Below are 288358 nucleotides of genomic sequence, written 5' to 3'. Positions count from 1 at the left end.
CCTGCTTGTGAGAAAATTGTCAAGTCAAGCGGAACGTGACCCGTCAACATCTCCTCCTTCACATTCTCCCGCAACTGGGGGTGCGAGGAAAAGGCTAAGAATTCCGAGCCCACCCGCTGGCGGTGATGCAGAGCAGTCTGGAGCGAGTGCTGACATCTGGTCCGGACTGAAGGACCTGCCAACGATTACTGACATGTCGTCTACTGTCACTGCATATGATTCTCTCACCATTGAAAGAATGGTGGAGGATTATATGAGTGACCGCATCCAAGTAGGCACGTCAGACAGTCCGTACGTATACTGGCAGGAAAAAGAGGCAATTTGGAGGCCCTTGCACAAACTGGCTTTATTCTACCCAAGTTGCCCTCCCTCCAGTGTGTACTCCGAAAGAGTGTTTAGTGCAGCCGCTCACCTTGTCAGCAATTGGCGTACGAGGTTACTTCCAGAAATTGTGGAGAAGATGATGTTCATCAAAATGAATTATAATCAATTCCTCCGTGGAGACATTCACCAGCAGCAATTGCCTCCAGAAAGTACACAGGGATCTGAGATGGTGGATTCCAGTGGGGACGAATTAATAATCTGTGAGGAGGGGATTGTACACAGTGAAAGGGGTGAGGAATCGGAGGATGATGATGAGGTGGACATCTTGCCTCTGTAGAGCCAGTTTGTGCAAGGAGAGATTGATTGCTTCTTTTTTGGTGGGGGCCCAAACCAACCAGTCATTTCAGTCACAGTCGTGTGGCAGACCCTGTCGCTGAAATGATGGGTTCGTTAAAGTGTGCATGTCCTGTTTATACAACATAAGGGTGGGTGGGAGGGCCCAAGGACAATTCCATCTTGCACCTCTTTTTTCTTTCATTTTTCTTTGCATCATGTGCTGTTTGGGGACTATTTTTTTAAGTGCCATCCTGTCTGACACTGCAGTGCCACTCCTAGATGGGCCAGGTGTTTGTGTCGGCCACTTGTGTCGCTTAGCTTAGTCACACAGCGACCTTGGTGCGCCTCTTTTTTTCTTTGCATCATGTGCTGTTTGGGGACTATTTTTTTGAAGTGCCATCCTGCCTGACACTGCAGTGCCACTCCTAGATGGGCCAGGTGTTTGTGTCGGCCACTTGTGTCGCTTAGCTTAGTCACACAGCGACCTTGGTGCGCCTCTTTTTTTCTTTGCATCATGTGCTGTTTGGGGACTATTTTTTTGAAGTGCCATCCTGCCTGACACTGCAGTGCCACTCCTAGATGGGCCAGGTGTTTGTGTCGGCCACTTGGGTCGCTTAGCTTAGCCATCCAGCGACCTCGGTGCAAATTTTAGGACTAAAAATAATATAATGAGGTGTGAGGTGTTCAGAATAGACTGAAAATGAGTGGAAATTATGGTTATTGAGGTTAATAATACTATGGGATCAAAATGACCCCAAATTCTATGATTTAAGCTGTTTTTGAGGGTTTTTTGTAAAAAAACACCCGAATCAAAAACACACCCGAATCCGACAAAAAAATTTCAGGGAGGTTTTGGCAAAACGCGTCCGAATCCAAAACACGCCCGCGGAACCGAATCCAAAACCAAAACACAAAATCCGAAAAATTTCCGGTGCACATCTCTAGTCAACACACACACACACATATATATATATATATATATATATATATATAGGCAAAGCAGTCGGCACTCGCAAAATCAACTGTAACAACCAGCCTCCGTGCTGCATTCAAAGTGTCCATACAGTATTCCAGAAAAGAACGGCACTGGAGGCAATGAACTCAAAGAACATGCAGTGTATTTTAAGCGACAGCTGTTTCAGGGCAGAACGCCCTTTCCTCAAGCAATGTCCAGCATTTGGTGTCATTGCTTGAGGAAAGGGCGTTCTGCCCTGAAACAGCTGTCGCTTAAAATACACTGCATGTTCTTTGAGTTCATTGCCTCCAGTGCCGTTCTTTTCTGGAATACTATATATATATATATATATATATATATATATCATAGTAACTAAGGTTGAAAAAAGACAATTGTCCATCGAGTTCAACCTATTTGTGGTCTCCTCTGCAGTCTTATTATAGGACTAGTTATTTTTATGTTAGGACTAGTTATATTAACTATAATGCGTGCCTACGCAACATAACCCTGAATATCTTTATCCAATAGGAATTTATCTAACCCATTCTTAAAGGTGTTGACTGAGTCCGCAGTTACTACTCTCTCAGGCAGGGAATTCCAAACATGTATTGTCCTTACTGTGAAAAAACCTATTCACCTCAATGTGCGGAAACTCCTCTCCTCTAACCTAAGCGAGTGACCACGTGTTCTCTATGCTGATTTTATAGAAAACAGGTCCCTCCCAAGCTCTGTGTATTGACCCCTTATATATTTGTAGATGTTGATCATGTCCCCTCTTAGGGGTAAATTTACTAAGATTCGTATTTTCCCGTTTCAGGTCAAAGTTCAATCACGAATGACATCGACAGTGTAAAATTGCAACTTTTTGAATTGATTACGTCTAATTTACTAAGCTGCCGTATTTAGCCTTTTCGGGTTTTCCGATGTCGATGTCATTCGTTTTTTTTTTCTGTTTTTTACGGCAGTGATTAGCAAAACACTGCCGACTTTTTTACAATGAATCTCGGCCGGATCTGTGTGATCCGTGCTGGGGTTCATTTTTTTTTTTTTTTTTAAATTAAACACTGTAAAATCCAAAAAAAAAAGTTGCGTGGGGTCCCCTCTCCTAAGCATAACCAGCCTCGGGCTCTTTGAGCCGATCCTGGTTGCAAAAATATGGGTAAAAAATTGACAGGGGTTCCCCCATATTTAAGCAACCAGCATCGGGCTCTGCGCCTGGTCCTGGTTCCAAAAAAACGGGGGACAAAAAGAGTAGGGGTCCCCCGTATTTTTAAAACCAGCACCGGGCTCCACTAGCTGGACAGATAATGCCACAGCCGGGGGTCACTTTTATATAGTGCCCTGCGGCCGTGGCATCAAAAATCCAACTAGTCACCCCTGGCCGGGGTACCCTGGGGGAGTGGGGACCCCTTCAATCAAGGGGTCCCCCCCCCAGCCACCCAAGGGCCAGGGGTGAAGCCCGAGGCTGTCCCCCCCCCATCCAATGGGCTGCGGATGGGGGGGCTGATAGCCTTTTGTGATAATGAAAAGATATTGTTTTTAGTAGCAGTACTACAAGGCCCAGCAAGCCTCCCCCGCATGCTGGTACTTGGAGAACCACAAGTACCAGCATGCGGCGGAAAAACGGGCCCGCTGGTACCTGTAGTACTACTACTAAAAAAATACCCAAAAAAAGACAAGACACACACACCGTGAAAGTAAAGATTTATTACATACATCCACACAAACATACATACATACTTACCTTATGTTCACACGAGGGTCTGTCCTCTTCTCCAGTAGAATCCAAGGGGTACCTGTTGAATAAATTCTACTCACCAGATCCCGGGTCCCAGGGTCCTCGGGGCAACCATTTGTAATCCAGGTACTTGAATAAAATAACAAAACGGAAAGCCGAGCCACGAACTGAAAGGGGCCCCATGTTTTCACATGGGACTCCTTTCCCCGAATGCCAGAAACCCACTCTGACTGATGTCTAAGTGGGTTTCTTCAGCCAATCAGGGAGCGCTACGTTGTAGCACCCTCCTGATCGGCTGTGTGCTCCTGTACTGTCTGACAGGCGGCACACGGCAGTGTTACAATGTAGCGCCTATGCGCTCCATTGTAACCAATGGTGGGAACTTTCTGCTCAGCGGTGACGTCACTTTAGGTCAACCGCAGGGCAGAAAGTTCCCACCATTGGTTACAATGGAGCGCATAGGCGCTACATTGTAACACTGCCGTGTGCCGCCTGTCAGACAGTACAGGAGCACACAGCCGATCAGGAGGGTGCTACAACGTAGCGCTCCCTGATTGGCTGAAGAAACCCACTTAGACATCAGTCAGAGTGGGTTTCTGGCATTCGGGGAAAGGAGTCCCATGTGAAAACATGGGGCCCCTTTCAGTTCGTGGCTCGGCTCTCCGTTTTGTTATTTTATTCAAGTACGTGGATTACAAATGGATGCTACGAGGACCCTGGGACCCGGGATCTGGTGAGTAGAATTTATTCAACAGGTACCCCTTGGATTCTACTGGAGAAGAGGACAGACCCTCGTGTGAACATAAGGTAGGTAAGTATGTATGTATGTTTGTGTGGATGTATGTAATAAATCTTTACTTTCACGGTGTGTGTGTCTTGTGTTTATTTGGGTATTTTTTTAGTAATAGTACTACAGGTACCAGCGGGCCCGTTTTTCCGCCGCATGCTGGTACTTGTGGTTCTCCAAGTACCAGCATGGGGGGGAGGCTTGCTGGGACTTGTAGTACTGCTACTAAAAACAATATCTTTTCATTTGCAACAAAGGCTATCAGCCCCCCCATCCGCAGCCCATTGGATGGGGGGGGACAGCCTCGGGCTTCACCCCTGGCCCTTGGGTGGCTGGGGGGGGGTACCCCTTGATTGAAGGGGTCCCCACTCCCCCAGGGTACCCCGGCCAGGGGTGACTAGTTGGATTTTTGATGCCACGGCCGCAGGGCACTATATAAAAGTGACCCCCGGCTGTGGCATTATCTGTCCAGCTAGTGGAGCCCGGTGCTGGTTTTAAAAATACGGGGGACCCCTACTCTTTTTGTCCCCCGTATTTTTGGAACCAAGACCAGGCGCAGAGCCCGATGCTGGTTGCTTAAATATAGGGGAACCCCTGTCAATTTTCCCCCCATATTTCTGCAACCAGGATCGGCTCAAAGAGCCCGAGGCTGGTTATGCTTAGGAGGGGGGACCCCACGCAATTTTTTTTAAGAAAATAATCACTTTCCCACCCCTTCCCACTGATATACATGCACGGATCTCATGGATCCCTGCATGCCTATACAATCACGGTAAAAAAAAGCAGGTCTGTTTTTTTTAAGCACTTTTTTACGAGTTGTAATTTTTCACGGCAGTGTTTGGTTTTTTTTTGCTTTGCACTTCTTAGTAAATTACCGAGATTCATAGTTAAACAGCCGCGTTTTGACCGATGGTGTATTCATTCGTAATTTTTTTGTTGGACTTCCAAAAAATTACGAATGCCCTCATCACTGCCGTGATTATTGCTTAGTAAATTACCGAGATGACACTTTGATGAAAAAACGGCATCTCGGTCAAAATCGGGACCTTAGTAAATTTACCCCTTAGTCTCCTCTTTTCCAGTGTAAACATGCCTAGCCTTGCAAGCCTTTCCTCGTATTCCAGCGTCTCCATGCCCTTGATTAGTTTGGTCGCCCGCCTCTGAACCTTTTCTAGCTCCAGGTTATCCTTTTTGTAATATGGTGCCCAAAATTGCACACATTATTCAAGATGTGGCCTCACTAGTGATTTATATAATGGCAGTATAATACGCTCGTCCCTTGCATCAATTCCCCGCTTTATGCATGCTAATATCTTATTAGCCTTCTTTGCTGCACTCCTACTTTGGGTACTGCTGCTTAATTTGTTATCTATGTGAACCCCTAAGTCTTTTTCCAGTACAGAATCCCCTAATATTACCCCATTTAGTATGTAGGTGTAATTTTTGGTCTTGCCCCCACAGTGCATTACCTTACACTTGTCTGTGTTGAATCTCATTCTCCATTTTGCTGCCCACATTTCCAGTTTAGTTAAGTCGTTCTGAAGAGACTCAGCATCCCCCTCCGTATTTATAACCTTACACAATTTGGTATCGTCTGCGAAAATTGACACCATGTTCTCTAGACCTACTGTTAGGTCGTTGATGAAAATGTTGAACAAAAGTGGTCCAAGTACAGACCCATGTGGCACACCACTTAGTACTTTAGTCCAATTTGAAAATGATCCATGACCACAACACGCTGCTCCCTATTATCTAACCAATTACTGACCCAAGTGCATATTGTGCTCCCTAGCCCTATTTCTTGTAGCTTATAGATAAGACGCATATATGGTACAGTATCGAAAGCTTTGGCAAAGTCTAAAAACATTATATCCACCTCCTTACCCTGATCCAGGTTCGCACTTACTGTCCTTCACAAATCCATGTTGGTTCCTTTTAATGACCTTATTTGCTTCAAGGAACTTTTGAATACTATCCCTTAGAATACCTTCCAATACTTTCCCCACTATAGATGTAAGGCTAACTGGTCTATAATTACCTGGTTCAGCTTTGCTCCCCTTTTTAAATATTGGCACTACCTCCGCTATACGCCAGTCCTTGGGAACCATACCCGATATAACCGAATCCATGAAGATCAAAAATAGAGGTCTTGCTAGTTCAGCGTGCAGCTCCATAAGAACCCTCAGGTGAATTCCATCGGGACCAGGTGACTTATTAATCTTTAACTTTTTTAATCAGTCACAGACTACCTCCTCACACAAATAAGCATTTAGCAGTGGGACATTATCTTTGTTGAGATTTTGTGTTAGACCCTGCATTTGGTCCTCTCTGGTAAATACCGTTGAAAAAAACTTGTTTAGTTTGTTTGCTATGTCATTATCAATTTTGATTAAGACTCCCCTCTTGTCCTTTAAAGGGCCTATACTCTCCTTCTTTAGTCTCTTACTGCTGATGTACTTAAAAAAAAAAGTGGGATTCGCTTTGCTTTCCTTTGCTACTAGTATTTCAGTTTCTACTTTAGCCGCTCTTATTCCTTTTTTGCATATTTTGTTGCAGTCCTTACAGTGTTGAAATGACTCCGCATCCCCCTCAGATTTGTATTTTTTAAATGCTCATCTTTTTTTTGTCCATTAATTCCTTTATATTTTTGTTAAACCACATTGGTTTGGGATTTTTATTCCTTTTTTTGCTGCTGGTGGGAATAAATTTCCGAGTATTATTAATTAGCAGTGATTTTAATACATCTCATTTCTCTGTAGTATTTTTTCCTTGAAACAGAATTTCCCATTCAGTGTCCCTTAACGCTTCCTTCATCATGTCAAAATTGGCTTTGCTAAAGTTTAGAGTCCTAGTTGAGCCAGTATAGGACTGCTTATGAAAACTGATATTAAATGTGACCATATTGTGGTCACTATTACCTATGGGCTCTCCTACTTCAATATTTGATACCAATTCCCCATTGTTAGTTAATACCAGGTCTAAGATTGCATTGTACCTAGTTGGTTCCTCGATTAATCGAACTAAGTAATTATCATTTAGCGTGTTTAAAAACATATTGCCCCTAGCAGTATCACATGAATTGATTTTCCAGTTTATCTCGGGATAGTTAAAGTCTCCCATCACTACTATGTCTCCTACTCCTGCTGCTCTTTCAATTTGGTTCAGTATATAGTTCCAAGAAGGGGGACGGCACTCAAAGGATTTTTCAATAAAGGTATATTAAGATCAATAACAAATCTCCATATAACATCAACGTTTCTGCAGTGTGAACGAGGCCAGGAGCCCGGATTTCCTAGGTAACCGCTACTGTCAGCGGCATGACGTTCCCAGGGGCGCGCACGGCTGCAACGTTGCTGAGGTGCGTCCCGCTGCACTGGCTTGCAATCCAGGGGCCCACATATGTTTGACTTGGGTGGTAGCAGGTCCTTATAAAGCTGGTGAGTTGCTCTGTGTCTTGTTTGTGTTCACGTTTATTATATTACTTATTTGTATCCTGAAGATGGTGTAGATCACACCGAAACGTTGTGTCATGGTATTTGGTTTTAATTTATTGAGTGTCGACATGCATGGATGTACAAAGATGGATTTTTTCTATCAATTTTATGGCACCATGGAGTAGATTAAATTGTGACTTTCTGACAGCTGCTAGGCTGAGTTAAACCCAGATTATATTTTCAAATGTTGCTTAGTTATTTGTGTCTGTGAGTAGCCTAACAGGGATGCAGTCAAGAACCCGCCGAAATACCGACCCCGGGATCCTGACCGGCACAATCCCGACATATTCTCCCTCTGTGGGTGTCCACGACACCCATAGAGGGAGAATAAATTAGTGTACTGAGCGTAGCGAGGCACCGTGGCGAGCGCAGTGAGCCCGCAAGGGGCTGCGTAGCGCTCGCTCCCCTGTTGGGATTGTGCCAGTCGGGATCCCGGTGTCGGTATTCCGACCGCCGGGATCCCGTCCGGCGGGATTACGTACTGATCCCGCCTAACATACAGTAATGGTTCTTGAGATATCACAGACACCTGTCCTGCCATTGGGTGAGACTATGAACTACACTAATGATCAAATTGATAAAATATTGTTATCGGGAGATCCACAATATACCAATCAAGTGGATACATAGAAGGAATTATTTCAAGCCTTGTATAGGTTGGAGAAACGTGAGATTGATTATACATTGCACGGACTCACCCTATCTGATTATTATCGTGACAAATACATACCACAGGGTTTTAGGGTGAGAAACACCCACACTATTGGCAGACATAGCCCTGAATTCTGTCGAAAATGGGTTTCTATCCTTAACAAATGTTCGTTTGACCTTATGATACTCGTGGTTGAGGAGGCTGCTAAAGAGTTAACGGCGGTGAAATCCAGAATTATGGAGTAACATGGGGTATCCCATATCCGTAATGCTCGGGACCAGGAGCATTGCGGATATGTGATTTTTTCAGGTAACAGAATACCTGCATTCTTGGGGGGAAACTCTGCCTGCCATTTCCCTGCGTGTGTGTGGGTGCTTGTTGTCTCACAAAATGACATGTCTAGGGACTCTGTGTCATATGCTGCAGAGGATATGTCCTCCCAGGTTGATCCCATTCCATATAATCAGGATTGCTCTGTTTTAGCACAGATTCCAATAAGAGAACCTGAGTGGTTAACCTCTATTAAGGGTATGATCTCTCAGATTTCTACTAGTGTAGCACAGAATGAAACTGCAACTCGGTTACTCGGATACCAACTCCGACACAGTAGACGGTGATGGGGACGTGCTGAGGGGGGCTGCATCTCTTGCAAAAGGGGTGCAGTTGATGATTGAAGCCATTAGAGATGTGTTAAATATTGCTGATGCAATACCGGAGCGGGTTGAGGAGGCTTACTTCATGGACAATAAGAAAGCCTCGCTAACCTTTCCTGCGTCTAAGGAGTTAAATGCTATATTTGAAAAGTCCTGGGAAAACCCAGAGAAAAATTCCAGATCCCAAGAAAACTTCTGGTTGCATTCCCCTTCCCTGAGGAGGATAGAAAGAAATAGGAAAACCCACCCATAGTTGACGCATCTGTATCCAGACTGTCAAAGAAGGTGGTTTTACCTGTCCCGGGATCTGCCATGTTGAAAGAACCGGCTGATCGCAAGATTGACACTATGCTCAATCCATATACACGGCTTCCGGGGCGATACTACGGCCTACCATTGCCTGTGCATCGATTTCTAAAGCTATAGTAAAGTGGTCTGGCACGTTACTTGAGGAATTGGATACAATGGATAAAAATGACGTTGACTTGTTCTTACGTAACATACAGGATTCTGCGGGATTTACGGTGGAATCCATGAAAGACCTGGGTTCGATGGCTGCAGGGATATCTTCCATGTCTGTCTCAGCTCGTAGAGGACTCTGGCTGCGCCAATGGTCTGCCAACATGGAATCCAGGAAAGGCGTGGAGAACCTACCCTACACAGGTCAGGCTCTATTTGGGGAAGCGCTAGATGCATGGATTTCCACGGCAACTGCGGGAAAGTCACCTTTTCTTCCTTCTGCTGTGCCTACTATGAAGAAACCCTTTTATTCAGCTACGTCACAGTCCTTTCAGACTCCTAAGTCAAGAAAGAGTAAACCGCATAACACCTTCTTTAGAGGAGGGCGGGCAAAATAAAAAAAACTGCTACTGCAGGCTCCCAGGACCAGAAGCCTGCTTCTGGTACATCAAAATCCTCAGCATGACGGTGGATTGCATGGCCTGGAGGAATTACCAGTGGGGGCGTGGCTCAGAAGGTTCAATCACGTTTGGGTGGCGTCAGGCCTCGACCCCTGGGTGCAAGATATTTTGTCCCAGGGGTACAGGCTGGAATTTCAAAAGCTCCCGCCTCACCGTTTCTTCAAATCAGGCTTGCCAGCTTTGCTGGCAGGCAGGGCTATCCCACTGGAAGCCATCCAAAAATTGGAAGGGTCACAGGTCATTGTCCCAGTTCCACCTCATATGCGCAACAAGGGTTACTATTCTAACCTTTTCGTGGTACCGAAACCGGATGGTTTGGTCAGGCCAATTTTGAATTTGAAGTCATTAAATCCCTATCTGAGTGAGTTAAAATTCAAAATGGAGTTTCTGGTATCCCTGGATATCAAGGATGCGTACCTCCACATTCCGATTTGGCCGCCACATCAGGCTTATCTCTGATTCGCACTGTTAGACTGTCACTATCAGTTCCAGGCACTGCCATTCGGCCTCTCCACGACACCGAGGGTGTTCACCAAGGTGATGGCAGAAATGATGATTCTCCTCCGCAAGCAGGGAGTGAACATAATTCCATACCTGGACAATCTGCTGATAAAGGCAGTGTCCAGGGAGAAGTTGTTGCAGTCCATTGCTCTCATGACTCAACTGCTCAGGGATCATGGTTGGATCCTGAACCTTCCAAAGTCACATTTGGAACCAACAAGGAGATTGTCCTTCCTGGGGATGATCCTCGACATGGAAGTGCAGAGGGTATTCCTCCCAGTTGAGAAAGTGTTGGTGATATAATCAATGGTCTGGGAGGTCTTGAAGCCTGCCCGGGTATCGGTTCATCAGTGCATTTGCCTTCTGGGGAAGATGGTTGCCTTCTACGAGGCTCTACTGTATGGAAGATTCCATGCACGATCCTTCCAGCTGGATCTCCTAGACAAATGGTCAGGATCTCATCTGCACATGCACCTGAGGATACGTCTCTCACCAAAGGCAAGGATTTCACTCCTCTGGTGGCTGCAAATGCCTCACCTTCTGGAGGGCCGCAGTTCAGGACTGGATCCTTCTAACCACAGATGCAAGTCTCAGAGGTTGGGGAGTGGTCACCCAAGGGGAAACCTTCCAAGGCAGATGGTCAACTCTGGAAGCCATTCTACCAATAAACATAATGGAACTAAGAGCCATGTACAATGGTCTTCTCCAGGCTGCACATCTTCTACGAGATCGGGCCATTCAAGTTCAGTCGGACAATGTAATGATGGCGGCCTACATAAACCGACAGGGGGGAACAAAGAGCAGAGCTGCAATGTCAGAGGTAACAAGAATCCTCCTCTGGGCAGAAAGGCACGCTTTGGCGCTGTCAGCAATCTTCCTTCCAGGAGTGGACAACTGGGAAGCGGACTTCCTCAGCAGACACAATCTCCATCCAGGAGAATGGGGCCTCCATCCGGAGGTGTTCACGGACGTGACCAGTCATTGGGGCATGCCTTAAATAGATGTGATGGCCTCACGTCTCAACAAGAAACTTCGGAGGTGCTGTTCCGGGTCGAGAGACCCACAAGCAGTGGCGGTGGATGTCCTGGTAACTCCGTGGGTGTACAAGTCAGTGTATGTGTTCCCTCCACTTCCACTCATTCCAAGAATTCTAAAGAGAACAAAGGTTCAGGCATTTCTCATTGCTCCGGATTGGCCATGGCGAGCTTGGTACGCGGACCTTCTGGACTTGCTGCTGGAAGATCCGAGGCCTCTTCCTCTTCGCAAGGACCTTCTTCAATAGAGGCCGTTCGCTTATCAAGACTTACCGTGGCTACGTTTGACGGCATGGAGGTTGAACGCCAGATATTAGCTCGGAAGGGCATTCCAAACAAAGTAATTCTTGCCCTCATACAGTCTAGGAAAGGAGTAACGTCTAAACATTACATTATATGTATCTTGGTGTAAATCCAAGAAGTTTCCTACAGTGGAGTTTCAACTGGGACGATTTCTCCTTTTCCTGCAAGCAGGTGTGGAAATGGGCCTAAGGTTGGGATCCGTTAAGGTCCAGATTTCGGTCTTATAAATTTCTTCCAGAAACAATTGGCTGCCCTCCCTGAAGTTCAGACTTTTTTGAAAGGGGTTCTGCACATCCAGCCTCCCTTTGTACTGCCTACGATGCCCTGGGAGCTTGACGTGGTGTTACAGTTCCTCCAATCGGATTGGTTTGAGCCTCTACAGGAGGTTGAGGTCAAGTTTCTCACGTGGAAGGCTGTCACTTTGTTGGCCTTAGCTTCTTCTAGACGTGTGTCGGAGTTGGGGGCTTTGTCTTGCAAAAGTCCCTACTTGGTCTTCCTTGAAGATAGAGCTGAGCTCCGGACACATCAGCAGTTCCTTCCAAAGGTTGTGTCGGCTTTTCATATCAACCAACCTATTGTGGTGCCAGTTGCTACTGACTTCTCAATTACTTCGAAGTCCTTGGATGTTGTAACGGCTCTGAAAATCTATGTGAAGAGGACTGCTCGTCACAGAGCATCGGACTCTCTGTTTGTCCTGTATGATCCCAAGAAAATTGGGTATCCTGCTTCTAAGCAGACGATCTCTCGCTGGATCAGGTTCACTATCCAGCATGCGTATTCGGCGGCAGGATTGCCGTGTCCAAAATCTTTTAAGGCCCACTCTACTCGTAAAGTGGGTTCTTCCTGGGCGGCTGCCCGGGGTGTCTCGGCTTTACAACTTTGCCGATCGGCTACTTGGTCAGGGTTGAACACATTTGCTAAGTTCTACAAGTTCTATACTTTGGCCTCTGAGGACCTAAAGTTTGGTCAATCAGTTCTGCAGATGCCTCTGCGCTCTCCCTCTCGTTCTGGGAGCTTTGGTACGTCCCCATGGTACTAATGTGGACCCCAGCATCCTCTAGGACGTAAGAGAAAATAGGATTTTAATTACCTTCCGGTAAATCCTTTTCTCGTAGTCCGTAGAGGATGCTGGGCGCCCAATGGCTCCTAGTGGACCCGTGCATACCTCATGGTACTAATGTGGACCCCAGCATCCTCTACGGACTACGATAAAAGGATTTACCGGTAGGTAATTAAAATCCTATTTTCTCTTACGTCCTAGAGGATGCTGGGGTCCACATTAGTACCGTGAGGTATACACGGGTCCACTAGGAGCCATTGGGCGCCCAGCATCCTCTACGGACTACGAGAAAAGGATTTACCGGTAGGTAATTAAAATCCTATTTTTGGACAGAACATTGTTAGCTATATTCGGAGTGTACCATTTTTTATAATTGTGAGTATATTGTCACATATGTATATGCTCCATCACACACCTCCTTACTTATTATCCCTTATGTTTATTCCACCCATTTAAAATACCTACCCCTGAAGAAGTACAAGGGGGTGCATAGAAGGATAAATACTCAGGGGGAAAGAAAAACATTATAATCAGTGCTAATGCTCAGTCTGTCACTCAAACCAGGACAATATTACATGCCAGAGGATATTCAAGAGAAGCTGCGTATTAAGGGGAAAGTGGAGGGGACTAATGGATGGCACATAAAGAGGATGAGGAGAGGTCTAATGGCACATAAAGTGCATCTGGAGGATCTTACATGAGGTTTGACAGGCATTTAAGGGTTACTTGGAGAGGTAAAATGCAATGGAACACAGGAAAACCTCAACTGCCAAAAAGGAGAGAAGGGAAAGTGATTCTCTGTGTAGTGTAGTGTACTGAAGCTAAGCTTGTGTGTTTTCTCATGATTTTGTGTGTGTGTGTGTGTGTGTGTGTGTGTGTGTGTGTGTGTGTGTGTATATATATATACACAAATGCAGCAGGTCCGGCACTCTAACATAAAATAACAATGGCCCTGAAGCCTTCGAAAGGTATTCAATAGCAAACGATGTGGAGGCGGCACTCAGCAGACTTCTTACAAGCAAAAAACGAGACTGTACTCATGACCGCAACTGGGGGAGGCTAGGGGGGCATGTGACCCGGGCGCTGAACTTGAGGGGGCGCTGGCCTGACGAGTTTATTGTTGCTGCCGCTGCGGGACTAAATCAGGGAACCCACAGCGTGTTTTAGTACTGAAAGGAGCTACTGCAAAGACAGCAGCAGCACCTGTCACAATGGGCTGGTGTTATCGGAGGACACTATGGGGCGGGGACAGTCATATCCGCTCTCACCCCTCTCACCTCTGCCCTGCAGCGGCCGGAGATGGTTTCTGCCTCTCTGTTGTCACTCTGTGGGTGGGGTGGGCAGATGTAGTTGCCCTGTTTACCCTGCCCTGTTTACCCTTATACCCCTCCCCATCGGCTCGACCTGTGAGCGGGGCCACTCCCCTGGGGTCCCCCTGTGCGCCGTGCGGCCTCTACTCACGGAAGTGCAACTTCCTGTCCCCAGCTATTTTCTGTGACAGCCGTGTGGACGGTGCAGTGTGTCTGTGTATCCCGCGGAGGACACACCAACAGTGAAACTAGAGGCAGATTCCTTCAGAAGGGGCAGGTATGTGCACACCTGACACACACACACACTCTCTCTCCTCACAGAGGTAGGGAGGAGGGAGCTATGTGTCTATGTGTCTACATCTTCTATGTGGCTGGACACTGCTGCCTGCCCACCCACCCACTGTGCAAAAGGTATAGCACATCATATTAAGGGATTTATATCCTTAATTGCATAGCATTACAGTCAATATGTGCATGCTATTCTGACATGTATTTTATATTTTGTATGTCCAGGTCCGATACATATTGTCATATCTATCATGTATGTTGTCATATATATCATACATATTGATAGTGATACTGATATTTATTTGAGATCTAATACCTGTGTACTGTATATACTGCATAATACCCAGGTCTGACTCTATCTTTGTGTGAATAAAATCTGTGTGCTACATTGAGTATTCAATTGTGGTGTTATGATTTGTCTATCTCTGTTTTTTCAAATTTGATTCATAAAAATATACGCAGTTAGCTTAGCTGGCTGCAGGCAATTTTTTGGGTTATTTGAGGGTAATAGCACCTATCTTTTCCTCTATTATTGAGATATATGAGATGTTTTTATTTGGATACTAGTGTGTGGTATAATGTGAATCAGGCACTACGTGTGGTGTAATGTGAATGAGATTGTGCTACAGTGTGGTGTAATTTGAAAGGAGGTACTATTGTGTGGCCTGCGGTGCGCGCTGTCCCTTTATTAAGTATGGGAGAGAGGGGGATGGACTTTAAATTTATGTCAGGAAAACCCATCTGTCACGGTTGAAACATTTCTGAATGGGGGGGGGGGGGGAGTCACATTACTACCTTGCCCCGGGTGACAAAAATCCTAGTTTCAGCCCTGCTGTACTAGCCAGAGGTACAGTACTAACGTTTCGGAACATTTATTCCTTCATCAGAGTACAAAAAATTGCTTGCAGGTGGCTTACCTATATAGAATACCATAACCAGTGTAGGAAAAATCCCGAAGCGTGGCTCCCCCGGAGGGCGGTACGTACCTTGACGTCATCAGACAGCGTCCTGCATCCTTAGTGGTAAGACCTAAGGAGAATATGCAAGAAGTTCTTCCTTTTATTAATACCTATTCTACTGCTAGTCAGGAAATCATTCAGAATGCAAAACGTCACTGGCCCATTATGTCAGGATCCCAACATCTCTTCTTTAAAAAACAGTTGCATTATGCCCTGCTATCGCGATGGCAAAAACATTTGTGACTTTGTGGTACGCACAGATATATCATCATTCAAGAAGCCTAGTGGGTCGCATTTCCTTAGAAAGAAGCCGGGCAATTATAGATGCACGGGATGTGTCACCTGTGAATACCTCGAGAGGGGCAGAACTTTTGCTCGTCCGCTTTCGGGCAGAATTTATTACATCAGGCATATCTTTTCTTGAAGTAGTCGCTATGTCATTTATTATATCCGCTGCCCATGCGGTTTGTTATACATCAGCAAGACCACCCGACAATTCAAGGAGCGTATGGTGGCGCATCATTGTACCATCAGACATGCCCTAGAGGGCCAGCCCTGCGATCAACCTGTTGCCAGGCACTTCCATGACAAAAAGCATTCGCTTACCTCGATGCAGTATAAAATGATTGATCATGTTCCGGTATCGATCCAAGGAGGTGACAGGGACAAAATTCTCCTCAGGTTAGAAGCTAAATGGATTTTCAATCTTAATACCATTCACCGTACGGGGCTTAATGAATATTTGCCCCTCAACTGCTTTCTTTGATTATATTTTCTTTTTTCTTTCTGTTCTGGATTGGGTTGATTATTGTGTTTTGATATGTATTATGTTAGCATTTTGGTAGTACAGGTTGAGTATCCCTTATCCAAAATGCTTGGGATCAGAGGTATTTTGGATATGGGATTTTTCCGTATTTTGGAATAATTGCATACCATAATGAGATATCATGGCGATGGGACCTAAATCTAAGCACAGAATGCATTTATGTTTCATATACACCTTATACACACAGCCTGAAGGTCATTTTAGCCAATATTATTTATAACTTTGTGCATTAAACAAAGTGTGTCTACATTCACACAATTCATTTATGTTTCATATACACCTTATACACACAGCCTGAAGGTCATTTTAGCCAATATTATTTATAACTTTGTGCATTAAACAAAGTGTGTCTACATTCACACAATTCATTTATGTTTCATATACACCTTATACACACAGCCTGAAGGTCATTTTAGCCAATATTATTTATAACTTTGTGCATTAAACAAAGTGTGTCTACATTCACACAATTCATTTATGTTTCATATACACCTTATACACACAGCCTGAAGGTCATTTAATACAATATTTGTAATAATTTTGTGTATTAAACAAAGTTTGTGTACATTGAGCCATCAAAAAACAAAGGTTTCACTATCTCACTCTCACTCAAAAAAGTCCGTATTTCGGAATATTTGGATATGGGATACTCAACCTGTATAACATTAGTCTCTATATTCTCTTGTTAAGCCACTATATAATCTTTGCCACTGTGCTGTTTTGAACATGGTTTAATATCTGCCGCTTGTCAGAGCCGGCCATAGGCATAGGCAAACTAGGCAATTGCCTAGGGCATTTGATATGCCTATTTGCATCAGCAGCTTCTGCTGATTAAAATTATATGCGGCATGCCTATATTCTGTATAGCATTTCATATGCAGATACAGCCACAGTCTCACACAGAATATAGGCATGCTGCATATCATTTAAATCAGCAGAAGCTGCTTGTGTATCCTAGCCATATAGCAATGCAAATAAGATGCATTTTCATAAAAAAAGGTGCCCGATGTTAGCATTGAGGCAATATGTATGAGGACACATCTGTATCCAAGCAGAGGCAGAGGTCACAGTGGAAGTGTGAGTGCTGTGTGCATGTGAGTGGGTTGGTTGTGCAGTAGTGTTCGGAATATGTGTAAGGAGCAATATGTGTGTCATGTAAAAATGCATTAATAATGTGCAACATATGTGTAAGGGGCCCTATGTGTGTCATTATGTGTATAAGGGCATTAATAATTTGCGGCATATGTGTAACAGGGTACTACTGTATGTGTGTCATTATGTGTATAGGGGCACTAATAATGTGCAGCAAATGTGTAGGGGGCACTATGTGTGTCATTATGTGTAAAAGGGCATTAATAATGTGCGGCATAAGTGTAAGGGACATTATGTGTAAAAGGGCATTAATAAAGGTTGGCATAATGTGTAAGGCGCATTATGTTTATAAGGACATTAATAATGTATGTCATGTGTAATGGGCATTACTGTGTGGAATGTGTGTAAATGCATTACTAATGTGTGGCATTATGTGTATAAGGTGCTCTACTATGTGGTGTTGCGTATAGAAAGGGCACTATTGTGTTGTCTAATGTGAAAAAGGAGCAATAGGGTGTGGTGTAATGTAAATAAGGAGCAATTCAGTGTGATGTAATGTAAATAAGGGGCTCTACTGTGAGGAGTAACGTATATAAGGTAAAGTGATACTACTGTGGGATGTAATATGAATTATGGACACTATCGCATGATCATATGTGAATAAAGTTGCAGTACTGTGTGGCGTAATTGGAATTGGGGTTATTGTGTGGCCATGCCCCTTGCCAGCAAAAACACTCCCCTTTTTGGGCTGTGCGCCAAATGTGTGAACTTTTCCAATTTAAAATATAGGGGGTACACGGTCAGAGGCGGAACCAGCGGTGGTGCTAGGGGGCACCAGCCAAAATCTTGCCTAGGGCATCATATTGGTTAGGGCCGGCTCTGCCGCTTGTAATATGCGTAATAGTCTTATTGACTTTCATGCTGCTATATGATTCCTTTAAGTATTTTTCGCTTATGGTTGTAGAGTGTTGCTATGTTTTAACGCTTCTGCCATTTAATTGATATATTGTTGTAGGGCTACTATATAGCTTCTTTAAGGGCTCTGTGTAGTTTTGTATATATTTACAATGTGATTGTTTCTTGCAATACCATCAAGTAATCCCTTTCTGTCATTGATTTGTATTGTCTACGCTCTCTAGCTTCTTGAAGATGACACGGTACGTGCCGCCCCGCCGGGAGAGCCGCGCTTCGGGTGTCTTCCTACACTGGTTAGGGTATTCTATATAGATAAGTCACCTACATGTATTTTTTTGTACTCTGATAAAGGAATAAAAGTTCCGAAATGTTAGTACTATACCTGTGGCTTAGTACAGTGTCATTTTTTGCTTGTAAGAAGTCCGCTTGAGTGCCGCCTCCACACAGTTTGCTATATATATATATATATATATATATATATATATATATTAATAATATGCTGATCCGGCACTCTGTGCAACAATGCAACTGCCTGGGTGCCCTCCTTGAAATGATGCAGTTTCAATGCCTTTCCCACCTGTGGCTCAGGTGTGTCTGGAAAAGGACGAGAGGCGGCACTCCAAGGACTTAAAAAGATTTTTATGTGCAAAACATGGCAATAAAGTGCAAAAACAAAGCTAAAAAAACATGGAGATCTTACGACGTTTCAAGGCTACAAGCCTTTTCCTCAGGTAAGGTGACCCATGTGGAATGTGATGTGCAAAAAGCAAGAACCAAACGTACCAAGTGAAAACACTCACCTTATAAAGCAGAGCAGAGACAGGTGTTCCCGGCGTCTGTGTCCGGGACTTCCGGGTGCGGCGCCCGGCGGCGCATAGCTGACGTGTGCGTTGCTAAGCAACGAAGCGCAAACAGGCGCCGGGGAGACCTGTCCGATCTGTGAAAAATGTAAACAAAGATCGTCACGTGTTGTAATAGACGAAATGTATGACACCCAGAGGGTGAATAGTGAATGAAAGTGTAGTGCTGTTAAAAGCATAGAGGTTACTGGTGCTCAGCTGAGTGCTCAGATAAATATATAAAGAAGTAAAAGCCCGAATGGTAGCTATTGTAGCATATGCAGCAAGAAATTAAAGTGCATACATGGGGACTAATAATACAAAAAAACACACAATAGGCTGGCCAGCGGTGATGGGCAATTAGAATGGATCCCAGCTGGGCTGCTGCACCCCGACACAAGGGGGGTTATTTAGAGGGGCAGAAGAAGGGGTAAGGGAAAGAAGAGAGGGGGGGGTTTAAAGAGGGGGGGGGAGGAAGAAAAAGGAAGAGGGGGGGGGGAGGGGAGGGGGGGGAGAGGGAAAGAGGGGAAAGGGGAGAGGGAAAGGTAATAGAACCGGGACCGACTGGTAGCAGGATACATTTTATAGAAAAACATTCCAAGTGAATTTTTCATTAAGTCCATTTGGTGATAGTGTGTCCAAAAGGAAAATCCACTTGGATTCGCATCTGGATAATGCTGTGTGGCGGTCGCCCCCTCTCACAGGACTCGGAATGTGGTCAATGATCTTATATCTCAGGCTGGATAGTGGATGGCCCTTTAATTTGAAGTGGCGTGCAACCGGTTGATCCACGGGCTTGCCATCAAGTGATGCCTTGATGGCAGATCTATGCAACGCCATTCTGTCCCTAAGGTTTCTAATTGTCTGTCCAACGTATAGTAAGCCACATGGGCAAATTATGGTATATACAATGAATGATGTCGTACATGTAACCACGTGTCTGATTTTATATTGCTTGCCTGTGTGTGGGTTGTTGAAATGATGGCCTGTTTCCAGATATTTGCATGTCGTGCAGGATGCACATCGGTAGCATCCTGGTTTTTTTACTTGCGTGAAAGCATTCACAGTTGGGATAATATTTGTTTTCACTAGAAGGTCCCTGAGGTTGGGTCCCCTCTTATAACTAGGCATCAAGGAGGTGTTTTTGAAACAAGGTAGATCTTTATCACCAGACACAATAGGCCATAAGCCTTTAGAGGCTCGAGGAAGGACTTTACTAGCTGTTGAAAATCGGGTGACAAATGGGATCCGAGATTGTAATGGCTGTTGTGGGACTTTGTAGAGCAATTGTTCTCTAGGAACCTTGAGAACTTCATCCTTGGCCTGCTTGAGCTCACGTAACTTGTAGCCTCTATGGGCAAATTTTTGGATCATATGGTCCAAGGTCGTAACTAGAGTGGCACGGTCACTCGAAATTCGTGCTGCCCGAAGCATTTGTGATCTAGGTAAACCACGTTTAAGTGCAGGGGGGTGACAGCTACTGTGGTGTAGAAGCGTGTTGCGGTCCGTGGGCTTTGAAAATAATTTGGTGTGAATGCAGTTGTCTTTGATCTCAATGGTGACGTCCAAGTAGTTAATACTTGTGGAGCTGATCTGATACGTAAATTTGATAGGTGAATTTGCTGTGTTGATGTGTTCAATGAGAGTAATGAGTTCCTGTTCCGTACCCGTCCAAAGGATTAACAGATCGTCTATGTATCGTGTGTAAAGTGCTATTTTGTTGACCGTCTCCATTGATGAGAAGAAGAATTCCTCCTCTTGTTGAAACATATATACATTGGCGAACGATGGGGCCACTGAGGACCCCATCGCACACCCAGTTGTTTGAATGAAATACTGTCCATTATGCATGAAATAATTTTGTTTTAAGGTTTTGGACAATAATGTTAGAAACAAAGGGATGGGAATAGCATCAAAATGGTGTCGAAACAAAAACAATTCCATGGCTGCTAAACCACTGTCGTGAGGGATCACCGTGTAGAGATTTTTGACGTCCAAGGTACATAACAGCATATTGGTTGGTGTTGTTTTGATGTAATTCAATTTATTGAGAAGTTGTGTAGTATCCTTCAGGAATGTAGGTTGTTCCATAATATATGGCTGAATTAGCTGATTTAAGAACTGTGAAATCGGTTGAAATAAAGACCCCCTGGCTGAAATGATCGGTCTAGGGGGCGGGTCCACTGGGTTTTTGTGAAGTTTAGGAATTGTATATAACACTGGAGTGATAGGAAAAGGGGTGAGTAATGACTTGTACATTTTATTGTCCAGGTGTCCAGCTTGGTGGGCTTCCAAAAGCACAGCATCCAGATCACGTTTGAATCCCTCCGTGGGGTTCTGGGACAACAGGTGGTAAGTGGTCGGGTCCTGTAAAAGAAGGTCAATGTTGGAAATATATTTTGTGGAATCCTGTATAACAATGCCGCCCCCCTTATCGGCGGGGCGGAAGATGACATCCCGGTACTGTGACAGATCTTGTAAAGCTTTATGTTCTGCTCTGGTCAAATTAAAGTGAACTGTAGGTTGAGCTGCATGGAATTTAGTGACTGCTGTATCAAGCAGGCGATTAAAAGTCTTTAATGAAGCATTCGACGAAACAGGGTCAAACGACGTTTTTTTGTACACAGTAGGGGTTTTGTAGACAGGCATATTGGTGTGTTGGTGTTGAAAGAATTCCTTGGTTTTCAAAGACCTATGTAACCCATACAGATCAATCTTCCAATCAAGGTCCCGGTGGGGATGGGTGGGGACAAAGGATAATCCTTTGTTTAACACATTTAATTCAAGGGGTGAGAAGGTACGGGATGATAAATTGAACGTTACTTCCTCCCTCTGTTGATGGGAGGCTTGGAAGATCCTTTGATTTTGGCCCCCACGTCGCGTTCTTCCTGGTCGCGCATGTCGACTTTTGACCGTGTGGCCCTGGCTAAAGGGACCGTCCGTGTTGTCTGAGGATCTTCCGAGTCTGTGACTAAAAAATCGCTGTCACTATTCGACTGTGACCGGTTCCTCCTAAATGATGGAGTTCTATCTTTCCAAGAAATGCGGGATCTAGCGTGGGATGGTAGATCTGTACCATTGAGCCACCGATACACCCTCTGTTCTTCATAATCAGATTGGACAGTTGTAAGTTTCTTCTGTTTGAATTTCAACAGATCTTGTCTATAGGTGTTACACTGTTGTTCCAACCGGTCCCATTGTGCCTGAAGTCTCTTATCTTCAAGTTGAGGTTTTAATTTCAAGGTGGCTGCCGCAAGTTTAGATCTGGTATCAGTTAGGATAGTGCGTGCCTCGTCGATGACCAGTAACATCAGATCTGAGCTGCACTTGTTAAGAATGGATATCTGAGCACTCAGCTGAGCACCAGTAACCTCTATGCTTTTAACAGCACTACACTTTCATTCACTATTCACCCTCTGGGTGTCATACATTTCGTCTATTACAACACGTGACGATCTTTGTTTACATTTTTCACAGATCGGACGGGTCTCCCCGGCGCCTGTTTGCGCTTCGTTGCTTAGCAACGCACACGTCAGCTATGCACCGCCGGGCGCCGCACCCGGAAGTCCCGGACACAGACGCCGGGAACACCTGTCTCTGCTCTGCTTTATAAGGTGAGTGTTTTCACTTGGTACGTTTGGTTCTTGCTTTTTGCACATCACATTCCACATGGATCACCTTACCTGAGGAAAAGGCTTGTAGCCTTGAAACGTCGTAAGATCTCCATGTTTTTTTAGCTTTGTTTTTGCACTTTATTGCCATGTTTTGCACATAAAAATCTTTTTAAGTCCTTGGAGTGCCGCCTCTCGTCCTTTTCCAGACACACCTGAGCCACAGGTGGGAAAGGCATTGAAACTGCATCATTTCAAGGAGGGCACCCAGGCAGTTGCATTGTTGCACAGAGTGCCGGATCAGCATATTATTAATATTCTATTGGGAATTGGCTTTGTTCCCTACGTATCAAGGCACCCCAGTTACACTCTATGTAGAGTAACTATAGAAGGATTTCTTTGGTTTTGTATTTTTGCACATTTTTTCCTGCATCTATTGAACCAATCAGTGAGTTCACACCTTTGTTGCTTCAGCTGAAGTTGCCTCAGCAGCGAGTTTTGGGCCCTAGTCTGGATCTCCTTATCGGCTGCTATGACATCTCCCACTGCTTCGGGATCTCTGTCATTCATTGAACTTAAACAACATCTGGCAGAGACACTCAGTTACAATGAAGAACAAGCTTCACAGATCCTGTTTGGCACTGACCTTAACGTTCAACCAGAACCATCTTCTACTGATGAGATCTTCCAGATCCTCCTTAAATTACGTAATAAGGAGACCGACTACCTCCTACATGGAACATCTTTATCGGACTATTTCCGAGCTAAAATGATTCCACGCGGCTTCAGGATTAGAAATATGCCAACTATTGGCCGTAATAGCGCAGATTTTTGCCGCAAATGGATATCCATTCTTAACAAGTGCAGCTCAGATCTGATGTTACTGGTCATCGACGAGGCACGCACTATCCTAACTGATACCAGATCTAAACTTGCGGCAGCCACCTTGAAATTTAAACCTCAACTTGAAGATAAGAGACTTCAGGCACAATGGGACCGGTTGGAACAACAGTGTAACACCTATAGACAAGATCTGTTGAAATTCAAACAGAAGAAACTTACAACTGTCCAATCTGATTATGAAGAACAGAGGGTGTATCGGTGGCTCAATGGTACAGATCTACCATCCCGCGCTAGATCCCGCATTTCTTGGAAAGATAGAACTCCATCATTTAGGAGGAACCGGTCACAGTCGAATAGTGACAGCGATTTTTTAGTCACAGACTCGGAAGATCCTCAGACAACACGGACGGTCCCTTTAGCCAGGGCCACACGGTCAAAAGTCGACATGCGCGACCAGGAAGAACGCGACGTGGGGGCCAAAATCAAAGGATCTTCCAAGCCTCCCATCAACAGAGGGAGGAAGTAACGTTCAACTTATCATCCCGTACCTTCTCACCCCTTGAATTAAATGTGTTAAACAAAGGATTATCCTTTGTCCCCACCCATCCCCACCGGGACCTTGATTGGAAGATTGATCTGTATGGGTTACATAGGTCTTTGAAAACCAAGGAATTCTTTCAACACCAACACACCAATATGCCTGTCTACAAAACCCCTACTGTGTACAAAAAAACGTCGTTTGACCCTGTTTCGTCGAATGCTTCATTAAAGACTTTTAATCGCCTGCTTGATACAGCAGTCACTAAATTCCATGCAGCTCAACCTACAGTTCACTCTAATTTGACCAGAGCAGAACATAAAGCTTTACAAGATCTGTCACAGTACCGGGATGTCATCTTCCGCTCCGCCGATAAGGGGGGCGGCATTGTTATACAGGATTCCACAAAATATATTTCCAACATTGACCTTCTTTTACAGGACCCGACCACTTACCACCTGTTGTCCCAGAACCCCACGGAGGGATTCAAACGTGATCTGGATGCTGTGCTTTTGGAAGCCCACCAAGCTGGACACCTGGACAATACAATGTACAAGTCATTACTCACCCCTTTTCCTATCACTCCAGTGTTATATACAATTCCTAAACTTCACAAAAACCCAGTGGACCCGCCCCCTAGACCGATCATTTCAGCCAGGGGGTCTTTATTTCAACCGATTTCACAGTTCTTAGATCAGCTAATTCAGCCATATATTATGGAACAACCTACATTCCTGAAGGATACTACACAACTTCTCAATAAATTGAATTACATCAAAACAACACCAACCAATATGCTGTTATGTACCTTGGACGTCAAAAATCTCTACACGGTGATCCCTCACGACAGTGGTTTAGCAGCCATGGAATTGTTTTTGTTTCGACACCATTTTGATGCTATTCCCATCCCTTTGTTTCTAACATTATTGTCCAAAACCTTAAAACAAAATTATTTCATGCATAATGGACAGTATTTCATTCAAACAACTGGGTGTGCGATGGGGTCCTCAGTGGCCCCATCGTTCGCCAATGTATATATGTTTCAACAAGAGGAGGAATTCTTCTTCTCATCAATGGAGACGGTCAACAAAATAGCACTTTACACACGATACATAGACGATCTGTTAATCCTTTGGACGGGTACGGAACAGGAACTCATTACTCTCATTGAACACATCAACACAGCAAATTCACCTATCAAATTTACGTATCAGATCAGCTCCACAAGTATTAACTACTTGGACGTCACCATTGAGATCAAAGACAACTGCATTCACACCAAATTATTTTCAAAGCCCACGGACCGCAACACGCTTCTACACCACAGTAGCTGTCACCCCCCTGCACTTAAACGTGGTTTACCTAGATCACAAATGCTTCGGGCAGCACGAATTTCGAGTGACCGTGCCACTCTAGTTACGACCTTGGACCATATGATCCAAAAATTTGCCCATAGAGGCTACAAGTTACGTGAGCTCAAGCAGGCCAAGGATGAAGTTCTCAAGGTTCCTAGAGAACAATTGCTCTACAAAGTCCCACAACAGCCATTACAATCTCGGATCCCATTTGTCACCCGATTTTCAACAGCTAGTAAAGTCCTTCCTCGAGCCTCTAAAGGCTTATGGCCTATTGTGTCTGGTGATAAAGATCTACCTTGTTTCAAAAACACCTCCTTGATGCCTAGTTATAAGAGGGGACCCAACCTCAGGGACCTTCTAGTGAAAACAAATATTATCCCAACTGTGAATGCTTTCACGCAAGTAAAAAAACCAGGATGCTACCGATGTGCATCCTGCACGACATGCAAATATCTGGAAACAGGCCATCATTTCAACAACCCACACACAGGCAAGCAATATAAAATCAGACACGTGGTTACATGTACGACATCATTCATTGTATATACCATAATTTGCCCATGTGGCTTACTATACGTTGGACAGACAATTAGAAACCTTAGGGACAGAATGGCGTTGCATAGATCTGCCATCAAGGCATCACTTGATGGCAAGCCCGTGGATCAACCGGTTGCACGCCACTTCAAATTAAAGGGCCATCCACTATCCAGCCTGAGATATAAGATCATTGACCACATTCCGAGTCCTATGAGAGGGGGCGACCGCCACACAGCATTATCCAGATGCGAATCCAAGTGGATCTTCCTTTTGGACACACTATCACCAAATGGACTTAATGAAAAATTCACTTGGAATGTTTTTCTATAAAATGTATCCTGCTACCAGTCGGTCCCGGTTCTATTACCTTTCCCTCTCCCCTTTCCCCTCTTTCCCTCTCCCCCCCTCCCCTCCCCCCCCCCCTCTTCCTTTTTCTTCCTCCCCCCCCCCTCTTTAAACCCCCCCCTCTCTTCTTTCCCTTACCCCTTCTTCTGCCCCTCTAAATAACCCCCCTTGTGTCGGGGTGCAGCAGCCCAGCTGGGATCCATTCTAATTGCCCATCACCGCTGGCCAGCCTATTGTGTGTTTTTTTGTATTATTAGTCCCCATGTATGCACTTTAATTTCTTGCTGCATATGCTACAATAGCTACCATTCGGGCTTTTACTTCTTTATATATTTTATCTGAGCACTCAGCTGAGCACCAGTAACCTCTATGCTTTTAACAGCACTACACTTTCATTCACTATTCACCCTCTGGGTGTCATACATTTCGTCTATTACAACACGTGACGATCTTTGTTTACATTTTTCACAGATCGGACGGGTCTCCCCGGCGCCTGTTTGCGCTTCGTTGCTTAGCAACGCACACGTCAGCTATGCGCCGCCGGGCGCCGCACCCGGAAGTCCCGGACACAGACGCCGGGAACACCTGTCTCTGCTCTGCTTTATAAGGTGAGTGTTTTCACTTGGTACGTTTGGTTCTTGCTTTTTGCACATCACATTCCACATGGGTCACCTTACCTGAGGAAAAGGCTTGTAGCCTTGAAACGTCGTAAGATCTCCATGTTTTTTTAGCTTTGTTTTGCACTTTATTGCCATGTTTTGCACATAAAAATCTTTTTAAGTCCTTGAAGTGCCGCCTCTCGTCCTTTTCCAGACACACCTGAGCCACAGGTGGGAAAGGCATTGAAACTATATATATATATATATATATATATATATATAATATGAGTACACTGATAGACAAAGCTGCAGCGCAGTTTTGTACCGCTATGGCACGGGCTGGTTCATATGAGTAATCTTTATATTTTGTGATATCCAAAATTGTGCCCTTTTACTGCATTTTTTGTTTTATGGTTTATTTGCTGGGTATCTGTCTAATTGCTCCTCAACGCACCAAGGGGGTCATAAAGAGTTGAGCGCTAGCTGAAAATGTTTGCTGCGCAGCGATGATGCAAAAAACGGCACTTCTGTGCATGCGTATGCGGCGCAATGCGCACGCGCGACGTACTTTCACAACGGCCGATGTAGTTTTGCACAGGGTCTAGCGATGCATTTCAGTCGCACTGCTGACCGCAGAGTGATTGACATGAAGTGGGCGTTCTGGGTGTCAACTGACCGTTTTCAGGGAGTGTTCAAAAAAACGCAGGCGTGCCAGGAAAAACGCAGGCATGGCTGGGCGAACGCAGGGCGTGTTTGTGACGTCAAAACAGGAACTGAATAGTCTGAAGTGATTGCAAGTGCTGAGTAGGTCTGGAGCTACTCTGAAACTGCACAATTTTTTTTGTAGCTGCTCTGTGATCCTTTCGTTCACACTTCTGCTAAGCTAAAATACAATCCCGTTGCACGGCTGCTAAAAACTGCTAGCGAGCGATCAACTCGGAATGACCACCCAAATTCTATCCACATTTTGAATAATTAACTGTTATATATTATTAATGAACATTATAGAGTCAACAAATGAAGCTTTTATATAAAATATATTTTTTAAATAACTCCACCGCTATATTATTATTTTTATCTGCTCCTCTACTTCTTCCAATCTTCTTCTACTTCTACTGAAAGTACTATGCTGTCTTCTATGCTTCACACCCTAAGCCAGTGATGGCTAACCTTGACACTCCAGCTGTTGTTGAACTACACATCCCAGCATGCCCTGCTACAGGTTTGCTATTTGGCCTTGCTAAAACTGATGCAGGGCATGCTGGGATGTGTAGTTCAACAACAGCTGGAGTGTCAAGGTTAGCTATCACTGCCCTAAGCGATAGCACCTCGCCATGGCCATGTATGCTGTCACCCTCATTTTTGTCCTTGTCAAAGGGTAGCTATCACATTTGGTGCTGATCAGAATATCTCAAGTACTGGATGAATAGTCATGTACATACATACACCACCTAACTCTGATAAATCCTCATACAGTATGAAGTAAAACAGAGACAGAAGACGGGGTGTATCCGTTCACTTTGAGTCTTGGCAGAACATGGCAACCTCATCCACATGTGTCAAGATTACAAACAATGTCGTGGAACTTATCTCTACTGTAGTTTAGTATCTCCAGAATCTAACCCTTCACCTTCTCTTCCTCTTACCTTTTCTGGAGGGATATTTTCTAGGCAGACTTTTTTCACCTCATATGGTGGAGCTACATTATAATAAAATGGTGTTGCTCATGATAACCAATCAGATTCTTGCTACCATTTTAGGGAATTTCCTAAATAACTATAAGCTGATTTGTTGCTATGGGCAAAGCATCCACTTGTCCTCTGTAGAAGATTTGGTAAATCTCCTTCTCTGTGACATCTTTTTCCAGATTTTAGCTATTATGCTTTACTTGAAGTTCAGTTTTTGTTATCGGTTCATGGACTTACACCTCACTTACCTCATGGATTTCAGCATTATCTTTCCCTTTTTGGACCTGAGGATGAGCAGACCACTTCTGGTTGATCTGCCTCTCTTCCAGCATTCCCCTATTCACTTTACCATATTAGTCACGTTGTTCTGTATGTCTCGGGTTCAGAGATTTTTAGCAACTGTAATTACTTATGGTTATGATAAAGTCATATTGCACAGTCTAATTTACAGTTATATCCAAGTAATAACTTCACCAGAATCACATTCTGTACCAGACAGATGGCCACTTTAGGGGTACTACACAGTCACAGGCCACGCTATTCCAATCACAGCTCACTAATTACAGAATGGATTGGATATGACGTTGTAGTGAATAAATGAGATCTCGGAATGTGAGTTTATTAACATTTTGCCTTACTTCAGTTGCCACTCAATTAGAAGACAAAACGGAATGTTTGTGGCGGCATTTATATTATGCCACATAAGCATTGATTCCACTGTGACACCATGGCATAATCAGAATAGTCTGTGTAATTATCATAATTGAATGTATTTATCACTGTTAATGAGATCGTGCAGTGTGACTCAGATGATGTGATACAATGTTACTGCACATGCTGTGATTATGTGGACTATTGCAGGGCCGAATTAAGCCTCCAGGGTGTCCGGGGTACTTAAGACAAGGGCCCCCTCCCCATCATGTCAGCACTGCACCCCTGGTTTTGTCTCCTCCCTGTGTCAGGTCCTGTATATATATATATATATATATATATATATATAGGTAGAGAAAGGAGACTGCGGCACTCCGGGTCTTGTAGAAGGTCAAATTGTATTAAAAAAAATCACAACATAGAACACCAACGTTTCGGGGTGTCTAGCCCCTTTGTCAAGATGTGAGAGTGTGTAAGTGTAAAGAGAAACTTACCTAAATAGTGACAGAGCCCGCCAAACCTGAAGAGAAAAGCCGCCGGCGGTCCCGACGTGTGCGCTGTGCGGCGCCGTGCGATGACGTGTGGGCGCATCCAGAGAGTGTCTGTGCCGATCCGTTGCATAGCAACGGGTGAAGCGCTGGAGTGCTGGGGACTGTGCGGCTGCGTGAAACAGAGGAAGAGAGGTGATACTGAAAGAACACCGCTGGGCTGTCAGCTGGCCAGTATAAATAGCGGCATATGTAAAGAATATAGACAGCAACATGATACATTAAAGATAAAGACACATGATCTGTGGGGGGAAGAATGCAAAGCGCAGCTATGCTGGCACAGGGGGGATTAACCCTGGAAGGGTTAGACCCATAGGTTGGAGATTGCTAGTAACAAACAGCTGGAAACCCTGTACATGGGATCCAGTGATGGATCAGAGTCAAGGATGCTCGTACTGCAAAAATACTGAATGGGGCATATTTACTGGAAAGAAGAGGAGGAGACACCCGAGAAGGAAAAATAGAAGCATAATAAAACACTGGAAATACTGTTAGTATAGACGCTATTGCTAGATACATATATAGATGCATAACATCTGAAATAGCTAAACAAGGCAATATAAAAAAATGTGTTAATAAAACAAAGAGAGTCCAATGTACTCCAAAGTGACTGCTATATGGCGGGCTGTCATGGTCCTGCTTCTTCGCCCCCTGGTGCACACTAGACTGATGAACATAAATCAAACCGGATTACCCAAAAGTGCTCCATGCTCCATACTATTCTTTCATTAAGACCAACTGGATGTATGGTATTCAAATTGAATATCCAGGAGGCTTCTTTTCGGAGAAGTTGGCCCTCCCGATCACCACCCCGAAGGGATTTAGGTACGTGATCTATAATAATGTGCTTGAGATCTGAGAGCCGATGTCGGGCTTATTGAAAGTGCCTTGCTAAAGGGTGGTCGGTAGAATTACCAGCAGTAGCTGCCTTTATCGCAGAGTGGTGCAGAGCCATGCGTTCATGTAGGGATCTGATGGTTTTACCTACGTAGCCCATACCGCATGGGCAAATAATTAAGTAAATAATGTATGTGGATGTACATGATACCGTATGGCGGATGTAGATTTTCTTGCCCGTTGCTGGCAGTTCGCATACAGCACCCGTCAGCATGTGGCTGCAGGTGGTGCAGCCTAGGCACTGATAGCAGCCAGGTTTCTTTCTCAGAAATGCATTACCCTGGAGGGTAGCGGGCCCACTGGGGAAGTTGGAGATGTCAGTGTGGACCAACATGTCTTTGATATTACGCCCCCTCTTGTAGCACATCATCGGAGTCTTGTGCCTGAAAGGAAGACGGGTGTCCGTGGAGACAATAAGCCAAAGAGCCCTGTTGGCTCTGTTCAGCACTGGACTCGAGGTGTCATACGCTGTGGTCCAGGTGATTCGGTTGTCCATTGATCTATCCTTTTTTTGCATCAAGCTACTCCGTGGCAGCTGCAGCACCTCACGTTTGGTGGCCTCCAAGGCGGAGCACTCATATCCCCTTGCAATAAATCTAAGGATCATTCTGTCCAATTCAGCCTCTAATGTTTCTGGCTGACTGTTGATCCTGGCGACCCTGATCATCTGGGACCTCGGGAGACCCAACTTTAGGGGTCGGGGGTGGTGACTGTTGGCCCGGAGAAGGGTGTTCTTATCCGTAGGTTTATTGTATACACTTGTCTGTAATTTACCAGAACAAACAGTGACCTGGACGTCCAAGTAGTTGATGGTTGAGGAGGACCATTGGTAAGTGATCCTGATTGGGGATGCTCTGGAGTTAATAGATTCCAGCAGGGATTTCAAGGATGCTTCACCTCCTGTCCAAATGAGGAATAGGTCATCTATATATCTGGTAAAGAGCGCAATAGATTGAGCTATGAGGTGGTCATGGAAAAACATCTGTGCCTCTTCTTTGAGCATGTAAATGTTGGCGTAAGATGGAGCCACGTTACTGCCCATCGCACAGCAGGTTCTCTGTAGGTAGAACCGGCCGTCGAACAGGAAGTAGTTCCTAGTGAGTGTTAGCTCCAATAAGGTCATGAAGAGGTCCAGATCGACATCAGCCATTTCCTCAGAGACCAGAAACGCTCTCATGGCTTCCAAGCCATCAGCGTGCGGAATACTTGTGTACAAGCTGCAGATGTCAACTGTACATAAGAGCGACCCTTCTGGGACTGTGCCGTATCCTTCTAGTATCTGTAAGAAGGAGGTGGTGTCTTTCAAACATGTCGACTGTTTCAGAACGAGAGGCTGTAGGATGCAGTCCAGAAATTGGGACACCGGTTGGTATAGGGACTGGCGCGCTGAGATGATGGGGCGACCAGGTGGTGTCTGCAGGTTTTTGTGAATTTTGGGCACGGTAAAGAGGACTGGAACCACTGGAAACTTCTGTAGAAGGACCTTGTGTAGTCTGTCGGAGATGAATTCTTGTACATGTGCCGCTGCCAAAATGGAATCCAATTCCTGCTTGTATGTTGCAGTGGGATCACAGTCCAATTGACTGTATGTATTGATGTCTGCCAGTTGGGCTAGGATCTCCGAGCGATACTAAGCCAAGTCCAAAATGACAACTCCGCCCCCTTTATCTGCAGGGCGGATAACTATGTCGGAGCATGATCCCAAATTTTTGAGGGCTGTCCATTCCTGCCTGGAAAGGTTATGATTAGGGAAGCCAATCCCAGGCCATTTTTTCAATCCCGAGTATCGGGATTGAAAAATGGCCAATCCCGGGATTGGCTTTTTCCTAGGTGGCCGCCACCTCGCCCCACCCCGCCCCGCCCATATAACTCACCATATACCGGGGGCGGGCGGGAGGGGAATATCTTCTGAACGCTGCTGGCGGCTCCTACCAGCAGCTGTCAGCGCAGCGTGACCTCTAACGCTGCGCTGGGGACCCGGAAGCAGGAAGCCGGGCAGCGTTTGAGCATCCTGTGGACGCTCAACGCTGATCCCTCAATCCCCGGGATTGGAGCTTCCAATCCCGGGATTGAATCCCGGCCTTTTTTGGGCCTAAATCCCGGGATCCCGCCGATGCCGATCCCGGGATTGGCCACCATAGTTGTGATGATGATGCTGACCCGCCTTGGTGTACTTGCTTGAGGCTTCATCAACCAAGCGGATAAATGATTTGATGGAGGGATTCGTGGACTGGGGATCGAAGGAAGACTTACTCCTCTTTTTCAGAAATGGTTGAAAGATTGATGGAGGCGTGGGCTCTTGAGTCGGATGTGGGGCAAAGAACTCTTGTCTCCGGAGTTTCCTGGCAAACTGGTAAAGGTCAATTTTCCAATCTAGCTCTTTGTGCTGATTAGTGGGGACGAAGGAAAGTCCATTATTGAGGACGTCTATTTCAACAGAAGTAAGAGTGCGTTTGGACAAATTGTAAATTAAATTTTGTTTTTTGCTGCTCATTCTTTTAAGTCTCGTGTTCTGCCCACCCCGGCGGGTGGGCGCCCTCTTCCTTTGGAAGTAGTCGGAGCTGCCTGGTCTAAAGGGACAGCATACACTTCTTGAGAACCCGAGAACCATCCGAGTCGGCCACAGTGAATTCGCTGTCACTATTAGATGATACTGCAGATTTGGAAGCGTTTTCTCTGCGGCAACGCCAACCCTTCCAATCCTTCACAGACCAACAGCAAAGTCCTGACGAGCTGTATCAGCAGCTGTTTAAACTTAAACGGAGGGAGGTAGATTTTATGCTGCATGGCATTTCCCTCTCCGATTACCATAGGGAATGTATGATTCCCAGGGGTTTTAGGGTCAGGAACTCACCCACCATAAGAAGGTTCAACCCCGACTTCTGTAAGAAATAGGTCGGGATTACTAACAAATGCAGCCTTGATTTGATGCTGCTGGTGATCGAGGAGGCTGGTAGGGAGTTAAGGGCAGTCAAAGAAAAAATTGTCTCCTTCGAAGCAGATCATTTACCCGTTCTTCATCAGGACGAGTCGCAGGATTGGCTACAGAAATTGCGTACCCAATGCGACAATTACCGCAGGGACTTAATTAAGTTTAAGAAAAGCAAACTTAATATTGTCCAAGACGACTACGACAACAACAGAGTGTACAGGTGGCTAATGGGAGGAGGCTCCGGTAATCCCCAGGCGTCCCGTTCAAGATCTAGACAGGGTTGGCGTCGCCGCAGAGAAAACGCTTCCAAATCTGCAGTATCATCTAATAGTGACAGCGAATTCGCTGTGGCCGACTCAGATGGTTCTCAAGAAGTGTATGCTGTCCCTTTAGACCAGGCAGCCCCGACTACTTCCAAAGGAAGAGGGCGCCCACCCGCCGGGGCGGCAGAACACGAGACTTAAAAGAACGAGCAGCAAAAAACAAAATTTAATTTACAATTTGTCCAAACGCACTCTTACTTCTGTTGAAATAGACGTCCTCAATAATGGACTTTCCTTCATCCCCACTAATCAGCACAAAGAGCAAGATTGGAAAATTGACCTTTACCAGTTCGCCAGTAAACTCCGGAGACAAGAGTTCTTTGCCCAACATCCGACTCAAGAGCCCACGCCTCCATCAATCTTTCAACCATTTCTGAACAAGAGGAGTAAGTCTTCCTTCGATCCCCAGTCCACGAATCCCTCCATCAAATCATTTATCTGCTTGGTTAATGAAGCCCCAAGCAAGTACACCAAGGCGGGTCAGCATCATCATCACAACCTTTCCAGGCAGGAATGGACAGCCCTCAAAAATTTGGGATCATACACCAACATAGTTATCCGCCCTGCAGATAAAGGGGGCGGAGTTGTCATTTTGGACTTGGCTTACTATCGCTCGGAGATCCTAGCCCAACTGGCAGACATCAATACATACAGTCAATTGGACTGTGATCCCACTGCAACGTACAAGCAGGAATTGGATTCCATTTTGGCAGTGGCACATGTACAAGAACTCATCTCCGACAGACTACACAAGGCCCTTCTACAGAAGTTTCCAGTGGTTCCAGTCCTCTTTACCGTGCCCAAAATTCACAAAAACCTGCAGACACCCCCTGGTCGCCCCATCATCTCAGCGCGCCAGTCCCTATACCAACCGGTGTCCCAATTTCTGGACTGCATCCTACAGCCTCTCGTTCTGAAACAGTCGACATGTTTGAAAGACACCACCTCCTTCTTACAGATACTATACACAAAATGGAAAGCTGCTCAATCAGATTGTAATGTCACTCAGGTGCTAAAAGGGGAGGGGTAATTCTGTGTAGGAAAAAAAACTGTGTTCCCTAATGCACACCGAGTGAATAATATTACTACATAATAATAGTCAGATTATACGGAGATCTTAGTTGCGTATATCTGCAGATATAGGGTTAAGCCCCCAGGCCGATCGACAAGGCTTCTCCGTCACTGGGGGTCCCTAATACTAGGTATGGGCCTGGGGTGCAGGACCCCATGATGTCGGCACAGGTCGGCCACCCCAGGTCAGCACACAGGTGAAAATTAATAGGGGTTAATAAGAAGCACAGAAGTGCTATGTAAGTGATGTGATTAAAATAATATATACAAAGTGATAGGAAAAATATGAAGTGTTAATAAAGTGTTAGGGTGTGCCGACCTGAAGCAGCCCAGCCATACCGACACAGGGGCCACCGAACCCCACACCCACCCCATAAATAATTACAAATATATCTGGGTTGAATTCCCAGTGTAAGGCCACATGGTAATGGCACCTACAGCATCTGAGAGCCAGCTTACCTGGGGATACCCCTGGCTTCCCCTATGGCACTTCTGGAGTCAGCAATCCCTCCTAATGCTGACCCAGTTATGCCTCTCTATATACAATACACAAAATGGAAAGCTGCTCAATCAGATTGTAATGTCACTCAGGTGCTAAAAGGGGAGGGGTAATTCTGTGTAGGAAAAAAAACTGTGTTCCCTAATGCACACCGAGTGAATAATATTACTACATAATAATAGTCAGATTATACGGAGATCTTAGTTGCGTATATCTGCAGATATAGGGTTAAGCCCCCAGGCCGATCGACAAGGCTTCTCCGTCACTGGGGGTCCCTAATACTAGGTATGGGCCTGGGGTGCAGGACCCCATGATGTCGGCACAGGTCGGCCACCCCAGGTCAGCACACAGGTGAAAATTAATAGGGGTTAATAAGAAGCACAGAAGTGCTAAGTAAGTGATGTGATTAAAATAATATATACAAAGTGATAGGAAAAATAATAAGTGTTAATAAAGTGTTAGGGTGTGCCGACCTGAAGCAGCCCAGCCATACCGACACAGGGGCCACCGCACCCCACACCCACCCCATAAATAATTACAAATATATCTGGGTTGAATTCCCAGTGTAAGGCCACATGGTAATGGCACCTACAGCATCTGAGAGCCAGCTTACCTGGGGATACCCCTGGCTTCCCCTATGGCACTTCTGGAGTCAGCAATCCCTCCTAATGCTGACCCATTTATGCCTCTCTATATACAATACACAAAATGGAAAGCTGCTCAATCAGATTGTAATGTCACTCAGGTGCTAAAAGGGGAGGGGTAATTCTGTGTAGGAAAAAAAACTGTGTTCCCTAATGCACACCGAGTGAATAATATTACTACATAATAATAGTCAGATTATACGGAGATCTTAGTTGCGTATATCTGCAGATATAGGGTTAAGCCCCCAGGCCGATCGACAAGGCTTCTCCGTCACTGGGGGTCCCTAATACTAGGTATGGGCCTGGGGTGCAGGACCCCATGATGTCGGCACAGGTCGGCCACCCCAGGTCAGCACACAGGTGAAAATTAATAGGGGTTAATAAGAAGCACAGAAGTGCTATGTAAGTGATGTGATTAAAATAATATATACAAAGTGATAGGAAAAATAATAAGTGTTAATAAAGTGTTAGGGTGTGCCGACCTGAAGCAGCCCAGCCATACCGACACAGGGGCCACCGCACCCCACACCCACCCCATAAATAATTACAAATATATCTGGGTTGAATTCCCAGTGTAAGGCCACATGGTAATGGCCCCTACAGCATCTGAGAGCCAGCTTACCTGGGGATACCCCTGGCTTCCCCTATGGCACTTCTGGAGTCAGCAATCCCTCCTAATGCTGACCCATTTATGCCTCTCTATATACAATACACAAAATGGAAAGCTGCTCAATCAGATTGTAATGTCACTCAGGTGCTAAAAGGGGAGGGGTAATTCTGTGTAGGAAAAAAAACTGTGTTCCCTAATGCACACCGAGTGAATAATATTACTACATAATAATAGTCAGATTATACGGAGATCTTAGTTGCGTATATCTGCAGATATAGGGTTAAGCCCCCAGGCCGATCGACAAGGCTTCTCCGTCACTGGGGGTCCCTAATACTAGGTATGGGCCTGGGGTGCAGGACCCCATGATGTCGGCACAGGTCGGCCACCCCAGGTCAGCACACAGGTGAAAATTAATAGGGGTTAATAAGAAGCACAGAAGTGCTATGTAAGTGATGTGATTAAAATAATATATACAAAGTGATAGGAAAAATAATAAGTGTTAATAAAGTGTTAGGGTGTGCCGACCTGAAGCAGCCCAGCCATACCGACACAGGGGCCACCGCACCCCACACCCACCCCATAAATGATTACAAATATATCTGGGTTGAATTCCCAGTGTAAGGCCACATGGTAATGGCACCTACAGCATCTGAGAGCCAGCTTACCTGGGGATACCCCTGGCTTCCCCTATGGCACTTCTGGAGTCAGCAATCCCTCCTAATGCTGACCCATTTATGCCTCTCTATATACAATACACAAAATGGAAAGCTGCTCAATCAGATTGTAATGTCACTCAGGTGCTAAAAGGGGAGGGGTAATTCTGTGTAGGAAAAAAAACTGTGTTCCCTAATGCACACCGAGTGAATAATATTACTACATAATAATAGTCAGATTATACGGAGATCTTAGTTGCGTATATCTGCAGATATAGGGTTAAGTCCCCAGGCCGACCGACAAGGCTTCTCCGTCACTGGGGGTCCCTAATACTAGGTATGGGCCTGGGGTGCAGGACCCCATGATGTCGGCACAGGTCGGCCACCCCAGGTCAGCACACAGGTGAAAATTAATAGGGGTTAATAAGAAGCACAGAAGTGCTATGTAAGTGATGTGATTAAAATAATATATACAAAGTGATAGGAAAAATAATAAGTGTTAATAAAGTGTTAGGGTGTGCCGACCTGAAGCAGCCCAGCCATACCGACACAGGGGCCACCGCACCCCACACCCACCCCATAAATAATTACAAATATATCTGGGTTGAATTCCCAGTGTAAGGCCACATGGTAATGGCACCTACAGCATCTGAGAGCCAGCTTACCTGGGGATACCCCTGGCTTCCCCTATGGCACTTCTGGAGTCAGCAATCCCTCCTAATGCTGACCCATTTATGCCTCTCTATATACAATACACAAAATGGAAAGCTGCTCAATCAGATTGTAATGTGACTCAGGTGCTAAAAGGGGAGGGGTAATTCTGTGTAGGAAAAAAAACTGTGTTCCCTAATGCACACCGAGTGAATAATATTACTACATAATAATAGTCAGATTATACGGAGATCTTAGTTGCGTATATCTGCAGATATAGGGTTAAGCCCCCAGGCCGATCGACAAGGCTTCTCCGTCACTGGGGGTCCCTAATACTAGGTATGGGCCTGGGGTGCAGGACCCCATGATGTCGGCACAGGTCGGCCACCCCAGGTCAGCACACAGGTGAAAATGAATAGGGGGTAATAAGAAGCACAGAAGTGCTATGTAAGTGATGTGATTAAAATAATATATACAAAGTGATAGGAAAAATAATAAGTGTTAATAAAGTGTTAGGGTGTGCCGACCTGAAGCAGCCCAGCCATACCGACACAGGGGCCACCGCACCCCACACCCACCCCATAAATAATTACAAATATGTCTGGGTTGAATTCCCAGTGTAAGGCCACATGGTAATGGCACCTACAGCATCTGAGAGCCAGCTTACCTGGGGATACCCCTGGCTTCCCCTATGGCACTTCTGGAGTCAGCAATCCCTCCTAATGCTGACCCATTTATGCCTCTCTATATACAATACACAAAATGGAAAGCTGCTCAATCAGATTGTAATGTCACTCAGGTGCTAAAAGGGGAGGGGTAATTCTGTGTAGGAAAAAAAACTGTGTTCCCTAATGCACACCGAGTGAATAATATTACTACATAATAATAGTCAGATTATACGGAGATCTTAGTTGCGTATATCTGCAGATATAGGGTTAAGCCCCCAGGCCGATCGACAAGGCTTTTCCGTCACAGGGGGTCCCTAATACTAGGTATGGGCCTGGGGTGCAGGACCCCATGATGTCGGCACAGGTCGGCCACCCCAGGTCAGCACACAGGTGAAAATTAATAGGGGTTAATAAGAAGCACAGAAGTGCTATGTAAGTGATGTGATTAAAATAATATATACAAAGTGATAGGAAAAATAAGTGTTAATAAAGTGTTAGGGTGTGCCGACCTGAAGCAGCCCAGCCATACCGACACAGGGGCCACCGCACCCCACACCCACCCCATAAATAATTACAAATATATCTGGGTTGAATTCCCAGTGTAAGGCCACATGGTAATGGCACCTACAGCATCTGAGAGCCAGCTTACCTGGGGATACCCCTGGCTTCCCCTATGGCACTTCTGGAGTCAGCAATCCCTCCTAATGCTGACCCATTTATGCCTCTCTATATACAATACACAAAATGGAAAGCTGCTCAATCAGATTGTAATGTCACTCAGGTGCTAAAAGGGGAGGGGTAATTCTGTGTAGGAAAAAAAACTGTGTTCCCTAATGCACACCGAGTGAATAATATTACTACATAATAATAGTCAGATTATACGGAGATCTTAGTTGCGTATATCTGCAGATATAGGGTTAAGCCCCCAGGCCGATCGACAAGGCTTCTCCGTCACTGGGGGTCCCTAATACTAGGTATGGGCCTGGGGTGCAGGACCCCATGATGTCGGCACAGGTCGGCCACCCCAGGTCAGCACACAGGTGAAAATTAATAGGGGTTAATAAGAAGCACAGAAGTGCTATGTAAGTGATGTGATTAAAATAATATATACAAAGTGATAGGAAAAATAATAAGTGTTAATAAAGTGTTAGGGTGTGCCGACCTGAAGCAGCCCAGCCATACCGACACAGGGGCCACCGCACCCCACACCCACCCCATAAATAATTACAAATATATCTGGGTTGAATTCCCAGTGTAAGGCCACATGGTAATGGCACCTACAGCATCTGAGAGCCAGCTTACCTGGGGATACCCCTGGCTTCCCCTATGGCACTTCTGGAGTCAGCAATCCCTCCTAATGCTGACCCATTTATGCCTCTCTATATACAATACACAAAATGGAAAGCTGCTCAATCAGATTGTAATGTCACTCAGGTGCTAAAAGGGGAGGGGTAATTCTGTGTAGGAAAAAAAACTGTGTTCCCTAATGCACACCGAGTGAATAATATTACTACATAATAATAGTCAGATTATACGGAGATCTTAGTTGCGTATATCTGCAGATATAGGGTTAAGCCCCCAGGCCGATCGACAAGGCTTCTCCGTCACTGGGGGTCCCTGATACTAGGTATGGGCCTGGGGTGCAGGACCCCATGATGTCGGCACAGGTCGGCCACCCCAGGTCAGCACACAGGTGAAAATTAATAGGGGTTAATAAGAAGCACAGAAGTGCTATGTAAGTGATGTGATTAAAATAATATATCTGCAGATATACGCAACTAAGATCTCCGTATAATCTGACTATTATTATGTAGTAATATTATTCACTCGGTGTGCATTAGGGAACACAGTTTTTTTTCCTACACAGAATTACCCCTCCCCTTTTAGCACCTGAGTGACATTACAATCTGATTGAGCAGCTTTCCATTTTGTGTATTGTATATAGAGAGGCATAAATGGGTCAGCATTAGGAGGGATTGCTGACTCCAGAAGTGCCATAGGGGAAGCCAGGGGTATCCCCAGGTAAGCTGGCTCTCAGATGCTGTAGGTGCCATTACCATGTGGCCTTACACTGGGAATTCAACCCAGATATATTTGTAATTATTTATGGGGTGGGTGTGGGGTGCGGTGGCCCCTGTGTCGGTATGGCTGGGCTGCTTCAGGTCGGCACACCCTAACACTTTATTAACACTTATTATTTTTCCTATCACTTTGCATATATTATTTTAATCACATCACTTACATAGCACTTCTGTGCTTCTTATTAACCCCTATTAATTTTCACCTGTGTGCTGACCTGGGTGGCCGACCTGTGCCGACATCATGGGGTCCTGCACCCCAGGCCCATACCTAGTATTAGGGACCCCCAGTGACAGAGAAGCCTTGTCGATCGGCCTGGGGGCTTAACCCTATATCTGCAGATATACGCAACTAAGATCTCCGTATAATCTGACTATTATTATGTAGTAATATTATTCACTCGGTGTGCATTAGGGAACACAGTTTTTTTTCCTACACAGAATTACCCCTCCCCTTTTAGCACCTGAGTGACATTACAATCTGATTGAGCAGCTTTCCATTTTGTGTATTGTATATAGAGAGGCATAAATGGGTCAGCATTAGGAGGGATTGCTGACTCCAGAAGTGCCATAGGGGAAGCCAGGGGTATCCCCAGGTAAGCTGGCTCTCAGATGCTGTAGGTGCCATTACCATGTGGCCTTACACTGGGCATTCAACCCAGATATATTTGTAATTATTTATGGGGTGGGTGTGGGGTGCGGTGGCCCCTGTGTCGGTATGGCTGGGCTGCTTCAGGTCGGCACACCCTAACACTTTATTAACACTTATTATTTTTCCTATCACTTTGTATATATTATTTTAATCACATCACTTACATAGCACTTCTGTGCTTCTTATTAACCCCTATTAATTTTCACCTGTGTGCTGACCTGGGGTGGCCGACCTGTGCCGACATCATGGGGTCCTGCACCCCAGGCCCATACCTAGTATTAGGGACCCCCAGTGACGGAGAAGCCTTGTCGATCGGCCTGGGGGCTTAACCCTATATCTGCAGATATACGCAACTAAGATCTCCGTATAATCTGACTATTATTATGTAGTAATATTATTCACTCGTGTGCATTAGGGAACACAGTTTTTGTTTTTTTTCCTACACAGAATTACCCCTCCCCTTTTAGCACCTGAGTGACATTACAATCTGATTGAGCAGCTTTCCATTTTGTGTATTGTATATAGAGAGGCATAAATGGGTCAGCATTAGGAGGGATTGCTGACTCCAGAAGTGCCATAGGGGAAGCCAGGGGTATCCCCAGGTAAGCTGGCTCTCAGATGCTGTAGGTACCATTACCATGTGGCCTTACACTGGGAATTCAACCCAGATATATTTGTAATTATTTATGGGGTTGGTGTGGGGTGCGGTGGCCCCTGTGTCGGTATGGCTGGGCTGCTTAAGGTCGGCACACCCTAACACTTTATTAACACTTATTATTTTTCCTATCACTTTGTATATATTATTTTAATCACATCACTTACATAGCACTTCTGTGCTTCTTATTAACCCCTATTAATTTTCACCTGTGTGCTGACCTGGGGTGGCCGACCTGTGCCGACATCATGGGGTCCTGCACCCCAGGCCCATACCTAGTATTAGGGACCCCCAGTGACGGAGAAGCCTTGTCGATCGGCCTGGGGGCTTAACCCTATATCTGCAGATATACGCAACTAAGATCTCCGTATAATCTGACTATTATTATGTAGTAATATTATTCACTCGGTGTGCATTAGGGAACACAGTTTTTTTTCCTATACAGAATTACCCCTCCCCTTTTAGCACCTGAATGACATTACAATCTGATTGAGCAGCTTTCCATTTTGTGTATTGTATATAGAGAGGCATAAATGGGTCAGCATTAGGAGGGATAGCTGACTCCAGAAGTGCCATAGGGGAAGCCAGGGGTATCCCCAGGTAAGCTGGCTCTCAGATGCTGTAGGTGCCATTACCATGTGGCTTTACACTGGGAATTCAACCCAGATATATTTGTAATTATTTATGGGGTGGGTGTGGGGTGCGGTGGCCCCTGTGTCGGTATGGCTGGGCTGCTTCAGGTCGGCACACCCTAACACTTTATTAACACTTATTATTTTTCCTATCACTTTGTATATATTATTTTAATCACATCTCTTACATAGCACTTCTGTGCTTCATATTAACCCCTATTAATTTTCACCTGTGTGCTGACCTGGGGTGGCCGACCTGTGCCGACATCATGGGGTCCTGCACCCCAGGCCCATACCTAGTATTAGGGACCCCCAGTGACGGAGAAGCCTTGTCGATCGGCCTGGGGGCTTAACCCTATATCTGCAGATATACGCAACTAAGATCTCCGTATAATCTGACTATTATTATGTAGTAATATTATTCACTCGGTGTGCATTAGGGAACACAGTTTTTTTTCCTACACAGAATTACCCCTCCCCTTTTAGCACCTGAGTGACATTACAATCTGATTGAGCAGCTTTCCATTTTGTGTATTGTATATAGAGAGGCATAAATGGGTCAGCATTAGGAGGGATTGCTGACTCCAGAAGTGCCATAGGGGAAGCCAGGGGTATCCCCAGGTAAGCTGGCTCTCAGATGCTGTAGGTGCCATTACCATGTGGCCTTACACTGGGAATTCAACCCAGATATATTTGTAATTATTTATGGGGTGGGTGTGGGGTGCGGTGGCCCCTGTGTCGGTATGGCTGGGCTGCTTCAGGTCGGCACACCCTAACACTTTATTAACACTTATTATTTTTCCTATCACTTTGTATATATTATTTTAATCACATCACTTACATAGCACTTCTGTGCTTCTTATTAACCCCTATTAATTTTCACCTGTGTGCTGACCTGGGGTGGCCGACCTGTGCCGACATCATGGGGTCCTGCACCCCAGGCCCATACCTAGTATTAGGGACCCCCAGTGACGGAGAAGCCTTGTCGATCGGCCTGGGGGCTTAACCCTATATCTGCAGATATACGCAACTAAGATCTCCGTATAATCTGACTATTATTATGTAGTAATATTACTCACTCGGTGTGCATTAGGGAACACAGTTTTTTTTCCTACACAGAATTACCCCTCCCCTTTTAGCACCTGAGTGACATTACAATCTGATTGAGCAGCTTTCCATTTTGTGTATTGTATATAGAGAGGCATAAATGGGTCAGCATTAGGAGGGATTGCTGACTCCAGAAGTGCCATAGGGGAAGCCAGGGGTATCCCCAGGTAAGCTGGCTCTCAGATGCTGTAGGTGCCATTACCATGTGGCCTTACACTGGGAATTCAACCCAGATATATTTGTAATTATTTATTGGGTGGGTGTGGGGTGCGGTGGCCCCTGTGTCGGTATGGCTGGGCTGCTTCAGGTCGGCACACCCTAACACTTTATTAACACTTATTATTTTTCCTATCACTTTGTATTTCTTACAGATACTAGAAGGATACGGCACAGTCCCAGAAGGGTCGCTCTTATGTACAGTTGACATCTGTAGCTTGTACACAAGTATTCCGCACGCTGATGGCTTGGAAGCCATGCGAGCGTTTCTGGTCTCTGAGGAAATGGCTGATGTCGATCTGGACCTCTTCATGACCTTATTGGAGCTAACACCCACTAGGAACTACTTCCTGTTCAACGGCCGGTTCTACCTACAGAGAACCGGCTGTGCGATGGGCAGTAACGTGGCTCCATCTTACGCCAACATTTACATGCTCAAAGAAAAGGCACAGATGTTTTTCCATGACCACCTCATAGCTCAATCTATTGCGCTCTTTACCAGATATATAGATGACCTATTCCTCATTTGGACAGGAGGTGAAACATCCTTGAAATCCCTGCTGGAATCTATTAACTCCAGAGCATCCCCAATCAGGATCACTTACCAATGGTCCTCCTCAACCATCAACTACTTGGACGTCCAGGTCACTGTTTGTTCTGATAAATTACAGACAAGTGTATACAATAAACCTACGGATAAGAACACCCTTCTGCGGGCCTACAGTCACCATTCCCGACCCCTAAAGTTGGGTCTCCCGAGGTCCCAGATGATCAGGGTCGCCAGGATCAACAGTCAGCCAGAAACATTAGAGGCTGAATTGGACAGAATGATCCTTAGATTTATTGCAAGGGGATATGAGTGCTCCGCCTTGGAGGCCACCAAACGTGAGGTGCTGCAGCTGCCACGGAGTAGCTTGATGCAAAAAAAGGATAGATCAATGGACAACCGAATCACCTGGACCACAGCGTATGACACCTCGAGTCCAGTGCTGAACAGAGCCAACAGGGCTCTTTGGCTTATTGTCTCCACGGACACCCGTCTTCCTTTCAGGCACAAGACTCCGATGATGTGCTACAAGAGGGGGCGTAATATCAAAGACATGTTGGTCCACACTGACATCTCCAACTTCCCCAGTGGGCCCGCTACCCTCCAGGGTAATGCATTTCTAAGAAAGAAACCTGGCTGCTATCAGTGCCTAGGCTGCACCACCTGCAGCCACATGCTGACGGGTGCTGTATGCGAACTGCCAGCAACGGGCAAGAAAATCTACATCCGCCATACGGTATCATGTACATCCACATACATTATTTACTTAATTATTTGCCCATGCGGTATGGGCTACGTAGGTAAAACCATCAGATCCCTACATGAACGCATGGCTCTGCACCGCTCTGCGATAAAGGCAGCTACTGCTGGTAATTCTACCGACCACCCTTTAGCAAGGCACTTCCAGGAAGCCTGACATCGGCTCTCAGATCTCAAGCACATTATTATAGATCACGTACCTAAATCCCTTCGGGGTGGTGATCGGGAGGACCAACTTCTCCGAAAAGAAGCCTCCTGGATATTTAATTTGAATACCATACATCCAGTTGGTCTTAATGAAAGAATAGTATGGAGCACTTTGGGTAATTCGGTTTGATTTATGTTCATCAGTCTAGTGTGCACCAGGGGGCGAAGAAGCAGGACCATGACAGCCCGCCATATAGCAGTCACTTTGGAGTACATTGGACTCTCTTTGTTTTATTAACACTTTTTTTATATTGCCTTGTTTAGCTATTTCAGATGTTATGCATCTATATATGTATCTAGCAATAGCGTCTATACTAACAGTATTTCCAGTGTTTTATTATGCTTCTCTTTTTCCTTCTCGGGTGTCTCCTCCTCTTCTTTCCAGTAAATATGCCCCATTCAGTATTTTTGCAGTACGAGCATCCTTGACTCTGATCCATCACTGGATCCCATGTACAGGGTTTCCAGCTGTTTGTTACTAGCAATCTCCAACCTATGGGTCTAACCCTTCCAGGGTTAATCCCCCCTGTGCCAGCATAGCTGCGCTTTGCATTCTTCCCCCCACAGATCATGTGTCTTTATCTTTAATGTATCATGTTGCTGTCTATATTCTTTACATATGCCGCTATTTATACAGGCCAGCTGACAGCCCAGCGGTGTTCTTTCAGTATCACCTCTCTTCCTCTGTTTCACGCAGCCGCACAGTCCCCAGCACTCCAGCGCTTCACCCGTTGCTATGCAACGGATCGGCACAGACACTCTCTGGATGCGCCCACACGTCATCGCACGGCGCCGCACAGCGCACACGTCGGGACCGCCGGCGGCTTTTCTCTTCAGGTTTGGCGGGCTCTGTCACTATTTAGGTAAGTTTCTCTTTACACTTACACACTCTCACATCTTGACAAAGGGGCTAGACACCCCGAAACGTTGGTGTTCTATGTTGTGATTTTTTGAATACAATTTGACCTTCTACAAGACCCGGAATGCTGCAGTCTCCTTTCTCTACCTAGCCATAATTGCTTACTGAGGGCACCGGGCACAGTGACATCAGGAGGAGTGCCAGGCTATCCCTGCTTCATATATATATATATATATATATATATAGAAATAGAAAGAAATTATTGCGCCACGTGTGTTCACCAACGTTTACTTATCCTGAATGTGATTTATACCAAACAAATAGATCTGACACTCCCTAAGAATTTAAAAGGGCGTCTGCTTACCCCCAAACAGGGATGGCGGTTCCCTGTATCGTAAATTTGGTACACAATTGGGGGGAGGGGGTTTAGCGACCAATGGTGTCTAAAAGAACTCACACTTTAGGTGAATAATTAAAAATATAAAATACAATTTATTCACGTATAAATTTAAAACAACAAATCTTTTTCTAAAAAATGGGATAAAAAGGATACACACATAAAATATAATACCAGTTAAAATGAATAAATAATAAAAGATTCCTTAACTTGGTATGCAGTCACTGCCAGATAGCCCAACGCGTTTCGTCTGATTGACGAAACGCGTTGGGCTATCTGGCAGTGACTGCATACCAAGTTAAGGAATCTTTTATTATTTATTCATTTTAACTGGTATTATATTTTATGTGTGTATCCTTTTTATCCCATTTTTTAGAAAAAGATTTGTTGTTTTAAATTTATACGTGAATAAATTGTATTTTATATTTTTAATTATTCACCTAAAGTGTGAGTTCTTTTAGACACCATTGGTCGCTAAACCCCCTCCCCCCAATTGTGTACCATATATATATATATATACAGGTTGAGTATCCCATATCCAAATATTCCGAAATACGGAATATTCCGAAATACGGACTTTTTTGAGTGAGAGTGAGATAGTGAAACCTTTGTTTTTTGATGGCTCAATGTACAGAAACTTTGTTTAATACACAAAGTTATTAAAAATATTGTATTAAATGTCCTTCAGGCTGTGTGTATAAGGTGTATATGAAACATAAATGAATTGTGTGAATGTACACACACTTTGTTTAATGCACAAAGTTATAAAAAATATTGGCTAAAATTTCCTTCAGGCTGTGTGTATATGGTGTATATGAAACATAAATGTATTCTGTGCTTAGATTTAGGTCCCATCACCATGATATCTCATTATGGTATGCAATTATTCCAAAATACGGAAAAATCCCATATCCAAAATTCCTCTGGTCCCAAGCATTTTGGATAAGGGAGACTCAACCTATATATTTAATATTTAATGAGGCCCCCAACCATTATATATTTTATAACTTTCTCACCCCCACCTTATAAAATATATTTAATGATCCCCCCCCCCCCCCATATCTTTATATACTCACTGCTGTATTGTTGTCAGGCAGCTTCAAGTAGCCACCCGAGTCCAGCTCTTCATTGCCTCTTGTTGCACAGCACCATCTACTTGACACCAGCGCTGTAGACGAAGGGGAGCCGAGTAAGCACGCGGGCACAGAGTAAAGGGTGCAGGCGTCGGCATAGGCAAACGCAGGGGGGACGGGGGTTGCTCGGAAACCATCCTCCTTTTGGCAAGTGACTCAAATTATAACAACAATAGCAATGGTATATAATATGATTACTAGAGCTGCCAACACATCATACAGTTTAAGGGACAGAACATAGTTGCTGAAAGTGCCCAGTGGTAGCAGCTTCTACCAAATTGTGGTGTGTGTGGATATGAGTCCTCAATCAGTGCACTGGACCAGAGAGTAGCTACCAGGAAGAAGAGACAGGAGCATTACCATGAGGTGGGAGAATGTGTGCTTAGAACGTGCAGTGCTGGTTCTATTATATTTGTATATTAATTTATCATAGTATATTTAACCTTTTCCTGGCCACTTACTGTATCTTATTTATATTATTTAAATATGTTTGATACAGCCTACTGTATACCATAGACCATCTATATTGTTAAATATTAATAATATTCTGCAGAGTGCGAGATTGTGGATTGCATTTGGAAACCCCCCTTTAGAAATCCTGCGTTTGCCACTGGGCATTGGGGATTAGTCTACTTCTCTCCAGCCTCTGCTACTGGGAGTGCTTCTGCTGGCAGTGGAGCCAGGAGACAAGCAGACTCGTCCATGGATGACAGCTTCTGCTGGGTGGCCCCTTGATCCGGCACTGGACTATTGTTTTTATCAGAATATATTAAGGTGCATACACGCTAGGCGATATTGTAAACAATATTGCTAATTTTTACCCTCCTGAGGGATATAGTTTACAGTATTGTCCAGTGCGTATGCTATTAGCAGGGCCGGCTCGAGGCATGTTCGACTCGAGCGGCCGCGCCAGGGCGCCACCCTTAATGGGCGCCGTGCGCTGGCGCCGCCATGTCGGAGCCTGGAGCCGGCCCTGATCTCCCCTGCTGTCCCGGCTGACACTGCTGTGTGCGCCGCCGCTGTGTGCGCTATGCGGCGCCGGCGTCTGATGTCAGACACCGGCGCCGCTCAGCGCGCGCAGACAGCACAGACAGCGGGCACGCACTGGCACTGTGGGTGGCATTTATCTGGCACTGTGGGTGGCATTTATCTGGCACTGTGGGGGCATTTATCTGGCACTGTGGGGGGCATTTATCTGGCACTGTGGGGGGCATTTATCTGGCACTGTGGGGGCATTTATCTGGCACTGTGGGGGGCATTCATTTATCTGGCACTGTGGGGGGCATTTATTTATCTGCCACTGTGGGGGGCATTCATTTATCTGGCACTGCAAGGGGACGGGACATTTATCTGTGCACTGAGAGGGGGCATTAATGTATCTGGCACTGTGGGGGCATTTCTGGCACTGTGGGGGCATATCTGCGCTGTGGGGGCATTTATGTATCTGCACTGTGGGGGCATGTATGTATCTGGCACTGTGGGGGCATTTCTGTATCTGGCACTGGGGGGGCATATCGGCACTGTGGGGGTATTTATGTATCTGGCACTGTGGGGGTATATCTGCACTGTGGGGGCACTTATTTATCTGGCACTGGGGGCATTTATTTATCTGGCACTGTGGGGGCATTTATTTATCTGGCACTGTGGGGGGCATTTATTTATCTGGCACTGTCGGGGGCATTTATTTATCTGGCACTGTGGGGGCATATCTGGCACGGGGGCATTAATGTATCTGGCACTGTGGGGGCATTAATGTATCTGACACTGTGGGGGGCAATAATGCATCTGGCACTGGGGGCATTTATGCATCTGGCAATGTGTGGGCATTTATGTATCTGGCACTGGGGGCATTTATGTATCTGGCCCTGTGGGGGCATATCTGGCACTGTGGGGGCATTTTTATATATGGCACTGTGGGGACATATCTGGCACTGTGTGGGCATTTTTATATCTGGCACTGTGGGGGCACTTATGTATCTGGCACTGTGTGGGCACTTATGTATCTGGCACTGTGGGGGGCATATCTGCACTGTGGAGGCATTTATGTATCTGGCACTGTGGGGGGCATATCTGCACTGTGGAGGCATTTACGTATCTGGCACTTTGGGGGCATTTATGTATCTGAACTGTGGGTGCATATCTGGCACTGTGTGGCCATTTATGTAGCTGGCACTGCTGGGGGGGCATGTCGCGTGTAGCTGGCACTGCTGGGCGGGGGGGCATATCGCGTGTAGCTGGCACTGCTGGGGAGCATGTCGCGTGTAGCTGGCACTGCTGGGGGGCATGTCGCGTGTAGCTGGCACTGCTGGGGGGCATGTCGCGTGTAGCTGGCACTGCTGGGGGGCATGTCACGTGTAGCTGGCACTGCTGGGGGGCATGTCACGTGTAGCTGGCACTGCTGGGGGGCATGTCACGTGTAGCTGGCACTGCTGGGGAGCATGTTATGTAGTGTTCCCGCTAGGCGTCTGTGGCTAGGCAATGTGTCTCAGTTATCTCCCTGGTGCAATGTGTCTCAGTGCTGTGCCTGGCGCAAAGTGTATAGGAGGTTCTACCTGGTGCAGTGTGTATTAGCTGCACTACTGTGTGGTGTAATGCAAATTGCCACTATTATGTGGCCACGTACCTTCCCCACGAAGTAACTCCCCTTAATTTTTGCTGCGCGCCTTCGGCGCGCACTGTCCGTGCTTTGACATATAGGTATGGGAACAACAAGCATTATGTACATAATTTTGCCCTCCTAACTTAAAAATGTGCCCTCCCTGTGATCAGCACCATGCCCTAAAAAGTGAACACTATCATGTGTAGCTGGCACTGCTGGGGGGCATGTCATGTGTAGCTGGCACTGCTGCGGGGCATGTCATGTGTAGCTGGCACTGCTGCGGGGCATGTCATGTGTAGCTGGCACTGCTGCGGGGCATGTCATGTGTAGCTGGCACTGCTGCGGGGCATGTCATGTGTAGCTGGCACTGCACATTATGTGTATCTGGCACTATACTGGAGACATTATGTGTAAGGAACACTACTGTGGCTATGTGTAAGGCTGCTAATTGTGTGAAAATATGTTTATAGTTTGATGATATGAAGTTACGAGGCCACGCCCACTTTTCCAGAGGCCACACCCACTTTTCCGGGAACGCGCGCGCCTTTGGCGCGCGCATGGGGGGGGGGGGGCGCTTTTACATTTTCTCGCTCAGGGTGCTAGTAGGCCTGGAGCCGGCCCTGGCTATTAGTGATGCCCAATGCGTGCTCCTGGAGGTCGTTAACAACCCCTGCTGTTGGCTGTACATGCAGCTCAATCTGACAATATCGTCAGTAGCTGCATGTATGGGCTATCTCACAGTGTGTATGCACTTTGTTGGCAGCCCAGGATGGGAGGGAAAACAATATGTGATATCGCTCGTAGGGGATAATTCAGAGTTGATCGCAGCAGCAAATTTGTTATCAGTTGGGCAAAACCATGGGGGTAATTCTGAGTTGATCGCAGCAGAAAGTTTGTTAGCAATTGGGCAAAACCATGGGGGTCATTCCGAGTTGTTCGCTCGATGCCGATTTTCGCTATATTGCGATAAGTCGCTTACTGCGCATGCGCAAGGTTCGCAGAGCGCATGCGCTTAGTTATTTTACACAAAAGTTAGGTATTTTACTCACGGCATAACGAGGATTTTTCATCGTTCTGGTGATCGTACTGTGATTGACAGGAAGTGGGTGTTTCTGGGCGGAAACTTGACGTTTTCTGGGCGTGTGCAAAAAAACGCTGGCGTTTCTGGGAAAAACGCGGGAGTGTCTGAAGAAACGGGGGAGTGGCTGGGCGAATGCTGGGTGTGTTTGTGACGTCAAACCAGGAACGAAACTGACTGAACTGATCGCAATGGCTGAGTAAGTCTGGAGCTACTCAGAAACTGCTAAGAAATTTATATTCGCAATTCTGCTAATCTTTCGTTCGCAATTCTGCTAAGCTAAGATACACTCCCAGAGGGCGGCGGCTTAGCGTGTGCAATGCTGCTAAAAGCAGCTAGCGAGCGAACAACTCGGAATGAGGGCCCATGTGCACTGCAGGTGTGGCAGATATAACATGTGCAGAGAGAGTTAGATTTGGGTGGGTTATTTTGTTTCTGTGCAGGATAAATACTGGCTGCTTTTTTTTTACACTGCTATTTAGATTTCATTTTGAACACACCCCACCCAAATCTAACTCTCGCTGCACATGTTATATCTGTGCAGCAGAGCGCCTGCAAAAACATTTTGTGCAAAACAAAACCAGCCCTGGACTTACTCTTCGTGTGCGTTGATTCTAACGTTGGAGGGTTGGCTTTTGATGTCACACACCCACCCAGCTTTCGCCCAGCCACGCCAGCGTTTTCCCCGGCACGCCTGCGTTTTTCCAAACACTCCCTGAAAACGGTCAGTTGACACCCAGAAACGCCCCCTTCCTGTCAGTCTTCTTGCGTTGTGCCGTGCGACTGAAAGCTTCGCTAGTACCTGTGCAAAACCACAAAGGACTTTGTACCCATGCATCGCGCGTGCGCTTTGCGGTGCATACGCATGCGCAGAAATGCAGATTTTTAGCCTGATCGCTGCGATGCGAACAACGGCAGCTAGCGATCAACTCGGAATGACCCCCAATTTCCTTATTTGGAACTATGCTTACAGAATTGTCTGGACCTCCATACCTACGTTTAGGATTAATAGGGAACATGTTCTCCTGATATGAATAGGTTTAGTGGGGAATTCAATTAGTCACGGAATTTACCAAGCAGCAGAATTTACCAAGCCACTGGGTTTCATGCCTGGAGCTATTCAATTAGCAGCCTGTTTCCTTGTGCCATAACCCATAGATTCTGGGTTAAGTGTCCGGGGCTATGAAGTGACTGCATGCAGCCTAGTTAACCTCTGAAAGCCCTACTTACCACAGATACCTGTTTGTACCCCAGGAGGTCTTACTGTAATTGAATAGCTCCTGGTATTTAAACCGGAAGCTCAAAGCCCCCTGAACTCACTGTGGGTAATTGACTTCAGTCCCTATAGTCCTGAATTTTTAAATATTTTGGTATTCGTTAGTACAGGTACACCACCGATAATCCGGCACCCTTGTTCCAGCACTGTGCCAGATTATACATTTTGCTGGATTATCGGTGGTATATACAGAGGCATCCCGACAGTTTACTCTCCCACCCCCAACCCCCTATCCCAAACCTCCTGCAACGTGACTCCCTCCTACAGCCTAACTGAGCCCTCTCGCAGCCTGATAGAGCCCTTCCGAAGCCTGATTGAGCCTTCCCGAAGCCTGACTGAGCCCTCCCGCATCCTAACTCCCCTCGCTGCCTAATTCCCCTAGGGCTTTATGTGTCCAGATTAAAAGTTTATATTATATTATATTATTTTTCTGAAGGAAGCTGTTTTACTAGTATGCATCCTGTTGAATGGGTATATGTGTGGAGTTTGTATATTCTCCCATGCTTGCGTGGGTTTCCACTTGTTTTCTCCAATACAAATATATATCTTGGAGGTTAATTAGCTCCCAACAAAAATTAATTAACCCTAGTGTTTGCTGATACAGGTGTATATGGCAGACTAGTAGTTCTAATCTGCTGCCAAAATTCTATGGTTCTATGAAGAAATCACATTGATGGAAGATCTCATGCTTTTCTCAGTGCTGTTTAAAACAATATCAGTCATAACCAACATTTATAGCTGTGCATTATAACTTTAGAGTGTGCTACTACTTCTGTCAGAGGTAGTTGTGCCCGTTTACCTATCTTAGGAGGTAATTCAGACCTAATCATAGTAGCAAATTTGTTAGCAGTTGAGCAAAACTATGGGGGTCATTCCGAGTTGATTGCTCGCTGCCGATTTTCGTCGGTGCGTCGTACGGGTACAAAGAGGATCGGTGCTGGGCGACTGATTGAGCGAAGATTCCATTCGCACAGCCGAACGTAAGGTGATTGACAGAAAGAGGGCATTTATGGGTGTCAACTGACCGTTTTCTGGGAGTGTTTAGGAAAAAGCAGGCATGTCCAGGCATTTGCAGGGTGGGTGTCTGACGTCAATTCCGGCACCAAAAAGACTGAAGTGATCGCAAGGGCTGAGTAAGCCCAGAGCTACTCTGAAACTGCATAAAATGTTTTTGCTGCGCTCGGCTTCAAAGGCGTTCACACACTTGCAAAGCAAAAATACACCCCCCGTGGGCGGCGACTATGCGTTTGCATTGCTGCTAAAAGTAGCTAGCGAGCAAACAACTCGGAATGACCCCCTATGTGCACTGCAGGTGTGGCAAATATAACATTTGCAGAGAGAGTTAGATTTGGGTGAGTTATATTGTTTCTGTGCAGGGTAAATACTGGCTACTTTATTTTTACACTGCAATTTAAATTTCAGTTTGAACACACCCCACCCAAATCTAACTCTCTCTGCACATGTTGTATCTGCACCCCCCTTCCCTGCAGTGCACATGGTTTTGCCCAACTGCTAACAAATTTCCTACTACGATCAGGACTGAATTACCCCCTTAACCCTGACCAGTAGCCCTAAATGACCCTATGATAACTGTCTGCTTATTTTGCTCCCTGCTTTCTGTAGGCTATGAAATAATATTAAAAAATGTGAAATAATACACATAAGTAATTTACAAAACAAAAGATTTACGTATTGACCTAACAATGGGGGTAATTCCAAGTTGATCGCAGCAGGAAATTTTTTAGCAGTTGGGCAAAACCATGTGCAGTGCAGATGTGGCAGATGTAACATGTGCAGAGAGAGTTAGATTTGGGTGGGTTATTTTATTTCTGTGCAGGGTAATACTGGCTGCTTTATTTTTACACTGCAAATTAGATTGCAGATTGAACACACCCCACCCAAATCAAACTCTCTGCACATGTTATATCTACCTCCCCTGCAGTGCACATGGACCCTCATTCCGAGTTGTTCGCTCGGTAATTTTCTTCGCATCGCAGCGATTTTCCGCTAATTGCGCATGCGCAATGTTCACACTGCGACTGCGCCAAGTAAATTTGCTATGCAGTTAGGTATTTTACTCACGGCATTACGAGGTTTTTTATTCGTTCTGGTGATCGTAATGTGATTGACAGGAAGTGGGTGTTTCTGGGCGGAAACTGGCCGTTTTATGGGAGTGTTTGAAAAAACGCTACCGTTTCTGGGAAAAACGCGGGAGTGGCTGGAGAAACGGAGGAGTGTCTGGGCGAACGCTGGGTGTGTTTGTGACGTCAAACCAGGAACGACAAGCACTGAACTGATCGCACTGGAAGAGTAAGTCTCGAGCTACTCAGAAACTGCACAGAGAAGTCTGTTCGCAATATTGCTAATCTTTCGTTCGCAATTTTGAGAAGCTAAGATTCACTCCCAGTAGGCGGCGGCTTAGCGTGTGTAAAGCTGCTAAAAGCAGCTTGCGAGCGAACAACTCGGAATGACCACCATGGTTTTGCCCAACTGCTAAAAAATGTCCTGCTGTGATCAACTTAGAATTACCCCCAATAACTGAAGGGATGGAAGTGGGGGTGTCCAGGGGCGTATCTACCCATTGGCTAGGATGGCACTCACCAGGGGCACCAGCAAAGGAGGGGTGCTGCCTGGTGGTACCACCTGTGGCCAGGGGGTACATTTTTAGAGGCAGTACCTGTAGTGTCTCCCCCCCCCCCCACACACACACACACACACAGTGATGCCCGGCAACATGGAGAGCTGGCAGCAGCAGCAGTCACAGTTCCTGTGGTGTCCGGTGTCCGAACTGAAATCAAGAAACGCTACATAAACTACAGCTCCCAGCAGCCCTTGAGAGCTCGGGAGCTCCCTGCAGCAAGGGCTGCTGGGAGCTGCAGTTTATGTAGATTTTCTTGATTTAAGTGTGGTGCCATGCCAGACACCTGTGGCTGCTACTAGCTCTACATATTGGCGGGCAACCCTGCAAGTGAGGCACTGTCTGGGGGGGCCATCTGGTTTGCCTCCTGCTTTCCGCACTGCACCACACACCTCAAGCCTTTCGGTCCCCGCGTGGTACTGTCCACCTCCCGCATGGCTCTATCCCGCTAGTGACTTTGTCCTGGTGAGTAACAGACACACACAGACAGACAGACACACACACACTCTATGTTACTCTCTCTTTCCTAAGAGGCTCTTCCTGGCGCAGTGTGTATAAGGGGATACGTGGCACAATGTTTATAATGGGCTACCTGGCACAGTGTGTATAAGGGGCTATCTGGCACAGTGTGTATAAGGGGCTCTACCTGGCTCAGTGTGTATTAGGGGCTCTACCTGGCTCAGTGTGTATTAGGGGCTCTACCTGGCTCAGTGTGTATTAGGGGCTCTACCTGGCCCAGTGTGTATAAGGGTCTCTATGTGGCGCAGTGTATATAAGGGGCTCTACCCAGCGCAAAGTGTATAAGAGGTCTTCTGTACTGTGGTGAATGCGTGTAATAGACTCTAACATTGCATAATGTTTATAAAGGTTACTTTTGTGTAATGTAATGTTAGTAAGGGGCTCTAGCATGTCGAAAAATGTAAAATAAGGAGTACTACTGTGTAGCATAACGTGAATAATGGACATTACTGTGTGGTGTAATGTGAGTAAAGGACACTACTGTGTGGTGTAATTTGAATTGAGGGTACTATTGTGTGACCATGCCCCTTTTTAGCACATGTGCCTTCCCCATTTCAAGTGTGTGTGTGTAATGGGGGGCACCAGTCCCTTACTTTGCCAGGGGTGCTCGGACACCTAGATACACCCCTGGGGGTGTCACCTCATATATGTTATATAATCTGGGAAAACATGTTCACAAAGAATGTAACTGATTAAATGCACCTGATAAATAAAATACACAAACTCTTTCCAAAATTCAAATTTATTCATCCATTTGACCATAATTGAACACAACCACAATTATAATTGTCTCACAATATACATTTCTAAATATAATTTTATTCTGTGACATATTATGCAGTCTCCCTAAAGAAGACAGGAATTCACGACAATTAAACATATATTACTTTTTTCTACAGGCAAACTGACAGTTTTCTATCGCTGCCAAGGATCACTGTTGTACAATATGTAGGCAGCTGTGCATACCATGTATTATTCTGCGTAAATATGACAGAATTTGTGTATCGTGCATCGGTCTCCTGAGACACACAATGTGCAACCAGTATAAAATGCAGAAAAATATATATATGTATTTTTATAAAGAGTATGGAAGCTATTACTAATAGTTTTTATAAGATACTTGTCTGTGTGAGCACATCGTGGATAAAGGATAACAAGGGTGTGATGCTGCTGCTTGCTTAAACCAGTCACACTGTACCTAAAGCTGGGTACACATTAGATGACCTGTGTACCCAACCAACAGCAGATGCGATGGAATGATATATCGTGCGCCCCGTACACACAGCACGATCTGGTGAACGACTGTACAATATATTATTCCTTCGCCACATCCAAATGCATAGGGTCGTCAGCCACATCTTCAGATTGACCTGCATGTACAGCCGATCTGAAGATGCCACGGACGACCAGTGGAAGTGCGCAATAGTGTAAATTTGACAATTTGAAAAATTACTCGTTCCGATCTGTCAGATATCGGGCAACTGTTCAATAAACTCATCTGTAGCCAGCTTAAAGATGCCAACCAACCCTGGCTCCGAGAAATGACCAGCATAGTAACTTGTATAGGCAAGCAACAGATCTATACCATATTGGAATAGCATCCTCTATGTGTAATGGTGGACATGTACTCGCCAAAATGTCCAAATAATTTCCAGGGACAAACTCTAGGCCGTCATACATCTCATTAAAATATATGCATCAATTTCCGATATTTTAATTCAGTCAAAACGTACATAGTAGGTTAATGGTCTGACAAAATATTCCCTAGTGTGTCTATGTGGTAGGGAATAATAGATTAGAAAATCTGCTGTGGTAGAGACTGCTGTAAATTATTAAATATTCTCTGTATAGGAGCATAATATACAGTATATGCACAATATAAAGAGGAGTTATTAAATGAAAGTCTACTAATCATTCACTACAGTGCAATAGCAGATGAACCAAAACAAAACAGACAGTTTTTCATTTGAAAAATTTACATCAGCAACCAGTATGGTGTAAGGTGGACGTAACAAACTCTCAGCCCGCAACAGGAATGTTGGATAACAGGGCTGCAACTAGGGGGGGAGACACTGTGCTGGCCAGCTGACAGAAAGTGGCACACACAGACTTTCTACTTCCGATGCCAGCAAGTGGCACAGACAGGAGGGGAGCAGTGTCTGACACAGCAGATAGCACTACAGTTCACAGATTACATTGCCGACGCTGAGTAACTGAAACAGGGAAGAGGGGAGCAGCATCCAACACAGTTGACCTATGCTGCGGGCCCTGGACTCTCTCAACACACTATGTTACAGCACCTGATGCCCCCACCATCTGGAAAAGTGGGGACAGTTATATCACTACTGTGTGTGCGTGCGTGCTGGAGCAGTGCAGTGTAACCCTGTATATATGTTTATTGGGGGGAATATGTGTATATTCAGGGGCTGTGTTTATATGTACTGTACTGTTTAATGATGGTATGTTAACTAAACTGCATCAGAATATCCTTGATTCGCTCGCCACGCTTCCCAATAGACGTCCATGTGGACATGTGGATAGTAAAACTGCAGGACCAGGGGTCTGCAGCCCAGGGGCAGCAGCCACCACTGATGGTGACACATTTGTATAAATGTTCATGTACTGTACTCTGTAATAACGTCTAACACTCTAAAATCAAAGGGTACAGTACAATATATTCTATTACATCAAATCACTTAATGGAAACATTTACATTTTGAAAGAGCAAAATTCTAAAAAGAAGAATTGTGAGAAATTGGTAATGGCAAACTCTTCTGACTGAAACTATGAAGGACCCAAATCTGATCTAATAGGTCATGTCCCAATAAGCTGTGGCCATGTGCCTGGACCATAAAAGCAAATTTTACAGTGAGAAATTTGGATTGTCCCAGAAAGTTTTGATTGTTGAGAGGATTCAAAACCATTGGTGAGCAATCGAATCACATCACTCTCACGCTGTGAGTGTGAAGGGAGCAGAGACTCTCCTTCTTGGACCAACATCCACGTTTACATCAAATCACAAACACAACAAAGAGTTAAATTTAAAAAAAAACAGGAAAACTTCTACAAAGTGACCTGCCGCGTGGACTAACCATTTGCACACATCTCTCATCTTCTACTGTCTGCCAATAACCAATTGATGTCTTAATTAAGTTCATGGACCTTATGATAGAAATACACAGCAAAGTGCTGTAATGATCTACCAAAGTCTTCCAATCCTGCAAGTTTCTTTTAGATTCTTTTAATCATTGCTCTAAATTTCTAATACATTAAAGAAAATATAAAATTGATTATCTGCTGAACTCTCTTTGCAGTATGTATAAATCTTGACTCTTTATGTATAAATCTAGCTCTGCTTAGGGTATGTTGATCATAAACCGTTTTCAATGAGTCGGAACCTGATTCAGGCCCCAACGCAACAGGAAAAAGTACACAAAGTACCGATGGCCAGTACTTTGTGCATGCGCCGGAACCATGCTGCACATGTGCAGTATCGGTCATGCATCGTTGGAAGCGGTACAGCTGCAAACATCAAGTGATTGACAGTCTGCAGCCATTTGGGGAAGTGGCACGGGTGACAGCCTTTTCACAAAATGCTGCCTCCGTTTTTTTAGAGTGCCACGGCCAGGGTCTCTGTCTTCTGAGGGAGATTTCCTGATCTCTCAGCTGGCCGATGTTGTGGCAGGTGATCCAATGCTGAGTCCTAGGACACACCACTGCATAACAAATGCATGCTGGAGATGCATGCTAGATGCCTCCTGCTGAGTTACCATATCTGAGTATCTTCCAACTAAGCAGCAGCCATGCTCAACCCAACCACATCTGAACTAGGCCCTCTATGTCAATCCTTTAAGTGGTTTATCAAAAAGTACTCTCATACAGCAGTTTAATCAGGTGGTCTTCAGTATGCCGCCTGTTGGGATCCCGACGCTCAGTATACCGGCGCCGGAATACCGACAAATATTCTCCCTCTTGGGGTCCACAAACCCCTGGAGCAAGAACAGACAGTGTGGCACGCGCAGTGCACCACCGTGCGCGCAAGCGGCTCATTTGCACTCGCCCAGCTGTCGGTATGCCGGCGGTCGGGATTCCTGGCGCCGGTATGCTAGCCGCCGGGAGCCAGGCCGCCGGCATACCATACTACACCCGTTTAATCATAGCCAGAAGTATGTATTGCTAACATGGGATAATGTGAATAACATTGTTGACTAGTTAGCAACTCTCCAAAGTATTCATACAATGGATTTGGGATTCGTTTACTAGACCCAAAGCTTCAGGTCCAGAAATTCACTTAAAAAAATAGATGTAAAACATTTATGGAATTATAATTAAGGCAAATTACTCCAATTTTATCCCACCCACTAGCTCATCAATCTATTGTAAATAATATATATAACCTTTATTTCCAGCCACATCCCAGACTACCCACATACGCCTCACCGAACACAAAATAGTTTATAGTCTATGCATTTTCTACTGTAGCCACGCTACAATTAACACAATTAGATGTAAATTTCAAATGCTTCTTAATTATTGTATACATCTTGATTGCTGAGATTAATTATGTATTAGTCAGAATATTTATGGGCCTGATTCTGAGTCACACGCAATTATTATATTCAAGGATTTTTTTCGATTGCACATGTTCGAAAATCCCTAAAAACTCCTATGGCGCATGCGTTCCACTGTGTGTACACACAGCGTTGTAGTGCAGATGATCTCAGAAATCTACTGTGCGTATCTGGACAGTGGCTATTTAGACCCACAGAGATGGTCCGTCCCATGCGTGTGTTATGGGAGTGTCGCAGGGGTGTTGCTAAAGTATTTGCATTCACAGTTGCTTCATCATTCCCATTGGAGGGCATACTCAGAAAATCTGCACCTGTCGTAGTGCTAGTACAAGTTTAGATAATGCACATGAGGGCGCACCAAGCATTATTACAGCTTCTACAGACGCTCAAAGTGGGCATCTCAGTCCTTGCACATTCAATTGTGCTTATGTACACAAGGGAAGGGCTTTGCTGCAGAATTTGAATAGAGTCTCAGAAGCACAACCACCAAATGCCACTGCTGCGTCTGACTCAGAAGCAGGCCCTACGTGTGACACACAGAATTAGTTATCATCCATTTTATTTCTTCTGTAAAATATATGCTTAAGCTTTATCTTCAAAATAGATCTAAATGAAAGTAAACATTTCTGAAAAGAACAATTTCCCATTAGAATTACAAAACTTCCTTGATTTACATTAATGTATTATTTACACCTCTTCATTAGGTAGACATAGCCTCGAGTTGAATTAAATAGACAGATGTGTTGACTTCAATCATCAAGCACAACCGTGGATATTGTTGTACTGTTAATCTCGCTAGTAATAGAGGCTGAGGTTGCTGGGGCACTTTTATCATTAGTGGCAGCTTTGCCACCAACTATTTCTTCTGTGTTTCTCTCTGGCTTTATTAGAATTATATATCCTTTAGGAACATAAATACAACCAAGTAAACCGAAACTTGATGCCAAGATGGCAAATATTTCAACAGCTACCTTAAATTTCCCTCTTGTGCTCAAGTAAGCTGGAACAAAAGATATCCAAACAATGAAGAAGACCAGCATGCCGAAAGTGATAAATTTAGCCTCATTGAAATTGTCCGGCAGTTTGCGGGCTACAAAGGCAGTTATAAAGCACAGTATGGCCAAGAAGACGTCAAACCCAAACATAGAGCACAAGAGTTCAATGGAACCCTCATTACACTCCAGAATTATCTTGATATTTTGGGACTCCATGTTCTTGTAAACCCAAGGAGGCTTCAAAATCAGATAGGTTGTACATATCCCAACTTCTATTGTTAGGCCAACCACTGCAACAATTTTTTGATACAAAGGTTTCATGACTATCCTTTTGGTTTTATCAGACATCTTTGATTTAGCAGCTCTCTTTGATAACATCAACACAATGGTCTTGCCAAGTATACAGGAAAGACACAGAGAAAACCCCAAGGCGAGGGTAGTTTGTCGGGCCATACAGGACCATGGTTCTGGTTTCCCAACAAAAAGAATTGATGTCATGAAAGTACATACCAGCGATATCTGTATTAGAAAACTCAAGCTGCGGTCATTTGCCTTAACTAAAGCTGTTTCCCTGTACAGTATGTAGATAATTGTGAAGACAATAACCAGCGAGGCACCAAAGACAGCCAGGAATATCAGAGTTATTCCCAGAGCCTCATCTGTGGCCAAGAATTCCACTTCTTTCAGCACGCACTCATTCCTGTATGTATTAGACCAAAAGTCAGAGGGGCACGCTATGCATTCTCTCGCATCTGTAAGACAATGAACATTGTAAGTTATTTTATTTCCTTGAATATACAAACAAAGCTAGAACTTGTCAAATGTAGCCAACCACATTTGTGGCCAAACTGTCCAGTGGTCCATTCGCTCACCACTCAAGTTGGGTGCCGCATGTGGTCTGCTTTTTTACTTTACAGTATGTATATCTCTTTGTGGAGTAATGATTACGATTTACAAAATAAGTTAATTAAACTTTTACATTTGAATCTCAGCCTACTGTTCAGCCTGAACACAGTAATTATCCAAAATATAAACTCTATTTACTGTAATGCACATTATTAATATAACTAAATTATATCCAACCAACAGTCAATGGACATAAGGGTGTAGCCCATCAGATTTGGAATGCGGTCTCAGGAATTCAGAAGCACTCCTGGCAGAATTTAGGATTTCAACAATGTTGTTTAAATCTTGTATCCAATAGCATGCTAGTATAGTGCCATGGTTTTAGGTTCATGGAGCAGTAGAACAATACTGTAGTAAGGGCCTGATGCAGGTTGGATTGCAAATTCTGCTAAGTAGCAGAATTTTCAATCTTTGTGAATGCATGCTGGGGGCTGACCGCCGCCCCTCCATCCCCCCCACCCCTTGATCAAGCAGAAATTGCGATTGCACCGCAGTTTCTTCTTGATTGCAGATATTAGGGTTGCCATCTGTCGGCGCATCTCTGCCCAGGTACTGGAACATTGCCATCCCCCCCACCCCCCCACGAGCGCCTCTGCCTGATGGACAGGCAGAGGTATTCGCATTTTCTGCGTGCATCTGTAGAAAATGCAGGCGCATGCACGGGACCGGCGCCCACATTCTCATCGTACTTTTTGTGGTTGTATCGCAATCCAACCTGAATCAGCCCCTAACTCCAGAATTTTTACCAGAAACAGGTGTGGGGCTTAGCAAATTAGGGTGTTGCTTTGGAAAAAAAGAGAAGTTATCGCACAAGTTCAAATTAGGGTGTTGCCTAAGCCTAAAATAATCAGATGTGGCTAAGACGTGGATGATGGACATGGGAATATTTTGGCCTGATATTTTTCAGGTTATGTCAGATATTTAGAATAGTACAACATCATCAACAGGACAAACGCTATATAGCTGTTCAGAATAGAACACTGGTTAGGCATCGGCAGAGGGAATGAATGAGAAAGATAAGTGGAGTCTGTGGCATCTGTATTAGTAAGAGGGCATTATTACCAGGGGTACCAAGAGGAAGTGGGGCAGGAACTAACAACCTAGGCCTTGGTTTATATAAGGGTCCTGGCGAGGGCCTCGGGCAACCAGTTTGGGAGGACAAATTCCAGAGCATAATATTTTTCATTCATTTTTTTTTCAGAGGGGGTATGTCTGCTCCTCCTTGATTTGGCAACACCCCCTATTTCCTGAGCCCAGCATATGTCTCGGTGGCCCTAATTATTACTGACAGTCATTTATTATTTTATAGCAGGATTGGTGATCACAAGGTGGTCTTCCCCAATTACTACTAATCTAATACTTCAAATCAAAGAAACATTGAGACAGGAATCAAACCTGTATTTCACCTGTTTCATTAGTAATTTCTCCATCTGCACAAGGAATGCAGTCAAAGCAGCACACCGGTTCTCCTTGTCTGATGCCTTTCCTTGCACCCGGAATACAGCTGACACTGCAAACAGAGGTTGGAGGCTAGAGCGAAGACCGAAAATTAGACATCAATACAGAGTTCTGTTACTCATAATGAAGTGTTAGATACTAATGGTACATTCTCCTAAGCTTCCATAATACATTTGCGGATTCACTAGTCACCAGGAGACATAGTTGTTAGTGTCCTAGTTGCATACTTATTGGAACCCGCATGTTGCTAATTCTCTCCAGTCTCATTGCATTAGGGCTGTATAAGTGGGCTTCACTTACACTACATTTCACTTCAGCTTTCTGTGCTGTATAAATAATGCCATGGCTTCTTTAGCCAGTGTGCAACATGAGCATACAAGTTGTATAGGAGGTCTATTTACTAAGCCTTGGATGGAGATAAAGTGGGTGAAGATAAAGTACCAGCCAATCGCCTTCTAACTGCCATATCACATGCTGGGTTTGACAGTTAGGAGCTGATTGGCTGGTACTTTATCTGCATCCACTTTATCTCCATCCAAGGCTTAGTAAATAGACCCCCAAATAAGGCTATTAATAAACTCCAATAAAAAAATAAAAGAGGTGAGGTCAGCCTACACCAATGCTCTGACAGAGTGTCCATTCAGAAAATCTCTTAATAACAATAAAATACTATCTGATTCTTACTGTATTATTTGAAAAACATTAAACCTTAATCCATCATGTTGTTTAACATATTGCCTAGACGATATATTATGCCATATACATGGTACATACCAGTCCATTTGGGGTGTTCCAAAATATTGAACTATTGTCTATCTTGAGCTCAAAACTGGCTCCACCTCCATTTGATTTATAATGTCCGATTTTGACAAAGGATAGGGACGCGTTGGTGTACCACTGCCAGTTTAAGATGTCATAATAGCCATCTACATCTCCTGAGTCATCAAACTTCAGAGATTCATTTGTGAAAACAGAGAACCGAGTACTCTTCAAATAGTACATTAGCTGTTGGGGAACACAGAGACACCATATAAATATACAGCAAACAGAATTTGTTTATATGTAGGTATGTTTGGTTATTTCCAAAATGTATTACAGGTTGAGTATCCCTTATCCAAAATGCTTGGGACCAGAGGTATTTTGGATATCGGATTTATCCGTATTTTGGAATAATTGCATACCATAATGAGATATCATGGCAATGGGACCTAAATCTAAGCACAGAATGCATTTATGTTTCATATACACCTTATACACACAGCCAGAAGGTAATTTTAGCCAATATTTTTTATAACTTTGTGCATTAAACAAAGTGTGTCTACATTCACACAATTCATTTATGTTTCATATACACCTTATATACACAGTCTGAAGGTCATTTAATACAATATTTTTAATAACTGTGTGTATTAAACAAAGTTTGTGTACATTGAGCCATCAGAAAACAAAAGTTTCACTATCTCACTCTCGCTCAAAAAAGTCCGTATTTCGGAATATTCCGTATTTCGGATAATTGGATATGGGATACTCAACCTGTATAGAGAATGGTTAAAGCAATGTATATAATAGTTGTTTAGAAGTACCACTTTTATATTACATTAGCAAACATCACCTGGTGTGAAATTATTATTGGGATAGTCTGACTCCTTTTGTGGAGCGCGCAAGCGCACCGGCGCACTGCACGTGTGCACCCAGGGAGCCCAATGAGATGCTAAAAGCATCTCTGGAGTGCGATCGCCTCTGTCTTATTGACAGGCAGAGGTGGTTGCGGGGCGGGAGGGGTCGTGCCAATGGCGTTATAACGCCGCTGGCGGAGTGTGGTCCGGACAACGGAGGCGTGTCCGGACCTTTGGCGGGGGCGGGCTGCGGTGTCTGCGTGACATCACACACAGCCGCTGCGACACGGGACGTGTCAGGAAGCGGCTTGCCAGTGCGCAGGAGCAGCACTGGCAGGGAGCTACTCGCCAGGTGCAAAAGTATTGCCGCCGTGCAATGTTTTTTGCACCTGTGCGGGGGGGGCTAGGGCCTGACATGCGGGGTGGACTAGCCCTGTGCTGGGTTGTTCCCCCGCATGTCAGAGTAAATGATCGTAGATGTGCTATTAACCCCTAAGTGGTCTCCAATAATTAAGTTTGCAACTCACTGTAAGTTGTAGGAATGGACACTTATCTACCAGAGCAATTCTGCAGGAGATGGAAAAGCACATGCAGTTACGCTGCTAATTAGAAGCAGCGTGACCTTAGACTGCCAGGTCTGAACCAGAGTTGTTAGTGTGCATGCGTGAACTGAGAAGACATGTTTGCATGGAGAGGGCCAGCACTGGCGGATCCCTCTTCACAATTCGGTGCTCTCTCCTCTAGGATGGGAACCAATGCCACTTGAAGATGGCGTAGTTTCTCACAGGCAACTTTCCCTAGGGACCCCAGTGTAGCTGTAAAATCTTAACTCAATGCAGTTAATTATGGGGATTGCAGAGTTGATTATTTTTAGCAAGCTGAATTACCATGAATCTCGAACAGACCGCCGATCATTGATGCCCATCAATCGTCAGTTTTAGTTACAGATTGACAATGGGGATTCTGGGAAATGAGGGGCTCTTATATGGCCCACAGTACTTCCATTTTCTTTTATTAATTCAAGTGAATCAATAGACTGAAAACAGGAATATTTTAAATTTTCCACTTTAATATGAATAATATCATCAGGTCATGGTATTCAAAAATAAAGGTAACATTTCCTTTAATATAGAGTAAAACTGAATCTTGGACAAGTGGCACAATTTTCATTCAAAGGTGTTTCTGATATAAGGTGCTTAGCTAGTGCTCGTCGTATATATGGAAGAAATGTAAATTTAGTAACCATCACAATCTACAAAGAAAATTAGGGAGCCTATGGGGGTCATTCCGAGTTGATCGCTCGCTGCAGATTTTCGCAGCTCAGCGATAAGATGAAAAAACTGCATTTCTGCGCATGCGTATGCCCGGCAATGCGCACGCACGACGTACGGGTACAGAGCTCTTTGTGGTTGTGCTCAGGTTCTAGCGAAGTTTTCATTCGCACTGGCGGCCGCAAGAAGATTGACAGGAAGGGGGCGTTTCTGGGTGTCAACTGACCGTTTTCAGGGAGTGTTTGTAAAAATGCAGGCGTGTCTGAAAAAACGCAGGCATGGCTGGGCGTTCGGTGGGCAGGTTGTACGACGTCAAATCCGGACACGAATAGGCTGAAGTGATCGCACACGCTGAGTAGGTTCAGAACTACTCAGAAACTGCACAAACTGTTTTTGCAGAGCTCGGCTGCACATGCGTTCGCACTTCTGCTAAGCTAAAATACACTCCCCAGTGGGAGGCGGCATAGCGTTTGCACAGCTGCTAAAAACTGCTAGCGAGCGATCAACTCGGAATGACCCCCTATGTATAAATTGCATAACAGTCTGTATTGCAATGGATATGTTCTCTAAAGTTATACTAAAGTTAACTCATAGGAACAGCGGTAGCTATAACCACTGCCCATGTGAGTTACATCCCCAGCATATATGTGCACAGTGTCATATTTAGGAGGCTGCGGGAGAGTGGTTGCAAGATTCCTCTTCTGTGAGATAGCTTCCATAAGCTAAATGTGGTTTACACCGTCTGAGAATGGCATAAATCTGAGAGAGTGCATAGCAACAATACATAAAATTATGCAGAAACTGCTATTTCTCATAGTGTTAAGGCCCATATACACTGGAGAGATGTATGCTGAGCGTGCAAGTGGAGACGGGGGGGGGGGGGGGGGGGGCGCTCATTTCACCCAGCGGGTGAAATGAGCAACGTTCTAGGTTGAGCCTGCATGCAGGCCAATCTAGCACCGGCGATAGAGACGCGAGTGGCTGCGCATCGCTATCGCTATCGCTGTGCTTAATCTATTCAGATTGCTTAGATTTTAAGCATGGATCTCTCCGTGAGTACTCCCCTTTACAATAATGTACTTGGTAAATAGGCCCTATAGTCATATAAATTAGTATCATTTACAGTATGTTTATCATTATAATGCCATTAATACCATTAAATTCAAGAGACATGTAAAATTATAACAAAATTGATACGTGATAGGTATATTATATCTATTAATAATACATGTGTGATTGTATCATATTACTGATATTGATTTATTCTCTGAGATGTGATAAAGCAGTAATTATATTGACTCTGTTTTCCAAAGTTAAGGGCAGTACACACGGGGAGAGGTGTATGTTGAGCAATCTGTCACAGACCGCTCAGCACACATCTCTCCTCCCGCTCAGCACAGTTGGGTGAAATGAGCGATGTGCTAGATTGTGCCTGTATGCAGGCCAATCTAGCAACGGCGATAGTGCCGCGCGGTGCCGCTATCGCTGTGGGGCAAACACACAGAGATCCGTGCTTAAAATCTAAGCAATCTAGTCAGATTGCTTAGATATTAAGCACGGATCTCTCCGTGTGTACCCCCCTTTAGTGTCACTTATAATGTGTGGCAGTGTTCCATACAAAGCAGAGGTTAAACTCTGCTATAATCAGTAATTAATTAGACAGTCTAATGGAACTTGTAAAGAGTTTTCTCTCCTATGTGTCATCCTGGAGCAATGCGCAAATGTTCTCCCGGTATGGATTTCCAGCCTGCCATTTTTGACTGGCCATAATGGAGTCTTTCTGAGGAAAGTGCTGTGCACACAGAAATGCGTTATGGCTGGGTCTCCCAAACGGTATCCGTTTGATAAATAGATAGTGTCTAGTTAGACAGTCAATAGATAGACACCATATGTTAGACAGACATTAGGTCAATAGGGTCAAAAGGTCGACAGGGTCAAAAGGTTGACATGAAAAAGGTCAATGTGGTCAAAAGGTCGACATGAAAATGGTCGACATAAAAAAGATAGACAAATTTATTTTTTATGTAACATAGTTTTGGACTATTTCATACCTTCTCTATCCATGTCGGCACAGAGTTGGTTATAAACCTTGTGGCGAGCGCAGCGAGCCACCGTCCCCGAAGCGTGGCGAGCGCAGTGAGTACAGCGAGGGTATGCCTTTCTACAATTGGGGGTTCCAGATGATAAAACTATCCACACAAACCACAAAAATGCAAAAAACATGGTGTCTACCTTTTTCATGTCGACCATTTTCATGTCGACCATCTGACCCTGTCGACCTTTTTCATGTCGACCTTTTGACCCTGTTGACCTAATGTCTGTCTAACATATGGTGTCTATCTATTGACTGTCTAACTAGACACTATCTATCTTTCATACCGGAACCCTCCCAAACTGTGCCATTACAGTCAATATTTTAATGATATCCATACTCGAGCACAGGTGATTTAACTAATACCTCTGTCAGTTTGATTTAACCATCTGGACTTAAGCATGGATATCCTTAAAACTTTGACTGTAATGGTGGAGTTTGGGAAACACTGTGTACAGAAATTGATCTGTTGTGCCTTTTACTGTTCTTGTGATCAATGCTATTTAACTTCTTGGAAGCAATTCAGGAGGAGAACTTTAAGTAGCTTTTGAGAGCAACTCCATGAGTGCTGTAACTAGACATTCTAGCGCTATGTGCAAGAAACAGCATTGGCGCGTCCCCCCCCCCCCCCATATACAAAACAGAGCCAGTGTGCTCCAAAAATATAGGGGCAGGGCTTCATTGGGAAAGGCCACAGAGCTCCCTTTTACACATTAGGAATGCAGATCTCCCTTTTACACATTAAGGCAGGCAGAGCTCCCTTTTACACATTACAGCAGGTACAGTCCCCTTTTACACATTAAGGCAGGCAGAGCTCCTTTTTACACATTACGGTAGGTAGAGCTCCCTTTTACACAGACCGGCAGGTAAAGTCCCTTTTTACACAGTATGGCAGGTAGAGTCCTCTTTACACATTAGGCAGGTAGAGTCCCCTTTTACACATTAGACAGGGAGTCCCCTTTTTTACACATTAAGCAGGCAGAGAGAGAGAGAGAGAGAGAGAGAGAGAGAAAGCATTATACTTACAAAGTCCCTCTCCAGACACTAAAACTGGAGGCACTGGGTAGGATGCAGGAGGGGGGGGGGGGGGTACAGAGTGCATGGGAAGCACACACTTTCTCTCTGCCTGCTGCTGTAAGGGACTGAGTGGCCAGGACTACAGAAGCCACCTGACAGTGTACAAGTGCTACGGCTGGAGAGGGGGAGCCGGGAGGGGGCGGGCAGCTGCAGCGCTACCTGGCTAGATGTACCGAGGCTTCCCACGGGCAGCGCTGCAGCTAGCGGCAGTGGTCGCGTCCCTGCGGGTACTTGCGACGGTCATGCACCAACAGTGCTTTTGCGCTGTGTGCCAGCCATCACTGGCCCATAGCAAGTTACGGCCCTGAACCCAATGGTCAAATACATCCTTCTTACAGACAACAGACCAGAAGTTCATACCAGAGGCACATATGTACATTGCTGCAGGATGATGACATGTAGGAATGAAAGCCTATCACAAGTTCCATAAAATTGCCTAATTAATTACTGATTCTTGATATATGCTGATTTATCACCCTTTAGAGATTATAGTGTTAAAACAATAATATGATACAACAAGGTATTTTAATTGTTGCTCTACAGTATTAATCAATATAGAGCATACAAATCACAGATCAATGTTTTTATTTATATAAAAAGCAGAATCTGCAACTGCGTCGGTAGCATGCTGGAGGCCGCCCAGTTCAGGGCAAGGCAGTCCAGCATGCTAATTAATGGCCAGCGATGCAATCAGAAAACAATTGTGATCGCATCGCTGTGTCCAGAATTAATGATGATCCCCGGCATACACAGCTAGGCTGCATATGCAAGCAGTCTGCCTCCTTTTTTTTCACCGGAGCGGCTGCATGTGACGTCATGCAGCCGCCCCGAAAACCGGGCTGGACCACTCCCCCGCAAAGCCGCCCCCGTGACGGTTGCCACTGTCAATCATAATGTGACTGGATCCTTCAGAGATGCGATCTCACTGTGACTGCATACGCATGTGCTGTGAGGCTAAATCGCATGCGCAGTGTACCGAAAATCGGTCTATTGCGATTTTTGGTACACAGTGATCCAACCTGCATAGGGTCCTAAGAGCTACAGTGCAGGTTAAACTTAAAACACCTCTGCTTGCTTTCTATAATACCGCATAACTTTTAATCTGCTGCTGCTCTTTTTCTGAGTGATGGGTAATTATTATATTCTATAATTTAATATATATAAGGAACTGAGCTAAAGGTAAAATTGCATTTTGGTTGTCATCGTGGCTGATATAAGTTGGTTTGCAATGGGACAAAGGCAGTACACTGACATGATATTAATGGAGTGTCACGGTAGCTGCATATGCACCGCATGCAAGGTGCACACAATGCCATCACAGTCCAATAAAGAGCAACAGGCACATTTCTTCAGTGTTGACATCCTCAATGGTGTTAGCATGCCTGCGCATGGTTTCTTAGATATGTTTCTGCAATATATATGGATTACACAAACCCACAAAACCACCCACCTCCAAAAATACATGAAACATTATTCGACAAATACTTACTTGCCATGGTTCAAAATCAAGTAAATTTGCACATGCCTGCCCTGGAAAGGGCCCAGAGCCACGAACACATTTATCTAAATCATGGAGCGCATTGGCGATGGTGTAAATAGCCTTGTACACACTGTAGGTGATGCGCAGCTCTGACACATCACTGTATGTATTTTGAATACTTTTAAGGTTCTCTCTCCCAGTACAGGGGTTTGGAGAAATATTTCTTTTCCGCCCTGCGACTATTGCTTCTATACTTATATTAGTGTAAAAAGACGCTTTCTGTGTAAGCCAGGTACAATTAAAGGCTTCCTCCCAGAATTCGTAGACCAAGTCATCAGTCCCATGTTCAGGATGTATATCAAGGAGGAAATTTTCAAACCCTGGTATTTCTGCTCTTCGAACAGCAAATCCAATGGTTCCCCCAAGAAAGGAGAAATACTGTGGTTTAGCTATCAGTGCTGACGTTGTCCAGGCTTCACTGGATATATAGGTTTTCCCAGTGATATTAGTTTCTGCCAGGGCTCCCATCAATGGACTAAGATCAATGTCCGAGGAAAAGATGACAATGACATTGGCTGATGATCCACGTATTACTTTCACAATATTATCTATAGTGTCATTGTTATAGATCCGTGGGAGCGTTTCAGAAAAAGCAATACATACACCATTTTTTTCAACCTCTTCTTTGAAAACCTTTATGCCGTATTTACCGTAGTCATCGTCCGCAGCTATTGTTCCCACCCATGTCCATCCAAAATAGGTGACTAAATCGGCAAATCCTTTGGACTGGGCTAAGTCACTGGGTATAGTGCGCAGAAAGGATGGAAACTGGAACTTATCACTGAGTACAGAGCAAGAAGAGGCATAACCCACCTGTAAATCAATGGAGAAATTAAATATTATTATGAATTGTTCCAAATGTTAGTCACATTTACTTTTCAAGAAGTTACAGATCTATCCACTATGAACCTTACAGGTGCTCACCATTCTAGGACTACTACTGAGAAAGTGTCTGCCACATAGCTGTGAGTTTAAATATAATTCTACTAGGAGCTACAGGAGAGGCTGGGGTGGAGCAGGGAGCAGTTATGGTGCTACAGTAGATCATTTTTGGGCTGTTGGATTAGGCATTAAATATGCATATTTTTGTGCAGATAAGTTGGTATACTTATGAGTCCTACGTTGTGCCAAGTGTCCCCATGGAAACACATGAATATTGTTCAAAATCTAACACCATATTTATGTTAAATAATACATTTATGATTTTGTTTTTGTATATTTTAATTTCCGTTTTAACTTCTGGATATTTATGAAGAGAGCTATTCAGGTTATTGGGCTTTACCTATAACAATGCACTTTAAAACAAACTTATTTCTGTTTACAAACCTTTCTTCATTTTGGATACTTTTTTTTTTTAAATACAACTGCACCTTCCTTGATCTGAGAATCCATACACAATATTTCTGAGTTTTCAATATTTTTGATATTTAAATCACCAATAAGGATAGGTAACATTGGCGGTTCCAGAGGTGAGGCTGCAGTGCAGTTCAAAATTGAAATAGGGGAGCCGCAAAAACTTCCATCCCAAATGCTTCCAAATATTGCTGGCCAGGACTCACTGGCAGTTGGTGTGGCCCCCCTATTTGAATTTTGGACTCTGCTGCAGCTTGAACTCAGGAACCGCCACTGATTTAGGTAACTAATTTTGGAAATATTTTTATATAAATGTTATTTTCTATTGTATTTTAGGTTTAGTGATTATTTCATTGTACAGTACCATGAATTTCTTCCAATCTATTTAAATAACCTAGTTTTGCCTTTAAATGATCGTCTCTTTAAAATACCAGCCAGACTTGATGTGATTTTGCTGAGGCCTGCAACTCGCAGGCTATTACATTTAGCCCCAGGGGTTGAAGTCATGGGGTTGAAGTCTAAGTGACGAAACGCGTTGGATTACCTATACTGACCACATACCCAGATAAGGAATTATCTTTTAATAGCATTTTAATTTCGATTTTAAGTACTTTAGATCATTTGTGTTTGTATTTATTGTCCCATTTTTTAACTGTGCATAATTGTTTAATAAATAGTATATTTATTTTTTACCAATTGGGCATAGTACCTTATTGCTTTACACCATTGGTCACTTTATCCTTCATTCCAATTTACCAATAAATATAAATATATATATATATATATATACACATCTACAGTAGTTCAAAAAACGTATAGATCAGTGCGCTTATCCTAACTTGATAATCCTGTACCACAACGTATGGTCCAAAGGGTATCACAACAGTCCAAAGTAAGTTGTATGTCTCAATTCCTATGCCCTGATGTATAATCCACAGGGTACCACAAATTCAAAACCGGGCTGAATAGTCCTATATTAACACCTTCCGCTTCTTTTGGCGGCTGCTCAGTCCTTCAGGGTGCCACTAGGTATATGTAGCCAAAGAGTTCTACAAATGGAAGAGAAGACCAAGCGCCTTTGGTGTAGTATGTCTTTCCAGAATGTGCCAATAACACACAGATAACAGAACTGCATACCAGATTGTGGCTTGTATTACAGCATATCAATCCACTGTTGCATAGGCTCAATACGATCTCAGAATCTGAAAGTCTGGGAAACAAAAACAATCGCCATATAGTGTAATAGTAAGGTCTGCAAGGTTAGGACCATTTTTTATTCCTTTGATTTAATTTCTTAATAAATATATTATATTACTGCATAACCGCGAGGAGTACGGCTATACTTACTGAGCTCTAAATCACTCCGGTTTCTCCATAAACACTTTAACAAAGGAAAATGACAAGGTTATATTTGATATGCCACTTTGATCATATATCTGGTATGCATACCATTTAGGTGTGAATGGTCCTAACCTTGCAGACCTTATTATTACACTATATGGCGATTGTTTTTGTTTCCCTGATTTTCAGATTCTGAGATCGTATTGAGCCTATGAAAGACGGGATTGATATGCTGTAATACAAGCCACAATCTGGTAGCAATTCTGTTATCTGCGTGTTATTGGCACATTCTGGAAAGACATATTACACCATAGGCACTTGTTCTTCTCCTTCATTTGTATATATATATATATATGTATATATACAGAGTCCAATGGTGTGGAGGTGCACTCATCCAATAAAATGGTCTTCAACAACTTCAATTTCACAATAACTTTATTTCAGTAGAAGGCAGGCTTATTAACAATAAGCCTGACTTCTACTGAAATAAAGTTATGTGAAATTGAAGCTGTTGAAGACCGTCTTATTGGATGAGTGCACCTCCACACCATTGGGACTCTGTATATATTGTGAACCTGCCTGGTGAGGCATATCTTCACTAGGAGCACCCCACCGTTGTACATTGTAGTTGCGAGTGCAGGATTTTTTGTAATATATATATACTGTATATATATATATATATATATATATATATACAGAATATTTACAAACAATAAGTATTAAGTTTTCAACCTCAGTGAATATTGGATTAAGGTACAGTTTGTGCAGGTTATTGTTTCTTTGTCTTGTTTTTTTTTTTTAACAAAATCTGTACACACAGTTATCTAAAATTACTGACAGAGACAGTTTAAAATGACCAACCACAAGGCTAGTCAAATTATTCACAGCCTAGTACTACATACCCACAAAAGCAGCTTTTTCATGTGAGTCTGGACGAGGGGAGGGAGGGAGTGAGACTTCACTCATACTGAGAGCAGCAGCCGTCTCCTCTCCAGAAGTCACAGTGCAGGGAGAGCAGGAGGAGGGGCGCGGAGCAGAGCACGGGGGAAGAGAGAGACTCACTGTCGCAGACTGTCCAGCACTGCCTGCTGTACATGTAATGTATATTAGCAGCGCTGCAGCTTAGGTGGCCAATCAGTGTGGATGTGGATGGTGCGCCCACAGAGACACTGCGCTGTGTGCTAGACACCATCCGCCCACACCTAGTTACAGCTCTGGTCCTGCGATCAGATAGTCGCCTCCCAAGGGGAGTGTATATTCACCGTGCAAGTGTGCGATCACATGTGTACGCTAAGCTACTAAAAATCCTTCAGTCAGCGGACAGCTGCAAATCCATTTGCACCTCGCTCATCATTGAATGATTTTTCTACTGTGTGCAGTCTGTGCGCAGTCCAGGACTTACTCCTACAGTGCGATGACAACAGGCTGATCGACTTCGGAGCTGGTGTCACACATCCTCCCTGAAAATGCTTGGGAATGCCTGAGTTCTGCCTGACACGCCCAGAAAATGGTCAGTTACCACTCACGCACGGCCTATTCCTGTCAATCATAATGTGAATGGCTGTGCGATTGGAATTTTCGCACCAGCCTGTTGCTGACCAGCGATGCCTGTTGTTGCTTGCCGACATGCATGCACATTGCGGTGCATACACATGCGCAGTCTATTGCTGATTGCCCACTGTGCGAAAACAAAGCAACGATCAGGGGGTACATTTACAAAGATTCGTGTTTTTGCCGATTTGAAGGGTGTTTGAACTCGAATGGTATCGGGTGCATTTTACTGCAACTATTTGAATCCAGATACGATCATTTACTAAGCTGCCGACTTTTCCCAATTCGGATTTTCCGATGTCGATGTGATTCGTAATGTTAGGCAGTGTTTTACGGGAGTGATGAGTAAAACACTGCCTGACAAAACACAAGGAATCCCGTCCGGATCTGTGAGATCCATGCAGGGCTTCATTGTGTACCTTAAAAAAATGTTTAAAGTCGTTAAAAATCAGAAAAAAATTGCGTGGGGTCCCCCCTCCTAAGCATAACCAGCCTCGGGCTCTTTGAGCCGGTCCTGGTTGCTAAAATACGGGAATAAAAATGACAGGGGATGCCCCGTATTTTAACAACCAGCACCGGGCTCTGAGCCTGGTCCTGGTGCAAAAAGTACGGGAGACAAAAAGAGTAGGGGTCCCCCGTATTTTTTGAACCAGCACCGGGCTCCACTAGCTGGACAGATAATGCCACAGCCGGGGGTCACTTTTATACAGCGCCCTGCGGCCGTGGCATTAAATACCCAACTAGTCACCCCTGGCCGGGGTACCCTGGAGGAGTGGGGACCCCTTCAATCAAGGGGTCGTCCCCCCAGCCACCCAAGGGCCAGGGGTGAAGCCCGAGGCTGTCCCCCCATCCAAGGGCTGCGGATGGGGGGCTGATAGCCTTGTTGAAAATGTAAGAATATTGTTTTTTGCAGAAGAACTACAAGTCCCAGCAAGCCTCCCCGCAAGCCGGTACTTGGAGAACCACAAGTACCAGCATGCGGGGGGAGAAACAGGCCCGCTGGTACCTGTAGTTCTACTGCAAAAAAAATACCCAAAGAAAAACAGGACACAGACACGTGAAAGTATAACTTTATTACATACATTCCGACACACATACTTACCTATGTTGACACGCCGACTCTGGGCTCGTCTCCAATGACGACGTCCGGGGTACCTGATAATAAAATTATACTCACCTGATCCAGTGTCCGGTTCTTTTATTATAATCCACGTACTTGGCATAAAAAAAAAACGCATACCCGACCCAGACGGACTGAAAGGGGTCCCATGTTTACACATGGGATCCCTTTCCCTGAATGCAGAGACCCCCCGTGACTCCTGTCACAGAAAGGTCCCTTCAGCCAATCAGGAAGCGCCACTTCGTGGCACTCTCCTGATTGGCTGTATGCGCTTCGGAGCTGTCAGACGCGCATCGCACAGCTCCCTCCATTAGTTTCAATGGTGGGAACTTTGTGGTCAGCGGTGGGGTTACCCGCGGTCAGCCGCTGACCGCGGGTGACCTCACCGCTGACCGCAAAGTTCCCACCATTGAAACTAATGGAGGGAGCTGTGCGATGCGCTGTCTGCCAGCTCCGACGCGCAAAGCCAATCAGGAGAGTGCCACGAAGTGGGGCTTCCTGATTGGCTGAAGGGACCTTTCTGTGACAGGAGCAGTGGCGTAACTAGAAATTTTTCTCCCCCAAGCCAAAAAATTATTTGGCCCCCCCCCCCCCCCCCCCCCCCCCCCCCCCTCCTTCATGCTACATAATTGGGAGCAAGAAAGGGATAAATATGCGCGCGCCGAAGGCGCGCGCGGCAAAATAAGGGTTGTGGTTTCGTTGGAATGGGCGTGGTTTCGCATAAAGGGGCGTGGCATTGCAGGAAAAGACTACCTTATACCCCAGTTCTGCAACCTGCACGCCCATACGTTGGCCACCACAGGAAAGAAAAATAATCCTGATTCATGCCCCTTACATTATTTGTCATTTTTCCTCATTATAGTAATGCCCAGTATACATTATGCCACATACTGCAATGCCCTTAGACATTATTCCACACGCAATAATGCACGATACAATATGCACACACTGTAATGCCCCCGACACATTATGCCACACACCGTAATGCCCGTGACACATTATGCCACACACCGTAATGCCTGTGACACATTATGACAGGAATCGCAATGCCCGTTATACATTATGCTACACACTGCAATGCCCCTGATACATTATAGCACATACAATGTCCGTGACACATTATGACACACACCGCAATGTCCGTGATACATTATACCACAATGCCCGTGATATAGTATACCATACACCGTAATGCCTGTGACACATACCGCAATGCCCTGCCCGTTACACCCTATGCCACACACCGCAATGCCCGTTATGTATTATGCCACACTGCAATGACCCTGAGACATTATACCACATACCACAATGCCCGTGATATAGTATACCACACACCGTAATGCCTGACACATTATGACACACACCGCAATGTCCGTGATACATTATGCCACACACTGCAATGACCCTGAGACATTATACCACATATCACAATGCCCGCAATATAGTATACCATACACCGTAATGCCTGTGACACATTATGACACACACCGCAATGTCCGTGATACATTATGCCACACACCGTAATGCCCATTACACATTAAGTCCTACAGTAAGGCTTCTAATTACTTTTCAATTACCTGCTCGTTGTCAGGGGTTTCATGCACTGGGTGTCATGCTCGTTGCCAGGGGTTTCATGCTCTTGGTTCCATGCACGGTGCCAGGGGTTTTCATGCTCAGGGTGTCATGCTCGTTGCCAGGGGTTTCATGCACTGGGTGTCATGCTCGTTGCCAGGTGTTTCATGCACTGTGTGTCATGCTCGTTGCCAGGTGTTTCATGCACTGTGTGTCATGCTCGTTGCTAGGGCTGTGCTCCCAGTGCCACATATGTCCCCAGTGCCAGATATTCCCCCACGGTGCCAGGTACTCACATGCCCCAATGCCAAATATAGCCCCCCCCCCCCATGTGCCAGGTACACATATACCCCCCCAGTGCCACATATGCCCCCAGTGCCAGATATTCCCCCCAGTGCCACATATGCCCCCAGTGCCAGATATGCCCCCAGTGCCAAATATTCCCCCCCAGTTCCAAATATGCCCCCAGTGCCATTTATTCCCCCCCAGTGCCAAATATGCCCCCAGTGCCAGATATGCCCCCCCCAGTGCCATATATGCCCCCAGTGCCAGATATCCCCCCCCCCCAGTGCCATATATGCCCCCAGTTCCAGATATTCCCCCCCTCCAGTGCCATATATGCCCCTAGTGCCAGATATTCCCCCCCAGTGCCATATATGCCCCCAGTGCCAGATAATGCCCCAGTGCCAGATATCCTCCCCCTGCCAGATATTCCCCCCCAGTGCCATATATGCCCCCAGTGCCAGATAATGCCCCAGTGCCAGATATCCCCCCCCTGCCAGTTATTCCACCCCAGTGTCATATATGCCCCCAGTGCCAGATAATGCCCCAGTGCCAGGTATCCCCCCCCTGCCAGTTATTCCCCCCCAGTGTCATATATGCCCCCAGTGCCAGATAATGCCCCAGTGCCAGATATCCCCCCCCTGCCAGATATTCCCCCTCAGTGCCATATATGCCCCCAGTGCCAGATAATGCGCCAGTTCCAGATATCCCCCCCCTGCCAGTTATTCCCCCCCAGTGCCAGATAATGCCCCAGTGCCAGATATCCCCCCCTGCCAGTTATTCCCCCCAGTGCCAGACATCCACCACCCCCCCCGCCAGATATTCCCCCCCAGTGCCAGATAATGCCCCAGTGCCAGATATCCCCCCCCAGTGCCATATATGCCCCCAGTGCCAGACAATGCCCCAGTGCCAGATATCCCTCCCCTGCCAGTTATTCCCCCCAGTGCCAGATATTCCCCCCAGTGCAAGATATCATCCCCCCCCCCGCCGCCACTTTTTGGAGGGACACGGAGGGTACAGCCTCTCCTGTGTCCCTCCTGCTGCATCATCTCCGGCGGCCGCGGGTCTAATAGGGGGAAGTGCCGGTCCGTGAGCCAATTAGAGCTCACGGACGGCACTTCTCCCTATCAGACCCGCGGCCGCCGGAGATTATGCAGCAGGAGGGACACAGGAGAGGCTGTGCCCTCCGTGTCCCTCCAACAAGCGGCGGAGGGAAGGAGAAAGCAGACTGACATGCGGACGCTGTCCGCATGTCAGTCTGCTGTAAAACAGTGGCGCCCCCGCAGCCCTCGCCCCCAAGCCACCGCGAGGACTGCGGGGGCAGTAGTTACGCCTCTGGACAGGAGTCACGGTGGGTCTCTGCATTCGGGAAAAGGGGTCCCATGTGTAAACATGGGACCCCTTTCAGTCCGTCTGGGTCGGGTATGCGTTTTTTTTTTTTTTTTTTGCCAAGTACGTGGATTATAATAAAAGAACCGGACACTGGTTCAGGTGAGTATAATTTTATTTTCAGGTACCCCGGACGTCGACATTGGAGACGAGCCCAGAGTCGGCGTGTCAACATAGGTAAGTATATGTGTCGGAATGTATGTAATAAAGTTATACTTTCACGGTGTCTGTGTCCTGTTTTTCTTTGGGTATTTTTTTGCAGTAGAACTACAGGTACCAGCGGGCCCGTTTCCCCCCGCATGCTGGTACTTGTGGTTCTCCAAGTACCGGCTTGCAGGGGAGGCTTGCTGGGACTTGTAGTTCTTCTGCAAAATAACAATATTCTTACATTTTCAACAAGGCAATCAGCCCCCCATCTGCAGCCCTTGGATGGGGGGGCAGCCTCGGGCTTCACACCTGGCCCTTGGGTGGCTGGGGGGGACCCCTTGATTGAAGGGGTCCCCACTCCTTCAGGGTACCCCGGCCAGGGGTGACTAGTTGGGTATTTAATGCCACGGCCGCAGGGCGCTGTATAAAAGTGACCCCCGGCTGTGGCATTATCTGTCCAGCTAGTGGAGCCCGGTGCTGGTACAAAAAATACGGGGGACCCCTACGCTTTTTGTCCCCCGTATTTTTTGCACCAGGACCAGGCGCAGAGCCCGGTGCTGGTTGTTAAAATACGGGGGATCCCCTATCATTTTTATTCCCGTATTTTGGCAACCAGGACCGGCTCAAAGAGCCCGAGGCTGGTTATGCTTAGGAGGGGGGACCCCACGCAATTTTTTTTCCAGTTTTTACACTAAACAGACCCTTTCCCATAGATAACCATGCACAGATCTCACTGATCCGTGCATGGTTATCCAAACTCGACTGGAAAAAGCAGGTCTATTTTTTTGCTGCTTTTTTTAACGAATGGAAAAAAAATAGAGATGAGCGCCTGAAATTTTTCGGGTTTTGTGTTTTGGTTTTGGGTTCGGTTCCGCGGCCGTGTTTTGGGTTCGACCGCGTTTTGGCAAAACCTCACCGAATTTTTTTTGTCGGATTCGGGTGTGTTTTGGATTCGGGTGTTTTTTTTAAAAAACACTAAAAAACAGCTTAAATCATAGAATTTGGGGGTCATTTTGATCCCATATTATTATTAACCTCAAAAACCATAATTTCCACTCATTTTCAGTCTATTCTGAATACCTCACACCTCACAATATTATTTTTAGTCCTAAAATTTGCACCAAGGTCGCTGGATGACTAAGCTAAGCGACACTAGTGGCCGACACAAACACCTGGCCCATCTAGGAGTGGCACTGCAGTGTCACGCAGGATGTCCCTTCCAAAAAACCCTCCCCAATCAGCACATGACGCAAAGAAAAAAAGAGGCGCAATGAGGTAGCTGACTGTGTGAGTAAGATAAGCGACCCTAGTGGCCGACACAAACACCGGGCCCATTTAGGAGTGGCACTGCAGTGTCACGCAGGATGTCCCTTCCAAAAAACCCTCCCCAATCAGCACATGACGCAAAGAAAAAAGAGGCGCAATGAGGTAGCTGACTGTGTGAGTAAGATTAGCGACCCTAGTGGCCGACACAAACACCGGGCCCATTTAGGAGTGGCACTGCAGTGTCACGCAGGATGTCCCTTCCAAAAAACCCTCCCCAATCAGCACATGACGCAAAGAAAAAAAGAGGCGCAATGAGGTAGCTGACTGTGTGAGTAAGATTAGCGACCCTAGTGGCCGACACAAACACCGGGCCCATTTAGGAGTGGCACTGCAGTGTCACGCAGGATGTCCCTTCCAAAAAACCCTCCCCAATCAGCACATGACGCAAAGAAAAAAAGAGGCGCAATGAGGTAGCTGACTGTGTGAGTAAGATTAGCGACCCTAGTGGCCGACACAAACACCGGGCCCATTTAGGAGTGGCACTGCAGTGTCACGCAGGATGTCCCTTCCAAAAAACCCTCCCCAATCAGCACATGACGCAAAGAAAAAAAGAGGCGCAATGAGGTAGCTGACTGTGTGAGTAAGATTAGCGACCCTAGTGGCCGACACAAACACCGGGCCCATTTAGGAGTGGCACTGCAGTGTCACGCAGGATGTCCCTTCCAAAAAACCCTCCCCAATCAGCACATGACGCAAAGAAAAAAAGAGGCGCAATGAGGTAGCTGACTGTGTGAGTAAGATTAGCGACCCTAGTGGCCGACACAAACACCGGGCCCATTTAGGAGTGGCACTGCAGTGTCACGCAGGATGTCCCTTCCAAAAAACCCTCCCCAATCAGCACATGACGCAAAGAAAAAAAGAGGCGCAATGAGGTAGCTGACTGTGTGAGTAAGATTAGAGACCCTAGTGGCCGACACAAACACCGGGCCCATTTAGGAGTGGCACTGCAGTGTCACGCAGGATGTCCCTTCCTAAAAACCCTCCCCAATCAGCACATGACGCAAAGAAAAAAAGAGGCGCAATGAGGTAGCTGACTGTGTGAGTAAGATTAGCGACCCTAGTGGCCGACACAAACACCGGGCCCATTTAGGAGTGGCACTGCAGTGTCACGCAGGATGTCCCTTCCAAAAAACCCTCCCCAAACAGCACATGACGCAAAGAAAAAGAAAAGAAAAAAGAGGTGCAAGATGGAATTGTCCTTGGGCCCTCCCACCCACCCTTATGTTGTATAAACAAAACAGGACATGCACACTTTAACCAACCCATCATTTCAGTGACAGGGTCTGCCACACGACTGTGACTGATATGACGGGTTGGTTTGGACCCCCCCCAAAAAAGAAGCTATTAATCTCTCCTTGCACAAACTGGCTCTACAGAGGCAAGATGTCCACCTCATCATCACCCTCCGATATATCACCGTGTACATCCCCCTCCTCACAGATTATCAATTCGTCCCCACTGGAATCCACCATCTCAGCTCCCTGTGTACTTTGTGGAGGCAATTGCTGCTGGTCAATGTCTCCGCGGAGGAATTGATTATAATTCATTTTAATGAACATCATCTTCTCCACATTTTCTGGATGTAACCTCGTACGCCGATTGCTGACAAGGTGAGCGGCGGCACTAAACACTCTTTCGGAGTACACACTTGTGGGAGGGCAACTTAGGTAGAATAAAGCCAGTTTGTGCAATGGCCTCCAAATTGCCTCTTTTTCCTGCCAGTATAAGTATGGACTGTGTGACGTGCCTACTTGGATGCGGTCACTCATATAATCCTCCACCATTCTTTCAATGGTGAGAGAATCATATGCAGTGACAGTAGACGACATGTCCGTAATCGTTGTCAGGTCCTTCAGTCCGGACCAGATGTCAGCATCAGCAGTCGCTCCAGACTGCCCTGCATCACCGCCAGCGGGTGGGCTCGGAATTCTGAGCCTTTTCCTCGCACCCCCAGTTGCGGGAGAATGTGAAGGAGGAGATGTTGACAGGTCGCGTTCCGCTTGACTTGACAATTTTCTCACCAGCAGGTCTTTCAACCCCAGCAGACTTGTGTCTGCCGGAAAGAGAGATCCAAGGTAGGCTTTAAATCTAGGATCGAGCACGGTGGCCAAAATGTAGTGCTCTGATTTCAACAGATTGACCACCCGTGAATCCTTGTTAAGCGAATTAAGGGCTCCATCCACAAGTCCCACATGCCTAGCGGAATCGCTCCGTGTTAGCTCCTCCTTCAATGTCTCCAGCTTCTTCTGCAAAAGCCTGATGAGGGGAATGACCTGACTCAGGCTGGCAGTATCTGAACTGACTTCACGTGTGGCAAGTTCAAAGGGCATCAGAACCTTGCACAACGTTGAAATCATTCTCCACTGCGCTTGAGACAGGTGCATTCCACCTCCTATATCGTGCTCAATTGTATAGGCTTGAATGGCCTTTTGCTGCTCCTCCAACCTCTGAAGCATATAGAGGGTTGAATTCCACCTCGTTACCACTTCTTGCTTCAGATGATGGCAGGGCAGGTTCAGTAGTTTTTGGTGGTGCTCCAGTCTTCTGTACGTGGTGCCTGTACGCCAAAAGTGTCCCGCAATTTTTCTGGCCACCGACAGCATCTCTTGCACGCCCCTGTCGTTTTTTAAATAATTCTGCACCACCAAATTCAAGGTATGTGCAAAACATGGGACGTGCTGGAATTTGCCCATATTTAATGCACACACAATATTGCTGGCGTTGTCCGATGCCACAAATCCACAGGAGAGTCCAATTGGGGTAAGCCATTCCGCGATGATCTTCCTCAGTTGCCGTAAGAGGTTTTCAGCTGTGTGCGTATTCTGGAAACCGGTGATACAAAGCGTAGCCTGCCTAGGAAAGAGTTGGCGTTTGCGAGAAGCTGCTACTGGTGCCGCCGCTGCTGTTCTTGCGGCGGGAGTCCATACATCTACCCAGTGGGCTGTCACAGTCATATAGTCCTGACCCTGCCCTGCTCCACTTGTCCACATGTCCGTGGTTAAGTGGACATTGGGTACAACTGCATTTTTTAGGACACTGGTGAGTCTTTTTCTGACGTCCGTGTACATTCTCGGTATCGCCTGCCTAGAGAAGTGGAACCTAGATGGTATTTGGTAACGGGGGCACACTGCCTCAATAAATTGTCTAGTTCCCTGTGAACTAACGGCGGATACCGGACGCACGTCTAACACCAACATAGTTGTAGGCCTCAGTTATCCGCTTTGCAGCAGGATGACTGCTGTGATATTTCATCTTCCTCGCAAAGGACTGTTGAACAGTCAATTGCTTACTGGAAGTAGTACAAGTGGGCTTACGACTTCCCCTCTGGGATGACCATCGACTCCCAGCAGCAACAACAGCAGCGCCAGCAGCAGTAGGCGTTACACGCAAGGATGCATCGGAGGAATCCCAGGCAGGAGAGGACTCGTCAGAATTGCCAGTGACATTGCCTGCAGGACTATTGGCATTCCTGGGGAAGGAGGAAATTGACACTGAGGGAGTTGGTGGGGTGGTTTGCGTGAGCTTGGTTACAAGAGGAAGGGATTTACTGGTCAGTGGACTGCTTCCGCTGTCACCCAAAGTTTTTGAACTTGTCACTGACTTATTATGAATGCGCTGCAGGTGACGTATAAGGGAGGATGTTCCGAGGTGGTTAACGTCCTTACCCCTACTTATTACAGCTTGACAAAGGGAACACACGGCTTGACACCTGTTGTCCGCATTTCTGTTGAAATAGTTCCACACCGAAGAGCTGATTTTTTTTGGTATTTTCACCAGGCATGTCAACGGCCATATTCCTCCCACGGACAACAGGTGTCTCCCCGGGTGCCTGACTTAAACAAACCACCTCACCATCAGAATCCTCCTGGTCAATTTCCTCCCCAGCGCCAGCAACACCCATATCCTCCTCATCCTGGTGTACTTCAACACTGACATCTTCAATCTGACTATCAGGAACTGGACTGCGGGTGCTCCTTCCAGCACTTGCAGGGGGCGTGCAAATGGTGGAAGGCGCATGCTCTTCACGTCCAGTGTTGGGAAGGTCAGGCATCGCAACCGACACAATTGGACTCTCCTTGTGGATTTGGGATTTCGAAGAACGCACAGTTCTTTGCGGTGCTACTGCTTTTGCCAGCTTGAGTCTTTTCATTTTTCTAGCGAGAGGCTGAGTGCCTCCATCCTCATGTGAAGCTGAACCACTAGCCATGAACATAGGCCAGGGCCTCAGCCGTTCCTTGCCACTCCGTGTGGTAAATGGCATATTGGCAAGTTTACGCTTCTCCTCCGACAATTTTATTTTAGGTTTTGGAGTCCTTTTTTTACTGATATTTGGTGTTTTGGATTTGACATGCTCTGTACTATGACATTGGGCATCGGCCTTGGCAGACGACGTTGCTGGCATTTCATCGTCTCGGCCATGACTAGTGGCAGCAGCTTCAGCACGAGGTGGAAGTGGATCTTGATCTTTCCCTAATTTTGGAACCTCAACATTTTTGTTCTCCATATTTTAATAGGCACAACTAAAAGGCACCTCAGGTAAACAATGGAGATGGATGGATACTAGTATACAATTATGGACGGACTGCCGAGTGCCGACACAGAGGTAGCTACAGCCGTGAACTACCGTACTGTGTCTGCTGCTAATATAGACTGGTTGATAAAGAGATGTCGTAGTATGTATGTATGAAGAAGAAAGAAAAAAAAACCACGGGTAGGTGGTATACAATTATGGACGGACTGCCGAGTGCCGACACAGAGGTAGCCACAGCCGTGAACTACCGTACTGTACTGTGTCTGCTGCTAATATAGACTGGTTGATAAAGAGATGTAGTAGTATGTATGTATAAAGAAGAAAGAAAAAAAAACCACGGGTAGGTGGTATACAATTATGGACGGACTGCCGAGTGCCGACACAGAGGTAGCCACAGCCGTGAACTACCGTACTGTACTGTGTCTGCTGCTAATATAGACTGGTTGATAAAGAGATGTCGTAGTATGTATGTATAAAGAAGAAAGAAAAAAAAACCACGGGTAGGTGGTATACAATTATGGACGGACTGCCGAGTGCCGACACAGAGGTAGCCACAGCCGTGAACTACCGTACTGTACTGTGTCTGCTGCTAATATAGACTGGTTGATAAAGAGATGTCGTAGTATGTATGTATGAAGAAGAAAGAAAAAAAAACCACGGTTAGGTGGTATACAATTATGGACGGACTGCCGAGTGCCGACACAGAGGTAGCCACAGCCGTGAACTACCGTACTGTACTGTGTCTGCTGCTAATATAGACTGGTTGATAAAGAGATGTAGTAGTATGTATGTATAAAGAAGAAAGAAAAAAAAACCACGGGTAGGTGGTATACAATTATGGATGGACTGCCGAGTGCCGACACAGAGGTAGCTACAGCCGTGAACTACCGTACTGTGTCTGCTGCGACTGGATGATAAATAATGATATAAAAAATATATATATATCACTACTGCAGCCGGACAGGTATATATATTATATAATGACGGACCTGCTGGACACTGTCTGTCAGCAGAATGAGTTTTTTATAGAATAAAAAAAAAAACACCACACAAGTGAAGTCACACGACGAGTGTTTAACTTTTTCAGGCAATCACAATATAGTATACTACTAACTATACTGGTGGTCAGTGTGGTCAGGTCACTGGTCAGTCACACTGGCAGTGGCACTCCTGCAGCAAAAGTGTGCACTGTTTAATTTTAATATAATATGTACTCCTGGCTCCTGCTATAACCTATAACTGGCACTGCAGTGCTCCCCAGTCTCCCCCACAATTATAAGCTGTGTGAGCTGAGCACAGTCAGATATATAATATATACATAGATGATGCAGCACACTGGGCTGAGCAGTGCACACAGATATGGTATGTGACTGTCTTGTACTCCTGGCTCCTGCTATAACCTATAACTGGCACTGCAGTGCTCCCCAGTCTCCCCCACAATTATAAGCTGTGTGAGCTGAGCACAGTCAGATATATAATATATACATAGATGATGCAGGCATGCAGCACACTGGGCTGAGCAGTGCACACAGATATGGTATGTGACTGAGTCACTGTGTGTACCGTTTTTTTCAGGCAGAGAACGGATATATTAAATAAAACAACTGCACTGCTGGTGGTCACTGTGGTCAGTCACTAAACTCTGCACTCTCTTCTACAGTATCAGCCTCAGGTCAATCTCTCTCTCTCTCTCCTAATCTAAATGGAGAGGACGCCAGCCACGTCCTCTCCCTATCAATCTCAATGCACGTGTGAAAATGGCGGCGACGCGCGGCTCCTTATATAGAATCCGAGTCTCGCGAGAATCCGACAGCGTCATGATGACGTTCGGGCGCGCTCGGGTTAACCGAGCAAGGCGGGAAGATCCGAGTCGCTCGGACCCGTGAAAAAAAACATGAAGTTCGTGCGGGTTCGGATTCAGAGAAACCGAACCCGCTCATCTCTAAAAAAAAACAGACCCGCACTTGAGCACTCAGAGACTAACACCCAAATACGAATGAATAGTGAATGCCCGTATTGTATGAAATAACAGCCGCGTTTGACCGATGGTCTATTCATTCGTATTTCGGAAGTTTGCAAATCAAACCATTACGAATAGTCCAAACACTGCCGAGATTGGTGCTTAGTGAATTCCCGGATTGGGACTTAGAAAAAAAAAACACAAATCGGACAAACTCGAATTCTTAGTAAATATTGGCCCAGGTCTGAGTCACCCCCAATGCGCGTTCACATACACAAATTGTTCATAACACTATGTGTTTGAAAATGAACAGCTGAACAACACCAGTAAACGGGTATTTGAACTTTAACTTTAACAATTGAAACTTCATTGTACTCTAAGCCTAAATAATGTTAGTTTTATTTCAAGCACACCATGTACCACAAACTGGTTTTCTCATTTCACTGTATGGTAATTTCTCCAAAGCAATTACATCCTTCACACCCCCTGCAACTATCCCCTCTGTTCACATTACCACTTCAATTATCCACTACCCTCTTATTACTTATCTTTATATATTGACAATAACATCCACAACCTGTCAACATAAAAAAACATTAATTTTCAAAAACTTTCCACCACTCTGCTACAACTGTAGCTACCCATCACACTCCATGTAGGCATAGATGTCAACCATGGCACTCTAAATTAACAAGACACCTACAAAAACTTTCACGGGAAGTTGAACATCGGTGGTGTAAATCTCGTACTCCAAGTGACTTCCTCACATATAAGACTATCTACCACTTTTATCATAATGCCCTGGACACTGCCAAACAAACATATTTCCAAACTCTCATGCTCAAGCCTCTAACCCCAAAGCAACTTTATAATACATTTAAATCAATTCTCAAACCTCCCTCACCCACCGACCAGCCACTATCAATGCACAAGAATTTGCTTTCTCACACTACCGTCCCATGTTTCTCCAAGCTACCTACACTCGTCTCACACACTTCCTTTACCCACACATCTTATTGGACCCACTTCAGTCAGCCTTTCATTCCCAACACTCCACAGAGACAGCACTGACTAAAGTAGTGAATAATCTGGTCACTGCAGAGTATAAAGGGTATGGGTCATTGGGTTGACCCAACTTAGGTTGACAGTCATTAGGTCGACCACTGAAGGTTGACATGGGCATTAGGTCGACAAGCACTAGGTCGACATGGGAATTCGGTCGACATTCGCTAGGTCGACAGGTGAAAAGGTCGACATGAGGTTTTGGACTGTGTTTAGTGTCATTTTCTTTGTAAAGTGACAGGGAACCCCAATTAGTGCACCGTGTCCCCTCGCTTCACTCGGCACAGGTTACTGTTCCAATCATAGTCGACGTGGATCGTCAAGTATGGAAAAATCCAAAAAAGGAAAATAAATGTGAAAAACTCATGTAGACCTTTTGACATGTCGACTTAATGACCATGTCGACCTATTGACCATGATGCCCTTCAGTGGTCGACGTAATGACTGTTGTCCAAAGCTGTGTCGACCTAACGACCGTATCCCAGTCTAAAGGCCATTACTCACTTATTATTCTTCTAGACCTCTTTGCTGCTTTTTACACTGTTGACCACTCTCTACTCAGACAAATACTACAATCCCTAGGTATTCAGGACACAGCCCTTTCTTGGTTCTTATCCTACCTCATCCTAATCACTCTTTCAGTTTCCCCACTGCCTCTATCAATTGGAGTACCTCAAGGCTCAGTCTTATTTCCTCTGCTTTTCTCAATCTATACCACATCTCTTGGTAAACTAATCAGCTCTTTTGGATTTCAGTATAATCTGTACGCAAATGATACTCCAATCTACCTATCCACCCCAGATATGTCACCATCTGTATTGGTCTGTGTCACTGAATTACCTTTCTGCCATTAAATCTTGGATGTCATCACTCCAGCTAAAATGTAATATTTCCAAAACAGAATTAATGCTATTTCCACCAACCAATAGTAGTTACCAACCTGATATCTCTATCACTGTTGAGAACTAAACAGCCAGTCCTACCCCACAAGCTCGCTGCCTAGGTGTCATTCTTGACTCTGACCTGTACTTTGTTCCCCACATTCAATTTTGTTACATGCATTTAAAAAACATATCCAGATACGACCATATCTTACACAATACACTGCAAAAACTAATCCATGCTCTCATTATCTCACTCATTGATTATTGCAATATTGCCGTCTTTTTACTTTTCCAAATACAGACTCTCACCATTACAATCCATTCTGAATGCAACTGTGAGACTAATCTTCCTCGCTAGACATTTATTGTCACTTCATTGATTACCTGCATTCGACTATATTCAATATAAAATAATTATACTCACACACAAGGCCCTTAACCAAACTTCACCAACGTACATCTCTTCACTTATCTCAAAATATATACCCAAACCAACCTCTTTGCTCTTCACAAGATCTACTGTACGTCTGTAGACTGTAGACTCATTATTTGCTCCCATTACTGATTTTTTCATTAGGACTTTATTCGGGCTGCACCCACTCTGTGGAAAGGCCTTCCATGCACAATAAGACTATCCTTTAATCTCCAAACCTTGAAGCGTTCCTTGAAAACTCATCTCTTCAGGCAAGCCTATCAAATTCTAGAACTGTCCACATAACCTCCATAAATTTTCCTATCCAATGACATCATCTCTGTACAGTCCACACATATTTTCACATATTTTCTCTTTTTTCACTTTCCCATCCTCCTGACCCCTGGCCAACATTACTGTGTAAGTTTATCATACAGCCCTCCAAGAATCTCTGCGATCTGCTGGACCATTATGCAATAGATAACACCTAGCCTTATGTATCAATGCCTATTTCCCTGTAGATTGTAAGCTTGCGAGCAGGGCCTTCCTACCTCTGAGTGTCTGTTATTACCCAAGTTTGCTTTATTACTGTTGTTTCCAATTGTAAAGCGCAACAGAATATGCTGTGCTAGATAAGAAACTGTTACTAAATAAATAAATAAATAAATAATAATAAGGCACTCACAGAAAAATGTGCACCCTCTACCTTCACTTAATTTCTCTACTGCTCCACAAAAGTAATGACTACCTATTCTGCCCTAAGGGCCTAACTCAAAGACGGTCTATGTTTACACAAATGGACAATGTGTTTTGTACTGTGTATGCATCTGCTTCACATTGTACATGTGCCAAGATGGATTACTGATGTCGCCCGTAGAGATGATTTGAACGCATAGTGATTGACAGTTAGGGAGTATGTGTGGGAGGTAACTGGGGGTGGCAACAGAAACGCAGGCACGTCATGACAATTTTGGGGGCGTGTTACAGCTAGCGACTGTGTCCTTGTATGTTGTTCCACTAGCTATGGTATCGTAGTTGCAATGGCCAGTGGGTGTCTCACTACAATCCCAGCAGCTGTGACATTTACTTTTTTTGTATCTGCGTACAAAGTAGCAGTGGTGGTTTTACAGCTGCCTTTGAATCAGGCCATCAATAAGAAACTCCTCCCAGGTTCTCCTATTAGCAAGTGCCAGCCTGTGCACCTACTGTATGCATGTACCACCATCATGCTCTGAAAACCCACTTGCCTTCATGCAATTGTAGGTACCGCCAAAGGAGGAATGTGCACCTCAATAAGTTTGTACTTCACCAGTTGGTTATGTACAAATAATCTGGAATCCCACTTATCATTCACACTCATAGGTCCCATCAAGTGACATGGATAAACACAACATGGCTTCCAGTAGTGTATACCAGACTGGTACATAAGCCACACATCCACACTACATCTACACTGTACCAGCAGGCTGTGTGGTTTCCTCACTCCTCCTCTCATCTCCCAGTGCAGCCCACTGCAGTACTGATTAAATGCTTGATTTAGAGATAGACGTGTGTCAATGTCAGGTGCAGCGGAGTCGTCTAAATGCACCGTGCACGTGACACGATAGTCTTGTGAGGGTGGTTGCAGTGTGGACCTATTTGCAAAGTGATTGACAGCCAGGGACTGTTTGTGGGCAGCAACGGGGGGAGGGGAAACTCAATGCAGGCATGTTGCCACCATTTCGGGGGAACTCACAGCCTGCAACTGCAAACTTGTACCCAGTTAAAATGGCTCCAGGTTCTTACTTCCAGTGGCCATTCTGCGTGACTATAAAGTAATCGACCAGTGTGCGTCTCATGGTTGTGTCTTCGTACACCAACAGCGGATTTGCAATGCCACCAGTCGGCGCCACAGTACAAATCAGGCTGCTGCAACATTTACACACAACCACTGCCTACAGGATTGCCGGTGCAAAGGCATTTGTGTCCATCACAGGGAAAAAGACTTTATCCAAGCATATTCAGTGTGATATTAGTATCCATTATCCAAGCATGCACACATTACTCAACCAAGCATGTTATGTTTCTTATAGTATGACTAAAAAGGGCCAATAGTGGATAAATATCAAACACTTTACAACACTCACAAATGTATATGTAAAAGTCAGCACCGTAACAGGGCTTTACAGCGCCCTGTGCCTGACACACCACCCATGACGTTATGAGGAGGAATTGGGTTTGCCAGCGCCAGGAATTACAGCACTGCCCGAAGCAACCTCAGGATGCTCGGGAGGCTGTATGAGCCGCAGTATGCACATCTGGAGCGCCCAGTGATTCTGGCTGCAGGGTGCTGTTCCAGTGGCTCTCACACCCCTTGTTACGGTGTGGTTAAAAGTTTCTTTTTTACTTTTCTTTTTTACTTTAACATTGCACTTTAATAATACCTCAGTAGCCAAACACTGGCCAACTTTTATTTAATGCAATCTATGGATACATGAAGTAATTACCTGTGGGAAATAGTACAATCCCAATATTCTAGCTGTGGCAATAGATAAGGCTGATCCTCCAGCCCCAATTACAGCAGCCAGTGGTGCACCGGCACTGCATCGGAAGTTTGGGTGGGTTTCATTCTGTCCTGTAAGAAATGATAAGGTGGCTTCCACTGATTTGGAAATAGTGAAGCATGTATCAAAAATCTGGTAACCCAGGGTTATGTCTGGAAGAATGTCCTTCCGCTTATTTATTTCATCAATAGCAAACATCATGGCTCGAGTCCAGCGTAAAGCCCGGAAGTTGAACCTGGCAAATGATAATAAATTGAAAGGGTTAATTATATGCATGGTTACACTTCCATTAATAATTGTAGAATTTAAATAAAATATATATCTTTAAGTCTATTGGCTTAAAATAATTTAAATGACTTTTTCCAGCTGAAGAATCTAGTGATAAGGTGTTGAATGTTCCAGGGGGATACATACGATATCCCGGCGGATGGGTTGCCGGTGGTCATCTGACCAACACTGGCATCCCGGAGCAGGAACCTAAATCAGGATTCCGACGTTCAAGATCCCGGTGCCGGCATATCGATCCATCTCTGGGATGCCGGCGTGGGTGTTCTGTCTGAGCAACGGTTTATGGTTAGAATGGTTCCTGTTTACATACTAAAATATGACACGTGTTTTGTTACTGAACTGTAAAGTTTAGGAGATGATATACTTTGGGAATGTCTATTGGTAACCAATGGTTCGCAGACATTGGTGTTTCATTCTGATGGTGATAGATTTGTAATTCCCTGAGGGCAAAGATTGCAACCACTACCTGCTTTGTTACGTTTTTTTACTTCCCAATGCTTGGAGACATCATTCCTGCTGCATACACCCCAAGGAGGAACTCTCTGCCTGAGGCAAAGCTCCTTCGTGCATGCGTAAACTATATGTGTCCATTGCGCATGCATACCAGCATACCATTAACAACTGATGGTAACATGCCATCAATAGGTACAGTATGTACCGATCGCTGCAACTTGGGAACAATTTGATTTCTCCCTTGCAAAAATGACTACTGGCGTTTTTCCACTCTAAAATAATGTCTGCCCTTTACAGTGGAGTAACAGGGAAATGAAATACCAAGGTAATTCGCCCGGCGCTGTCAAGAGAAATTGCTAATCCTTTAAACTGCTGTATAGAGGGATAGTTAGTTCCTGGTGAGACAATAAGGTAAAAGTGTAAAAACAGCGCTAAGAAAAACTGGATATGGAAAATTAATAATCACAATTTATTATAAAAATTGTTGCAACACATTAAAACCTTCAATTCATGTATACATATGAATATATTAATGAAATAAATTTGATAAAAAGATGTCAAGTAGGGCAAGCACAGCACGTTTGTTTTGGTATATTACCACATGAGGATGCCGGACATGATATGATGATGATAAACCTTGGAATTATGCCACAGTCCTGGGTGCACTTTGCAATGCTGGCAGATAAAACGTCCCAAGAGTTGGATGAACCTTAATTGCTTGGTTCCAAACCAGATGTGATCCTATTACACGGCTCCTCCAAACCAACGCGTTTCGCTGTATCCACAGCTTTCTCAAGGTCCTACAGCGAAACGCGTTGGTTTGGAGGAGCCGTGTACCCCTAAAATCATCACTTACACCTGGAATAAGCCTAGAAGTCCACCAGCAATTGGGAAACCTGCAGAAGTCCTTACAAGCACCAGAGATCCAGTTACAAATAGGATCACATCTGGTTTGGAACCAAGCAATTAAGGTTCATCCAACTCTTGGGACGTTTTATCTGCCAGCATTGCAAAGTGCACCCAGGACTGTGGCATAATTCCAAGGTTTATCATCATCATATCATGTCCGGCATCCTCATGTGGTAATATACCAAAACAAACGTGCTGTGCTTGCCCTACTTGACATCTTTTTATCAAATTTATTTCATTAATATATTCATATGTATACATGAATTGAAGGTTTTAATGTGTTGCAACAATTTTTATAATAAATTGTGATTATTAATTTTCCATATCCAGTTTTTCTTAGCGCTGTTTTTACACTTTTACCTTATTGAGTAACAGGGAAATGTCTCTTTCCCATGGGAGGTACGCAGATATTGGGCCAGATGTAATGACGCCTGAGTTCAGCGTCCATACAAGATGCCGGCCGAATGCAGACTTTTTTTTTAAAGGGGCAATCACTGTCAAGGCAAAACCATGCCTTGTAAGTGATTGTAATTTAAAAAAAACTTCAAAGTACGGAAGTCGAACTCAGGGCGTCATTACATCCGGCCCATTGCGTGCCCATACACTTTATGCCTATGATATATATTAGGTTTCAGACTGTTGGATAAAATGTCTATCAGGTATTTTATATGACTGTGTATGCCCAGCATAAGACAGGTGCATAGCTGTAGGCAGGTGACCAGATGCACACCTTATAATGCAATCTACCAAAATCTATGGTGACATTTACAATAAAGACCTCCATATATCTAGTGGTTTTACAATGCAGGATCTACATCTCTGGTGGCTTTACAATGTATATCCCAAATCTCTGAATTCTATACAGTGTAAGCTCCAAATCTTGGTGAGTATTTTGCAAAAAATGGCAATGAGAGTATTTCCACCAGGATCAGAATAATAACAGCGGGATTCCACAGCTTAACTGCCCACAAAGTATTTTAATAGAATTTTTCAATTCTCTCACACAATTATACAACTTTTCGATTTCTGTTGTCTAATGTTTTTTTTAATTGTTTCAAATTATATAGGAAACTTTTTAAATATATTACATAACTGTTTTACAGTACATAATTATCATGTTGGTTCGATATAGACAGACAGACAGACAGACAGACAGATAGATAGATAGATAGATAGATAGATAGATAGATAGATATGATGATCTGCCCTCTAGACAAAGGGGGGTGCAAGGAAAGGGATATAGGGAGGGGGGATGGCAATGACTGCCCCTTCCTACAGAGTGGATGTTTATATAAGCAGAGGGCAGTGTAGAGCAAGCCACATGTATTTGTGAATACTCATACAAGGTACATTCAGGTTCGGTTTGATTTGCCGATGCTCGGGATGCCGGTGATCAGAATGCCGGCGTGGCATCCCGATGGTTAGAATGCTGACAGGGGAAGATAAGTATACTTACCTTCCCCCCCTGGCCCCCTAACCCTCCCTTTCTGTAGCTTATAACTAATCCTCCCCTCCTGCAGCCTAACCGTAACCTTCCCTGGTGGCGCATAAACCTAACCCCTGCCTTCCATGGCCTAAACCTAACCCTCCCCCTCCTGCAGCGTAACCCTAACCCCCACCTCCCTGCAGCCTAAACCTAACACCCCTGAGACGCAGCATAACCCTATCCCTCCCCGCGCAGCTTACCTCTCCGGTGTGGCGGTGGCTGTTCGTTTGGGATCCTGGCTGTTGGTATTCCAGCTCCGGGCTGGTGACCCTATTTGGGATGCCGGTGTCGGTATTCTGACTGCTGGGATCCTGACCAGATCACGGTAAGTGCAGCAGGTTTAATGAAGGGAACTGATTTTAGTGTGTTTGAGAAATGCATCAATGTATGAAAGGGTGATAGGGCCTGGTGTGAGGGTAATAGGGCCTGGTATTGTGCCCATGTGTGAGGAAGAGTAGCACAGAATATCGGCAGGATATAATGGAGTCCGAGATTGTAATAGGTGCGGGATGCCGGCCGATCTCTGAGGTTTTTTAAAGGGGCAAACACTTACAAGGCAAAACCATGCCTTGTAAGTGTTTGCCCCTTTAAAAAAACATCAGAGATCGGCCGGCATCCAGCACCATCATAGCTAGAGATCTCTACAGATGTGAATGAAGGGTGTTTAAACATTGGTATAATGTGGAGATTTTGGGGCCCATTTATTAATAATCACATGTGCATTGAGATCTGGGTGTGATAATAGCGCCCAATATCGCATTACTGTATGTCATAGGTTCTCAGCCAAAGGTCCCCAAACAGTTCATGTTTTCCAGGTCTCCTCACAGACTCACAAGTGAAATAATTAGCTCCATCTGTGGATCTTTTACAATGTATCAGTGAGTAATGACTACACCTGTGCACCTGCTAGATGACCTGGAAAACATGACCTGTTTGGGGTCCTAAGGACCAAGCTTGAGAACTACTGCAGGATGTGATCATACCGCCAACAGGTATCAAAGAGCAGCCTCAGGCATAGATGCTCCGAAAGGAGCCAGTGCCTGCGATGTGCTTGAAGTGAAGTGACCGCATCATCAGTCTCTTCACTCCTCTAACCCTCTGCCGGGTAATTATGCAAAATGTAGCCTATAGGCTATGGCAGCATAATTATCCTCAGATGGTATTAGCTTCTGGGGCCAAATCAACTTGCTATAGCAAAGGCTTACTACATTTTATCAAGTCCAAGCTAGAGCAATCATTATGCAAAATGATGGGGTGGTTCGCTGGTTTGACCCTCTACCCAGCAATATCTATGTGTAGCTATCAAAACAGGCATTATAATGTCATCTATTTAACCACCTATGTTTTCCATTTATTATTTCATCTTATATTGTTTTATTTGTTGTTGTTCAGTATCACCACATGGAGGGGCAATAAAATACAAAACAGCGGGTGGCATCAGATGGATTTCAACAAATATGCACTGTTCCAGAACAGCCAACGTGGTACTCGGATAAGGCATGACAGGGTCAACGCCAGTTCCAGACGGTTTTCCGGCACCTACAAACAGAACTGCCACTATGGTTCCTGAACATAGGACCATGCAAAGTCAGTAGATGTTTAGCATTCTTCCACACAGCACATGCAACAAGGCAATAGCTGACGTAAAGATGGATTGATGGAACACTACTGCATAACAGGTCATACTGCTGACGGAAGGACCCTCCACCACACTTACTGGTTTACATATGGATAATATCCTGTCTGGATGTGTAAAGATAAGTGTATATTTTGGGCAAGGAATCAGAGATGCACCATGGGAGCATCTTTTATACCTATACGCAGTACGGATGTAAGTAGGCAGTACAGATGTAAGTATGAGGTCTGGGACACCCAAACATCATTCCATTTCCTACACTGACTGCAATGCTTGGTTTAATTATTATCAGCAGAAAGGATACAATATACATATGGATAAAGATAATTAGATTACCAGGAAGGAAGGGTGGATTTGGGAAAAGCCCTCCTTATCAGATAGCATTCTATACAGTAGGGAATATATTGTAATTAGTATCATTATGGTTATATAGAGCAGTTTGGTATAACGGCATCTAGTCAGCAGAACAGAGGACGTGGCTTTAATCTACTTGCTTTCATATTCAGGCAGCAGAGTTTCATTGTATGGTCTATTGATACTGTACATCAGACTTACAATAAGTCAGTCATACATCAGCGGTCGCAATTCCCCAACCTCCTTGCACCGTTGATCTTCCAAACAGATCCGTCGACTAGCAGCCAGCAACGATCAATGATCCATTGGAGAAATCAGGGAAATTAAACATGTTAAAAATGGGCAAATGTTTTAGGTCGGGGTTGAAGAATCGGGATTCTTATTCTTAAACATGTTTAATATTTCCGATTTCCTGATTTGGCCGTCTGGGGCTTCGGACATTGCCCCAGTACATCTGTTATGTATGGGGGCTTTACTTTCCCTTCTTACACACTGTAAACATGAACACACACACACATACATAACGTGTCTTTCTCGTATAATTTGCCTAGCGGTGTTGGAACATTGGGATTTACAAAAGCTTAGACACTGTTATGACACTCTGTTATTTTCATACTAAGGAATATATTTTCTTTTAAATGTTCAAATTAGCAACCCAGTTATATTCTTTACTTAGGGGGTCATTCCGAGTTGTTCGCTCGTTATTTTTTTTCGCAACGGAGCGATTAGTCGCAAACTGCGCATGCGCAATGTTTGCAGTGCGCCTGCGCCAAGTAAATTAGCACAAAAGTTTGGTATTTTACTCACGGCCTAACGAAGATTTTTCATCGTTCTGGTGATCGGAGTGTGATTGACAGGAAGTGGGTGTTTCTGGGCGGAAACTGGCCGTTTTATGGGAGTGTGCTAAAAAACGCAGGCGTTTCAGGGAAAAACACGGGAGTGGCTGGAGAAACGGGGGAGTGTCTGGACGAACGCTGGGTGTGTTTGTGACGTCAAACCAGGAACGAAACTGACTGAACTGATCGCAGTGTAGGAGTAAGTCTCGAGCTACTCAGAAACTGCTAAGAAATTTCTATTCGCAATTCTGCTAATCTTTCGTTCGCAATTCTGCTATGCTAAGATACACTCCCAGAGGGCGGCGGCTTAGCGTGTGCAATGCTGCTAAAAGCAGCTAGCGAGCGAACAACTCGGAATGAGGGCCTTAATACAAGAAAAGGTAAAGATAATAATAAAAGGTCAAAATCACAGACTATTAACGCTGATCTACTCATTCCATGATTAGCTCATTTTCCAGTACAGGAGGATTGGGTAAAGGTTACCCCTACATGCACTAACAATACTTATATGTGCTGGAGGTGGAAAGTTGATTACACGTGTATAAGTGTCCTGCAGTGCTATTGAGGGCACTATCTGCTAACAATTTATGGGGGTCATTCCGAGTTGTTCACTCGCAAGTGAATTTTAGCAGATTTGCTCATGCTAAGCCGCCGCCTACTGGGAGTGAATCTTAGCAGCTTAAAATTGCGAACGATGTATTCGCAATATTGCGATTACACACCTCATAGCAGTTTCTGAGTTGCTTCAGACTTACTCGGCATCTGCGATCATTTCACTGCTTGTCGTTCCTGGTTTGACGTCACAAACACACCCAGCGTTCGCCCAGACACTCCCCCGTTTCTCCAGCCACTCCTGCGTTTTTTCAGGAAACGGTAGCGTTTTTTCCCACACGCCCATAAAACGGCCTGTTTCCGCCCAGAAACACCCATTTCCTGTCAATCACATTACGTTTGCCAGAACGATGAAAATGCCGTGAGTAAAATTCCTAAGTGCATAGCAAATTTACTTGGCGCAGTCGCAGTGCGGACATTGCGCATGCGCATTAAGCGGAAAATCGCTGCGATGCGAAGATTTTTACCGAGCGAACAACTCGGAAAGACTGCGTAAGGAATATAATATGACAGCAGCAGCATAAACACACCGTCCGTGCTTGCAGAGCGCTGCTCGGTGCATCACTTTGGCCTGCAAGGGGTTAATGTTTTTGTAGTGGGAGGAACGTCGAGGGAGGAACCGGAGGCCATTGGCCGGATTGTGGATAGGGGCTGTACAGCCTGGATATAGGTGGCTAATCCACCATTTCCTGCCTCTTTCAGTGTCTTCACGCAGGCAGTGCAAGTATTATCCATTAATTCAGTAATTTATACTTTTATTTTTCCTTCTCTTTTTTTCATTTCTTATATTTCCTATATTCCTACTTCTACATTCATTCCTATTCCTAACTCTTCTATTCCTACGGTGTTCCCCTCCTCTCTTAGAGGTTATTTGCCTGGGTATTTTCCCACCTTGCCTGCGGTGACTCCTCAGCCTTTCCCTCTCCCTTGGACATGTCAGGGTTACAAAACCCCCCTTCCCGTCCTGCACGCAGCGCTGGCCTCCCCGCCCGGCTTTTAGATTCTCCTGATGTCCCGCGGGTCGGGGAAGCCCTGCTGCTGCGGCTGCTGTGAGGGAGACGAGGGCTGTGAGCGGGCGAGCTCGGCCGCCCGCCCGCGCTCCCCCACGTGCGTCCTCCCCGTCTCCTTCCCCGCTGCAGTCAGCGGCGGGGGACGGAGCGCCGGGGAGCAGGAGAAGCCTCAGGCGGCTTGCCAGGGACGGTGTTTTACCGTCCCTGGCCCCGCCGCTTCTTACAGCGGGTGGCCGCGCGGGTCACGTGGGGCGGGGGCGGAGCTCCCGCCCGGCGGCCCGGCGGCTCTCACCAGTCAACACGGCTGCCTCTTTTAGTGGGCGGGTGGGGGGTCGCGCGGCAGCCGGACTGCTGCCTGCGCGTGCTGCAAACATGCCGCACAGCAGGGGGGCCCATATGAGGCTTACCCCCTCTGTGCCACTACCCCCCTTACCCGTGCGGTCAGCGCCCTCCCGCGTTGGGGTGGGGCGTCGCCCCCGCTCCGCGCCAGCGGGGGGGCATTATCTGTTGCAGACAGTGCGGGGCCTGTCGTGCGGGGGCGGTCCGCGCCCGCCCGCGGTGTGCCTGCCCGCCCGACCTCCCCTTTCGTGGTGGGGCCCGGGGCGTCGGGCCCATCCAGGACGCCCGCCCTGGCGAGTAGTTCGGCCGCCGCCCGCGGCCGCGCACCTCCTGGCAGACAGCGGCCGGGGTCGCGCCTGCCGGCTAATCACCCCACTAGGGGTCGGCGTGCGCAGGCGGATCACGAACCAGCACCCCCTCCCCGCATCCAATTTTCAACTGCCGACGCTTCTGCGGTCAGCTCTCAGTCCGACGTCGCGCTCCTCCCTTCTAGTGGTGACGACTCTCCGACTTCTCCTCCTGTGGCTGACGCTCGGGTCGGTAGACGGTCGAGGGGTCGGCGGTCTATACGCGGTCTGGCGCAGCCAGACGGTTGTGCCATGATTCCCGACAGTGAGGGATCCTCCGGATCCTTGCTCCCGACGGGAGGTTTACGTACCTCACGTCGGGCGCGTGACTCGCGGAGGGGGTCCGTTCTTACTTCACCTGCCCCTGCGGCTGCACCCTTGGTGGACGCCTCTGTCTTGTCCGCCATTTGTGCCGCTGTGGTGTCAGCGGTGGCTCCCTTGTTATCCTCCGTACCCGGGGGACTGGGGCGGCCCACCGCTTCCTTGGCGGATAGCATCGCGCAATCCCTTATTCCACTTCTGTCTCCTGGCGCGACTACCCCCCCTTCTGCCCCGCTCCCGGTGGCTGCGGGACCGGTGGTGGAGCAGGGGAACAATGTCTCTTTTGTCTCCCCAGCCACGGTAGTCGGGTCGGCAATGGAGTCCGCCGGTGTATCCACGAGCCGTTCGGTGGCCGGAGGCGCGGACGGCGTTCCCTCTCGAGCAGGTGAGTCTTCCTCGGACCCTGACTGGTCCAAGGGGAGCGCTAGCGGCTTGGGTTCGGGTACTCGCTCCAGCGCCTCTAGCATAGGTAGCAGCGCGGGTAGGATTTCCGGCAAGCGCAGTAGGCGCAGGCGTCGGGGCACAGATTCCTCCCTTGCCTCTACTTCCTCGGAGGGTCTGTCCTCCTCAGATGGTGGCTTGCACAGGGTGAAGCGTCGTAGACGACGCGAGCGTCGGTATTCCACCTCGTCCGCGTCCCAAGTATCGGTGGAATCAGACACCGTGCACTGCGCCAATACGGCGGTACAACGTGGACTCAGGCCCCGGGTCCGGGACCGTATCCGTAAGGGCCAATATGTGAACATTTTTGCCCTTACCAGCGACGATCGCAAAGCCTTGCTTTCGGCTAAGAAAAAGGGGCAGGGTAGCGAGGACGCTTTGCGGTCCTACCAGAATTGGGTCCGCTGCATGTTGATCTTTGCGGCGTGTTACCTAGAGACGCGCCCGGATGAACATATGAACGTGGTGCGCTATCAATTTCTCATACACGTTCTGTACCATAAGTACAAAGGGTCTGCCTGGCGGCGCTACGACGAGGATTTCCGACGCAAACAACACGGCCGGCAGATCTATAACTTTGGTAAAAAAGACGTGGAATTGTGCTCTGAACTGACACAAGGTTCGGCCGCCACTGATGACGGCGGCACGGCAAGACGATGGGCAAAAAAAAAACCTGCCTCTCGTTCTGCCGGCTTTCGCGGAGGCGCAGGGCGCGCGGGGCATGGGAAATGCTTCGCTTTTAATAATGCACAATGCGACATGGGGGGGGCGATGTCGTTTTCGCCACTCCTGTATCAGATGTGGCGGGGGCCACGGCATTAAGGATTGCCCCAGTCCTGGGACCGGGAGTGCTTTTGGCTCGCAGCCCCGACAGAGTCGCGCTCCCGCGGCCACCGGCGCTAGCCACAGCTCCCACCCCAATTAGACTTCGCGCGCTCATTCCCTGGCTGCGACGATACCCGCGGTCGGGGGACGCCCAATTTTTACACTTAGGTTTCGCGTCGGGTTTCCCCTTGCCGATACATGGACGGGTGGGTCATGGGGCGGGTACTAACCTGCGTTCGGCTCGGGAGTTTCCGGACGTGCTCCGGCACAAGGTAGAGGCGGAGGTGGCTTTAGGGAGGATGATAGGCCCTTTCCGGGAACCCCCCTTGCCAGATTTGGTCTTGTCCCCCGTAGGCGTAGTGCCCAAAAAGACAGCGGGCAAATTTTGCCTCATCCAACACCTTTCCTGTCCTGTGGGGTCCTTGGTTAATGACGCTATCCCTGCTGACCAGTGTAGGGTCGTTTACCTGTCCTTTGATTCGGCCATTGACACCGTACGGTCTTTTGGCCCAGGGGCAGTTATGTGTAAGTTGGACATCCAGTCTGCGTTTCGTCTCCTTCCGCTGCACCCTTCCGCCTTCAGGTTTATGGGTTTTAAGCTGGACGATGGCTACTACATAGATCGGTGCCTCCCTATGGGTTGTTCTATCTCTTGCGCCTACTTCGAGAGATTCAGTTCCTTCCTCCACTGGTGTCTCCAGCAGGCAACGGGCGAACAGGGAATTTCCCACTACTTGGACGATTTTCCTTTTATCGGCCCCTCAGACTCCCCTCGCTGCGTCAACCTGCTGCAGGGGGCTCTGGCCCTCTTTGCGCGCTTCGGGGTTCCGGTTGCACCAGAAAAGACGGAGGGACCCTCCGCCTCCTTGGTTTACCTCGGGATCCAGATTGATACGGTCGGGGGTCTCTGTAGGCTTCCTTCGGACAAGGTGTTGCGTTTACGTGTCGGTATCATATATGCGCTGTCCGCGGGCAAGCTCACTCTCAAACAGGCCCAATCCCTATTGGGCCTGTTTAACTTTGCTTGCAAAGTGATCCCCATGGGCAGGGTTTTCTGTAGAAAATTGGAACGGGCTACCGTGGGGGTTAGACGCCCGCATCATTTCCTCAGGTTGTCCCTCGAAATCCGTCGGGATCTAAGCATTTGGGACGAATTTCTTGTTCGTTTCAACGGCACCTGTATTTGGCAGGAGGCGATCGTGTCTAGCCCGACCCTGGAGCTTTTCACGGACGCCTCCGGCGCTTTCGGGTTCGGCGCTTACTTTGCGGGTCGTTGGTGTGCCTCTCCTTGGCCGCATGCCTGGCTTCGCAGGGGCCTCACTACGAACATGCTGTTGCTGGAAATTTTTCCTATTCTGGTCGCTTTAGAATTATGGCGCGATGCCCTGCGTAATAAACATGTTGTCTTCTGGTGCGACAATCTGGGCGTGGTTTTTGCCATCAACCGCCAAAAATCCACGTCCTTGCCGGTATTGCGGGTCATTGCGCAGATAGTCTTGTTATGTTTGGTCAACAACATTACGTTGCGAGCCAAACATGTCCCTGGCGTGCGTAACGAAATTGCAGATGCCCTGTCACGCGGCGATTTGCGGCGATTTGCGGCGATTTAGGCGCTTGGCTCCTGCAGCTCTCCTCCATGGGGAATTATGTCCTGCTTCTGTGTGGCAGGTCATCCACCCGGATTGGAGGCGTTAGCCCACAGGTCATTGGGCCCTGCAACTTTTGCGGCCTATCGGGCCGCCTGGGAGCGGTGGTGTCGCTTCCTCCTGGAGAGAGGCCAGTGTGGTAAGACCTCTCATGATTTACTTTTAGATTACATCTGGGTTCTGTACTCCGACGGGATTTCGCGGGCGTCTGTTAACAGGGTTCTGGCAGGTATATCTTACTTTCTGCAGCTGCGGGGGGAAGCGGATTTTACGAAGTCCTTTTTCCTCCGGCGGGTGTTGAAAGGTTGGGCTCGGGCCACCCCGCCCCTCCCGGATACTCGCCAGCCGATCACCGGTGCTTTGCTGAGGCGGATTTTGGGATCCCTACAGAGCATTTGCTTTTCGGGATACGAGGTTCGCCTCTTCCGGGCGGCCTTTACTATGGCCTTCCACGGTGCGTTCAGGGTGGGTGAGCTGGTGTCCGTCTCTCGGGCTTCGGTCTCGCCCATGCTGGAGGCCCACGTCGTCATCCGCCCCGACGGTTTATGGTGCAGGATTCAGCGCTCCAAGACTGACGTAGCCGGCAGGGGGCAGTGGGTTCGAATGGGTCCGGCTCGTGCGCGGGGCATTTGTCCAGTTTCCGCGGCCCGGGCATATTCGTCCATACGGCCTCCAACGCCCACCGGGTGGCTCGTCCATAGTGACGGCTCCCCGTTGACCAGATATCAATTCCGGTCGGTTTTGGGGCGTTGTATTTTGTACCTGGGTCTATCTCCGGCCGACTATGGGACTCACTCTTTCCGCATCGGCGCTGCTTCAGCTGCCGCTGCGGCGGGTTGGTCCGAGGTCGAAGTCCGGGCACTGGGTAGGTGGAGGTCTGGTGCAGTCAGACGCTATATCAGGCCTTTTCCTCCCAGTGCGCCCCCTTTGAGGACTAGCCGCTCGGCGCAGTTGCACTTTGTGATTGCGGGGGCCTTGAGGAATTTTTGTTTTATCGTTGGTTTTAATTTCGGCTTTTGCCGGCTAACGAAGTTTTGTTTTTGCCTCAAGTCAAATTGGGCGCCCCACTCCCTCCCCGTTAGGGCTGCAGTCAGGTTTCTCATTTACATACCTTGTTTATTTCATTCCTAACCTTAGTCACACCTTCTTTTGCAGGGCGGCGGTTAGATCCGCACTTTCTATGGTTTGTCGGCCATTCCTACATCTATTGGCTGTCCGTGTCGGCTTTGGCCTGCGACACCGCCCTGTTTCCGGAGCTGCAGGCTGTGCGCTGGTTGGGGCGTAGAGGCCTCCGCTGGGATGGCCTGCGGGACTGGCTTCGGGCGGCAGTTGGCCGATTTGGGTACCCCCTGATTTTGGTCTTGCATCTGGGGGGCAATGATCTGGTACGCCGCACTGGGCTCGACATTCGCCTCGAAATCAGGTGCCAGCTACTGGAACTCATGGCTGACTGGCCGTTTTGCCTCATCCTCTGGTCGGACATCGCTCCCCGGCGGTCTTGGCGCGGAGCCTTTAACCCCGGGGCGATTGACCTGGTTCGGAGGAGGGTCAATTCGGTCATTGGTCGTGCTGTCCTCCAGCATGGCGGGCTGGTTGTGCCGCACGGTGGTATTTCCTACCGTGATCCGACACAATACCGGTCTGACGGGGTGCATTTGTCCCCGGCTGGCATGCTGATCTTCCTGGAGGACATTATTCACATTCTTAGGTCCCTTTAGATAGTGCTTTCCTTTTGATAGTTCATTTGGTTTTCTTTTGTGCTTTCTTGGGTCTCTCTAGTTAGTTTTTCTGTTTTTGTTGTGTGGGTTTTTTAGTTCGGTGGCGGTGGCAGGTTGGTAACCTGGCAGTTGGCCGGTTTTCTGAACGGTTACTTAAATTTAATGATGAGTTCACAGTTAGTCAGTTTGGGTGTATTTATAGGTAATTTATATCTTTTAGAATTAGTTTACGGGCATCATTTTGACAAGTGGGTCCATATAATTAGTATAAAACATATGTGGATGTCGGGGCCGGTGGCCCAACTTTTATCCCGTAGGGGCGGAGCGTACCTCCGTCCCTGCAACCGTTGGGGGACAGGGGTAGTGGCAGAAGGTCGACCCCTGTCCTTGGATTTTTGATTTTCGATGTCTGGGATGGAGGCAGCAGGCCGATCCCGGAACATCTGGGGCAGGAGGCTCCCTAACACATATGTTTTTTACTGCTTGTTTTTATGTATTATAATGTTTATCACCCATGTTACATTTATTATGTTTAACCGTTCTTCTCCTCGCCACCTTTAGTTAGAGAGGGAAGTCTGCATTTTAGTTTTAGTATTTAATAGGCCTCCCTCTCAGTCAGAAAATAAAAGCTGACCCCTTTCACGCCAACTACAGTTGTGGTGTCTTTATTTCATAAGATAAGTGTGCTTGAGTGGCGCGTGGAAGCATCTGACGTGTGAGGTTTATGACCCCCTATATGTAGCAGTAATATAAGCAATGCTTAGAGTCAACAAATAGGCAGCAGCAGCAGCTATATAGGGTAGCGTGTCTGGCATGATTCAGAAAAAATCTTATACGATCCACGTGGACTACTAATGGGAATGGTAAACCTTGCCTAAAGCATGGCGAGTGAAGCGAGCCATGCGAGGGGACGCGGTGCACTAATTGGGCTTCCCGTCACTTTACGAAGAAAACAGCACCAAAAAAAGTTTTAAAAAACATGTTGACCTTTGGACCTGTTGACCTTGCACTTGTCTACCTAACGACCCTGTCGACCTAGACACCCTATCGACCTAGTGCATGTCGACCTTTAGTGGTCGACCTAATGTGTGTCAACCCAACGACGCATACCCACTGTGTGCACGGCGGGACGCGGCAGAGGTGCCGGCTTCAAAGGCAGCAGGATGCGGCGGAGGTGCGGGCAACATTGGCAGCGGAACACGGTGGAGCGGGACGTGGCGGAGGTAGCCATAGTGGCAGGCAGGGATCCGAGATCCCTGCCTGCCATTCTGCAGAGTTTGGCAGCGGAGCTGTACCAGTTTCAAAAATAGCGCCTCAGCTGCATCATCGCCCCGTCCCCTCTGGCTGACTTATATAAGTCAGCGCGAGGCAGTGGCGTCAGTCCGACGGCGGAGGAGGAGCAGTGAAGAGCTCCTGAAGATAGAAGACGCCAGAAGTCCTGGATGGGTGGCGGCTATGCAAAAGAGCTTAACAGCCGCCGCCCACCAGGTGAAGACGCCGGAAGCCCTGAGGAGGCGGCGGCCATGCTAAAGAGCTTAAAAGCCGCCGCCTCCCAGGTGAAGACGCCGGAAGCCCTGTGAATGCGGCGGCCATGCTAAAGAGCTTAAAAGTCGCCGCCTCCCATGTGAAGACGCCGGATGAAGACGCCGCAACCCCGTTGAAGGTAGCAGCCTCCCAGGTGAAGATGCCGGAAGCCCTGGGAAGGCAGCGGCCATGCAAAAGGCCTCCAGGTGAAGACCCTGATTAATAAATCTTTTATTTTAAAAACGTGTGGTGTCATTTATTTTTATATTTTCTTTACAGGCGGACTACAGGTGCCAGCAGGCCCTTTATGTCCAGGCATGCTGGCACTTGTGGTTCACCAAGTGCTGTGGCATGCATGCTGGGACCTGTAGGCCGCCTGTAAAGAACAATATTAGCATACAATGAACCCCGCACCCACCGCCACCAGGGGTGCGGGGCATAGCACTGGGCTATCAGCCCAGTGCTGGTTGTTGCTCGGGAGGGGGGGCCCCATTTTTATTTTCTGGGGGCCCCACTTTCAGAGGAACTCCAGCGCTGGGCTGACTGGCTTGGGGGTGATTAATGTTATGGCAGGGGGACCCCACACTGAGTGTCTCCCCTGCTATGGCATTACCCCTCCTAGCTGGTTCAGCCTGGTGCTGGTTTTAGTGATATATGTGGGGACTACACTTTTTTTTATTTCTCTATGGGGGTGGGGGGAGGTGGTTGGTTTGCTGTCAGAGTCTCCCCAGCATCTGACCTCACCGCACGTCGCTGCGGTGAAGCTGGAAAAAAGGTGTATCACATATCAAGTGAAAGGCGGGAGACATTCCTACCCCCCCCCCCCCCCTATTATTATACATCCCTGATATCTATGGGCCTGATTCATATTTGTATGTAAACCCAATGGTTTACATACAAATCCAATGGAGGGGAACTGTGCATGCACAGGACCCATTCTGTGCATGTGTAAAACAAGTTCTGCGTTATTGCTCATAGTTCCCCCTTTGCCGCAGCATGATTGACATACTGCATGATTTGGGGGGCAGCGACCAGGACAGTTGTACAAAATGTGTGGGATGTTGCCCCCATTTTGTAGGCATGCTGAGACCAGGATCTGCGTTGTCGGATGCTGGCTCCCTGGACCCAGGCTGACCAGTTCATTAGGTCAGTCTGAGTATGCTTTGGCTTGTACAGACTGGGCAAGGACTGTGACCAGTGGCATAAGTTTGTCCCAGTGCCCCCTCCCCTCCCCCCCATATATATATATATATATATATATATATATATAATTTGCTCCTGCATAGCAAGCCTGTAGATTCTAACTATATGAACTAGGCAGATCTATGTAGGGGTCCAACCACACACTACATAGATCTGCTCAGTCACTCACAATGCTGATTATTTCTCTGACAATTGATCTGCAAGTGTCATATCCAGGATTAGAACCCACAACCTGTTACACTGGAAGCATGCACCTTACTGATGGAGATATCTGCTCTTGCATAGGAAGTATGAGAATTCTAACTACAGTATATGAAGTTACGTGTAATTGTCTGAAAAATAACTTCATATAGTTAGAATTCTCATGCTTCTTTATAGGAGTAAATAGCTTCATCAGTAAGGTGTCTGCTTCCAGTATATCTATAATAAAGAGGGTGTGATTTGTAAGGTGTAGTGGCTAGTGGGGAAGTCGGCTACCGAAGAGATACCGGCAGCTGTCATTTAACTTAATTGATTAATGTCGCTGAACACACGGAACAGGAGGAGAGGTGCCCCCTTAAAAGCAGGAGCCCGGCGGCAGCTAACTCCATTGCCTCACAGAGTTCTGCCTCTGGCTGTGACTATCATGACCGATGGTCTCAATGGTGGTGCGATGCTTCCCTGCGGCCATGCAATAACCGTGCAAATAGGAATCAGGCCCTATATACCAGTTTAAACTCTGGGTACAGAGTTTAAACTGGTATATAGCTGATAATTATTAAAACATACAAGGGAATATGCCTATATAAAGTTTTATATAAAGTTTTCCTTGGGGGTCACCCGGGGAATAGATGCTCAAAGGTTTGGCCATTTTTCCATCCTAGGAAATGAACGAGCTATGGCTAGCCAAGCCTGGGATGTTTTGGGGTTTTACCTTCTGCCGAGGCACCGTCTACGCCTGTATCATGTGGTTCATTGTGTGGGTGGTCCCAATTCGACCAGTCCTGATTGTTTTAGAAGGTCCCTGATCCAGCCTTGATTGTTTCAGAAGGGCGCAGTGTAGTCAAACATGACCAAATCCACATAACATACAATTGCTAGGCTCACTGTAGGTGTGATAGGTCATGGTTAAGGTGGTGGGCTATGGTTTGGTGCAAACCTAGGATTGGTAGAAGCTCCGCTGGTCACTGGCACTAGTGAATCAAAGGAGACTACACCCATTCAAATTTTGAAGGGGCCCCTTTTCCATTGCTTCTAAAGAGACATCTCTCTGCAGCAGTTGCTAATTTTTTGCCCCACAATAGTGCCCTAGTTCATTTTCTGAACCACAGTAGTACCCCAGCTTATTTTATGAGCCATAGTAGTGCCCTAGCTCACATTATGTAATGTAGAGATACACTGTATTGGTACAAATTATAGGTACACATTAGAGGACATAGTAATCCCAAGTCACATTATGATACATACAGTGTTCCCAGTTCATCTTATGCCCCATTACAGTGCCCCCAGTTCATATTATGCCACACTCCAGTGCCTCCTCTTCATGTTGTGCCACATTACAGTTCCACAGTTTATATTATGTAACATAGTGCCCTCTAGTTAATATGATACCACATTACAATGAGCACATTACAGTGCCCTGTTACCCTTAAAAACATCAACTACACAAACCTCTCGCTGAAGATGGAATGGTCCCCCATTGAGACTGTGCAAAGGGTTGCTCCCAATTGCTTAGCATGCAAATCTGGGAAAATGCAACTATATAACTTGGGTTTGGGCCCCCTAAGCCTCTGGGCACCCTACCAATGTCACCCCTGCTCCCCAGAGCCGGATTAAGCCTTTGGGGGGTCCAGGGCACTTAAAATAGGGGGCCCCTGCATGTGTGTGTGTGTGTGTGGGGGGGGAATCATGTATGCCTAGGGTGGTGGTGGTGGAGGAGGGGGGGCAACTCCCAGGGGGGGGGGGATCAATAACTATTGGGGGTGAGGGAGGAATAATATACCGTTAAATTATGCTGGAGGAGAAGGGAGGTTAAAATAATAATAATAATAAAAAAAATACATTGGCCGCAGGGTGGGGTAGTGTTTTTTTTGTTTAGTGCTTTTTAACGGGGGGGGGGACGACTTTTCTTGCTTCTTAGGGATATGGGGTAACTATTATAAAGGTTTAAGTCCCTGCCCATTGAGATTTAACACAGTATGCAGTCTGCACTGCCACTGCTGCGGACTATAACAGTAAACTCATTACTGTGTGGGGTAGGCGCTCACCTCCGGACTATCTTGCTTGACAGCCCTCCTTATCAGTGCAGCAGAGAGGTCTGTTCCATCTCCAATCCAGTCCGCTGATCCGGGTCCCTTTCTCCTCGGTGACGCTGGGAAGAGGCATGCTCCCTGCAAGCCAGGCAGCTGCTACTGCTGTAGCTACTGCTGTGAGTAACCCTTCGTGCAGCGTGACTGTGTATGCTGTGCAGGTAGTAGGGTCAGATGGATCTAAGCAGCTCTGTCCGGGGGGCCCCTTCAGGGAGGAGGGCCCGCGGTACTAACCCCCTGTGACCCCCCCCTTAATCCGGCTCTGCTGCCCCCACTATAGCTACACCCATGAGGCCAGCATAATGTAATTGTTTTTGCATATGCTCTTGACATCAGAAAAGGTTCTGCATAATAAAGGGGTCACCACAGTAGGCTCTGCATTTAGGGAGGTCACCTGAATGGGCTCTGCCTTGACAGAGAATGCCAAATTGCTTTGTGTAGGAAATGAGTTGCCATGGACAATACATTTACAGAAGTCAGCAAAATAGGCTATGCATTGTACAATGGTTACAAGGAGGATCTCTGATTTCTAAAGGGGTCACCAGAATAGGTTCTGCATTGAACTATAGTCAATAGAATGCGATATGCAAACTGCATAGGGCACTGAGGGTGTACTAGCAGGGATGTAGTTATGTGACCGACAGTCAGGAGACTGCCGGTAACACTAGCAATGGCTAAATCCTGCACCCCTCTAAATCCCGACAGTCGGCATGCCAACTAGCAGGGACTATTCCTACTTGTGGGTGTCCACGACACCCATAGAGTGGGAATAGAACCTGTGGCGAGGGCAGCTTGCCACCGAGCCCGCATGGGGCTTTGTTGCTTCACCCCTCCCGCCAGGATGCCGCGGTCGGTATGCTGACCGCCAGGATCCCCAGCGGTGGTAACGCATACCCAACACTACTAGCATAATCCTTGTTTTCCTCAGTTTCTGGTTTTGCTCTAAGTGAAAAGGAGCAACCCTGTACTAATGCTCATAATGTTTCAAACATTTAATGACCTGGAACCACTTACACAGTAAGGGCCTGATTTAGAGTAGGCTATCATTTTTGTGGCCTGAACATACCGCAAGTGTAACAATCAGATGCGACCATGCCTGCAAGTGCTCTGTCTGACCTGGTCGCACGGGATGCGACCAGTAAGATAGGGAGTGTTAGCAGCGGCAGGGAAGATAAACTTCCCTCCGCTGCTGCTGTCAGAGGGACCGGAAGGTCCCTCTGCCTCCCCGCACTCTCACCCTGTGTCTGCCGTGCTGCCGATCACTGCTGATCGGTCAGCACGGCAGGATCCCCCCACCAACGGCTGCAGACAATGGCAGCCTCTGCGGAGAGTAAATGAACCCTCCCAAGCCACCCCCAGATCCCCCATGTATACCTGTAGGCTGTCCAGCTTTCAAAATGAAAGCGGCGATAGTCGCGATGTTCCCGATGGTCACGATGTTCCCAATCGATGTTTCGATGTTTGGGGGAAATATAAAAAAAAACATTTTCTATTTTTTAACTAAAATCATTTGGGATAGAGTTAAATTGATGTTCTTCACCTAATTCATGAATAAAAAACCCCGACAATTTCGGAGCGGTTTTCGGCAAAATAAATCGTCAGCTAAGTGGTTAAGGAGCAATAACAGTTCATGATTTACAGGTCACCTGTGGATTTTTAAAATGTTATAGTTGGTGATTCACAGTGCAACTGCCGGGAGATCTGGAAAAAAATTTGCTGGAAAATGTGAGCTGTTAGCGTTCTTTGAGAACCAAGTTTGGGAACCACTGACATACAGGATACGCCATATGTCCACCTTTCTTCAGGTTTAAGGATATTTCTGTTCAGTCAGAGGGCAGCATCCTATTAGTAGCACTGATTAACCGCACGGTAATAATGGCTTTTTAGCTATCGGGCTATCCAATTACAGTCCGTTTTACCGTGCGGTGAATCACTCGTTAACGGGCAATAACAAAGGGGATCCATGATAATATCACGGACCCATGTTTTCGCGCCCGATAGCGAGTCTCCTGGGGCTGCTTATCATGGATTCTGCTTTGCGTGCCACTCATCCCCGATAAGTGCCGGCTTACAGAGTTAATTGGCTAGCCCCGGGGGAATCCTTTAGCTGCGATAACTCACCACAGCTAATAGGATACCGCCCAGAGACTTAAATCTCAAGTTTTTAATAACAAATTCCCATGATAAGGACATATATGACAGCAGGTTTGTTTTTTTAATATATATTAATATTAGATATATAAAATTAAATAAAGAAAAATGTACCTTTGTATCCTTTAAAATTAATAGCCGAAACAAGAGCGATAGCTTTGGCTGGTTATTGCTAAGTCAGGGTAGCAATGACAGTGGGATCCCCATGAAAAATAGCCATCCAGCGCCAAGCTATGCTGCTATAGAGTGACCATATTGTCATACTACAAGAGGGAGAACTCAGCATGGGGATCCCAATTAATACAATATTATTAGTTCAGGGGAGGCTTAACCAACACTAACACCATCACCACCCAAATGACACACACAAAAAAAAGGTTGCGTTGACCCTTTTTTGTGTCAACCATTTTCCTTATCAACCTTTTCATGTGTTGACATTTTGTATCTATCAACCTTTTCCTGTGTCGATCTTTAGTCAGTGTCGACCGAATGCATGTCAACCTTTTGTCACTTTTGACCTAATGACTGTCGACCTAGACATTGTAGATCTTCTATACCACACCCATTCTCTACCTGCCTCCCAACCTGCAATCAGACAGTGAATGGTTGTCAGCATGCTGATTGGTTGATGGCTGGAGCTATCCACCAATCATAGTGCTGACAGCCATTCACTGTATAAAAAGGGTTGGTATTTATATACCGGCGCCCGTCATCCCAGCGGTCAGTATCCCAACCATGGGAGGGTGAGCGCAAAAGAGCAGGCTCGCTGCACTTGCTACGATGCGGGCACGGTGCACTCAATTTATTCTCCCTCCATGAGTGTCATGGACACCCCGAGAGGGAGAATAGGTATAAGGATCTTGGCACCGGTATGCTGAGCGCCGGGATCCCGACAGCCGGGATATTGAATGCATCCTGTATGAAAGCATCTGGAGAGATGGTGTAGGACCACAAGAGGGGTAAGTTATGATTTTTTAAAAATTATTCCTGTGAATGGGTGGGTAATGGCCTCAGCGCATTGCTTTGCCTAGGGCCTACAACGCTATCAAGATGGCCCTGACTTGATGTGGAGGGCTTTTTATAAAATAGAATGAGGGATGTGCTTCATCTCCACCTTTTTAATTGAGGGTTACACTTCCTACTTATAGAGATGCATTTAGTATGAATAACTGTCACTGCTAAAACCCTGTTAAGTCAATTAAATTTACATTTAACATATAGTCATGGTAACTGTGAACTTTTTAATTCCAAACTTTAGGAATAAACACACTCACTTTTATTAAAGGTCATTACTAAACCACACAAGTATAAAACCTCAGGGCATTACCTCTTGTGTGAATACTCTGCCTAGTTTCTAACCAGAGCGCCCAGTAACAATTATGTAGGCTTGTGCTTACTTGTCAACTCCCCCAGAATGGCTAAGAGGCTCCAAAAAACCGGGTGGTCTTCCAGACCCACGGAAGAACAGGCAAGAACCCCACTGCCCACTGGCCCACTTAGCAAGTAAAGTGGGTGGTCCAGATGCTGATGTCATGATTCTGGGAGATTTGGTCATTGCAGATACGCCCTCTGCTATATAATGGCAGTAATCTCGGCATTGTAAAGCAGGGGCGTGGCTACACTATTGATCGTGACAACCAGGCCCCTTCTAACACCTCCTCCTTTATATTGTTTCCCATCCACCCCACCCACTTTGATGAACCACACAACCGCACCCCCCCCCCCCCCCCACCTCCCAGCTGAGCCGACTTGGGTGATTTCTACAACAGCCCAGAAGTTGGCAAGTAAGGCTTTGTGTTAGCACCAGCTAATAGAAGTCCAGGTTTAAGGATATCCATGTTTGAGCACAGGTGAGTTAATTAGTACCTCAGTTAATTTGATTTAATCATCTGGTCTCAAGCATGGATATCCTTTAAACCTGGACTGTAATGGCAGAGTTTGGGAAACTCTGGACTAAGTAAAGATTATGCGCAGGGGTGTTACTAGCTTTCTGCTAGAGATTATACTCTGGGACAAAATTATGTAAATTAAATGCTGTGGAGGAGGGTGCACATTGGTTTTTCCCCCAACAAGTGAATGAGGTTTTCTGCACATATTCCCCTGGGATCAGGAAAATGGGACATACCATGTCATGCTGTGGGTGTGGCTGCATCATAGTGGATGTGACCACACCCCAATGGGCATGGCCAATTTATTCCCCATCAGTGTGCTTAGCCATGCTGGAGTGCTAGGCCACCCAGCTTGTTCTGACTACCAGCTGTTGTCAGAATACAAATTTACAACAGATAACACATAGATACATAAAACATGATTGCATTATCATATACTACATATCAACTAACATTATTTCATGTTGCTTAATGCAATGACTCTTTGAAATTAGTTTCCTGCTCTATTCTTCATATTCTTCAGTGCTCTCTCTCTCTCTCTCTCTCTCTATATATATATATATATATATACTTCAATGCTCTATAAAATATCGAATTTGCAATCCTTTTCCTATCATGCTGGGGGCCTCCCATCGCAGCAAGGCCACCGAGCATGCTGACCGCCGCCCCCGATGAAGCAGAAACTGCGATCGTCTCGCAATTTCTGCTTCATCGTAGAAATTAGTGAAGCCTCCTGGGCAATCGCATTTTCTGCGACCTCCCCACAGAAAATGCGGGCGAATGCACAGGACGGGCACTGCACATGCGCCCGCATCTTTTTCTCAATAATTACGGTTGGATTGCACACTGCGATCCAACATGAATTAGGCCCTAAATCAAGGTTGATTGCAAAAGCAAAATATTCCTCTAATGGGCAAACCCATGTGCACTGCAGGAGGGGGCAGATATACTGTAACATGTGCAGAGAGAGTTAGATTTGGGTGGGTTGTATTGTTTCTGTGCAGGGTAAATACTGGCTGCTTTATTTTTACACTGCAATTTAGATTTCAGTTTGAACACACCCCACCCAAATCTAACTCTCTCTGCACATGTTACATCTGTCCCACCTGCAGTGCACATGGGCCCTCATTCCGAGTTGTTCGCTTGTTATTTTTCTTCGCATCAGTGCAATTTTCCGCTAACTGCGCATGCGCAATGTTCGTACTGCGGCTGCGTCAAGTAAATTTGCTAAGAAGTTTGGTATTTTACTCACGACATTACGAGGTTTTTTCTTCGTTCTGGTGATCGGAGTGTGATTGACAGGAAGTGGGTGTTTCTGGGCGGAAACTGACCGTTTTATGGGTGTGTGTGAAAAAACGCTGCCGTTTCTGGGAAAAACGCGGGAGTGGCTGGAGAAATGGGGGAGTGTCTGGGCGAACGCTGGTTGTGTTTGTGACGTCTAACCAGGAACGAAACTGACTGAACTGATCGCAGTGGCAGAGTAAGTGTTGAGCTACTCAGAAACTGATAAGAAATTTCTATTCGCAATTTTGAGAATCTTTCGTTCGCAATTCTGCTAAGCTAAGATTCACTCCCAGTAGGCAGCGGCTTAGCGTGTGCAATGCTGCTAAAAGCAGCTAGCGAGCGAACAACTCGGAATGAGGGCCATGGTTTTGCCCATTAAAGAAAGATTTTGCTTTTGCAATCAACCTTGAATTAGGCCCATAGTCAAATAAACTACAGGAATGTGTGTCATACTGCTAAACTTTAAACATAAAAAATAAAAAAATATATTAAACACATTATAATAAATACTTTTGAAGAAATAAGATAATAAACCATTTTACCTAACTTCATCATGGATGTGTTGTTGCAATTTTGTTATAACAGGGCAATAGGAAAATACAGTCATTTGGGAGGGAAGAGTAATCAAAGTGCCATTATTCTTACTTTCTAGCTGTATACTTGGAAATTTATCGTTGCAAAAGCCCTTTATTAAAAACCATAGCCTTTCTATGGTGGTATAGGATTTTGGCAAAACTATTACCTCTCGCACTTACAGAAAGGGGTGTAGTATGGCTGACCAGCTGTCAGGAGACCACCGGTCAGCATACCGACACCAGGATCCTGGTGGGGAGGGGCGAATGAGGCAAGCCCCTTGCGGGCTCGGTGGCGACCTGCAGTCGCCACGGGTTATATTCCCACTCTATGGGTGTCGTGGACGCCCACGAGTGGAAAAAGTCCCTGTTGGTCGGCATGCCGACCATCGGGATAGGGAGGGGGCGGGATGTTGGCGTAGGTCATGTGACTGTCGGTCTCCCGACCGCCAGTCATATGAATATCACCCACAGAAATGACCCACTGCTGCACATTTCAAAGCAAGAACAAAAAACTATTTGCCAGTGCCAGTAATCAGGGCTGATGTTCTTGATGTTAACGTTGAAAATTCAAGAACAATAACATAAACTACTTTACATTTCATCACTGATCAGGAGTGGTCCTTGGTGCGGGCAAGCAGTGCCTGCGCCCCGGGCGCTGCGGCCTGGGGGCACGGCCGTAGGCACCGCCGCCTGTCCGCACCCCGCTCCCCCGGCTGCAGCAGACGCTGTGGGCTGTGTGGGCATCCACTGCAGCCGGCTCCAGTGACAGACACTAGAGGTCAGTATTGACCTCTAGTGTCTGTGCGGCGCTGCTATGGGAGAGACGTCATGACGTCTCTCCCATAGAGAGAAGCCGGCGGCCAGACGGAGCAGCAGCAGCGATCGGGAAGCAGGAGCGGGGCAGTGGTAAGTATTTTTATTTTTGTGTGTGCACAACTACTGGGGGCAAAGAAATGGGGCACAACTACTGGGGGCAAATAAGTAGGGCACAACTACTGGGGGCAAAGAAAGAGGGGGCACAACTACTGGGGGCAAAGAAACGGGGCACAACTACTGGGGGCAAAGAAAGAGGGGGCACGACTACTGGGGGCAAAGAAACGGGGCACAACTACTGGGGGCAAAGAAAGAGGGGGCACAACTACTGGGGGCAAAGAAAGAGGGGGCACAGCTGCTGGGGCAAAGAAACGGGGCACAACTACTGGGGGCAAAGTAAGAGGGGGCACAACTACTGGGGGCAAATAAAGAGGGGGCACAGCTGCTGGGGGCAAAGAAACGGGGCACAACTACTGGGGGCAAAGAAAGAGGGGGCACAACTGCTGGGGGCAAAGAAACAAGGCACAACTACTGGGGGCAAAGAAAGAGGGGGCACAGCTACTGGGGGCAAAGAAAGAGGGGGCACAACTGCCGGGGGCACAACTACTGGGGGCAAAGCAACAGGGGGCACAACTACTGGGGGCAAAGCAACAGGGTGCACAACTACCGGGGGCAAAGCAACAGGGGGCACAACTACTGGAGGCAAATCAACTGGGGGGCACAACTACTTGGGGCAATTCTGGGGCACAGCTACTGGGAGCATAACTGTGGCCACGCCCCTATTTCTTTTGCGCGCACAAACTGTTTTGCGGCGGGGGGCGCCAGTGGAAACTTTCGCATTGGGCGCCACAAGGTGTAGAACCGGCCCTGTCACTGATACCTCTGATCTTGGCAGCCTGCTATACATGTGCATTTGCAGTATAATATAATTCCTGTTTCATACACTTATATTTGCACTATTCGTTTCTCTTTACGCAGATTACAACATCTTTGGTAAAAAGAAACCTTCTAATAACATTTTTACTAACACAAGATAAAGAGTTGCTCTATCCATATAAAAACTAAATAGCTTTGTGTGGAGTTTTATGAGATAAAACAGAAAAAAAACTGTATACTACACAATGAGCATGGCATTACCTGTGAACATGATATAATTCTGCCAAATTCAGTATTCAAACAGATGCCTATCTCCAAAAAATGTTACCCTCCACATTATATAGAACTACTAAAGGGACCCGGGCTATCTCTGTCTTCCCCCCTCTCCACCCACCAGCCGGGGATCCCCCATCTATCTGCTGCTCCGTCCCCTTCTGACTGCTACTCTGTCCCCCCCCCTGTCCTGCTCCTCCGCACCCCTCGCACTACCCTTTCTCTGGTATGGTGGGTTCTCGTCTTCGCTGGCGCTAGATCTCTCTCATCTTGCTTTTGGATGGATGGAGCAAGCCCTGGCTCCCTCTGCACATGCATGATGGAGATGGGACAGACCGTAGCAAATTATTATACAGATAACAACAAATAATGAAAAGTGCATTCAGGGGAGAGATCTGGGTATTTGGAATGTGTTTCTGTACATATTTAAATACAGTAATAGTATATTTCAAGGGAAAAACATTTAAAACCCAAGACCGCCCATAGAAACTAGGGGCCTTTGTATACTTTACATTCTGCTTAAAAATAGTAAAATTGTACAATCCAACCAAACAATTAGACACGTAAATAGAAGTATCTAGACTCACCCCTCACATTTCGGTGATTTTGGCTCCTCCGTGTCAGAGTCATTATTCAGTATGGTCCTGAAGTGAAAAGGAAACATTCCTCCAATTATCAGTTCATGGTTCTTAGATTCTACAAATCCATGGAGGTCAAATTTCCCAATCAGTCTGCACTCTTGGCCCTGGACATAAAGATGGTCCTGTAGACATATGAATAAAGCAACTAGTAGATGGAACATCCTGCTGCTAGGTAGATAAAACATATTGCTAATCATAGTGATGACAAACAGTAATATTATCAGAGTGAGAGACTCAGTTTATGTCCGATCCTGGCAATAAAGGTAATGCCGCAGTTATTGACCTATAATCGTGTGTGGTGACCCAGGGTTGAAGGTCTGATGCTTTTTCATGCAGATCATGGTGCATTTGTCTGTTAGGAAATGAGCACTCTGATGTCAGCAACTAGTGAATCTGATGCCTGCCGTGTGATTATATTAAGTAGACTTACAGCAATTCCTATGGGATCCCCTGCTTTCTTGATTGGCAATGTTTAAAACACAAGCCATGAATGGAAGGCTTAACCATATGTTTCCTGTATCAATAAGAATAAGATACTAGGTAATATTCTATATGGCTTTCCTATATACTTTTTTAAGATAAAACACTTTATCTTAAGATAAAACGTTTTATCTAGAACATGAGAAAAGCTTCTCATACAGTTATTATCAGTGACAAGATGAAGCTGAATTTAAATTCAATGTTCAGTCCACTTATACAGTATGTCTAAGGAATAGGATTAATACACTATGTTTACAATTTGGCCAAACAGTTCATTCACCTACAAATATGGCCAAATTCCTGAGATTCTGAGACATTTAAAAAAAAAAAAAAAGAGAGATTTAAATCTGTACATTATGTTAATAGGAATTATACTGGGTGAAGCAAAGATGCTGAAATGATAAATACAGGTGTGAGGGATTTCTCACTTACTTGCAATATTCAATACAATGACATGTAACAAACTGCAATTTCAATATTTTACATTTTTTTTATTGAATTGACTGTGAAAATATCTCCCACCTTCAAGGGGCAAATGTTTTGATCGGCTCTTACTGTATGAGCTGGTTTATTTTATAGGACGATAACATGCCACTGTATAACCTCACAGATGTGTGCAATAAACCAGCTATAAAATTCTTTAGTAACATCTGTATGTTATCTAAACTGGGACTATATTAAGGACTAAAATAAATGACTAAAGGTCCATACACACTTAACGATAAAATGAGCGACGTCGCTCATTTTCCCCCTCCTTGAGCGACGCCGCTCATTTTATCGTTAAGTGTGTATGCCGCCAGCGACGACCGATGCGCGGCCCCGCGGGTCGGCAACGATCGTCGCTGTCGGTAGGGCATGCATGAAGGATGTGGACTGTCGTCCACGACCTTCATGCAGGGCTGGCGGGGGCGTAACGTCACTGAGCGATATGAGCGGTCATATCGCTCAGTGCGTACAGGCGGCCGCCGACCGGCCGGCCCGGGAGGGGGAAACGTTAGACGATGTCGCTCACAGAGCGACATCGTCTAATGTGTATGGGCCTTAAGATTTATATTAGTTTTTATTTGACTCCATATAGGGCTGGAGAAAATTTTTCTCAAGGCTTACATCATTTCCAGTGTTCAGCATCCAGCAAATCAGTTTGCAATGGTCACTCTTTATTTCAAAGTTTGAACAAAGTTTGGTTTTATTTGCTCTTTTATTTTGGTTTTGTTTTATTTGCAACAACAAATAATATGAAGATAAAAAAACACAATCTAATAAAATGTACATTCTATACAACTTTTTTTATCCCTAAGTTTGATTTAGTAGTAAAATGTACACTGCTCAAAAAAATAAAGGGAACACTAAAATAACACATCCTAGATCTGAATGAATGAAATATTCTTATTAAATACTTTGTTCTTTACATAGTTGAATGTGTTGACAACAAAATCACACAAAAATTATCAATGGAAATCAAATTTATTAACCCATGTAGGTCTGGATTTGGAGTCACCCTCAAAATTAAAGTGGAAAAACACACTACATGCTGATCCAACTTTGATGTAATGTCCTTAAAACAAGTCAAAATGAGGCTCAGTAGTGTGTGTGGCCTCCACGTGCCTGTATGACCTCCCTACAACCCACACAAGTGGCTCAGGTAGTGCAGCTCATCCAGGATGGCACATCAATGCGAGCTGTGGCAAGAAGGTTTGCTGTGTCTGTCAGCGTAGTGTCCAGAGCATGGAGGCGCTACCAGGAGACATGGAGGAGGCCAAAGGAGGGCAACAATCCAGCAGCAGGACCTCTACCTCCACCTTTGTGCAAGGAGGAACAGGAGGAGCACTGCCAGAGCCCTGCGAAATGACCTCCAGCAAACCACAAATGTGCATGTGTCTACTCAAACGATCAGAAACAGACTCCATGAGGGTGGTATGAGGGCCCGACGTCCACAGGTGGGGGTTGTGCTTACAGCCCAACACCGTGCAGGACGTTTGGCATTTGCCAGAGAACACCAGGATTGGCAAATTCGCCACTGGTGCCCTGTGCTCTTCACAGATGAAAGCAGGTTCTCACTGAGCACATGTGACAGACGTGACAGAGTCTGGAGACGCCAAGGAGAACGTTCTGCTGCCTGCAACATCCTCCAGCATGACCGGTTTGGCAGTGTGTCAGTAATGGTGTGGGGTGACATTTCTTTGGGGGGGCGCACAGCCCTCCATGTGCTCGCCAGAGGTAGCCTGACTGCCATTAGGTACCGAGATGAGATACTCAGACCCCTTGTCCCTGGGTTCCTCCTAATGCAAGACAATGCTAGACCTCATGTGGCTGGAGTGTGTCAGCAGTTTCTACAAGACGAAGGCATTGATGCTATGGACTGGCCGCCCGTTCCCCAGACCTGAATCCAATTGATCACATCTGGGACATCATGTCTCGCTCCATCCACCAACGCTACGTTGCACCACAGACTGTCCAGGAGTTGGCGGATGCTTTAGTCCAGGTTTGGAAGGAGATCCCTCAGGAGACCATCCGCACCTCATCAGGAGCATGCCCAGGCATTGTAGGGAGGTCATTCTAGCACGTGGAGTCCACACACACTACTGTGCCTCATTTTGACTTGTTTTAAGGACATTACATAGAAGTTGGATCAGCCTGTAGTGTGTTTTTCCACTTTAATTTTGAGGGTGACTCCAAATCCAGACCTCCATGGGTTAATAAATTTGATTTCCATTGATAATTTTTATGTGATTTTGTTGTCAGCACATTCAACTATGTAAAGAACAAAGTATTTAATAAGAATATTTCATTCATTCAGATGTAGGATGTGTTATTTTAGTGTTCCCTTTTTTTTTTTGAGCAGTGTATAAACGTTTCACTTAACGTGGAACCAAATTTCTTGCTGCATTATACAGGATCAGATTGGGAGCTATTCGGTGAGCGGTATTTACTCAAACAATCCCCAGTATGTCTGATGTCAATTAGACGATAAAAAGGTCAATGATTGGTTACTGTCGTCTTAGTGTATATGACAGAGCAGTTACTCCATGTTAATAGATAAACATGAATACCTTTAATGTATAATGTATTACTTTCTCTTCCACTAGTTTAGATGTCTAACCATCCATATGTACTAGATGTACATTAGTGATGTAAGTGAGGGTATGGGTCATTGGGTCAACACAACTTAGGTCGACATAATGACTGTCGACCACTATTGGTCATTAGGTTGACATGTAATAGGTTGACATGTCAAAAGGTCAACTTGAGTTTTTTTACTTTTTTTGGTGTCGTTTTCTTCATAAAGTGACCGGAAACCCCAATTAGTGCACCGTGTCCCGTCGCTTCGCTCGCCATGCTTCGGGCAAGGTGCCTTGCTCCACTACCGCTGCGCTCGGCACAGGTTACCGTTCCCAATCGTAGTCCACATGGATCGTAAAATATGAAAAAGTACAAAAATTGGGGAAAAAGGCTAAAAACTCATGTCGACCTTTTTAACTGTCGACCTAGTACATGTCGACCTAATGACCATGTCGACCGAGTGACCCTGTTGACCTAATGCATGTCGACCAATAGTGGTCGACCTAATGACTGCCGACCTAAGTGGTGTCGGTCGACTTAATGACCGTATCCCATAAGTGAAGGGTATTGGGCTTTTAGTTCCCTCATGTACTGCAAATGTAAGGGCGAGAAGAAAGCAGCTATAATATTATCCCTAAACATAGGTAATATACATCTGTCAAGTTATCACTGGGATGGCTTAATGTTCTGCAGACTTCTGGATTAATTAAAAAATGTGATTTCTTGCTATATATTGGAATAGAAAGTAAAGAAGATAGCCTGATAAATATGTTTTAAGTAGTTTTAGGGCAGATACTTTCAAACTTTTCGTTAACATAATTGTTTTTTAATATGGGAAATGCTGATGAACACTTATGATAGATATATGGGTATTTCCAGAACATGTTCTTCATGTAACATTTTTATAATGTTATGCTGTCTTCTACTGTGACATATACTTGTTACTACTTGTTCCTTTCCCTTCCAGCTACAGAAACACCTGAACCCCTTGGTGGCGCAAATTTCTTGTTTGTCAGGGGACAGAGATAATAGCAGTTAAATTATATGTTGCTGTGATTAACACAGCACATACTGAACATGATGCAGTAACTCTTGCATGTATTGTAAATGGTTTCCATAGAAGCACTGTAATCCATTCATACTGGTAAACAGCAGCATTTCAAATCCTGATCGTGTTTCTTATAACATCCAAGTAAAGAGGAGGTTAACCACCTGCCACCTATACATGTTTGTATGTTATTGTTTGTGGATAAAAATGCACGTTTCCTTAATGTTTAACAATTTTACAGTTTATTTTCTCCAAGAAGTTATCGCATATGCAAATACCTTGTGGGATATGACGATTCGTGGGAGCTCTGGCAGGGGTCGGGGTGGAGTGGTTTGGAAGGGTAGCAGTTGATTTACTGATGGACACAATACCGACGGTCATAATCCCAACATCCCTTGACCGACAGTCAAAATACTGACACGGTCATAATACCGACATTCATTATGCCGACATGTTCAAAATGCCGACATAGTCAGAATACCTGAATTTTCTTTTTTGTGTGTCAACATCAACATAGGTCAACATGGTTACCGTCTAAGTGTACCGCGTCCCCTCTGCATTTTGAACATGTTGGCATATTGAATGTTGGTATTATGACCATGTCGGTATTTTGACCGTCGGTCAATGGTTGGGATTATGATCGTCGGTATTGTGTCCGTCGGTAAATTATACTGAACCCAGTTTGGAAGGTGCTAATACACAGGATTTTCGGCAGTTGGGTAGTAACCTGGGGGAGAGGAGAGGCTGTGGTGTTCCAGGAACCAGTGAGAGATGTGAGGGGAACGAGGTGTAGATATATGCTATATGTGGATTGCATCATTGCCAACCACTTGTCATACAGGAAGTGTTTGTTATACATGAAATGTTTGTTATACAGGAAATACCTCTACACCCATTGTTCGTCATGACTGCGGGTAATAAAGTCACACTTCTGCAGCTCCTCAAAGTCCTGTGCTGATTTTCACACAGACCGCTTTACAGGAGGGCTCAGGGCTTCTCTACAGCTCTCTATTGCACATGTTTAGCAGCATTATATAATATATACTGCAGACATTGCAAGATCTAATTTTGTACAGTATGTACAAGGAACTCATCTAAGGGGTATATTTACTAAGCTCCCGATTTTGACCAATTTTGTGTTTTTTTTCAAAGTGTCATCTCGGGAATTTACTAAAGTCAAATCTCGGCAGTGATGAGGGCATTCGTATTTTTTTTGAAGGCAAAGACAAAAAATACGAATTAATACGCCATCGGTCAAACACGCATATTATTTTATACAACTCGGTAATTTACTAAAAATTTGTATTCACAATCACTGCCGGCAATAGCCAAACACTGCCGTGAAAAAATACAAATCGTAAAAAAAAGCAGTTTTCAAATAGACCTGCTTTTTTTTATCGTATTCTGATAGGCATGGACGGATCCGTGAGATCCGTGCATGTTTTGTTTATCAGTGGGAAGGGGTGTGAAATGGTTAAGAAACATAAAAAAAATTTGCGTGGGGTCCGCCCTCCTAAGCATAACCAGCCTCGGGCTCTTTGGGCCGGTCCTGGTTCTAAAAATACAGGGGGGGAAATTGACTGGGGTCCCCCCATATTTAAACAACCAGCACCGGGCTCTGCGCCTGGTCCTGGTACAAAAAATACGGGGGACAAAAAACGTAGGGGTCCCCTGTATTTTTAACACCAGCACCGGGCTCTACTAGTCAGAGAGATAATGCCACAGCCAGGGGACACTTTTATATTGGTCCCTGCGGCCCTGGCATTAAATCCCCAACTAGTCACCCCTGGCCGGGGTACCCTGGAGGAGTGGGTACACCTTCAATCAAGGGGTACCCCCACTTCAGCCTCCCAAGGACCATGGGTGAAGCCCAAGGCTGTCCCCCCCCATCCAAGGGGGGGGGGGGGACAGCCTCGGGTAGACCGCGAGGTTGAGTGGGGCCAACCACAAGAGTGATCCCACTTAACCTCGCGGTCTACCGCAGACCGCAAAGTTCCCACCATTGGATATAATGTAGCGCCACTGCGCTACATTGTATACACAGTGCGCCGCCTGACTGACAGTGCAGGAGCACACAGCCAATAAGGAATGTGCCATGACATGGTGCTCCCTGATTGGCTGAAGGGACCCTCTTTGACAGGAGTCACGGGGGGTCCCGACATTCGGGGAAAGGGGTTCCATGTGTAAACATGGGACCCCTTTCAGTGCATGGATCGGGTATTCCGTTTTTTTATTTTATCAAGTCCCCGGATTATAACTTTTAAGAAGAGGACCGATCTACCCCGGATTCTTTGTAAGTATAATTTTATTTACAGGTACCCCTGGATTCTACTGGACAAGAGGACAGAGTGCTTCGTGTCAACATAGGTAAGTATGTTTGTATGTAAGTGTGCATGTATGTTTAATAAAATTTTACTTTCACTGTGTTTGTGTTTTGTTTTTATTTGGGGTTTTTTTTGTAGTAGAACTACAGGTACCAGCGGGCCCGTTTTTCCCCCGCATGCTGGTACTTGTGGTTCTCCAAGTACCAGCTTGCGGGGGAGGCTTGCTGGGACTTGTAATTCTGCTACAAAAAACAATATATTTTTTTTACACAAAAGGCTATCAGCCTCCCATCCACCGCCCTTGGATGGGTGGGGGACAGCCTCGGGCTTCACCCCTGGTCCTTGGGTGGCTGGAGGGGGAGGACCCCTTGATTTAAGTGACTAATTGGGGATTTAATGCCAGGGCCGTAGGGACCAATATAAAAGTGTCCCCCGGCTGTGGCATTATCTCTCTGACTAGTGGAGCCCAGTGCTGGTGTTAAAAATACAGGGGACCCCCTACAGTTTTTGTCCCCCGTATTTTTTGCACCAGGTCCAGGCGCAGAGCCAGGAACGGCTCAAAGAGCCCGAGGCTGGTTATGCTTAGGAGGGGGGACCCCACGCATTTTTTTTTCAATTTAAACACTTTCATCACTTCTCATAATATACACAATGAAGCCCTGCACGGATCTCACAGATCCGGCCGGGATTCATTGTGTTAAGTCCGGCAGTGTTTTACTAATCACTCCCGTAAAACACTGCCAGACATTACGAATGACATCGGCATCGAAAAAAACGAAAATGCCGAATACGACAGCTTAGTAAATGAGTCGTAAAAAAAACAAAAAGTTGCAAATTCACACTACAATGTCATTCATGTTTAATCTCCCTCCAAATCCCGACAATTACGAATCTTAGTAAATATTAGTGATGAGCGGGTTCGGTTTCTCGGAATCCGAACCCGCCGAACTTCAGCTTTTTTTTACACGGGGCCGAGCAGGCTCGGATCCTCCCGCCTTGCTCGGTTAACCCGAGCGCGCCACGTCATCATCCCGCTGTCGGATTCTCGCGAGGCTCGGATTCTATCGCGAGACTCGGATTCTATATAAGGAGCCGCGCGTCGCCGCCATTTTCACACGTGCATTGAGATTGATAGGGAGAGGACGTGGCTGGCGTCCTCTCCGTTTATAGAGAAGAGAGTAGAGAGTTAGAGACACTATTTACTAATTTTGGGGAGCATATTAGGACTGGAGTACTACTACTTGCTGATAGTGTGACCAGTGACCATTGACCACCAGTTTAATTAATCCGTTCTCTGCCTGAAAAAAAACGATACACAGTGTGACACAGTCACATACCATATCTGTGCTCAGCCTCAGTGTGCTGCATCATCATATGTAAAACTGTATATCTGACTGTGCTGAGTGCTCACTGCTCACACAGCTTAATTGTGGGGGAGACTGGGGAGCAGTTAGAGCAGGAGTACATAAATAATATATTTTAAGTACAGTGCACACTTTTGCTGCCAGAGTGCCACACTGCCAGTGTGACTGACCAGTGACCACACTGACCACCAGTATATTGTGATTGTCTGCTTAGGACGGAGTACTACTTGCTGATAGTGTGACCAGTGACCAGTGACCAGTGACCACCACCAGTTTAATTAATCCGTTCTCTGCCTGAAAAAAAACGATACACAGTGTGACACAGTCACATACCATATCTGTGCTCAGCCCAGTGTGCTGCATCATATGTAATACTGTATATCATTATCTGACTGTGCTGAGTGCTCACTGCTCACACAGCTTAATTGTGGGGGAGACTGGGGAGCAGTTATAGCAGGAGTACATATTTTAAGTACAGTGCACACTTTTGCTGCCAGAGTGCCACTGCCAGTGTGACTGACCAGTGACCACCAGTATATTGTGATTGTCTGCTGACCACCAGTATATTGTGATTGTCTGCCTGAAAAAGTTAAACACTCGTCGTGTGGTGTTTTTATAAACGCATTCTGCAGACAGTGTCCAGCAGGTCCGTCATTACATAATATATACCTGTCCGGCTGCAGTACTAGTGTGATATATATATATTTTAATTTTATCTCATTATCATCCAGTCTATATTAGCAGCAGACACAGTACGGTAGTCCACGGCTGTAGCTACCTCTGTGTCGGCAGTCGTTCGTCCATCCATAATTGTATACCACCTACCCGTGGTTTTTTTTTTTTTCTATCTTCTTGATACTAGTAGCTTACTTTAGGAGTCTGCAGTGCTGACAGACAGTGTCCAGCAGGTCCGTCATTACATAATATATACCTGTCCGGCTGCAGTACTAGTGTGATATATATATATATTTTAATTTTATCTCATTATCATCCAGTCTATATTAGCAGCAGACACAGTACGGTAGTCCACGGCTGTAGCTACCTCTGTGTCGGCAGTCGCTCGTCCATCCATAATTGTATACCACCTACCCGTGGTTTTTTTTTTTCTATCTTCTTGATACTATTAGCTTACTTTAGGAGTCTGCAGTGCTGACAGACAGTGTCCAGCAGGTCCGTCATTACATAATATATACCTGTCCGGCTGCAGTACTAGTGTGATATATATATATATATTTTAATTTTATCTCATTATCATCCAGTCTATATTAGCAGCAGACACAGTACGGTAGTCCACGGCTGTAGCTACCTCTGTGTCGGCAGTCGCTCGTCCATCCATAATTGTATACCACCTACCCGTGTTTTTTTTTTTTTTCTATCTTCTTGATACTAGTAGCTTACTTTAGGAGTCTGCAGTGCTGACAGACAGTGTCCAGCAGGTCCGTCATTACATAATATATACCTGTCCGGCTGCAGTACTAGTGTGATATATATATATATTTTTTAATTTTATCTCATTATCATCCAGTCTATATTAGCAGCAGACACAGTACGGTAGTCCACGGCTGTAGCTACCTCTGTGTCGGCAGTCGCTCGTCCATCCATAATTGTATACCACCTACCCGTGTTTTTTTTTTTTTTTCTATCTTCTTGATACTAGTAGCTTACTTTAGGAGTCTGCAGTGCTGACAGACAGTGTCCAGCAGGTCCGTCATTACATAATATATACCTGTCCGGCTGCAGTACTAGTGTGATATATATATATATTTTAATTTTATCTCATTATCATCCAGTCTATATTAGCAGCAGACACAGTACGGTAGTCCACGGCTGTAGCTACCTCTGTGTCGGCAGTCGCTCGTCCATCCATAATTGTATACCACCTACCCGTGGTTTTTTTTTTTTTCTATCTTCTTGATACTAGTAGCTTACTTTAGGAGTCTGCAGTGCTGACAGACAGTGTCCAGCAGGTCCGTCATTACATAATATATACCTGTCCGGCTGCAGTACTAGTGTGATATATATATATATATTTTAATTTTATCTCATTATCATCCAGTCTATATTAGCAGCAGACACAGTACGGTAGTCCACGGCTGTAGCTACCTCTGTGTCGGCAGTCGCTCGTCCATCCATAATTGTATACCACCTACCCGTGGTTTTTTTTTTTTTTCTATCTTCTTGATACTAGTAGCTTACTTTAGGAGTCTGCAGTGCTGACAGACAGTGTCCAGCAGGTCCGTCATTACATAATATATACCTGTCCGGCTGCAGTACTAGTGTGATATATATATATATTTTAATTTTATCTCATTATCATCCAGTCTATATTAGCAGCAGACACAGTACGGTAGTCCACGGCTGTAGCTACCTCTGTGTCGGCAGTCGCTCGTCCATCCATAATTGTATACCACCTACCCGTGGTTTTTTTTTTTCTATCTTCTTGATACTAGTAGCTTACTTTAGGAGTCTGCAGTGCTGACAGACAGTGTCCAGCAGGTCCGTCATTACATAATATATACCTGTCCGGCTGCAGTACTAGTGTGATATATATATATTTTAATTTTATCTCATTATCATCCAGTCTATATTAGCAGCAGACACAGTACGGTAGTCCACGGCTGTAGCTACCTCTGTGTCGGCAGTCGCTCGTCATCCATAAGTATACTAGTATCCATCCATCTCCATTGTTTACCTGAGGTGCCTTTTAGTTGTGCCTATTAAAATATGGAGAACAAAAATGTTGAGGTTCCAAAAATAGGGAAAGATCAAGATCGACTTCCACCTCGTGCTGAAGCTGCTGCCACTAGTCATGGCCGAGACGATGAAATGCCATCAACGTCGTCTGCCAAGGCCGATGCCCAATGTCATAGTACAGAGCATGTAAAATCCAAAACACCAAATATCAGTAAAAAAAGGACACAAAAATCTAAAATAAAATTGTCGTCGGAGAAGCGTAAACTTGCCAATATGCCATTTACCACACGGAGTGGCAAGGAACGGCTGAGGCCCTGGCCTATGTTCATGGCTAGTGGTTCAGCTTCACATGAGGATGGAAGCACTCAGCCTCTCACTAGAAAAATGAAAAGACTCAAGCTGGCAAAAGCACAGCAAAGAACTGTGCGTTCTTCGAAATCCCAAATCCACAAGGAGAGTCCAATTGTGTCGGTTGCGATGCCTGACCTTCCCAACACTGGACGTGAAGAGCATGCGCCTTCCACCATTTGCACGCCCCCTGCAAGTGCTGGAAGGAGCACCCGCAGTCCAGTTCCTGATAGTCAGATTGAAGATGTCAGTGTTGAAGTACACCAGGATGAGGAGGATATGGGTGTTGCTGGCGCTGGGGAGGAAATTGACAAGGAGGATTCTGATGGTGAGGTGGTTTGTTTAAGTCAGGCACCCGGGGAGACACCTGTTGTCCATGGGAGGAATATGGCCATTGACATGCCTGGTGAAAATACCAAAAAAATCAGCTCTTCGGTGTGGAAGTATTTCAACAGAAATGCGGACAACATTTGTCAAGCCGTGTGTTCCCTTTGTCAAACTGTAATAAGTAGGGGTAAGGACGTTAACCACCTCGGAACATCCTCCCTTATACGTCACCTGCAGCGCATTCATAATAAGTCAGTGACAAGTTCAAAACTTTGGGCGACAGCGGAAGCAGTCCACTGACCAGTAAATCCCTTCCTCTTGTAACCAAGCTCACGCAAACCACCCCACCAACTCCCTCAGTGTCAATTTCCTCCTTCCCCAGGAATGCCAATAGTCCTGCAGGCCATGTCACTGGCAATTCTGACGAGTCCTCTCCTGCCTGGGATTCCTCCGATGCATCCTTGCGTGTAACGCCTACTGCTGCTGGCGCTGCTGTTGTTGCTGCTGGGAGTCGATGGTCATCCCAGAGGGGAAGTCGTAAGACCACTTTTACTACTTCCACCAAGCAATTGACTGTCCAACAGTCCTTTGCGAGGAAGATGAAATATCACAGCAGTCATCCTGCTGCAAAGCGGATAACTGAGGCCTTGGCATCCTGGGTGGTGGGAAACGTGGTTCCGGTATCCATCATTACTGCAGAGCCAACTAGAGACTTGTTGGAGGTACTGTGTCCCCGGTACCAAATACCATCTAGGTTCCATTTCTCTAGGCAGGCGATACCAAAAATGTACACAGACCTCAGTGTCCTAAAAAATGCAGCTGTACCCAATGTCCACTTAACCACGGACATGTGGACAAGTGGAGCAGGGCAGGGTCAGGACTATATGACTGTGACAGCCCACTGGGTAGATGTATGGACTCCCGCCGCAAGAACAGCAGCGGCGGCACCAGTAGCAGCATCTCGCAAACGCCAACTCTTTCCTAGGCAGGCTACGCTTTGTATCACCGCTTTCCAGAATACGCACACAGCTGAAAACCTCTTACGGCAACTGAGGAAGATCATCGCGGAATGGCTTACCCCAATTGGACTCTCCTGTGGATTTGTGGCATCGGACAATGCCAGCAATATTGTGTGTGCATTAAATCTGGGCAAATTCCAGCACGTCCCATGTTTTGCACATACCTTGAATTTGGTGGTGCAGAATTATTTAAAAAACGACAGGGGCGTGCAAGAGATGCTGTCGGTGGCCAGAAGAATTGCGGGACACTTTCGGCGTACAGGCACCACGTACAGAAGACTGGAGCACCACCAAAAACGCCTGAACCTGCCCTGCCATCATCTGAAGCAAGAAGTGGTAACGAGGTGGAATTCAACCCTCTATATGCTTCAGAGGTTGGAGGAGCAGCAAAAGGCCATTCAAGCCTATACAATTGAGCACGATATAGGAGGTGGAATGCACCTGTCTCAAGCGCAGTGGAGAATGATTTCAACGTTGTGCAAGGTTCTGCTGCCCTTTGAACTTGCCACACGTGAAGTCAGTTCAGACACTGCCAGCCTGAGTCAGGTCATTCCCCTCATCAGGCTTTTGCAGAAGAAGCTGGAGACATTGAAGGAGGAGCTAAGACAGAGCGATTCCGCTAGGCATGTGGGACTTGTGGATGGAGCCCTTAATTCGCTTAACCAGGATTCACGGGTGGTCAATCTGTTGAAATCAGAGCACTACATTTTGGCCACCGTGCTCGATCCTAGATTTAAAACCTACCTTGGATCTCTCTTTCCGGCAGACACAAGTCTGCTGGGGTTCAAAGACCTGCTGGTGAGAAAATTGTCAAGTCAAGCGGAACGCGACCTGTCAACATCTCCTCCTTCACATTCTCCCGCAACTGGGGGTGCGAGGAAAAGGCTCAGAATTCCGAGCCCACCCGCTGGCGGTGATGCAGGGCAGTCTGGAGCGACTGCTGATGCTGACATCTGGTCCGGACTGAAGGACCTGCCAACGATTACGGACATGTCGTCTACTGGCACTGCATATGATTCTCTCCCCATTGAAAGAATGGTGGAGGATTATATGAGTGACCGCATCCAAGTAGGCACGTCAGACAGTCCGTACTTATACTGGCAGGAAAAAGAGGCAATTTGGAGGCCCTTGCACAAACTGGCTTTATTCTACCTAAGTTGCCCTCCCACAAGTGTGTACTCCGAAAGAGTGTTTAGTGCCGCCGCTCACCTTGTCAGCAATCGGCGTACGAGGTTACTTCCAGAAAATGTGGAGAAGATGATGTTCATTAAAATGAATTATAATCAATTCCTCCGTGGAGACATTGACCAGCAGCAATTGCCTCCACAAAGTACACAGGGAGCTGAGATGGTGGATTCCAGTGGGGACGAATTGATAATCTGTGAGGAGGGGGATGTACACGGTGATATATCGGAGGATGATGATGAGGTGGACATCTTGCCTCTGTAGAGCCAGTTTGTGCAAGGAGAGATTAATTGCTTCTTTTTTGGTGGGGGTCCAAACCAACCCGTCATTTCAGTCACAGTCGTGTGGCAGACCCTGTCACTGAAATGATGGGTTGGTTAAAGTGTGCATGTCCTGTTTATACAACATAAGGGTGGGTGGGAGGGCCCAAGGACAATTCCATCTTGCACCTCTTTTTTCTTTAATTTTTCTTTGCGTCATGTGCTGTTTGGGGAGTATTTTTTTGAAGGGCCATCCTGCGTGACACTGCAGTGCCACTCCTAGATGGGCCAGGTGTTTGTGTCGGCCACTAGGGTCGCTTAGCTTACTCACACAGCTACCTCATTGCGCCTCTTTTTTTTCTTATTTGCGTCATGTGCTGTTTGGGGAGTGTTTTTTGAAGGGCCATCCTGCGTGACACTGCAGTGCCACTCCTAGATGGGCCAGGTGTTTGTGTCGGCCACTAGGGTCGCTTAGCTTACTCACACAGCTACCTCATTGCGCCTCTTTTTTTCTTTGCGTCATGTGCTGTTTGGGGAGTAGTTTTTTGAAGGGCCAGCCTGCGTGACACTGCAGTGACACTCCTAGATGGGCCAGGTGTTTGTGTCGGCCACTAGGGTCGCTTAGCTTACTCACACAGCTACCTCATTGCGCCTCTTTTTTTCTTTGCGTCATGTGCTGTTTGGGGAGTAGTTTTTTGAAGGGCCAGCCTGCGTGACACTGCAGTGCCACTCCTAGATGGGCCAGGTGTTTGTGTCGGCCACTAGGGTCGCTTAGCTTACTCACACAGCTACCTCATTGCGCCTCTTTTTTTCTTTGCGTCATGTGCTGTTTGGGGAGTAGTTTTTTGAAGGGCCAGCCTGCGTGACACTGCAGTGACACTCCTAGATGGGCCAGGTGTTTGTGTCGGCCACTAGGGTCGCTTAGCTTACTCACACAGCTACCTCATTGCGCCTCTTTTTTTCTTTGCGTCATGTGCTGTTTGTGGATTTTTTTTTGAAGGGCCATCCTGCGTGACACTGCAGTGCCACTCCTAGATGGGCCAGGTGTTTGTGTCGGCCACTAGGGTCGCTTAGCTTACTCACACAGCTACCTCATTGCGCCTCTTTTTTTCTTTGCGTCATGTGCTGTTTGGGGAGTAGTTTTTTGAAGGGCCATCCTGCGTGACACTGCAGTGCCACTCCTAGATGGGCCAGGTGTTTGTGTCGGCCACTAGGGTCGCTTAGCTTACTCACACAGCTACCTCATTGCGCCTCTTTTTTTCTTTGCGTCATGTGCTGTTTGGGGAGTAGTTTTTTGAAGGGCCAGCCTGCGTGACACTGCAGTGCCACTCCTAGATGGGCCAGGTGTTTGTGTCGGCCACTAGGGTCGCTTAGCTTACTCACACAGCTACCTCATTGCGCCTCTTTTTTTCTTTGCGTCATGTGCTGTTTGGGGAGTATTTTTTGGAAGGGCCATCCTGCGTGACACTGCAGTGCCACTCCTAGATGGGCCAGGTGTTTGTGTCGGCCACTAGGGTCGCTTTGCTTACTCACACAGCTACCTCATTGCGCCTCTTTTTTTCTTTGCGTCATGTGCTGTTTGGGGAGTGTTTTTTGAAGGGCCATCCTGCGTGACACTGCAGTGCCACTCCTAGATGGGCCAGGTGTTTGTGTCGGCCACTAGGGTCGCTTAGCTTACTCACACAGCTACCTCATTGCGCCTCTTTTTTTCTTTGCGTCATGTGCTGTTTGGGGAGTAGTTTTTTGAAGGGCCAGCCTGCGTGACACTGCAGTGCCACTCCTAGATGGGCCAGGTGTTTGTGTCGGCCACTAGGGTCGCTTAGCTTACTCACACAGCTACCTCATTGCGCCTCTTTTTTTCTTTGCGTCATGTGCTGTTTGGGGAGTAGTTTTTTGAAGGGCCAGCCTGCGTGACACTGCAGTGCCACTCCTAGATGGGCCAGGTGTTTGTGTCGGCCACTAGGGTCGCTTAGCTTACTCACACAGCTACCTCATTGCGCCTCTTTTTTTCTTTGCGTCATGTGCTGTTTGGGGAGTAGTTTCTTGAAGGGCCAGCCTGCGTGACACTGCAGTGACACTCCTAGATGGGCCAGGTGTTTGTGTCGGCCACTAGGGTCGCTTAGCTTACTCACACAGCTACCTCATTGCGCCTCTTTTTTTCTTTGCGTCATGTGCTGTTTGGGGATTGTTTTTTGAAGGGCCATCCTGCGTGACACTGCAGTGCCACTCCTAGATGGGCCAGGTGTTTGTGTCGGCCACTAGGGTCGCTTAGCTTACTCACACAGCTACCTCATTGCGCCTCTTTTTTTCTTTGCGTCATGTGCTGTTTGGGGAGTAGTTTTTTGAAGGGCCATCCTGCGTGACACTGCAGTGCCACTCCTAGATGGGCCAGGTGTTTGTGTCGGCCACTAGGGTCGCTTAGCTTACTCACACAGCTACCTCATTGCGCCTCTTTTTTTCTTTGCGTCATGTGCTGGTTGGGGAGTAGTTTTTTGAAGGGCCAGCCTGCGTGACACTGCAGTGCCACTCCTAGATGGGCCAGGTGTTTGTGTCGGCCACTAGGGTCGCTTAGCTTACTCACACAGCTACCTCATTGCGCCTCTTTTTTTCTTTGCGTCATGTGCTGTTTGGGGAGTAGTTTTTTGAAGGGCCAGCCTGCGTGACACTGCAGTGCCAATCCTAGATGGGCCAGGTGTTTGTGTAGGCCACTAGGGTCGCTTAGCTTACTCACACAGCTACCTCATTGCGCCTCTTTTTTTCTTTGCGTCATGTGCTGTTTGGGGGGTGTTTTTTGGAAGGGCCATCCTGCGTGACACTGCAGTGCCACTCCTAGATGGGCCAGGTGTTTGTTTCGGCCACTTGGGTCGTTGAGCTTAGTCACACAGCTACCTCATTGCGCCTCTTTTTTTCTTTGCATCATGTGCTGTTTGGGGAGTGTTTTTTGGAAGGGCCATCCTGCGTGACACTGCAGTGCCACTCCTAGATGGGCCAGGTGTTTGTGTCGGCCACTTGGGTCGCTGAGCTTAGTCACACAGCTACCTCATTGCGCCTCTTTTTTTCTTTGCGTCATGTGCTGTTTGGGGAGTGTTTTTTGGAAGGGCCATCCTGCGTGACACTGCAGTGCCACTCCTAGATGGGCCAGGTGTTTGTGTCGGCCACTTGGGTCGTTGAGCTTAGTCACACAGCTACCTCATTGCGCCTCTTTTTTTCTTTGCGTCATGTGCTGTTTGGGGAGTGTTTTTTGGAAGGGCCATCCTGCGTGACACTGCAGTGCCACTCCTAGATGGGCCAGGTGTTTGTGTCGGCCACTTGGGTCGTTGAGCTTAGTCACACAGCTACCTCATTGCGCCTCTTTTTTTCTTTGCGTCATGTGCTGTTTGGGGAGTGTTTTTTGGAAGGGCCATCCTGCGTGACACTGCAGTGCCACTCCTAGATGGGCCAGGTGTTTGTGTCGGCCACTTGGGTCGTTGAGCTTAGTCACACAGCTACCTCATTGCGCCTCTTTTTTTCTTTGCGTCATGTGCTGTTTGGGGAGTGTTTTTTGGAAGGGCCATCCTGCGTGACACTGCAGTGCCACTCCTAGATGGGCCAGGTGTTTGTGTCGGCCACTTGGGTCGCTTAGCTTAGTCATCCAGCGACCTCGGTGCAAATTTTAGGACTAAAAATAATATTGTGAGGTGTGAGGTGTTCAGAATAGACTGAAAATGAGTGGAAATTATGGTTTTTGAGGTTAATAATACTTTGGGATCAAAATGACCCCCAAATTCTATGATTTAAGCAGTTTTTTAGGGTTTTTTGAAAAAAACACCCGAATCCAAAACACACCCGAATCCGACAAAAAAAATTCGGTGAGGTTTTGCCAAAACACGTTCGAACCCAAAACACGGCCGCGGAACCGAACCCAAAACCAAAACACAAAACCCGAAAAATTTCAAGTGCACATCCCTAGTAAATATACCCCCAAGTCTCTATTTTTTTTTCTTTACAAAGTTAGCAGGTTCAAGAAGCAATCTTAGAGCTTCAACGAACTATAAAATGAATAGAGAAATGTGACATTTTGAGGCTGATGCATGCTAGACTATTTTTCAAATGGCTCTTGCATGTTCTCATAGTGCACATGCTGTGGAGTTAAGTGCGCGTATTTATGGGCAATTCTGAATTCTTCTGAGTCGCAGGACGACCTAGAGATCCAAAAATGATATAGAATCAGTGCATAATGGAGATCCCAGATATTAATGTTGTTGAGGACTTGTCAGAAAACACTGGCCATTATTTTCAGCTGTACTTTCAGATCTACAACCAGAATCATGTAGGATTGGACAGAGCACAAAACGTACATGATCAATACAGCAGTAACATGTAACGTTAATTGTTTCTTCATAGGAGTAATAAATTAATCAATGCAGAAATCAGCTGTAGCAGGGGGACTGATGATTAATCCCCCCTAAAAACACACTCCTCTCTGTGTAATGGTCCTAGGGGATGGGGTATGAAACTTCAATTACTTAAATTGTGACACATGTCATGGGAGTGGTGTAGTGCCAAAAAGGAGAAATTTGTGGGTGGGGATTGTGAGCAAATCACCACAGAACTTTAGAGAGAAGCAGAAGTGCGTGTTTATTACTCACTGCAATCATGCTGAACAATGGCTGCAGAGACACTTCCTGTCTAACAAACACTTTCTGTAAAGTGGATGGCAATGAGGCAACTTACAACATTCACATACAACATACATCTGCAGGGGTTATGCACTGGGGATCTCTTACCACTAGGCGGGTTATGCCACTGAGGGATCTATTGCCACTTGAGAGGAAGGGGTGTGGTGGTACTGTAATGTTCAAGTGTTTCAATGGCTTTTTTTTGTAAATAAAATAAAAAAATTAAGTGGTTTACAGGGGATTTGAGTTCTACAGAACCAAAAAATGGTGGCATGGAGTAGGCACTGAGGAAAATGGAAAGATAATGGGAGCCCCTGAAGTGTAGGGGTCTGGGTGGCTCTGTCCATAATCTGGCCCTACTTCCCTTTTCATTAATTATTGGATTTTTTTTTTTTTTTTTTTGCTGTAATACTGTTTGTTTCTAAAGTAAAAAATAATGATGGCTGTGCAGCACAAATCAACACCAGTAGAGGGAGCTCTTAGAGTTTCAATAAGAACATATAGGCCAGTTTATTTTACTCATGCTTAAGCATAAAAATGCATTTTTTCAGTGTTATATAAATTGCATTTTAAGAAACATTGTATATTTGAATGTTCATACTTTCTTTTTTCCTAAACCATTTTCCTGTATGGTGTCACATAATTTGGCATTTATCTTGCATTGACTGCCAATAAAACTGATAAATGTAACATGTTATCCGTAGTTCACACTTAGGATGACCAATCAGAGCTCCCATTTCATCTGTTGGATTGATACAAAATTGGCATGTTTGCAACTAGGGCCTAATTCAGCTTGGATCGCAAATCACGATCCAACCGGAATTTCTGCGTTCACTCTGCGGATGCATGCACAGGGCCCGTCCTGCGCATGCACCCACATTTACTGTGGGTGACCTGCTGTAAATGCGAACGTTCCTGCCTGATTGGCAGGCAGAGTTGTTTGCGGGCGGCAACACTACGTTTGAAGACGGAGCATTGTGGGGGTGGTGGCTTCCGAACGGGGGAGTGATGGCGGTATTATCGGGACGGCTGCATGACATCACACGCAGCCGCTCTAATCAAAAAAGATTGGCGAAAGCCTCCTGCCAGCACAGCCTGGCTGTGACTTCCTAATTTCTGCGACTGCGCACTAAATGCGGCGGGATCGCAATAAGTGCATGGTCGCAAATGGGGGGCGGCAGTTAGCATGCTGGGTGGCCTTGTCCTATGATGGGCAGCCCCAGCATGTGAATCAAAAAATTGCAAATTCTGCTAAAAAGCAGAATTTCTAATCCTTTCTGAATAGGGTGCTTAATACAGTGGAAAATCAGCAAAATTATATACTGTAGATTTTTTTCTGGGATAAATATTATTTTGACACATGCACAGTTAACATAAAAAGTTACACATGCATGGTGCCGAAAATGACACCGGGGACCAGCTAAGGAGATTGCCCCTAGCATCATAACTTAGTATCAATGATCCAGAATCTCCAGGATCGAAAAAAGTGTGATAAAACATCCAGAGCTTAAAGTGGTCCTAGAGAGGTGGTGGAACTCCCCCTCCCCTCCTCCACACCCATGAAATAAAGAAAAAAGGGGCATGGTCTCAAAAAGAAAGGGGCGTGGTCACTAGTGATGTGCACCGGAAATTTTTCGGGTTTTGTGTTTTGGTTTTGGAATCGGTTCCGCGGCCGTGTTTTGGATTCGGACGCGTTTTGGCAAAACCTCCCTGAAAATATTTTGTTGGATTTGGGTGTTTTTTTACAAAAAACCCTCAAAAACAGCTTAAATCATAGAATTTGGGGGTCATTTTGATCCCATAGTATTATTAACCTCAATAACCATAATTTCCACTCATTTTCAGTCTATTCTTCTGAACACCTCACACCTCACAATATTATTTTTAGTCTTAAAATTTGCAACGAGGTCGCTGGATGACTAAGCTAAGCGACCCAAGTAGCCGACACAAACACCTGGCCCATCTAGGAGTGGCACTGCAGTGTCAGACAGGATGGCATATTTAAAAAATAGTCCCCAAACAGCACATGATGCAAAAAAAAAAAAAGAGGTGCCCCAAGGTCGCTGGATGCCTAAGCTAAGCGACCCAAGTGGCCGACACAAACACCTGGCCCATCTAGGAGTGGCACTGCAGTGTCAGACAGGATGGCAGATTTAAAAAATAGTCCCCAAACAGCACATGATGAAAGAAAAAAAGAGGTGCACCAAGGTCGCAGGATAACTAAGCTAAGCGACCCAAGTGGCCGACACAAACACCTGGCCCATCTAGGAGTGGCACTGCAGTGTCAGGCAGGATGGCACTTCAAAAAAATAGTCCCCAAACAGCACATGATGCAAAGAAAAATGAAAGAAAAAAGAGGTGCAAGATGGAATTGTCCTTGGGACCTTCCACCCACCCTTATGTTGTATAAACAGGACATGCACACTTTAACAAACCCATCATTTCAGCGACAGGGTCTGCCACACGACTGTGACTGAAATGACTGGTTGGTTTGGGCCCCCACCAAAAAAGAAGCCATCAATCTCTCCTTGCACAAACTGGCTCTACAGAGGCAAGATGTCCACCTCCTCCTCATCGTCCGATTCCTCACCCCTTTCACTGTGTACATCCCCCTCCTCACAGATTATTAATTCATCCCCACTGGAATCCACCATCTCAGGTCCCTGTGTACTTTCTGGAGGCAATTGCTGGTGAATGTCTCCACGGAGGAATTGATTATAATTCATTTTGATGAACATCATCTTCTCCTCATTTTCTGGAAGTAACCTCGTACGCCGATTGCTGACAAGGTGAGCGGCTGCACTAAACACTCTTTCGGAGTACACACTGGAGGGGGGGGGCAACTTAGGTAAAATAAAGCCAGTTTGTGCAAGAGCCTCCAAATTGCCTCTTTTTCCTGCCAGTATACGTACGGACTGTCTGACGTGCCTACTTGGATGCGGTCACTCATATAATCCTCCACCATTCTTTCAATGGTGACAGAATCATATGCAGTGACAGTAGACGACATGTCAGTAATTGTTGGCAGGTCCTTCAGTCCGGACCAGATGTCAGCACTCGCTCCAGACTGCCCTGCATCACCGCCAGCGGGTGGGCTCGGAATTCTTAGCCTTTTCCTCGCAGCCCCAGTTGCGGGAGAATGTGAAGGAGGAGCTGTTGACAGGTCACGTTCCGCTTGACTTGACAATTTTCTCACCAGCAGGTCTTTGAACCTCTGCAGACTTGTGTCTGCCGGAAAGAGAGATACAACGTAGGTTTTAAATCTAGGATCGAGCACGGTGGCCAAAATGTAGTGCTCTGATTTCAACAGATTGACCACCTGTGAATCCTGGTTAAGCGAATTAAGGGCTCCATCCACAAGTCCCACATGCCTAACGGAATCGCTCTGTTTTAGCTCCTCCTTCAATGTCTCCAGCTTCTTCTGCAAAAGCCTGATGAGGGGAATGACCTGACTCAGGCTGGCAGTGTCTGAACTGACTTCACGTGTGGCAAGTTCAAAGGGTTGCAGAACCTTGCACAACGTTGAAATCACTCTCCACTGCGCTTGAGTCAGGTGCATTCCCCCTCCTTTGCCTATATCGTAGGCAGATGTATAGGCTTGAATGGCCTTTTGCTGCTCCTCCATCCTCTGAAGCATATAGAGGGTTGAATTCAACCTCGTTACCACCTCTTGCTACAGATGATGGCAGGGTAGGTTCAGGACTGTTTGCTGGTGCTCCAGTCTTTGGCACGCGGTGGCTGAATGCCGAAAGTGGCCCGCAATTCTTCGGGCCACCGACAGCATCTCTTGCACGACCCTGTCGTTTTTTAAATAATTCTGCACCACCAAATTCAATGTATGTGCAAAACATGGGACGTGCTGGAATTTGCCCAGATGTAATGCACGCACAATATTGGTGGCGTTGTCCGATGTCACAAATCCCCAGGAGAGTCCAATTGGGGTAAGCCATTCTGCGATGATATTCCTCAGTTTCCGTAAGAGGTTGTCAGCTGTGTGCCTCTTATGGAAAGCGGTGATACAAAGCGTAGCCTGCCTAGGAACGAGTTGGCGTTTGCGAGATGCTGCTACTGGTGCCGCTGCTGCTGTTCTTGCTGCGGGAGGCAATACATCTACCCAGTGGGCTGTCACAATCATATAGTCCTGAGTCTGCCTTGCTCCACTTGTCCACATGTCTGTGGTTAAGTGGACATTGGGTACAACTGCATTTTTTAGGACACTGGTGACTCTTTTTCTGACGTCTGTGTACATTTTCGGTATCGCCTGCCTAGAGAAATGGAACATAGATGGTATTTGGTACCGGGGACACAGTACCTCAATTAAGTCTCTAGTTCCCTGTGAATTAACGGTGGATACCGGAAACACGTTTCTCACCACCCAGGCTGCCAAGGCCTGAGTTATCTGCTTTGCAGCAGGATGACTGCTGTGATATTTCATCTTCCTCGCAAAGGACTGTTGGACAGTCAATTGCTTACTGGAAGTAGTACAAGTGGTCTTCCGACTTCCCCTCTGGGATGACGATCAACTCCCAGCAGCAACAACAGCAGCGCCAGCAGCAGAGGCGTTACACTCAAGGATGCATCAGAGGAATCCCAGGCAGGAGAGGACTCGTCAGACTTGACAGTGACATGGCCTGCAGGACTATTGGCTTTCCTGTCTAAGGAGGAAATTGACACTTAGGGAGTTGGTGGTGTGGTTTGCAGGAGCTTGGTTACAAGAGGAAGGGATTTAGTGGTCAGTGGATTGCTTCCGCTGTCATCCAAAGTTTTTGAACTTGTCACTGACTTCTGATGAATGCGGTCCAGGTGACGTATAAGGGAGGATGTTCCTAGGTGGTTAACGTCTTTACCCCTACTTATTACAGCTTGACAAAGGCAACACACGGCTTGACACCAGTTGGCCGCATTTCTGTTGAAATAATTCCACACCGAAGAGCTGATTTTTTTTGTATTTTGACCAGGCATGTCAATGGCCATATTCATCCCACGGACAACAGGTGTCTCCCCGGGTGCCTGACTTAAACAAACCACCTCACCATCAGAATCCTCCTTGTCAATTTCCTCCCCAGCGCCAGCAACACCCATATCCTCATCCTGGTGTACTTCAACAGTGACATCTTCAATTTGACTATCAGGAACTGGACTGCGGGTGCTCCTTCCAGCACTTGCAGGGGGCGTGCAAATGGTGGAAGGCGCAACCTCTTCCCGTCCAGTGTTGGGAAGGTCAGGCATCGCAACCGACACAATTGGACTCTCCTTGGGGATTTGTGATTTAGAAGAACGCACAGTTCTTTGCTGTGCTTTTGCCATCTTAACTCTTTTAAGTTTTCTAGCAGGAGGATGAGTGCTTCCATCCTCAGGACTCAGGTGAAGCTGAACCACTAGCCTTGAACATAGGCCAGGGCCTCAGACGTTCCTTGCCACTCCGTGTCGTAAATGGCACATTGGCAAGTTTACGCTTCTCCTCAGACGATTTTGATTTAGATTTTTGGGTCATTTTACTGAGCTTTATTTTTTTGGATTTTACATGCTCTCTACTATGACATTGGGCATCGGCCTTGGCAGACGACGTTGATGGCATTTCATCGTCTCGGCCATGACTAGTGGCAGCAGCTTCAGCACGAGGTGGAAGTGGATCTTGATCTTTCCCTATTTTACCCTCCACATTTTTGTTCTCCATTTTTTAATGTGTGGAATTATATGCCAGTAATATATCAATAGCAATGGCCTACTACTATATATACTGCGCACAACTGAAATGCACCACAGGTATGGATGGATAGTATACTTGACGACACAGAGGTAGGTAGAGCAGTGGCCTACTGTACCGTACTGCTATATAGTATACACTGGTGGTCAGCAAACTGTGCAAAACTGAAATGCACCACAGGTATGGATGGATAGTATACTTGACGACACAGAGGTAGGTAGAGCAGTGGCCTACTGTACCGTACTGCTATATACTATATACTGGTGGACAGCAAACTGTGCAAAACTGAAATGCACCACAGGTATGGATGGATAGTATACTTGACGACACAGAGGTAGGTAGAGCAGTGGCCTACTGTACCGTACTACTATATAGTATATACTGGTGGACAGCAAACTGTGCAAAACTGAAATGCACCACAGGTATGGATGGATAGTATACCTGACGACACAGAGGTAGGTAGAGCAGTGGCCTACTGTACCGTACTGCTATATATTATATACTGGTGGACAGCAAACTGTGCAAAACTGAAATGCACCACAGGTATGGATGGATAGTGTACTTGACGACACAGAGGTAGGTAGAGCAGTGGCCTACTGTACCGTAACTGCTATATATTATATACTGGTGGACAGCAAACTGTGCAAAACTGAAATGCACCACAGGTATGGATGGATAGTATACTTGATGACACAGAGGTAGGTAGAGCAGTGGCCTACTGTACCGTACTGCTATATATTATATACTGGTGGACAGCAAACTGTGCAAAACTGAAATGCACCACAGGTATGGATGGATAGTATACTTGACGACACAGAGGTAGGTAGAGCAGTGGCCTACTGTACCGTACTGCTATATATTATATACTGGTGGACAGCAAACTGTGCAAAACTGAAATGCACCACAGGTATGGATGGATAGTATACTTGACGACACAGAGGTAGGCAGAGCAGTGGCCTACTGTACCGTACTGCTATATATTATATACTGGTGGACAGCAAACTGTGCAAAACTGAAATGCACCACAGGTATGGATGGATAGTATACTTGACGACACAGAAGTAGGTAAAGCAGTGGCCTACTATACCGTACTGCTATATAGTATATACTGGTGGTCAGCAAACTGTGCAAAACTGAAATGCACCACAGGTATGGATGGATAGTATACTTGACGACACAGAGGTAGGTAGAGCAGTGGCCTACTGTACCGTACTGCTATATATTATATACTGGTGGACAGCAAACTGTGCAAAACTGAAATGCACCACAGGTATGGATGGATAGTATACTTGATGACACAGAGGTAGATAGAGCAGTGGCCTACTGTACCGTACTGCTATATATTATATACTGGTGGACAGCAAACTGTGCAAAACTGAAATGCACCACTGGTATGGATGGATAGTATACTTGACAATACAGAGGTAGGTAGAGCAGTGGCCTACTGTACTGTACTGCTATATAGTATATACTGGTGGTCATCAAACTCTGCAAAACTGAAATGCACCACAGGTATGGATGGATAGTATACTTGACGACACAGAGGTAGGTAGAGCAGTGGCCTACTGTACCGTACTGCTATATAGTATATACTGGTGGTCAGCAAACTGTGCAAAACTGAAATGCACCACAGGTATGGATGGATAGTATACTTGACGACACAGAGGTAGGTAGAGCAGTGGCCTACTGTACCGTACTGCTATATATTATATACTGGTGGTCAGCAAACTGTGCAAAACTGAAATGCACCACAGGTATGGATGGATAGTATACTTGACGACACAGAGGTAGGTAGAGCAGTGGCCTTCTGTACCATACTGCTATATAGTATATACTGGTGGTCAGCAAACAGTGCAAAACTGAAATGCACCACAGGTATGGATGGATAGTATACTTGACGACACAGAGGTAGGTAGAGCAGTGGCCTACTGTACCGTACTGCTATATATTATATACTGGTGGTCAGCAAACTGTGCAAAACTGAAATGCACCACAGGTATGGATGGATAGTATACTTGACGACACAGAGGTAGGTAGAGCAGTGGCCTTCTGTACCATACTGCTATATAGTATATACTGGTGGTCAGCAAACTGTGCAAAACTGAAATGCACCACAGGTATGGATGGATAGTATACTTGACGACACAGAGGTAGGTAGAGCAGTGGACTACTGTACCGTACTGCTATATATATAGTTATACTGGTGGTCAGCAAAATTCTGCACTGTCCTCCTACTATATACTACAATGCAGCACAGATATGGAGCATTTTTCAGGCAGAGAACGTATAATACTGGTGGTCACTGGTCACTGGTCAGCAAAACTCTGCACTGTCCTCCTACTATATAATACTGCTGGTCCCCAGTCCCCACAATAAAGCAATTAGCACACTGAGCACAGATATTTGCAGCACACTGCGCACAGTCAGATATGGAGCCTTTTTCAGGCAGAGAACGTAGATATTTGCACTTGCAGCACACTGAGCACAGATATTTGCAGCATACTGAGCACAGATATTTGCAGCACAATTTGCAGCCCACTGAACATAGAAACTGAGAGGACGCCAGCCACGTCCTCTCACGATCATCTCCAATGCACAAGTGAAAAATGGCGGCGACGCGCGGCTCCTTATATAGAATACGAATCTCGCGAGCATCCGACCGCGGGATGACGACGTTCGGGCGCGCTCGGGTTAACCGAGCAAGGCGGGAGGATCCAAGTTGCTTGGACTCGTGAAAAAAAAGGTGAAGTTCGGGCGGGTTCGGATCGTGAGGATCCGAACCCGCTCATCACTAGTGGTCACCCAATAGTGTTCCCAATCAGGGGTGGATCCAGAGGAAAATGAATGGGGGGGGGCACCATGATAGGGGAACGGTAATAGTTATATTTACATGCACATAAGGCACGCGTGTTCCCAGATAAGGGGTGTGTTATCACAGGGGGTGTGGCCTCACAGAATACACCATCAGGTAATGATTGGCTGTAGGAGCGCATCCATGCTGGTTTATTGCCAATGTTTCACCCTGATGAAAAGGCTGATTGGGCCTTGAAATGTTGGTCACCTGTTCCATTAGTTATGGGAGCCTGGAATGCACCCCAGCACAATATAATTATTAAAGTTTTCAGTTGGTGGTGGCAGGTACAGCATACCTTGTTTTGGGCACTGCACTTAGACTCATACTGCAGGACACGAACTGACCATCTTTAATTAGCAGAAGCAGGCAGCTGGATCTCCAACAAGCAGCATAAGACATCTGCAGGACAGCCCTATCACAATCACACGGGCCGCCTTCTCAAAGCCGAGGCTGAGTTTGACTGCACCTAGCATGGTGGTAAAGGAAGTGGAGGAGGAAGCGCTGGGAAACTGTGCGGTGCAGTGAGGGCTAATGAAGCCTTCTGCGCCGTCATAAGTAACAGTCTTACTTGATGCTGGCATTTGAACCCAGCACCTCAGCTGGTCTCTGGCTGGCTGGCAGTGGGGGAGGTAGGTTGCGGTGTGAGCAGGGGGCCTCCCCACTGGTTACCACCCGGACTTGTTGTTAGAGCCGCAGACAGAGCTGGTCATAGGCATAGGCAAACTAGGCAATTGCCTAGGGCATTTGATATGCCTAGGGGCATCAGCAGCTTTTGCTGATTAAAATGATATGCAGCATGCCTATATTCTGTGTGTAGCATTTCATATGCAGATACAGCCACAGTCTCACACAGTATATAGGCTTGCTGCATATCATTTTAATCAGCAGAAGCTGCTTGTGCATCCTAGCCACATAGCGATGCAAGTAAGATGCATTTTCATAAAATTAGCATTGAGGCAATATTTATGAGGACACATCTGTATCCAAGCAGAGGCAGAGGTCACAGTGTTAGTGGCAGTGTGAGTGCTGTGTGCATGTGAGTGGGTTGGTTGTGCAGTAGTGTTCGGAATATGTGTAAGGAGCATTATGTTTGTTGTGTAAAAATGCATTAATAATGTGCAACATATGTGTAAGGGGCACTATGTGTGTCATTATGTGTGTAAGGGCATTAATAATGTGCAGCATATGTGTAACTGGGTACTACTGTATGTGTGTCATTATGTGTATAGGGGCACTAATAATGTGCAGCAAATGTGTAGGGGCACTATGTGTGTCATTATGTGTATAAGGGCATTAATAATGTGCAGCATATGTGTAAGGGACATGGGGGTAAATTTACTAAGATTCGTATTTTCCCGTTTGAGGTCAAAGTTCAATCATGAATGACATCGAAAGTGTAAATATGCAACTTTTTGAATTGATTACGACTAATTTACTAAGCTGCCGTATTCTGCATTTTCGGGTTTTCCGATGTCGATGTCATTCGGTTTTTTTGGCAGTGTTTTACGTGAGTGACTTGTAAAACACTGCCGACTTTAATACAATGAATCTCGTCCGGATCTGAGAGATCCGTGTTGGGCTTCATTGTGCACTTTGATTTAAAAAAAAATAAAGTTTAAATGTAAAAAAAAATGTGCGTGGGGTCCCCCCTCCTAAGGCAAACCAGCCGCGGGCTCTTTGAGCCGATCCTGGTTGCAAAAATATGGGGAAAAAATGGACAGGGGTTCCCCCATATTTAAGCAACCGGCATCGGGCTCTGCGCCTGGTCCTGGTTCCAAAAATACGGGGGACAAAAAGAGTAGGGGTCCCCCGTATTTTTGAAACCAGCACCGGGCTCCACTAGCTGGACAGATAATGCCACAGCCGGGGGTCACTTTTATACAGTGCCTTGCGGCCGTGGCATCAAATATCCAACTAGTCACCCCTGGCCGGGGTACCCTGGGGGAGTGGGGACCCCTTCAATCAAGGGGTCCCCCCCCCAGCCACCCAAGGGCCAGGGGTGAAGCCCGAGGCTGTCCCCCCCCATCCAATGGGCTGCGGATGGGGGGCTGATAGCCTTTGAGAAAAGTGATTGATATTGTTTTTAGTAGCAGTACTACAAGGCCCAGCAAGCCTCCCCCGCAAGCTGGTACTTGGAGAACCACAAGTACCAGCATGCGGCGGAAAAATGGGCCCGCTGGTACCTGTAGTACTACTACTAAAAAAATACCCCAATAAAGACATTACACACACACCTTGAAAGTATAACTTTAATACATCCATCCACACCTCCATATACACATACTTACCTTATGTTCCCACGCAGGTCGGTCCTCTTCTCCAGTAGAATCCATGGTGTACCTGTAGAAAAAATTATACTCACATAATCCATGGTTGAAGGCTCCTCTGTAAATCCTTTTGTAATCCACGTACTTGAAAAAATAAAAAAACGGATACCCGACCACGAACTGAAAGGGGACCCATGTTTTCACATGGGCCCCCTTTCCCCGAATGCTAGAAACCCACTCTGACTGATGTCTAAGTGGGTTTCTTCAGCCAATCAGGGAGCGCCACGTTGTGGCACCCTCCTGATCGGCTGTGTGCTCCTGTACTGTCTGACAGGCGGCACACGGCAGTGTTACAATGTAGCGCCTATGCGCTCCATTGTAACCAATGGTGGGAACTTTCAGGTCAGCGGTTGACCGAAAGTGACCTGACCGCTGACCTGAAAGTTCCCACCATTGGTTACAATGGAGCGCATAGGCGCTACATTGTAATACTGCCGTGTGCCGCCTGTCATACAGTACAGGAGCACACAGCCGATCAGGAGGGTGCCACAACGTGGCACTCCCTGATTGGCTGAAGAAACCCACTTAGACATCAGTCAGAGTGGGTTTCTGGCATTCGGGGAAAGGGGGCCCATGTGAAAACATGGGTCCCCTTTCAGTTCGTGGTCGGGTATCCGTTTTTTTATTTTTTCAAGTACGTGGATTACAAAAGGATTTACCGAGGAGCCTTCAACCATGGATTATGTGAGTATAATTTTTTCTACAGGTAAACCATGGATTCTACTGGAGAAGAGGACCGACCTGCGTGGGAACATAAGGTAAGTATGTGTATATGGAGGTGTGGATGGATGTATTAAAGTTATACTTTCAAGGTGTGTGTGTAATGTCTTTATTGGGGTATTTTTTTAGTAGTAGTACTACAGGTACCAGCGGGCCCATTTTTCCGCCGCATGCTGGTACTTGTGGTTCTCCAAGTACCAGCTTGCGGGGGAGGCTTGCTGGGCCTTGTAGTACTGCTACTAAAAACAATATCAATCATTTTCTCAAAGGCTATCAGCCCCCCATCCGCAGCCCATTGGATGGGGGGGGACAGCCTCGGGCTTCACCCCTGGCCCTTGGGTGGCTGGGGGGGGGGACACCCCTTGATTGAAGGGGTCCCCACTCCCCCAGGGTACCCCGGCCAGGGGTGACTAGTTGGATATTTTATGCCACGGCCGCAAGGCACTGTATAAAAGTGACCCCCGGCTGTGGCATTATCTGTCCAGCTAGTGGAGCCCGGTGCTGGTTTCAAAAATACGGGGGACCCCTACTCTTTTTGTCCCCCGTATTTTTGGAACCAGGACCAGGCGCAGAGCCCGATGCTGGTTGCTTAAATATGGGGGAACCCCTGTCCATTTTTTTCCCATATTTCTGCAACCAGGATCGGCTCAAAGAGCCCGAGGCTGGTTTGCCTTAGGAGGGGGGACCCCACGCAATTTTTTTTCTGAAAATTTAGAACATTCCCCCCCCCCTTCCCACTGAAAAACATGCACGGATCTGCCTATACAAACACGGGATAAAAAAGCAGGTCTGTTTTTTTTAGCACTTTTTCAGGATTTGTATTTTATCACGGCAGTGTTTGGCTATTGTCGGCAGTGTTTGTGTTTTGCACTTTTTAGTAAATGACCGATTTCTAGCAAATTGCAGGCGTATTTGACCGATGGTGTATTGATTCGTGATTTTTTCCTAGGACTTCCAAAATATTACGAATGCCCTCATCACTGCCGTGATTTTTGCTTAGTAAATTACAGAGATGACACTTTGAAGAAAAAACGACATCTCGGTCAAAATCGTGACCTTAGTAAATATACCCCATTATGTGTAAAAGGGCATTAATAAAGGTTGTCACAATGTGTAAGGCGCATTATGTTTATAAGGACATTAATAAGGTGTCTCATATGTGTAAGGGGCATTACTGTGTGGAATGTGTGTAAATGCATTACTAATGTGTGGCATTATGTGTATAAGGTGCTCTACTATGTGGCGTTGCATATAGAAAGGGCACTACTGTGTCATCTAATGTGAATAAAGAGCAATAGGGTGTGGTGTAATGTGAATAAGGAGCAATTCAGTGTGATGTAATGTGAATAAAGGGCTCTACTGTGAGGAGTAACATTTATAAGGTAAAGTGATACTACTGTGGGATGTAATATGAATTATGGACACTATCGCATGATCATATGTGAATAAAGTTGCAGTACTGTGTGGTGTATTTGGAATTGGGGTTATTGTGTGGCCATGCCCCTTGCCAGCAAAAACACACCCCTTTTTGGGCTGTGCACCAAATGTGCGAAATGTTCCTGTTTAAAATATAGGGGGTACAAGGTCAGAGGCGGAACCAGCGGTGGTGCTAGGGGGCACCAGCCAAAATCTTGCCTAGGGCATCATATTGGTTAGGGCCGGCTCTGGCCGCAGAGGGTCCTAGTGCCTGCTGGCTCTTTTATCAAATCTGACTGACGGAAATAGCAGTAGTGCTGCTGCTGTTCTACTTTTGACCGAGTGCCCCCCCTATATCCGCCTATGTCCCCAATTCAAATTATGCCACACAGTAGCACAATCGTATTCACAGTACACCACATAGTAGTGTCCCTTATTCTTGTTATGACACACATTAGTGTCCCTTATACACAAAGCCCACAGTAGTAGCACCCCAAATACATATAATGCCCACAGCGATACTGCCCCTTAAAAAATGCCCTTACTAGTAGTGCCCCTTATGCAATGCCCACTGTAGTGGTAGTGCCCACAGTTGTAGAGCCCATAGTATTGGTGCCCCTTATACAGTGCCCCCAGTAGTAGTGCCCCTTATGTCTCCAGGAGTGATGCCCCTTATTTAGTGCCCCCTATGCAATACCCTCATTAGTAGTGCCCCCAGTAGTAATGCCCCCAGTTGTAATGCCCCTGTGTAGTGTTGCTCCCAGTAGTAATGCCCCCAGTAGATATGCCCCAAGTCAGTAGTTATGTTCCCAGTAGATATGCCCCCTGTAGTTATGCCCCAGTAGATTAGCCACCAGCAGTTATGCCCCCCAGTAGTTATGTCCCCCATAGTTATACCCCCAGTCAGTAGTTATGCCCCCAGTCAATAGATATGCCCCTAGTAGTTATGCCCCCAGTAATTATGCCCCTTGTAGTTATGCCCCCAGTAGTTATTTCCCCAGTCAGAAATTAGTTATGCTCCAGTAGTCATGACCCCAGTAGTCGTGCCCCCAATATTCGTGCCCCCTCGTAGCGCCGCTTACACACATACAAAAAAAAAGAAAAACACAATACTCACCAGCCCCTCTCCTGCTTCTGGACCGCTGCTCTCCATCTGGCCGCCCGCTCCACGGATCTATGGGAGAGACATCATGACGTCTCTCCCATAGCGCTGCACAGCGCACACTGTCTGAGCTGGAAGCCAGAGCTCAGGAGTGAGATCCGGCCTCCGGCGGCCACTGAAGGGAAGAAGCTGGCGCCCGCTGGTAACAAAATCTCAGCAGGCGCCCGCATTCTCCTTGGGTTAGGTGAGCCGGAAGAGGCGGAACTGCGTTCCGGCTCAAATTAAACTGACGGAACGCAGTTCTGCCCCATTCTGGCTCACTTTAACCTCTGCAAACATTAGTCTGAATATGTCTACAAAGGTCCCAATCTTTCAATCCTAACATGTTGCTTACAGAACTGTACACTAGGGGTGATGTAACCCTACTTTACTCCTGGAGACATGAGAAACACATACCCTCCAACTGCGCCTTTTTAATAGGAACAGTACCTTTTTTATGGTCTGTACCGATTTTTGGCTCTCCAAGCTTCCATTGAAAGCCCCCTTTTATAATTTGGACCGATTTTTATGTGTAAAATGTTGGAGGGTATGGAAACACATGCACCTGCTTTACTCCTGGAGACATGATAAACACATGGCCTGCTTTACTCCTAGAGACATGAGAAACACATGCGCCTGCTTTACTCCTGGAGACATGAGAAACATATGCACCTGTTGTGGAGAGGCGTCTCTCTAGAAGCATTGGGAATTTGGGACAGGGCCCCTTCAAAATATTGCTGTGGGGCCCTCAGAGTTCTGGCTACGCCCCTGACTGGAGACATGTTAAAACATATTCCCCTGCTTTACTCCTGGAAACATGAGAAACATATGCAGATGCTTTACTTCTGGAGACACCCGCTTAACTCCTGGAAACATGAGCAACATACGAACCTGCTTAACTCCTGAAGACACAAGAAACACATGTGCCTGCTTTACTCCTGCATACATGAGAAACACATGGACCTACTTTACTCCTGAAGAAATTAGAAACATATGGTATCCGGACTCCAGGTCGACACCAAAAAGGTCGACACCCCTTAGGTTGACACCAATTGGTCGACACATCTTAGGTCGGCATGGACAAAAGGTCAACATGGACAAAAGGTCGACATGAGTTTTTAATGTTTTTTTGGTGTCGTTTTCTTCGTAGAGTGACCGGGAACCCCAATTAGTGCACAGCGTCCCCTCGCATGGAGGGTGTCGTCCTAAGGTGTGTCGACCTTTTTGGTGTCGACCTGGAGTCCCAGACCCGAAACATATGTGCCTGCTTTACTTCTGGAGACAAGAGAAACATACTGTATTCACCTGCTTAAATCCAGATGATGTAACACATGCACCTGCTTTACTCCTGAGGACATGAGAAACATATGCACCTGCTTAACTCTGGGAGACATGAGAAACATAAGTCTGCTTTACTCCCGGAGACATGAGAAACATATGCACCTGCTTTACTCAGGGAGACATGAGAAACATATGCGCCTGCTTTACTCAGGGAGACATGAGAAACATATGCACCTGCTTTACTCAGGGAGACATGAGAAACATATGCGCCTGCTTTACTCAGGGAGACATGAGAAACATATGCACTGCTTTACTCCCGGAGACATGAGAAACATATGCACCTGCTTTACACAGGGAGACATGAGAAACATATGCACCTGCTTAACTCTGGGAGACATGAGAAACATAAGTCTGCTTTACTCCCGGAGACATGAGAAACATATGCACCTGCTTTACTCAGGGAGACATGAGAAACATATGCGCCTGCTTTACTCAGGGAGACATGACAAACATATGCACCTGCTTTACTCAGGGAGACATGACAAACATATGCACCTGCTTTACTCAGGGAGACATGAGAAACATATGCGCCTGCTTTACTCAGGGAGACATGAGAAACATATGCACTGCTTTACTCCCGGAGACATGAGAAACATATGCACCTGCTTTACACAGGGAGACATGAGAAACATATGCGCCTGCTTTACTCAGGGAGACATGACAAACATATGCGCCTGCTTTACTCAGGGAGACATGAGAAACATATGTACTGCTTTACTCCTGGAGACATGAGAAACATATGCACCTGCTTTACTCCTGGAGACATGAGAAACATATGCGCCTGCTTTACTCAGGGAGACATGAGAAACATATGCACTGCTTTACTCCCGGAGACATGAGAAACATATGCACTGCTTTACTCCCGGAGACATGAGAAACATATAAGCCTGCTTTACTCCTGGAGACATGAGAAAATAAGAATTTACTTACCGATAATTCTATTTCTCGGAGTCCGTAGTGGATGCTGGGGTTCCTGAAAGGACCATGGGGAATAGCGGCTCCGCAGGAGACAGGGCACAAAAGTAAAGCTTTCCGATCAGGTGGTGTGCACTGGCTCCTCCCCCTATGACCCTCCTCCAAGCCAGTTAGGTACTGTGCCCGGACGAGCGTACACAATAAGGGAGGAATTTTGAATCCCGGGTAAGACTCATACCAGCCACACCAATCACACCGTACAACTTGTGATCTAAACCCAGTTAACAGTATGATAACAGCGGAGCCTCTGAAAAGATGGCTCACAACAATAATAACCCGATTTTTGTAACTATGTACAAGTATTGCAGATAATCCGCACTTGGGATGGGCGCCCAGCATCCACTACGGACTCCGAGAAATAGAATTATCGGTAAGTAAATTCTTATTTTCTCTATCGTCCTAGTGGATGCTGGGGTTCCTGAAAGGACCATGGGGATTATACCAAAGCTCCCAAACGGGCGGGAGAGTGCGGATGACTCTGCAGCACCGAATGAGAGAACTCCAGGTCCTCCTTAGCCAGGGTATCAAATTTGTAGGATTTTACAAACGTGTTTGCCCCTGACTAAATAACCGCTCGGCAAAGTTGTAAAGCCGAGACCCCTCGGGCAGCCGCCCAAGATGAGCCCACCTTCCTTGTGGAATGGGCATTTACATATTTTGGCTGTGGCAGGCCTGCCACAGAATGTGCAAGCTGAATTGTATTACACATCCAACTAGCAATAGTCTGCTTAAAAGCAAGAGCACCCAGTTTGTTGGGTGCATACAGGATAACAGCAAGTCAGTTTTCCTGACTCCAGCCGTCCTGGAACCTATATTTTCAGGGCCCTGACAACATCTAGCAACTTGGAGTCCTCCAAGTCCCTAGTAGGTGCAAGGCACCACAATAAGCTGGTTCAGGTGAAACACTGACACCACCTTAGGGAGAGAACTGGGGACGAGTCCCCAGCTCTGCCCTGTCCGAATGGACAAACAAATATGGGCTTTTTTGAGAAAAAAACCACCAATTTGACACTCGCCTGGTCCAGGCCAGGGCCAAGAACATGGTCACTTTTCATGTGAGATGCTTCAAATCCACAGATTTGACTGGTTTTAAACCAATGTGATTTGAAGAATCCCAGAACTACGTTGAGATCCCACAGTGCCACTGGAGGCACAAAAGAGGGTTGTATATGCAATACTCCCTTGACAAAGTTCTGGACTTCAGGAACTGAAGCCAATTCTTTTTGGAAGAAAATTGACAGGGCCGAAATTTGAACCTTAATGGACCCCAATTTGAGGCCCATAGACACTCCTGTTTGCAGGAAATGCAGGAATCGACCGAGTTGAAATTTCTTTGTGGGGCCTTCCTGGCCTCACACCACGCAACATATTTTCGCCACATGTGGTGATAATGTTGTGCGGTCACCTCCTTTCTGGCTTTGACCAGGGTAGGAATGACCTCTTCCGGAATGCCTTTTTCCCTTAGGATCCGGCGTTCCACCGCCATGCCAACAAACGCAGCTGCGGTAAGTCTTGGAACAGACATGGTACTTGCTGAAGCAAGTCCCTTCTTAGCGGCAGAGGCCATAAGACCTCTGTAAACATCTCTTGAAGTTCCGGGTACCAAGTCCTTCTTGGCCAATCCGGAGCCATGAGTATAGTTCTTACTCCTCTACGTCTTATAATTCTCAGCACCTTAGGTATGAGAAGCAGAGGAGGGAACACATACACCGACTGGTACACCCACGGTGTTACCAGAACGTCCACAGCTATTGCCTGAGGGTCTCTTGACCTGGCGCAATACCTGTCCCGTTTTTTGTTCAGACGGGACGCCATCATGTCCACCTTTGGTATTTCCCAATGGTTTACAATCATGTGGAAAAAACTTCCCGATGAAGTTTCCACTCTCCCGGGTGGAGGTCGTGCCTGCTGAGGAAGTCTGCTTCCCAGTTTCCATTCCCGGGATGAAACACTGCTGACAGTGCTATCACATGATTTTCCGCCCAGCGAAAAGTCCTTGCAGTTTTTGCCATTGCCCTCCTGCTTCTTGTGTCGCCCTGTCTGTTTACGTGGGCGACTGCCGTGATGTTTTTCCCACTGGATCAATACCGGCTGACCTTGAAGCAGAGGTCTTGCTAAGCTTAGAGCATTATAAATTTACCCTTAGCTCCAGTATATTTATGTGGAGAAAAGTCTCCAGACTTGATCACACTCCCTGGAAATTTTTTTCTTTGTGTGACTGCTCCCCAGCCTCTCGGGCTGGGCTCCGTGGTCACCAGCATCCAATCCTGAATGCCGAATCTGCGGCCCTCTAGAAGATGAGCACTCTATAACCACCACAGGAGAGACACCCTTGTCCCTGGATATAGGGTTATCCGCTGATGCATCTGAAGATGCGATCCGGACCATTTGTCCAGCAGATCCCACTGAAAAGTTCTTGCGTGAAATCTGCCGAATGGAATTGCTTCGTAGGAAGCCACCATTTTCTACCAGGACCCTTGTGCAATGATGCACTGTTTTTAGGAGGTTCCTGACTAGCTCGGATAACTCCCTGGCTTTCTCTTTCGGGAGAAACACCTTTTTCTGGACTGTGTCCAGAATCATCCCTAGGCACAGCAGACGTGTCGTCGGGATCAGCTGCGATTTTGGAATATTTAGAATCCACCCGTGCTGTTGTAGCAGTATCCGAGATAGTGCTGCTCCTACCTCCAACTGTTCCCTGGACTATGCCCTTATCAGGAGATCGTCCAAGTAAGGGATAATTAAGACGCCTTTTCTTCGAAGAAGAATCATCATTTCGGCCATTACCTTAGTAAAGACCCGGGGTGCCGTGGACAATCCAAACGGCAGCGTCTGAAACTGATAGTGACAGTTCTGCACCACGAACCTGAGGTACCCTTAGTGAGAAGGGCAAATTTGGGACAGAGAGGTAAGCATCCCTGATGTCCCGGGACACTATATAGTCCCCTTCTTCCTGTTCGTTATCACTGCTCTGAGTGACTCCATCTTGATTTGAACCTTTGTAAGTGTTCAAAAATTTTTTAGATTTAGAATAAGTCTCACCTAGCCTTCTGGCTTCAGTACCACAATATAGTGTGGAATAATACCCCTTTTCTTGTAGTAGGAGGGGTAATTTAATTATCACCTGCTGGGAATACAGCTTGTGAATTTTTTTCCATACTGCCTCCTTGTCGGAGGGAGACCTTGGTAAAGCAGACTTCAGGAGCCTGCGAAGGGGAAACGTCTCGACATTCCAATCTGTACCCCTGGGATACTACTTGTAGGATCCAGGGGTCCTGTACGGTCTCAGCGCCATGCTGAGAACTTGTCAGAAGCGGTGGAACGCTTCTGTTCCTGGGAATGGGCTGCCTGCTGCAGTCTTCTTCCCTTTCCTCTATCCCTGGGCAGATATGATCTTATAGGGACGAAAGGACTGAGGCTGAAAAGACGGTGTCTTTTTCTGCAGAGATGTGACTTAGGGTAAAAACGGTGGATTTTCCAGCAGTTGCCGTGGCCACCAGGTCCGATGGACCGACCCCAAATAACTCCTCTTCCTTTATACGGCAATACACCTTTGTGCCGTTTGGAATCTGCATCACCTGACCACTGTCGTGTCCATAACATCTTCTGGCAGTTATGGACATCGCATTTACTCTTGATGCCAGAGTGCAAATATCCCTCTGTGCATCTCGCATATATAGAAATGCATCCTTTAAATGCTCTATAGTCAATAAAATACTGTCCCTGTCAAGGGTATCAATATTTTTAGTCAGGGAATCCGACCAAGCCACCCCAGCTCTGCACATCCAGGCTGAGGCGATCGCTGGTCGCAGTATAACACCAGTATGTGTGTATATACTTTTTATGATATTTTCCAGCCTCCTGTCAGCTGGTCCTTGAGGACGGCCCTATCTATAGACGGTACCGCCACTTGTTTTGATAAGCGTGTGAGCGCCTTATCCACCCTAAGGGGTGTTTCCCACCGCGCCCTAACTTCTGGCGGGAAAGGGTATACCGCCCATAATTTTCTATCGGGGGGAACCCACGCATCATCACACACTTTATTTAATTTATCTGATTCAGGAAAAACTATGGTAGTTTTTTCACATCCCACATAATACCCTCTTTTGTGGTACTTGTAGTATCAGAAATATGTAACACCTCCTTCATTGCCTTTAACGTGTGGCCCTAATAAGGAATACGTTTGTTTATTCACCGTCGACACTGGATTCAGTGTCCCTGTCTGTGTCTGTGTCGACCGACTAAAGTAAACGGGCGTTTTAAAACCCCTGACGGTGTTTTTGAGACGTCTGGACCGGTACTAATTGTTTGTCGGCCGTCTCATGTCGTCAACCGACCTTGCAGCGTGTTGACATTATCACGTAATTCCCTAAATAAGCCATCCATTCCGGTGTCGACTCCCTAGAGAGTGACATCACCATTACAGGCAATTGCTCCGCCTCCTCACCAACATCGTCCTCCTACATGTCGACACACACGTACCGACACACAGCACACACACAGGGAATGCTCTGATAGAGGACAGGACCCACTAGCCCTTTGGAGAGACAGAGGGAGAGTTTGCCAGCACACACCAAAAACGCTATAATTATATAGGGACAACCTTATATAAGTGTTTTCCCTTATAGCATCTTTTTTATATATTTCTAACGCCAAATTAGTGCCCCCCTCTCTGTTTTAACCCTGTTTCTGTAGTGCAGTGCAGGGGAGAGCCTGGGAGCCTTCCCTCCAGCCTTTCTGTGAGGGAAAATGTCGCTGTGTGCTGAGGAGATAGGCCCCGCCCCTTTTTCGGCGGCCTCGTCTCCCGCTCTTAACGGATTCTGGCAGGGGTTAAATATCTCCATATAGCCTCCGGAGGCTATATGTGAGGTATTTTTAGCCAAAATAGGTTTTCATTTGCCTCCCAGGGCGCCCCCCTCCCAGCGCCCTGCACCCTCAGTGACTGCCGTGTGAAGTGTGCTGAGAGGAAAATGGCGCACAGCTGCAGTGCTGTGCGCTACCTTTAGAAGACTGAGGAGTCTTCTGCCGCCGATTCTGGACCTCTTCTTATTTCAGCATCTGCAAGGGGGCCGGCGGCAAGGCTCCGGTGACCATCCAGGCTGTACCTGTGATCGTCCCTCTGGAGCTGATGTCCAGTAGCCAAGAAGCCAATCCATCCTGCACGCAGGTGAGTTCACTTCTTCTCCCCTAAGTCCCTCGTTGCAGTGATCCTGTTGCCAGCAGGACTCACTGTAAAATAAAAAACCTAAGCTAAACTTTTCTAAGCAGCTCTTTAGGAGAGCCACCTAGATTGCACCCTTTTCGGCCGGGCACAAAAATCTAACTGGCTTGGAGGAGGGTCATAGGGGGAGGAGCCAGTGCACACCACCTGATCGGAAAGCTTTACTTTTGTGCCCTGTCTCCTGCGGAGCCGCTATTCCCCATGGTCCTTTCAGGAACCCCAGCATCCACTAGGACGATAGAGAAACATATGCGCCTGCTTTACTCAGGGAGACATGAGAAACATATGCGCCTGCTTTACTCAGGGAGACATAGAAACATATGCGCCTGCTTTACTCAGGGAGACATGAGAAACATATGCACTGCTTTACTCCCGGAGACATGAGAAACATATGCACCTGCTTTACTCCTGAAGACATGAGAAACATATGCACCTGCTTTACTCCTGGAGACATGAGAAACACGTGCACTGCTTTACTCCCGGAGACATGATAAACATGTGCACTGCTTTACTCCCAGAGACATGAGAAACATATGCACTGCTTTACTCCCGGAGACATGAGAAACATGTGCACTGCTTTACTCCCGGAGACATGAGAAACATATGCACCTGCTTTACTCCCAGAGACATGAGAAACATATGCACTGCTTTACTCCCGGAGACATGAGAAACATATGCACTGCTTTACTCCCGGAGACATGAGAAACATGTGCACTGCTTTACTCCCGGAGACATGAGAAACATATGCACTGATTTACTCCCGGAGACATGAGAAACATATGCACTGCTTTACTCTCGGAGACATGAAAAACATATGCACTGCTTTACTCCCAGAGACATGAGAAACATATGCACCTGCTTTACTCAGGGAGACATGAGAAACATATGCGCCTGCTTTACTCCCGGAGACATGAGAAACATATGCACTGCTTTACTCCTTGAGACATGAGAAACATATGCACCTGCTTTACTCAGGGAGACATGAGAAACATATGTGCCTGCTTTACTCAGGGAGACATGAGAAACATATGCACTGCTTTATAGAGATGAGCGGGTTCGGTTTCTTTGAATCCGAACCCGCACGAACTTCACTTTTTTTTTCACGGGTCCGAGCGACTCGGATCTTCCCGCCTTGCTCGGTTAACCCGAGCGCGCCCGAACGTCATCATGACGCTGTCGGATTCTCGCGAGACTCGGATTCTATATAAGGAGCCGCGCGTCGCCGCCATTTTCACACGTGCATTGAGATTGATAGGGAGAGGACGTGGCTGGCGTCCTCTCCATTAGAATAGATTAGAAGAGAGAGAGAGAGAGATTGTGCAGACAGAGTTTACCACAGTGACCAGTGCAGTTGTTGTTAAGTTAACTTTTATTTAATATATCCGTTCTCTGCTATATCCGTTCTCTGCCTGAAAAAAACGATACACAGCAGTCACACAGTGTGACTCAGTCTGTGTGCACTCAGCTCAGCCCAGTGTGCTGCACATCAATGTATAAAAGCTTATAATAATTGTGGGGGAGACTGGGGAGCACTGCAGGTTGTTATAGCAGGAGCCAGGAGTACATAATATTATATTAATTTAGAAATTAAACAGTGCACACTTTTGCTGCAGGAGTGCCACTGCCAGTGTGACTAGTGGTGACCAGTGCCTGACCACCAGTATAGTAGTATATTGTTGTATACTATCTCTTTATCAACCAGTCTATATTAGCAGCAGACACAGTACAGTGCGGTAGTTCACGGCTGTGGCTACCTCTGTGTCGGCAGTCGGCACTCGGCAGGCAGTCCGTCCATCCATAATTGTATAATTATATACCACCTAACCGTGGTATTTTTTTTTCATTCTTTATACCGTCGTCATAGTCATACTAGTTGTTACGAGTATACTACTATCTCTTTATCAACCAGTGTACAGTGCGGTAGTTCACGGCTGTGGCTACCTCTGTGTCGGCAGTCGGCAGGCAGTCCGTCCATCCATAATTGTATTATTATAACATATACCACCTAACCGTGGTTTTTTTTTTCATTCTTTATACCGTCATAGTGTCATACTAGTTGTTACGAGTATACTACTATCTCTTTATCAACCAGTGTACAGTGCGGTAGTTCACGGCTGTGGCTACCTCTGTGTCGGCAGTCGGCAGGCAGTCCGTCCATCCATAATTGTATTATAATATATACCACCTAACCGTGGTTTTTTTTTCATTCTTTATACCGTCATAGTGTCATACTAGTTGTTACGAGTATACTACTATCTCTTTATCAACCAGTGTACAGTGCGGTAGTTCACGGCTGTGGCTACCTCTGTGTCGGCAGTCGGCAGGCAGTCCGTCCATCCATAATTGTATTATAATATATACCACCTAACCGTGGGTTTTTTTTCATTCTTTATACCGTCATAGTCAGTCATACTAGTTGTTACGAGTATACTACTATCTCTTTATCAACCAGTGTACAGTGCGGTAGTTCACGGCTGTGGCTACCTCTGTGTCGGCACTCGGCAGGCAGTCCGTCCATCCATAATTGTATTATAATATATACCACCTAACCGTGGTTTTTTTTTCATTCTTTATACCGTCATAGTGTCATACTAGTTGTTACGAGTATACTACTATCTCTTTATCAACCAGTGTACAGTGCGGTAGTTCACGGCTGTGGCTACCTCTGTGTCGGCAGTCGGCAGGCAGTCCGTCCATCCATAATTGTATTATAATATATACCACCTAACCGTGGTTTTTTTTTCATTCTTTATACCGTCATAGTGTCATACTAGTTGTTACGAGTATACTACTATCTCTTTATCAACCAGTGTACAGTGCGGTAGTTCACGGCTGTGGCTACCTCTGTGTCGGCAGTCGGCAGGCAGTCCGTCCATCCATAATTGTATTATAATATATACCACCTAACCGTGGTTTTTTTTTCATTCTTTATACCGTCATAGTCAGTCATACTAGTTGTTACGAGTATACTACTATCTCTTTATCAACCAGTGTACAGTGCGGTAGTTCACGGCTGTGGCTACCTCTGTGTCGGAACTCGGCAGGCAGTCCGTCCATCCATAATTGTATTACAATATATACCACCTAACCGTGGTTTTTTTTTCATTCTTTATACCGTCATAGTCAGTCATACTAGTTGTTACGAGTATACTACTATCTCTTTATCAACCAGTGTACAGTGCGGTAGTTCACGGCTGTGGCTACCTCTGTGTCGGAACTCGGCAGGCAGTCCGTCCATCCATAATTGTATTATTATAATATATACCACCTAACCGTGGTTTTTTTTTCATTCTTTATACCGTCATAGTGTCATACTAGTTGTTACGAGTATACTACTATCTCTTTATCAACCAGTGTACAGTGCGGTAGTTCACGGCTGTGGCTACCTCTGTGTCGGCAGTCGGCAGGCAGTCCGTCCATCCATAATTGTATTATAATATATACCACCTAACCGTGGTTTTTTTTTCATTCTTTATACCGTCATAGTCAGTCATACTAGTTGTTACGAGTATACTACTATCTCTTTATCAACCAGTGTACAGTGCGGTAGTTCACGGCTGTGGCTACCTCTGTGTCGGAACTCGGCAGGCAGTCCGTCCATCCATAATTGTATTACAATATATACCACCTAACCGTGGTTTTTTTTTCATTCTTTATACCGTCATAGTCAGTCATACTAGTTGTTACGAGTATACTACTATCTCTTTATCAACCAGTGTACAGTGCGGTAGTTCACGGCTGTGGCTACCTCTGTGTCGGCACTCGGCAGGCAGTCCGTCCATCCATAATTGTATTACAATATATACCACCTAACCGTGGTTTTTTTATACCACCTAACCGTGGCAGTCCGTCCATAATTGTATACTAGTATCCAATCCATCCATCTCCATTGTTTACCTGAGGTGCCTTTTAGTTCTGCCTATAAAATATGGAGAACAAAAAAGTTGAGGTTCCAAAATTAGGGAAAGATCAAGATCCACTTCCACCTCGTGCTGAAGCTGCTGCCACTAGTCATGGCCGAGACGATGAAATGCCAGCAACGTCGTCTGCCAAGGCCGATGCCCAATGTCATAGTACAGAGCATGTCAAATCCAAAACACCAAATATCAGAAAAAAAAGGACTCCAAAACCTAAAATAAAATTGTCGGAGGAGAAGCGTAAACTTGCCAATATGCCATTTACCACACGGAGTGGCAAGGAACGGCTGAGGCCCTGGCCTATGTTCATGGCTAGTGGTTCAGCTTCACATGAGGATGGAAGCACTCAGCCTCTCGCTAGAAAACTGAAAAGACTCAAGCTGGCAAAAGCACCGCAAAGAACTGTGCGTTCTTTGAAATCCCAAATCCACAAGGAGAGTCCAATTGTGTCGGTTGCGATGCCTGACCTTCCCAACACTGGACGTGAAGAGCATGCGCCTTCCACTATTTGCATGCCCCCTGCAAGTGCTGGAAGGAGCACCCGCAGTCCAGTTCCTGATAGTCAGATTGAAGATGTCAGTGTTGAAGTACACCAGGATGAGGAGGATATGGGTGTTGCTGGCGCTGGGGAGGAAATTGACCAGAAGGATTCTGATGGTGAGGTGGTTTGTTTAAGTCAGGCACCCGGGGAGACACCTGTTGTCCGTGGGAGGAATATGGCCGTTGACATGCCAGGTGAAAATACCAAAAAAATCAGCTCTTCGGTGTGGAGGTATTTCACCAGAAATGCGGACAACAGGTGTCAAGCCGTGTGTTCCCTTTGTCAAGCTGTAATAAGTAGGGGTAAGGACGTTAACCACCTCGGAACATCCTCCCTTATACGTCACCTGCAGCGCATTCATAATAAGTCAGTGACAAGTTCAAAAACTTTGGGTGACAGCGGAAGCAGTCCACTGACCAGTAAATCCCTTCCTCTTGTAACCAAGCTCACGCAAACCACCCCACCAACTCCCTCAGTGTCAATTTCCTCCTTCCCCAGGAATGCCAATAGTCCTGCAGGCCATGTCACTGGCAAGTCTGACGAGTCCTCTCCTGCCTGGGATTCCTCCGATGCATCCTTGCGTGTAACGCCTACTGCTGCTGGCGCTGCTGTTGTTGCCGCTGGGAGTCGATGGTCATCCCAGAGGGGAAGTCGTAAGCCCACTTGTACTACTTCCAGTAAGCAATTGACTGTTCAACAGTCCTTTGCGAGGAAGATGAAATATCACAGCAGTCATCCTACTACAAAGCGGATAACTGAGTCCTTGACAACTATGTTGGTGTTAGACGTGCGTCCGGTATCCGCCGTTAGTTCACAGGGAACTAGACAATTTATTGAGGCAGTGTGCCCCCGTTACCAAATACCATCTAGGTTCCACTTCTCTAGGCAGGCGATACCGAGAATGTACACGGACGTCAGAAAAAGACTCACCAGTGTCCTAAAAAATGCAGTTGTACCCAATGTCCACTTAACCACGGACATGTGGACAAGTGGAGCAGGGCAGGGTCAGGACTATATGACTGTGACAGCCCACTGGGTAGATGTATGGACTCCCGCCGCAAGAACAGCAGCGGCGGCACCAGTAGCAGCATCTCGCAAACGCCAACTCTTTCCTAGGCAGGCTACGCTTTGTATCACCGCTTTCCAGAATACGCACACAGCTGAAAACCTCTTACGGCAACTGAGGAAGATCATCGCGGAATGGCTTACCCCAATTGGACTCTCCTGTGGATTTGTGGCATCGGACAACGCCAGCAATATTGTGTGTGCATTAAATATGGGCAAATTCCAGCACGTCCCATGTTTTGCACATACCTTGAATTTGGTGGTGCAGAATTTTTTTAAAAACGACAGGGGCGTGCAAGAGATGCTGTCGGTGGCCAGAAAAATTGCGGGACACTTTCGGCGTACAGGCACCACGTACAGAAGACTGGAGCACCACCAAAAACTACTGAACCTGCCCTGCCATCATCTGAAGCAAGAAGTGGTAACGAGGTGGAATTCAACCCTCTATATGCTTCAGAGGTTGGAGGAGCAGCAAAAGGCCATTCAAGCCTATACAATTGAGCACGATATAGGAGATGGAATGCACCTGTCTCAAGTGCAGTGGAGAATGATTTCAACGTTGTGCAAGGTTCTGATGCCCTTTGAACTTGCCACACGTGAAGTCAGTTCAGACACTGCCAGCCTGAGTCAGGTCATTCCCCTCATCAGGCTTTTGCAGAAGAAGCTGGAGGCATTGAAGAAGGAGCTAACATGGAGCGATTCCGCTAGGCATGTGGGACTTGTGGATGCAGCCCTTAATTCGCTTAACAAGGATTCACGGGTGGTCAATCTGTTGAAATCAGAGCACTACATTTTGGCCACCGTGCTCGATCCTAGATTTAAAGCCTACCTTGGATCTCTCTTTCCGGCAGACACAGGTCTGCTGGGGTTGAAAGACCTGCTGGTGACAAAATTGTCAAGTCAAGCGGAACGCGACCTGTCAACATCTCCTCCTTCACATTCTCCCGCAACTGGGGGTGCGAGGAAAAGGCTCAGAATTCCGAGCCCACCCGCTGGCGGTGATGCAGGGCAGTCTGGAGCGACTGCTGATGCCGACATCTGGTCCGGACTGAAGGACCTGACAACGATTACGGACATGTCGTCTACTGTCACTGCATATGATTCTCTCAACATTGATAGAATGGTGGAGGATTATATGAGTGACCGCATCCAAGTAGGCACGTCACACAGTCCGTACTTATACTGGCAGGAAAAAGAGGCAATTTGGAGGCCCTTGCACAAACTGGCTTTATTCTACCTAAGTTGCCCTCCCACAAGTGTGTACTCCGAAAGAGTGTTTAGTGCCGCCGCTCACCTTGTCAGCAATCGGCGTACGAGGTTACATCCAGAAAATGTGGAGAAGATGATGTTCATTAAAATGAATTATAATCAATTCCTCCGCGGAGACATTGACCAGCAGCAATTGCCTCCACAAAGTACACAGGGAGCTGAGATGGTGGATTCCAGTGGGGACGAATTGATAATCTGTGAGGAGGGGGATGTACACGGTGATATATCGGAGGGTGAAGATGAGGTGGACATCTTGCCTCTGTAGAGCCAGTTTGTGCAAGGAGAGATTAATTGCTTCTTTTTTGGGGGGGGTCCAAACCAACCCGTCATATCAGTCACAGTCGTGTGGCAGACCCTGTCACTGAAATGATGGGTTGGTTAAAGTGTGCATGTCCTGTTTTGTTTATACAACATAAGGGTGGGTGGGAGGGCCCAAGGATAATTCCATCTTGCACCTCTTTTTTCTTTTCTTTTTCTTTGCATCATGTGCTGATTGGGGAGGGTTTTTTGGAAGGGACATCCTGCGTGACACTGCAGTGCCACTCCTAGATGGGCCCGGTGTTTGTGTCGGCCACTAGGGTCGCTAATCTTACTCACACAGCTACCTCATTGCGCCTCTTTTTTTCTTTGCGTCATGTGCTGTTTGGGGAGGGTTTTTTGGAAGGGCCATCCTGCGTGACACTGCAGTGCCACTCCTAGATGGGCCCGGTGTTTGTGTCGGCCACAAGGGGCGCTAATCTTACTCACACAGCTACCTCATTGCGCCTCTTTTTTTCTTTGCGTCATGTGCTGTTTGGGGAGGGTTTTTTGGAAGGGCCATCCTGCGTGACACTGCAGTGCCACTCCTAGATGGGCCCGGTGTTTGTGTCGGCCACTAGGGTCGCTAATCTTACTCACACAGCTACCTCATTGCGCCTCTTTTTTTCTTTGCGTCATGTGCTGTTTGGGGAGGGTTTTTTGGAAGGGACATCCTGCGTGACACTGCAGTGCCACTCCTAGATGGGCCCGGTGTTTGTGTCGGCCACTAGGGTCGCTTATCTTACTCACACAGCGACCTCGGTGCAAATTTTAGGACTAAAAATAATATTGTGAGGTGTGAGGTATTCAGAATAGACTGAAAATGAGTGTAAATTATGGTTTTTGAGGTTAATAATACTTTGGGATCAAAATGACCCCCAAATTCTATGATTTAAGCTGTTTTTTAGTGTTTTTGGAAAAAAACACCCGAATCCAAAACACACCCGAATCCGACAAAAATAATTCGGTGAGGTTTTGCCAAAACGCGTTCGAACCCAAAACACGGCCGCGGAACCGAACCCAAAACCAAAACACAAAACCCGAAAAATTTCAGGCGCTCATCTCTACTGCTTTACTCCCGGAGACATGAGAAACATATGCACTGCTTTACTCCCGGAGACATGAGAAACATATGCACCTGCTTTACTCAGGGAGACATGAGAAACATATGCGCCTGCTTTACTCAGGGAGACATGAGAAACATATGCGCCTGCTTTACTCAGGGAGACATGAGAAACATATGCACTGCTTTACTCCCGGAGACATGAGAAACATATGCACCTGCTTTACTCAGGGAGACATGAAAAACATATGCGCCTGCTTTACTCAGGGAGACATGAGAAACATATGCACTGCTTTACTCCCGGAGACATGAGAAACATATGCACTGCTTTACTCCTGGAGACATGAGAAACATATGCACCTGCTTTACTCCCGGATACATGACAAACATATAAGCCTGCTTTACTCCTTGAGACATGAGAAACATATGCACTGCTTTACTCAGGGAGACATGAGAAACATATGCACTGCTTTACTCCCGGAGACATGAGAAACATATGCACTGCTTTACTCCCGGAGACATGAGAAACATATGCACCTGCTTTACTCAGGGAGACATGAGAAACATATGCGCCTGCTTTACTCAGGGAGACATGAGAAACATATGCGCCTGCTTTACGCAGGGAGACATGAGAAACATATGCACTGCTTTACTCCCGGAGACATGAGAAACATATGCACCTGCTTTACTCAGGGAGACATGAAAAACATATGCGCCTGCTTTACTCAGGGAGACATGAAAAACATATGCACTGCTTTACTCCTGGAGACATGAGAAACATATGCACTGCTTTACTCCCGGAGACATGAGAATCATACTGTATGCACCTAGATTACTCCTGGAGGTGTGGTTACACAGAGATAGAAATAAAGAGCCTAATTCATGTTTGTATGCAATTCCAATGTATTCGCAATGGAGGGATTTCAGCAGACTGCGCATGTGCTGTGACCACACTGCGCACACGTTAAGGTACCTTTGTGATTATGATTGTGCTCTGACTTTTAAAACGCAGGAGATTGACAGGAAGGGACTGTTTGGGGTAGTTAACTTGGAAGTAACAGCAAAAATGCAGGAGTGTCATGACCATTTTCGAGGCGTGTATCTGCCTTCAGTTGCGATCATGTACGTACAGAAACATGGTGCCAAGCGCCACTACTGCCACCACCAGCCCACGTAGCCATAGGTCAACTCCAGGAGTTGATGTTCCTCGTTATTGCTTTGGAGTTGCATATGAGCAAGCAATTGCAGAGGACTTTGCGATGGCTTCAGTGGCCGTCTATCTTCTCTCCTGGGTGGCAGCTTTGCTGACAATGATCAGCAGTTCCATAACCTACAAAAAAATGCTGCTGCTTATAAATTTGAATACAAACATGAATTAGGCACAAAGGCTGTTGGTGTCCCGGATTCAGTCTCATGAGGGATGTCAAGATTCCAGCATTGGCCACATGAGCGCCGGCATCCTGACCGCCGGGATGCCAAACGCATCCCCCAACCCCTGTTTTGCCTCCCTTTCATTGTATTGTATTGTCTGTTGTTGCCGGTAGGCAACAGACCAATTCTGCAGCATATTTTTATGTTTCCTTCAGTTGTATTATGGTATGGTGTGGATTATAAAAAACTGTACTGTACTCCAATCAGAGTATTCAGAACGGTCATGTGACATCATCATGTCACTCTATTTGTCCATTCACTGTGCTTGCTGAAATTACACCATGTTGCTCTACTGCAGATGATTTAAAGCTAAGGCAGAACTACTGGCAGTGATTCCAGTGTGCTGCACCGGGCCCCTGGGGACTGAGGGGCCCGCAGCTGCCATGGGCAGATTACTGACAAGACAAATTCTTCTTTTTTTCTTACACTTGTCATTAATGCCTAGCTGGCTTTAGGCGTCCAGGGGCAGGGGTGGTGGGCAAATGCGATCAGTTATAACTACTGAGTCAATCCCATGAGACCAGTGGCGGAACTTGTGAGTGATGGGCCAAGGTGCAAAAATATAAATTGTCAGTGCCAGTTACAGCAATTGTAACATGACCCCTTCCAGGAGGGACACAATCGTGTGTCCCTCCTGGAAGGGGTCATGTTGGAAGGATCCCTATGTTGGTGGAATTGGTGAAGTGTCTTGTGGAGAAGAGGAATCTGTGATTTGTTAGTGCGTCCATCTCCTATTGCTGATGAACTTATATGACCCCACACACTGACTGATAAAATCCCTATGTTGGGGAACTGGTGAAGTGTCTTGTGGAAAAGAGGAGACTGTGATTGGTTGATCCTTCTCCGTAGTCTCCGGGTTACGTGAAGTGGCAATCACCGGCCTCCGGCCTTGCGGCCTACACCTCCTCCGGATCCCCGGCCTCGATTTTGGCGGCCTCGGCCGCAGGACACCCGGAGCTCGAGCGGCGGGCTGCTGCTGTCGCCAGACGCCGCGGGAAGGCTGTGAGGAGGAGATAGCCTCTCCTCTACCTCTCGGGCTGTGACCTGGGGCCCTGATAACAGGAGGATAAGCAGGTACTCCTGGGGAAGGGGCACTGCGGCCATTTTAGGAGCGGATTATAAAGGCAGCTACCCATGCCTAGACATCAGAGGGGCTGCCTGATAGGATTCTCCTGTGTCCTGTGAACTGTTTTGATCTCTGAGACCTTACTGCATGTTGCTCTCACCCATTCTCAATCTCTCAATATCTATACTACCTTAACATATTGTTGGAAGCACAGGCAGCTGTTCCCACTGCGCAGATCTCCCATTCTGCCACACAGGAGCTGCATATAGATTGGAACTGACTACACTGCTGTACTGCACTAATATCCTACAGTGTACTACACACCAATATCTTACATTTGCCTCCCGGAATTGCTGCAGGATATTCCCTCCTCAATATTCCTGTCCGTATTGTTACTTTTACACAAGACTGTATTTTCTATCCATTGATATTTTGACCTAAAAAGACCGGGCACGGTTGTTTCCCGCCACTGATTATATTCATCCTTGCTGCTGCCGCCTTCTAATTACACTTCTATACTGTAACCCTACCCTAGGGTGAGTGTGACTGCTCCTGTCCAATATGGTTAAGGGCGGCCAGAGTGCGGCCGCGGCCAAACTAGAAAGATATGCCAGGCAACCCAATCCCAAGGTGTCATCGGATCCATCTCAGGGAGCCTCTCCGACACATTCGAACTCCCCATCTGCGTCTGCTGCCAATTCTTCAGCGGCAGCGGAGGCGCCGTCTATTTAACAGGTGCTAGAGGCTATAGCTGGCAGTGAACAGCGTCTCTCCGATAAGATGGAAAAGGTGCAGTGCGACCTCTCCTTACTCCGACAAGATGTTCAGCGTATCCGTGAGAGAGTGGGTGAGGCGGAGACACGGGTCTCCAACCTGGAAGATATGTGTGGCCCCCTGAAGCAGTCCGTATCCACGGTGACCCAACAGGTTTCCTCCCTCCAGACCAAGCTGTTAGACATGGAGGGTCGGCTGCGCAGAAACAATGTAAGATTTGTAGGCCTTCCTGAAAGAGAAGAGGGCTCGCAGCCGGAGGACTTCCTCGAATCTTGGCTTAAGGAGATGTATGGCGCTGAGTCCTTTACGCCCCAATTCACGGTGGAGCGTGCACATAGGATACCATCTCGGCCGCTACCTCCTGGTGCCCCTCCTCGCACCTTCATCGCCAAATTCCTGCATTATAAGGACCGTGACTTGGTTCTCCGCCTAGGTCGTACGAAGGGCCCGTTGGTCCGTAATGGAGTCAAGGTGTCTGCCTTCCCGGACTTTGCCGCAGACGTCCAGAAGGACCGAGCCCAGTTTATGCCCATTAAACGGCGTCTACAGGACCTCAACATCTCATACTCCATGCTGTTTCCTTCAAGGCTCCGGGTTGTGGCGGATGGGGAGACCAAGTTTTTTAATTCCCCCAGGGAGGCGGCCCAATGGGTGGACAGATTTGCGCCGGGTGCTCGGCAGCTGGCTCCGGACTGACCTCCTGCGTTGAAGAAGCTGGGGCCTAGACTACCGGAGGGAACGATCATAGATCGGGGAGCCCCCCTCCTTTGCATTGGTGGCTCAAGACTTTTACGTCCAAGTGGTGCTGGTTAGAGAGAGTTGGAGGTTTAGTTGAGAATCTAGGCCTTCTTAGCACTTGGTAGTTTGGGTTGTTTGTTTGGGATATAAGTATGCCGGTGTTCGGGGTGGTGTACGGGGAGGGGAGGGATAATTGGGAAGCTGCTAGTTGCGGCTCCTTTTGCTGTTTTTGGTTTTCTTTCTTTAGTTTGTTATTTTTCTTATCTAAATATTTTCTGAAGCAAGGATGTTTAATAATTCAGATGTTATGGCTTACAACGCAGGGCTTGTATACGTCATGTGCTGCTATTATTAATACTGTTGATTCTCATTTATATTTTGGGAGAGGTCTATCCGGGAGGCACATAGAGCCTACATGGGGTCATGATTAACCTGAAATTTCTGGCATGGAATGTCCGAGGTCTGAATAACAAAATCAAACGATCTTTGGTTCTGAATATGATTAAGAAATATGACCCGGATATTGCATGCCTCAGTGAGACCCACTTGGAGGGACATAGGTTATTGTCTTTACGATGGGCCTGGGTGGGATGGGCTTACCATGCCTCTCATTCTTCCTTTTCTATCGGTGTCTCGGTTCTGATTAAAAAATCAGTGCAATTTGAATTATTATCGATCAAAACTGACCCATATGGAAGATTTGTATTTATGGAATGTAAACTGAGTTCCCAGCCCTATTACATTTTAGCGGTGTATGTCCCCCCTCCTTTTTCATATGCTGTGCTGCAGCAGGCTGCCTCTTTCATTGCTCCATCTCCTACCACCCCAGTGATATGCTTGGGCGATTTTAATAACATCCTAGATTTATCCTTGGACCGATGGCACTCCCCGAATGTTGCACTGGCGGGTGGTGGTCCTACCAAGTTTGCTAATTTCTTGGATAGTTTGCAGTGGGTAGATGCGTGGAGGCTCCGTCACCCTGCGGCCCGTCAGTTCTCCTGTTTTTCCAGTACTCATGGCTCCTTCTCCAGGATTGACCTGATGCTGGTGTTCCCCGCCCTTGTCCCTGGGATCATTGACATCCACTACGAGGCTCGAGGGGTCTCTGACCACTCCCCTCTGTTGATGACTATTGCTGTGGAAAGTCAGAGGGGACACTCTTATTGGAAGCTGCACCCCTCTTGGCTGACCCAACTGGGCGACTGCAGTGACCTGGAGACTCAGTGGGGGGGTTACTTTAACGACAATGTAGGGTCAGCCCCGGGTACGATAGTTTGGGATTCATTTAAGGCGTTTTTAAGAGGTTCATATATTGGACGCATAGCGGCTCATAAAATGTCCTCAAGGGAGAGAGAACAGGCCCTTGAAAGCGACGCCAGGGAACTGGAGTCCCAATATTTGCTCGATGGTGCCCCCGCGACGAAGACACGCTGGCTAGTGGCTCAGTCGGCTTGGTTGGCCCACCTGTCTGATAAAAACTCTCGTTCCCTCCTTTTTAAGGCTATTAATATTTATATGCAGGCTGATAGGACGGGGGGCCTCCTGGCCCGTCTGATACATTTTGATCGTCCTGGGTCTACGATCACCCATATGTCCGATGGGGATGGCTCCTTTGTTGACACCACGCTGGACATTGCGCAGTTATTCAGATCTTATTACTCTGAGGTTTATAGCTCACGATTGACGTGCTCTACTCTAGATCTCTCATACTACCTGGGGGGTATTCCGCTGCCCGTACTCTCCTCTGAGGCCTGTGAGCTGCTGGAGGCGCCTTTGACGCTCGAGGAGGTGACTGCGGCCATCGGTATGTCCCCTAATGGCAAGGCTCCGGGGTGTGACGGAATTCCCTCCGAGGTTTACAAAAATCATATCGATTTTTTTGGGCCCAGGCTCCATGCCCTATACTTAGATATATTTGCCAATAACAAACTTCCCCCCTCTATGTCAGAGGCAGTTATAATAGTGATTCCAAAGCCCGGTAAGGACCCTGGGTCTCCAGATTCCTATAGGCCGATATCCCTGATACCCACCGATGCTAAGGTCCTGGCAAAGATATTGGCAGTACGGCTTAACACAGTGATCACCTCCCTCATTCACTCGGACCAGACTGGCTTCATGCCAGGGAAGTCCACGTCTATTAACCTACGTAGACTATATACCATTTTACAACTCCCACATGACTCCCCTTCTGACTCGGCTGTGGTCTTGTTAGACGCGGCCAAGGCCTTTGACAGCATTGAATGGGCTTATTTATGGGAGGTGATGGCTTGTATGGGCTTTGGACCTAACTTTATCAGATGGACTAAATTACTGTATCAACATCCGAGTGCCAGGATCTTGGTGAACGGCTATGTCTCCCCCTCCTTTCAACTGTCCCGAGGTACTAGGCAGGGCTCCCCCCTATCCCCCGCACTGTTTGCCCTGGACATTGAGCCCCTGGCCTGTTTGATAAGATCACACCCAGATATTGTGGGAATCGGTACGGGTTCACGTGAGGATAGAATAGCTCTTAATGCCGACGACATGTTGTTGTTTTTGCAGGATTACACCAAGTCAATGCCCATTCTGCTACGTGTGATTGAGAGCTTTGGTGATCACTCGGGTCTTAGAATTAACTGGTCTAAATCATACATTATGCCAGTCGTAGGCCCCCCTCCTACTGTTCCCAAAATCCCCCTGCCATTATGTTGGACGATACAATTTAAATACCTTGGAATCCAAATAACTAACGACCCTTCTGATTTTGTCCCTCTGAACCTGGACCCGACCATGCAGTGGGTCATGGGCAAATCCAAAACTTGGTGTAAGCTTCCACTGACGGTGTCTGGCAGGGTTAATCTCATTAAAATGATTATACTGCCCAAACTTTTATACATTATTCTCCAGTCCCCGGTATATATTTGTCCGCTATTCTTTAGGAAATTAAATAGCGTTTTATCCTCACTGATATGGGCTAACAAACGACCTAGGATACAGCTAAATACCCTTACCAGGCAGCGCTCTGACGGTGGACTGGCTCTGCCTAATTTTCAGATATATTACTACGCTGCTCAGCTGACTCATATTAGTGCGTGAACGCAGGATTCTGGGGTTAACTCTTTACATTGTGAGTTTATTCGCTGTTACTTTCCTCACCTCTCTCCTGTGCAGGTGCTGAGCGGGAGCATAGCTCGGTTTCTTCCCCCTATTATTTTCCAGGCCTTAAAGATATGGCGGGCCCTGAGAGACCTCTTAAGATACGACGGTCTGGACCCAGATACCCCCCTTTGGTACTCTGACTGGCTCCCTGAATTACATGCGCTTGAGGGGCGGGAGGTATGGGCCCCTAGATCGGTGGTTTCTATTTCTCAACTCTACCTAGATAATGTACTCAAATCCTTTCAACAACTGAAGGATGTGTTTGGCTTACCCAATTCCTACTTTTTCAGATACCTCCAGCTTCGTCATGCCCTCCAGTCCCAGTTTGCTGAGTCCCCCCCACGAATCCTCCCGTTTCCCATCAAGACCTTTGTGGCTACTTTGGGTCGAGCTAAGATGGTCTCCCTTGCGTATGGATATCTTCTTACTAAGCTCCATGCGGACCCTCTGACGCGTCTCCGTGGAAAATGGGAGGAGGATATGGGTCTAATAACTGAGGAGGACTGGGCCCTTGCTCTGGAATACCCTGCCAAAGTTACCAAATCTCTCAGATATCAGCAAATTCAATTCTTCATTTTACACAGAACATATATGACTCCAGCTAGGCTGGCTACTTTTTGGGATGGGCGGATCTGGCCTCTGTCCTAAGTGCAGGGGGGAGGTAGGAACATTTTGGCATCTAGTGTGGGATTGCCCGAGGTTGAGGGTGTTCTGGTTGGGGGTCAGGTCAATTCTGGAGAGTACGGGAGTGACTGGCGGACTGCTTACCCCACAATTCTGTATTCTGGGGATGGGATGCTCTACTTCTCTGTCTGTTTCGATGGGTCTTTATGCTCGCAGTGTATGTGCCTTGGCTAAGGTTTGCATTGCGAGGCTATGGATGGCCCCTAGAGGCCCTTTAGTTTCTGCGCTCAAGACCTTAATTAATGATACAATAATTAAGGAAAGATATGTATATATGAAACAAAACGCATCAGCCAAATTTGAAAGGGTCTGGTCTCCATGGCTTGGCTCCCCTCATTCTCACCTGGTCCCGCAACTATAGAGGGCACTGAGGTGCTAACTTACCAAAACTTACTGTTTAATGATGTATGTTTGAGATGCTTGGCGGCTGAGCCCTGCGTGTTCGTATACTTATTTGCATGATTAACGTGGTCCTGAATCAGATGATTCCTTCTCACTTTGCTTCTGTTTTTTTTTTTTTTTCTTCTCATGGGTTAGATTAAGGGCAAAAATATAAAAGTTAATGAAGTTTTATATATTTGGTTACGGATCTTGTAGACCAAAATGGTCTGAACAATAGGACATTTTTTGTATATTCCCTCATGGACATGGTCTGTTATTCCACAGCTGTGAACTTATTTCAAGAATGAGGTTCTGATTCGAGTTAATTGATTCATTTTTTGTGATATGATGATGCTCTGCAATGTCTGTACCTTATTCTCCAGACTACTGAATAAAAATTACTTTATTAAAAAAAAAAGTAAGTAATCATTCCTAGGAATCTTCTGACATCGTCTTTGTTGTTAGGACGTTCCATGTTCACTATGGCTGATATTTTCCTTAGGTCTGGTTTTACACCTTTATCCAAGACCACGTCACCCATAAAGGTAAGTGTATTCACGCCAAATTCACATTTGTCCTTGTTTAGCTTTAGATTCACTTTCTTGACAAGTTCCATTACTTGTCTCAATCTAGAATCATGTTCTTCCTTTGTAGATCCCCAGACAATAATGTCACCCATCATTGTTTCAACACCTGGAATATGTTCAAAAATCATGTGTATCTTTTTGTGATATACTTCTGGAGCAGACAATATTCCATATGGTAGTCGAAGAAATCTATATCGACCTTCTGGTGTATTAAATGTACAAAGCTTTGAGCTGGCCTCATCTAGCTTCATTTGCCAGAATCCTGAAGATGCGTCCAATTTACTGAACCATTTTGCTCCCGCAAATTGTGACATGATTTCATCTCTGGTTGGTAGTTTGAAATGTTCTCGTTTAATAGCTTTGTTTAAATCTCTGGGGTCTAGACATATTCGGAGTTGTCCATTTTTCTTTTCAACAATTACTAAGGAGCTTACCCATTCAGTAGGCTCATCAACTTTCTGTATCACACCCAAGGCTTCCATGCGATTTAACTCTTGTTTCAGTTTTTCTCTCAGCGCAAACGGCACTTTTCTACAGGGGTGTATCACTGAAGAAACTTGCGTGTCTATATTTATTTTATGCTCTCCAGGCAAACAACCTAGACCTTCAAACAAGTCTCTGTATTCTGTAAACATCGATTTGCAGTCATCTTCTACTTGTAATGTCACCATAAAAACTTTCTTTAGCAAGCTTAGTTTCTCACAGGAACTTAATCCTAGAATTGGTTGCACATTTCTATCCACAATCAGTAGAGATGTTTTAAACTGTTGTCCCTTATATTTCAGTGTCACTAAGCATGTACCTTTCACAGGAATTTCCTCCCCAGTGTACCCTGTAACTTTCACTTTGGCTGGATGAATTTTAGGTTTTACTCTAAAAGTCTTATAGTCTTGAAACGATATTAAATTCACCTGCGCGCCAGTATCAAGCTTAAAGGGAATGACAATCTCGTTCACAGTTAAATGGACAATCCATTCTTTCTTATCTGCACTGCAAAGTTCAATGCAATCCACAAAGAATTCCTCTGTTTGTTTAACAGCATGCACTGTGGTTATTTCCCTTTTCATTTTACAGCATTTGGCAAAGTGATTAAGTCTACCACATTTCATTCAGGTTTTACCATAAGCAGGGCACATTTTAGGATTGTGAGCATTTCCACATCTACTACACATTTCCTTATTAGACTGTGGCTTAGACTGCTTCATTCTTGAGAATGGAGGTTTGCTTGGCTCTGTGTTCTGCAACACATGGACAGCAGCATCAACTTCCTTGTGTAACGTTTTGGCTTGAAATCTAGTTATTTCTGCAGATCTGCACATAGTCACTGCCTTTTCTAGTGTTAGGTCTTGCTCTCTCAGCAATCTCTCTCTGAGTCCATTATCAGGTATTCCACAGACAATACGATCTCTTATCAGTGAATCCTTTAAATCACCAAACTCACAGGTTTTACTGAGTGATTGCAGCTCTGTAACATACTGATCAAATCCATCTACAGACTTCTGATCACATGTGAAAAACTTATATCTTTCATATGTCACATTTTTCCTTGGCACAAAGTAATCTTCAAACTTTTGCATTATAGAAGATAGCACCATATTATGCCCCTCAGCAAACTGAAAACTATTATAAATGTCCAGCACATCCTCTCCTATCACAAGGAGGAAAATGGATGCCTTCGTTTTGTCAGCCTCTGTATCAGCTCCACATGCAGCAAGATATATATTAAACCTTTGCTTAAATCTTTTCCAGTTTTCAGACAAGTTACCAGACATCAGCATGCCGGTTGTAGGAGCCAGTTTATCCATGGTTACTCACTGTTTGAAGAGAGGAGCACACGGCAGGCTTTGCAGACACTATCACAGCCTTACAGACTGCTGCAGGATTCTTTCACACTCTGAGAGCACTAGCAGTCCAAGTTAAACTTCTTCTGACACCATGTTTTGTTCATATGTTTGTAAATCCAGACATCAGGACACAGAGACATGTGAGTTCACTACTGTGCTGTTTATTCCATCACCACCTCCAGACACACTGCACACTGGACCACCCACTTCCCAGCATCCCCTTGGTCCTAGGGACCATCACTGAAGATTCAGGCTTACACAGATTAGTAAGGGAGTGTCTACAAATATTAAGCATTCTAATACACTAACATCACACTACTGCTCCCCATATACCTGTTGCTGTTAACCTTGCAGTAATCAGTTTCCTTGATCCAGGCAGCATTCACATAATAATACAGACAAAGATCTCTTGAGTGGCAGATCCTAATCTGTCCAAATGATCCCTTAGTGAGGTGCCACATATGTAATTCAACAGAGCAGTGATTCTCAACTCCAGTCCTCAAGTACCACCAACAGGTCATGTTTTGTTGACGTCTTTAATCATGCCAGGGCCAGATTAACAATGGGATGGATGGCGCTACAGCTCCAGGCCTCCACTTAAAAATAGGCCCATCATCCTGGCAGCAGGATGATGACCAGCTTGCACAGCTGGCCAAACAATCATAAATCATAAGTATTAAAATAGTTTTTGTAGATTTCTCACAAAATTATGCACATTTTCTATGTTTATGTATTTAGGGAGACATTGTGGCTCATAGTGTATAGGGTGTAAATACTCATGTGGCCCTGGACACACCCACACAGCACTGGTCACAGCTCCTCCCCTTCTCAGTATATGCCCCGGAAAATGTATAGCTCCATGCCCATGTAGCCCTTAATCCAGCCCTTAATCCTCAGACAGTAATCCTCAAAACATGTCCTGTTGGGGGTATCTGAGGGTTGGAGTTGACAACCACTGCAATGGACATACAAATATGTATGTACACTGGCAGGGCCGGACTGGGACTAAAAATAGGACCTTGCATCTAAAGCCGACAGGCCCACCTTGCATTATCACCTAACTGCTGGGATAGACTCCTCCCCTTATTCTTCCTGACTCCTTCCACTTCTAAGGTTATGCTCTTGCAAATCAATTGAATATTAGAACATACAAGTATACATTGTTCTCTGTATTAACATACACAGAACAGAGCTCATCCTGCAGGGACATTATTAAAATCAACATCTGCTCGCGCAAAAATCTAAAGGGGTGCGATCTCGTTGTAAGGGGCGTGGCCTCACTGCAGGGGGCGTGGTCTTGCAGGAAAAGACTACCTCACACCCCAGTTTTGCACTCTGCACCCGCAGACATTGGCCTCCACAGGTAAAAAAAAATCCCTGATTCACATCCCTTACATTATTTCTCTTTTTTTTTCTTATAGCAATGCCACTTACACATTATGCACCACACCATTATGCTCCTTGCACCATATTATGCACCACACCGTAATGTCCCTTGCACCATATTATGCACCACACCGTAATGCCCCTTGCACCATATTATGCACCACACCGTAATGCCCCTTGCACCATATTATGCACCACACCATAATGCCCCTTGCACCATATTATGCCCACCTGCACCTTAGGCCACACACAGTAATAGCACCCCTTACATCTTAGGCCACACACAGTAATAGCGCTCTTACACCTTAGGCCACACACAGTAATATCGCTCTTACACCTTAGGCCACACACAGTAATAGCGTTCCTTACACCTCAGGCCACACACAGTAATAGCGCTCCTAACACCTTAGGCCACACACAGTAATAGCACCCCTTACACCTAAGTCCACACACAGTAATAGCACCCCTTACACTTTAGGCCACACACAGGGGGTAAGGGGAGCCTGGGCACACATGCATGCGCTGTATCATTTATACCCCTTTCACATCGCACAAATAACCCGATATCGACCCGGTATATTGCCAGGTCGACACAGGTCAGTGTGCAGTGTGAAAGGGGCCATGGTTGAATTCCCGGGTCGCCTGACCCGGTAATTCAACCCGGGATTAAAGCAGGGTTATTCCCAGGTTGAATACTGGGTCAGGTGCAGTATGAACAGGTTGCCGGATCGATGCGACCTGGGACCCGTTCACTACATAGGGAGAAGCAGCGAGGAGATGAGCTCATCTCTCAGCACCGCTTCCGCCCTGGCTCCACCCCCCACCGCTATGGCAACCCAACCCGGTAATATGCATACTACCGAGTCGGGGAGCCAGTGGAAAAGGTCCAATGCCGGATCCCACCCCGGAAGGACCTGTTTCCAATACCCGGGTGGGACCCGGCATTGCGATCTGAAAGGGGTATAAATTAACAGGGTCCACTCTGGGTACAGAGCCATTGGCCTCCATGCTGGTAAAATGTTGAGTCCACTTGCACTGTAACCCAATGGGGCTGGAGTGGGGGCAGCGCTGGGTGATTGTGGACCAAGTGTAATGTAGTGGAAACTTAGAGGAGGAAATGGCTGGCAGTGTACCTGGAATGAAATGGGAAGCTGTGCCACGACCCAGGTGAGCAGAGGAGGCAGGAGCTGGTGCACGTAGTGAGCAGAAAGAAGGAGTCAACAGACAGGTGCATCTAAGCATGCCGCCCGCTCAGCTTCCACCGCTGCGCATTTCAAACTGGGGCCGGCTTGGTCGCATCATGTCCAATGACACGACATGGAGCACCACCTGCTCAGCTCCCTCCCGCCTGTGCCTTTCATACTTGGGCCGGCTCGGTCTCGTCCTGATGCAGCAGCGTCATGGCGTTACTGGCCACTGACGCGGCCGTGCATGAAACTCTGCCCGCTAAGCACAGTGCCGCCTGGGAGGTGGTGCTGCTGGTCGCATATGGACGGACAAACCGGCCCATCTGGCCATCGGCCCTTCTGGCATTTGCCAGAAGTGCCAGATGGCCAGTCCGGCCCTGTACACTGGGGACTACATTAGCAATTATAGCTTAACATAACCAAATTGCTATATTATTCTTCAATGAGCTATTCAGTATAATTGTGATCACTATAGTTATTGTCACTGTTATAAAACATTTATTTGATATACAGTGAATATGGCCAGGGTATCCATTTGATTGCATGATATGATCACCATAAGCATATAATGTAATTTCCAATACTGATTATTATATATCTTAACAGTAAGCATTTACCGCATATATTTTTCTAATTAATTGCTGCAATTGGTAATAATTTTAGTCTATATTTTCTTAGATTACTGGAATCATGAATATTTCCATATGGAAAGCCAAAGCTAAACATTCAACTGAAGAAGGTGACAATGGGGGCGGTATTCAAATGATATATTACGCCCAATCTCCTTTATAAAGTGATCCGCGTTATCACACATATCGCACCAATAGTAATCAGGTTTAGCTGCGTAAAGGGTTGGGCGCCCTCGCTACCCCGGGGATAGCTAGCTGTAATGATTATACCAGTAGAAACAGGACTGGTGTGGAAGGGGGTGAAACGAATTGAATACCGCCTTGGGAATCTTTCTAGTATCAAGAGGCAGGGAAGACCCAGCTCTAGTATCAGGGTTCAGCATAAGGCCAAGTCTCATAGAGGTCCAGCTGCTTCAATTCCACCTATGGAAGGGCACACTGAGGATGAAGTGAAGTGTTTAAAATGTTGTGAAAATAATGCAAATGTTCACCTGTGTTTCACCCATTGATGACCTATGGCTGGTGCATGACATAATTGCACAGTGTTGCCATAGGCAACACACCCATTTAATGTTTAAAACAAATTATTCTGGGGAATACTGTAATTTCATAATTTTAATTTTTTTATGGTCCACAGCATAAAAAAAGTTTATACAGATTTTTTCATATTTCATGTAACAGGGCTAGGAGCAAAATGCATGCTAGTCCCCTCACGGATGGATGAGTAAGAATTGTTTGTTTGTGTGTATGTATGCACAGTGGGAAAAAATCTAGAATAAGCACACATTGCGTTTGCGTCCAATTCAGAATCAGCCCTACTGTATAGAGAGATTAGAGGTCAGCACAGCAAACTGTCATTGTCATCCTCAGCTAATGAGAGGATTGGAATAGTAGAAATCTGGTCTATTACTGTCTACAGAGTGTAAGTAATATAAAGATACTGGCAGTACCATATCAATGAATGAATGAATAGCTGGACATGGTGCTTGATCAGAATCATGAGGCTCGTCCTGATTGAACATCCACCACAAAGAACAATTGTAAGAAGATCAGACCAGTTACTGTTCACTGTCCATCTGGAGATATGGTAAGATTATGAGAAGTCACAGTAATATCCTGTGATATGCAAGAACTGTATAATCTCAGCTCTGATTTCTTTTTATGAATGAAATGTGAGATAATACATAAGAAAGTGTTAGAAATGGTGACTTTATGAACAGATGAGTTCGTAGATCTTCCAGTTTTATTCAGCTCACAGAAGTGACCTGCTAGGCTGGCAATGACTATATCATTATGTACACATCTCCGAGTTATAAGGTCAGTCATTTACATAAATAATAACCAAATAACAACTGCAGACAGCTACAAGCATGTAAGTAAATGTATGAGCTTAGCAGTACACTTCCCAAGCAAACTTCCTTTGGACAGCTCTCATGCTGGGGCATGTGGCCCTAAACCAGAGCTGCTCACTTTGTGGCTCTCCAGCTACTGTAGAACTACAGGTGGCAGCATGTTTAGCACCTAAGTGATACTTTTATCAGGCAGGGCAGATTGTATGGTCAGACTGTAGTCTAATAGAAGATTATCAGCAAAACTCAGTTTACACATCAGTTCTGATCTGGTTGTAATAATAGGACTATTAACATTATTTTGCAAACTAATGCCCTTGTTTATCAATTATCAATTTATCAATTAATGATAAATATCACTGTGAGTGATAAATTGCACCAGCCAATCAGCTCCTTACTGTCATTTTTCAAACCCAGCCTGTGACATGGAAGTTAGGAGCGGATTAGCTGGTGCAATTTATCACTCACAGTGAAATTTATCACTCTTTGATAAATAAAGGCATAAGGGTCTTATTCAGGTTTACTTGCTATCTCACGCATGCTGGGGGCTTCCTAATGGCGGCCAGCAATGCAATCAAAATACAATTGCGATCGCATTGCTGATTTAGGGTAGCCCCCTGCCTCCGTAGCCTGGCTGCGAAGGCAGTCGGCCTGCCACCATGTTTTCAGTCACAGCAGCCGAGTGTGATGTCACGCACCCACCCCTGTTCCGACAGCATATGCCCCCGCAATGCCAAGTTGCTGCCCCCCCCCCAATGCCTCATCGTTGCCCCTCGAATGCATCTGCCTGTCAATCAGGTAGAGGTGTTCGCATAAGTGAAAAGTGATGCGGTTGCATCTCACTGTGTGTGCACGTGGGAGTAAATACTTCACTGATGCGATCCATACTGAATAAGGCTCTACATCTGCATGTTTGTCCGCTTTATTTTTCAGATTATACAGTACGTATTTACTCAGGAAATAGTTATTTAGTCACTAGATCAGTGGTCAGGGAACAGGGGTAAATTACCACAAATGGGGTAAAAATGAAATTCCTGGGTGTAATGGACGGTCGCGCTGCCGAGACACAGCCCAGTCCAGCATCGTCCGGCTCCCTCCTGCCCGCCCTGCACTATGCCCCTGGCTGCCCTGTGCTGTGTTTCTGGCTGCGGTGTGATGTGCTGACATCACACCGCGCTCCCTCACGCCCGCCTTGCGCTGCCCGCGGCACGCCAACCCACACACTGAACTTGAAGTGTTCCATGGCTGACCGCTGACGGAGTTCTGCAGGATCAGAGAGTGGCCCACATAACAGTGTGAAATTTCCACTGACATTACCGAGGTGAGGATGTGACCATCTGTCTCCTAAAAGTTGTGTGTCCCCCCTTCCCCCTCATCCATCTTTCTTACATTCATTCTGGTGTTTTGGGGAGAAAGTGTTAATTAGCCCATTCATTGCCAAAAAAATAATTGGCGAAAAATAATAATAATTTATATATATATATATATATATATATATATATATATATATATATATATATATATACAGGTTGAGTCTCCCTTATCCAAAATGCTTGGGACCAGAGGTATTTTGGATATGGGATTTTTCCGTATTTTGGAATAATTAGATACCATAATGAGATATCATGGTGATGGGACCTAAATCTAAGCACAGAATGCATTTATGTTACACATACACCTTATACAACACAGCCTGAAGGTCATTTTAGCCAATATTTTTTATAACTTTGTGAATTAAACAAAGTGTGTGTACATAAACACAATTAATTTATGTTTCATATACACCTTATACACACAGCCTGAAGGTCATTTAATACAATATTTTTAATAACTTTGTGTATTAACAAAGTTTGTGTACATTGAGCCATCAGAAAACAAAGTTTTCACTATCTCAGTCTCACTCAAAAAAGTCCGTATTTCGGAATATTCCGTATTTCGGAATATTTGGATATGGGATACTCAACCTGTATATATATATATATATATATATATATATAAAACACACAGTATCTCAGAAATGCCTTATAAACAGTGATAACCAGTATATATGCACAATAGTATATGATTTCCTTCCTTTCAAATAAAGGGGGTAACGTCGGCGTATCTAAATATATTTTGGGGTAAAAGGTAAAAAAGTTCCCTGACCCCTGCACTAGATGTTATCATATTTTCAAAAAGTTATTTTTTCAGGATTCAGATCACTAACATATGTTTCCCAGGGCTGGGGCTAACAACAGGTTGCATTGTGCACCAACATTTTGTCCCCAAACACTTAGGCCATAAAACTGAGTGCAGGATTCTCGAGTTACCAGATAAACATACAGTGGCAATGTTTGGTAAGGTAAGACCTGGTTGGTTGGGCTTTGCCATACTAAATATTGACATTTCAAATATCTGGACTTTTACAATACTGACACTATTACATTTGGCCCTTAAGACGCCGTGGTGTGATGGCGTATGCGCAAACCCCCCCCCTCCCCACACCCCTACGGTAGTCGGGATGCCGGCGGTCAAAAGACCAACCACAGCATCCCATTTGCCCCCTAAAGCAGGCTAAACCTGACCTTCCCCCCATCCCCCCACGGCCTCACCCTAACCATCAGGATTCTGGCGCCGGCATTTCGATAAGTGTCGGGATTTCTGCGTCGATATTAGAGATGTGCAGCGGGCATTTTTCGTGTTTTGTGTTTTGGTTTTGGATTCGGTTCCGCGGTCGTGTTTTGGATTCGGACGCGTTTTGGCTAAACCACCCTTTCAGATTTTTGTCGGATTCGGATGCATTTTGGATTCAGGTGTTTGTTTGTTTTTAACTCAAAAACAGCTTAAATCATAGAATTTGGGGGTAATTTGGATCCTATAGTATTATTAACCTCAATAACCATAATTTCCACTCATTTCCAGTCTATTCTGAACACCTCACAATATTATTTTTAGTCCTAAAATTTGCACCGAGGTCGCTGGATGACTAAGCTAAGCGACCCAAGTGGGTGGCACAAACACCTGGCCCATCTAGGAGTGGCACTGCAGTGTCAGACAAGATGGCACTTAAAGAAATAGTCCCCAAACAGCACATGATGCAAAGATAAATAAAAAAAGAGGTGCAAGATGGAATTGTCCTTGGGCCCTCCCTTCCACCCTTATGTTGTATAAACAGGACATGCACACTTTAACAAACCAATCATTTCAGCAACAGGGTCTGCCACACAACTGTGGCTGAAATGACTGGTTGGTTTGGGCACCCACCAAAAAAGAAGCCATCAATCTCTCCTTGCACAAACTGGCTCAACTGAGGCAAGATGTCCACCTCATCCTCATCCTCATCCTCCGATTCCTCACCCCTTTCACTGTGTGCATCCTCCTCCTCACAGAGTATTAATTCGTCCCCACTGGAATCCACCATCACAGGTCCCTGTGTACTTTCTGGAGGCAATTGCTGGTAAATGTCTCCACGGAGGAATTTATAATTCATTTTGATGAACATCATCTTCTCCACGTTTTCTGGAAGTAACCTCCTATGCTGATCGCTGACAAGGTGACCGGCTGCACTAAACACTCTTTCGGAGTACACACTGGAGGGGGGGGGGGGGCAACTTAGGTAAAATAAAGCCAGTTTGTGCAAGGTCCTCCAAATTGCCTCTTTTTCCTGCCAGTATATGTACGGACTGTCTGACAGCCTACTTGGATGCTGTCACTCATATAATCCTCCACCATTCTTTCAATGGTGACAGAATCATATGCAGTGACAGTAGACGACGTGTCAGTAATCGTTGGCAGGTCCTTCAGTCCAGACCAGATGTCAGCACTTGCTCCTGACTGCCCTGTATCACTGCCAGCGGGTGGTTTGGGAAATTTTATCCTTTTCCTGGTAGCTCCAGTGGTGGTAGAAAATGAAGGAGGAGCTGTTGGCGGGTCACGTTCCGCTTGACTTGACAATTGTCTCACCAGCAGGTCTTTGAACATCTGCAGACTTGTGTCTGCTGGAAAGAGAGATACAATGTAGGCTTTAAACCTAGGATCGAGCACGGTGGCCAAAATGTAGTGCTCTGATTTCAACAGATTGACCACCTGTGAATCCTGGTTAAGCGAATGAAGGGCTCCATCCACAAGTCCCACATGCCTAGCAGAATCGCTCCGTTTTAGCTCCTCCTTCAATCTCTCCAGCTGCTTCTGCAAAAGCCTGATGAGGGGAATGACCTGACTTAGGCTGGCAGTGTCTGAACTGACTTCACGTGTGGCAAGTTCAAAGAGTTGGAGAACCTTGCACAACGTTGAAATCATTCTCCACTGCGCTTGAGTCAGGTGCATTCCCCCTCCTTTGCCTATCATAGGCAGATGTATAGGCTTGAATGGCCTTTTGCTGCTCCTCCATCCTCTGAAGCATATAGAGGGTTGAATTCCACCTCGTTACCACCTCTTGCTTCAGCTGATGGCAGGGCATGTTCATGAGTGTCTGCTGGCGCTCCAGTCTTCAGCACGCGGTGGCTGAATGCCGAAAGTGGCCCGCAATTCTTCGGGTCACCGACAGCAACTCCATTACGCCCCTGTCGTTTTTCAAAAAATTCTGCACCACCAAATTAATTGTATGTGCAAAACATGGGACGTGCTGGAATTTGCCCACATGTGATGCACGCACAATATTGGTGGCGTTGACCGATATCACAAATCCCCAGAAGAGTCCAATTGGGGTAAGCCAATCTGCGATGATGTTCCTCAGTTTCCGTAAGAGGTTGTCAGCTGTGTGCCTCTTATGGAAAGGGGTGATACAAAGCGTAGCCTGCCTAGGAACGAGTTGGCGTTTGCGAGATGCTGCTACTGGTGCCGCCGCTGTTGTTGCTGCGGGAGGCAATACATCTACCCAGTGGGCTGTCACAATCATATAGTCCTTAGTCTGCCCTGCTCCACTTGTCCGTGGTTAAGTGGACAGTGGGTACAACTGCATTTTTTAGGACACTGAGGACACGTTTTCTGACATCTGTGTACATTCTCGGTATCGCCTGCCTAGAGAAGTGGAACCTAGATGGGATTTGGTACCGGGGACACACTACCTCAAGTCCCTGTGAACTAACGGTGGATACCGGACGCACGTCTAACATCAACATAGTTGTCAAGGCCTGAGTTATCCGCTTTGCAACAGGATGACTGCTGTGATATTTCATCTTCCTCGCAAAGGACTGTTGGACAGTCATTTGCTTACTGGAAGTAATACAAGTGGTCTTCCGACTTCCCCTCTGGGATTACTATTGACTCCCAGCAGCGCCAGTAGCAACAGCAGCAGTAGGCGTTCCACTCAAGGATCCATCGGAGGAATCCCAGTTAAGAGAGGACTCGTCAGACTTGCCAGTGACATGGCCTGCAGGACTATTGGCGTTCCTGTCTAAGGAGGAAATTGACATTGAGGGAGTTGGTGGTGCACAGAGCCGGCCATAGGCATAGGCAAACTAGGCAATTGCCTAGGGCGTTTGATATGTCTAGGGGCATCAGCAGCTTCTGCTGATTAAAATGATATGCGGCATGCCTATATTCTGTGTGTAGCATTTCATATGCAGATACAGCCACAATCTCACACAGTATATAGGCATGCTGCATATCAGTTTAATCAGCAGAAGCTGCTTGTGCATCCTAGCCACATAGCAATGCAAATAAGATGCATTTTCATTAAAAAAAGGTGCCTGACATTAGCATTGAGGCAAGATTTATGAGGACACATCTGTATCCAAGCAGAGGCAGAGGTCACAGTGTTAGTGGAAGTGTGAGTGCTGTGTGCATGTGAGTGGGTTGGTTGTGCAGTAGTGTTCGGAATATGTGTAAGGGGCATTATGTGTTTCATGTAAAAATGCATTAATAATGTGCAACATATGTGTAAGGGGCACTCTGTCATTATGTGTATAAGGGCATTAATAATGTGTGGCATATGTGTAACAGGGTACTACTGTATGTGTGTCATTATGTGTATAAGGGCACTAATAATGTGTGGCATATGTGTAACAGGGTACTACTGTATGTGTGTCATTATGTGTATAGGGGCACTAATAATGTGCAGCAAATGTGTAGGGGGCACTATGTGTCATTATGTGTATAAGGGCATTAATAATGTGCGGCATATGCGTAAGGGACATTATGTGTAAAAGGGCATTATTAAAGGTAGTCATAATGTGTAAAGCACATTATGTTTATAAGGACATTAATAAGGTGTCTCATTTGTGTAAGGGGCATTACTGTGTGGAATTATGTGTATAAATGCATTACTAATGTGTGGCATTATGTGTATAAGGTGCTCTACTTTGTGGTGTAACGTACAGAAAGGGCAATACTGTGTGGTCTAATGTGAATTAACAGCAATATGGTGTGGTGTAATGTGAATAAGGAGCAATTCAGTGTGATGTAATGTGAATAAGAGGCTCTACTGTGAGGAGTAATGTTTATAAGGTAAAGTGATACTACTGTGGGATGTAATGTGAATTATGGACACTATCGCATGATAAAATGTGAATAAAGTTGCAGTACTGTGTGGCGTAATTGGAATTGGGGTTACTATTGCGTGGCCATGCCCCTTGCCAGCAAAAATATACCCCTTTTTGGGCTGTGCGCCAAATGTGCGAGCTGTTCCTATTTAAAATATAGGGGGTACAAACACCAAAATAAGGACTGCTATGGGTGAGGTATGATGGTGCTGGGAAAGAGGTGCAATGTCAGAGGCAGAACCAGCGCTGGTGCTAGGGGGCACCAGCCAAAATCTTGCCTAGGGCATCATATTGGTTAGGGCCGGCTCTGGTGGTGCAGGAGCTTGGGTACAAGAGGAAGAAGGGATTTAGTTGTCAGTGGACTGCTTCCGCTGTCACCTAAAGTTTTTGAACTTGTCAATGACTTCTGATGAATGCGCTCCAGGTGACGTATAAGGGAGGATGTTCCTAGGTGGTTAACGTCCTTGCCCCTACTTATTACAGCTTGACAAAGGCAACACACGGCTTGACATCTGTTGTCCGCATTATGTGTCTCCCTGGGAGCCTGACTTAAACAAACCATCTCACCATCAGAATCCTCCTCGTCAATTTCCTCCTCAGCGCCAGCAACACCAATATCCTCAGCCTGGTGTACTTCAACAGTGACATCTTCAATTTGAATATCAGGAACTGGACTGTGGGTGCTCCTTCCAGCACTTGCAGGGGACGTGCAAATGGTGGAAGGAGCCACCTCTTCCCATCCAGTGTTGGGAAGGTCAGGCATCGCAACCGACACAATTGGACTCTCCTTGGGGATTTGTGATTTAGAAGAACGCACAGTTCTTTGCTGTGCTTTTGCCATCTTAACTCTTTTCATTTTTCTAGCGGGAGGATGAGTGCTTCCATCGTCATGTGAAGCTGAACCACTAGTCATGAGGAACATAGGAGAGAGCCTTAGCCGTTCCTTGCCACTCCGTGTCGTAAATGGCATATTGGCAAGTTTACGCTTCTCCTCAGATGATTTTAATTTAGATTTTTGGGTCATTTTACTGAACTTTTGCTTTTTGGATTTTACACGCTCTCTACTATGACATTGGGCATTGGCCTTGGCAGACGACGTTGATGGCATTTCATCGTCTCTGCCATGACTGGTGGCAGCAGCTTCAGCACTAGGTGGAAGTGGATCTTGATCTTTCCCTATTTTACCCTCCAAATTTTTGTTCTCCATTTTTTAATGTGTGGAATTATATGCCAGTAATATATCTGGAATTAGACGGCAGTAATGTCTGGAATTAGATACCACTAGATAGATACCAGATACCACTGTGACTGGAATGATGATGACCTATGCACAGTGACAGGACACTACCACAGCACCCTACAGCAGCAAGATGCAGCACAAGACACTGTACTAGTATTAGAAATGTAGTATTACTGAGCACCACAAGACACTGAGTACTGATTATACTGAGCACTGATGATACTGAGCACTGATACTGAGCACTGATTATACTGAGCACTGGTGATACTGAGCACTGATGATACTGAGCACTGATGATACTGAGCACTGATGATACTGAGCACTGATTGTACTGAGCACTGATGATACTGAGCACTGATGATACTGAGCACAGATGATACTGAGCTCTGATGATACTGAGCACTGATGATACTGAGCACTGATGATACTGAGCACTGATTATACTGAGCACTGATTATACTGAGAACTGATACTGGGCACTGATGATACTGAGCACTGATTATACTGAGCACTGATGATACTGAGCACTGATACTGAGCACTGATGATACTGAGCACTGATGATCCTACGGAGAACTGACACTGAGCAGCACGATGCAGCACAAGACACTGTACTAGTATTACTGAGCAGCACAAAAGCACTCTGGAATTGTCACCCCCCAGATACCACTGTGACTGGAATGATGATGAACGATGCACAGTCACAGGACACTACTAGCACAGCACCCTACAGCAGCAAGATGCAGCACAAGAGAGACACTGTACTAGTATTACTGAGCAGCAATAAGCACTGATACTGAGCACTGATACTGAGAACTGACACTGAGAGAACGTAGCCACGTCCTCTCTGTACCTCTACAATGCACAGGTGAAAATGGCGGCGACGCGCGGCTCTTTATATGGAATCCGAATCTCGCGAGAATCCGACAGCGGGATGATGACATTTTGCCTCGTTCGGGTTTTCCGAGTCAGGCGGAAACAACCGAGCCTGGCTCGGACCCGTGTAAAACACGTGGAGTTCGGGGGGGTTCGGTTCTCAGAGAACCGAACCCGCTCATCTCTAGTCGATGTATAATGTTTTTGCAACTGTCCTATAACAATGGGGGGTAATTCCGAGTTGATCGCAGCAGGAACTTTGTTAGCAGTTGGGCAAAACCATGTGCACTGCAGGAGGGGCAGATTTAACATGTGCAGAAAGAGTTAGATTTGGGTTTGGTGTGTAAAAATAAAGCAGCCAGTATTTACCCTGCACAGAAACAAAATAACCCACCCAAATCTAACTCTCTCTGCACATGTTATATCTGTCCCACCTGCAGTACACATGGTTTTGCCCAACTGCTAACAAAGGGGGTAATTCCAAGTTGATCGCAGCAGGAATTTTTTTAGCAGTTGGGCAAAACCATGTGCACTGCAGGGGGGCAGATGTAACATGTGCAGAGAGAGTTAGATTGGGGTGGGGTATATTGTTTCTGTGCAGGGTAAATACTGGCTGCTTTATTTTTACACTGCATTTAGATTGCAGATTGAACTCACCACACCCAAATCTAACTCTTTCTGCAAATGTTATATCTGCCTCCCCTGCAGTGCACATGGTTTTGCCCAACTGCTAAAAAAATTCCTGCTGCGATCAACTTGGAATTACCCCCAAAGTTCCTGCTGCGATCAACTCAGAATTACCCCCTATGTCAGCTCAGCTTTAAATCAACACTCCTTTAAAAAGTTTTCTTCAGAACTAAGGGCATTTGATTCACTATGGATCGCTGTTGAGGCTGAGATAGCGATTCTCACAAATCTGCTATTGATAAAAATCGCATGTGAAGAGTCGCCCAGAATGGATAAAAGATGCCCACTGATGCATTTGCAAATCTGTGTAGGCATTAGCAAATTCGCAATGCATACACAACAAATGAGCACCATCGACATTTGCGGCTGACCCCAGCATACTCAAATCACTGAGAATGGCATCGCACCGGGCGCAATGTTTCTTAAAGCAATGTTCGCAGATGACGTTAGATACAAGCCCCAGAAAAGGGGTGTGGCCTCAGGGTAAGGGGATGTGGCTTTGTGGGAGTGCCACGATTGCGAGCCACGCCCCTGGCTTTCAAAACCGAGGGGGCATGCCCAGCACTCTGTGAGCTGATGGCAGGCCACCTCTCTCTCCGTCTCTAGTGAATAGACCCTGTGCGTGTGTGCACCGCGTCTATTCACCGCTGCACTGCAAAGCAGGCCAGCGAGTGGCAGAACCTCCCAGCTGCTCCCCCACTGCGGGACACTACAGCCCGTTGGTGGGACAGCGGAACAGTCCCAAAAAAAGAGATTGTCCCACGAATATAGGGACGGTAAGAAGTATGCAACCACTCCCAACAAACGCCACCTACAAATGGTCACTTCCTGTCAATCAAAATGCTTTTTCTTTACAATTAATCTGAACACGCAAGGCAAACACAATTTGCCCTTATTTGCCCTTAGCGCATGTGCAATACATTTGCAGCGCATGCACAGACTGCCGATAATCGCTCACTGCGTGCAATCTCACATCTGCAAACAGTAGTGAATCAGGCCTTAAGTGCATTATTGCATTTATCTCAAGTTATGGCTTTCAGTTTCTAGTTGATCTCCCTAAATGTCTCCAATTTCTTGATTTAAGGCTGTGGTTTACATAAATGACTGTACATTGTGACAACATTAATATGTTTGTTTAGAATTTAATTGAAGAGACAATTGCATTTTTTTCAAACTGTTCCTATGAGGCTTATGGAATATGTGCATTTAACATACTCATGCTGCTTTCAGTCTAGCAGCAGCCGTCAAATTCCCAGGTCTCAGCTCCATGACCCTGGTCTGGAGCAGGTTCGGGGACCTGGGACTTAGTCCCGGGATGTTTGCTTTCACACTAAGCGAAATCCCAGATTTCTGCACATGCAATAACTCAGGATTTGGCTTCTAGTGTGAAAGTGGTATTATTTAGCACACTTACAGTATGTACATTTAGCACATCAGTGAGGTGTACTAAGCTTTGGAAAAACGTAGAGAGATAAAGCACCAGTCAGTCAGTTCCAAACTGCCATTTTATAGGCTGTGTTTGGAAAATGACAGTTAGGAGCTGATTGGTTGGTACTTTATCTCTCTCCACTTTGTCTTCCAAGGCTTAATACATCTCGGCCTTAGGAGAATAGTTCTCACAATCTGCCTTTTTAATGCCGATGTGACAAATATTTTCTATCCAAATTTGCAATGTGAAAATTAAATTTACTAAAATTTACTAAAATCGTCTTGCCAGAAAAAGAGCTGTAAGCAGTGTGATAGTGTAATGCTATCACACTGCTTCCTGGTTCTGGCCCCCGGCAGCCAATGCCCATGCGCAGCCAATGGCTCTCTCTCTCCGGAAAAATGTGCAAACTATTAGCCCATAGGCTACTACTGTATAGGGTAAAGCCATCTGGAGATGGCATTATCCTATCGTGGCCAAGATCTGGTAGCTTCACATTCCAGAACATGATAATCCGGCATCACAGTAACCCCCACATAAACCTATGGTGGATGCAGTTGCAGACAAAAATGGAGGGACAGTGGCAGATGGTCATGGTCACACATCACGCCCTCATTTAATGTCACGCAGGGTGTGTGTACATTACTTCCCTAGCTGCTGAGCTGCCACCTGCCTTGCACACACAGCAGGTGAGAGCGTTTCCTTCCTATCACTGCAGCCCAAGGTGAGGACAGTACCTAAAAAGCATTACTCTCTCTCCAAAATCAGTATAGTTAGGGGGTATACTATGCATACATACATACATACATACATACATAGTCATAGTCACACTTATCCCCATACATACAAGGCCATCTAAATGTATAGGCACACTGGGCAGTTCCAAGGCCCCACTAGTCTTCAAGCAGCGGAAAATGGTAGTTGGACAATTAAAGGCTATTCTCTACCTGCCTCCAAGCCTGCAGCCAGACGGTGAATGGTTATCAGCATGCTGATTGGTGGATGGCTGGAGCTGTCCACCAGCCAGAGTGCTGACAGCCAATCACTGTATGGAAGCATGTGAAGAGACGGTATCCAGTCTCTAGGTCGACAAGACTTGGGTCGACAGTGACTAGGTCGACCACTATTGGTTGACAGTAACAAGGTCGATATGTTCTTGGTCGACAGGTCAAAAGGTCGACATGAGGTTTGTTTGTTTGTTTTTAATTATTTTTTTAGAACTTTTTCATACTTTATGATCCATGTGGACTACAATTGGGAATGGTAACCTTGCCCAAAGCATGGTGAGCGAAGCAAGCCATGCGAGGGGACGCAGTGCACTAATTGGGGTTCCTGGTCACTGTACAGTGAAAATGACACCAAAATAAATAAATAAACTCATGTCGATCTTTTGACCTGTCGACCTAGACCATGTCGAACTAGAGACACTGTTGACCTAGAATCATTGTCGACCAATAGCGGTCGACCTAGACACTGTCGACCTAAGTGTGGTCAACCTTCAATACCACACCCAAAGAGACGGTGCAAGACCACAGGAAGTTCATATTATAATTTTTATTAATTGCTTCCTGTGAATGGGTGGTTATGGGCCCCAGGACATTGTTTTGCCCAATGACTACAATGCTGTTATGGCGGCCCTGCATAGATATATACAGTCACACACATATGTACATACATTCCTATGCATGCTTATAGCCACACATACATAAAATCACATACTCATACATACTGTCACACAGTCATACACATATACATATACAGTTATACACATACATATATACAGCCACATAAACACCGAGCCCTATGAACTTTTGTGATCAAAGTGAATTCTAGCATTGGCTCAGGTTTTCCCACCTTGCTCAGATTTCAAATCGAGGCAAAACGTCATCATCCCGGCGTCGGCATGTGCATGTGACGGTGGTTTAGCGCCATTTCATAGCAGACAGTGGTGAGTGCTGGGTTGTCTGATTGTCTGAGCTGACCTCTCTGTGTGTCCACTGTGGGCATCCACTCTAGTAGGTAAGCTGACCTATCTGTGTCCAGTCCACTGTGTCCATTCATTCCAGTGGCTGAGATGACCTATCTGTGTCCACTGTGTCCATTCACTCCAGTGGCTGGCCTGACCTCTCTGTGTCCACTGTGTGCATGCAAACCAGTGGCTGAGCTGACCTGTGTCCACTCCACCCTGTGTCCATTCACTCCAGTAGTTGAGCTGACCTGACCTATCTGTGTCCACGGTGTCCATACACTCCATTAATATCGGCCAAGATAGATTACTAGGCAGTTTACAGGCATATTACAGGCAGTTAGCAAGGTCATTGTTTATTATTTTGTATAGTGCAGCAATTTAGTTATATCTGTTGTCGAACTGGTCTTTTTTATTGTACAGCCTGTGGGTGCTGTAGCCCACTGCAACATTGTTCACATAAATATAAGTGGTGTGATTCTTCGCTGTGTGAGTTGTCATTTGCAAAAAAAGTAAAAACTAATTGCTTTTTTTATTGTACAACTTGTGTTGAGTTTATCGAAATTGATAACGACCAGTTAAGAGAAGAGCAGGAGCAGCAACCAACTACTAGCACTGCAGCTGCTGCCAGTCATGATAGTACATCTTTTAAAGGTGATCCAGAGGGCAGAAAGTTCAGGGAAAGGCATGAGAAATCACACATACATATACTGTTAAACCTATACACAGTCAAAAAAATAATAATTATATATATATATATATATATATATATATACAGTGGGGGGATAAGGGTACCGGCGACCAATGCTGTGTGAATGTACTGAATTCTAAGATTTATAAGCCAAAAAATATAAAATTTGAACAAACAGTTTAATAGCACATATAAGTAAAATACATAAAATTTACAGAGAAAGAAATTAAAATAACTCAGGTAAAAAATTAGGTAAAAAAATTATAAAGGTAAGGACTTAGCTTTTAAAATAGGCAAGGGGGTCACTGCAGGGAGCCCAACGCGTTTCGTCACACCAGACTTCTTGGTGGGGGAGGGATGGGTGAGGGGGGGACCGCGGATGGAGGAGGGTGTCTGCAGATGCTGCGGGTGAAGGGGGGCAGGTGTGGGGGAAGACATATAAGGGGGGTGAGTGGTGGAGGGGGCCTGGAGGTGCTGTGGGTGGTGAAGGGGCGGAGGAGTGGGAGCTGCGGGTGGTGTAGGGGGTCTGGAGGCACAGCATGTGGGGGAGGGGTGGAGTGCTGCATGTGGTGGAGGGGAAGGTGCGGAGGTGTGGTGCATTGGGGAGAGGTCTGGAGGCGCTGCGGGTACTGTACATGCCATAAAGGGTAGTTGGAGGGTATGCAGTAACAGGGCCAGGACAGGGGTGACAGGGTCTGAACAGGGGTGACAGGGTCAGAACAGGGGTGACGGTGCCAGGACAGGGGTGACGAGGCCAGGACAGGGGCGACGGGGCCAGGACAGAAATGACAGGGACAGGATAGGGGTGACAGGGCCAGGGTAGGGGCGGCAGGACCAGGACAGGGGTGACGGGGCCAGTATAGGGTTGACAGGGCAAGCACAGGGGTGACAGGGCCAGGATAGGGGTAACAGGGCCAGCATAAGGGTGACAGGGCCAGGATAAGGGTGAAAGGGCCAGGATAAGGGTGGCAGGGCAAGGCCAGGTGTGACAGGGACATGACAGAACACAGGGCACGGGAGAGATTGGTATTAGGGACAAAACAGTGGTGACAGACAGATGTGTCTTACCGGAGTCACTGCTGCTGGCTGCTGCTGTTCCACTCCAACCTGTTGGGATCTGCTGCTGGTGGAGACTTGGCATGGCTGACTCTCTTAGGCTGGAGTCCTGCTTCCTCTGCCCGTCCGCATCCCTCCCCCCCTCCTCAGTCACACACCGCAGACCTCGCGCAGCTGCCAGGCACTGTGGTAAGGGGAGACTGGGAGTGACTGGTTAGCCCCCAGGAGATGCTGCAGCTGGAGGGAGGAGGGGGTCATAGCATGCACGTGGCGCGGACCTCGCGGCTGCCGGGCACTGTGGTATGGGGAGACTGGGAGTGACTGGTTAGCTCCCAGGAGATGCTGCGGCTGGAGGGAGGAGGGGGTCGGAGCCTGCAAGCAGCTCGGACTTCTACAGGGCTACCCGCCGGCTAAAGTGTGTGAAGGAGCTGGGCGCACCTCACTGCGGGTGGCAGCGCTGCAGCTAGCGGTGGGGTTGCCGGGGCTGGAGATAACAGAGGCAGTACGGAACCTGCACAGCGACCGGTGCCCCACAAAACTGCAGCTAAGAAGCGTGGAGTGTGCCAGAAAGTGACGCTCCTCCGCGCCAGAGAGACCCTGCTGAGTATGCCGATGTGGGGGGTCAAGCACACAGTGAGCCGGTGCCCGTCTGTCTGTATGACATACCCCTCACACACCCCCATACCTCCCAAATGTCCTGATTTTCGCGGGACAGTCTCATTTTTTGGGGTCTGTCCCGCTGTCCCACTCGCAGGTCGCAGTGTCCCGCGGTGGGGGGGGCAGTTGGAAAGCTCCTGTACTCGCTGTTCTGCTTAGCAGAGCAGCGGTGAATAGTGGAGACAGAGGGGGCATTAGGGGGTACGGATTAAGGGGGGGTTCCAGCAGCAGAGCCGTATTAAGGTGGGGGGGGCAGGGGGTACGTACCGTTGGCCCCACAGTTTTAGGGGCCCCCCCGGCTGGAGTAGCTCTGTCCCAGCTCAGAAGCTCCCCCCCCCCCCGTACTGCCAGCAACAACGGCAGCATTGTGCTACAGTCAGCACACGCAGGTCTGTGGTGTTACAGGGAGGCAGCAGTCTCCCTGCTTTCTTCTGCCTGTGCGGGTGTGTAGGGGGGAGCGACCACCTCCTCTGTATTTAGCCCTAGCTGAGGGGCCAAAATCCCATTAAAAAAATAAAAATTGGAATTTGAATAAGGGGGCGTGGCCGCGCGTCCTGCGATTAGGCCACACCCCCAATCCCACAGCAGGCACAGCAATGTGATAGGGCTCCCCTGTCTCAAGTGCCCTGGGCCCCCCGCACTCATAATCAGCCCCTGGGGGCATGCCAGCAGCTCACAGAGCGCTGGGCATGCCCCCTCACTGACGAAAACGGGGACCCTCCCGTGAAGCCACGCCCCCTTTTCGCCGAGTGTGTGTCCCTCCTTCTGTCTGAAGAAAGCTCCTGCAGAAAGCTGGGAGGTATGCACCCCTGCCTGTGCCATGCCCATACTATCTGCTTCTGCTCCTAGTCTCCTGTAGATTTGGCCAGATCTGTGACTCATTTGACTAACTCCGCCCAGTGTTGTGACTCCGCTCAGCGTTAGCAAATGAATCACAAAGTCACAGATCTGGGCTATTATATAGGAGATACAATGGTTCAGGATACATAGGGATCTATTTGAGTTACATACAGTTTGTTTGTTTGGTATATACATTTGACTACTGACAGTACTGAAGAATAAATGTAAAAATTTAGCCTGAGAAGTCTCTAGGAATATGTTGCAATATGGAGGCTGCACTCTCCACAACATAGGTCTACTCAACAAAATAGCTGTTCCACCACATGTAGCTGACAAGTCTCCTTTAAAAGCAATAAACAAATTGAATACTTAGAAATACTGGGAAAGGAGTATTTCAAATACAATAGACTTGTATGGTATAATTACTTACCGTAGTGTAGTCTGAGATAGATGTATAGAGGCAGAAAACAGATGTCATGCCCAATATCATTCTACAGGGGAGACCCTGGCCATACAGCTCCACCCTCCCAATAATAAGGAACTCTTCTGGGAATGTGAAGCAAATGCGCATATGATTCCGAAAGGTTGTGAATTGCTGGGTTTAAAATTTGTGGATGTCTAATTCCAGATGGGCCCTCACCCCTCAACTGATGTCCTGGCAAACTGTTAGTTATAGTACGGACCACCTGTGTGTATTATACTCCAGTGACCTCATTCAGCTTGGATCGCTATTGAGACAGAAATAGTGATTTTCTCAATTCTGCTTCTGCTAAAAATTGCATGTGAAGAGCCGCCCAGAAAGGTAGAAGAGGCCCACTGATGCAATCGCAAAATTGCGTATTCAGTCGCATAACTGCAATGTATTTACCATAGAGATCACTATATCAATACCAGTAGTAGCTGCATCCACCACCCAGCAGACAAAACTAGCCATCACAGATAAAACACAGTTGTTTTACTTAGTACAAATATGTGAAAGTATGTTTGCTCTTCTGTGATATCAAGACATTGAGATCAGTTTGCAAACGGGTTTCCTGTATGAAACGCCGGCAGTCAAGATGCCGACGGTCAGTATCCCAATCAAGTAACCACCCCTCTCTGCAGCCTAACCCTAACCTCCTCCACCCCGCGTCCTAACCCTAAACCCCCAGGAGTGTGCCTAAACCTACCCCCTCCCACTGGCTAAACCTAAGGCGGCCGTTAATACTTACCTTCGGGATCCTGACTGTCAGGACTCCATCGTTGGGATCCTTTTGGGATTCCATAGTCGGTGTTCTGACAGCTGTCGGGATTCCGGTGTCAGTATTACAGCTACCGGGATCCCGACAGCCAGGATCCTGAACGTATACCTGCAGTTGCATGGATGTATTTTACTCTGTATTATGCAGCATTATAGATGACTAGTTACCAGCCCATCAAAATGATGGAGTCATCAAGTGGTTGCCAGCGTGCAAAATACTTGAGTTACCCCCATAGAGGCAAGGAGCAGTGTTAGCCTTTTATTATATAGGTTGCTGGCACTATAGAAAAATAACTTAATAACAATACCTGTTTCATTAGATATCATCCCATCCGGACACGGATTACAAATAAAACAGCAGACTGGCTTCCCCTGTAAGATACTCTTCCTGAATCCAGGCTGGCAGCTTGTACTGCACTCTGAGAGCGGAGGCTGAGACACAGGGAGCAAGAAGACACGATTACTGCAATCGTGCGCAATGATTCTGTTTCTGACACATGCAGTAATGGTTAAGTGCTCTAATCTCTAATAGCGTGACCTAACTGTACTATATATATATATATATATAAAAAATAACCCTTATCACACGCTTTAGACAGCCGCACCTCACAGCAGAACCACTGTTAGCGGGAACAAGAAATGTGGAGACAAATGGAAAACCGGAGGGCGCTATATTCAAATATAATTGTCCATAATAAAATCCACAGTCAATTCCAAAATGGTAGGTACTCTTATCGTAGTTCACAGATGTTCTATATAGATCCCCAAGCAGGGGTATACATGGAAGATTTTAGATCGCCACTTGGTAGGACTTTGTTGGGTAATTTGTTTCTCCTGAAAAATACCTTCACACCAAGAACGTAGACACCCAATGACACAAAGCCCACAATTAATAAAACATCTGATGTTTATTATAACATCCACTAAAATTGCCTTCACCAAATCTGTAGGTATGTGGAATGATAATATCCCTTTTTATACCCTCGATTGTATAATAATATCTTTTTATGACACCCTGCTCAAATCTTTTTTCTTAAAGAATATACCCCTGGGGAAGTCCTGATAAAGGACGAAACGCATAGGGTTAAAAGGTGAATAGGATACTCTATTTACATTCTGAGATTTTCTCACCACTGAACTTACATCTTGAGGTGGTTGGTGACACATGTGATACATCTATCCCGATGTAATAATGGGTTCCTATAGAACACCACATATATGATATAACAATTGTTCTACTGTACAATTTTAGTGGATGTTATAATAAACATCAGATGTTTTATTAACTGTGGGCTTTGTGCCATTGTCTAGGTGTCTACGTTCTTGGTGTGAGGGTATTTTTCAGGAGAAACAAATTACCCAACAGAGTGCCACCAAGTGGCGATCTAAAAAGTTCCATGTATACTCCTGGTTGGGGATCTAATCAAATCCTATAAACTACTATGAGGTTACCTACCATTTTGGAATTGACTGTGGATTTATTATGGACAATTATATTTGAATGTGAGTGTGTGTGTGTGTGTGTGTGTGTGTGTGTGTGTGTGTGTGTGTGTGTGTGTGTGTGTGTGTGTGTGTGCGTATGCTGTTGATGACTGAGACTAACCTGTGACACCTCTCCGTTCCATACGTTAAACTGTTCATTGATCACTAGCTGGCGCCCCATGGATGTGCTCTCATCATAGCTCCCCACCTTCTTATATGTAAGAGAGCCATCTGCCCCCATCTGCCAGTTTAGCACGTCATACTTTGCCACTGGATTGCCAGCTTGGTCAAAGTAACGCTGGTTTCCATCACAGTCAGTGAAATTGACAGTTTTCAATGCTTTTACCACCTGCAGTTAGGAAAGACTTGTTTATTGCACAGCTATATAAAATATTTATGGCCAGATGTAATGACGCCCAAAATCGCCGGAGGGGCGAGATGCCGGATGATCTTGGAAATTTTTTAAAGCAGCAATCACTTATAAGGCAAAACCATGCCTTGTTAGTGATTGCCTCTTCAAAAAAAAAATCTGCGATCAGCTGGCATCTCATCCCTCTGGCGATCTCTGGCGTTATTACATCTGGCCCATAGTGTTTACTTATAAAGTGCCACAATATTATAGAGAATATTTAGTCATTCAAAACAGTCACTACCCATTGAAGCTTACAGTTTATAGTGCAAGGGTGGGGAACCTTTGACCCTCCAGCTGATGTTAAACTACACATCCCAGCATGCTTTGCAACAGATTTAGCATGGTCAAATAGCACAACTGTAGCAGGGCATGCTGGTATGTGTAGTTCAACAACACCTGGAGGGCCAAAGGTTCCCCACCCCTGCTATAGTGTCTAACACAGGGGGTCATTCCGAGTTGTTCGCTCGTTATATTTTTCTCGCAACGGAGCGATTAGTCGCTAATGCGCATGCGCAATGTCCGCAGTGCGACTGCGCCAAGGAAATTTGCTATGCAGTTAGGTATTTTACTCACGGCATTACAAGGTTTTTTCTTCGTTCTGGTGATCGTAATGTGATTGACAGGAAGTGGGTGTTTCTGGGCGGAAACTGGCCGTTTTATGGGTGTGTGCGAAAAAACGCTACCGTTTCTGGGAAAAACGCGGGAGTGGCTGGAGAAACGGAGGAGTGTCTGGCCGAACGCTGGGAGTGTTTGTGACGTCAAACCAGGAACGAAACTGACTGAACTGATCGCAGTTGCCGAGTAAGTGTGGAGCTACTCAGAAACTGCTAAGAAGTGTCTATTCGCAATTTTGCTAATCTTTCGTTCGCAATTTTGATAAGCTAAGATTCACTCCCAGTAGGCGGCGGCTTAGCGTATGCAAAGCTGCTAAAAGCAGCTTGCGAGCGAACAACTCGGAATGAGGGCCACAGTGCAGTACTGCACAGACTCCAATCTTCCTGTCCTCCAGGGAGGCTTCATGCCAAGATGGCCACCAAAATCTCTATGTGTAGGGGCCACATTGTGCTTTGCTGTGTGAGACTGTGTAGTGTGATAAGGTGGGAGACAGAAGCCTTCTACTTAGCTCCTATAAGAGACTAAGTTAGATATATTAAGCCTTGAGAAGGTATAAAGAAGTGATAAAGCAGTGATAAGTGCAAGGTGATAAATGCACCAGCCATTCAGTTCCTAACTGTCATTTTTCAAATCCGTAATGATTGGTTGGTGCGTTATAACCTTGCACTTATCACTTCTTTATTCCTTCTCAGGTTAATACATCTGCCCCTTGGTTATCACCTGATATAAAGCTGTTCCGACATCCTTACACCTGCTACCCATTTGCACCTGGTACCCACACCTGCTACCCATTTGCAGCATATACTCGTTGGCTGCTGAGCTGTATGACACCCTACCCGCTAAAGCTACCAGTGTACATGTAACAGTGAATACGACTGTACCTGCTATCTATCAATAAACCAACTCAAATGGTTAAATACAGATGTGTCCACATACATCTTTGCTATATCCCGCCATGCATGGCTTGGTTTGCATGCCATAGACTCAGAGATTTAGCCAAGCCTTGTGATTTTTCTTAATTTGCTTCTTTAATATGTTACTTTATACATATTCTATTATGGGAAACAAAAATTTTAAAATTCATCCACTCGCTACTCGTGAAAAACAGCTTAGCCGTGTTTTGCATGTTGTGCCAAATTTGTAACTTTGGACTGTTCATAGTTTGAGCCATCCGCTGGTGTGTGCTTATATACTGTAACTGTACAATATCAACACCTGCACACACATCATATGCAACAACAAAAGCAGTTCCATTTTGTTGGCAGTCACTTACCCAACCATATATTTTTTAAGATTCCAGTGTTAACCACATGTTGAATATATACATTAAATCATCTTATAGATAACATTCTTTGGTCTGTTTATGTGTTTGTCCGGTTATGCATTCGGACACCCTTGCACCAATTGGGATGAAACCAACTTAAGGTTGACCATTTGGATCCTGGCCAGGTTTTAAGGGGGGTTAGGGTCCTAGTCGGACCTCCTATTGATGTATGCTGGGCATAACTTTGTTGTGGGCCTTCCACTGGATGGCTTTGGATGAAACTTTAATGAACTGTAATTACTGACCGAAATAACCGTAAATCAATGGACTAAAAGGACTGACAGAAATGGAGGTAGGAAGACAAAATAAAGTGTGTACCCAAAAGCCTTGAAATAGTAACATTGATAACAAGGAAAACATTAAACCCATCTCGCAATGTAAAAGTCATTATAAAACTGATCAGAAAGGAAAGCTGTGCAATTCATGAGTGTCCCAGTTTAAAAGGATAGTACTGTGTGGTGTAATTTCAATTGGGGGTACTATTTTGTTACCACACTGCTTCTTGGTGAGATCAATGTCCCTTTATAAAGTATGGGAAGTAGGTCTCTAATTTATCATTTGCAGGGGATGCCGAAAACACTAGCACTGACCCTGGCTCTGCTTAAGGTGAAGGGGAGGGGTCGGTAGGTGCTACAGTAAATGAGCTCCACCACCTCTCCAGGACCACTTTAAGCCCTGGGTAAGCCTACATTATTGCTGCCATTTATTATGCACTGTCACCAATTATACTGTATTATGGAACATGGATTATCACATTTATCCCTTTTTTTAAATAAACTTTTTCAAAATATCCGGTAACCATGCAAGAATTTGTGGTACCACTCTCTAGACAATCGCCCACATTATGACCACAGAAAAAGTGACAGCTGAGTTGTGTTATTCAGTGTAACATCTCTTATGTCAATCCAATGAAATCATTAAAATCTAACAAAACTCCCTTCTACATAATTAATTATAATACATGTATTTTGTTTTACATTCAGAAGTTTTTTGTATGCATTAAAATCCAGTTTAACAAGTCATTTTTGTCTCTGATCAACAAAGCATTCCGCAAACCAGCAACCCGCATTTTATTAGTGCAGTGAAGCAGACATTACCTGCCAGGGCTGTAGGTGGTGCACACCTGTGGAGGGCTCCTTTCCATGAGACAACAAGCTGGCGATAGCATGAGCAATGGCATATACTGCATTGTACACATTACAGGTGATCCTCAGTTGTGAGACATCTGTGTACGCGTTTCTCACTGATGACAGATCTTCATTGCCTGTGCAAGTAGTTGCATTGCTCTTTGTATTAAAATGATCAGGCCAGGAGCACCCAAACGAGTGCTCCCAAAATGACTTTGTGATATCTTCAGGTTCCTTCAATGGATTCAGCAGGAACAGAAACTCTTTCAGGCCTGAAATGCTACATATGGGTATTGCAAGTCCCATTGTTCCACTAAAAAACCTGCTATGCTCTTTTTGTATTACAAATGCCGATGTACTCCAGCCTTCGCTTGCTAACCATGTTCTGCCTAGAATATTTTGTTTGGCTATTTCCCAAACCAATGGTAACAAGTTGGTATCTCCAGAGAACACAATGATAACCTTTGCTGAGGACTGTTTTATGATGTTAGCAATCTGCAAGTATTTTGTCCTGGAAAACACCAGTGGAATGGTCTCTGAAAACGCAATGCAGACCCCGAGCCTCGCTACCTGTTCAGTGAAAAGCTGAACTCCCAGGTGCCCATAGTCATTGTCTTCAGCTAAAGTGCCCACCCACTTCCAGCCAAAGTGTTCTACTATGGCAGCCAAGGCTGTGGTTTGGAAAGTGTCACTTGGAATGGTCCGAAAGAAGGAAGAGAACTCCTGCTTGTTACTGAGGACTGATAGATGAAAAATAACTCACCTGACAAGGAGAAGAAGAGAACTGATCATTACAGTGGCAAGGGTAGTAGAGAGTAGATTCACATGAAGAATAAGTCCACCCAAAACAAAACTGATAATCTAGTACCCCCACTCAGTTTACATAATGACAGGGTCCATCCAGGGACAACAGTTGCAATTCAAATGTGAAATTCCAGCAGGGGAGACCTGACAAAAGACCAGTTGACAGGAGCAAATACCTTATAAATGGGGATGGGATGCTGGACACAGACCCTCACTGCTAATTAGGGAATGTGGAAGTTACAGTGTAATAATACCTCTGGTTATTCATCTAAAGAACATCTTAACCAATAGCACTAGAAATACCATAATGCAAAGCTCTTACTGTTGTCTGTTTTATGCTTGGTGAAACAGGGAAATTGTCCCTCTGAAAGTTATAGAGATATTTTATTTCACTTTGTCTTGGATATATGTTCCTGTTAAATGGTGCATGTGTAATTTGTACTCCGAAAGGTGAGCATCTATACTTTGCATGGACTAAAAACAAGATGGAGAACTAAGGGCCTAATTCAGACCTGATTGTAGCAGCAAATTTGTTAGCTAATGGGCAAAACCATGTGCACTGCGGGGGTGGGGGGGGGGGCAGGTGTTACATGTGCAGAGAGAGTTAGATTTGGGTGGGGTGTGTTAGAACTGAAATCTAAATTGCAGTGTAAAACTAAAGCAGCCAGTATTTACTCTGCACAGAAACAATATAACTCACCAAAATCTAACTCTCACTGCACATGTTATATATGTCCCCCCTGCAGTGCACATGGTTTTGCCCTTTAGCTAACAAATTTGCTGCTGCGATCAGATCTGAATTAGGCCCTAAATCAACATACTGTAATTATTGTAGCTCTTTTAATGATTTCATTCTCTGGTCATCTTTATACGCTTGGGATCCCGAAATAAGACCGACAGCAGAATCCCGATGATCAGAATCCCAACAAGCCCTGTAAGTATTGTAATCCTACCCCTATCACTAACTCAAAACACCCGCAGCTTAACCCTAACCTCCTCCTCCCGCAGCTTAACCCTAACCTACTTCTCCTGCAGCCAAACCCTAACCTTTCCCTCCCGCAGACTAATCCTAACCTTCTACTCCTGCAGAAAATTCCTAACCGTCCCCTTCCGCATCCTATCCCTAACTTACCCCTCCTGCAGCCTATCCCTAACCTACCCCTCCTGCAGCCTAACCCTAACCATCACCTCCTGCAGCCTTACCCTAACTTCCCTCTACTGCAGCTTAACCCTAACCTCCTCCTCCTGCAGTCAAACCCTAACCTTTCCCTCCCGCAGCCTAATCCTAACCTTCTACTCCTGCAGAATATCCCTAACCGTCCCCTTCCGCAGTCTAACCCTAACCATCCTCTTGCAGCCTAATCCTAACCTACCCCTTCTGCTTCCTAACCCTAACCGTCCTCTCCTGCAGCCTAACCCTAACTTCCCCCTCCTGCAGCCTAGCCCTAATCTCCCCCTCCTGCAGCCTAACCCTAATCTCCCCCTCCTGCAGCCTAACCCTAATCTCCTCCTCCTGCAGCCTAACCCTAATCTCCTCCTCCTGCAGCCTAACCCTCCCCGTAGTGCCTAACCCTAACCCCACTACTTACCGACGTGGTCTGTCGGGATTCTGTGGATTCCACTGTCGGTCTGCAAGGGTTTTGACCACATCCCCTTAGAATCATTAAAGTGATTAGATAAAGAATTGACACACCGAAGTGTGAGACTGATCAGAATCATGTCTAAGCAAGCATGTGTGTTTGTGTGTTGGGAAGAAGGTATTTGAATTGCGGTGCAGATCAGATTGGATGTGTGCACTTACTTCCATACAAAGGTGCCTCCACAATCTTTGTGCATGGGTATGATATGGCCCTCACCACTGCTCTGTCCTACTGGGTTCCCTGCTCCTACTACAGTACATTTCAGGGTCTGATGCAGAGATGGACGCAAATGCTTTGGCAGCTGCCATTCCATGCCCATCGTCTGTGCGATAATATGCAAATGTCGCAGCTGCTGGGATTTGTAGTAAGACACCCACTGGAGGCATCATGCACGTGAGATACACCGCTTATGTAGGAAACCGCAACCATTGGGGACACACTGCTTGATAAATGACCTTGGGGGTAACCCTACGGCTGCTTAGCATGGCCATCAGAAGTAAGACACCAGAGCCTTGTTTACTGGGTACAAAATCGCAGTTGCAAACTGTGACACCCCCTAGAATGGTCGCATCACGCTTGTGCTTGGGTTTCCACTCCTTATTTCCTACCACAAACACACTAACTTTGAGAATAAATCCTCACTGCAATTACTGCCGCAAGACCATCACTCTTCTCTACTGTGTACAACATTGGCACTGTGTCATTCTCTGACTCAGGCCGCCAGTATGCAATTACTCCGTCTCCTGCCTTTATCCCACTGCCCGTCACATGCAGCCATGCTTTCCCTAACATTGGGGCTGATTCAGGCCTGATCGCTGCTGTGTGTTTTCACACAGCGGGCGATTATCGATTGACTGCGCATGCATATGCACTGCAATGCGCACGCGTGTCGCCAAACAACAAGCATCGCCATACAGCGATAAGCTGGTGCGAAAATTTAGATAGCACAGACATTCGCAGGCTGATTGACAGGAAATTGACGTTTGTGTGTGGTAACTGCCCGTTTTCTGGGAGTGTCAGGAAGAACGCAGGCGTGCCCAAGCGTTTTCAGGAAGGGTGTGTGACGACAGTTCCGGCCCCGATCAGCCTGTTCTTTTCGCACTGTAGGAGTAAGTCCTGGGCTGCGCACAGACGGCACACACTGGAAAAAGCATTCGATGGTGAGTGAGTTGCGAACGGATTTGCAGCTGGCCACTGACTGAGGGACATTTTCACACGGCGTACACATGCGATCACACACTTGCACAGGGTGAATTTACACTCCCCTTGGGCAGCGACTATCTGATCGCAGGACGGCAAAATTAGCAGCACAGAGATCAGGTTTGATTCACCACCATAATACACATGTACTCGCTGCTTCCCACATTGTCCGTGCACTCATCACCTGCTGCTGGGACAGTTCTGATGGGCACGTACATACAGTAGCAACACAACATTGATTTAAAAACAAACGTCATAACCCTACACACATGACAACTATACAACAGATCCACACACATGACATCTATACAATAGATCCAGCGTACTTACACCATAAGAATTTGCCATTGCAATATACATTTTCTATTAATGAGTTAAAGCTGCAGATTGTAGTAGATGTGAGTTTTATAACATAATGAAAATGAAACTAGATATGTGTATGAGTAAAAATTGCGGTTCTGCTTTACAATTGATAAATAACTGCGTTTTGAAGGTTTTACATGTCACCTGTTAGTAAAATAATATTTCAAGAGGCAAAACTGTAATTACAAGATACAGTTATACATTGAATTCATTAGGCCCATTTTTTACTATGACCTTTCATTTATATTGTGTGATAAAGGCTCTGCTGCGCCGTACAAAGGGATAAAACCAGAGCCGGCCCTAGGCATAGGCAAACTAGGCAATTGCCTAGGGCATCTGGTATGCCTAGGGGCACACGCAGCTTCTGCTCATTAAAATGATATGCGGCATGCCTATATTCTGTGTGTAGCATTTCGTATGCAGATACAGCCACAGTCGCACACAGTATATAGGCATGCCGCATATCATTTTAATCAGCAGAAGCTGCTTGTGCATCCTAGCCACATAGCAATGCAAATAAGATGCATTTTCATAAAAAATAGGCACCTGACGTTAGCAGAGATGCCAGTTGACTCACGCCAGAAACTATATGTGTCATTATGTGTATAAGGGCATTAATAATGTGTAACATATGTGTAAGGGGCACTATGTGTGTCATTATGTGTATAAGGGCACTAATAATGTGCGGCATATGTGTAAGGGACATTATGTGTGTCATTATGTGTATAGGCATTAACACTGTGCGGAATATGTGTAAGGGAAATTATGTGTATAAGGGCATTAATAAGGTTTGGCATAATGTGTGAGGTGCATTATGTTTATAAGGACATTAATAATGTGTGTCATATGTGTAAGGGGCATTACTGTGTGGTATTATGTGTATAAATGCATTACCAATGTGTGGCATTATGTGTATAATGTGCTCTACTGTGTGGCATAACGCATAGAAAGGGCACTACTCTGTGGTCTAATGTGAATAAAGAGCAATAGGGTGTGGTGTAATGTGAATAAGGAGCAATATGGTGTGGTGTAATGAGAATAAAGAGCAATATGGTGTGGTGTAATGTGAATAAGGAGTAATTCAGTATGATGTTATGTGACTGAGGGGCACTGCTGTGAGGAGTAACGTATATAAGGTAAAGTGGTACTACTGTGTGATGTAATGTGAATAAGGGACACTATCGTATGATAAATTGTGAATAAAGTTGCACTACTGTGAGGCATAATTTTAATTAAGGGTACTATAGTGTGGCCATGCCCCTTGCCAGCAAAAACACATACCTTTTTGGCCTGTGTGCCCAATGTGCACGCTGTTCTTATTTAAATTACAGGGGGTAGGAAAACAAAAAAAGGACTGCTATGGGTGGGGGGTGATGGTGCTGGGAAAGGGGGGCAGGGTCAGAGGTGGAACTAGCGGTGGTGCTAAGGGGCACCAGCCAAAATCTTGCCTAGGGCATCATATTGGTTAGGGCCGGCTCTGAATAAAACAAATACAACAGACGGCACAGCTGGAAAATGGTACAGACAAGTACATAACATTGCATAGGTACATACTGTAATTACTGGGCTTATATAATTACATAGAGGATACAGATGTGAGAGGGGCTGTGCATGAACATAAAGAGGGTGAGGAGAACCCTCATTTTTATGGTAGGTGGTTCCAAAGTGTTTTTATTGCATACAGGTTACATCATTATTCCACCATATGAAAACATTCAACCCGTGATAACATTATCAGTCTATTCATCGTTGAAGGTCAGTTGGCCCCAGTGATAAAGTATCCAACTCAATGCAAGTTGTAGCGATGTATACATAATTACCGATGCCATTCAAAATTACTCTAGTGTGGGGGCAGCTGCTCTGCAAAAGTAGCTGTCCTTGCGATCCCTAACTCCGCTACCAAAGTAGCTTAGCTGGCTTTCTGAGTATGCATGACTTGAGTTCACGCATGCACACAGCTGCAGGGCCCTCAGTGTAGAAGTGGAAGAGGGATCAGTCTGAATCCCTCTTTGCAACACCAGACTCAGGAATCAACGCCATCTGAAGTTCGCATTGGTCTCTGCAATCAAATTCTAAAATCTGAATAATAATGAGTGGGACCATTACCTAAAATATGCGGAAACTAACATCCTTCAAGGGCCCAAAGTCTTCTAGGCTTTTGTACTATATTTCTGTTTAATAGGATCTGCTTTATTATAACAATGACATATTTCTGCTTTCCTTCTCGCTCTTCCCCCTATTCCTACTCCCCTTTCTCCCATCCTCGCTTTATATTGCCTTTTTTGGTTATGTTATGGCTTAAATATTTCTCTGACAGATGATCTTGGACTATTGTTTATTTTATTTTGTATGAATGAATACCCCACTTCATGTCAATGTTCTGCTCTCATTTCAGAACTGCTCAGGTTTTCTGGCTGTTTCTTTTCATGCATGCTGAACTTATATGTAGGCTTGTCAAAATATCCCTCTAGTTCAGAACACCTATGATGTGCACAGGCCTACTTATAAATCTTTTCAGTGTATGTTTTTTCTCAACACAATCAGGCCCTGATATTAAGGGGTTTAGTATGAAATACCTACAATAAAAATCCCGACGGTCAAAATCCTGACAGCAATTGTCCGAAGGTCAGAATCCTGACAAGGTCAAAATCCCAACATTTAAAATACTGACAAGGTCAAAATACCGACATTTAAAATGCCGACAGATCAAAAAGTCGACACAGGTTATTCATTGTTTCTTGGGGTGTATGTTGACATAGGTCGACATGGACACCGTAAAAGTGTACCACATCTGCTCGCATGCATCAGGCACACTATTATATTCCCCCTCCAGTTCCACTGGGAGGGTAAAGTATGAACAAGTTGGTTTCAATTAATAAAATCATGAAAAACTTAAGTCGACTTTTTGACCTGTCTACAATTTAAATGTCGGTATTTTGACCTTGTCTGTATTTTAACCATATCGGGATTTTGACCTTGTTGGGATTTTGACCAGCTGGATTTTGATTGTAGGTAAATTGACCGCATCCAGTATTAAGCCTGGAGAAGTGATAAAACAGTGATAAGCGGAAGGTGATAACGCATCATCCAATCATTACAGGTTTGAAAAGTTAGTTAGGAGCTGATTGGCTGGTGCGTTATCACCTTCCACTTATCACTACTTTATCACTTCTCCATTCTTAATACATCTGCCCTCTCAAAATGAAAGAATTGAGAACACAATAACAGATTTATAACAGATTTCCTTCTTAAATACTGGGGGGGTTGACCCTCAGTTATCATATACTGTATGTAAATCATGACAGGAGTCATTGGGTTAGTCTTTCATTTTACTGACACAAAATTATACTTTTATCCTATTATTACTATTGTTTATCTGTGTCTTGGTAGAAAATGTGGGTAGACTATACCGCACACAGGGGGGTAATTCCAAGTTGATCGCAGCAGGGAATTTTTTAGCAGTTGAGCAAAACCACGTGCATTGCAGGGGGGGGGGGGGGGAGCAAATATAACATTTGCAGAGAGAGTTAGATTTGGGTGGGTTATTTTGTTTCTGTGCAGGGTAAATACTGGCTGCTTTATTTTTACACTGCAATTTAGATTGCAGATTGAACTCACCACACCCAAATCTATCTCTCTCTGCACATGTTATATCTGCCCCCCTGCAGTGCACATGGTTTTGCTCAACTGCTAAAAAATGTCCTGCTGCGATCAACTTGGAATTACTCCCACATTCCACTAATAGATATTCTTATCACTGCCACCTGCAAGGTTGTGTAATAATGATTCTATCTTGTGTAACTACAAAAGCTCGATTGAATCTTAAGGAAAAAAATCCTGCTATACCTGCCTAGTTTAATACCCCATGATGTAGCAAAATGAAATCTGATTTTCTTGCATTTCCGCTCTTTTAGCACTTAAGTAATGATGTCTTACTTTCTGTAGCGAAGCCAAGATCCTCTCATATCTGACTTGGTCTGCCCATAACCTTGCAGGCAGAAACATATTTCTACTGCTACCTATAGTAGCCTGTGCTCAACTCAGTTCACACAGCTGCTCTGGCACAGAAAAGGCATATCACATGATGACGCAGGAAGGCAAGTTCTGAGCCACCGCTTATAAACAGCCCCATTAATCAATATTAAAATAATCAAACAAACCGAGTAGCCGGTAGTATGTCAATTTCTCAGGCAAGTAAAGGTAAAGTGTGTATACATTTTAATGTTAACTACAGACAGTACCTGTGGGTAATGATAAGTGCCTAAAATTCTTGCCATTGCTATGGATATAACGGAAGCCGATTCACCAATAACAGCAGTTAATGTGGAATTAATCTGACAGCAATAGTTTGGGATATTACTTGCTTCAGCTAGAGGACCAGAAATCAGAGCGAACATCTGTCTTACAGCCTCAGCCATGCTGTCACAAGTGTCATAGATTGCATAGCCAACCGATATGTTAGGGAGTAGCTGTATGTTATCATTAATCTCTTGTACTGCATAAACCATTGCTCTGATCCAACGGAAACTCCTAAAATCAAAGCTAACAGGATATAACAGGTAATATTAGATCGTTTTTACTGAATCAGAAATGACAGGTTAAAAAAATTATGTTTTAATAGAAGTTGAAAGTTAATATAAAAGATTTTGGGGTCTATTTATTAAGCCTTGGATGGAGATAAATTGGACGGAGATAAATGACCTGCCAATCAGCTCCTAAATACCATGTCACAGGCTGGGATTGAAAAATGACAGTTAGGAGCTGGTTGGCTGGTACTTTATCTCCGTGCACTTTACAGTACAGGTTGAGTATCCCTTATCCAAAATGCTTGGCACCAGAGGTATTTTGGATATGGGATTTTTCCGTATTTTGGAATAATTGCATACCATAATGAGATATCATGGCGATGGGACCTAAATCTAAGCACAGAATGCATTTATGTTTTATATACACCTCATACACACAGCCTGAAGGTCATTTAATACAATATTTGTAATAACTGTGTGTATTAAACAAAGTTTGTGTACATTGAGTCATCAAAAAACAAAGGTTTCACTATCTCACTCTCACTCAAAAAAGTCCGTATTTCGGAATATTCCGTATTTCGGAATATTTGGATATAGGATACTCAACCTGTATCTCCATCTAAGGCTTAGTAAATAGACCCCTAAGTTTGTGTTGATACTCTGGAAAATGCCATTTAAATTCTATGCTAATGCACCTTTGTTGGCCTCCGTTTATTGCCAATATCCTTTCTAAAGTGAGTAGCGATACACAAATGAAACATTTAATAGCACAGCTAGGATTTAGAAAAAGGTAAATGATGGATGTGTTTTTCTCAAACCTCTAAAAAATATTATGTATTTACTTTGTACATAAGAACTTCACCCACATGGCATACAGTGAATTCTGGTTGTCAGTCCGAGTTGATTGCTAGCTGCATTTGTTCGCAGCGCAGCGATCAGTCTTAAAAACGTCAGTTCTGCGCATGCGTATGCGGCGCACTGCGCACGCTCGTCGTACGGGCACAGCAAACGATGTAGTTTTGCACAGGGTCTAGCGATGCATTTCAGTCGCACTGGTGGCCGCAGAGTGATTGACATGAAGTGGGCATTTCTGGGTGTCAACTGACCATTTTCAGGGAGTGTTCAGAAAAATGCAGGCGTGTCAGGAAAAACGCAGGCATGGCTGGGTGAACGCTGGGCGGGTTTGTGATATCAAAACCGGAACTGAACAGTCTGAAGTGATCGCAAGCGCTGAGTAGGTTTTGGCCTACTCTGAAACTGCACAAAAAAACTTTGTAGCTGCTCTGCGATACATTCGTTCGCACTTCCGCTAAGCTAAAATACACTCCCAGTAGGCGGCGGCATAGCGTTTGCATGGCTGCTAAAAACTGCTAGCAAGTGATCAACTCAGAATGACCCCGTCTATGCAACTCTACGCATTGGATATTTCCTAAATTCAGATTTTAACACCATCATTCCCAGGACAGTGATATAGAGGTTACAGATGTCTGGAATTTATTCAGAACAGAAATTCTTAGAACAGCTTTTAAAAAATATGAAAACAACCTGTTGCATGTTTACAGCATAAAAGTACATATAGTATGAACGTCCTGTTGGAAGGCAAGAAATCTATGAATTATGGCAGTAGTTACTGTATGATTTTAAAATTATGTGAATACAGACCAAGGTTAGAGATCTGAGCATAGCAACGGAATAATATATTGTATAATTATATAGAAAATAATCTAGAAAACCAGATAAGACAAAGCTTTGTGCTAGGGAAGAAATTTGGCACTATATAAAGATAACAATTTCATACGGTTACTAATTTTGGTGGGGCTTTTTTTTTTATATTTCTTTTTTTTTTTTTGGGGGGGGGGGGGGGGGGGTGAGAGTAAATGGCAAACTTATTTACGTAGTAAAATGCAGCAAGTCAGAAACCCCAAAAAAAATCAAACTTGAGGATTTGAAATTTAAATGTAAAATAATTTGGATTTGTTAAAAGTTGGAATAGTTTTTTTTATATTTCCACCACAAATAAAAAAAAGTTGAGCATGACCAAATTGTTAAGGTGCATGCACACTTGCCAAGAAAGTAAACAATGTTGCTCATTTTCACCCATCCTGAGCGACATCGTTTACTCTCTCGGCAACTGTGTATGCCGCCGCCGTCAAGCGATGCACGGCCTCGCTTGTCGTTAACGTCCCTCACTGTTAGCCATTCATGCAGCTCAGTTTGGACTGTCATCCAAGAGCTGCCTGCATGGCCCGGCCGCAGCGTGACATCACTGAGCAATATGGTCGTCATGTCGCTCAGTGTGTATGCACTGCCGCCGACTGCCCGGCCCGGGAGGGGGAAACACTAGGCGACGTCGCTCATAGAGCACATCTCTTAGTGTAGTACAACATCACAAATATTTACGCCTTTGAAATAGTTTTAGATAAAACATAAACTGATAAGAGTGTGATATGTTGGAGATAGTAGATAAACATTAGCTGTACAGACATGAGATGTAGACATGAAATAGATATAAGTATAAACAGATGGCCAATGATATTTGCGCACCTACCTATTATCACATGTTTGCGAAGCTGGATTTGAGTTGAACATAGTATTATAACTGCTAGAACGTCGAATAGGGAACACACCTCCAATCACCAAATCTCCAGATTTACATATTCCTGGGATTAAGCTCATGTCTAGTCTACAGGAGAGACAAGTTATGTCACAAACGCATACATGGAATAATGTAAAGTGTAAAATGTAATTTATCTTCACGTTGTGCGAGACGTTGTACACCTAGCCCACATTTATACCCTCCAGGACACTGTTCAGGTTTAATTGTTCAAGAACCCTGTGGGATGTTCAGATACAGGTGCAGAAAATGACATGAATTTTCCTGTCAGTTCTGATTATGTGCGACATGTGCGATCTTCCTACCGGAGAGATTTGCTCGCCACATTAGACAGAAGGAACAGAGATCGGCACACTGTTATAGAGTCACAAACACTATGCACAGGATGTATTAGTGTGATGTGTGTGCATGTACATTTATAAGACCATTGTTATACGACATATGATTCCAGTAACATAAAAACTGTTACACTACTGTAATAAAATTACAACTAACCGAAAATGTCTTTAAAGTTAAACCTGTTTTTATAAATAATTTTTTTATATATTACTAACACAATAGATGGGTTATACAGAGTATATGGTACAAATATCAGCTTTCATAGTATTGGGATGATTTATTAAAAAAAACAGGTCCAAAAATGGGAAGTTGATAGAGGGAAAATGAACCTTCCATCTCAGTATACGTTATGGACATGAGCCTCTTATAAGAGCTAGTGATGGAGAATCCTTTAGAATCGATTTTAAAGTTGTTGTATTTGGCAGTTGGATCCACACTGCAAGTACAGTAGCTCCTATGCTGATAAATCCACTTCATCCATTGTCATACAGAAATTCTAGTTTTCCAAACTACTTATATTGAGGGTGGACAAATTTAAGTAGAAGCCAAAACCAATGGCCCTCAGTGACTCCACTCCCAGGACGTCTGCTGTTATGTGAATAGCTTCTTTGCAGAATGGATAGTGGAGCCAGACACTGCATTGTATCTCTATCCAGTGCCAGATTACCAAATAGGCAGAGTAGGCGACGGACTATGGGGCCCGCACCTTTTAGGGGCCCTGCGACAAAGGATCAAAATAATACTGATTTGATCTTGAAAGAAAATTACAATAAAGCTTTCTTAAATTGTTTGCAAAAGATAGAAAAAATGAATCAAGTCAAAGAAACAAAAACTTTACATTAAAGAATTGATAAAGTAAATACTGTATTTATGTAATAAAACCATTAATAACTTAGGGTTTTTTTTAATTAGAGTCGGAATTTCCCACAAGTCGGAAATACGTCTCGAATCCTACACCACCTATTCAATTGCGGGCGTTTTCCGACAGGATTTTGGTCCGTTTTTGACATTGCCGATTCAGCTATTTTCAAGTCGAATTGGCATTGTCGAAAACGGGCCAAAAACTGTCGGAAACACCCCCAAATTCAACAAAACACGTGGATACACGGCCAATCTGCCAATCCACATGTTTTCCGATAAGTCGGAAATACGGCACTGGAGTTAAATAGGTTGAATCCAAATTCGACCTAAAAAAGTCCAAAAGTGCCATTTTTCCGACTTGTCGGAAATTCCGACACCAGTTGAATAGACCCCTTAAAGTACATAAACCACAGACATCAGAATCACTTTAGTTTCCAGATCGTAGACTGTTGGTTGGTGAAATTAAAAAAGTATTAGGAGATAGTTTGTAAGGAGGGCCTGAGATTTCAACTGCCTAGGGCAGGCTTTTTCAACCAGTGTGCCGTGGCACACTAGTGTGCCGCGACCAGTTGCAAGGTGTGCCGCTGAGTCAGAGTCACTGCCTGCACCTTCAGAGCAAACTGTGGCCCAGGCTCTTCTTATAGAATCAGTCGTGCACTGCCTGTGACCTATGCCTTGAACACGCGGCGGTGTGACATCATAGGTCATGGCCACCGCGTCTCAACAAGCCTGCATACTCATCTTTCAGTTCCGGCCCACATCCACAACTTTCCATGCTCACCCTCATACACACTTGCCCGACCAACTGCTGCACAGTATTCACAGCACTCCACTATGAACATCCCCCACCACTGAGGGACAGGGAGGAGGACAGCTGACAGGTAGGGGCTAATATTTGTTATTTTATTTCTCCTGGGGAGCAATAGGATTTATGAGGGGGAACAATGTGAATCATTTATGTGGGGAGCAATGTGATTTATTTGTGTGGGGAGCAAAAGGATTTATGTACGGAGCAACATGATTTATGCGGGGAGCAATGTGATTGTTTTTTCTGTTTAGGCCAATGTATGTGTGGATTCTTTTTTTTACTGTGAGGGCCAATGTGTGTGGTTTTTTTTCCTCGTGGGGAACTGATGGTGTGCCTTGGCAATTTTAAAATATTGTTCGGCGTGCCGCGAGTTAAAAAAGGTTGAAAATCACTGGCCTAGGGGCTTCCACAGAGTTTACTCTAGGGGTATGCTCTAACACCCATGTTTTAGTTTCGGGTCTGTATCTCCTTTGTGTTTTGGATTTGGATTTGCTTTTGGCAAAACCACCCTTTGCGTGTTTTGGTTTTGGATCTGTATTTAAGAAAAAGAAAATAATAATAAACAGCTAAAATCACATAATTTGGGCTATGTTTCTTCCTACAGTATTATTATCCTCAATAACATTAATTTTCAGTCATTTCCATTCAATTTTGACCACCTCACAATATTGTTTTCATCCAGTTTAGTCCAAAAGGCTGCACCGAGGAAGCTGGATGACTGTCATGGGTAAGTTTGGTTGTGGACCCGGACTGAACTGAAGTACGGGCCCTGACTTGAAGTACCAGCGCAGAACGTAGCAGGTTTGATATAAGATTTATTCATGCACAATGTAAGGTTCAACAGGTATAAACATAATATTGGCAACAGAAAATATGTCAGTAATAACAGCAGGTATCTGGGAGAATGCGGGCCAGCTACTAGATGCTCTGGATAGTCAGCGCTATAGAGAGTGCTGGAAGAATGCAGGCCAGCCAATCATAAGCTCTGGAGTACCTGGCTTGGATGGCAGCGAGATGGGAGAATGCAGGCCAGCTGCTAGATGCTCTAGATAGTCGGCGCTGTAAAGAGTGCTGGGAGAATGCAGGCCAGCTACTCCATTACATGGATGTACCTTGCGTAGAGCTTCGGCAATGAGCTGGGATAATACAGGCCAGCTTTGCAGAGCAGGACACCAGGATGACCAATGAGTAGAGCAGGACACCAGGATGACCGATGAGCAAAGATGCACAGCAGGACTCTTGGAATAACCGATGAGCAGAGATGCACAGCAAAACACCGGGATTGACCGATAAACAGAGGTGCACAGCAGGACACCGGAATCGACCTATGAGTAGAGATGCTCAGCAGGACACCGGGATTGACCCATGAGTAGAAATGCACAGCAGGACACCGGGATTGACTGATGAGCAGACAGGGCCGGTTCTGCGGCTTTGCGCGCCCCGGGCGGCAATGGGGGGCGTGGCTTCGTGCAGAGGGCGTGGTCATTTACGCCCCCTGTACAGACTGAAATGTGCCCCCCGTTGCCGCTGGCCGCTGTGAAGCCCTTCGTGGAGAGGTCCTTTAATGGCGGTGCGCGATGACGTCAATCACGCACCGCACAGCAAAGGTTCTCTCCACGAAGGGAAACTAGACGCACCGCACAGCAAAGGTTCTCTCCACGAAGGGAAAACTCTAGTTTCCCTTCACAGCGGCCAGCGGCAGCGGGGGGCAGCAGGCAGCAGGGAGCACAGCAGCAGCGGATCTTGCCCTGGTGCGGCGCCCTCTGGAAGGCGGCGCCCCGGGCAAAAGTTCTGCTTGCCTGTGGCAAGATCCGCTACTGTGAGCAGAGCACGACACCAGGATTGACCGATGAGCAGAGCTGGACACCGGGATTGACCGAAGAGCAGAGCAGGACACTGGGATTGACCGATGAGCAGAGATGCACAGCAGGACACCGGATTTGACCGATGAGCAGAGATGCACAGCAGGACACTGGGATTGACTCATGAGTAGAAATGCACAGCAGGACACCGGGATTGACTGATGAGCAGAGCACGACACCAGGATTGACCAATGAGCAGAGCTGGACACCGGAATTGACTGATGAGCAGAGCAGGACACCGGGATTGACCGAAGAGCAGAGCAGGACACTGGGATTGACCGATGAGCAGAGATGCACAGCAGGACACTGGGATTGACCGATGAGTGGAGATGCACAGCAATACAGTTTCCTGGGAACAACAGGGAGGACCGATGATAGCATCGGTGCAGCTATTCAGGATAGCGGTTGGAGCCAGGCAGTGCTATGGAATTGAGCTTAGCACTGGAATCCAGAATAACCAGGAGCAGGTTTGCAGACTGCATACAGAGTATGACAACAAAGCACTGCCCATTCCACAGTGCTGGGAGACTGGCTTTATACCTCTGGCTGGATGGTGATTGGCCATGGCAATCAGCTGATGGCAGAGTGGCTCTGGATTGGATCCAGACCTGCTAGCTGACCTGGACGGTCATGGCTGCGCCCAGTACTGGGCTTGGAGGGAAACTCCAGCGTTGTGGGACCACAAGGAGGAAGTAATGGCTGCAGAGTCAGCAGAGGCTGTAAACAGTACACTGAAGGAGCTGACGGGGACTAATACAAGGAGCTGAGAGAGATGACATGCACCTCTACGCCCGGCACAGGTAGAAGAATTCCCGTCAGGGTGGCATAAACATGAGGCAGATCAACTTTCAGCATGGCACATCAAGGAAACAGAATGGCACAGCAGTGGCAAACAGGATGGCAGTTTAATAAACTATAAAAATGTTTGTTGGCTACGCAAAAAAAAGAAAAAAAAAAGTCAGCAATGCTCCAAACAGCGATAATGCAAAGAAAAAAGAGGAATTGTCCTTGTGGCCATCCAGTCACCCTTATGTTGTATATATTAATCAGGACATGCCCAGTTTAACAAACACATCATTTCATCAACATCATTTCACAAAACAAGCTGCCAATGGGCAGCGGACATTGCTGGCAATGATCTCTATGTTCTCCTGGCTCCACATAGGCAGGATGTCGTCATTGTCATCTGATTCCTCCTCCATCAGTGTGTACATTGGGCCTAATTCAGCAAGGACCGCAAATCAGAAAAATTAGCAAAAAAAGCGTAAAACCGCAAATTCTGCAACTTAAAAAGCAAAAACTAAGATAAAAAAAACAACTTCTGAGACTTCGCAAAATGTAAAGTAGGCGTGTAGGGGGGCGTACTAAAGGTCTGGACTCGCAAAAACTACGATCAGGGGCGTGTTGCGGGTGTATGCTGATGGTTGGTGGGCGGTGCATTCGCAATTTTTACAACAGATTGCACATTTCTGATCTGCAGTTTCTGAGTGACTACAGGTGTACCTTAAAAATTGCACAAGCTGACCTCAGTTGTAGACTGCATGTATGCTGCAGTCATTGCTTCATTACACCCAGCTGAAGAAGCTCACATCTCAGACCACATATCACTTCATTCAGCTGTATTGGAACTTAGAAACATGTAAGGCAGTGATGGGGAACCTTTGGCCCTCCAACTGTTGGTGAACTACACATACCAGCATGCCCTGGTGCAGTTTTGCTATTCGGACATGCTTAAACTGTTGCAGGGCATTCTGGGATGTGTGGTTCAACAACAGCTGGAAGGCCAAAGGTTCCCCATCCCTGATGTAACGTATTGTTTAACTCTGTAACATATGTTGATTGTGAAAATATATGTTACTAACCGATTTGTGTTTACACTTACTAACAATCGAGGTTTGACAACCACACTATTTGATAGAAGCAAATGTAAAATAACCGGCGGCCGCGGCGGGTCTGTTAAATGAAGTGCCGGTTCGTGAGCCAATCAGAGCTCACAAACGGGTACTTAATTTAATAGACCCGCCGGAGATGCAGGAGGGACACAGGAGAGGCGCGCGCTGTGCCCTCCATATTCCTCCTTCGCAAGACAGCGTGGGAGCGGCGGAAGGTAAGTTATACCTGGCACTGGGGGAGCATATTTGGCACTTGGGGGGGGCATATGTGGCACTGAGGGGGCATATCTGGCAGTATGAGGGCATATCTGGCACTGTGGGGGCATACACTATGGGGGCATATCTAGCAGTATGAGTGCTGTGTACGGCTAGAGGTGCATTTCCCACCCTAGGCTTATACTCGAGTCAATAAGTTTTCCAAGGTTTTTGTGGTAAAATTAGGTGCCTCGGCTTATATTCGGGTCGACTTATACTCGAGTATATACGGTAATTCCTTAAAGTAAAGTAGGTCAATAAAAGCAAAGAAACAATAATATGTAATGTTTGACGACTTCACAATAAAAAAAAAACACTAATTTTTTTATTTTTTATAAAAATGTTACTGTTGTTTCCGAATTAAAATATTTTGACTCCAAAAAAAGTGTGTTTGTTAAAACATAAACCAATAATTGCTGCTGTGTAGCGTTTAGAGGCTAGAATTCACACTCTCTCTAGTTGAATATATTTGAACACAGTTATGGGCATTAGTCAATGTTTGAAGAAAAACACTATGGTGTCTTTAAGATAATAATTGCTAAACTACCACAAGATCATTTTCACCAATTAAGTGATGATTGAATTTATTGACAATTGTTGAGTAGTTTCTTTAATTTGGGTGCAGGAAAGTAGGTTGTGCAATTTTTAAGGGAAAAACACTGTTGTTAGCAAAAAATGCAATATCAGAAATATGTACGCAAAAATTGCGTACATTTGTAATATGTACGCAAAAATTGCAATTATTAGGATGGTTTTCGCGATATTTGCACATTTCACAAGGCCACCTTCTTTTTGTTAAATTAAATTAGTGTTGCAGTTTTTCCGTTTGGGCGTGCTTTCGCAATTTTGCTCTCACAATACGTGCATGAGAAAGAATATTACACTGCAGTCTGACTGGCAGTGTCACAGTACTTAGGGAAATAATTGTATAGTACACTGGTGTACAGCACACAAAAATGTATAATTATATTTTTAGCTTATTATTTTCATTTTACACTGGGGCAGAGCCCGTTGATGGACAGAGCACCCTTGGACGCACAAAGCACTCCTGAATAGAAAGCTAGAGCACCTCTATCCAAGCCGGATTCGGATCCTGAAGTTCGGGCGGGTACGTTTAGTTTAATCCAGCACTGTCTCTCTGTCACAGGACTGAGAGAGATGTGTAACACTCTCACTCACCGATGGACATCAGTAACTCTGCTCCCAGGGCATCTGCTAAAATCTGGGTATCTTCCTTCCAGAATGGATATTGGTGTCTGACACTGCATTGTATCTCTATAACAGGACTGGAACACATGTGTAACACTCTCACAAATGGCCATCAGTGACTCTGCTCCCAGTACCTCTAATATATGGGTAGTTTCGATAGTAATGCCAGATACTGCATTGTATCTCTATCACAGGACTGAGACAGATGATAGCTTCTATTTATACCATTAAGTGGCTAATGCGGAGTTTAAATACACTTGTGTCCAAATTTAAAGCACAGGATTCAACATGCAGAATATGCGGCACTGCATCATATGATTTATGGGTAAACAAATGATACCTATTAGCTTCAGAGGTAATTGTGCAATCAGAGGCTGCTGGTCTTCGTCATCATCATCATCCTCAGTATGTATTTGTACCCATGCTTAGGCACCAACAATGGATAAGGCTGTGACAATTGTTTATGTGTCTCTGCATCTGTTCACAATTACTAAAGGAAAAGGCAGCGCTGAGACAAATATTCAATAAATCTATAGATTATAAAGAATTAGAGCTCTGTGCATAGGAATTTTGAAACAATGTAATTGCTAAAATATCAGATAATATTCACATACATATAAGTACCTATACCAGTACCTATACTGTATATGTGGTAATCAATATTTAATTTATGCTTCATGCACATGCACATGTGTACAGGGTAAGACTGGGGGGAGATCCCCATTGGGACCCCTGAACTCATGTCCGTCATGTACCACGGATACACATGGCTAAAACTTTCTGCCCGCCATCAGCAACCCAACCAAGAACCACTAACTTTATAAACTAGTTGTGAGCAGCCGTCAGCAAGTGAACCTTAACTCGAAGGCTCAGAATCAGATACCCATGAGTGACCTGGTCCACATGATCGGTCTGAATGAAGGATGCGTTTGATAGGGCAGCATTGACGTCATTGTAAGAGGAGCTGCCGCATAACGTAACCATAGGCACACACAGAAGGAACAATAAGCTGCAAGGATGAGGGACAAATCCACCCCATTTCTGGCACCATAGGGTTCCAGAAATGGGGTGATATATAATGATGGAGGTTTATAGGGCAGCAGTGGGTAAGAGGTTGGTATGTAATGAGGGGGGCTTGGTATATAATGAGGGGGGCTTTCATGGCAGCAGTTGGTAGGGGGTATTTGGAGGTGAGGTGGTTTGTAATGATGGTGCTTTTTAGGGCAATCCACTTCAGCTATTTTTTTTCTGCAAAAGGCCTAAGGACACTCCTGATAATCAGGCGTTCCTGGCTGAGGAACACTACTATGACACATCAGTCTGTACAATAAAATACTCATTTTAAATTGGTATCATCAGTATAGGAGCACGAAACAGGGCATCTTTTAACGATTGGAATGGCATACCACAAATGGGTGTTCAGTCTATTTCGGAGCTTCCAGCAGATCACTTACTAATTGCTGTAAGTTGGTTGTCATGTTCTTCACCTCAAATGGCATAACCTTAAACTTGCACAGACTGATGAGCATTATCTATTCTTGAGTCTCTGTGGTTGAAAGTGACACCTGAGAGTATCTTACGCATATAGATTGGAATGTACTTTTCTAAGACCAATTCATCAAAACAGGGCAGGGAACAGGAGTCAGGCACAGTAAAAATCATTCTTTAAGACATAATCTATGTAAAGATGCATCCTACTTGGCAGCGCCGTAACTAGGTGTGTGCAGAAGGGGCATTGCCCACAGCGCACACCTAGTTAGAGCGCATATTCCCCCTGCGCTCCCGCGGCCCGCGCCACCTCTTGGCTCCTGTGTACTGTGCAGGAGACATGAGACCATGGGGAAGCAGGAGCGATTATACTCCTGAAGCCAGTGCCGCCGCCGCCAAAGAGCCGCTGCCTCCGTCTGGGTTATCCGCTTCTGCCCAGGGAGAGCCGATGCTGCCAGGAGAGTGCTGCTGCCGCCAGGTAAGAGACGCTTCCGCCGGGGGGAGAGTCGCTGCCACCGGGGGGGGGAGAGCCGTTGCCTCCAGGTGAGCCGCTTCCGCCGGGGGGAGAGCCGCTGCCACCGGGGGGGAGAGCCGTTGCCTCCAGGTGAGCAGCTTCCGTCAGGGGGGAGAGCCAGAAAGGACCTGTCTCTCCTGCAGAGCAGTACCACCTGTCGCAGTCAGTGTAACGCAGGGTACCCACTCCTTTAGAAGTTTGTCATTGTTGTCAGTACATGAGCAGGAATAATAACTTACTGTATCTCTTACTGAGCAGGGGAATGTCAGTCTGTGCAGCTGGTATACATGGATGGAGGAGAGAGAGCTGACCTCCAGTCCTGGGGGACATCTCACTACCTGGTCGACTGTAGATGGTCAGCTCATATGGTCGCAGACCTCTATAGTCGTTATCTCAGTGTTACTTTACTATTACTACTATTTAGACTGGATAACAATGATAATAGATGGTCACCTGGTATTAGAGAATGATTAACAACAGTTATCAGAAGAGTAGCATTATATATATATATATATATATATATATATATATATATATATATACACACACACCAGACATATACCATGCCAGACACATATACTATACCATACATATACTATACCAGGCATATACTATACCAAGCATATACTATACCAGACACATACTATAGCAAGTATATATTATACCTCAGCGCCGTAACTAGGTGTGTGCAGAAGGGGAATTGCCCACAGCGCACACATAGTTAGAGCACATATTCCCCCGCGGCCCGCTCCCTATCTTCGCCCCTGTGTACTGTGCAGGCGACATGAGACCATGGGGAAGCAGGAGCGATCATACTCCTGAAGCCGCCGCAAAAGAGCCACTGCCTCCGTGTTATCCGCTTGTGCCCAGGGAGAGCCGCTGCTGCCAGGAGAGTGCCGCTGCCACCAGAAGAGAACTGCTGCCGCTGGGAAAGAGCTGCTGCCGCCGGGAGGGAGTCGCTGCTGCTAGCATAGCCGCTGCTGCGGGGGGAGAGCCACTTCCACCGGGTGAGAGAGCTCAGCCACTGCTAGGCTTGGGGGCTGGAGAGCTAAAGTATTGCTCCTTGCTGGCTAGGATATGGGGGGGGGGGGGGGGGGGGGGGGGAGAAAGAGAATGTGTAAGAGCATGTGTGGCATAAAGTGTAAGTGCGTAATGTGTGGCATAAAGTGTAAGTGCGTAATGTGTGGCTGGATATGTAAGGGGCATAGGCATGTGTGGCAGAAGTGTGAGGGGCAAAATGTGTTGCATAATGTTTAAGGCAGGGCTGTAACACAAACACACACACACACGTGTAAAAAGGGGGACTCTGCTGTCTAATGTGCAAACAGGGGAACTCTGCTGCCTAATGTGTGATAAAGGGTCTACCTGGAGTAATGTGTGTAAGTGGCGCTACTGTGCGGCATAATTTGAATAATGGAGACTTCTGTACAGAATAATATGAATTGGTATTATTTTGTGGCCATGCCACTTCTCCATGAAGCCATGCCTCTATACTTTTGGCACCTGTTTTGTATATGTGTGTGGGTTGGGGGCGCCGATGCTGTTTCTTGCACACAGCGCTAAAATGTCTAGTTACGGCACTGCTACTTGGGGACCAATACAACAGTGGATGCCCATGGACTGTGTGAAGCCTGGATAACACCAAACTACAGTGGCAATCCCTCCATGTATTAAATCTCTTTCACTTCTGGTGTGAATATAACATTGGCCTATATTCACCATTTAAGGCTTGTTCTCGTGTGTAATTATAAAAAGAAGCACCTTCTTCCCAACTACAAAATCTCTAGCACATGTGCCCTAGTCATAGCACGTTACCTACTTGTTCTGTATTCCTGCTAGATTAACTTGCATAAACCTCATGAGATTCTCTAATCAATCTCTGGGCCTTATCACTTACTCCACCACATAAACATCGGTGACCAGCTGCCCTTTCCAAAACTGTACTTACTGTAATTTGAAGGGTGAGGAATCTATAGTTTCTCGCTGTACATTGCTGTCTCCACCCTCTGAAGTCACAAATATCTGAAGATCTACTTGCTGTTGTACTACTAGTACACACCATTAATCTAGTGACGCTTGGGGTAATATGGAGTTGCTGGTTTGCTCAGACATTGGAGCAATTCGCCAATACATCAATTGAACAGTCAGCATCTGCTATATTTGAGAAAGTGAGTGCTCATGGAAAAAGCCACAACTCAGGATAGCATGTAGCATAATCCACTGCAATGAAATGGGCACAAGCATAAAGCATATTATGTTTATAGACTCTCACTGAAAAGGCTCCACAACTCTCGTCAACAAATGGGAGTACAAGCATTGAGACATCAGAGAGCCTTTGATGTGTGTCTGAGAACTTAAGTTCTGGGTGTGATCTGAAATTCTGGACCAGAAAGAGCTCTAGGTCACATGGTTTAGTCAATATGCTGGTGTCCAACCATAGGGATAGTAGTTACATGCAAAAGCTCAGTGGGACTAAAATTTGTACTTGTTGCCTGACAGGAATATCCCCTTCAACCTTCTTGTCTACCCTGTAATACTAGTCAGTTTGGTACCTTATGCTTTCCAGAGAACGGTCAGAGAGGGGAACTTCCATTAGCTCCCTCATACAGCTCCCATTTTCTAAAAGGGCAGTACACCAGAGGGGTGGGGTGGGGGTGGGGGTTCTAGGTTCGGGCTACTAGGAACATTTAGAATAGGGTCAGGCATAGGGAGGTGATGTTGGATGTCATTGCTCATCACTGCAGCTGGCATCCTACACACCTGAATCAGGTTGGCTGGAAACAATAGCCACTGGATTGCTGGGGATATGGTCTCTCCAAAGTTAGAAAGCTTGTTGAATAGTTATGAAGGTCTGGCAACATACGTCTATTCCTCTGAGCTCATTGATGCTATAGTAGTTCCTGAAGATTGTAGCCTAGCAGCTTGAGTCAAGGTGTTAATAATGTCAAATCTACTTGGCCAAGGGTCATATCTGAGAGGCCATCCATGACTGCCATGTCACTGACATATTTACCAACTCCCAGTCAAAACATACTTTCACCATGTGACCATCTCTCTGACCATCATATGCTACGGACAGCTCCCAGGGACAGGCATAGCATTGGCTTGCAAGAAACTCCGAGGTGCATGGTTACTTGATTGTGTGGTGATGGAAAGGTATATGGGTTTTCTATTGTTTGTGCAGTTCTTTGGGGCTAGCTGTCAGACCTTAACTTCTGTCAGTGTGACTGAACTGCTTCATATTGGTCCCTCAAACTGAATAATTGCTTCCAATGCAGAAGCCTCAAATCTTCATCGCTGGAGCAAACAGTGAAACTGCTATCTGTGTCTAAGGAAGAAATCCATCCATCCACCCACCCACATCACCATAAATTGCAGCAGTTGGTTAGTAAAGATCTTCATGGGTGATATGGCTGTCTTTGGGTAAGTCATAAAGCTTCTGCCTGTAAGTTACTTTCTCATAGTTTGCACAGTCCACTGCAGCCACTTCACTATAGTGTTCCAATGTACATCCTTGCAGTTTGGGACAAAATATTTTACACTCACCCTCTTGAGCAAATCATTCAGTCTACAGGTTAACTCTAGCATCTCCAGATGCAATTCAATGTACCCAACACTGACAAATTTTGTAACGTGCAGGGATATTTCCCTGCCCATGCATGATCTCCCGAAAGTTGCATCCTTAATGCAGTGGATTTACCAGTGATAAGAACATGGAGAGAGGCTTCTGTTTCAAACTAGAAATGGGCCCATGCTACTGTGAGTTGTGCTACGGGGAAGCTTTGCACCTTCTGCTGAAGGTGCTGCTTGAGTGTAACCTGGGTAATTTTCACTGTTCTCCCTATAGAGGTTGGCTGTTAGAGTGGGGAGGTCCCATAAAGTATCCATTAGCCCGGTCACCGTGATTTATCAACATGGCATAAGGTTTGTCCCTGATCACTTTTTATGTTTTATATCTTACATTTAGTATTTTCCAGTAAACAATATGCTAAGTAGTCTACATGCTCAGTGACAGCTAGGATATTGTCATTGTCTAATTCATGAACCCGGATGTGGGGGGGTCTTAAGCATGGTACACATTAGGCGATATTTTAAATGATATTGCTCATTTTGACCTTTCAGAGTGATATCGCTTGTAAAACTGGCATGTGTACGCACTATTTTGCTAACGATGCGCACTCCCGCAGGTCGCTAGAGAGGTCTTCTATCATCTGTACATGCAGGTCAATTTTGTCATTAATGATAAGGTATATATCATCCAGTGTGCACGCAATGAGCGATGAACAACCCCCATGAAATTCCTAACTATTAGCTGAAAAACCCTAGTATTGGATGACACCTGTAGAGTGCATCCAGAAAGTATTCACAGCGCTTCACTTTTTCCACATTTTGTTATGTTACAGCCTCCAAAATGGAATAAATTCATTTTTCCACTCAAAATTCTACACACAATACCCCATAATGAAGTGAAAAGTTTTGTTTTTTTTGCAAATTTATTACAAATAAAAAAAGTAAGAAATCACATGTACATAAATATTCACAGCCTTTGCCATGAAGCTCATAATTGAGCTCAAGTGCATCCTGATTCTACTGATCATCCATGAGATGTTCCTACAGCTTAATTGGAGTCCATCTATGTTAAAATATGATTTTAGTACCTACCGGTAAATCCTTTTCTCCTAGTCCGTAGAGGATGCTGGGGACTCCAAAAGGACCATGGGGTATAGACAGATCCGCAGGAGCTTGGGCACACTATAAAGACTTAAACTGGGTGTGAACTGGCTCCTCCCTCTATGCCCCTCCCCCAGATTTCAGTTAGAAAACTGTGCCCAGGAGAGACGGACATTTCGAGGAAATAATTTATAATTTAAACACCGTGAGTGTCATACCAGCTCACACCACGAACATACCGCAAGACTTTAACAGAATACCAGCCCACGGTATGAAAACCATACAGCCATATGCTGAGAGAATATGTAACACAACCTGTGTGTCAACCCAACCAATAATAAGAAACCACATGCCATAGCATGAAGCACGTCAGCGAAAGCCTGACAGAGAAGAAACACCACAAAGTGCAACCAAAATCAATAACTGCAGACAGTATGCACTGGGACGGGCGCCCAGCATCCTCTACGGACTAGGAGAAAAGGATTTTTCGGTAGGTACTAAAATCCTATTTTCTCTTACGTCCTAGAGGATGCTGGGGACTCCAAAAGGACCATGGGGTCTATACCAAAGCTCCAGAACGGGCGGGAGAGTGCAGACGACTCTGCAGCACCGATTGAGCAAACATGAGGTCCCCATCATCCAGGGTATCAAACTTGTAGAGCTTAGCACAGGTGTTTGATACCCGACCAATTAGCCGCTCTGCAAAGTAAACCCGCCGAGACACCTCATACATCCGCCCAAGAAGAGTCCATCTTCCTAGTAGAATGGGTCTCCCCCAACTCCGGTAACGGCAATCCAGCCGTAGAACCAGCACACCGAATCATATCACAGATCCAGCGTGTAACGAACTGCAGAAACGCAGGCGCCCCAAGCACGCTGAGAGCATACCGGACAAACAGAGCCTTTGTTACCCCAAACTGAGCCCAATTGGCGACATAAATCTTCAAAGCCCTGACTACATCGAGAGACATTGAATCAGCCAATGCTGAAATTACCACAGGCATCAAACTAGGCAGGATTTTGATAAACCCTGCAAACCCTTTTCGGCAAAACTACTATCCGAGTTCTCAATTCTATCCACTTGGAAGATCAAACAGGGGCTCTTGTGAAACAAAGCCGCTACTTCAGACAACCGCCTTGCGGTCACCCAAAAAGCAAAAGCATGACCACTCTCCAAGAGAGAAATTTTAACACAACCTGTAATAAAGGTCCCAATCAGTGAGACACAAATGGAGGTTGGATGTGCAGTACTCCTTTCACGAAAGTCTGAACTTCCAGAAAGGTGGCCAACACTTTTTTTTTTTTAAAGAAAATTTACAAGGCCAAAACTGCCCTGAAACGGAGCCTAACTGTAGGCCCGCATCCACACTTGCTTGCACAGAATGGAGAAGAACGACTCAGCTGAAACTCCGCCGTAGGAAGCTTCTTAGATTTACACCAAGACACATATTTACGCCAAATATGGTGTTAAGGCTTCGCCGTTACTTCATTTTTAGCCTGAAGAAGTGTGGAAATGACCTCCCTTGGAATATCCGATCGGACTAGGATATGGCGTTCAACCGCCACACCATCAAACGCAGCCGCGGTAAGTCCTGAAACACGCCCGGATCTTGCTGTAACAGTTCCTCCCGTAGAGGAAGAGGCCAGGGATCTTCTATGAATACATTTTGAAGAACTGGATACCAAGCCCTCCTTGGCTATACCGGAACAATGAGGATCGCCAGAACCTCTGTTCTTCTTACGTTTATCACCTTCAGCAGAGTTAAAATGGAGGGGGCACATAGGCCGACTGAAAACACCCAAGGTGTCACGAGGGCGTCCACTGCTATAGCTTGAGAGTCCCTTGACCTGGAACCATATTCCTGAGGTCTCTCGTTGAGGCGAGACGCCAACATGCCCAATTGAGGCACTCCTCAAAGACTTGTCACATCTGTAAAACTTCTCGATGAAGACAGTATTTCTCCCGGATGGAGAGCGCGTCTTGCAGAGGAAAACTATTTCTCAGTCGTTTACGTCCGGAACGAAGATTGCTAATATAACGTTTACCAGTCTTTCCACCCAGCGGAAAACTATTTCAGCTTCTGCCATTGTCGCTTTGTTCCTTGTTCCGCCCTAGCGGCTTACTTACGCCACTGCTGTCAAGCCCTCCGACAGAATTAATACGGGCAGATCACGAGGAATATGTTCGTCGAAAATAGCTTACTTCAAGAAAGCTCAGTGTAGACAAGCTTAGCAGCTTGACCTTTTCCTCTGGAAATACTTCCCATGCAAGGACTGCTCCTCAGCCTCGGAGATCTGCATACATGGACACCAGGATCTAATCCTGGATCCCGAACCTTCGTCCCTCTAGGAGGTGAGAACTGAGCAGACACCACAGGAGCGATATCCTGGCCATTAGAATTATATTCAGGTGCATGTGCCGGTGAGACCCGGACCACATTCCCAACAGGTCCCGTGAAAACCACTCTGGCAATCGACCTGCTCACCGAAAAGGCCTCTTAGGCCGCACCCAACTTCTTTATCAACGGAACATATAAATGGATTGGCACTGCAAATCTGATCCGACTCAGGATCCTCAGACCTCTTTCCACAGGAAAACACAGAACCTCAACCGTTTAGTATCTACCCTGATACCACCTCCGACATCTGCGTCGTTGGGAACAACAGCCCTTCCCTGTGTTGAAGAACAGTCAGAGAGAAAAAAAAACCAACGATTTGCACCACTTGTTTCTTGACCTCGCCTCAATCAGGAGAACATCTCAGTACATAATAATAATGGCTCTTACTATTGAAATAAAACCATCATACTACCATCACCCCAGTGAAATGGCAAAGACCATCCTGGCTATCCCTCCAGGTAATCTGAATGCGTAGAACAATGCATGTTAACCTTTTTTCTTTTCTTTTTTTTATAACCGGAGCAGGAGGACAAGGCCCTGAACCTGACGCACCTCTGGTGTGGCGTCGCGTATTACCTCCCCTTCCAGAGGGGAAACGGTAAGATCTATCAGAAAATCAGTGAGGGGAAACATCTGTAACTCCAGACAGTCCCCCTCTGGATTCTATAACTAACTCACGGGTCCTGGTCTATTCCCGGATTAACTGAAAGGTAGCAGACGAGTCCCCACCGGAGTGGGGTCCAGGCAGGTAGACTCAGCACCATGTGGTGGATGTGTGAGAAACAGAAAACGACATCCGCTTCTGCGAACCTAACAAGGCTGCAGAACACTTACCTTTTCACCTTCCATCTGCACAGAAAAGGAAAAAGGAACTAGTTAAAGGGACTGCATCCCACAAAGGAATGCGTCACCAACCGTTGTGAGGGAATCTAACTCACTAAGTTAGATTTACCAGCAGTATCCGCCGAGATTGACTGAACTAAGGCATCCCCAAACAGCGGCACACCGCCCCAGGGAAACAACTCCAGTATCTCTCGGAGTCAGCCTCAGCATTTCCCCAGTCACCTCCTGTATACGCACTGCAGCCTGCCGCGATGTATAGAGAAGACCCAACATAAGGAAAATCCCCTATCTCTGCAGGATAATTTTATCGGATGTCCTTCCGAATATACCCCCTCATGTGCATGTAATGCCAATAAGACCAAATAATAGAAATAAAATATCACTTAGCTTCCTGTAGCCGATCCCTTGTGACAGGACCCCGTGTCGACCAGGAGTTGACTTTCACAGTATTCTATCCGCCGCGGGAAAATAATAAACATTTGGACTCCTTGAGAGGACGGGAGACCCACTCGTCACGGTCGACCTAGAGCTTTATCAACAGAGCGACCAGCACATAAGAAAGAATACAATTACTGCAGCATTCATTATAAATCATAAGATGAATACACATGATGTAATACACATATACACACATATCCTACCTATATATACATATAACATACATATAAGCGGATTGTCCGGAACCTTCGGGACCCAAATGACATTAATGTGTTCTGAATGTGTATGACCATGTACTGAATAGCGCAGTTGTGGATCTACCAGGAAGCAGTATAGTCGACAGAAAACCTAGTAATCGTTGACAGCAGGGAGCAGTAACCAGGCAAAATAACATTCTTGCGACCCCAAGGGGTCCGAGGGAATTATACATATATAATTTTAACAACATTCCCCCACAGATATAACCATGTCAGTGCTCGAGCTACAGGCTCATGGAAGCGAATCATATAAATACCCATATATATATATATATATATATATATATATATATATATATATATATATATACACAGGTATAAGTTAGTTGCAGCAAGTCAATTAACACCCGGTAATAACAGTTGGTGCCAACAGGGTCACCCACAGACTACTGTGTCTCCCATACTGTGTTCACTATGAACAAGTATAACACAACCGATCTGTTGACTCAGTATCTACAGTAACAAGCACCAAACAGGCGTCGGCGATGCCGACAATGAACCCCAGAGGCGTTTGTGACAGAACATTCACACATGTCGACACAAGTGTATTATACACAACCATGAGTACATGCCCATTTCCAAACCAAATAGTGTTATACATTCCTACATAACACTAACAGTATGTCCCCCCCCTTGTTTGTGCTGTACACTGTTTTGGCGGGGACATTGAGGAAAAATGGCGCTGTATCTAGCTGTGAGGGCTAAGCTCCGCCCCTTATCGGCACGCGGTAGCCCGTTATATTATAACCCGTATATGCAGGCAGGGGACCATATACAGTGGCTACCCACTGTATATGTGCTCTGGAAGTAAAACATACTGTAAAACATACTGCCCAGGGCGCCCCCCCCCCCCCCCCCGCGCCCTGCACCCGATACCAGCCGTTGGTGTGTGGGAGCAATGGCGCGCAGCAGGACCCCTGCGATAGGCTGGCGGGGGTAGCGGACACAGTGCCCAGGCACCGAACAACGTAAGCCAGCCTAAAAAAGAGCCTCAGTAACTTGCTGCCCAGGGCGCCCCCGCCCCCCCCCCCCAGCGCCCTGCACCCTGTGAGTGCGTTGGTGTGTGGGAGCACGGAGCGCAGCGCGACCACTGCCTGTTACCTCCGTTACTGAAGTCTTCTGCTGTCACTGAAGTCTTCTTCTCTTCTAATACTCACCCAGCTTCTTTCTTCTGGCTTCTGTGAGAGGGATGACGGCGCGGCTCTGGGAACAAGCAGCTAGGCGAACCAAGTGATCGAACCCTCTGGAGCTAATGGTGTCCAGTAGCCGAGAAGCAGAGCCCTTAAACTAAGAAGAAGTAGGTCCTGCTTCTCTCCCCTCACTCCCACGCTGCAGGGAGCCTGTAGCCAGCAGGTCTCCCTGAAAATAAAAAACCTAACATAAAGTCTTTCAGAAAAACTCAGTAGAGCTCCCCTAGTGTGTGTCCATTCACTCCTGGGCACAAAGTCTAACTGAAGTCTGGGGGAGGGGCATAGAGGGGGGAGCCAGTTCACACCCAGTTTAAGTCTTTATAATGTGCCCAAACTCCTGCGGATCAGTCTATACCCCATGGTCCTTTTGGAGTCCCCAGCATCCTCTAGGACGTAAGAGAAATTCAGTTGATTAGACATGATTTGGAAAGGCACATACCTCTCTATGTAAGGTCCCACACTTGACAGTGCATGTCTGAGCACAAAACAAGCATGAAGTTAAAGGAATTGTCTGTAGACCTTCAAGACAGGATTGTGTCGAGGTACAAATCTGGGGAAGGGTACAGAAAAAATATCTGCTGCTTTGAAGGTCCCAATAAGCACAGTGGCCTCCATCATCCATAAATGGAAGAAGTTCGCAACCACCAGGACTCTTCCTAGAGCTGGCCGGCCATATAAACTGAGCGATCGGGGAAGAAGGGCCCTAGACAGGGAGGTGACCAAGAACCCGATGGTCACTCTGTCAGAGCTACAGCATTACTCTGTGTAGAGAGGAGAACCTTCCAGAAGGACAACCATCTCTGCAGCAATCCACCAATCTGGTCTGTATGGTAGAGTGGCCAGACGGAAGCCACTACTTCATAAAAGGCACATGGCAGCCCACCTGGAGTTTGCCAACATGCACCTGAAGGATTCTCAGATCATGAGAAACAAAATTTTTTGGTCTGATGAGACAAAGATTGACCTCTTTGGCGTGAATGCCATGCGTCATGTTTGGAGAAAACCAGGCACCGCTCATCACCAGGCCAATACCATCCCTACAGTGAAGCATAGTGGTGGCAGCATCATGCCGTGGGGATGATTTTCAGCGGCAGGAACTGGGAGAATAGTCAGGATAGAGGGAAAGATGAATGCAGCAATAAACAGACATATCCTGGATGAAAACCTGCTCCAGAGCTCTCTTGACCTCAGACTGGGGCGACGGTTCATCTTTCAGCAGGACAATGACCTTAAGCACACAGCCAAGATATCAAGAGAGTGGCTTCAGGACAACTCTGTGAATATCCTTGAGCAGCCCAGCCAGAGCCCAGACTTGAATCCAATTGAACATCTCTGGAGAGATCTGAAAATGGCTGTGCACCGACGCTTCCCATCCAACCTGATGGAGCTTGAGAAGTGCTGCAAAGAGAAATGGGTGAAACTGCCCAAAGATACAGTGCCTTGCTAAAGTATTCACCCCCCTTTTGCATTTTTCATGTTTTGTTGCCTCACAACCTGGAATTAAAATGGATTGTTTGAAAGTTTGCAATCATTTTATTCACAGAACATGCCTACAACTTTGAACATGTTTTTTTTTTTATTGTGAAGCAAACAACAAATAGGACAAAATAACAGAAAACGTCAGCGTTCATAACTATTCACCCCCCCCCCCCCCCCCTCTAAAGTCAGTACTTTGTAGAGCCACCTTCTGCAGCAATTACAGCTGCAAGTCGCTTTGGATAAGTCTCTATGAGCTTGCCACATCTTGCCACTGGGATTTTTGCCCATTCCTCAAGGCAAAACTGCTCCAGCTCCTTCATGTTGGATGGTTTCCGCTTGTGAAGAGTAATCTTCAAGTCTGACCACAGATTCTCAATTGGATTGGGATCTGGGCTTTGACTAGGCCATTCCAACACATTTAAATGTTTCCCCTTAAACCACTCGAGTGTTTCTTTAGCAGTATGCTTCAGGTCATTGTCCTGCTGGAAGGTGAACCTCAGTCCCAGTCTCAAATCACAGACAGACTGAAACAGGTTTTGCTCTAGAATATCCCTGTATTTAGCACCATCCATCTTTCCCTCGACTCAAAACAGTTTCCCAGTCCCTGCTGCTGAAAAATATCCCCACAGCATGATGCTGCCACCACCATGTTTCACTGTGGGGATGGTGTTCATGGGGTGATTGGATGTGTTGGGTTTGCGCCAGACATAGCGTTTTCCTTGGTGGCTGAAAAGTTACATTTTAGTCTCATCTGACCAGAGCACCTTCCTCCATACGTTTGGGGAGTCGTCCACATGCCTTTTGGCAAACTCAAAACACGCCTTCTTATTTTTAACACTAAGTAAAGGTTTTTTTCTGGCCACTCTTCCATAAATCCCAGCTCTATGGAGTGTATGGCTTATTGTGGTCACATGCGCAGATACACCAGTCTCTGCTGTGGAACTCTGCAGCTCCTTCAGGGTTACCTTTGGTCTCTGTGCTGCCTTTCTGAGGGTTCCGGTATGAATGGTCGACCATGTTATGGTCGACAGTCATTAGGTCGACCACTATTGGTTGACATTGACATGGTCGACATGGACACATGGTCGACACGTGAAAATGGTCGACACATGAAAAGGTCGACATGAGTTTTTTAACTTTTTTGGGTGTCGCTTTTTGCGTAAAGTGACTGGGAACCCCAATTAGTGCACCGCTTCGCTCGCCATGCTTCAGGCATGGTGCCTTCGCTCCGCTACCGCTTCGCTCGGCACAGATTACCGTTCCAATCGTAGTCCACGTGGATCGTAAAGTATGGAAAAGTCCCCCCCCATTTTTTTTTAAAAACTCATGTCGACCTTTTCATGTGTCGACCATTTTCATGTGTCGACCATGTGTCCATGTCAATGTCGACCAATAGTGGTCGACCTAATGACTGTCGACCATAACATGGTCGACCATGTGAACGGATACCCTCTCTGATTGCCCTCCTTTCCCGGTCTGTGAGTTTTGGTGGCCGGCCCACTCTTGGCAGGTTTGTTGTGGTACCATGTTCTTTCCATTTGAAGATGATAGATTTGATGGTGCTCCGGGAGATCATCAAAGATATATATATTTTTTTATAACCCAACCCTGACTTGTACTTCTCAACAAGTTTGACCCTTACTTGTTTGGAGAGCTCCTTGGTCTTCATGGTGTGATGCCTCTGGGACCTTTCAGAAAAGGTGCGTTTATACTGACAGATCATGTGACACTTAGATTGCACACAGGTGGACTTCATTTCACTAATTATGTGACTTCTGAAGTTAATTGGTTGCACCAGAACTTTTGAGGGGCTTCATAGCAAAGGGGGTGAATACTAGAGATGAGCGGGTTCGGTTTCTCTGAATCCGAACCCGCCAGAACTTCATGTTTTTTTTCACGGGTCCGAGCGACTCGGATCTTCCCGCCTTGCTCGGTTAACCCGAGCGCGCCCGAACGTCATCATGACGCTGTCGGATTCTCGCGAGGCTCGGATTCTATCGCGAGACTCGGATTCTATATAAGGAGCTGCGCGTCGCCGCCATTTTCACACGTGCATTGAGATTGATAGGGAGAGGACGTGGCTGGCGTCCTCTCCATTTAGATTATAAGAGACTGAGAGAGATTTACTGGAGCTGACTAGGAGGAGTACTGTTACTGTAGAAGTGTAGAGACTGAGTGGAGAGAGTTTACTAGTGAGGACAGTGCAGTTTACTTTATAATCCGTTCTCTGCCTGAAAAAAGCGATACACAGCACACAGTGACTCAGTCACATACCATATCTGTGTGCACTGCTCAGGCCAGTGTGCTGCATCATCTATTATCTATATATAATATTATATATATCTGTCTGACTGCTCAGCTCACACAGCTTATAATTGTGGGGGAGACTGGGGAGCACTACTGCAGTGCCAGTTATAGGTTATAGCAGGAGCCAGGAGTACATAATATATTATATAGTGAGTGACCACCAGACACACAGTGCAGTTTATTTAATATATCCGTTCTCTGCCTGAAAAAAGCGATACACACAGTGACTCAGTCAGTCACATACCATATCTGTGTGCACTGCTCAGGCTCAGGCCAGTGTGCTGCATCATCTATTATCTATATATAATATTATATATATCTGTCTGACTGCTCAGCTCACACAGCTTATAATTGTGGGGGAGACTGGGGAGCACTACTGCAGTGCCAGTTATAGGTTATAGCAGGAGCCAGGAGTACATAATATATTATATAGTGAGTGACCACCAGACACACAGTGCAGTTTATTTAATATATCCGTTCTCTGCCTGAAAAAAGCGATACACACAGTGACTCAGTCAGTCACATACCATATCTGTGTGCACTGCTCAGGCTCAGGCCAGTGTGCTGCATCATCTATTATCTATATATAATATTATATATATATCTGTCTGACTGCTCAGCTCACACAGCTTATAATTGTGGGGGAGACTGGGGAGCACTACTGCAGTGCCAGTTATAGGTTATAGCAGGAGCCAGGAGTACATAATATATTATATAGTGAGTGACCACCAGACACACAGTGCAGTTTATTTAATATATCCGTTCTCTGCCTGAAAAAAGCGATACACACAGTGACTCAGTCAGTCACATACCATATCTGTGTGCACTGCTCAGGCTCAGGCCAGTGTGCTGCATCATCTATATATATTATATATCTGTCTGACTGCTCAGCTCACACAGCTTATAATTGTGGGGGAGACTGGGGAGCACTACTGCAGTGCCAGTTATAGGTTATAGCAGGAGCCAGGAGTACATATTATATTAAAATTAAACAGTGCACACTTTTGCTGCAGGAGTGCCACTGCCAGTGTGACTGACCAGTGACCTGACCACACTGACCACCAGTATAGTTAGTAGTATACTTATATTGTGATTGCCTGAAAAAGTTAAACACTCGTCGTGTGACTTCACTTGTGTGTTTTTTTTTTTTTTATTCTATAAAAATAAAACTCATTCTGCTGACAGACAGTGTCCAGCAGGTCCGTCATTATATAATATATAATATATACCTGTCCGGCGGCAGTAGTGATATATATATATTTTTTATATCATTTATCATCCAGTCGCAGAAGACACAGTACGGTAGTTCACGGCTGTGGCTACCTCTGTGTCTCTGCACTCGGCAGGCAGTCCGTCCATAATTGTAATACCACCTAACCGTGGATTTTTTTCATTCTTCTTTATACATACATAGTTACATAGACATCTTCTCTTTATCAACCAGTCTATATTAGCTGCAGACACAGTACAGTACGGTAGTTCACGGCTGTGGCTACCTCTGTGTCTGCAGTCGGCAGGCAGTCCATAATTGTATACTAGTATCCATCTCCATTGTTTACCTGAGGTGCCTTTTAGTTGTGCCTATTAAAATATGGAGAACAAAAATGTTGAGGTTCCAAAATTAGGGAAAGATCAAGATCCACTTCCACCTCGTGCTGAAGCTGCTGCCACTAGTCATGGCCGAGACGATGAAATGCCAGCAACGTCGTCTGCCAAGGCCGATGCCCAATGTCATAGTACAGAGCATGTCAAATCCAAAACACCAAATATCAGAAAAAAAAGGACTCCAAAACCTAAAATAAAATTGTCGGAGGAGAAGCGTAAACTTGCCAATATGCCATTTACCACACGGAGTGGCAAGGAACGGCTGAGGCCCTGGCCTATGTTCATGGCTAGTGGTTCAGCTTCACATGAGGATGGAAGCACTCAGCCTCTCGCTAGAAAACTGAAAAGACTCAAGCTGGCAAAAGCACCGCAAAGAACTGTGCGTTCTTTGAAATCCCAAATCCACAAGGAGAGTCCAATTGTGTCGGTTGCGATGCCTGACCTTCCCAACACTGGACGTGAAGAGCATGCGCCTTCCACCATTTGCACGCCCCCTGCAAGTGCTGGAAGGAGCACCCGCAGTCCAGTTCCTGATAGTCAGATTGAAGATGTCAGTGTTGAAGTACACCAGGATGAGGAGGATATGGGTGTTGCTGGCGCTGGGGAGGAAATTGACCAGGAGGATTCTGATGGTGAGGTGGTTTGTTTAAGTCAGGCACCCGGGGAGACACCTGTTGTCCGTGGGAGGAATATGGCCGTTGACATGCCAGGTGAAAATACCAAAAAAATCAGCTCTTCGGTGTGGAGGTATTTCACCAGAAATGCGGACAACAGGTGTCAAGCCGTGTGTTCCCTTTGTCAAGCTGTAATAAGTAGGGGTAAGGACGTTAACCACCTCGGAACATCCTCCCTTATACGTCACCTGCAGCGCATTCATAATAAGTCAGTGACAAGTTCAAAAACTTTGGGTGACAGCGGAAGCAGTCCACTGACCAGTAAATCCCTTCCTCTTGTAACCAAGCTCACGCAAACCACCCCACCAACTCCCTCAGTGTCAATTTCCTCCTTCCCCAGGAATGCCAATAGTCCTGCAGGCCATGTCACTGGCAATTCTGACGAGTCCTCTCCTGCCTGGGATTCCTCCGATGCATCCTTGCGTGTAACGCCTACTGCTGCTGGCGCTGCTGTTGTTGCCGCTGGGAGTCGATGGTCATCCCAGAGGGGAAGTCGTAAGCCCACTTGTACTACTTCCAGTAAGCAATTGACTGTTCAACAGTCCTTTGCGAGGAAGATGAAATATCACAGCAGTCATCCTACTGCAAAGCGGATAACTGAGGCCTTGGCATCCTGGGTGGTGAGAAACGTGGTTCCGGTATCCATCATTACTGCAGAGCCAACTAGAGACTTGTTGGAGGTACTGTGTCCCCGGTACCAAATACCATCTAGGTTCCATTTCTCTAGGCAGGCGATACCGAAAATGTACACAGACCTCAGAAAAAGAGTCACCAGTGTCCTAAAAAATGCAGCTGTACCCAATGTCCACTTAACCACGGACATGTGGACAAGTGGAGCAGGGCAGGGTCAGGACTATATGACTGTGACAGCCCACTGGGTAGATGTATGGACTCCCGCCGCAAGAACAGCAGCGGCGGCACCAGTAGCAGCATCTCGCAAACGCCAACTCTTTCCTAGGCAGGCTACGCTTTGTATCACCGGTTTCCAGAATACGCACACAGCTGAAAACCTCTTACGGCAACTGAGGAAGATCATCGCGGAATGGCTTACCCCAATTGGACTCTCCTGTGGATTTGTGGCATCGGACAACGCCAGCAATATTGTGTGTGCATTAAATATGGGCAAATTCCAGCACGTCCCATGTTTTGCACATACCTTGAATTTGGTGGTGCAGAATTTTTTAAAAAACGACAGGGGCGTGCAAGAGATGCTGTCGGTGGCCAGAAAAATTGCGGGACACTTTCGGCGTACAGGCACCACGTACAGAAGACTGGAGCACCACCAAAAACTACTGAACCTGCCCTGCCATCATCTGAAGCAAGAAGTGGTAACGAGGTGGAATTCAACCATCTATATGCTTCAGAGGTTGGAGGAGCAGCAAAAGGCCATTCAAGCCTATACAATTGAGCACGATATAGGAGGTGGAATGCACCTGTCTCAAGTGCAGTGGAGAATGATTTCAACGTTGTGCAAGGTTCTGATGCCCTTTGAAGTTGCCACACGTGAAGTCAGTTCAGACACTGCCAGCCTGAGTCAGGTCATTCCCCTCATCAGGCTTTTGCAGAAGAAGCTGGAGACATTGAAGGAGGAGCTAACACGGAGCGATTCCGCTAGGCATGTGGGACTTGTGGATGCAGCCCTTAATTCGCTTAACAAGGATTCACGGGTGGTCAATCTGTTGAAATCAGAGCACTACATTTTGGCCACCGTGCTCGATCCTAGATTTAAAGCCTACCTTGGATCTCTCTTTCCGGCAGACACAAGTCTGCTGGGGTTGAAAGACCTGCTGGTGACAAAATTGTCAAGTCAAGCGGAACGCGACCTGTCAACATCTCCTCCTTCACATTCTCCCGCAACTGGGGGTGCGAGGAAAAGGCTCAGAATTCCGAGCCCACCCGCTGGCGGTGATGCAGGGCAGTCTGGAGCGACTGCTGATGCTGACATCTGGTCCGGACTGAAGGACCTGACGATTACGGACATGTCGTCTACTGTCACTGCATATGATTCTCTCAACATTGATAGAATGGTGGAGGATTATATGAGTGACCGCATCCAAGTAGGCACGTCACACAGTCCGTACTTATACTGGCAGGAAAAAGAGGCAATTTGGAGGCCCTTGCACAAACTGGCTTTATTCTACCTAAGTTGCCCTCCCACAAGTGTGTACTCCGAAAGAGTGTTTAGTGCCGAAGCTCACCTTGTCAGCAATCGGCGTACGAGGTTACATCCAGAAAATGTGGAGAAGATGATGTTCATTAAAATGAATTATAATCAATTCCTCCGCGGAGACATTGACCAGCAGCAATTGCCTCCACAAAGTACACAGGGAGCTGAGATGGTGGATTCCAGTGGGGACGAATTGATAATCTGTGAGGAGGGGGATGTACACGGTGATATATCGGAGGGTGAAGATGAGGTGGACATCTTGCCTCTGTACAGCCAGTTTGTGCAAGGAGAGATTAATTGCTTCTTTTTTGGGGGGGGTCCAAACCAACCCGTCATATCAGTCACAGTCGTGTGGCAGACCCTGTCACTGAAATGATGGGTTGGTTAAAGTGTGCATGTCCTGTTTTGTTTATACAACATAAGGGTGGGTGGGAGGGCCCAAGGACAATTCCATCTTGCACCTCTTTTTTCTTTTCTTTTTCTTTGCATCATGTGCTGATTGGGGAGGGTTTTTTGGAAGGGACATCCTGCGTGACACTGCAGTGCCACTCCTAGATGGGCCCGGTGTTTGTGTCGGCCACTAGGGTCGCTAATCTTACTCACACAGTCAGCTACCTCATTGCGCCTCTTTTTTTCTTTGCGTCATGTGCTGTTTGGGGAGGGTTTTTTGGAAGGGACATCCTGCGTGACACTGCAGTGCCACTCCTAGATGGGCCCGGTGTTTGTGTCGGCCACTAGGGTCGCTAATCTTACTCACACAGCTACCTCATTGCGCCTCTTTTTTTCTTTGCGTCATGTGCTGTTTGGGGAGGGTTTTTTGGAAGGGCCATCCTGCGTGACACTGCAGTGCCACTCCTAGATGGGCCCGGTGTTTGTGTCGGCCACTAGGGTCGCTAATCTTACTCACACAGCTACCTCATTGCGCCTCTTTTTTTCTTTGCGTCATGTGCTGTTTGGGGAGGGTTTTTTGGAAGGGACATCCTACGTGACACTGCAGTGCCACTCCTAGATGGGCCCGGTGTTTGTGTCGGCCACTAGGGTCGCTTATCTTACTCACACAGCGACCTCGGTGCAAATTTTAGGACTAAAAATAATATTGTGAGGTGTGAGGTATTCAGAATAGACTGAAAATGAGTGTAAATTATGGTTTTTGAGGTTAATAATACTTTGGGATCAAAATGACCCCCAAATTCTATGATTTAAGCTGTTTTTTAGTGTTTTTTGAAAAAAACACCCGAATCCAAAACACACCCGAATCCGACAAAAAAAATTCGGTGAGGTTTTGCCAAAACGCGTTCGAACCCAAAACACGGCCGCGGAACCGAACCCAAAACCAAAACACAAAACCCGAAAAATTTCAGGCGCTCATCTCTAGTGAATACATATGCACATGCCAATTTTCAAATATTTATTTATAAAAATTGTTTTTTTTTTTATATAAAGTTTCCTCATTTCACTTCACCAACGTAGATATTTTGTGCATATCCAGCACATAAAATTAAGATAAAAAAAAATTAAAATTACAGGTTGTAATGTAACAAAATAGGTAAAAATCCACGGTGGGTGAATACTTTAGCTGTGGATTCATATTCAAAAAGATTTAAGGCTGTAATTGCTGCCAAAGGTGCATCAACAAAGTATTGAACAAAGGCTGTGAATACTTATGTACATGTGATTTCTTAATATTTTATGGTTAATAAATTTGCACAAATCTCAAAAAAAACTTTTTTCATGTTGTCATTATGGGGTATTATGTGTAGAATTTTAAGGGAAAAAATAGTATTTTAAATACCTACCGGTAAATCCTTTTCTCGTAGTCCATAAGGGATATTGGAGACACATTAATACGATGGGGTATAGACGGGGTCCAAAGGAGCCAGTGCACTTTACATTTCCTCCACTGGGTGTGCTGGCTCCTCCCCTCTATGACCCCTACCACAGGCAGTTATAGGTAAAACAGTGCAAGTAGAAATGACATACTTGAGAGAAGGAACATAACAACGAGAAGTGTGGTGAAATTTATAAACCAGCACACCATAACATAACTGGGCCAGCAACATCTGGCAACATAAACCACAATGGCTGAACAGGTAACACCTAACAGAGAACCTGTAGAAAGTCACCGCACAGAGGCGGGTGCCCAATATCCCTTATGGACTACGAGAAAAGGATTTACCGGTAGGTATGTAAAATCCTATTTTCTCTAGCATCCATAAGGGATATTGGGGACACATTAGTATGATGGGGACATCTCAAAGCTTCCAGAACGTGCAGAGACATCTGCAGCACCGCCTGCCCAAACTGGGTATCCTCTTTGGCCAGAGTATCAAACTTATAGACCTTCACAGGTCTTCTTACCCGACCAGGTAGCGGCTTAGCATAGTTGCAAGGCCGAGACTCCATGGGCAGCTGCCCAGGAAGAGCCCACCGATCTAGTAGAGTGGGCCTTTAGAGATTAGGAACAGGTAAGGCTGCTGACACATAGGCCTGTTGGATAGTAAGTCAAATCCAACAAGCAATGAATTGCTTTGAAGCAAGGCAACTCTTCTTCTGCGCATCATAGAGCACGAACAAGGAAACAGTCTTTCTGATCCGAGCTGTATGCTTGACATAGATCTTCAAAGCACGCACAGCATCCAATGCCTCTAGAGAAGCAGAAGCGTCAGAACAGGACAAAATCACAACAGGTTGATTCAGATGAAATGCGGAAACAACCTTCGGCAGGAACTGCTGTCTAGTCCGGAGCTCTGCTCTGTTCTCATAAAAGACCAAATACGGACTTTTATACGATAAGACTCCCAAATCTGAGACACGTCTAGCAGAAGCCAGGGCCAGTAAAACCACCGTCTTCCACGTGAGGCTTTTTGGAAAGTCCCTTGTGAGCTAGGATGTTCCGCTCAACTTCCATGCCATCAAACGAAGCCACCCATAAGTCTGGGTAGACGAACGGGCCTTGTTGAAGAAGATCCCTTCTGAGTGGTAGATGCCAAGGGTCTTCGACGGACATGTCCAGAAGATCCGTGTACCACGCTCTCCGGGGCAAGCAGAATTGCTTGTACTCCTTGATGCCGGATCCTCTTGAGCACCTTTGGGATCAACGGAATCGGAGGAAATATGTAGACCAGCTGGTAAGGCCAAGGCGACGTCTGTGCATCCATTGCGCACGCCCAAGGGTCTCTGGTTCGTGAGCAATAGGAGCAAAGTTTCTTGTTGAGGCGAGACGCCATCATGTCGATCTGGAGGGCAACCTCACCGGTCGATGATCTGTTGAAACACTTGGGGATGTAGGCGCCACTCCCCTGGGTGGAGATCATGGCGACTCAGGAAGTCCGCTTCCCAATTGTCCACTCCCGGTATGAAGACTGTGGACAGCGCTAGTGCATTTCTTTCCGCCCAGAGGCGTATTCTTGATACTTCACGCATGCAGGCCCTGCTTTTTGTCCCTCTGTACGCCACAGGCGTGGCGTTGTCCGACTGTACCTGGATTGCTTGATCCCGGAGCAGAAGGGAGGCCTGAATCAGGGCATTGTAGATAGCCCGAAGTTCCAGGTTGTTGATCGGAAGAAGTGCCTCTTGGGCAGACCACCTGCCCTGGAACTGCACCCCTTGGATTACAGCCCCCCATCCTCATAGACTCGCATTCGTCGTGAGGATCCAATTCCTGGAGATTGGAAGACTGCAGCCACCACAGGAGTGAAATCCTGGCCCGTGGTTACAGTTGAATCATCCGGTGCATCGGAAGATGGGTACCGGACCACTTGTTCGGGATGTCCAGTTGAAAGGATCTGGCATGGAACCGTCCATACTGGATGGTCTCAAACGAGGCTACCATCTTTCTCAATAATCTTATGCAAAGATGAACGGAAACTCGAGTCGGTCGGAGAACCATGCGAACCATTTCCTGGAGGGTTCTCACTTTGTCCTCTGGGAGGAACACTTTCTGCGCTACAGTATCCAGTAGCATTCCCAGAAACAGGAGCTGCTGAGATGGCTCCAGGTGGGACTTCTGTAAATGGAGGACCCACCCGTGGTGTGACAGAAGGTGTATAGATGCGATCTATATGGAGCAGTAGGAGCTCCCTGGAACTCGCTTTTATCTTGAGATCGTCCAGGTAAGGGACCACGTTGACCCCCTGGACCCTGAGCTGGAACATCATTTCCGCCATCACCTTCGTGAATACTCTCGCAGCTGTAGATAGGCCAAAGGGTAATGCCTGGAACTGGTAGTGATCGTTCAGCAGGGCTAACATCAGATAGGCCTGATGAGGAGGCCAAATTTGGATATGGAGGTAGGCATCCTTGATATCCAGGGACACGAGGAATTCCTATTGTTCCAGGCCTGCTCACAAAGATTCCATCTTGAATTTGAAAATCTTCAGGTAAGGATTCAAGGATTTCAGAGTCAAAATTGGCCTCACAGACCCGTCCGGTTTTGGCACAACGAAGACTGGAGTAAATAAGAATTTACTCACCGGTAATTCTATTTCTCGTAGTCCGTAGTGGATGCTGGGAACTCCGTAAGGACCATGGGGAATAGCGGGCTCCGAAGGAGGCTGGGCACTCAAGAAAGATTTATGACTACCTGGTGTGCACTGGCTCCTCCCACTATGACCCTCCTCCAAGCCTCAGTTAGGTACTGTGCCCGGACGAGCGTACACAATAAGGAAGGATTTTGAATCCCGGGTAAGACTCATACCAGCCACACCAATCACACCGTACAACTCGTGATATGAAACACAGTTAACAGTATGAAACAATAGAGCCTCTCAACAGATGGCTCAACAATAACCCGATTTAGTTAACAATAACTATGTACAAGTATTGCAGATAAACCGCACTTGGGATGGGCGCCCAGCATCCACTACGGACTACGAGAAATAGAATTACCGGTGAGTAAATTCTTATTTTCTCTGACGTCCTAGTGGATGCTGGGAACTCCGTAAGGACCATGGGGATTATACCAAAGCTCCCAAACGGGCGGGAGAGTGCGGATGACTCTGCAGCACCGAATGAGAGAACTCTAGGTCCTCCTCAGCCAAGGTATCAAATTTATAGAATTTTGCAAACGTGTTTGCCCCTGACCAAGTAGCAGCTCGGCAAAGTTGTAAAGCCGAGACCCCTCGGGCAGCCGCCCAAGATGAGCCCACCTTCCTTGTGGAATGGGCATTGACAGATTTTGGCTGTGGCAGGCCTGCCACAGTATGTGCAAGCTGAATTGTACTACAAATCCAACGAGCAATAGTCTGCTTAGAAGCAGGAGCACCCAGCGTGTTGGGTGCATACAGGATAAACAGCGAGTCAGATTTTCTGACTCCAGCCGTCCTGGAAACATATTTTCAGGGCCCTGACAACGTCTAGCAACTTGGAGTCCTCCAAATCCTTAGTAGCCGCAGGCACCACAATAGGCTGGTTCAGGTGAAACGCTGACACCACCTTATGGAGAAACTGGGGACGAGTCCTCAATTCTGCCCTATCCATATGGAAAATCAGATAAGGGCTTTTACATGATAAAGCCGCCAATTCTGACACTCGCCTGGCTGAAGCCAAGGCCAATAACATGACCACTTTCCACGTGAGATATTTCAGATCCACGGTTTTTAGTGGCTCAAACCAATGTGATTTTAAGAAACTCAACATCACGTTGAGATCCCAAGGTGCCACCGGAGGCACAAATGGGGGCTGAATATGCAGCACTCCATTCACAAATGTCTGAACTTCAGGTACTGAAGCTAGTTCTTTTTGAAAGAAAATCGACAGAGCCGAGATCTGTACTTTAATGGAGCCTAGTTTTAGGCCCATATTCACTCCTGCTTGCAGGAAATGCAGAAATCGACCTAGTTGAAATTCCTCTGTTGGGGCCTTTTTGGCCTCGCACCATGCAACATATTTCCGCCATATGCGGTGATAATGTTTTGCCGTAACATCTTTCCTGGCCTTAATAAGCGTAGGAATGACTTCTTCCGGAATACCCTTTTCCTTTAGGATCCGGTGTTCAACCGCCATGCCGTCAAACGCAGCCGCGGTAAGTCTTGGAACAGACAGGGCCCCTGCTGTAGCAGGTCCTGTCTGAGCGGTAGAGGCCACGGGTCCTCTGAGAGCATCTCTTGAAGTTCCGGGTACCACGCTCGTCTTGGCCAATCCGGAACCACGAGAATGGTGTTTACTCCTCGCTTTCTTATTATTCTCAATACCTTTGGTATGAGAGGCAGAGGAGGGAACACATAAACCGACTGGTACACCCACGGTGTCACTAGAGCGTCCACAGCTATCGCCTGAGGGTCCCTTGACCTGGCGCAATATCTTTTTAACTTTTTGTTGAGGCGGGACGCCATCATGTCCACCTGTGGTTTTTCCCAACGGTTTACCAGCATCTGGAAGACTTCTGGATGAAGTCCCCACTCTCCCGGGTGGAGGTCGTGTCTGCTGAGGAAGTCTGCTTCCCAGTTGTCCACTCCCGGAATGAACACTGCTGACAGTGCTAGTACATGATTCTCCGCCCATCAGAGAATTCTTGTGGCTTCCGCCATCGCCATCCTGCTTCTTGTGCCGCCCTGTCGATTTACATGGGCGACTGCCGTGATGTTGTCTGACTGGATCAGCACCGGCTGGTGTAGGAGCAGGGATTTTGCTTGACTTAGGGCATTGTAGATGGCCCTTAGTTCCAGAATATTTATGTGAAGGGAAGTCTCCTGACTCGACCATAGTCCTTGGAAGTTTCTTCCCTGTGTGACTTCTCCCCAGCCTCGAAGGCTGGCATCCGTGGTCACCAGGACCCAGTCCTGTATGCCGAACCTGCGGCCCTCTAGAAGATGGGCACTCTGCAGCCACCACAGTAGCGACACCCTGGTTCTTGGAGACAGGGTTATCAAGCGATGCATCTGAAGATGCGATCCGGACCACTGGTCCAACAGGTCCCACTGAAAGATTCTGGCATGGAACCTGCCGAAGGGAATTGCTTCGTAAGAAGCCACCATCTTTCCCAGGACCCGCGTGCAGCGATGCACTGATACCTGTTTTGGTTTCAGGTCTCTGACTAGAGATGACAACTCCCTGGCTTTCTCCTCCGGGAGAAACACTTTTTTCTGGACTGTATCCAGAATCATACCCAGGAACAGTAGCCGTGTCGTCGGAACCAGCTGTGACTTTGGGATATTCAGAATCCAGCCGTGCTGGTGCAGCACCTCCTGAGATAGTGCTACTCCCACCAACAACTGTTCCTTGGACCTCGCTTTTATTAGGAGATCGTCCAAGTACGGGATAATTAAAACTCCCTTTTTTTCGAAGGAGTATCATCGTTTCCGCCATAACCTTGGTAAATACCCTCGGTGCCGTGGACAGTCCAAACGGCAGCGTCTGGAATTGGTAATGGCAATCCTGTACCACAAATCTGAGGTACTCCTGGTGAGGATGGTAAATGGGGACATGCAAGTAAGCATCCTTGATGTCCAGGGATACCATGTACTCCCCCTCGTCCTGGCTCGCAATAACCGCCCTGAGCGATTCCATCTTGAACTTGAATTTTTTTATGTATGTGTTCAAGGATTTCAAATTTAAAATGGGTCTCACCGAACCGTCCGGTTTCGGTACCACAAAGTGTGGAATAGTAACCCCGGCCTTGTTGAAGTAGGGGTACCTTGATTATCACCTGCTGGGAATACAGCTTGTGAATTGCCGCTAGCACCGCCTCCCTGTCTGAGGGAGCAATCGGCAAGGCAGATTTTAGGAACCGGTGGGGTGGAGACGCCTCGAATTCCAGTTTGTACCCCTGAGATACTATTTGAAGGATCCAGGGATCCACCTGTGAGCGAGCCCACTGATCGCTGAAATTCTTGAGGCGGCCCCCCACCGTACCTGGCTCCGCCTGTGGAGCCCCACCGTCATGCGGCGGACTTGGAAGAAGAAGCGGGGGAGGACTTTTGCTCCTGGGAACCTGCTGTTTGTTGCAGCCTTTTTCCCCTACCTCTGGACAGAAAGGACCCGCCTTTTCCACGCCTGTTTTTCTGGGTCCGAAAGGACTGAACCTGATAAAATGGCGCCTTCTTAGGCTGTGAGGGGACATGGGGTAAAAATGCTGACTTCCCAGACGTTGCTGTGGAAACTAGGTCCGAGAGACCATCCCCAAATAATTCCTCACCCTTATATGGTAACACTTCCATGTGCTTTTTTGAATCTGCATCTCCTGTCCACTGGCGAGTCCTTCACACACTTCATTTAATTCATCTGATGGGGGAAAAACTACAGGTAGTTTTTTCTCTCCAAACATAATACCCTTTTTAGTGGTACCTGTACTTATATCAGAAATGTGTCACACCTCTTTCATTGCCTCAATCATGCAGTGAATGGCCTTAGTAGGCATCAGGTTAGACTCATCGTCGTCGACACTGGTGTCAGTATCAGTGTCAACATCTGGGTCTGCTTGTGGTAGCGGGCGTTTTAGAGCCCCTGACGACCCATGCGACGCCTGGGCAGGCACGAGCTGAGAAGTCGGCTGTCCCACATTTGGCATGTCGTCGATTTTCTTATATAAAGGAGTCTATACGTGCACTCATTACTTTCCATAAGCCCATCCACTCAGGTGTCTGCCCCGCAGGGGGTGACATCCCTTCTAAAGGCATCTGCTCCGCCTCCACATCATTATCCTCATCAAACATGTCGACACAGCCGTACCGACACACCGCACACACAAGGAATGCTCCGAATGAGGACAGGACCCACAAAAGCCCTTTGGGGGGATAGAGTGAGAGTATGCCAGCACACACCAGAGCGCTATATAATGCAGGGACTAACTGAGTTATGTCCCCTATAGCTGCTTTTTATAATATATATATATATATATATATATATATATATATATATATATATATATATTGCGCCTAAATTTAGTGCCCCCCCCTCTCTGTTTTTACCCTGTTCTGAAGTGTAGACTGCAGGGGAGAGCCAGGGAGCTTCCTTCCAGCGGATCTGTGAAGGAGAAATGGTGCCAGTGTGTCTGAGGGAGATAGCTCCGCCCCTTTTCCGCGGCCTATTCTCCCGCTTTTTCCTGGATTCTGGCAGGGGTATTTACCACATATATAGCCTCTGGGGCTATATATTGTGGTATTTTTGCCAGCCAAGGTGTTTTTATTGCTGCTCAGGGCGCCCCCCCCCCCCCAGCGCCCTGCACCCTCAGTGACCGGAGTGTGAAGTGTGCATGAGGAGCAATGGCGCACAGCTGCAGTGCTGTGCGCTACCTTGGTGAAGACTGATGTCTTCTGCCGCCGTTTTTCCGGACCTCTTCTTGCTTCTGGCTCTGTAAGGGGGACGGCGGCGCGGCTCCGGGACCGAACACCAAGGACTGGGCCTGCGGTCGATCCCTCTGGAGCTAATGGTGTCCAGTAGCCTAAGAAGCCCAATCCGGCTGCAAGCAGGCGAGTTCGCTTCTTCTCCCCTTAGTCCCTCGCTGCAGTGAGCCTGTTGCCAGCAGGTCTCACTGAAAATAAAAAACCTAAATCTATACTTTCTTTCTAAGGGCTCAGGAGAGCCCCTAGTGTGCATCCAACCTCGGCCGGGCACGAAATCTAACTGAGGCTTGGAGGAGGGTCATAGTGGGAGGAGCCAGTGCACACCAGGTAGTCATAAATCTTTCTAGAGTGCCCAGCCTCCTTCGGAGCCCGCTATTCCCCATGGTCCTTACGGAGTTCCCAGCATCCACTAGGACGTTAGAGAAATAGAGATTGCAAAAAACAGGGAAACGGCTGCGCAGTGTATCAGGGAAAAAATGAAAGGAGCCGACGTTTTGTTTAAAAATTAACACAATTTATTAACCATGAATACTGAATAAAAATATGCTTTTCATAAAACTAGTAATTTAAAAGTTAGTAGTATGTATAACTGTATAATGAAACACACCTTGATGAATATAGGTATCGTAGGAAATTTAGGAGCAGCTTATATAAGGAGACTTGTTGAAGATCCGTAATTACTCACAAGGTTTTCACTTGTGGATTCATTTGTATAGATGATAAATGAAAAACGGTCCCAAATAGTGCACAATGTGCCCGTCACAAAGCTGTGTTGCTGTAATGTATACCTCTCCTGTGGGCTGGTCCGAGACCGGGCGTCCCCGGTTCTTGATCCTGCGTTGCCCACTCGTGCTATGCAGCAAGGAGATGGTAAAAGCCGCCGGGCTGATGTAGTACGTGAGACGGATGTAGCTGATAGGAGCCGCGTGCTGGTGTGTGCGGCTTGCGGGAACCGAAGTGCCGGTATGAAAGTCCGTTGGATCTTGGCAGAGAGCTGCTGGTGTAGATACCTGGATCAAGGTGGATGATGAGGCGGGGTCCTAACACGTTTCGTCACGTATCACGTGACTTTTTCAAAGGTGTATGCGCAGCCGTTTCCCTGTTTTAACATCTGTTGTGAACAGCACCAAATATAAAACATAGAATGGGGACACCTTGAATAGGTTCAGGGTATGAAGCTACTGCAGAAGTGACTGGAGCATTGCAAGGGACAGCCTGAAGAGCTGCCTGTCCAGACAGGATACTGTTCTGGACCGTCAATGGGGGTCATTCCGACTCGATCGCTCGCTGCAGTTTCTCGCAGCGCAGCAATCAGGTCGGAACTGCTCATGTGCCGGCGCCGCAGTACTCCGGCGCATGCCAGCCATCATTGCCTAGCGAACGCCTCTGAGGCAGAGGCGGTCGCTGGACGGGAGGGGGCTGGATGGCGGCGTTAAGTCGCCATTTAGGGGGCGTGGTCCGGCCAACGCAGGCGTGACTGGACTGTTGGGGGGGGGGGGCGGCCCGCTGCGGGCCGGGGAGCGATGAGTAGCTCCCGGCCAGAACGCTAAAGCTGCGCTGGTCAGGTGCTACTCTTGAAGTGCAAAGGCATCGCCGCTGCGCAATACCTTTGCACTTCTGCTGGGGGGGGGGCAGCACTGACACACGGAGCGGACTAGCCCTGTGCTGGGCGTCCCCCCACATGTCAGCGTGAATGATCGTAGCTGTGCTAAATTTAGCTCATCTACGATCAGCTCGGAATGACCCCCAATGTACGATCTGACCTTTTTGAGCCCAGGTACTGTATGAAACTTGTAAAATTATACCATTTTGACAGATGACCCCCCGCATGTCAGTGTGAATGATCGTAGCTGTGCTAAATTTAGCACATCTACGATCAACTCGGAATGACCCCCAATGTAAGATCTGAACTTTTTGAGTCCAGGTACTGTATGAAACTTGTAAAATGAAACCATTTTGATAGATGTCACCACTTTCCCTTGAAGTTGCATACTCCAGAGAACAGAAAGGGATGCAGCTGAAGAAGTGACCTCACCCATGACTGGTGGAATTTAAATTGGACATCGACAGTCGAACAAGAGGCCCAGGAAAACCATACTCTGAAGTAATGAGGTCTGACCTGGGGTCAATACAGGGGAGTTGATTTTCCTACAGAAACAGGAAGATACGCATCCTCTATATCGATTGACACAAGAAATTCCCCACCATCCATTGAGCTGACGCAAACAGTCAACTTCCAACTTGCAAGAAAGAGATGGGAATTCAGCTACTTCACTTTCCAGATTAGACGGAGGGACCTGTCCACCTTGCCAAGCAGGAAGAGGTTACAGTAAGACCCTGGTTAGCATAGAGGAACCGGAAAAATAATTCTGGAATCCAAAGAGTATGCACTGTATCCAAAAATGATTGTCTGTTAGGACAAATCCTGGGCATGGGATCCATGCAGCATTATGCCACTCACCCAAAGGTCTGGAACGGACTGATGCCAGACATCTCAGAATCTGAGCAACTGGGCCCCTATGACATAAGAATGAGTCTGGGCCCTCTGAACATCATATATTGTTTCTCTGCTGGCTTGGGGCCAGGTCAGCAAATAATTTCTGACTCACGGCCCCTGAAGGCTCCTTTGTGAAAGTGGACATGCCTTTGTCAGACGAATGGGATGAAGAGCAGCACCAGCAGAGGAAAACAAAGACTTGAGCAGGGCCTTATTCTTCATTTTGTCTGATCCTTCATGGTGATTGCATCCAGTGATGTTGGCTATAATTCCATGGACTTTAAACTTCTTAAAAATTTGTGACTATAGTCACAGGACCAGCAAGCTGCTTAGAGATGGTCGTATTGTCTTAAACATTTTACATGCTTGTCTATATTTTTGTTTGTTTCTGATCTCCTCAGACAAGTCTCTTCTTTGCTTTCTCTCATCCATGTTCCGTGCGGTACACATGAGGATACCAAACAGACTACTTTATTCCATTTGAATAAGCTGAATGACTGATTAGAAGACTAAAGACATGTGTGATGGTAATTCATGAATGCAATTAGTTTAAAATATCACTATTATCCAATTTATTTTTATTTTATTTTTTTTAAGAGGTCTGCAAAATATGATGAAGGAAATAAGATACAAAAACACCACAAAGCAAAAAAAATAAAAAAATGTGAATCTGCAAGATTGATAGACGGACAAGAAACTGGTTTATGATTTGATACCAGAATATCAGATCTAAATTTTTACCAAGTTTGTTACATCAACGCTTTCAATAAAGATATGAAAATGTACAATATTGATTTTTTTCTGTTAATTGGATCAGATCGCATTTTTTGCCCAACTTAACTCATTACACATTATTCCAAAGGCTTATTTAAATCCAGTTAACGTTTGTATACCAAAATTAACATTCTTTATAAACAATGGTATTTAACATTCAGAACAATTTTACAATAACAGTGAAAATAAATATGGAATTCAGTTTTTATAGCAATAGTTTTTGTTTGGCCTGGTTGCAAAGAAAATTCTCTTCAAATAAAGCCAAAAAATATTTTCACTCAAATTGTTAAAATCTAATAGGTTACATTTTCTTTTTTTATTTAATATTAAGGCAAAATTAATCAATATGCTAATACAAGAGCCAAGGTGAAAGAAAAATATTAAAAATAAGTATAATCTTTATTTGAATGGAAAAACATTTGGGGAATCACCCTTTAACGCTCGTGCTATAAAGTGGTTGCAGCTTCCAATACAATTTCAAGTTTTCTCCTCAGGCAGCCAATCTGTGGACCTACAGGTTTGAATAAATAGCATTTGCATTCGTCAGCTAAATAAAATACTTTTGATGTCTACAATTAATATAGTATTAGAGCAGTGGTTCTCAAAGTTTTTTGAATCACGGCGCCCTAGAGTATCAGAATTGTTTTCACGGCACCCCAAAACCAAAAGTTTCTTATTGAGAAATATAGAAAAAAATATATTAAATTAATGAAATTGTGTTTGTGTGTCATCCTTAGGGTCAGTTATGTGGTGAGGGACAGGATTCGCTTCTGTTTGTCCACATATTTTATGATTAACAGCCACAAGCAATGATTTTGCCTATTACATTGACCATAAATCTAAGGCACCCCAGCCTGCCACGGCACACAGTTTAAGAAAAATTGTATTAGAGATTGACGAAGCATAACAATAGCTAAGATTCTAATGGCAGACTTAAAACAACCCTTCAAAATATACTAATAACTCATTGCACCCAATGTGATCTCCAAGACTGTTTGCATTAGAACTGCCCATATAATTATTGGATATATAAATCTATAATGTCATAACATGACAAATCCACATTTAAGGTTAAAAGCAAAAATACTCCTATAAAATATTCCAAAAATAATTAATCTCAACGTACTTCGCATATTAAAATAAAGTAGTTGGTAACTACATGATAAAATATTTATATTTTGTTCTCATAGAAGTGCTATGGGATAAATTATGAAGTGCTGTACCCAAGCCTACTCTTGTATTTGGCGGGTGATGAGCAGAATTGTACGTTTTATACATATACCTGTAGGTATGTACACGTGAGCTCTGTTCTAGCGATTCAAGCAATTGAATTTGATGCTTAACACAACAAATTAGGACAGACACCTAAAATGTCCTCAAGAGATTGCTTTTAATTTAGCTGAAATCATTGCCTGGACATATTATGTACTCTAATGAGCAGGAACTGTAGTTTTCCCTTATGGAAATGATAAGACTCTCTGTAACCGATCTAATGCAGCGAGAAAGGAATTAGAAAAGTCATCACCTGGATTATTATGCACAGTGCAATTGTCTCTACACATCCCTTATGCTACAAAACCTGGAAATACCTAATTAAGCAAAAAGACAAACAATAGCGGATTCATTTCTATTATAACCACTGAGGAGCATTCATGTAAACCTTGGGGTGCTGGAAGAAATTATCTTTACTCATTATGTGAACGGGTATGATGTCCCAGCTATATTTGGCTTAAATTATTGACGAGTGCATGAAGAGATATTGTGACTGTCCGTATTATAGGCAGCACTTTTGTCAAAAGCTTTATTTTACATTGCAAATGTACACCTAGAAATGTACTTAACCTCTGATGCACAGCTGGAAAGCGCAAGATCTGTCCAATTAAATGTAAAAGACGAGGCCTGAACATCACAAACATGTAGCATAATGGATATGGGCTTCAACTGTCAATTCACCAAGAAAAGCCACTAAATTTGTGGTCTCTCCATTCCTTTATTTCATTTCAATAAGTTATAAAACCAAATATTTGTACAAAAAAGGATTAGTACTAACCCAATGCGCGTATATATAAGCGGGAGGCGGTCGTTAGGTCGACAAGCATTAGGTTGACATAGATTGGTCGACCACTGAAGGTTGACATGCATTAGGTCGACATGGTCACTAGGTTGACATGCAAAAAGGCCGACATGAGTTTTTCACAATTTTTATTCATACTTAATGATCCATGTGGACTACAATTGGGAAAGGTAACCTGCCCAAAGCAAGGGGGACGCGGTGCACTAATTGGGGTTCCCAGTCACTTTACGAAGAAAACGACACCAAAAACAGTCAAAAACTCATGTCGACCTTGGACAGGTCGACCTAACGACCATGTTGACCTAATGCATGTCAACCTTCAGTGGTCGACCCAATGTACAGATGGGTTCCACGGTTATCTTGACTAGTTTTCTGCGCCTAGGCACAACATGACTTATTAGCATAAACCCTTCATCTATTGTTTTTAACTGCAATACAATACAGAGAACAATACAGCAGGGGATTAAGTCATTACAACAGGGGATTAAGTCCGACTAGCCAGTCTCAGTTAACCCTATTAAAGGTCAAGATAAATGTGGACCCATCTGTATGTCGACCTAATACATGTCGATCTAATGAACCACACCCATCTAAGCAGCCCGTCCTCAGTGAATGAGGTATCACCTTTGACCTCCAACCAATACTTCATAAAGAACACTGTTTTCAGGTGCTATATATAAATGTTCACCAAATTCACCATACGAGTCTTCTAAGCAATTATGAGATGATAATGCTGGTCCCAATCGTCCCTCAAACGTTGTTCTTGGGTATTAACTCAATATGGCATATAAAGAAAGAAAAAAAATAAGAATTTACTTACCGATAATTCTATTTCTCGGAGTCCGTAGTGGATGCTGGGGTTCCTGAAAGGACCATGGGGAATAGCGGCTCCGCAGGAGACAGGGCACAAAAGTAAAGCTTTCCGATCAGGTGGTGTGCACTGGCTCCTCCCCCTATGACCCTCCTCCAAGCCAGTTAGGTACTGTGCCCGGACGAGCGTACACAAGAAGGGAGGAATTTTGAATCCCGGGTAAGACTCATACCAGCCACACCAATCACACCGTACAACTTGTGATCTAAACCCAGTTAACAGTATGATAACAGCGGAGCCTCTGAAAAGATGGCTCACAACAATAATAACCCGATTTTTGTAACTATGTACAAGTATTGCAGATAATCCGCACTTGGGATGGGCGCCCAGCATCCACTACGGACTCCGAGAAATAGAATTATCGGTAAGTAAATTCTTATTTTCTCTATCGTCCTAGTGGATGCTGGGGTTCCTGAAAGGACCATGGGGATTATACCAAAGCTCCCAAACGGGCGGGAGAGTGCGGATGACTCTGCAGCACCGAATGAGAGAACTCCAGGTCCTCCTTAGCCAGGGTATCAAATTTGTAGAATTTAGCAAACGTGTTTGCCCCTGACCAAGTAGCTGCTCGGCAAAGTTGTAAAGCCGAGACCCCTCGGGCAGCCGCCCAAGATGAGCCCACCTTCCTTGTGGAATGGGCATTTACATATTTTGGCTGTGGCAGGCCTGCCACAGACTGTGCAAGCTGAATTGTATTACACATCCAACAAGCAATAGTCTGCTTAGAAGCAAGAGCACCCAGTTTGTTGGGTGCATACAGGATAACAGCAAGTCAGTTTTCCTGACTCCAGCCGTCCTGGAACATATTTTCAGGGCCCTGACAACATCTAGCAACTTGGAGTCCTCCAAGTCCCTAGTAGGTGCAAGGCACCACAATAAGCTGGTTCAGGTGAAACACTGACACCACCTTAGGGAGAGAACTGGGGACGAGTCCGCAGCTCTGCCCTGTCCGAATGGACAAACAGATATGGGCTTTTTTGAGAAAAAACCACCAATTTGACACTCGCCTGGTCCAGGCCAGGGCCAAGAGCATGGTCACTTTTCATGTGAGATGCTTCAAATCCACAGATTTGACTGGTTTTAAACCAATGTGATTTGAGGAATCCCAGAACTACGTTGAGATCCCACAGTGCCACTGGAGGCACAAAAGGGGGTTGTATATGCAATACTCCCTTGACAAACTTCTGGACTTCAGGAACTGAAGCCAATTCTTTCTGGAAGAAAATCGACAGGGCCGAAATTTGAACCTTAATGGACCCCAATTTGAGGCCCATAGACACTCCTGTTTGCAGGAAATGACCGAGTTGAAATTTCTTTGTGGGGCCTTCCTGGCCTCACACCACGCAACATATTTTCGCCACATGTGGTGATAATGTTGTGCGGTCACCTCCTTTCTGGCTTTGACCAGGGTAGGAATGACCTCTTCCGGAATGCCTTTTTCCCTTAGGATCCGGCTTTCCACCGCCATGCCGACAAACGCAGCTGCGGTAAGTCTTGGAACAGACATGGTACTTGCTGAAGCAAGTCCCTTCTTAGCGGCAGAGGCCATAAGACCTCTGTAAGCATCTCTTGAAGTTCCGGGTACCAAGTCCTTCTTGGCCAATCCGGAGCCATGAGTATAGTTCTTACTCCTCTACGTCTTATAATTCTCAGCACCTTAGGTATGAGAAGCAGAGGAGGGAACACATACACCGACTGGTACACCCACGGTGTTACCAGAACGTCCACAGCTATTGCCTGAGGGTCTCATGACCTGGCGCAATACCTGTCCCGTTTTTTGTTCAGACGGGACGCCATCATGTCCACCTTTGGTATTTCCCAACGGTTTACAATCATGTGGAAAAAACTTCCACTCTCCCGGGTGGAGGTCGTGCCTGCTGAGGAAGTCTGCTTCCCAGTTTCCATTCCCGGGATGAAACACTGCTGACAGTGCTATCACATGATTTTCCGCCCAGCGAAAAGTCCTTGCAGTTTTTGCCATTGCCCTCCTGCTTCTTGTGTCGCCCTGTCTGTTTACGTGGGCGACTGCCGTGATGTTTTTCCCACTGGATCAATACCGGCTGACCTTGAAGCAGAGGTCTTGCTAAGCTTAGAGCATTATAAATTTACCCTTAGCTCCAGTATATTTATGTGGAGAAAAGTCTCCAGACTTGATCACACTCCCTGGAAATTTTGTCCTTGTGTGACTGCTCCCCAGCCTCTCGGGCTGGGCTCCGTGGTCACCAGCATCCAATCCTGAATGCCGAATCTGCGGCCCTCTAGAAGATGAGCACTCTATAACCACCACAGGAGAGACACCCTTGTCCTTGGATATAGGGTTATCCGCTGATGCATCTGAAGATGCGATCCGGACCATTTGTCCAGCAGATCCCACTGAAAAGTTCTTGCGTGAAATCTGCCGAATGGAATTGCTTCGTAGGAAGCCACCATTTTTACCAGGACCCTTGTGCAATGATGCACTGTTTTTAGGAGGTTCCTGACTAGCTCGGATAACTCCCTGGCTTTCTCTTCCGGGAGAAACACCTTTTTCTGGACTGTGTCCAGAATCATCCCTAGGCACAGCAGACGTGTCGTCGGGATCAGCTGCGATTTTGGAATATTTAGAATCCACCCGTGCTGTTGTAGCAGTATCCGAGATAGTGCTACTCCGACCTCCAACTGTTCCCTGGACTTTGCCCTTATCAGGAGATCGTCCAAGTAAGGGATAATTAAGACGCCTTTTCTTCGAAGAAGAATCATCATTTCGGCCATTACCTTGGTAAAGACCCGGGGTGCCGTGGACAATCCAAACGGCAGCGTCTGAAACTGATAGTGACAGTTCTGCACCACGAACCTGAGGTACCCTTAGTGAGAAGGGCAAATTTGGGACATAGAGGTAAGCATCCCTGATGTCCCGGGACACTATATAGTCCCCTTCTTCCTGGTTCGTTATCACTGCTCTGAGTGACTCCATCTTGATTTGAACCTTTGTAAGTGTTCAAAAAAATTTTTAGAATAAGTCTCACCTAGCCTTCTGGCTTCAGTACCACAATATAGTGTGGAATAATACCCCTTTTCTTGTAGTAGGAGGGGTAATTTAATTATCACCTGCTGGGAATACAGCTTGTGAATTTTTTCCATACTGCCTCCTTGTCGGAGGGAGACCTTGGTAAAGCAGACTTCAGGAGCCTGCGAAGGGGAAACGTCTCGACATTCCAATCTGTACCCCTGGGATACTACTTGTAGGATCCAGGGGTCCTGTACGGTCTCAGCGCCATGCTGAGAACTTGTCAGAAGCGGTGGAACGCTTCTGTTCCTGGGAATGGGCTGCCTGCTGCAGTCTTCTTCCCTTTCCTCTATCCCTGGGCAGCTATGATCTTATAGGGACGAAAGGACTGAGGCTGAAAAGACGGTGTCTTTTTCTGCAGAGATGTGACTTAGGGTAAAAACGGCGGATTTTCCAGCAGTTGCCGTGGCCACCAGGTCCGATGGACCGACCCCAAATAACTCCTCTTCCTTTATACGGCAATACACCTTTGTGCCGTTTGGAATCTGCATCACCTGACTACTGTCGTGTCCATAACATCTTCTGGCAGATATGGACATCGCATTTACTCTTGATGCCAGAGTGCAAATATCCCTCTGTGCATCTCGCATATATAGAAATGCATCCTTTAAATGCTCTATAGTCAATAAAATACTGTCCCTGTCAAGGGTATCAATATTTTTAGTCAGGGAATCCGACCAAGCCACCCCAGCTCTGCACATCCAGGCTGAGGCGATCGCTGGTCGCAGTATAACACCAGTATGTGTGTATATACTTTTTATGATATTTTCCAGCCTCCTGTCAGCTGGTCCTTGAGGACGGCCCTATCTATAGACGGTACCGCCACTTGTTTTGATAAGCGTGTGAGCGCCTTATCCACCCTAAGGGGTGTTTCCCAACGCGCCCTAACTTCTGGCGGGAAAGGGTATACCGCCCATAATTTTCTATCGGGGGGAACCCACGCATCATCACACACTTTATTTAATTTATCTGATTCAGGAAAAACTACGGTAGTTTTTTCACATCCCACATAATACCCTCTTTTGTGGTACTTGTAGTATCAGAAATATGAAACACCTCCTTCATTGCCTTTAACGTGTGGCCCTAATAAGGAATACGTTTGTTTATTCACCGTCGACACTGGATTCAGTGTCCCTGTCTGTGTCTGTGTCGACCGACTAAGGTAAACGGGCGTTTTAAAACCCCTGACGGTGTTTTTGAGACGTCTGGACCGGTACTAATTGTTTGTCGGCCGTCTCATGTCGTCAACCGACCTTGCAGCGTGTTGACATTATCACGTAATTCCCTAAATAAGCCATCCATTCCGGTGTCGACTCCCTAGAGAGTGACATCACCATTACAGGCAATTGCTCCGCCTCCTCACCAACATCGTCCTCATACATGTCGACACACGTACCGACACACAGCACACACACAGGGAATGCTCTGATAGAGGACAGGACCCACTAGCCCTTTGGAGAGACAGAGGGAGAGTTTACCAGCACACACCAAAAACGCTATAATTATATAGGGACAACCTTATATAAGTGTTTTCCCTTATAGCATCTTTTTTATATATTTCTAACGCCAAATTAGTGCCCCCCCTCTCTGTTTTAACCCTGTTTCTGTAGTGCAGTGCAGGGGAGAGCCTGGGAGCCTTCCCTCCAGCCTTTCTGTGAGGGAAAATGGCGCTGTGTGCTGAGGAGATAGGCCCCGCCCCTTTTTCGGCGGCCTCGTCTCCCGCTCTTAACGGATTCTGGCAGGGGTTAAATATCTCCATATAGCCTCCTGAGGCTATATGCGAGGTATTTTTAGCCAAAATAGGTATTCATTTGCCTCCCAGGGCGCCCCCCTCCCAGCGCCCTGCACCCTCAGTGACTGCCGTGTGAAGTGTGCTGAGAGGAAAATGGCGCACAGCTGCAGTGCTGTGCGCTACCTTTAGAAGACTGAGGAGTCTTCTGCCGCCGATTCTGGACCTCTTCTTACTTCAGCATCTGCAAGGGGGCCGGCGGCAAGGCTCCGGTGACCATCCAGGCTGTACCTGTGATCGTCCCTCTGGAGCTGATGTCCAGTAGCCAAGAAGCCAATCCATCCTGCACGCAGGTGAGTTCACTTCTTCTCCCCTAAGTCCCTCGTTGCAGTGATCCTGTTGCCAGCAGGACTCACTGTAAAATAAAAAACCTAAGCTAAACTTTTCTAAGCAGCTCTTTAGGAGAGCCACCTAGATTGCACCCTTCTCGGCCGGGCACAAAAATCTAACTGGCTTGGAGGAGGGTCATAGGGGGAGGAGCCAGTGCACACCACCTGATCGGAAAGCTTTACTTTTGTGCCCTGTCTCCTGCGGAGCCGCTATTCCCCATGGTCCTTTCAGGAACCCCAGCATCCACTAGGACGATAGAGAAAACTCCAATAGTGTAATACTGATTAATCCACCAACAAGATTCTAATTCTGGGAGATGTAAACTCTTTCCAGAATAAGGGGGAGATTCAATTCTTTTCACCCCTTTTCACACCCGTTCTGTTTCTGCCCTCAAGGGCGTGGTATCATTATTTCAGCTCGCTACCCACTAAGAAGGGAGGCACCCAACCCTTTATACAGCTAAACCTAATCACTATGGACGCAATATGCGCAATCACGGAGATCATTTTAGAAAGGAAATTGGGCGTGATATGTCATTTGAATCTCACCCTAAATGGTCTACAAAGTTTGCAGACAATAATGCAGTCATAATAGTTGTAATGCATTGCAGTAAGGCAGGGGTGGGGAACCTCCGGCCCGCGGGCCGTATACGGCCCGCGAAGCAGTTTGGTCCGGCCCACCAGCTTGTGTCAGTGAGACACGCTGCCGCTCAGTCTGGCGGCAGCGTGTCTCAGCTGTCAGAACAGGGAGGAGAGCGCGGCTGTCGGGTGGGAGCGGCGGCGTGTAGTACTTCAAACCAGCCGCCGGTCCGTGAGCCAATCAGAGCTCGCGGACCGGCAGCCAATCAGGAGCCGCGGCTGCCGGTCCGCGAGCTCTGATTGGCTCTCAAACCGGCGGCTGGTTTCAAGTCCTACACGCCGCCGCCCAACATATCCGCGCTCTCCTCCGTGTCCCGCCGAAAGGAGCACGGTAAGAAGCACGGAGGGGGGAGGGGAGGGCATCTGTATACCTGGCACTGTGGGGGCATCTGTATACCTGGCACTGTGGGGACATCTGTATACCTGTCACTGTGAGGGGCATTTGTATACCTGGCACTGTGGGGGGCATTTGTATACCTGGTACTGTGGGGGGCATTTGTATACCTGGCACTGTGGGGGGCATTTGTATACCTGGCACTGTGGGGGGCATTTGTATACCTGGCACTGTGGGGGGCATTTGTATACCTGGCACTGTGGGGGGCATTTGTATACCTGGCACTGTGAGGGGCATTTGTATACCTGGCACTGTGAGGGGCATTTGTATACCTGGCACTGTGAGGGGCATTTGTATACCTGGCACTGTGAGGGGCATTTGTATACCTGGCACTGTGGGGGCATCTGTATACCTGGCACTGTGAGGGGCATTTGTATACCTGGCACTGTGAGGGGCATTTGTATACCTGGCACTGTGAGGGGCATTTGTATACCTGGCACTGTGAGGGGCATTTGTATACCTGGCACTGTGAGGGGCATCTGTATACCTGGCACTGTGGGGGCATCTGTATACCTGGCACTGTGGGGGCATCTGTATACCTGGCACTGTGGGGGCATCTGTATACCTGGCACTGTGGGGACATCTGTATACCTGGCACCGTGGGGGCATCTGTATACCTGGCACCTTGGGGGGGCATTTGTATACCTGGCACTGTGGGGGCATTTGTATACCTGGCACTGTGGGGGCATTTGTATACCTGGCACTGTGGGGGCAATTGTGGATCTGGCACCGCACTATTGGGGGCATATGTGTATCACGTCCCATTTTAACTGGCCACAGGGTAATTTTTTAAGTTGAGAATTTTTGTATGGCCCCCGAAGGATTTTATAAATATCCAAATGGCCCTCGGTAGAAAAAAGGTTCCCCACCCCTGCAGTAAGGCATACCAGGAATAGGTTTCCAAATCACAATTTAATAAATAAAAACAATACAATTCCCAATCATCCTGAGAGACGATTGGGACCAGCATTATCAACTCGTAATTGTTTAGAAGACTCGTATGGTGAATTTGGTGAACATGTTTCGGGGTGGGTCCCCCGTCCTCAGGGCCAAACAGCAGGGCTACACTGCTGTTTGGCCCTGAGGACGGGGGACCCACCCCGAAACATGTCGGCCACTTTGGTCAATTAAATGTCCACGCTACTTGCACTTGTATGAGTCTGCTTGAGTGCCGCCTTCCGCGCACGCCATATTATATATATATATATATATATATATATATATATATATATATATAGCCTGAAAAGTGTTCTTTGTTTGTGAAGTTATAAAATCAAACTAGCGCACGTGAACAGCCCCACTCAACACCTATCTTCATCTGTTAACTATGCATATTTGCGCTAATAGAGATGTACAGCACTAGCAAAGAGGATTCTGTGTTGTGCCTTTGTAAGTTACCTTGTGTGCACAGGTCTACTGTCTAGAATAGCGCTCTCTCTTTCTTTTGCATACGTTCAAGATCCCGGCAGTCAGAATACAGACATCCGTCAGAATACAGACAACGGAATCCCAAACAGGTCAACATCCCAACACAGGAATCTTGAAGGTAAGTATAACCGGGAGGGCTAGGATCTGGCTGTGGAAAGGGAGTGGGCGCGATGGGTGATGGTTAAGCTGCAGAAGGGGGTGGTAAGGGTTAGAGCTGCTCCCACGCTAACCCCCCCCCCCCCCCCTACCAGAAGGTTTGTTGTAGGCACTAAGCAACAAGGGTTAGAGATAGGCTGCCGAAGGGGAGTGGTTAGGTTTAGGCACTAAGGGATTAGGATGCGGTTAGGAGAGGATTAGGGTTAGGGGTTTGGGGGGTAGGATACTTACCTTGCCCGTCAGGATCATGACCATCGGGATGCCGGCATCAGTATTGCCCCCCCCCTCCCGGATGGGAACGAGATAGGCTGTAAGAGGGGGCGGAAAGTGTTAGGCACCACCAGGGGGGAGGGGGTTAGTTTTAGGCACTAAGCAAGGAGGGTTAGGCTGCAGAGGAGGGGGTGAGGTTTTGGCACTCTAGCGTTAGGGTTAGGCTGCGGTAAGGGAGGATTAGGGTTATGGGGGTGGGGGTTAGAACAGTAACATTGCTCCTGTCGGGATCGTGACCATCGGGATGCCGTCAGTATTGTCACGCATATCGATCCTCTTTCTTTAACACTGCTTTTCTTCCGTTCATTCAAGTGCCTGGGGTCTAGTCAACAGGCACTAAATCCTTTATTATTGAGGATGCCTTGTACCCAATGTCTGTAGCACAGTGAAAAGTGATGAGCCATTTCTAGAGAACGAGAGAAGAGACTATACTTTTGCAGTTCCGACAACAGAACATCTACACTAAACAGTCACACACTTATGAAGAGGTTTAACAATAAATTCAGATTTACATTAAAAACAGTAAATATATATTAAGGTATTAAATCTATGCCCCTTAAATTGTAGTTTTTAACATATCAAGTGGATGGCGACTGTTACTTGTGGAACTCTTACAAAATGTGCCACAGGCACATTACAAAGCAGAGTGGAGTATAAGGCACAAGAAGGTGAGCAATTTTGGATGCATGTAGAGGCTGCACTTCTATTGTCTACAAACCATAAATAGCATCCTGTACATTCGAGAACCAGAGCAGTTCAACGAAGCAAGAGCTTGTATATTTCTCCATGATAAGCATGAAACATCTGTGACAGGATATCCCTATTACATAACACAGCCTTCTAGCAATTATGCCCAGCACCTTTTAACTTTCCCCTCAAATTAAACACTATTTCATGAACAACTTCTTAACCCAACCATTCCACTAACCAAATAAGGCACAAGTCATACGTGTTTCTAAGGGATCCGGTCTGAAGATAGTCAGTGTCTAGGTCGACCACTATAGGTCGACAGTCACTAGGTCGACAGGTCAAAAGGTCGACATGAGTTGTTTTTTTTACAAATTCTTTTTTAGAACTTTTTCATACTTAACAATCCACGCGGACTACGATTGGGAATAGTAACCTTGCCCGAAGCATGGCGAGCAAAGCGAGCCACGCGAGGGAACACGGTGCACTAATTGGCCTTCCCGGTCACTGCACGGAGAAAACAACACCAAAAAAACATGAAAAACTCATGTCGACCTTTTGACCTAGAAACCCTGTCGACCTAGTGACTGTCGACCTATAGTGGTCGACCAAGACACTGTCGATCTAATGATCCACACCAGTTTCTAATTAGTGTCCTCTGTATAACATTGAATACAGGTACATACTGGAAAAGCCCTCAGACATGCTGGTTAAAATTACCTTAGTAGTCCAAACACATTTTCATATTTATTTTACCCTCATTTAACAGAAGAATCCACTGATGACTTAATATGTTTTCCCTACTGCTCTTCTTTTTGTGCTACTCTCAAAAATCTCACTGTACAATCATGACCAGCCATGCAATTCATTTGCATGTGGGAAAAGGACTAAATAGATTGCTTCTATACCCTCTTCTCTTATTTTTTCCATTTGCGTATGCAGGGGTTTAAGAGTTAGAACATTTGTAGTTTCTTAAAATTGCACTTATTTCCCACACTTAACCTGATAAAGTCCCATGACCAGCAATTCCCCTGTGACCAGCAATTCCCCTGTGACCAGCAATTCCCAGACATCTGCAACTCCATTTGGCAAAATATTTATTTTATAATAAATCTGTTCAAAAGCAGTTGGTCACATCAGTTATTTCATTTTACATTATTGGGCTATTACAATGGTTTTGATTAATGTATATAAATGAACTGCCTTTGTTTGTACATTTTACAAAAGAAAATAAGAAAAAAAATAAAAAATAAAAGAGAACAAAAAAAAGCAAAGAAAAAAAGAAAACAGCAACACATGGAAAAACAGGCAGATTCCGTTAAGACAAAAGGCAAAGCAAGATGAGTTGTTTGCACTCAGGCAATTGCTGCCATTATTGTTACCCGTACAAGTCCTCTGCCCCGTTAAAAGTAACAGGTTACTTTGGGTGCAGGCTCTGCAAACGGAATCAAATATCACGTACAGTAGCAGCTCCAGTCAATTGAACAACAGTACTGCATGTCAACACTGGGAATGGTTTCTGATAGAAATTCAAGCTGCACACAGTACTTTTACACCAGATCAAAACACATTTAATTACTCCCATTCAGTAGTTCCTGGTGGCTTTGAGGTCAAATCATACATGACTCGAGAGATTCCTGGTATCTTCTTAATTTCTGTCACCATCTTCAACACAACCTAAAAATTGAAGGAAGAGGAGATTTGAACACTACATAATGCCCAACATAGCGGTATATTCAATTGCTGTAGGAATGAATCCGACAAGCCCTATTCAATGAGCGGCCAAATCAGACTGTCTGATTTGAGCCAAATCCAACTATCGGATTTGGCCGTTCCCGGTGTCCCGTCCGTGCAGCAGTCAGCCCTCCCTGTGCGTCTGTCGTACTGTATGCTTCCATCCGCCACGGCCGCGATGACTGCAGCGGCACTGTGTGACGGAGTCTGACTAGAGTCAGACACAGTAGTGTGAGATACCCGGACCGCGCCAGCACGGTAACTGCGCCGTGCCCGCGGTCCTCCGCTGCCGTACCTGCCTATGTGAACTGCTGCCCTGCTCCCCCGTCTCATCTTCTCAATCTGACTTTTTTAAAAGTCGGATTGAGATTGTTGGAAACGGGGCAAAAACCTGTCGGATTTGGACCCGTTTCCGACAGAAGCACGCGGAACAGCGGCTATTCCGCCGATTCACGTGCTTTCGGACAAATCTAATTTCCCGACTTGTCGGAAAACTGACGCCAGTTTCGACAGTAATTGAATATACCCCATGAGCTCATACACAACTAAGTAATTGGAAATATCAGCGAATTAAATGTACTTGAGAAAATCCCCTTTGAAACCCTGCATCTCATCCACCTCCTGCCCAATTCAGCAGGCTCCGGTTACTACAGATGTGTCCTCTTACATCCTTGTCGCAGTCACGCTAAACAGCCCTTCAATTCTTGCCAAGTCGCAGCGGGACTCGGTAGCGCCAAATAATTTTTTGGCGTATTTTCCAGTGAAAATGCGTCTTAGTCACGATGTAATGAAATAGGATGCACAAGCAGCTTCTGCTGATTAAAATGATATGCAGCATGTCTGTATTCTGTGTGTGACTGCAACTGTACTTGCATACAAAATACTATTCTACAGTGTTTTCCTGGAAAACACTGTAGCGTTTCCTTTTGGATGCAGATAGAGCCGCTATTACACACAGAATATAGGAATGCTGCATATCATTTTAATCAACAGAAGCTGCTCATGCATCTTACTGCATTGCATTACGACTAAAGCGCATTTCCGCTACAGAGTCACATGGCACTCACGTGTTACGTGTAGCGCGACTTCTAGCACATTGAGCAAAGTTGTAAGAGGACACATCTGTATAGTGGACTAGGACTTCTGCTACTCTGTTTCTTTGAACATTTAGTGGCATATCAATTACAAGCGTAATTTTGAAAAACCCAGCATGAACAAGGTTTTTCCTGTTGAATTGCGGGTGAGAAATTCAGTCCCAGTAATTTCAACAGGAATTAACGCTAAGTTAAAAATGTCGGGACTTTCTTCAGAAACCCTTGGACATACAGCCAATGAGTAATTAGGGAACTGGAAGATCCAGTTTAATTAGCCCAATAATTACGTCATTATTGGTGTGATAAAAAAAAAAAAAAAGTCCTGAAATTACCCAAAACAAACTTTGTGAATGTATGCACACCAAATTGAATTGCTTATTTAAACCAAAAAAATATTTTCATTATTTGTTCTTTTTTTTTTTTAAATTGGCTTAAAACTACCTCAATAACTTTTCCTTTTCTTTTTATTCATTTATAAGTAAACAAAAAAAGTCTGCAAAATATTATATATAAAATATACACACAGGTTGAGTATCCCTTATCCAAAATGCTTGGGACCAGAGGTATTTTGGATATGGGATTTTTCCGTATTTTGGAATAATTGCATACCATAATGAGATATCATGGTGATGGGACCCAAGTCTAAGCACAGAATGCATTTATGTTACATATACACCTTATACACACAGCCGGATGGTAATTTTAGCCAATATTTTTTGTAACTTTGTGCATTGAACAAAGTGTATCTACATTCACACAATTCATTTATGTTTCATATACACCTTATACACACAGCCTGAAGGTCATTTAATACAATATTTTTAATAACTTTGTGTATTAAACAAAGTTTGTGTACATTGAGCCATCAAAAAACAAAGGTTTCACTATCTCACTCAAAAAAGTCTGTATTTCGGATTATTCCGTATTTCGGATTATTCCGTATTTCGGAATATTTGGATATGGGATACTCAACATACATATACATATATATATATATATATATATATACACACACGCAATGCCAGGGAACGCTTTGCATTGCATAGATCTGCACTAAAAGCAGCATTATCAACTAAGAAGTCTGAACAACCTGTCGCCAGACATTACGTGGAAAAACAACATACTTTGAAGGATCTACAGTTCCAAATTATTGATCATATACCCCCCAATTTAAGAGGTGGTGACAGGGAGGCCACCTGGATGTTTAAACTTGACACCGTCAGACCGAAAGGTCTTAATGACAGAATACAATGGAGCGTCTTTTAAACCACACTCTTGCAGTCTTTTACTATACGGACCCGTGTTGATGTCTACAACTACTAAGGCTGGGACATTCCTTCACATACATCCTGGTCCAAGACTACTGAACACTTTCCAGCAATTCAGTTGTAGATGCATGTCTGTCTCCCACTAGCTTAACAAAACCCTCTTTACATACCAGTTTATTCATGCAACTGCCACCATAATGCATTGCCATTGTTTACATATGATGTATGTGATATTTACTAATCAGGGGACAGCGGATGCCACCTTTCGATCACTGCATACAGTTATGTTTAACCATTTGCCACAGCACTCGAATTGCATCTCTCGTTTTCGTAACACTTGCATTGTATCACTTGCACATTTGTTAATTTTTTCAGTCTGGGCCACTCCTCCTCCGCGACCCTGACACCCACGTCAATTCTAGGCATCCATGACAACCACCGGGCGTCAGGCTGCCATGACAACGCGGGGGTCTGTGACGCGCAGGAGGATCATGTGGTCGCGGCCCACACACGTCACTACATCCGGGACGGAAGCACCACGCTCCCCCGGACGCTGCTGTCCTTCCCACTCGTGGGTCTCCTTCACCATAAAGGTAATCGTTTTATGTTTTTCACTTCACTCTGTATTTGGCTCACCTTGACAAAGGGGCTTGCGTGCCCCGAAACGTTGGAATACTTAGCCTGCTTTATGGAATAAATAGCACCAGCACTTTACTTTCATTTGGCTTTGTCAGTCTCTGAGTGCCGCTGTTTGCCATACAGCTACTCATATATGTATGTATGTATGTATGTATGTATGTATGTATGTATGTATGTATGTATGTATGTATGTATATATATATATATATACACATATATATATACAGGTTGAGTATCCCTTATCCAAAATGCTTGGGACCGGAGGTATTTTGGATATGGGATTTTTCCGTAGTTTGGAATAATTGCATACCATACTGAGATATCATGGTGATGGGACCTAAATCTAAGCACAGAATGCATTTGTGTTACATATACACCTTACACACACAGCCTGAAGGTAATTTTAGCCAATATTTTTTATAATTTTGTGCATCAAACAAAGTGTGTGTACATTCACACAATTCATTTATGTTTCATATACACCTTATACACACAGCCTGAAGGTCATTTAATACAATATTTTTAATAACTTTGTGTATTAAACATAGTTTGTGTACATTGAGCCATCAAAAACAAAGTTTTCACTATCTCACTCAAAAAAGTCCGTATTTCGGAATATTCCGTATTTCGGAATATTTGGATATGGGATACTCAACCTGTATATATATATATATATATATATATATATATACATACATACACACACACACACACACACATAAACATATACACACTCCATTTTTCTTTAAAGATTGGATATATCAGGAGCGCACAGACCCACGTTAATGAAAAAATGGTTGTGATGTCTGTAGTCATTTTTACCGTGAAAATCTTGCACCTATTTGATTAAGTCCCTGGATTTACAGTGGATTCTGTGACTGCTTTAAGTATAATAAACAGGAAAATCCTAGAGCCATCTGCAGTCACCTCCAAAATATAGCATATACCTACAAAGTTTCTAGTAGTAGGTTCTGTACTAACGGTGATGTAAAATAGGGCAGTACTGTAAACAAAATACCTCCACTGGAATCTCATTGCCTGGAGTTGCAGCAATACCGGTCATGAAATCGCTGGTGATAAATGTGCGGATGACCACAGACCTTTGACAGGACGGCTGCTTTTGTAAGGGATCACGATCAAAATGAAGTGGTGTCAGTATGACTGGCATCTGGCTTATTTTGCCGGCATAACCTATGTAAAAATAAAAATGCCAAATGAACTATAGAAATGCCAGGTTTATTGACGTCTACAAGGTATTAATAGAAAGAAAGCTGTAGAGTGAAAGAAAGAAATTAGGCGTCAGTGTCACATTCCTTCCATACTAAATATAGCAATGTTAAGGCCTCCATACATTACCGGTGGATTGTGGCAATGTCCATATCCCTCGAAAGCCAGGTCAGGGAATCGGGAATATTTAACAAGTTTAAAAATCTTGATTCCCTGATCCTGACCAAAAATGGTAAAAATGACAAAATGGAGATTTTTTAACAAGTTTAATTTTCTCAACTGATCGCCGACTTTTGATCAGTGGTACCGGTGGAACAGACAGCCTGGACAGCTGATGTATGTAGGTCGAGTTATGTGATTGAGACTGCATGTGTGAGTATTGCGCTCTAACTAGGTTACTGTAAGGTATAACAGTACAAAAGAAAAATCTGAATATACTATGAGCGCGAGTTACTAATAAAATATATACAAATGAATTCCACATTTTTCATACAATATATAAAAGATTGCCATAAAACACATTAATCACCTGATGAAGTTTTAAAAATATTGTATCCTTGAGTAGGAAGAAGTTCAGTATATAATTAGATCCAATGAATAATATGACCAGATGTTTCTCAAGTTATATTCACAGTCAATTCACATGTCATTCAAATGCTTTTAGTAGAATAAGCCTTTTTTAGGACCCACACAGTGAAGTGATAGCTTGTGCTATGCTCGACATCCAAAAGTAAGTTTTGCTCATTACAAGTATCACATTCCTTCCGTGTTGCAATGGGTCTTTAGTGGTGTTTACCGGCAGGGACCAGTACTCTGTGGATGTGATGTGCAGGGGTCCGCTGCTGCCGAGAGAGGGAGAGCGCAGTGGCTGAATGTTGTTGTCAGCTTGTGTGATCGGAGGTGCAGGGGGCTCTTTACTGCTCTGGTATCAAGTGAGCATGGCAATCGCAGGTTCTTGACACGTTTTTCCATTTTTGTTTTAGCAATAACTGTTTCCTCAGAAGGTGTATACAGGTGATCCCTTAGTCCACCAATCATGGGAGTCACTTAATTATAATATTCAGGTGTGCAGCATGCACTGACACACGTGGTATGATCTCCTCAGATGCACACCTGATTAAAATTAAGTGACTCCCCTGAGGTCGAGCATAGCGCAAGCTATTACTTCACTGTGTGTGTCCTCAAAAGGCTTATTTTACTAAAAGCATTCGAATGACCTGAGAATTGACTGTGAATATAACTTGAGAAACATCTGGTGATATTATTCATTGGATCTAATTATGTACTGAACTTTTAATCTTTCTATTCAGAGATACAATATTTTGAAAACTTAATTTGGTGATTAATGCGTTTTATGGCAATCTTCTTTTATATATATGTTGTTCAAAAAATGTGGCATTAATTTGTATTAAATTTCTATTTTATTAGTAACTTTCACTCTCATAATATATTCAGATTGTTTTTGTTGTTTAAGTAATCCAGATTGCTTATTGGGAGCAGCAATTATAACTACACATATATATTAAGAGTGATCGGCAACTTTTATCGATCTTTGAATATCTTTATATTCTATATATACTCTTTCATGCCCGATATATTATAAAAAAATTATAATAAAGACACTGTGATAGTGTAGGACCTGCATGAAGGTGGGGTACCTTGGAGATCGGTTTGCAAGCTTCCGTGCATTGGCTAATCCACTAACTAAACCCCCATCATTTATTTATTGAATTGTTGAGGATAAGTGAGCTTACTTTGGTGAGTACTGGGTTTTTTGTTTGTATTTATTAGAGTGATGTGGTCATGGGCTATATGCACCCCGCTCTGTGAGTGGTAAGTGCAGCTGTGTACCCCGCTTTTGTGGTGGCGAGTGCTGTGTTACGTGCACCCCACCCTATGAGTGGTAAGTACATTGCTGTACCCCGCTTCTGGGGTGGTGAGTGCTGTGGTTTTCTATTTGTGTATCTATATCTATCTATATATCTATATATGAAACAAAACAATTAAATAAGAAAAATCTTGTCCGACTGTTATACAGTCAGGCACTGTAAAGGCCCATACACACTTGCCGATAAAATGAGCGACGTCGCTCATTTTCCCCCTCCCTGAGCGACGTCGCTCATTTTATCGGCAAGTGTGTATGCCGCCAGCGACGACCGATGCGCGGCCTCGCGGGACGCCAACGATCGTCGCTGTCGGTAGGGCATGCATGCAGGATATGGACTGTCGTCCACGACCAGCATGCAGGGCTGGCGGAGGCGTGACGTCACTGAGCGGTCATATCGCTCAGTGTGTACAGTCAACCGCCGACCGGCCGGCCCGGGAGGGGAAAACATTAGACTATGTCGCTCGCAGAGCGACATCGTCTAATGTGTACGGACCTTAAGTTTGCATTTAATGAAGGCACAATTAAATTTTTTCAGAACATATTTGATAATTAGACATTGCTGTATTTAATGTTTGAAATCAAACGTTTGTTGCTTTTTATTTTACACATGTTGAAAGAACAGCACATGCTGTATAAAGCAACAATTACGATTGCAGTTACTGCTTTACCACTTTAACCATTACAACCACAATGAGTTTAATGATTAATGTGTGCCCAAAATGCATCAAGTGTGCAAAACCGTATTCATTTTTTTTAACTAATAAAACCTCAATCAGTTGCAGTATTATTGTAGATTTGATTTCTTTCTGCTTTCGTAGCTCTGTGCATTCCAACAGGCATACAGCGTACTACTGCATTATCGCCACCAGAACTTACCAGACTCTCTCAGAATATTATGGGCCTCAAAGTCAGCTTGACGTAATGTGCTAAGTACTCCTGTTGTTAGAAAGGTAGGAGTAACATCAGTAGGAGGTTCTTTCACTGGTGGTCCAAACACATATACAACTCTATAATGAAGAATGGTAAATAAGGTTATAGACCATCACATGGTTTGTGGAAGGTAAAACACGTTTAATATCTTCCCTTGGGCCAAAGGCTGTGATCAGGATCCACTTAAGGTAATTGGAGAAATTCAATTATGGATGATAGACATAATTTTCCGTTCAGGAACAGCAAACCCCATCCAAATACAGGTTTTGCCGCACCTCCCACTGATAGGTGTAGGAAGGGCTACCATAATTGGCAGATGCGTGCACAGCTGGGCATTGTAACAGAGAATGCCGAAACGTACCCCCCATAAAACCAGATATTCCAGTATCTTAGATAGGGAGAGGGGGTGTATATAAACACAATGCTAAAGCACACCAGACCAAAAACACACACATACTGTAGAAAGGGTGGAGAGGGCCCTTCCTTTCTAGAACTTCATTCTAGGATACAGACAATAACATACCTGTTAACATTGTGGCACATTCGTGGGATTAGTCTGGCTAAGTACATGAGGGACTCCCAGTGTGGGGCATCCTTACTAGAGATACCACACACATAGCTGTAAGAACGACAGTCACCCTGTATGAACACAAGAACACCACAAACATGGTCACCAATTACTCTGCCGCTACATTATACAGGTCATAAAATGACAAAATACTTAATGTAAAATATGCCGATCAGATTGAATAATTTATTTTTCTAGAAATATTTAGCCAAACTGCATGGGAGCAGATGTGTTTTTTATGGTGGTACTCTGGGATAACACACAATTACCAGAAAGAGGAAGAAAGCTGTGTCATTTCAGAAAGGAATACAATCAGTATCTGTGTAGCTACTGCAATCTTGTATCAACTTGTACCTTTAGGAAGGGGGACGACAAGCGACAAGAGTTGGGAACCACGCATCAACACAATCAGCAGGTATCATGCTAATCGGCTATGGGAAGATGAAATTACAGCCAAGGGGAAATACAATTAAAAACTATTTACAAGATATTGATAGCTTTTTAAAGCAAGATTTAAAGCAGCGTTTAAAATAAAAAAGTTAAAACATTTTGGCCAGTGTTTTACAAGAAAAAAAAAACAAAGAAAAACAAAAAACCACAGATAACTGGCTTTACAAAGGAAAGTTTGTTAATAGTCCACATGACAGGATCAGTTAGCACAGTGGTCCGGATTCAGGTCCGGTCGCTGTAAGAGGAATGTTGCAATGTTCGGTTCATTGCGTCATGCACAGGACCAGATACTGCGCATGTGGAGTATAGATCCTGCGTCGTCAGATGTAGTAAGGCTGCAGACGTCAGTTGATTGACAGTCTGCAGCCATTTGGGGATAGGAAGAGGGCGGTGATGGGCTCAGTTTCCCAAAAAGGAGGCTTGTCTCCCCTGTTTTGCAAAAGTGCAGTGGTCAGGGTCTCCCTCTTCCAATGGATATTTCCTGTCCTTAGTGGCCAAGCAGCGGCAGCCGGTCTGCGTTACCTCATCGGTTACTCTGCCAGCAGATTGTTTTGCTGGAGATTCATACTTGAACGCAGCACTGGATCACACATGCATGCAGGCAGAAGCCATCTACTTATACCAGATGCCTCCTGCTGCATTACCATATGATAGCATTGCTGCTGCTTCCAAGCATGCAGCAGCGATGTTCTTTACTTTCCAACCTGAATTAGGTCAAATGTCCACACGCGAGATGGCTAGACACATATAATGGTCTATCAATATTGCTAAATGTTGGATTCACAGATGCAGATCAGTGTAGTCTTCATACTGTATGATCACAACATGACTGACTGGATTTACAGAGATATCAGAAAATCTTATGGATTTTGAGTAGATCATTCTCTCTCAGTTTGGTACAGTTATGAGGCCTGCCACACACTGATCTTAAACAGATTTAGAAACAGTGGTACAGACAGCAATGAGCTTTATATTGCAGCATCTTGTTTTAGGCATGTAGAGTGTTTCCTAAACAGCGGGTTGTCACAGCCATTGGCGGCTTTGACTGATTCAATTTAAAGCGGCAATAGAAATACATGCTAAATCGGGCTTGATTCGTATTTAATTATTTTGCAGTTTTAAATCCATTAGTCAAAGCTGCAGATCATCAGTGCCTGTGACAACCTGCTAGTTAGCAAATATACCCCTTAGACCAGTGCTTAACAATTTTTTCTAAAATCTAGGAGGGAGGATGAAAGTGGAGGACCAAGACCACTGTCCCACCCCAAATATAACTGGAATGGACACTCAGTACATGCACTCCTGTGCATAAAATGGCTGCCGTAATAAAGGCACACCCACAAATAACCGCTGGGGCTGAAGAGAATCTGCTTCCTCCCTCCCTGCATAATCTGGTAGCCAAGCAGCAAAATCTAGGATTCCTGGCGACATGGACCCTGGAATTTGTCGAGCCCTGTCAGCAACCCTCATCCATCTTTACCTACAAGCAGCATTTTTTTCTTTCAGTTTACAAAAATCAGGATTTTGGTACTTACCGATAAATCCCTTTCTCCGATTCCACAGGGGCCACTGGAGTGTAGTTACAATGGGGAAATAGTAGGCAGTAATTGGGAGCTGGCACTTTAAAATTCTCACACAGTGGCTAGCTCCTCCCCTACTATCTCCCCTCCAAGCCAGTCTACGTAAAACTGTGCCCGATGAGAGATGGAATAAACAAACCTTAAGGTAGAGGAGGTTAATGACGCTCTGTAAACCAGGATAACACAAACCTAACCTGGAACAGAACCTGACAAAAAACCAGGCTAGCCTGAACTCAACAAGCAGTCATATGGTGACCTGCAAACGTTTAAGCAAAAAACAAGGAGGAACAGCGCTGGGCGGGCGTCCAGTGGCCCCTGTGGAATCGGAGAAAGGGATTTATCGGTAAGTACCAAAATCCTGATTTCTCCTTCATCCACTAGGGGCCACTGGAGTGTAGTTACAATGGGGACGTCCCAGAGCTCCCAAAAACGGGTGGGAGAGCGCTGAGTGTCCTGTAAAAACTGCTCGGCCAAACTGTGATGCAGAGGCCGCAAAAGTGTCAAACTTGTAGAATTTGATAAAAACGAATGTCGGTCCGACCAAGTAGCCGCCCGACAAAGTATTCATGGAGACCCCACGGGCAGCCGCCCACGAAGGTCTGACATCGCGCGTAAGGTGCGCTGAAATGGAAAACGGAGGCTCCCGAGCAACCGCCAAGAAGACTGTCTGATGGTCAGCTGTATTCAACAGCCCAGCGTCTGCTGGGACCCCGGCTATTTAGCCCGGGAGAATCGTACAGAACAAAGCAGAAAAACACTTCGTCGAATAGCCTAAGACCTCTGTAGAGAGAGTCGGCGAGCCCTGACAACATTCAAAGAGGACCGAAAAACACTAGTGTCAGATTTATATGAAAAATGGACAAACCCTTCTGGAAGAAACGACCGCTGAGGTCGAAGCTCAGCCGGGGTAGTTGCCAATAGAGTACTCCCTGAAAAAGAGGCCGAACTTACGACCGCTAGGCTAATCTCTTTTGGAAGAAAAACCGAAAAAGGCAGAGACCTAAAATTCAGGTCAGTGTGGTTTGAAGCGCAGCGGAGCAAAACCTCCACGAGAAACCAAAGATGAATGGTAACTGAAAGAAGGGGAAAACCCCGTTCATTCTTATTGTGTCCCATAAAGTCTTCCAAAAGTGGCAAAAGCGAGAAGAGGTAACAGACTTCTGAAATCGAGGCCCAGTAGGCCTAACCGAACCAGGGAACTCCTCCCTTCTGAGGTCTCGAGAACAGTCCCACGGTTAAACGAAACCAGTGTAAGATTGAACAAAGAAAAAGGAGCCTGTTAAAGTAGACAGTCCAGTCGAGGTAGGAGCCAAGGCTCCTCTACTGACAACAGGTGTATCTGTATCTTCAAGTCATGCGTGGCCCCACCAGAGCCACCGAGAGGACTAGCACACATAATCCCCTCCTGTGTTACCGAACATGAGGTAGAAATAGAAAAGGGTTAAAGAGTCAGTCAGAACGCCCTGAGGTCGATCTGAAATCTCCGCCCACAGAGGACCAGCTGACAAAACTCCGGGGAATGTTCCCTCACCCGGGAGTCTGACCTGGTGGCTTGACCTGGAAAGAAGATCGTTGTACCCCGCTCAGAGAGGAATGTAGGCGACCACTCATTGCGTCGCAACTTGACTGAAGGAATAGAGTACCTGGTGCAGAGGAAGGAAAAATCCTCTGACGGACCGTGTTGAGAAACGTCTACGAGTAGCATAAATTGGATCTGTGTCGAACCAGAAGCTCCTGGATTTCCCCCGGATATGCAGAAGCCACCTAATGCACAGAGTGGGATAGTAGCAGTAGATTTTCCCATTATGGAACCAAAGTCACCTACTGCCCTTGAAAAGGTTATTCTGTGAACTTCCTGAACTCTGCGGGAGCGGAAGAGAGACCGAAAGGAAAGGATTGCCAGTGAAAATGAGAATCCTGTAATGCGAATCTGAGAAAAGTCCGTTGAGGAAAAAACCCAACGGAAATCAGTAAACAGGCAACTTTGAAGACAAGGGGCACTTAAAACTCCCTTTCTTGTTCAAACTAGCAATCACAGACTGAAAGGATTCTAAGGCCAGAATAGGCCTGGCCGAGCCAACTGGCTTCGGAACGTGAAAAGAAAACAAAGGTCTGAGAACTGCCCCGATTCAAATGATATGTGAAAAACAGGGATCAACTCCCTTTGCGGCTAGAAGCATATGGAGCACCGCCTGCAGTATGACTCTCTTGTCATCGTAACTCGGCCGACCCATGTCAAGGGACTCCTGAGACGGTTGTACTCAAAAATCTAGTTTGTAACCGCCCAAGCCTTCTCCCACCGACCTGCGCCTACCCTGGGACCCTCCAGGTGGTAGGAAAGTCTGAACTGTAGTGGGTGTATAGGATGACCTAAAATCAGACTGGACCGAGGATGTTGAACCTCTGCTTCAGCTTTTTTACCCTGGGATCCCCTGGCGACGGAGATATCGCCCGTGTGGAGTCGAAAGCTTGAAGGGGCACGGAAAAAATCTAAAGGAAAGACCGGTAAAGGTCTGTCTTGGAGCTGGGGCAGTAGTAGTAGAAAACAAAGTGGACTTACCTCCAATGGTTCAAGAAATCATGCAGAAAGTTCCTTCCCCTGAACCCTCTGCCCCATAGGTTTTCATGTTCACCTTGCACTGTCACAGCCCCAGAGGCCGTCTGGTTAAGACATCCCAAGTGAAAATGCAGGTTCCGAGTCTGCAGACGTGGAGACCTCCAAAGAACATAAAGCAGAATCGTGATTCTGACCTGTACCAAAGTATCAATTGATCCTGATGCGAAACATCCTGTAACCTAGAGGACAATTGTTCCACAACCTACCTGCTCCGGACAAGGTAGAAACCTCGCTGCCGTATATGTGTTGGATCCCTGAGCAAGGTTACCTCAGGAAAACGGCAGCTTGTTGGACCGGCGAGACATCGAGGGGTATACCCTGGAGAGGTTCTGATACCATTTCCTGCCGTCTGCGGGGAAAGGATAGGAAAACAAACATTGTTTGATACCTGAAATTGTGTATTGGGGTGTCTGCCGGCCGCCTACCGGAGCCTGCCCAGCTCATCCGAAACTGGACTCCGCCTTCTTTACCTGCAGTATCCGACAAACTGCTGTATAATGCACCTGGATATTCTGAGACACTGGTTCCGACTCCACAGAAAACAGACATCATCAGTATTGTAACATGGAAGGTTAGCAAGGTTCCTTTAGCAACCTGGAGAGGTGAAATGACGTACAAGGTCTCTGGTTAACAGTGACATTACCTGCATAATCTGAGCTGTTCAAAACAGGAGTGTCCTGCAAGTGCGTGGAGAGCTAAGCAGATGGCTCCACCGCATACTTCACACCTAAGAGGGAATTCTTTGACTATCCCAGGTGAGACAAACGAAGGAGAAAAGGTGGGTTAAATAAACACAGCCCTATGTAAGGTCTGCACTATAACGTGTAGTGACCGACACGATTCCTGGAACAGCGGAGACCTGAATCAGTAGCGCTGCGCTGTGGGATAGGAGTCTGAGCCCTATGCTATAGGAGCTCCCTTTAGATACCTGCTACTAGCGTACTGAGCCGCAGCGCTATTTGTGTGATGCCACACACAATCCCCAAATTACAAATAGCATTAGTAACTAGTGACACCAAGGAATAATAAAGGGAAGGCAACAACCCGCCCTGTATGTAGTGTACCGCTATTTTAGGTGCACCAGATGTTCCTCGGAGGCTCCGCTGGCTTTTCAAAATGGTGGCCAGCCGGCGAGAACAGATGGAGGAAAATGTTATGTGGCAAGGTGGGGTATTCTGTTATTAGAAAACCTTGCGGAAGTGTTTGCTATATATGGTATTGTATGCAAATATCTATATACATACTCACACACACTTAAATATATATACCAACATATATATATACACACATACACTTTGTAGGGTAAAGAAATACTGCACAGCAGATTTTTAATTATTAATGAGCTGAGCCCCAGCTCCTGTAATAGAGCAGGTTTCCTGATCTACATGTATGAAATGCCGGGCAGAGGACTCTGCTGCAGGGAGGAATGTAGCTATATTTCAGCAGCACAAAGCATGGAAAAGCTAAAAACCCCAGTCTGTTGCCTAGCGACAGTGAGAGTTGGGAGCCGCTGCCGGGGAGCCCGCTGAGTAAAGCGGGAATAGCCTTCATCCCCCCCCCCCCCCCCCCCTCATACCTTATACAAGAAAAGCATCCTCCCTGCACAGCCAGGAGAGGAAAGAAGCCTTCAGCGGCCAGGGGAGCGGGAGACTGTGGAGCGGCGCGGGGAGCGGAGAGAGCCCGCCATACAGAGCGGGAGTTAGCTCCGCCCCCCCGCTTCGGCGCCAAATTCAAATCCGCTGTATAGTAAGCGGAAAGCGCCAATGTCTCCCCCGGCCGCCTGTATGCTGCGGCCGGGGAGCGGAGCTGTAAATGTCTCCCCCGGCCGCCTGTATGCTGCGGCCGGGGAGCGGAGATGTAAATGTCTCCCCCGGCCGCCTGTATGCTGCGGCCGGGGAGCTGTAAATGTATTCCCCGGCCGCCAGTCTGCTGCGGCCGGGGAGCGGTTGTAAAGGTATCCCCCCTGCCGCCTGTATGCTGCGGCCGGGGAGCGGTGATCTAAATGTATTCCCCAGCCGCCTGTATGCTGCGGCCGGGGAGCGGTGCATAAATTGAAAATCCTTTCTTCCTGGGCTGTGAGGGTGATTCGAACCCAGGTCTGCCTGGTTGCAGGTAGAAGCCTTAGCCCCTGAGCCATATGGCCTCACTTGTAAAGGGTGCTGTAAATGTATCCCCGGACCGCCTGTATGCTGCGGCCGGGGATGCTCACTTGTATCACTTGTAATGTAACCCCCGGCCGCCTGTATGCTGCGGCCGGGGAGAGAGCCTGAGCCCGCCGAACGGAGCGGGCGTTGGCTCCGCCCACCTGTTCGTCACTTTCATATAAAAAATCACCCTATCGCCCCCCTTACCCGGCTGCCTGTAAGTGGGGAGTGTAAATGTATCACCCCAGCTGCCTGCTGCAGCCGGGGAGTGAAGAGCGCTGAGCCCGCTTACAGAGCGGGCTGAAGCTCCGTCTACATAATGGCGCCAAGTTCAAAATAGTAAGTGCGCCTTTGTACATAGTAAAAACACACATCAGTCTGGAAGGGGGGGGAGATTGTACTCACCGCTGTCCTGATGTAGTTCTGTCAGGCAACCGATCGGCCCCGACACGCGCCGCACGCAGCGGTGTCCGGCCACTTTTTGATACTCACCGCTGCCGGAATCTTCTGCTGGCGGAGCGGCCCCGACACGCGCCGCACGCAGCGGTGTCCGGCCAGCTCAGGAGAGCTCAGTGTCTCCCTCAGCCGGGGCCCATCCCGAGCCGCACGCAGCTACGATGGGACCCCGCCGGCAGCCTCCCGCAGTGCAGACTGGCAGTGGCAGAGCTGCCAGTCTGTGAGTGTGTGAAAGAAAAATAAAAAAATAAAAATAAAGAAAAAGAAAAAATTCTTCAGCTAAACCCAAGTGAACCAGCTCACATCGGGCACTAACTAAGACTGGCTTGGAGGGGAGATAGTAGGGGAGGAGCTAGCCACTGTGTGAGAATTTTAAAGTGCCAGCTCCCAATTACTGCCTACTATTTCCCCATTGTAACTACACTCCAGTGGCCCCTAGTGGATGAAGGAGAAATTACATTTTAACAACAATTTCAGCTTGGCTGCAATTCTTAAATATGGTGGATAATCCCTTCTTACAGACTGCTGACCGTACGTAGGAGACACCTGTACAATTGACACTGGCCAAACCTCTCAAGCGGATTATGGGGGGGGGGGGGGGGGACACCTAAAAACATCTCTGAAATATTTTGTACATGATAAACTATTACAACTGTCTGGGATTCCACTTGTTTATATGTTCTAGTATTGCATATGTATTGTAAATTGCAACTAGTATTGTAAATTGTAATGAAAAATCAACCTGGTTATTGCTTACACACAAGTTCACCAAAACTCAATTTGTTTTTAAATAGTGCCAACTTGGTGTCATTACAAAGCTTTCTTTGAAAGAGCAAATTCCTCACCATTAATTTACCTTGTAGATGAAGGGGGGGGGCGGGAAACAGGATTTTGGTACTTACAGATAAATCCCTTTCTCCGATTCCACAGGGGACACTGGAGAGCAGTTATAGTGGGGATATAGTAGGTAGTAACTGGGAGCTAGCACTTTAAATGTTATCAATGTGACTAGCACCTCCCCTACTATGTCCCCCCCACCAAGCCAGTCTACTAAAACTGTGCCCGAGGAGAGCTGGAAGAAACCAACGTTAAAGCAGAGGAGGTTGACTAAGTCACATAAAACAAGACAACACACAAGGAAACTTGTGAAACAAACAACTGCAGCGAAGGTGAATATGAACCAAACAAGCAGTCCCTCAGTGACAAGCAAACATAGAAGTGAACTAGGCAGGAAAACAGCGCTGGGTGGGCGTCCTGTGTCCTCTGTGGATTCGGAGAAAGGGATTTATCGGTAAGTACCAAAATCCTGATTTCTCCTTCATCCACTAGGGGACACTGGAGAGCAGTTACAGTGGGGACATCCCAGAGCTCCCATGACGGGTGGGAGAGCACTGAGAGTCCTGCAAAACTGCCCGTCTAAACTGCGATGCAGAGAGCGCAAAAGTATCAAACCTGTAAAACCTGATCAATGTATGTCGGCCCGGCCAAGTGACATAAAGAAGTCATGGAAACCCCGCGGGCGGCCGCCCACGGGGTTCCACAAAGGCGTAGAGTGCGCCGAAATGGAAGCCGGAGGTTCTCGAGAAACCTCCATATAAGCTTGTCTGATGGTCAGAAGAATCCAATGGGCTAACGTCTGATTGGAAGCTGGCCATTCAGGAAGGGTGGCATCGTACAGAACAAATAAGGAATCAGACTTTTGAATAGCAGAAGTACTATCCATATAGATCTTCAGCGTCTTGATAACATCCAAAGACTTAGAATCCGGTGAATCCGCCGAGAGGGACGGAACCACAAACGGCTGATTGATGTGAAAATTGGACACCACTTTTGGGACAAACGACATACGAGTACGAAGCTCAGCTCTATTCTCATGGAACATCAGGTAAGGAGGTTGGCAAGAGTGATCCAAGTTCCGACACCCATCTGGCCGAAGCTAGAGCCAGGAGAAGGACCACTTTCCATGTGACATATTTCAAGAGGCTCAAATAACGGAGACTGTAGAAAAGAGAGGACCAGGTTGAGGTAACATGGAGCAGGAGGGCAAAAGGGAGGTTGTATTCAGAGAACCCCTTTAAAGAAAGTCTGAACTTCCTGCAGCAAGGCTAATTTCCTCTGGAAGAAACCAGAAAGGTCAGAGACCTGAACCTTCAGCGAACCCAGTCTCAGTCCAGCAGCGAGCCCAGTCTCAGTGCTGAGAAACCTGCCTGCAGAAAAAGGAGAAGGCAGGCTAAGTGAAAAACCGTAGCGGAAAACTATCGTCGTTCACACCAGGACACATAAGCTTTCCAAATGCGGTAGTAGTGAGACGATGTGACTGACTTCCGAGCCGGGAGCATAGTAGGGGTAACTGCAAAAGGAATCCCCTTCCTCCTCAAAATGGCCTCCTCAACAGCCACGCCGTCAAACGTAGCCTGCGTAAGTCTGGATAAAGAAAAGGACGCTGTTGTAGTAGATCGTCACATAGTGGTAGGAGCCAAGGCTCAGCTACTGACAGATGGTGTAGGGCCGAATACAAAGTCCTGCGTGGCCAATCCAAGCAACTAGGAGAACCAGCGCATTTTCTCTCTTTATGCGTTGCAGAACCTGGAGGTAGTAACGGGAAAGGAGGAAAGAGATAAATGAACTGGAAGTTCCAAGGAGCCGTGAGGGCATCCATGGCTGCTGCCGCCGGGTCTCTTGTCCGAGAGTAGTAAAGAGGCAGTTGGTGGTTCAGGCATGACGCCATGAGGTCGATCTGTGGTCTTCCCCCCTGGCAGACCAGCTGAAGAAACACCTGAGGATTGAGTGTCCACTCTCCTAGGTGCATGTCCTTGCGGCTGAGATGATCAGCCTCCCAATTTTTTACCCCTGGAATGAAGATTGCCGACAAGGCCAGAGCATTTTCCACTGCCCAGGAGGAGGATGTCGGTGACCTCTCTCCTCGTCGCACGGCTGCAAATGCCGCCCTGACGGTTCGATGTATGCCACCGTCATGGCGTTGTCGGACTGAACTCTGACTGCCCAACCGCGACGCTGGTGATCTGCCTGAAGTAGGGCATCTAATAATGCCCGCAATTCGAGTATGTTTATTGGGAAGGCGGATTCGTGGGATAACCAGCGCCCCTGAAACCAGTGTTCCAGGGTCACAGCACCCCACCCCCGCAGGTTTGCGTCTGTAGTGAGGAGAGTCCAATCCCAAACGCCGGACCATTTTTCTTACAACAGATGAGTCGAATTTAGCCACCAGAGGAGAGACAACCGTGCCTTTAGAGACAGCGTCACCCGCTGATGAAGAAAAAGATAAGAACCGGACCACTGATGTAGGAGACACGGCTGGAAGGGCCTTGAACTCCGCCACCACCTTCCGCAGGAGGTGGATACACAGAAACACAGATACCCGACGGTGTTGAAGGACCAACCTCACCAATGTCTGAAGAGAGAGGATCTTGTCCTGAAAAAGAAATACCTTCTGACGGACCGTGTTGA

At 45.9% G+C, this 288358-nt stretch overlaps 2 protein-coding genes across 3 annotated transcripts in view; both read right to left on the bottom strand.

The window, feature by feature from the left end:
* Window positions 1-61324: 61324 nt before the first annotated feature.
* Window positions 61325-256270, bottom strand: LOC134910889 (vomeronasal type-2 receptor 1-like). Its single transcript, XM_063919277.1, has 14 exons — window positions 256201-256270; window positions 255951-256101; window positions 233935-233949; window positions 216737-216871; window positions 214023-214204; window positions 205626-206395; window positions 202299-202526; window positions 120311-120405; window positions 119688-119909; window positions 92947-93238; window positions 71480-72343; window positions 64709-64939; window positions 63883-64006; window positions 61325-62322 (listed from the first exon to the last, which is right to left on the bottom strand). Exons 1-14 carry the CDS (start codon window positions 256268-256270, stop codon window positions 61325-61327), a joined length of 4377 nt encoding a protein of 1458 aa, XP_063775347.1.
* A 13105-nt stretch (window positions 256271-269375) lies between these two features.
* GMPS (guanine monophosphate synthase) overlaps window positions 269376-288358 on the bottom strand; it is a 170924-nt gene continuing 151941 nt past the window's right edge. For both annotated transcript variants that reach the window (XM_063916114.1, XM_063916113.1), the window contains 4 exons: window positions 277599-277714; window positions 277022-277152; window positions 274049-274221; window positions 269376-269972 (listed from right to left, as the gene is read on the bottom strand). In XM_063916114.1, coding sequence (XP_063772184.1) covers window positions 269871-269972; window positions 274049-274221; window positions 277022-277152; window positions 277599-277714 — 522 coding nt within the window. In that variant the 3' untranslated portion in view covers window positions 269376-269870. The remainder of the gene's footprint in view (window positions 269973-274048; window positions 274222-277021; window positions 277153-277598; window positions 277715-288358) is intronic.

Source organism: Pseudophryne corroboree, chromosome 4 (assembly GCF_028390025.1).
Source record: "Pseudophryne corroboree isolate aPseCor3 chromosome 4, aPseCor3.hap2, whole genome shotgun sequence".
Classification (NCBI taxonomy): Eukaryota; Metazoa; Chordata; class Amphibia; order Anura; family Myobatrachidae; genus Pseudophryne; species Pseudophryne corroboree.
Note: the sequence above shows the minus strand (reverse complement) of the source record. Positions and strands in the feature narration are given on the sequence as shown.

Coding starts and splice junctions, on each gene's coding strand:
- LOC134910889 (XM_063919277.1), bottom strand. CDS start 256,270: ATGGATGAGAGAAAGCAAAGAAGAGACTTGTCTGAGGAGATCAGAAAC. Junction 214,205..216,736: donor TCGCAAACATGTGATAATAG/GTAGGTGCGCAA, acceptor ATATCCTGTTAG/CTTTGATTTTAGGAGTTTCC. Junction 93,239..119,687: donor AAATCACCGAAATGTGAGGG/GTGAGTCTAGAT, acceptor ATCATTTGCCAG/GTTCAACTTCCGGGCTTTAC.